The sequence below is a fragment of the Eurosta solidaginis genome, chromosome 4 (assembly GCF_040869045.1).
Source record: "Eurosta solidaginis isolate ZX-2024a chromosome 4, ASM4086904v1, whole genome shotgun sequence".
Classification (NCBI taxonomy): Eukaryota; Metazoa; Arthropoda; class Insecta; order Diptera; family Tephritidae; genus Eurosta; species Eurosta solidaginis.
The window spans coordinates 192,970,855-193,259,212 of NC_090322.1; the positions used below are offsets into that span (position 1 = coordinate 192,970,855).

Here is a 288,358-nt window from a genome sequence, read left to right on the forward strand (position 1 = left end):
AGTTGCTGCACCGCTTCCAGAGGCCTAGTGAACCATTGCAAGAGTTTGCGTCGGATATTGAAAGGCTAGCACATTTAGCGAATGCGGACGCACCCTGGAATACACTGAAAGGGTAAAGATTCAGAGCTTTATAAATGGCATACTGGACGTCGAAACAAAGCGGGCTACATATGCAAACCCAAAGCCCACATTCGCAGAAACGGTGTCACATGCTCTGATTCAGGAAACAGCGTCGCTTCTGTGTAAGCCAGTTTTCAAAGCACGCCGTGTGGAAGTAGAAAGGCCAGAGTGGGTAGACGCAATATTGGAGGCGCTGAAAGGATCGCAAAAGCGGAGTGAAAAGTTATCAAATGCTTCAAATGCGGGAAGCCCGGTCATATTGCACGTCATTGCGATCTCGGTCCTAATAGTTCCAACAATGTGGGTGGCCGTAAACGCAAAGCTGGAGGAAATGAGCAAGAGCGTGCCGGATGTAAAGAACGAAAAATTGCCCCGGCTATTGAATGTCCTCTGATATCTGTGTCGCAAATTGGAAGGAAATCAAGCAGTCTTACCGTAAGAGGGAATGTGGATGGCAAGGAACGTGTACTGACTGTAGATACGGGCGCATCAGATCTGACTTGGTCAACCGGAGAGTAAAACCGTTACCTGGAGCAAGGTTGCGTACGGTCACTGGCGAGTATAACCAAGTCCAGGGAGAAGTGGTATGTGAAGTCTTTATTGCAGAAAAGGGTGATACGTTATGAGAACCAGGATATACCACTTAACTTCAAGTTGGAGAAAGGGTTCAGTAGTAATCGAGTAATGGTGGAGAAGACTCGACAAAGGCCACGAAATTCAAAAGGAAAGGTTGATGGATCGAATGGGCCAAATAAATCGCAATTGAAAATACCTGCGAGAAAAAGACCGGCATCTACAAACCCTAATGGATGCACTAAAACGACTGAAAGCATTTTTCAGAAAGAATGCAAGGGTGGTTTCAAGCCAGCGCGCACTACTGTCGTGAAACGTCAAGCTCTGCGAAGAAGTTCATTTGCCAAACAACAGAGTGCGAGAGAACGATCAAGAATAATGAGTAGTAAGATGAAACGCAGGTACAATGAGAACAAAAATGCTGAAGGTTTCTTCGAGGAAGATTTGGTACTGTTATACAACCCTCACCGGCGGAAAAGTGTTCCATCCAAGATTCGGTGCAGTTGGGAAGGCCCGTACAAAGTTGTGAAGAAGATCAGTGATACCATCTACCGCATACAAACCACTGGGAAACCACGGAGTAGAAGAGTGATACATTTGGAAAGACTGTCAACGTTTAGATCGAGAGATTTGTCTGATCGGTACGATCAGACTTAGGTGGAGGGCAGTGTTACGAATATTAGCAAAACTAAGGGGTGCTGCCATCTCCAGGCCGATGCTAAGCAGTGACGTGAATTCACATCAATAATTCAATCATTATGTATCTACATAAACGAATCAATAATTGCGTCTACACATATGTACGTATACGAGCAGCGGAGAACCAATGCACAAACACATGCATATATCTTAGCTGAGTTGTCACAAGAAAGGGCAATAATTTGTGCAAGTATTACTCAATGGAGAAGTTATAAACTAACCAGTAAGTTCTGGAATGGAAAAGCCTGGAAGTATGCAATGAGAAATCAAAAAGTATAAAAGGCGCGACAGTAGAGGCGAGGAGAGAGTTTCATTTAAGCTGTCAGTTTGGTTGTTAAGCCAGCTAGTTGTAAAGTATAAGTGTTATTGTGAAGTACTTTAATAAAGGCCATTTTTCCATTATTTAATATTGGAGTTATTTATTCAACAGTTTAGTGATTCGAACTCAGCAGAAGGTTGCAAATAAGAGGATTTGCAAGTAAAATCGTTACAATATGTATTAACATTTGTTTTTAATTGTAATCTATGTATCACCATACGCACTTTGATTAAATAAAAAAATTAAAAAAAAAATTTTTTTTTAAATATTCAAATCTTACATTATATCATATATGTATTACACTATATAAATATATGTTTGGCATAGTGACAATTGGCCAGAGTTTTGCAAAAATTAAAACATTCTGCTATGTGAATATGAGATATTCATCTTAAAGCATTTGCGTACGAAATATTAAATTTGATTAAAAATGGTGCGTCCATTATTCAACAAGAAATAAACAATTTGACTAAAAATGGTGCGTCCGTGATGCAATAATTAATTGAGAAGTTTTATACAAAGTGCTACATTCGTGAAACGTAGTCGTATATGTATATGAAGGTTTTTGGAATTATATTTTTAGATTTTGCAAATTTTATTTTCTTACAATAAATTACACGGAAATTCTTTCAATATTACAGTTTCAAAATTCAATTTAGATATAACAATTTGATTTTGTTTTGTTTTTCTTTTACATGTGCGATTATAATAGTCCACATACATCTTCAAATGCCACAATAGAATTTAGTGCTGCTAGAGATTCTTTATTTGAAGATTTTTTAGGGCTTGATAACACAAATCATTCTACACAAAATTCATCTTCTAGTTCGATTTCTAATTTTGACGTAACTTCAAATTCTAATTCTTACTTTACTTCTAATACTACTTCAAATTTTAACGATTTAAATATGGCAACACTTGAGCAAAAGAAATCATTCGTTAATACTTGTGCCTCGATTATTCGAGAAAACTATAGCGGTGATCCGTTATCACTTGCATCGTTTATAGATAAAATTGATTTAATAGAAGATTTAACTGATGCATCTTTAACTCCTACATTTATAGCATTTTTAAAGTCGAAACTCGAAGGCAAAGATCGTGAAGCCCTACCAACGCAAATAGATTCGATTAGCCAGATTAAAGATGCATTACGTAGCAGAATTAGACCAGATAACTCGAAGGTTGTTGCGGGTAAAATTGCGGCCTTAAGGGTAAACAATAATAATTTTGCTGATTTTTCAAAACAAGTAGAAGATCTTTCTGATTCGCTAGAACGCTCTTTGATCATTGAAGGTATGACACAGGCAAAAGCTTATGAGATGGCGGTTGAGCAAACTGTTACTGTTTGTAGGTTGAACAGCCGTTCAGATATGGTGAAGTCTATCCTTGCATCAACAACTTTTAAGGATTCTAAGGATGTTGTTGCTAAAATTATTATTGAGGGCGAACAGGAGGTAAAAGAGCGGCAGGTGTTAGCGTATCGGTCACGTCCGATAAGATCTAATAGTTTTAACGGGAATTTTAGAGGTAATAATAATTTTAGATATAATAACAATTTTAGATTCAATGGTAATGCAACTAGACCTAACAATAATTTACATTTTCGAAATACTAATGATAATAGAAGCAACAATATGTCTAATAATTTCAACAACAATTACAATGGAATAACAATCGGTCTGCAAATAACAGTAACTCAAATAATCAGCGTTTAAATAACAGAAATGCAGTCAATGTTTGTTTTTTAAATGCCGAAGCCCCTCAGGAGCGAACACTGAGGGAGCAGGTGCTATTGGATTAAATTCTTTTAAATCAATATATTGTCTAAATTTAAATTATTCTGACTTCATCGAAGTCAACTGTAGTGATTCTTATAAAATATGTTCTTTTCTTGTAGATTCTCAGGCAGATATTTCACTTATAAAAGTTTCTAGTTTAGCAAGTGACGTAATAGTAGATAACAGTAATGTAATAAATATAACAGGTGTAACAGCAGACACAGTAACAACTTTAGGCACAGTTAGTACGAACATAGTAGTTTCAAATATATTTTTTCCTCTGACTATTCATGTTGTTGATGACAACTTTAATATTCCTTCGGATGGTATAATAGGAAAAGACTTTTTAAAAGCAAACAAATGTATAATCAATTATGCGAATGATACAATAACGATAGGACTAGGGAGAGAAAGAGTTAATATTTCAATTTTGCATAGCACTCCAACAGATACTCTTGTAATTCCACCAAGATGTGAAGTTTTTCGTGTTTTTAGTTTGAATAAATCGGAAAATCCAGTTTTTGTCGATTCTCATGAACTTTGTAGTGGTGTTTTTACCGCAAAATGTGTCATTGATACGAAAAAACCTATTTTGAAAATTATTAATACTACTGATGAAGTGAAGTATGTTAAAAACTTCAATATTCAAACTGAGGACATAGAAAATGTTGATATCTATCGCATAAATGAAACACTTGTTGATTCAAAACGTATAGAAGAGCTTAAGTCAGTTTTAGTAAAACAAATACCTTCGTATGCTAAAGATTAATTACTTGACTTATGTTTGAAATATTCAGATATTTTTGCTCTAAAAACAGACTTAATGACGATTAATAATTTTTACGAACAAAAATTAAGACTAGCGGACAAGACACCAGTGTACATAAAAAATTATAGATTGCCATATTCACAGCGTGCTGAAATAAATAAACAGGTTGATAATTTGTTAAAAAATTATTTAATTGAAGGAAGTTGTTCAAATTATAACAGCCTATTGATTTTAGTACCGAAAAACGACCCAACTGGACAAAAAGCATATCAAATGTGTGTAGACTTTAGAGCAGTCAATAAAAAACTTATTGCAGATAAATTTCCTTTGGCACGTGTTGATGATATATTTTGGATAACCTTGGTCGAGCTAAATATTTTTCGACTTTGGATCTTTTTTCGGGTTTCCATCAAATTCCATTACATAAAGATTCGAGAGATATAACATCATTTGGTACAGATCGTGGATCTTTTCGTTGGAAAGTTTTACCATTTGGACTAAATGTTGCTCCTAACTCGTTTTCGAGAATGATGTCAATAGCATTTTCCGGTATTGCCCCTAATCAAGCCTTTATGTATATAGACGATATTATAGTCATTGGATGTAGTGAGACTCATCATTTAAAAAATTTGGAGAAAGTTTTTGAGACATGTAGAAAGTTTAATTTGCGGCTTAATCCTAATAAATGTAATTTTCTTAGATCTGAGGTAACATTTTTGGGGCATAAATGTTCAGCAAAGGGTTTGTTACCTGATGATTCAAAAATAGAGGCAATTAAAAAGTATCCTAAGCTGCGTGACAAAGCCGCAATTAGAAGATTTGTTGCATTTGCAAACTATTATAGGAGATTTATACCTACTTTTGCTTGTTTAGCGGCACCTATGAATCGTTTGAGTCGGAAAAATGTTGAATTTAATTGGGATACCTCTTGCCAGCTGGCATTTGAGAAACTAAGAAAAAGTTTAATGTCTCCAAAACTTTTCAATATCCAGATTTCACTAAAGAATTTCTAATAACAGTTGATGCTTCGAAAATTGGGTGTGGTGCGATATTGAGTCAAGATCATAATGGTAACGATTTACCAATTTGTTTCGCTTCAGAAGCATGAAATAAAGCAATTATCGAATTAGAACTTTTGGCAATATATTTTGCAGTTAAGCAGTTTCGGTCATACGTTTATGGTACACACTTTATAGTTAGATCAGATCATCGGCCGTTAGTTTACTTATTTAATATGAAAGATCCTACGTCAAAACTGTCTAGAATACATTTAGAGTTATCTGAGTATAATTATACTCAGTTGAGCAGAGCATATTAAGTTTGGTTGGATAACAGTTGGTTGTGCAGGTATAGAGGAATCGAGATAGATATAGACTTCCATATATCAAAATCATCAGGATCGAAAAAAATTTGATTGAGCCATGTCCGTCCGTCCGTCCTTCCGTCCGTTAACACGATAACTTGAGTAAATTTTGACGTATCTTGATGAAATTTGGTATGTAGGTTCCTGAGCAGTCATCTCAGATCGCTATTTAAAATGAACGATATCGGACTATAACCACGCCCACTTTTTCGATATCGAAAATTTCGAAAAATCGAAAAAGTGCGATTATTCATTACCAAAGACAGATAGAGCGATGAAACTTGGTAGGTGAGTTGAACTTATGACGCAGAATAGAAAATAAGTAAAATTTTGGACAATGGACGTGGCACCGCCCACTTTTAAAAGAAGGTAATTTAAAAATTTTGCCAGCTGTAATTTGGCAGTCGTTGAAGATATCATGATGAAATTTGGCAGGAACGTTACTCCTATTACTACATATATGCTTAATAAAAATTAGCAAAATCGGAGAACGACCACGCCCACTTTTAAAAAAAATTTTTTTTAAAGTCAAATTTTAACAAAAAATTTAATATATTTACATTATATAAGTAAATTATGTCAACATTCAACTCCAGTAATAATATGGTGCACCAAAATACAAAAATAAAAGAAAATTTCAAAATGGGCCTGGCTCCACCCTTTTTCATTTAATTTGTCTAGGATACTTTTAATGCCATAAGTCGAACAAAAATTTACCAATCCTTTTAAAATTTGGTAGGGGCATAGACTTTATGACGTTAACTGTTTTCTGTGAAAATGGGCGAAATCGGTTAAAGCCACGCCCAGTTTTTATACACAGTCGTCCGTATGTCCTTCCGCATAGCCGTTAACACGATAACTTGAGCAAAAATCGACATATCTTTACTGAACTTAGTTCACGTGCTTATCTGAACTCACTTCATCTTAGTATAAAAAATGAACGAAATCCGACTATGACCACGCCCACTTTTTCGATATCGAAAATTACGAAAAATGAAAAAAATTAAAAAAATGGTTGTGACACCTACCATATTAAGTAGAAAAAAATGAAAAAGTTCTGCAGGGTGAAGTAAAAACCCTTGAAATCTTGGCAGGTATTACATATATAAATAAATTAGAGGTATCCAACAGACGATGTTCTGGGTCACCCTGGTCCACATTTTGGCCGATATCTGGAAAACGCCTTCACATATACAACTACTACCACTCCCTTTTAAAACTCTCATTAATACCTTTAATTTGATACCAATATCGTACAAACTCATTCTAGAGTAACCCCTGGTCCACCTTTATGGCGATATCTCGAAAAGGCGTCCACCTATAGAACTAAGCCCGCGCCCTTTTAAAATACTCATTAACACCTTTCCTTTGATACCCATATCGTACAAACATATTCTAGAGTCATCCCTGGTCCACCTTTATGGCGATATCTCGAAAAAGCGACCACCTATTGAAGGAAGGTCCACTCCCTTTTAAAAATACTCATTAACACCTTTCATTTGATACCCATATCGTACAAACAAAGTCTAGAGTCACCCCTGGTCCACCTTTATTGCGATACCTCGAAAAGGCGTCCACCTATAGAACTAAGGCCCACTTCCTTTTAAAATACTCATTAACACCTTTCGTTTGATATCCATATTGTACAAACGCATTCTAGAGTCACCTCCACCTTTATGGCGATATCTCGAAAGGTGACCACCTATACTACTACCACCACTCCCTTTTAAAACCCTCATTAATACCTTTAATTACATACCCATATCGTACAAACACATTCTAGAGTCACCCCTGGTCCACCTTTATGGCGATATTTCGAAACGGCTTATTTATAGTTATTCACACTATGAAAATGTAGGTAAGTGTGTGTAGTGTATAGAGTGAGAGGAAAAAAAAATGATCCAACAGTTCACACTTTATTGGGCCGAAATCGAAAACGAAATCTAATACGAATACTTAAGTCTGGCTAAGTTTGTTCTGTTGGGGGTTCTTTTCTTTTCTCTTACTTTTGCTCCTAATATTTTAAATTATACAATTATTTGTCTCCTCTTTTTTTTTTTGATAATCGTTATAAACGCTATGTGTGAGAAAAATATGTAATTAAATGTACTTATGTATAGTAAATATACTACATACAAAGTAAGAATTTGGTTGAATACTTTTTTTTTTCATTCACCAAACATATTTTAGGGCTATAAAGTTTGGATACAAATTCCGATAATTGGGGCTCTCTTACAAAATTATTATGTTGTTGTAGTAGAACTTATTTTTGAGTGTAACAAAATATCAATTTGGTATAATGGCATAGTATAATGATAATAATACGTAATATGTACTAAGAAAATTTGTTATTAAAGCAATAAAGATGAAATTGTGATAGCACTATGTATTATATGCACGTATATTATTTTCTTCTTGTTGTTCGAACGATATTGCAAGCAATAGTGATTCGTGTGTATACATATATATATATATATATATATATATATATATATATATATATATATATATATATTGTATTTGTATGATATAAGAAAAAAAGGTTTAAATCTTTTAGCCAATTCGTGCATAATCGACCAATGGCTGCGACCGCAAATTTTTTTCTAACAATTTATGGTTGAGCTCCAAAAATGGATCGCTAAAACGTTTCACGTGATAAAGACTCTTTTGACCATCTTTTCACAAATGATAAAACCCTGTCGTATATTGCCTGTGACATTTATATGAGACTGGAGTACGGAACATTCTTCAATCGACTCTTTTGACTTAAACAGTTTTACGTCGTCAGCAGACATTAACATTTTATAATAGTTTATAGTTGTGGAAATATTCTGTATAAAGAGCAAAAACAGAATCAGACCAAGATGGCTGCCCTGAGGAATTCCTGAGGGAACATCAATGAAATACGAACAATTATTTTAAAAAATTACTCTGAGTTATGGCGAGAAGATTGGAGGAGGAGATGCAGCAAGTGAAACCAGGTTGAAAGCCAAGCAAGTAATGGGTCGCATACTTTTCGAATGCTTTGCAGATATCAGTGTATATAACAGAGAACGTATAAAAATAGAACCGCCAAACAGAACGAATAGTGGGAAACAGTAAACCATCAAATCGCGGGTAGGCAATTCACCATTGGGGAAATTTGGCATGAATTTCGTTAATTCCAACGCTATAAAACCTTTATTTTGATATGATAATCACAATTTAACTATTTTTCAACGTTTTCAATTACTTTGTGAATTTTCAAAGAAAACACCGCGTTTTTTGCTAATCTTCAAGTAGGTAATGTGGTGAATTACCTACCGCCAGTTTGACAATTTCTCTTGCTGTCCGTCGTTGATTATTCTCTAAGATTTACGTCTCTGGTATACAACGTGGGTGTGATGGTTGTTTTTAAAACCATTCGATACGTTGTAAATTCAAGCAAATTGGTGTGGTAGATTTTTCATAAAAACGCCGTGCTGAAAACTAATGTTCGAATTGGTAATCGAAAACGTAGTAATTAGTAACGATAGCTTCGAGTAACTAAGGTATAGCGGAGAGCTTTGCTATACCACTATATTTTTCAAAATACAACTTGTTTCCTTTTTTATGGAGTGGGATAAAAAGATTCCATCCAAGCCGTCGGGAAAACGCCATTCTTAAAAGAGAGATTAAACAGATCAGTAAGGGGCTGGCAAATGTATTCTGCACATTTTTGATGAAAACATGTTGGAAATAAACAGGACCGTATTTGAAAGAATCTTTTAGGGTCTTAAGATGTAATAAAACATGTTCAGGAAACAAATGTGGAGCATATATTTAGTTACTAGAATGCAGTCCATATGGAAAATTGGTAGGTGATGAATCAATCACAGCGGAGTAACTAGAATAAAAGAATTGAGCGAAGAATGTTGCAATCTTTTTATTGTCGCTAGAAATACCATTTCTAAACTTCATGGCAGAAGGAAACTCGCCAATTCTGCGTTTAAATTTTACGAAATCATCAAATGACTTCGGGCTGCAAATAATGTATGTAAACTTTGTAACACTTATGAATAAACGTGATTTTTTATTTCTTAAGGATTTTAGCTCCTTATGCTCGGGTTTTCAGTGCAAGTTTAAAGCATTAGCAAACCAGGCTTGCACAGGCTCATTGTATGATCAAGTGTATTTGGGCACATATTTTTCAAATAAGGTATAAATGGTCTTATTAAAATTTAAAACGTTTTGTTTTACATCCTCTTTATATTGAGACCATGTTATTTTAGAAAGTTCTTTATTTAATTTGTTAATGTGTTACAAGACGGAGGTAACCAGTTCACCCACACATTCAAAGCGTTTTTCGCTCTCCACTAACACCTCGACTTTTCATCCTGTCATCGAAATGACAGTTCATTAATTATTCCGGAAAACATTGAAACGCAAAAAAAATATAAATTGTTTACAACGAAAAATATCTTGTGCTTTTAGTTGTGACATGTGACGGAAATTAAAAATTTTGTTGCAGAGAACACATTTTTGCGTTGGCGACCTTCGCCCAAAATAACATTAAGTTAATTTGAGTTGTGACATGTGACTGAAATTAAGAATATTGCTGCAGAGACCATCTTTTTGCGTTGGTGGCCTTCGCCCAAAATAATATTAAGGGTAAAGTTTTACAAGACGGTACACCACCTAATTTAAAAATATCAAATAATAATAAAAACGGAGCTCGAGACGCGCCTTTTGATTCCACGTTTGATAATTTTTGATAAAAATTGGGTGGTGCACCGTCTTTTGAATCGTTACCATATTAAGTTGTATAGAATCGACGGGATGGCATACAAGGTTTTATGTCAACTAAATCGCTCCCGATATGGTCGGGCTAGTACCTTAATGGTTCCCGGAACGTACCCGATCTGCATCCGGCAAAGGACCAACAAAGTCGATAACGGGGAGTGTCCTTATCGCTACAACAACAACAACATTATTTACTTTCTGATTTTCATTCATACGTATGTGCATTTTTAAATAATAAAAAAAATGTTATATTCTAATAGATAGCATCTCCGCCGGGTTGCGATTCAGCTCAGAATATGCCAAAATCAGAGGAAATCTACAAAAACAAGGTACTTTACAAGCAACATGCTTTGGAATACGGTACCAAACTGGTTGGATGTATTTCCCTAAAAAAGGGTGGAACTACGCATCTTGGTTTGCCAGTATTTGCTTCGGTAATTTATATTGATTTGTAGTGATTAAAAATTGCAATAGTAGATAATATAATGTGAATTAAAATTGAATAGGTAGCCGGAGCAAAAAAGGCAACTGATCGGCATGCAACTGTTATTTATGTGGTGCCACCGGGAGCTGCTGCTGCTATCCTAGAAGCATTAGAAGCAGAAATGTCTTTGATTTTTTGTATCACTAAAGTTGTGCCATAACATGATAGGGTTCGCGTTAAGCACGCTCTCTTAAGGCAAAAAAATCGCGTCTAGTCAGGCCCGATTGTCCAGGAATCATCGCACCAGAAAGGGTAAGTAAATTGGCTACCATATTAAATATATAAGCAACATGTATGAATTTTTTAGTGATAATTTGTCATGCTTTTGTTGATAATCAACTGAAGAATGCAAATACGACAGAGCTCGAAGTTCATGTGAAAACCAATTAATTTTTTTAATTAGCATTTGGAGAGAAAAATACATATGTATGTATGCATAGAACTGCATAGAAGGGGAGGAAAAATTAATTATCAGTAGATTTGCAAGACTTTTGTCATTTTCCCTGCATCGCAGTTGTCATTACATTGCGTTAAGAGAGGACATCAACACCTTACTACCCACAGCCAGTTAAAATTATTGTAAATTTTGCTCTTTTCATCACTGTTTCAAAACGTGGAAAGTTATATATCGAGCATTCCATGGAGAATGGTGCATTTTAGCATACATTCGCATTGCCGGCATTATTAAGATTCAATCCCTAGAAGGTTTAATGTAGTCATATCAATAGTTCCCGAGATGGTGGGGCTAGTACCACAATGGTGCTCGTTACCGGAACGTAGATAGATAGATCATTTATTGAGGATTGCACAGTGACTTGCACATCTCCTTCACAGCACCTCATCCTAGCCGACTTCCTTGATGAACCCCAGCAGTGTTCTTTGCTTGAGGGATTAAATGTGGGAATGCTCTGGCCATGGTGAGCCCATAAACTTAGCCCTACGTCTTGAAATTGCGCCGCAATCTAGAAGGATATGGGCCACCGTCTGCTGATCCATCACAAAATCGGTATGTGTTGTTCGATACTATACCCAGCTTTTGCATGTGACTGTTCAGTCTACAGTGTCTTGTAAGAATAGCCGTTGGGGTTCTTAGGTTATCTTTTTGAGAGGCTTATTAATGCCCTATATCGAGTTGTGCTGTAACCCCCTAACAGTAACTTAGATTGACTCAGGCCTGGCATATTGCGCCAGTGTTCTCTCTTTTCCCTCCCTTCTGCTAATAAATGCCCCTGTGGGCCAACTGGCAGGAACGGCTCGGGATCGATGGGTCATGCAGTTGCTGCCTCTCTCTCCGTCTTGTCCGCCTGCTGTTGTTGTAGTAGCAGTGCTTCGCCCCATCCAATAGGTGCGACCGATCACAAATTGTCGCTTCCCAAGGCAGTCGGTTCTATGTACCGGAGCGACTCGGGATTTTTCCCGACCAAGGACTGTCATTTCAGTGTAACCCCATTTAATTTGTTTCGTCCCTCCCACAAATTGTCATCCTCCCAGCAGCTCCTTGCAGCAGGACTGCTCCATATTCTCTTGCTCCGGGAAGGTATCGAATCCAATCCGGGTCCGTCTCCTGACCTCGGTCCTGAGAAATGGTTTTGCTGCATCTGCCGGAAAATAATCTTTTTAGGACGGTCATACTCTGTTCAGTGTGTCTCGTGTAAGGGATGGTTGCATCGGACAGGTTGTTCTGGGCTTGATTCCAAAACCCGACGTCCACGTAACTTTTATAAATTTTTTGTGGCTCCTTGCTGTTCACGCCCAAGGGCGTCCCGTAGTCTACGTCTAAGCGCCCCCCCATTACCTTCCAGCAGCCCCGCTGCTCAGCAAGCCACAACAAGTACCCGCTGCTGCTCGCGCCTTACGGCGCCAACAACTCAAACAGCTGCTACCACTCATAACTACAATCTTCGTAGTAGAGTCGGAAGCAATGCTGAGCAACAGCCCCTGCCCCCGTCTTCTCCCCCCCTCTTTTCCGGCAGCAATCGTGTAGGTCAGGGAAACAGACTCTTAGTCCCTACCTCCGTTTGCACCGTTTGCCAGCACAGAATATATATGTTTGCGACATCCGCCCAATGCAGCTCCTGCCTCGGGTGGTGCCACTTTCCTAGATGTTCTGGTCTCCGCGACGGCAACCCCTCGGCGGGTTTCATCGCGCCATGTTGCCAGGTCGCAAACCCAAATCATCTGGGTACCCCAATGCTTGCCCAAGGACGCCCAGTCCCAGGGCCACAACAGCAATTGCGTCCTGGCCTTCCTGAACCCAGGCGTAGTCACCCGTCACTTACCCCCAGAGTGGCGACGTCTCCCCTCATGCACTTCAGAATTCTGCAGTTAAACTGTAATGGACTAACTGGGAAGATTACGGAGATAGTCAATTTCATGAAGCGGCACAACATCCGCATTGCTGCGATTCAAGAGACTAAACTCACAGCACGATCTGCATTGCAGTCCTGCTCTGGGTATAATGTCCACAGAAAAGATCGCGAGAGCGGAAATGGAGGCGGCCTCGCGTTTATAATACACCACTCTGTGCAATATCACATATTTGATCCTGGCATCGACCGCAGGGACAACGTCTTAGAACGTCAAGGCCTATCTGTCCGGTCAGGCGATGCAAACCTAGAAATCATCAACATCTACATCCCCCCTGCCACCTGTTGCCCCGGTGGATACCACCCTAATATTAGAGCCTTACTCACTGGAAACAATCGCATTATTTTAGGCGACTTCAATGCCCATCATGATCTATGGCATTCAAATTTGCGGGCGGACAGTAGGGGCGAGATGTTGGCGGATCAAATAGAAGAAACGACGTTCTGCACAATAAACGGAGACGCCCCCACACGTATGGTAGGAAGCTGTCACAGTTCGCCAGATATCTCAATCGTGAGCGCAGAACTCGTAAACTGCGTCAACTGGCAGCCGATGGTATCATTGGCATCCGACCACCTGCCTATACTTGTTTCGCTCGAGCGTACCGCCGACTTCATCGTCACCGAAAAACGCACTTTCATAAACTTTAAAAAAGGAAAGTGGGGAGAATATAAATCCTTTACAGACAACCTCTTTGCTGCCCTCCCTATCCCGACTGATGCCCGCCAAGGGGAGCGTGCCTTTCGCAAGGTCATTGAATCCGCCTCGGCACGTTTCATTCCCGCCGGGAGAATTCCCGAAATCCGGCCCCACTTCCCGGCGGAGGCCGCAAACTTAGCGAGAGAACGGGACCTTATAAGGCAGCTTGATCCAGGCGACCCCCAAATAAGGGATATAAACCAACGCATCAGATTGCTTGTGGATGAACACAAGCGGGCGAAATGGGAGGAGCACCTAAGAGGTTGTAACCTCTCTACCGGTGTGGGTAAACTTTGGTCCACCGTAAAGTCCCTATCGAATCCGACTAAGCACAAAGACAAAGTTTCCATCGCCTTTGGCGACAAAGTGCTGTCGGATGCGAAAAAATGCGCGAGCGCTTTCTGCCGACAATATATAATGCATTCCACGGTCGACAAAGTTAGACGGAGGGCCAACAGACACGCACATAAACACAAATTCAGCGCGTCACCAATCACCATCACCGCTAAAGAGGTTGAGGACGCCATTGGTCGCGCTAAACCATCCAAAGCAGTGGGCCCAGACGGCATAGCCATGCCGATGCTTAAAAGCCTAGGGAAAGAGGGTTTCAAATATTTAGCGCAGGTCTTCAACCTGTCTCTTTCCACCTTTGTCATACCCGAGAAATGGAGAATGGCCAAGGTGGTCCCGCTACTAAAGCCTGGTAAACCAGCTAACATAGGAGAGTCGTATCGTCCGATATCTCTCCTATCGCCAGTAGCAAAGACGCTCGAAGCCATTTTGCTCCCTTATTTCCAAGCAAATTTGCAACTAGCCTCCCATCAGCATGGCTTCAGAAAACTCCATAGCACTACCTCCGCGCTAAATGCCATTAGTACCCAGATAAATTGCGGTTTAAATCAAAACCCCCACCATAGAACAGTACTCGTAGCGCTAGACCTATCAAAAGCTTTTGATACGGTCAACCACGGCTCGTTACTGCAAGACCTGGAAGGGTCTACCCTTCCCCCATGTCTTAAAAGGTGGACCGCAAATTATCTGGGTGGTCGGCAGGCATCGGTGCTATTTAGAAACGAAACATCAAAGCCAAGGAGAATTAAACAAGGGGTGCCACAGGGTGGTGTCCTATCCCCACTTTTGTTTAATTTCTACATATCTAAACTACCTTCACCACCGGAAGGAGTCACAATCGTTTCCTACGCCGATGACTGCACAGTAATGGCCACAGGCCCAGGCCCACAGATCGATGAGCTATGCAATAAAATAAACGGCTACCTCCCTGATCTCTCCAGTTTTTTCGCCTCGCGAAACCTGGCATTATCACCGACTAAATCTTCCGCGACCTTATTTACAACATGGACGTCCCAAATGTCGACCATTTTGAACATCCACGTCGATGGCTCTACGCTACCGACTGTCCTACACCCCAAAATCTTGGGTGTGACGTTTGATCAGGATCTACATTTTGGTGAGCACGCAGCCGCAATTGTTCCGAGAATTCAGAGCCGTAACAAAATCCTCAAATCCCTTGCTGGCAGTACCTGGGGAAAAGATAAAGAAACGCTCATGACTACATACAAAGCAATTAGCCAGCCGATTACGTGCTACGCGTCACCCATATGGTCGCCAAGCCTAAAAATTACCCACTGGAAGAAGCTACAGGCCTGCCAAAATACTGCTCTCAGAATTGCAACGGGCTGTCTTCTTATGTCCCCAGAACACCATCTACATAATGAGGCGAGAATACTCCCCATCAGGGAAAGAAACGAGATGCTGACCAAACAGTTCCTGTTGAATACCCAGAAACCTGGGCATCCCAACAGACATCTGATTGACGAGCCAGCACCGCCTAGGGGCTTAAGGAGTCATCTCCGTAAGCATTTTGAGGAAATACGGCATCTGAGAACACAGCCGTATGAAGCGAAAAAACACAAGCAGGTCCTTGGTGTACTCCACATACAGGCGTCGGACCTTTATGCCGGGAATTGCCCGGTGAACCCAGTACTCAAAGTAAAGTATCCAAAACTTGCGGAAGAGGAACGCATACTCCCCAGGGAAACGCGTGTCACTCTGGCTCAACTTCGTTCTGGATACTGTAACAGGTTAAACTCTTACATATCCAGAATCAACCCCGACATACAAAATGTATGCCCCGCTTGCAATGTGTCCCCACATGACACCAACCATCTCTTTAATTGTAATGTGGAACCAACGCCTCTAACACCCCTTTCCCTATGGTCCACCCCTGTTGAAACAGCAAGTTTCCTTGGACTCCCGTTAGAGGATATTGATGACAGTTTGTGATCGGTCGCGTCTGTTAGGTGGGGCGAAGCACTGCTACAACAACAACAACAACATCACAAATTGTCATAAATGTCCTCTAACGGGAGTCCAAAGAAACTTTCTGTTTCAACAGGGGTGGACCATAATGAAAGGGATGTTAGAGGCGTTGGTTCCACAATACAATTAAAGACATGGTTGGTGTCATGTGGGGACACATTGCAAGCAGGACATACATTTTGTATGTCGGGGTTGATTCTGGATAGGTAAGAGTTTAGCCTGTTACAGTATCCAGCTCGAAGTTGAGCTAGAGTGACTACTCTCGTTTCCCTAGGGAGAGTGCGTTCCTCTGCTAGTTTTGTTCTTTGAGTACAGGAATCACCGGCATAGAGGTCCGACGCCTGTTTGTGGAGTTCACTGAAGACATGATTGTGTTTTTTAGCTTCATACGGCTGTGTTCTCAGGTGCCGTATTTCCTCATAATGTAATGAGGCCGTGAACAACAAGAGCCACAAAAGATTTATAAAAGTTACGAGGACGCTGGATTTTGGAATCTAGCCCAGAGCAACCTGTCCGATGCAACCATCCCTTGCACGTGAAACACTGACAAGAGTATTTATTTTTTTAATTTAATTTATTTATTATTACGGCTGTTTAGGCCCAAAACTTAAACTACTAAGTACAGTTCATTGTTATAATCACTTATTTCTATTGAATATGCTGTTGGAATGCCATGTGATTCCGATCAGGATATTTACTAGCGTGACAGAGGGACGAGTCTGGGAGCCACTCATTAAAGGAAGGTTGGAAAGGACGCGTTTCCAATCCTCCAGTGCTCCCAGCTTAAGGCAACAAAATTTGGAACTTATATTTTTCAATTATATGTGTATTTTAAGCTTTCGGAATGTATTAGTCTCCATCAATGCAGCTAAACATGTCTTTGGATGTTGGAAATTGAAAATAACGTGTATCCAATCACCCCTCAACTTTGTTTAGTAAAGACAACACAGCTCAACATATAATGGGAGGTTGAAAAGGACGTGTTTCCAATCCCCCTTGTTCCAACTTTTATTTGGCCTTATTTTCGTTATTTTTGTTACACATTATATAATTTTATTGTTATATTTATGCTGTCGGAATGCGAATGATTCCGATCAGCAACAGTAAATACCAGCTGGAAATACCGAATTCCAGCGAAATTAGTTGTTGGAACTGTCTGGAGTTACAGGTGGCGGCCGATTTTCTTTTCCTTAGGGCCGGATGCATTGTATTTTGCTGCTACCATTATTACCATTCCCTTTTCGCGCTCCAGTATCGGTATATCATGTAAAAAAATAAAATAAAACAAGTAAGGAAGGCTAAGTTCGGGTGTAACCGAACATTACATACTCAGTTGAGAGCTATGGAGACAAAATAAGGAAAATGAACCTGGGGTAACCCTGGAATGTGGTTGTATGACATGTGTATCAAATGAAAGGTATTAAAGAGTATTTTAAGAGAGAGTAGGCCATAGTTCTATGGATGGACGGCATTTAGGGATATCGCCATAAAGGTGGACCAGGGCTGACTCTAGAATTTGTTTGTACGCTATGGGTATCAAATGAAAGGTGTTACTGAGCATTTTAAGATGGAGTGGGCCTTAGGTCTATCGGTGGACGCCTTTTCGAGATGTCCCCATTAAGGTGGACCAGGGATGACTCTAGAATGTGTTTGTACGATATGGGTATCAAACGAAAGGTGGTAATGAGTATTTTAAAAGGGAATGGGCTTTATTTCTATAGGTGAACGCCTTTTCGAGAAATCGCCATAAAGGTGGACCAGGGGTGACTCTAGAATATGTTTGTACGATATGGGTATCAAATGAAAGCTGTTAATGAGTATTTTGAAAAGGAGTGATCCTTAGTTCCATAGGTGGACGCCTTTTCGACATATCGCCATTAGGGTGGGCCAGGGGTGACTCTAGAATGTTTGTACGATATGGGTATCAAACGAAAAGTGTTACTGAGCATTTTAAGAGGGAGTGGGCATTAGGTCTATAGGTGGACGCCTTTTCGAAATGTCGCCATTAGGGTGGGCCAGGGGTGACTCTAGAATGTGTTTGTATGATATGGGTATCAAATGAAAGATGGTAATGAGTATTTTAAAAGGGAGTAATCCTTAGTTCTATAGGTGGACGCCTTTTCGAGATATCGCCATAAAGGTGGACCAAGGGTGACTCTAGAATGTTTGTACGATATGGGTATCAAACGAAAGGTGTTGCTGAGCATTTTAAGAGGGAGTGGGCATGAGGTCTATAGGTGGACGCCTTTTCGAGATATCGTCATTAGGGTGGGCCAGGGGTGACTCTAGAATGCGTTTGTACGATATGGGAATCAAACGAAAGGTGTTACTGAGCATTTTAAGAGGGAGTGGGCATTAGGTCTACAGGTGGACGCCCTTTCGAGATATCGCCAATAGGGTGGGCCAGGGGTGACTCTTGAATGTTTGTACGATATGGGTATCAAACGAAAGGTGTTACTGAGCATTTTAAGAGGGAGTGGGCATTGGACGCCTTTTCGAGATATCGCCATTAGGGTGGGCCAGGGGTGACTCTAGAATGTGTTTGTACGATATGGGTATCAAATGAAAGGTGGTAAGGAGTATTTTAAAAGGGAGTAGTCCTTAGTTCTATAGGTGGACACCTTTTCGAGATATCGCCATAAAGGTGGACCAAGGGTGACTCTAGAATGTTTGTACGATATGGGTATCAAACGAAAGGTGTTACTGAGCATTTTAAGAGGGAGTGGACATTAGGTCTATAGGTGGACGCCTTTTCGAGATATCGCCATTAGGGTGGGCCAGGGGTGACTCTAGAATGTTTGTACGATATGGGTATCAAACGAAAGGTGTTACTGAGCATTTTAAGAGGGAGTGGGCATTAGGTCTATAGGTGGACGCCTTTTCGAGATATCGCCATTAGGGTGGGACAGGGGTGACTCTAGTATGTGTTTGTACGATATGTATATCAAATTAAAGGTATTAATGAGGGTTTTAAAAGCGAGTGGCCCTTAGATGTATATGTGAAGGCGGTCTCGCAATATCGACCAAAATGTGGACCAGCTGATCCAGAAAATCATCTGTCGGGTACTGCTAATTTATTTATATATGCAATACCACTAACAGTATTCCTGCCAAGATTCCAAGGGCTGTTGATTTCGTCTTGTAGAACTTTTTCATTTTCTTCTACTTAATATGGTAGGTGTCACACCCATTTTACAAAGTTTTTTCCAAAGTTATATTTTGCGTCAATAAACCAATCCAGTTACCATGTTTCATCCCTTTTTTCGTATTTGGTATAGAATTATGGCATTTTTTTCATTTTTCGTAATTTTCGATATCGATAAAGTGGGCGTGGTTATGGTCGGATTTCGGCCATTTTTTATACCAAGATAAAGTGAGTTCAGATAAGTACGTGGGCTAAGTTTAGTAAAGATATATCGGATTTTGCTCAAGTTATTGTGTTAATGGCCGAGCGGAAGGACAGACGGCGGACTGTGTATAAAAGATGGGCGTGGCTTTCACCGATTTCGCCCATTTTTACAGAGAACAGTTACCGTCATAGAATCTATGCTCCTACCAAATTTCACAAGAATTGGTAAATTTTTGTTCGACTTATGGCAATAAAAGTATTCTAGACAAACTAAATGAAAATGGGCGGAGCCACGCCCATTTTGAAATTTTCTTTTATTTTTGTAGTTTGTTGCATCATATCATTACTGGAATTGAATTTTGACTTAATTTACTTATATACAGTAAAGATATTAAATTTTTTGTTAAAATTTGAATTTTACAAATTTTTTTTTTAAAAAGTGGGCGTGTTCTTCATCCAATTTTGCTAATTTTTATTTAGCAAATATATAGTAATAGTGGTAACGTTCCTGCCAAATTTCATCATGATATCTTCAACGACTGCCAAATTACAGCTTGCAAAACTTTTAAATTACCTTCTTGTAAAAGTGGGCGGTGCCACGCCCATCATCCAAAATCTTACTAATTTTCTATTCTGCGTCATAACGTCAACCCATCTACCAAGTTTCGTCGCTTTATCTGTCTTTTGTAATGAATTATCGCACTTTTTCGGTTTTTCGAAATTTTCGATATCGAAAAAGTGGGCGTGGTTATAGTCCGATATCGTTCATTTTAAATAGCGACCTGAGATGAGTGCTCAGGAACCTACATACCAAATTTCATCAAGATACCTCAAAATTTACTCAAGTTATCGTGTTAACGGACGGACGGACGGACGGACGGACATGGCTCAATCAAATTTTTTTTCGATCCTGATTATTTTGATATATGGAAGTCTATATCTATCTCGATTCCTTTATATATGTACAACCAACCGTTATCCAATCAAACTTAATATACTCTGTGAGCTCTGCTCAACTGAGTATAAAAAAAACTATCTTATTGGAAGGGTTTTACAATGCTCCAATAAACTTTTTTTTAAAGTATTGAAGTTATTACTACTTTTTATGTGATTAGGAAGTTCATTGAAATATTTCAGGTCCTTATATATATGACCGTCCTAAAAAGATTCTTTTCCGGCAAACGCAGCAAACCCATTTCTCAGTACTGGGGTCAGGAGAAGGACCCGGATTGGGGTCGATACCTTCCCGGAAGAGGAGAGTATGGCGCAGACCCGCTGCAAGGATCTGCTGGGGGGTTGATAATTTGTGGGAGAGACGCAACAAATTAAACATGGAGTCCGCCTGCTCATTGCCCTCCACTCCCCTGTGGCCTAGGACCCAGGCCAACAGTACTACGTTGTGTGCTCCTAATTGATTCAGCTTTTCTACGCACTGAAGGACAAGTGCTGACTTTATTTCGAACGCCGCAAGTGCCTTTAGTGGAACCTGACTGAGTATGGCAATTGTTTCATTGGGGTATCAGCGCTGAAGGTTCAGCTTAGCGCACTAACTTATGGCGAATACTTCCGCTCGAAAATGCTCGGATGTGCTTTTATAGTTACTGATATTTTGGTTCTGGGTCCGAAAACTCTGGCTCCAATCCCCTCTGGCGTCTTCGAGCCATTTATGTACCTTCCGATCTTGAGCCTAGTAATACATTGCACCCGCCCATACCTATACAGCCGTACCAAGAGACGGAGCAGCCCATTACATATTGGCACAACCGGAGCACTGCTGGACATCCATCCTATATGAAAGCTATGCATTCAAAAGTGTTTGTACCAGTGGCTGCTGCACACCGAACTGGACCAATGTATTGTAACGAATGTTAGCAGCACTGAGCGATGCTATCGTCTCTAAGCGATGCTAACCAGTGACGTGAATGCACATCAATAATTCATCATTATGTATCTACATAAACGAATAAATAATTGCGTCTACACATATGTACGTATACGAACATCTGAGCGGCAATGCACAAATACATGCATATATCTTATCTGAGTTGTCACAAGAGAGAGCAATAATTTGTGCACGTAGTTGTGGCTGGCGATTTTGTAGCCGAAACAACTAGTAACTTCTGGAAATCGAAGAGCCTAGAAGTATGCAGCGTAAACTATAAAAGCAGTGCAGGCGAGTAAGAAGAATTCAGTTTGATTTGAATTGTCAAGCAGTTACGAGTAAGACGATATCTAGCGAGCAATAGCACTATTATTTTGAAAGTCACGTTTCCTTTAAGATATCAGTTTGGTTATTAAGCTATTCGTTGCACAGTTTGAGTGTTATTGTGAAGTATTTTAATAAAGGCCATTTTTCCGTTATTCAATATTGGAGTTATTTATTCAACAATTTAGTGATTCGAACTTAGCAGAGGATTGCAAATAAGAGGATTTGCAAGTAAATTCGTTACAATTGGTGTCAGAAGTGGGATTGTTGAATAAATTCTAGAGGACAACAAGGACATGGCAAAGTTAAGTGAATTGAAGATCCCGCAACTGAAGAAGGAGTTGGAGAGCCGTGGATTGAATACAAGCGGCGTTAAACTCGAACTTCAGGCACGGCTACGAGAAGCAATGGAAGCAGAAGGAATTGATGTGGAAGAGCATGTCTTTCATCTTGATGGCGAGGAGACAACAAAAATTGAAGAGAAGAACGAAACATCGCAGACGGTTACCAGTACAGACTTGAACATGATTTTAGCTGCAATATCTGCTCAAACATCGACAGTGTCATCTCAACTGGCAGAACAGCAGACATATATGGAATCGCAGGAGAACCGTATAACATCCAAGATGGAAGAACAGAAGACATATATGGCATCACAACTGGAATCCCAAGAGACACGAATAACATCGAAGATTGAAGCACAAGAAACGCGAATGTCAGAAATGTCGACACAGATTACATCCAAGATGGAAATGCAATTGGAAGAACAGAAGACATATATGGCATCCCAACTGGAATCGCAGGAGACACGCATAACATCAAAGATGGAAGAACAAGAGGAGCGCTTATCATTGCAGGTGGCACAAATGTCTTCACAGTTAGAAGCACAGGAAGCAAGGGTAACATCAAAGCTGGAAGCGCAGGATGCAAAAATCGCTCAATTTCAGGCAGAAGTCGATGATTTGAAGGGTCGTATGGAGCAGTTACAATTAAATCGTCCTGCAGTTTCAGCGAGTAATTCAAAGGTAAAAACACCATCCTTTGACGGTTCTGTTCCTTTCCAGGTCTTTAAGCTACAGTTTGAGAAGACCGCAGCAGTGAACAACTGGAATGTGGAAGATAAAGTTGCCGCACTCTTCGTAGCATTGAAAGGACCAGCTGCCGAAATCTTACAGACTATTCCAGAATACGAACGGAACAGTTATGACGCATTGATGGCTGCTGTAGAACGGCGATACGGAAGCGAACACAGGAAACAGATATTTCAAATAGAATTGCAAAACCGCTACCAAAAAGCTAACGAGACCTTGCAGGAGTTTGCTTCTGACATTGAAAGATTGGCTCATCTTGCAAATGCGGATGCACCCGTGGAATACACGGAAAGAGTGAAGATTCAGAGCTTCATAAATGGCATACGGGACGTGGAAACGAAGCGAGCTACATACGCAAACCCAAAGCCAACATTCGCAGAAACGGTGTCACAAGCTCTGATTCAGGAAACAGCGTCGCTTCTGTGTAAGCCAGTTTTCAAAGCACGCCGTGTGGAAGTAGAAAGGCCAGAGTGGGTAGACCCAATTTTGGAAGCACTGAAGGGATCTCAACAGAAGAATGCCGGAGTTATTAAATGTTTCAAGTGCGGCAACCCAGGTCACATTGCACGTCATTGCGATCTTGGTGCTAATAGTTCCAACAATGTGGGTGGCCGTAAACGCAAAGCTGGCGGAAATGAGCAAGAGCGAGTAAGAGGTAGAGAGCTAGATCCAGCTATTGAATGCCCTGTGATATCTGTGTCGCAAATTGGTAGAAAATCGAGCAGTCTTACCGTCAGAGGGAATGTGGATGGCAAAGAACGAGTACTGACTGTAGATACGGGCGCATCTCATTCCTTGATCCGATCTGACTTGGTCAACAGGAGAGTAAAACCGTTACCTGGAGCAAAGTTGCGTACGGTCACTGGCGAGTATAACCGAGTTCAGGGAGAAGTGATATGTGAAGTATTGATTGGGAAGGTCATGGTTCTACACAAATTTGTTGTGGCGGAGATTGTTGATGAAGTTATATTGGGAGTGGATTTCTTGGTTGACCATGACATCAAGATCGATATGCAGAGAAGGGTGATGCGTTATGAGAACCAAGATGTGCCACTTAACTTTAGTTTGGAAAAAGGTTTCAGCAGTAATCGAGTACTGGTGGAGAAAAGTCGACAAAGGCCACGAAAGTCAAAGGTAAAGGTTGATGAAACGAATGGGCCAAACAAAGCGAAATCAAAAGTACCTGCGACAAAAACACCGGCATTGACAAACCCTAATGGACGCACTAAAACGACTGCAAGAATTTTGCAGGAAGCATGCAAGGGTGGTTTCAAGCCATCGCGCACTTCTGTTGGGAAACGGCGGAACGATACTGTCAAGCCAATCCGTCAAGCGCAAGCTCTGCGAAGTAGTTCATTGGTCAAACAACAGAGTGTGAGGAAACGACTAAGGATAATGAGTAGTAAGATCAAACGCAGGTACAATGAGAACAATAATTCGGAAGGGTTCTTGGAGGGAGATTTGGTACTGTTAAACAACCCTCTCCGGCGGAAAGGTGTTCCAGCCAAAATTCGGTGCATTTGGGAAGGCCCGTACAAGGTTGTGAAGAAGATCAGTAATTCCATCTACCGCATACAAACCATTGGGAAACCACGAAATAGAAAGGTGGTTCATTTGGAGATGCTAGCGGCGTTTAGATCGAGAGATTTGTCTGATCGGGACGATCAGACTTAGGTGGAGGGCAGTGTAACGAATGTTAGCAGCACTGAGCGATGCTATCGTCTCTAAGCGATGCTAACCAGTGACGTGAATGCACATCAATAATTCATCATTATGTATCTACATAAACGAATAAATAATTGCGTCTACACATATGTACGTATACGAACATCTGAGCGGCAATGCACAAATACATGCATATATCTTATCTGAGTTGTCACAAGAGAGAGCAATAATTTGTGCACGTAGTTGTGGCTGGCGATTTTGTAGCCGAAACAACTAGTAACTTCTGGAAATCGAAGAGCCTAGAAGTATGCAGCGTAAACTATAAAAGCAGTGCAGGCGAGTAAGAAGAATTCAGTTTGATTTGAATTGTCAAGCAGTTACGAGTAAGACGATATCTAGCGAGCAATAGCACTATTATTTTGAAAGTCACGTTTCCTTTAAGATATCAGTTTGGTTATTAAGCTATTCGTTGCACAGTTTGAGTGTTATTGTGAAGTATTTTAATAAAGGCCATTTTTCCGTTATTCAATATTGGAGTTATTTATTCAACAATTTAGTGATTCGAACTTAGCAGAGGATTGCAAATAAGAGGATTTGCAAGTAAATTCGTTACAGTATGCTATATTGAGGCCTGCACAAATACCAAGCTATGTTTATGTAAATAATGTTACTGCTAATGTCAGTTTGCACGGTTGAGCACATACAGTACCTACGTTTATACAAGGTGGAACACCACACTACCTACATGGCGATGTAGCCACCGATCAGGTTGTTGTAAGAGATTAATTAAAATATGTTATTCATAAACACTGATTCTTATACTTTTATTATCATTAATCTGTAGACTAGACTCATGACGGGTATTCTTACTGGACACTGCCTTCTGGCGTCACATGCCTTTAAATTAGGCTTGGTCAGTGATAGCAGATGTAGGAAGTGCGAGTTGGAGGAGGAAACGATCGATTTCATTCTGTGCTCGTGCCCTGCGCTTGCCGGGCTAAGACTCCAGCTGACAGATGTCAGATCTAGAAGCAGCAAGTGGCTTAAGTTCTAGGAAGCCGCTAACCCGCTGGAGCCATGAGAAGCGTGAGTGCACTTTGGGTGTCCCAAGACAAGTTCCGTACCTGCTCCGAATAATTTGATAGATAGATAGATTAGATAGGGATCTGTTCTAGGTCCAACTCTTTGGAATGCGGTGTATGGCGGGGTGCTACAAATCGACCTTCCCGGAGGCACGGAAAATGTCGGCTATGCAGATGATATTGTCGTAGTAGCAGTGGCCAAGAAACTTGATCTGCTCCAAGCATTATGTAATGACGCCATGGGAAGAATAACGGAATGGTTGACGAACACGGGGCTGGAGATGGCTAGCAATAAGACATAAGTGGTTCTGATGAGCTCAAAGCGGACTGTGGATGAGTTGGTCCTAACCATAGGAGATTTTCAAATAAATTCAAAGCTCTCCATGAAATATCTAGGAGTAATCATTGACTCAAAACTAACTTTTAGGGAGCACTTCAGGGCGGTGGGGGACAAAGTTTCTAGAGTTAGTGGAACCCTAACGCGAATAATGCCCAACATCGGCGGCCCAAGCAAAGCTACCCGTCAGCGATTATCCAACGTAACCAGCTCTATAATATTATATGCAGCACCAGTATGGCACAGATCTAAAATGGTCCACCAAAAAGATATACTAGCAGCCTACCGCATTACTGCTATACGAATAGCATGTGCTGTTCCGACGACGCGATCCATGTTTTATCCAGGAAAATCCCAGTAGATCTACTCTCAGGTGAAATGGCCGATCTGTATGGCATTGGATTCAGCCGACCATCTGAAGATGCTAAGAAAAGCGCAAGGTCACGAACAATAGTTAGGTGGCAAGAACGGCGGCAAGATTCGAGAAAAGAGCGCTGAACCTTCATCCTAGTCCGGAATATAGCGGAATGGTACGATCGAAAACACGGCAAACTAAATTACCATCTCACACAGATATTGAGCAGGCACGGTGGCTTGAAGGAATATCTACATAAGCGTGGGATAGAGGAGGATCCTTTCTGTCCAAGCTGTCCGTCCGAATTGGAAAGCGCAGAACATGTAATATTTCACTGCCCTCGTTTTCACGGCGAAAGACTGTCTGTAAACAGAGTTTTTGGAGAGGAACCTTCCATTAGGAATTTAGTTCCACGAATTTGCGGAAAAATAGATTGTTGGATTGCTGTGAGCAAGATGGCCTTTATAGTAATGACGAAATTGATGATGCATGCCGAAAGGGAGCGTAGAGAAATGCGCATACGAAGTAGTGGCGACTAAATCGCCTTTGAAGTTACTTTACCAGGTCCTGATTGTAGTTATCTGAAATTTCTCTTGTGCCTTTGGAAAAGAGCTATGTGTGGAGCCCTATTTATGGAACACTTTTCGGCTTATATTAAAAACTTTTAATCTATTCTTACTGATATGAGTTTCTTTTTCATTCTAGGTAATTTGATTTTGACGATGTGAGGATAGAAATATCCCAAATATTCCAGCTGTGGCTGTAAGAACATACATTTGCTCAAATTAGAAGAAAACTGCACGGTTGAGCACATCCAGTATCTAGGTTTATACAAGGAGGAACACCACACTACTTTCACGGGGATGTAGCCACCGATCACGTTGTTGTAAGAGCTTATTTTAAATATGTTATTCATAAACACTGATTCTATTATTTTGTTTTGGTTTTTACTTTAGAGTCAAACTGTTATATAAGCGATGTCAGCTATGCCTGTAACGTAAGCGCCTTCAGATGTAATAGTTACCGCGGACGCGGTCACAGGAGTAGTTCACTACGTGGGAATTACACTAATCAAGGACTTTCAATATCGGAAGGTTTTCCAGCACTATAACACACCAACAATATGTGCAATCACCCGAATAAATTGTACAACAAACGTTAACACCACATCATCAGCCAGCAACAACAACAACAAACGCAACAAGTTGAAACTTCTAAACAATCAATGACTAGTAAACCACCAACATCTCCGCAATATGCGCAAACATCAAGACCAACATGTGTCGCCTACTTTGCAAAACGGTGAAGATGGCCAAGGCCATTCTGATTCTAATACTGATAAAGGCGAACCATTGGCAAATTTAAAAACTCAAACAGACCACGAAAAATGTTGATGATGGTATTAATTCTAGTACGGATAGTAAAGAATTTAAACCTAGGAAAAAAGCTAAACTTGATAAAAACTTAACCGAAGATGACAATGTTTCTAATTCTATTACAAAGGAAGATGAACCTTTGATAAATATGAAGCTTAAAACAGAGTTATCAAAAAATGACGATGATGATAATGATGTTGATGCAAAGTCCAATGTTGAAAATGATGAAAATTATGAAACAGAATCTGAAAATAGTATGAGTGTGGATTATAACCTGAAGCAAAACTGTCATATCCGGTACGACCAGAATTAGATGTTAAGAAAAGAGCCTACATAAAAAGGCCCAGTATATTTATGGAAAATTTATCATGAGACAATGCCCAATGTATGTATTTCAATTAAATTCAGCACATTGTTGGAAAAAGCATCTAAACTTTATGCATCGTGTAGAGAAACCAGAACATTTACAATTTAAATATAACGAACGTGGTGCAAAATGTAAATTTTGTGATATTCAAGCAGCTACACCAGCTTGAACAAATTATTGGACCATGAGATTTCTCATATGCCTAATAGTCATTATTTAAAATGTAAATTATGCGATTGGAAGACGAAAATACATTCAAGTATGAATTTTCATTTACGTGTACAACACGCTGAAACAATTGATGTAACAACGAAAAGTTTAGAATTGAATGTTTGTCCATATTGTAATCACAATGGTATTTACGCAAACACTTAATACATCTTTTCTATGTTTAGAATGTGGTGAATAATTTAGAACAAATACAAGTTTACGTGTACACCACAAGATTTGAACGGAAATATCTTGAGGGTATGGTTACACCTATGTGGCATCTACAAGCTATTTATAATGACTAGTATGGAATGAATCCGGATATGGAAGAAAACGGAGGTGACGAAATGAATCACCATGCTTCTTTGGATTCTGGTGATACTCCTGACATGCTTCCTAATTTCCCTACGTCTGATGTTACTATACCTACCAAACTAATATGACTGCAAACTGATGAGCAACACTACCAGCGCAGGAAAAATAAGAACTTCAAAACAAGGTTTCGGAAAGGGCACGACTATGAATAGACGTTAATGTATTTATATAGTTTATAAATATAAAAATTCACATATGTAAAGTTCGCTAGAGTAATAAGGCAATAATTTAAATTGTAAAAAAAACATTTTTTTTTTTTTATTTAAAGGACGCGTTTCATTCATAGAAAAAGCGATTTGACAGAAAGTAACCGATACGGGTAACCGATAGGCCAGTTACCCGTGTTGTTGTTGTTGCATATGTTTTGGTTAGCGATAACGAAAACATAACTGATGAAGTAACTTAAAAATGTAAATAACATCGAGCGAGAAGGAATGTCGAAAACACAATAGGTAAGAGCGAGAAAGCGAGTCACACGTACACTATTTTGAGAGAGCGCATGCGTTACCTTTTTCACGACAGCAATGTAAAAGTCATTAAGACGATAATTGGTGAACAAGTTATTGGTGACGATTAAGTAATCGATTAGGGAACGGGTACCTGTCTTGTAGGGGAATAAAATTTATAGAGCTAACTTCAATCATTTTAAAGCAACAAAATATATTATTAAAATGATATAAAAAATGTATGCCCTTTTTTGTAAAGCTAACAATTCGAGTATTCAATAATACAATTTGACGAAAAAAATCGACCCTTGTTAAATGGTTTAACCGGGCTGTATAAAACTCTCTAGGTACTGCTTAGAAGTTTCTTTAACTACCTTGCAAAAACGCTCTCGTCATTCCACGTCATTTGACTAGCTTAAAGGTAAGGCCACATTAGGCTGCACTGCACTGCACTACAAAATATTCTTTGCATGTATTCTTATGAGGCAATTCACACCTAGCGTCAGCAGCACTGCGCGACCCGGCACAGCGCGGCAAATTTGATCAACTAGGCAAAAAAGCCGCGTTGGGAAGTGCCGCTCAGTGCTGCTGTCGCTAGGTGTGAATTGCCTCATAAGAATACATGCAAAGAATTTTGCACCAACTTTTTTCAATCTGGGCAAAAAAGTGTGGAACTCTCCTTCCCCATATCTTGAGGATGAGATGTCTTGGACCCATAGCCACGACCTTTTTCTTTTCCTTTCCTCTTCTTCGCACAAAAATGAAATAATTACAGCTTCAAAAACTGTGTCGTCCATTTTGAAAACAAAAATAAACACAAACTTTTGCCGCAATATGTCGCTCGATTGCCGCTTAATGTGAATTGCCAAAATATGTCGCCCTGTGAGGCGCCGCTGCCGCTACGTGTCGCGCAGCGTAATGCGCGCGTACTTTTATACAGTCATAGGTTATATTCCTAGTCACATTTGCATGGGCGTGGGTAAGTTTTATGACCAAATTTTTTTGTAGGGTAATTATTTTGAAGTTCATACATGGCTGGTACTTACATGGCCGCCAGTATACGTACCGTGGGCCTCTGCCGGCGTGGTTACTGGTGATGTTGTTGTTGCTGATGAAGTTGTCGCTGTTGTTGGTTATGGTGCGCGGTCTTGGGCGCGCTGTGTTGGTACTGTTGGTGGTTGTTGCGCTCTGGTCCGAGGTGATCAAGTGAACCTGGTGGCAATAAAACTTCGTGTTGACCTTTACGATCTGGATGACTTGGTGCTAACTTTGGCGTTCGTTGTATTACGCTGCAGTGTACTGCTGGCCCTGGAGGCGGAGGTGGTGTTGGACGCTTATCCAAAGGTGGTGGTGTACGTCGTAAACGTAGAGAAAGGAATTTATCTTGGGATACCAAGGGTTTCTCATCAACAATTTGTTTAGTGCCGTCCGAATCGGAATCACTATAACTTTCCTCACTAGGTGTAACTGTGAAACGCCGACCTACTACTTCAACTGGATATTCTTTACGTTGAGCTTGTGTCCACACAACACAACCGTTGTAAGGTTTATTACCACCCAAAATAGACGAGTAAAAACGAGGTTTGTCGGAATGAACTGGTCCCGTTTGTTATTTTGGTAGTTGGGTGAAGGAATCGGCCTGCAATTCCTCGTTGCGGTCTTGTGGTTCTTCACAATAATCTCTTGAATATGTGCACAGCACGGCGAGGGTGTTTTGCGATGAGTTGAATATAGTCGGGGATGTGCAGTTTATGTAAGCAATAGTGTTGATGAAGCAGGAGCTGAGCTTGACGCCTTTGCCTCTTTGGTTTATAAAATTTTCCGATTAACTGCGCAAAAGAAAAGCTTACTCTTGCTTTTTCCCGGCCGGAAAAACGTGCTATCTTTTTGCTTTTCTTTTTCTAAATTTTTCCACGTCTTCTTCGTTTTACTTGCGGCCGGAAACTCATGGCAAATTTTTCGCTAGTGATCGCCGGTCTTTCTTTCTTGTTTTTCGATACTTTTGTATCGCAACTTTCGCCCCATCACCAGTCACTAGGTGTGTTCGCACGAAAACGCTCCCAAGTGGACCGTAACCGTAGACCATAACAGCAGACCGTAACAAACTACCACTTTTTATCTACATACGAACACTTTCACAAGAATTTTATATATAAGTACACTATAATGTTTATAAAACCCCAAACAACTATTTTCTTTTGTTTAAATATAAGTATTGTTGTAAAATTTAATAATTTATTTGTTTACTTTCCGCGAACACAAGCATACAGCCATTTTATCTAGTTCACTGCTTGCTTGGTGCTCCAGATGCCTTAAATTGTGCCAACGAATGCAAAATGTTTTAAATAGTACCAACGAGGAAAATGGACCTTTTTCATTCAACTCCTGGGGCGCTTTTTATTTTTTTTTAAATTATTTAGTATATTTTATGAAAAATTTAAAATTTTGAATAAAAAATCACGCGAATGCTAAAAATTGTCAGGGTGTGGGTGTTCCTCGCGTTGGGCTGTGATCGCACCTTGTCCCGCTCGAGTGTGGCAACAGAGAGCAAAGACCCAAAACCGGAGACTCCTAAGATAGGCACAGAAAATGTAAATGTTTGGCCTTATTTTGGGGGCGGAAAGGCCTAAGAAAAATTTTTTTTTTTTCATTGTTAACAGATGTGTATTTTAATGATTTAATATATTTCTGTTAAATGTATAATCCATAAATAAGCTCTTTTGTTGGAGTTTCCAATTACTTGTATGGGATTTATGTAAAACTTTTTGTATTGAGTTTTTTCGTAAATTTTCATATACGCGGTTCCTTCCTCACTCGAAACATTACAAGTTTTTTTTTGTTGGTATGATAAGCGCTTGTATGCATAAATATGATGATGTCTACAACATTTATATATAATCTCTGCTGGTTGTAAGTGATTTCTAAAAATTTGTGTTGTCCTTTTTTTTTTACAAGTGATCTAAATCGTAAAAGATTCCTATCTGAGTTGTACATATTGTAAAGAAATGTGATTGCGATTAAATCTAAGTGCAGCTACATAGTATATCCTATAAGTAATAAGCCAGGAATTTTTGAATCTTTTTGTAGAACGTTTTTTTTATTGAATTTTCACATAAAATAAGCTATCTGATTAAAATGTTAAGTTTAATTAGTAAACGAAATCGAAATGGTTTACTAAAATTGAATCGGTTGGGGAGGGTGAAGATGACGTTAGGGTGAGTATGTAGGGTCATTGGGAGCAGAGGAAAAAGGGACTCGCTGCCAGGCAGAAACTCGAGCGGTCCAAGGTAGGGTGGGCTTTCTGCGAGGTAGGTGCACGGATTTAAGTATAATGATGATTGTGACATCCGCCCCGCATCATGGTGGACAAGGGTTGAGGGCCCCGACCTCTCGCCCTGAGCTAGCTGGGGGACATTCCACCTTGATTGCGCAAAGGGACGGATTCACCTCTAACAGGTGTACGTGACAAAATTTGGAATAAAAAACTGCGCAATGTTTTATTTCAAATTTTCGCCTGCGGCGCTTTTTTTTTTTTTTAATAAATTACATTTCTTTCTTAAAAGATTGAAAATTTGTAATTAAAAATCGGCATTTTTTTAAATAAATAACGTTTACTTCATAAAAAAAAATAGAAAATCTGGAATAAAAAATGGCGTGATTAAAATAGATTGAGTCGTTTTTTATTTATAAATATTTTGAAGTTTGGTAGCACCATAATTACATAATTCACTGCGTTTCCTTGGGTTTTTTTGGTAACTTTTAATATTAAATTGTGATCAAACTATAAGCCTCCTGTGGGTGGGGGTGGATTTTTTAGAAAGGGTGTGTCACCCCTATCCCCTCCCACCACTCCCAACCCCCTCACCACTGGGCCCTTAATGTATAGTCTACCCATTTAAAGTTTGACGCTTCCCTGCAAAAATCGCGAGTACTCCATGCATGCACGTATGGAGTACTCGCTATGAACCAACCGAGTACTCCAAAATTAACCACAATTCATACAAAAAATATGGTCCAATTAACATTGCGATGTCCTAGGACTGGACTATATATTCCAGCTTCGCATTACATCAGAGTAATCCATGGAGTACCCACAGTCCAATAAACATCGTGTAGTAATTACAATCGTTAAAAACGAGCAATGTTCGGCTTACAATGTGTTCGTGTAGAAACATGAGTTGGTCCATTGCTGCATTACAGTGGAGTATAATGGTAAGTACTCCAGTGGACCACATGATCCAACGATTTCGCAGGGAGATGTAAAAAAAATCACAGCTAATGTACCCAATCTGGAATTTGCGTGAACACCACATACGACCTTTCAAGTTTTGCACGTAGTGTACCAAGACAATTTTGACAATCAGCTGATAATGTCAATCGGAACATACATATCCTGTGAGCTACCGTTTTGTTGATTCGCTGTCAAAATAATACAGAATTTTTAGCTCGCTCTGTATAAATTAAACATAGGAAGTCTTTCACATAAAAGTGCTCGAAATTAATTTGGCAAAATGCTTTCGAAATGTGCAACTAAGTCAATAAATTTTGTGGTGAGTTAATTTTAAAATGAAAACGGCGAGGGAGCATATAAATGCCTGGCATTTAAGCGATATTATTGTTATGTAATTTTATATTGTAAAAACCCATTCCTCACAAATTACTTAATTACATTTTCATGTACAAAAAAGCGCGGAAGCTTACGTGCTATCACGACAAGTGCAGTGCAGCGAAGCGATCATCTCTTCGTGCACCGCGACACTCCGGAGGACAACCCAAACATTAAATTTGAATTTACACCTGAAAATATGAAGGTGAGATGTACTTTGTTGTTGTGTTACTTCTTTACTGATTGTTTGGTTTTTTATTTAAAATATATCTATCTTAAAGCGTGTGGAAGCTATCATGAGCATATACCCCGAGGGTTACAAACGAGCAGCTATGATTCCTCTACTGGACTTGGCGCAGCGACAATATGGTTGGTTGCCTATCTCAGCTATGCATAAGGTTGCTGAAATTTTAGAGGTCTCGCATATGCGTGTCTATGAAGTAGCCACATTCTATACAATGTTTTTGCGTAAACCAACTGGCAAATATCATATACAAGTATGTACAACAACACCATGCTGGTTACGCGGCTCTGAAGAAATCATGGAGTGTTGTAAGGTTCGTTTGTGAGTATAACATGGCATTTTCTTTTCTGAAAATAGTTGCCCTGTTGTTTCTTCTCCATCACGTGAGTTTGTGTGTTCTTTTGACAAAAATTTTGCCTTACCTGCATATAGAGCCACTTTGAAAAAATTAGAATTTAAGAGTGCAAAATGAGGATTAAATTTTGCTCACTAACAGGCGAGGCTCTGGCTACCCCAAGCTCCTCATGTTGTTGTTGTAGCGGTAAGGTTTTTCCTCGAAAATGTGACCATATAAATCGTTCGCGAGATGGTCGGGCTAGTACCTTAATGGTGCTTTGTTACCGGAGCGTACCGGATCTGTATCCGGCAAAGGACCATCACATCGATAACACTCCCCAAAGTCTTCGGGGAGAAACCTTATCGCTACAACAACAACAACAACAACGGTAAAATTTGTTCCAGGAAAGAAAACGCCATAAATGTGACAAGAAAAATTTAGGGTACCCTCATTTAAAACAAAAACATTTGAAAAGCAATTTATCGGCACCTTGATGTTTGTGATTGTACTCAGCCTGTAGGTATTCTACCAAAAAATAATATGGATCCCAGCCTCGGCTTCGGAGAAGCCGGGGTCATTTTCGGGATTTTCGTTAAAATCTTTTGAACGAGTTAAAACTTTTATTTTCCGCCTTCGGATTATTAACACCGATGTCAAAGCGCGTCGTTTAACACATCTCCCAATATTTTTGGACGCGTATTAGCAGTCGACTTGTTCTAGATTGCAACAGATTTTTTGGAGCCTGAAGCTATCAGCTCAGAAAAAAATAAAAACCCATTACGCTGAAACATCCAAATTTGTATACCAAATTTTGGTAATTTTGTACGACAGCATGACACTCTAAATACACTGCCAAAGAAATCGGATCGCGAATCCGTCTCCAAATCGGTGTTGGACCCACCCAGGGTAATTTTTTATGAGCGCACCCTATCTGGGAGACTGAATTAAAAGCGCGAACCATGTCCATTGAAAAGTAACATCAACCATGTCCCGATGTATATCTCAAAATCCTGGACGGCGTTCACAAGAAATTGGGATAACTTTTGAAGTATTCAAGGTCGCCGATATGACAACAGCGTGTATCAAAGGCAGGCATGCTTAACGAACGAAACGATATCATTTCGTTACGATAATCAACGCTAATAAACGAAACGAAGTGACTTCGTTCCGTTTATTAGCGTTGATTATCGTAACGAAATGATATCGTTTCGTTCGTTAAGCATGCCTGAAGTCACTTCGTTTCGTTTATTAGCGTTGATTATCGTAACGAAATGATATCGTTTCGTTCGTTAAGCATGCCTGATCAAAGGAATTGTAGCGCAACCAAATCAAGGGTTTGCCAGCGCAATGTCTAGCTTCTCCGACCCAATTTTCAGCCGAGATGAATCATGTCGATCCTAAACTTCTCACGGTAGGAGGGGATGATGGAATAAGTTAGAAGGTTCATAGTGGTTATATGAAATCGTGATTAATAACATACAATTTGGCTACAAAAAAAGGTGAGTTTAACTATGAGCCGGAACATTTGCGCAGATAGGTGCACAACGTTAAGTTTGAAACCCATGATGCTTTGTTGGTTTTTCCTGTCATGGGAATGGAAGAAGACGCCGGCGGGTTAAGTGGTCAGAATATACCCGCGGTAGGTATGCCTGTCGTAAGAGGCGACTAAAATACCATATTCAAGGGGCTGTGTAGCGCAACCCTTCAGGTTGCCAGCGCAATATATAGCTTCTCCGAACCCAATTGTCAACCTCACCTATTCGCGGAGAATCCTGTTTCACTAACAGACGAGGCTCTGGCGACCCCATCCTCCTCATGGAACTTGGGGGTGGGGAGGGGGGATGGCCTGAAGGTTTAACGTGGCCATATAAATCGTTCTCGAGACCTTCGGGCTAGCACCTTAATGGTGCTGTGTTACCGGAACGTACCGCATCTGTATCCGACAAAGGACCATCACGTCGATAACACTCCCCAAAGCCTTCGGGGAGCAACCTTATCGCTACAACAACAACAACGGCCTGAAAAGTGTAAGCACTCCATTTGACAGGTTGAGGAGCAGAAAGGCATTAGAACAGATGGAACAAGGAATACTGAAGCTCCCTTGATTTTCCTAGTTGAAACTCATTCTTAATTTATCAGATTTTCTGATAAAATTTTCTATCAGGTAGCATCTCCAGCTATTCGCAATCACAAATTTCTGCCGCACGTTTTTCTAACTAAGCGTTCCGATTTTTCCCCCTAAGGCTTCCCAAGATATCGTGAACACGAACGCAGGAATAAGCTTTCTTAAATCGACTCCCCGCTTTCATCCAGAGCATCTTGATACGCGTAGGACTAAATCTATCTAAAAAATGTTAAAACCAAGGACAGCTTGGTAAATTACCAGTAAATGGTATTCTACCATCTCAACCCCCGCCCCTCCTTAAATTTGCAGTTGCTCTGCGTTAATATTATTTAATTATGTCAAAGAGAAAAATTAAAGTGTAAATAAAATTCCTTAATTAATTTCAGAAAACTCTAGGTGTCGAGGTAGGAGACAAAACCAAGGATGGTCTATTTACAATTTCCGAAGTTGAGTGTTTAGGCGCATGCGTTAACGCTCCAATGGTTGCCATTAACGACGATTATTATGTGAGTTCAATTATTCATTTTCTTTCTTTTTATCCTCTGTATTTTATATTTTGAATGTGATTTCATTTTATAATGCAGGAAGATCTTACCGTAAAGGATATGCAACAAATCTTAGCAGACTTCAAAGCAGGCAAGCCATCGCCCCCTGGGCCACGTAGCGGCCGTTTTGCGAGTGAACCTATTGGCGGTCCCACTTCACTGACTGAAGAGCCAAAAGGGCCTGGATTCGGGCTTCAGCCAGCACTTTCGTAAACTTATTGTTGTTATATTTGGAAGTTAACTTGGGTATAGCTTGCTTCATATATTTTTGGGATTTTTTAGCTTGCTAGCATATTAAAGAAGATTTGTGAACAGCTCAAGCATGATGCTTTTAACTGTATTAATGAATATGTATCAATGGGTCAAGAATATGTTACTCAATAGTCAAATCTCGTTTTGTGCGGTAGATAGGCACAAAAAATGTTTGTAAAACTTTAAAAATTGATTTAAACCTTTATTTTTTGCAATATTTCCAAGAAAGTTTGTTTTTTATGCGGCAGAGGGGAATAAAAAGTTTCAACAAGAATAATGCTACAGAGCTACAAAATTGCAAAGGCATGAGAATAATTTTTTCGTCACCCAATTTCAGAATTTCTTTGAAAAAACTGCCGGACAAGGTCAGACGTCGTGCAAACAGGCGGGCACATAACTTTGTGTTTATATTTATACGACGGAGAAGCCATTAAAAAGGCGCAGCTCTATGAATTAATAGGCCCAGACGGAATAGCCATGCCAATGCTAAAACACCTGCGCTAAAGGAATAAACTCACGTTTTCAATATTTCATTAAAGTCCTTTGTCATTTCCGAACAAGGGAAAATGGCAAGGATAATTCCCCTACTAAAGCCTGGGAAACCAGCTAACGAAAGCGACTGTGGTACTTGACCTGTCATAAGCGCTTCCCAAGGCAGTCGGTTCTATGTACCGGAGCGACTCGGGATTTTTCCCGACCAAGGACTGTCATTTCAGTGTGACCCCATCTAATTTGTTTCGTCCCTCCCACAAATTGTCATCCTCCCAGCAGCTCCTTGCACCAGGACTGCTCCATATTCTCTTACTCCGGGAAGGCATCGAAAAGAATCTTTTTAGGACGGTCATATATATAAGGGCCTGAAAAATTTCAATGAACTTCCTAATCACATAAAAAGTAGTAATAACTTCAATACTTTTAAAAAAAGTTTATTGGAGCATTGTAAAACCCTTCCAATAAGATAAAGTTTTTCTCCTCTTATTTTTTACATGATATATCCCATACTGGAGCGCGAAAAGGGAATGGTAATATTGGAAGCAGCAAAATACAATGCATCCGGTCTTAAGGAAAAGAAAATCGGTCGCCACCTGTAACTCTAGACAGTTCCAACAACTAATTTCGCTGGAATTCGGTATTTCCAGCTGGTATTTACTGTTGCTGATCGGAATCACTCGCATTCCGACAGCATTAATATAAAAATAAAATTATATAATGTGTAACAAAAATAACGAAAATAAGGCCAAATAAAAGTTGGAGCAGGGGGGATTGGAAACACGTCCTTTTCAACCTCCCATTATATGTTGAGCTGTGCTAATTCGGAATCTTAAAGTAGGTACATTTAAAGTTGAATATAAATATAACCCTACAATACTCCCCCTTCCGGATATTTAATGTTAAATAAATTAAAAGTAACTTTCTTTTTTGTTTTTATGTTTGTAGCTTTTGTTGTTGTTGCTCTTGCAATGTTTGATTGAAAGGCTGATGTTAATGATGCAGCGGTAACGTCTGAAATAATGACAATCCAAATATACGACGAAGACGACGTCGTGTAGTTGAAAATAAACTAATTTTATAGAAGTGAATCTAGTTTTTGTACCACCACGTCTACGTCAAATACGCGTTAGAGAGGGCTCTTGTGATGTTCACGATATATTTGGTATATATTTTCAACTTCGCGGGTTCGAATCGAGCTCAAGGCCTAACAATAATTTTTTATCATTATTATTGTTACGATAAATTTTTTCTTAATTGAAAAAATTTTTAAATTAGAATAGAAGAAAGAAAAGATTTAGACAACTGCCAAAGCTCGTTGTATAGATCCATTTCGGGAACTGCTAAATTCCTTCATCGGCAACGTTTAGGCGCCGCTGCTATAACCATTCAGCCATCACAGCGGTTTTTTGTTTGTCTTCATTAATCCTACTTCTATTCTGGTTCGTGCCAATTGATATTCACAACACTGCGACATCTGTTGCAGAATGGATGTGAAAATTGGACTTGTTCGATGGCAATGCCGCCATAGTGTCATATTTTATTGACACTTTTTCCCCGTGCTCTGGGATGTATTAACAATTTTTGTTGTTATATCGGCCTACTGATTTTAAGATCGCGGGTTCGAATCGAGCTCAAGGCCTAACAATAATTTTTTATCATTATTATTGTTATGATAAATTTTTTCTTAATTGAAAAAATTTTTAAATTAGAATAGAAGAAAGAAAAGATTTAGACAACTGCCAAAGCTCGTTGTATAGATCCATTTCGGGAACTGCTAAATTCCTTCATCGGCAACGTTTAGGCGCCGCTGCTATAACCATTCAGCCATCACAGCGGTTTTTTGTTTGTCTTCATTAATCCTACTTCTATTCTGGTTCGTGCCAATTGATATTCACAACACTGCGACATCTGTTGCAGAATGGCTGTGAAAATTGGACTTTGTTTGTTGGCAATGCTGCCATAGTGTCATATTTTATTGACACTTTTTCCCCGTGCTCTGGGATGTATTAACAATTTTTTTGTTGTTATATCGGCCAATAAAATTAAACTAAAATTTGTTCTGTTGCCATAGTAGTAGACATGTACATGAATATTATGAATAAAGTTTAAAGCTAAAAAAATGTCTGAGGCGTAGCTTCATAGACGCGTATTAGGCACAGCATAAGCAATCTTGAGGTGTGGAGAGATTTTAGCTGCATGGCATATTTTGCAGACGTCTGCGAAGCTACGCCTCTTGTGTATCTTGCCTAAGTTCAACTTTTTAGGAGATCTAACATTTTTAATTAATATTGATAAATAATACCAAAAGCAAATACGCTTAAGGTGACTTTTGCGTCGTTTTGGCGCTTGCGTTGCGTCTACATCTGACTTTGAACACACGTGCTTTAATTGCTTCAATCCATAATCAACGCAACGCCAACGTCAAAGCAACACACAAGTAATTAAGAACTTACGTTCTTCTTAAAGTTTCTTGCATTTTAGAAAAAAACACCAATTTTCTATCGCCGTTCAACTAAATAAAAAACATAATTTTTTACTCATGTCGATTTCGTGATCGATCAGGAGAGACCTGAACGATTTCTTTCAAATAAAGTGTTTGTTAGCGTTCACCGAAGATGGTGAAAACGGCCCCTGGAATTGTTAGCTTATATAGCCAAAGAAAGTTATGCATAAGCAAAATTTAGTCAGCACAAAACGAATAGTTAGAGAAAATTTAAAATATAATGTATATGTATAAAATGCATGCAATTTATGAAATCATTTTTATTATATAAAATTAGTTTGACATATCAAATTTGTCAATATTATTTTAGTCCTGCTACTTTTAACACATTTATAATATTTAAGAAGAACATTTAAGAAGTAAGAAACATGACTAATGCTTACATTAATACGTGTTTCATTTATTTTCATTGAGGTATACGTTTGTAAATAATAAGCATGTTTTTATAAAGTGCATGTGAAGCTCCATAGATAAAATGAGTAATAGAAGTAACATTGGTTTATATATTACATTTTTAAAATGAAAATCTCCTGCTAAAAAGTAATGGAATGAACATTGGTTTGTACATTACATTTTTAAATGAAAAGCTCCTGCTAAAAAAGAAGCAGAACCTAACTACATTTTTTTATTTTCGTACTTAACTACACTCCCTTTTGTGATTCAGGATTTCGGGCAAATTTTGAAAAAACTCCGAACATCAATTCCTTCATTATATGACATTCGACTGCCTAGTCCACTGCCTTCCACCCTATTCGCAACATAAGCTCAATTTAAGCTGCCAAACTATATAGTAAACAATGCCTACAAGAAACGCTGATAGTTTTACTAAACACTCACACTTGTAATTGACAATGCTGATTCTGCGATGACGTAAACATTGATACTTAAATTTATGTATGTTCCTTTGATCGCTCACGCATGTCCGCATATTCCCAACAACAGCCTATAATCATGAAAAAGGACTCAAACTGGGAAAGCTTCGGACACCTGGTACAGAACAAAAGAACATACAGCAGATACCATTATGCATGTGAGACAGATACATAATTCTCAACGGAATTTTATGTATGCGAAAACAGTTTATCCGATTTAATCATGTTGTCACTACTGACTGTCATATGACAATCAAATGATTATCACGGTTGTTTTGTTATTTTTTAAATTCCGCCATTTTCAACCGACGAAAACCATATAAAAAATAAGTTTAAAAAATAAAAAAGAGAGCATTTCAAAGCTCCATGCTAAAAGAAAAAAAATCGAAAATAATATTAGAAAATACCAAAAGCTGTCGGAATGTATGGGGCTCACTCAAAAAATTGATACGCGAAAAATAATAGTGGTTAGTGGTGATTCATTTTTAAATGTGTTTCCGCTTGAGGAAAGCGCTATTCTGTTGTTTTGTTATTTTCTGAATTTAAATTGAACATTCTGAAGTCGAATTCTTATAAAACTATTTATTTTAAACAAATAAGAAACGCGTATGCCTTTATCACGTACAAAATTAAAAACGTAATGAAATAAAGTAAATAAAAAGCAAAAAGCATTGTTTCATTTTTGGCGGAATATAACAATTGTCATTTACAATGAAATAAAAACCGTGTTAATTCGCCATTTTGATGGCTCACGGAACAAGTATGCTGAAAGTATCAAATTTAGACAAAGTAAGCAAGAAAAAGGCGAATGGATTGCCGAGTACGCACTTCGTTTAAAAAAGGGCGCTGCATATTGTGAATATGGCGACTTTTTGTATAGGATGTTAACAGAGCAGTTACTGTATAGCGTGGAGTCACGCTATATTTGCAATGAGGTTATAAGTAAAAAACCAAACAATTTTACTGAGGCATACGAAATTGCGCACACAATCGAACTAACACAAAGTGCAACAACAGATATGAAGTGTACAGAGTGGGAACAACCAAGTGAACCAACGTTTAAACTGGGATACGAACCAGTCAAAACAAAAAGAAATGCAAATGCTGAAAAGTTGACCAAGAAGCCAAAAGAAAATGTTTTTCGTGTGGAAAATTGGGCCACATTGCCAAAGTGTGCAAGGCAAAACTAGATCAAATTTCAGAGGATGAGCTCGAACCAGTTCAGCAGCTGAACAGCATTAATGTATGTAAAGCAGAAGACAGAAAAATGCTTCACGTAAATATCGATGGAAAGCAAATACAGATGGAGCTTGATACGGGTGCCCCATGCGCCATTATTAATTATAAAACTCTTCGCACTATAAAACCGAATTTTAGATTATTAAAAACAGACAGACGATTTACAAGCTACACGGGGCATAGAGTGAACTGCATGGGTAGGGTTTTAGTAACCGCATCAATGGGGAGGACTAAGCGGCGCCTGAATCTGTATGTTGTCCAAGAAGATTTCGATACACTTTGCGGCAGAGAATGGATCTCACAATTCGCACTTTTCGGAGCTATTTTCGTCAGCCAGGCAAATTAACTCTATAAGTTCAACCGCGCCAAAATTTCAGAAAACCAACGAGAACGGCTGCAACATCTCCTTGCAAGTTACGAAGAAGTCTTTGACACGACAGCGGGTAAGTTGAGAGGGCCGCCTGCAAAAGTGAAGCTGAAGGCGGGAGCCATACCAGTGTTCGCACGAGCACGCGAAATCCCAATGGCACTGAGAGAGGCGTATGCCAAGGAAATAGATCGCAAAATCCAGTCTGGCTTTTACGTGAGTAGAGCATTCGGAATGGGCTTCAGCAACACATGTAGTCGCGAAAAAAAATGGAGATATTCGCATCACTGGCAGTTACAAGCCAACGGTTAATCCAAGAATGATTATTGACGAACATCCGATTCCTAAAGCGGAAGACTTGTTCAATAAAATGAAAAAAGCGGCGATAGTTTGTCACTTGGATATAACCGACGCATATACACACCTTACGATGGACGATGATTTCGCACATGTTTTGACATTAAACACAGCTACACACGGACTAGTACGACCGACTCGTGCGGTATATGGGGCAGCAAATATTCCAGCTATTTGGCAAAGAAAAATGGAGACGCTCCTGCAAGGAGTGCCAAACGTTTTAAATTTCTTTGATGACATCTTGGTGTTCGCGGAAAATTTTGAAGAGCTGCTGAGGGTTTTGGCGACAACGCTAAATCGCATCAAATGCAATGGTCTACGCTTAAATAAGTCAAAGTGTGTTTTTGCTACTCCATCAGTGGAGTTTTTAGGCCATCGCATCGACGCACAGGGGGTGCATAAATCTGACAAACACATTGAAGCTGTACTGAATAGCCCCAAACCAACAAATGTGGAGGAGCTACAGCTGTTTTTAGGAAAAGCTACTTACTATAGTGCATTTATCCCAGACCTGGCGACGAGAGCGCGACCATTGCGCGATATGCTGAAAAGCGAAAAATTTCACTGGTCCAAAGAGGCAAATTCAGCCTTTGAGTATCTAAAACAGGCGCTGGTTTCTCCACAAGTCTTAATACCCTACAACCCGGCACTACCGGTTCTACTAGCGACGGACGCGAGTCAAACAGGGTTGGGAGCGGTGCTATCACATCGCTTAGAGAACGGAACTGAACGACCCATTGCATACGCAAGTCGAACACTGAATACTGCTGTTGAGTTCATAATCACAATATTTATAATATTATATTTTAGTTTATAAAGGGTTAATGCGCAAGCATAACAATCATATGTTTGACATTTACTTTATATCTTTTTCGTTGTTATTACTTACTTACTGTCTTCATAGTGTACCTATACCAAGTGTGTTCACTAAGCGATAAACGTCAAAACTACAAACAGCCTCGCTCACCTGATGGAAATCTCAGGTCTAGAGTCGCATTTTTAGTCTCAACGACAACATTTTTGACTACCAATCGTATGGACTTTTTCAATTTTTCAATCATTCGGAGCATTCGGTAATGGTATCCATTTTGAATTCGCTGTCATTCCGAATCCAGCGAGTGCCTGTCAGAATGCTTGACAGATAAGTCAACACACTTGTACTTGTACACTATGACTGTCTTATCCTTGCAACTACCGCCAGCAGAATTCATTGTGTTCTAAACCATTTTAATATAATTAAATAAACATTGTTAGTTTATACAATTAATGAATATCGAATCGAGTCAGCATTCGTTTATTTAATTGGATACTATTGGTAAGCCGCTACCCCCGTACAGTCCACCGCAGCTGATAAACCGCAGCACCATTTTTTCTGGTCCTTCGAGCCGGATTTTCATTCGCAAAACTCGCAACAAGTGCAAGTATAAAATATAAAATCAAGAAATATAAATATATTCAGCTTTTTATTTCCTGGCTTTACATACGTTATTTCATTGGATAAAAAACATTATTAATCCAGCATTAAGCATAAACAAGAAAGTTCGAGCAGGTGTCATAATTTTTATATTTGAAATCTGCCGTGACATTGATCTGCCCGCTACAAATTTTGTATCTACCTTTTCGCATAATTCGTACCGCCTTTGATTTGCCCTCTGCAAGCAGCAACAATCTAAACCTGAGCAGAAGTAACCACATACATACATACACACATCTATAATATTATAAATTAGTAAAGGGTGCATAAGTTGGTACGCTAAGTATATATTTTCACGAAATGTCTGCTTTTGTCAAAACGCGCGATTCTGCCCTTAACTCAATTAAGAGGTATATGACAAAAAGTATGGACGACGCATTTATTCTGGATGTTGAAGGTGTCGAAAGCTATTTGGCGTTGTTGAGTGAGCAATGGGCTCGTTTCAACACCGCGCAAGATGCAGTGGAAACTTCATGTGGATCTGAAAACGCCGAGGTGGAGGAGAACGCGCGCATACAGGCTGAAACGTGGTATACCACAGCTTTGTCCAATTTTAGACGCGTGCACAAATGCAGAGCTGAATCTTCTCCGATACCTCACTCGCTAGCCACTGTATCTGCGTCAATACGATTGCCCAAAATGGACCTTCCAACATTCGCTGGCGATTCTACTGAATGGATAGCCTTTTACGATGCCTTCTGCTCGTTAGTAGATAGCAATGCTGCTTTGCCAGGCGGACACAAGTTGCACTATCTTCGTAGTTGCTTAAAGGGAGATGCGCTGAGTATAATTAGTGGGTTTAAGATTAGCGACGCAAACTACACTGAGGCGTGGAACCTACTTAAGTCACGCTACAAGGTTATGCGCGTTATCATCGAAGCGCATCTCACAGCGATAGCGGATATACGAAAGGCTACGAGTGATACTGCGGATGCTATAAAGAGCATACTAAATTCATTCCTTCAGCACATACGAGAGCTCAAAGCACTAGGAAGACCAGTCGATTTCTGGGACGATTGGTTGGTTCATGAGGTCGTCAACAAATTAGCGTTCGAGACTCGGAAGCAGTGGGAGTTATCACTTGTTAGTGAAGAACCACCAACCTTTGAACAGCTGACGTCGTTTTTGGAAATTAGGTGCCGGTCATTGGCTATGCTAAGCACGCCTGCTAATCAGGTATCAATAGGGAAGCCCGCAACACCAAAGGTTACTGGCAAATCAACTAAGGTCTTTCACGCTGTACAAACCCAGAAGAGTGTGGAATGTGTGCACTGTAAGGGCCCACATAAGGTTTATAGCTGTGAAAAGTTTAAAAATCTCGATTTAAGCGCGAAATCGAAGTTTGTGATGGAGTCTGGCTTGTGCACGAACTGCTTGAGCCCAGGTCATTACAAAGCTAAATGCAATAGTTCGTCTGGATGTAGGTTTTTGTCATTAACGCCATCACACTCTTTTACATAACACCGCTTCTACATCCAATGCCGCTGTAACCGCCGCACATTTCACCGCACCCAAACCACATAAAACCTCATTTAGTACTGAGCCGTCTACAAGTAGCGCTACCGCATTGATGTCTTCATCTTTAAACCCCGTGGCCAATTCGCCGACTCCAAAGGAGAAAGCTGTACTGTTGGCAACCGCCATTGTCAAAGTTCGCGATTGCTCCGGACACTGGCAATCAGCCCGCTTGCTGTTCGACTCTGGTTCACATGCCTCCTTCGTTACTGAGGCTTGTGTTCAACGCTTGGGTGTGCCGCGAAAAGCTTCTGCAGTAGTTGTCACAGGTATAGGTTCCTCACAAGGATGTCGCTCTAGAGGCGAAGCATTACTTACGCTGTCCTCATACTGTTCAGATCGATGCTTCTCCGTAAACGCATTAATTCTCCCTAAAATTACAAGCGACTTGCCAACCCAGACATTAGCAATCGCATCATGGTCGCACATACAAGGGTTGTTTTTAGCCGATCCGCAATTTATGAATCCTGGTCGCATCGATATTCTAGTCGGCATGGATGTTATGGAACAACTTCTCTACTCCGAATTCCGGAAGGGTCCACCTGGTACGCCCATGATTCAAAGAACTGTATTCGGTTGGACGCTGTTTGGTTGTGTCGACGGATCCGAAGATACTACGACTTGTCTACAGTCGTTGCATTGTGAGGTTCAATTGGATAAGGCGCTTGCCAGATTGTGGGAGTTAGAGGAAGCACCTCAAAAGCACCACCTCACCTCCGAAGAACGCCTCTGCGAAGAACTTTTTGAAGCAACGCATACAAGAGCATCCGACGGTCGATTCATTGTGGAGCTACCCATGAAGTCTGACGTGCTCTTAGGAGAATCCCGAGATTTTGCTGTGAGAAGTCTACTACGCATCGAGAGACGCCTGGCTCGTGACGACGATCTACGTGCACGCTACAACGAGTTCATGCAGGAACTCATCAACATGAACCACATGGAGGCTGCAGGAAAATCAGAAAAGCAAACTTTTTATATGCCTCACCATCCCGTCGTTAAGGAGTCAAGAACCACAACTAAGTTGAGAGTTGTTTTCAATGCATCGACTAAAACTACGAATGGGAATTCACTGAACGACGCTTTGCTGGTTGGCCCACAATTGCAGCAAGACTTATTTTCAATTTTGACACGCTTTAGAACTCATCGATATGCAGTAACAGCAGATATAGCTAAAATGTACCGCCAAGTATGCGTCTCTGAGAAACACGTCGACCTACAACGAATCGTCTAGCGTCGTGATCCGTCCTTACCCATACAAGACTTTCGCATGTTACGAGTGACTTATGGTGTGGCAGCTGCGTCCCACCTAGCCGTAAAATCCCTGCAACAAACTGCAAAAAACTCCACTAACATTTGTAAGAAAGCTGTCGGCGTCATTCTTAATGATTTTTATATGGATGATCTTCTCACCCGCACGTCATCAAAAAAGGATCTGGTGAATTTGCAAAGGAATGTTTCAGAGATCTTGAAAGAAGGTGGATTCGAGCTTCGAAAGTGGGCTTCGAATTGCGCCGAATTGGGCGCGGCTATTTCGAACGCGTCAGAAAATATATCTTATTACCTAGTCGACAGTAAGGAGGTTCACGCTTTGGGTGTAATGTGGAATACGGAGGAAGATTACCTGACGTTTACAGTTAATCTGCGAAAATCGCCTACTACTCTAACAAAAAGAGCATTTTTATCGGACGCAAGCATTCTATTCGATCCTCTGGGGCTACTCTCTCCCGCAGGTATCAAACCAAAAATATGGTTCCAGGAGGTTTGGCGGAGCAAGGTTGGCTGGGATGACGTTATCCCAGAAACCATCGCAGTAAATTGGTTGGAACACCCCTCTGAGTTACAAATTCTTTCCAACTTAAAGGTTAACCGCTGGCTTGGCTTAGGTACGAATGGCTCGATCACGGAGTTGCACATATTTTCCGATGCATCCGAGCGAGCATACGCTGCGGTTGCATACGCCCGGACCGTGAGAAACGACGGCACGGTAACTGTTGCTCTGATCTCGTCAAAGAGCAAGGTGGCACCCCTCAAAGCAACCACATTGCCGCGATTAGAATTGTGTGGTGCGCATCTAGCCGCTAAATTGGTGCGTAGCATTCGACACAGTTGGCACGATGTACAATATCCTATATTTGCATGGACGGATTCAACAATCACCTTGGCATGGCTACAAGCCCACCCTAGCAGGTGGACCACTTTTATTGCCAACCGCGTTGCTGACATCCAGGAAGTTCTTCCTCCTGAATGTTGGAACCATGTCCGCTCGGAGCTGAATCCTGCAGATTGTGCTTCTAGAGGAATCACTCCATCTGAGTTATTGCATCACCATCTTTGGTGGACTGGTCCAGAGTTCTTGCAGAGCGAAGATCCTTTCTGGCAGCAAACGAGTACAAGCCATCACACAACCGAGTTAGGCATTAGAAGCAAGGTAACTACGCATGTCACTAGTTCCAACGAACATTGGTCCATTATGACTAGGTATTCGTCGTTTTCGAAACTTCGTCGTATCATCGCCTACGTCTTAAGATTTGTCGCCAACGCTCGAGCTGCAACTACCCTCCCGGTTGCGAAACGAGTTGGTCCCCCCAGCTGCCTGGAGATATATGAAGCCGAAATGCGATTGATTAGGTATACACAAAGGTTCTTCTTTTCTAACGAGATCTCTCTTTGCAGCGCAAAAAAGCCTATTCCGCGGCGCAGCTGTCTCGTGCGTTTGCAAGCATATCTCGATGAAAAAAATGTATTACGCGTTGGAGGTAGGTTGAAGAACGCGGCAGTATCTCCTGACGTCCGAAACCCCATTATCTTACCAAAAAACGCGCCTCTTGCGAAGTTGATTATCCACGATATTGATGAATATACTTTACATGCTGGACCCCGCATCATGCAGACAGTTTTACAACGCCGATACTGGGTTGTTGGCGCTCGAAACTTGATACGAAGCATCTATCACAAATGCGTCAAATGCACATGCCTGAATCGTAATCTCGCCACACAAGCAATGGGAGATCTACCTACAACTCGTACTACCTACGGTCTGTGTTTCACCCGCACCGCGGTTGATTTCGCTGGGCCGTACATGTATAAATTCACTCATGGCAGAGTATGGCTGATACCAGACTACAATCGTTCTTTGCTGATTCAAACATCGAGTGGCGTTTCAATCCACCATCTCCACCACACATGGGCGGTTATTGGGAAACCGGCATAAAACGAGTAAAATATCACTTAAAGCGCGCATTAAGGGAAACTCTGCTTTCCTACGAGGAATTCAACACTCTATTGACTGACATCGAAGCGTGCGTATATTTTCGACCGCTTTGTGACAACACTACAACCGCTGGCGACTTGGAAGTCTTAACTCCTGGTCATTTTATCATTGGTGAACCGCTCAAGTCAATCCCAGAACCTGAGGGTCAAGGGTTCTGTGGAAATTTGTATCAGAGATGGCAGGTAATATCTGCCACAAGACAGCATTTCTGGCGTCGTTGGAGAGACGAGTATCTCGTCAGTTTGCAGCGCCGCACCAAGTGGCATCGCCCTTCACGCAATTTCGAAGAAGGAGATGTTGTAGCTGTATTTAGTGAAACTACTCCCCCCACAAAGTGGATACTCGCTAGGATAACACGATGTCATCCTGGAGCTGATGGTCGCGTGCGAGTCGTGACAGTAAAGACTGCTAACGGAGAATACGTTCGGCCGATTGCTAAATTATGCCTCCTCCCAACAAAGGCAGATCTATTTTGCGAAGAGAAAGAATCGTCATCATGAAATCAAAAAATTTCAGCTTTATTTTTTGCATATTTCCAATATTTTTTTTCTAACTCTGCATTGTAATCTTAATTTTGAACGTATCTTGCTTATATTTAGATAGTTCAAGGGCGGCGGTATGTTGAGTTCATAATCACAATATTTATAATATTATATTTTAGTTTATAAAGGGTTAATGCGCAAGCATAACAATCATATGTTTGACATTTACTTTATATCTTTTTCGTTGTTATTACTTACTTACTGTCTTATCCTTGCAACTACCGCCAGCAGAATTCATTGTGTTCTAAACCATTTTAATATAATTAAATAAACATTGTTAGTTTATACAATTAATGAATATCGTATCGAGTCAGCATTCGTTTATTTAATTGGATACTATTGGTAAGCCGCTACCCCCGTACAGTCCACCGCAGCTGATAAACCGCAGCACCAACTGCAGAACAGCGATACCCACAGATGGACAAAAAGGCACTGGCAATAGTATGGGCAGTTCAGAAATTTTTCAAATATTTGTACGCGCGTCATTTCACGCTAATCACAGATCATAAACCGTTGTCACAAATTTTACAACCAGACAAGTCTCTACCAGTACTTTGCATTAGCAGAATGGCTAATTACGCAGACTTTCTGAGTAGATTTGATTTCGAAGTGGTGTATAAAAATTCAAAGGCAAACGCTAACGCCGACTATCTTTCACGGGCCCACCCTCTACGACAGCAACCAGTACAGGTGGGACATGTGCGGCAGGCATATACGGATAATCCAGACGAATACGACGAGTTCGAAAACTTTGTGATTCGCCAAATCAACCAATTACCATTAAGATCCGACAAAATTGCAAACGAATCCAGAAAAGACGAGCGACTGGGTAAAATAATTAAACTGCTGGAAACAGGTCAATGCTTGAAGAGAACAGGATACAAGTCCCCAGAAGTGAGTTACAAGCTATCGTCAGGATGTTTGATGTTCGAGCATCGCGTCGTCATTCCACCAAAGTACAGAGCCAAACTGCTTGACAATTTACACACATCACACCTAGGGATTGTCAAGATGAAAGGAATCGCCCGCTCATTCATATACTGGCCGGGCATTGACAATGATATCGAAAACATGGCGAACAAATGCGAATCATGTGCAAAACGGGCAAACAAACCCGGGAAAAGTGGTGATCATCATTGGGAGTATCCCAAGGGACCGTAGGAACGCATTCATATTGACTATGCGGGGCCGTTCGAAGGAGCAATGCTACTGATAATCTCGGATGCGTATAGCAAGTGGTTAGAGGTGAAAATCACTAAATCAATTACGGCGGCCGCGACAATTAATTTGCTGGACGACGTATTTGCGGCTTATGGCGTTCCTCAAACGGTTGTATCTGATAATGGAACAAATTTCACGTCCGCGGAATTTAACAACTTCCTGACTACAGTCGGTGTTAAATATCACAAATACTCAGCACCGTATCACCCGGCAACTAACGGACAAGCAGACCGAAGCGTACAGACGGTCAAGAACGCATTGAAAGCAATGGGTACCACGAATAGTTCTTTGCAGGAAAACATAAACGAATTCTTGAGACAGTACAAAAATGCACCACATTCGACAACAGGCACCGCGCCAGCACTATTGTTTATGGGGCGGCAGTTACGAACACGATTGGACTTGATTCGACCAGAGGAAATCTCGAGGAAAGTAGAGGAAAAACAATACATGCATCTCAAGAAAAAGGAAAGAGAGTTCAAGGTAAATCAAAACGTATACTTCCTGTCGGGTAACCCGCGAATTTCTAAGTGGCTCAAAGGAACAATACACGCCCGTCTAGGGGATCTTCACTATCAAATACAATTCAATGGAAAAATGATAAAAAGACATGTAGACCAAATACGGAAGTCACACGCGGGGCCCGATAAAGCAACACCGGAAGTGAATCATCATGAAACGAGGGTTGCAGCTAAAGAGAACGGCACAGCTGCATCGGGTATAGTAGAAAACCACGAAGAAGTCGAAACACCCATAGAATCACCACAAAATATATCATTGGGATCAGAAGATTTGGAAGGGTTCTCTACTCCCAACACTACAATAATTGTTTATGGGGCGGCAGTTACGAACACGATTGGACTTGATTCGACCAGAGGAAATCTCGAGGAAAGTAGAGGAAAAACAATACATGCATCTCAAGAAAAAGGAAAGAGAGTTCAAGGTAAATCAAAACGTATACTTCCTGTCGGGTAACCCGCGAATTTCTAAGTGGCTCAAAGGAACAATACACGCCCGTCTAGGGGATCTTCACTATCAAATACAATTCAATGGAAAAATGATAAAAAGACATGTAGACCAAATACGGAAGTCACACGCGGGGCCCGATAAAGCAACACCGGAAGTGAATCATCATGAAACGAGGGTTGCAGCTAAAGAGAACGGCACAGCTGCATCGGGTATAGTAGAAAACCACGAAGAAGTCGAAACACCCATAGAATCACCACAAAATATATCATTGGGATCAGAAGATTTGGAAGGGTTCTCTACTCCCAACACTACAATAATACAGGACGATACACCGCCATCGCATTCAACACCAGCACGGCAGGCGACACCGGAAAGAGATCCGGAACTAAGCGAGACGCCGGCAGCCCCTCGGCGGTCGACCAGACAAAGGAAACCGAGAGTTCCATTCTCACCTTAACTCCTGCAGCGGAAGGAAAAATGTTATGTATGAAACGAAGTGGTAACGCCACACACTGAATTAATTTACTATCATTTTGGCAACTCTGTGCTTTACAAATGAGCCAACCTGTATATAGTTGAACCATGGTATTAACTCAACACATTTTATATTGAAATGTTCATATTCACTCATATTAAATAAACTTAGTAAATATACATACACAAAATTAGCAACAAAATTTTTAATTTCCGTCACATGTCACAACTAAAATTGGTAATAGTCTAGTTGAGGGGTCGAATGCTAATACGCTACCAAAAATATCTAGAGAGGTGTCTTGACAACAGCATTAATAATCCGAAGGCGGAAAATAAAAATATTAACGCGTTCAAAAGATATTAACGAAAACCCGAAAAAAGACCCGCGGGTACCTCCGAAAGCGGGGGTCGGATCCATAGTATTTTTGCGCAGAACACCTTTCGGCGTTGGCGGCCTTCGGCCGAGCTTATAAAAAATAACCCTGGGCTACGCCATGCCACGTCCGGGTGTGTGGTTTAACCGTAGCTACCGCCACGGTGATGCACAATTTTTTTTGTGGGTACAAACACAACAACAACCACATGGAAATCGCCAATTTCAAATGCAAATATCTCCGGACAGAGATACAATTTTTCTTTTCCGCCATCGGATTATTGTTCTCGAGATTAATACGCGTTGTTTGACACCTCTCTCGATATTTTTGGAAGCGTATTAGCAGTCGACCCCTCAACTAGACTATTACCCCGGGGGTCGGATCCATAGTATTTTTGCGCAGAACACCACGGTGATGCACAATTTTTTTTGGGGGTACAAACACAACAACAACCACATGGAAATCGCCAACTTCAAATGCAAATATCTCCGGACAGAGATAAAATTTTTCTTTTCCGCCTTCGGATTATTGTTCTCGAGATTAATACGCGTCGTTTGACACCTCTCTCGATATTTTTGGTATCGTATTAGCAGTCGACCCCTCAACTAGACTATTACCCAAGTTTTTACGTGACAAGTACTAGACTAGTACGGTCTCGGATGTTGCGTTTCCGCCCTGGTTAGAAATTAAGAACACCCCAGGGAGCATTTGAAGAAATCTCACACCTACACCCAAGAATTCAGCCGCTTCAAGCTAAATTCCATAAATGTGCCTTCAGAGTCATCCATAAAGTGAAGGTAGTATTGTGCAGATTAATGCCCGGCGAGGTCCGGAACTCGCAGTTGAGGAAATATAACTTCCCATATAGAAACTTGTCACACATAACATCGATCTGGATACTGTAATAGGTTAAAACTCTTATCCAGCATCAACCCTACATATGAAATGTATTTTATAATAATAATAATAATAAACCCAACGGATTAATACCCTCCAAAGCCCGCCCAACCGACACGAGAGGCGCATCCGCATGACGCACGGATTTGTTTTTGTTTTTGCCGAGTTGTTGATAGGCGGAGGTTTGTTAAGCGTCGAGATCTAAAACTGCTCAGCTACAGAATAAAAATCATCAGCTGAGTATTATATACATAACAGTAGAAAATTATACATATAGTAAATTGTTAAATAAGTTAAGGATTTAGCATATAAAGATTTTTATTTTTTTTTATTTTTATTTTGTTACGAGTTAAGATAGGATAGGACAGTTTTCCTTATAGTAAAAAGTGAATCTGTTATATCAAATGAATTCGAGTGAGAGTTAAAATCATAACACAAACACCGGAAAGGTTCATTTAATTCGAAGTTAGTTCTACACTGCCTCATAAGAAGAGGTTTGTAATGTCTTGACGCTCGTGATGGGACATTGAAGTTTACTTCGTTCAAAAGAAAGGGGCTAGAAATTAGTCCATTCAGTAGTTTAGCCATAAATAATACTCCTAGCATTTCTCTACGGCTAGCGAGAGTTGGAAGATTGATAAGCCTTAACCGACTAGTATAAGGTGGAAGATTATACGCAGAGTCCCAATGAAAATGCCTTAAAGAAAAAAGTAAAAATTGCTTCTGTATTGACTCAAGCCTATCTGCATGAACTTGATATCGCGGATTCCAGACTACTGATCCGTATTCTAGTATCGGCCTAACTAATGTGGTAAAAAGGGCGTTGGTTACATAAGGGTCACTAAATTCTTTAGACCTACTCTTCACGAATGATAGAACACCTCTAGCCTTATTGGCAGTAGTCGTAATATGAAGGTTGAAACTATGTTTAGCATCCATCGTAACTCCCAAGTCAACAAAATAATTTACTGATGCAAGACAAAAATAATCAATTACGTAAGAGGCTGCTGGCAAAGATCTCCGAGAGAAGCACATGAACTTACATTTATTGATGTTCAGCGGCATTAAATTCGCGTTGCACAAAGCAACTAAGCAGTTTAAATCCGCTTGAAGCAATGGACGTTCTTCAATAGAATCATAAGACCTAAAAAGTTTTACATCATCAGCATACATTAAAATTTTGGAATATTTTATTATGGTACAGATATCATTAATAAATTGCAAGAACAGAATTGGACCGAGATGACTGCCCTGTGGGACGCCAGAGGGAACATTAATGACCTCTGAAAGAGTATTTTTAAAAATTACTTGTTGCGTTCTACCGCAGAGATAAGAAGATATCCACTGACTGAGACCTGGTTGGAAACCAAGTCGATCCAGCTTGTGGATAAGCAATGAATGGGAAACTTTGTCAAATGCTTTACTGAAATCAATGTAAATAACATCGGTGTGAAGATTTTCTCTAAATCCATTAGAAACATGCGTTGTGAATTCAAGTAGGTTGGTAATGGTAGATTTGCCTCTATAGAATCCATGTTGAGAGTTTGCAATCAATGCAGAAATGGAAAATGTTAGCTGATTAGTAACAATGGCTTCAAACAACTTTGGGATGGCAGACAATTTTGCAATTCCTCGATAATTTTCTACACATGACCTACTGCCGTTTTTGTGGAGGGGTATTAGAAAAGATTCCTTCCAAGCAAAAGGAAAAACTCCATGTTTTAGGGACATGTTGAATAAATCAGTTAGGGGCAGATAAATGTGTTCTGCACATCTTTTGAGAAAACATGTGGGAATTAGATCAGGACCGTATTTATAAGATTCCTTCAAAGAAGTTAAATATGTAAGAACCTCTTCTGGAGATATTGATGGAATATTAATTGCGTTAAGTGAGTCAAGTTCATACGGGTATTCACTAAACAAAGAAATTAATTCAGCGGAATAGTTAGATTTGAAAAATTGTGCAAATAAATTAGCAATAACTTGATCGTCGCTAGAGAAATCATCACGGTATTTCATACCAGAAGGAAAGCCTTTAACCCTACGTTTAGAGTTCACGAAATTATAGAAAGCTTTCGGATTGCAAGTTATTTTCTTTTTCATGGCACAGAGATAGGTATTGTAACACTTTTTATTTAGTTCAAAATATTTATGACGCAATATAGAGTACTTCAAGTAGTCGGAGTGTGACCCCGTCTTCTTGTACAGCTTGAAGGAACGCGTTTTTTGTTTTTTAAAGATTTCAGTTCTTTGGTGTACCATATTTGGACTAGTTCAGTGAAAGCATGTAATGTTACATGACACCAATCGCAGCGGGTTAGGCGGTCAGAATATACCCGCGGTAGGTATGCCTGTCGTAAGAGGCGACTAAAATACCAGAATCGGAGTTGTGTAACGCAACCCTATCAGGTTGCCAGCGCAATATATAGCTTCTCCAAACCCAATTGTCAACCTCACCTATTCGCGGAGAATCCTGTTTCACTAACAGACTTGGCTCTGGCGACCCCATGCTCCTCATGAAACTTGAGGGTGGAAGAGGGATGGCCTGAAGGTTTAACGTGGCCATATAAATCGTTCCCGAGATGGTCGGGCTAGCACCTTAATGTTGATGTGTTACCGGAGCGTACCTGATCTGTATCCGGCAAAGGACCATTACATCGATAACACTCCCAAAGCCTTCGGGGTGCAACCTTATCGCTACAACAACAACAACAACACCAATTGCAATGTGGAAGCAGCGCCTCTAACACTCATGTTTCTTTAGTCTTATCCTGTTGAAGACGCAAGCTTCCCTGAGCTTACGTTAGAGGATATCAATGTCAGTTTTTGAGTAATCTCATTTTTTTCAACGCTGTATTTTTTGTTCTTTTTGCAATGTATATCATGAAACCCATAGCTTTCGTTCTCAATATCGTCATTTCAATCGTTGGACCCCTAAATACTCAATAATTTTAAATTTTTTGAGATTTTTAACGACTTAAGTATATGCAAAAGTAATTAGTGGTAATATTAACACGACCCTCAAATCTCTCCGGTATATCCTCTCCAACCATAGGATGGTTAGACGAAACAAAAAGCCATCCTTACACACTTCAGATCAAGAGCCAAGTATACATTTAGTTATTTATATTTATTCTTAAAAACGCGTAGAATCATACAGATTTTTCTTTATAATTCTAATGTTTACAATTTTCAGAAGTTGTGTAATTTTCTTTATATGTATATTTTTTTTATAAAATAATTGTAATTAATTGTTATTATGCTGATAAAATATTAAGTTCATTGTTTTATTATAATTTTTGTTTTTATGTTACTGTTATACATTAAAAATGTATATTGCCTTTAAGATATCTACAGCATGTCGCTAGGATAGATCCATAGATGTCCCTTATTTCATATTTTAAAGGTCAAATTGAAAAATCATCAAAATTGATAAATTGTTTTAGTTAGAATTTATCGAAACTCTAAATAAGCCAACAATTTTTGGTGTGATTTTTATATACTATTTACGAATATTTTGCTTTTTTATAAGGTCGGAAACATTAAATTTGGTACGAAATTAAGCCAAATGAATCTTAAAATTAAGAAAAAAAGAGTTTTCAATACACCTTTTCCAGTTTAAATTCAGAAAATTACAATTCAAGTTCTGAATTTCCAATTTAAGTTAAGAAAATTACAATTCAAGTTCAGAAAATTACAATTCAAGTTCAGAAAATTACAATTCAAGTTCAGAATTTTCATTTCAAGTTCAGAAAATTACAATTCAAGTTCAGAAAATTACAACTCAAGTTCAGAAAATTACAATTCAAGTTCAGAAAATTACATTTCAAGTTCAGAAAATTACAATTCAAGTTCAGAAAGTTTATCATTAATTGTTTCTTTCATGCAATGGAAATTAAAGTGTGTAAGATGGTAAATGTTAGCGCTAATAATTTGATACAAGGATACGAAGGCCTACTATATGTTAAGGAAGCATTGGACTTCTTAGCTCACTTAAATCAATTTTGCTCACATGAAGGAGATAGCTAAGAAAAAAACCCTTTCCTCTCTTCTCTCTCCTCTCCTCTCATAAGAGGTCAGTTACAAGGGCATCCAGCTATAATCTAAAGGTAACAAGCATTGATCTGCATTGAGTATGACAGCAGTGATATGGAGAAAACTTGGGGTACAGTATATCCAAGCACCCATTGTCAACGAAGCATCTACACTTCCGCAAATAACATATAACTACTAGATTATGTACATATGTAGTATGAATTGGCATAACTTTAAAAAAACAACAGCCTATTTAAAATTTTCTACATTTGAATTGCAATTTTCTGAACTTGAAATGCAGTTTTCTGAACTTGAATTGTAATTTTCTGAACTTGATTGTAATTTTATGAAATTGAAATGAAAATTCTGAACTTGAATTGTGAATTTCTGAACTTGAATTGTAATTTTCTGAATTTAAATTGGAATTTCTTAACTTGAATTCTAAATTTCTGAATTTGAATTGTAAATTTCTTAATTTACATTGGAAATTCTGAACTTAAATTGTAATTTTCTGAACTTGAATTGCAAGTTCTTGAACTTGAATTGTAAATTTCTGAACTTAAATTGGAAAGGTGTAGAAAAAGTAATATTAAAACACTAGTGGAACTTGCGCAAATATACTGTTGCTGCTCTTGCTGTTACGTTTGTACGCATAAACCGATCATTAATAAACGGAGACACCTTTTCATTTTTCATTAAAGTATGTTCGTTTTTTTTTTTTTTTTTTTGTTTATCAAAATTAAAATTACTCATCACTGTCGCCATAATAAACCCTGAAATAAAAAATTTATATTAAAATCATTTTTTATTTTGTCGTTTTTTTAATAATACTAACTACCTCTTTTTTGAGACTGCGCGCTTTGATTTGCGTCCAATTGGGTTAGAATAGTTTGTACGTGGCAATGATTCATTCACGAGCCGTTTAGTCTTTTTCGGCTCTTCGCGTAGCTCTTTGAATGATACATTCTCTTGTGATTTCATACGTTTCATAAATTTATCGATAATTTCATCACATGACAAATTTACTTCTGGCTCCCAAGTGTCATGTTTCGGTCCGAAACCCTTCCAACGTATACGAAAAACGCGTTGATTTTTCTCTTCAGCATAATCTATAATCTTATCGACTTCCCATTCTTTGTTCGGATCAACACCTGATGTTCCCTTAGCTGCACGTACACCCTTCTTAGTAACTGTTGCACTCTTCTTATCGGTTTTGCTAGCCGGTTTCTAAAGAATTAAGTATTATGTAAGATAATATGAGGCATTACATGCCAACGCGGTCACTTTTGTTATTGTTGTTGTTGTACCAGTGAAGGATGTTAGAGTCGTTGGTTCCACATTACAATTGAAAATATGGTTGAATTCATATGGGGACACGTTAAAAGCGGGACATACATTGGGTATATCGGGGTCGATTCTGGATAAGTAAGAGTTTAACCTATTACAGTATCCAGATCGACCAACTGTGAGTTCCGGGAATTTGTCTTTAAGAATGGGCATCCCTGGCATAGTAGTCCGACGACTTTGTGGATATATCTGAGGGCCTTTTCATGCTCCTTTTCTTCGTACGGCTGAATTACTAAATGCCGGATTTTTTCATAGTCCTTACGGAGATGATTTCTTAAGTTCTCCAGTTCATGTATGCAGTTTCCTCTAGTGTATTTCTTTTAGGCTTGGCAACCATATCAGGGACGCGCAGCATACAAGCGGCACGCCTATTGCTTTAAAAGTGGTATATAAGAGCGTTCCTTTACTTTTGCCCCAAGTGCTGCCCTCAAGAGACTTGAGGATTTTCTTACGGCTCTGGACTTAGGTACAATTGCGGTTGCATGCTCGCCAAAATGTGGATCTTTATCGAACGCCATAACCAATATTTTTGGATGTAATACAGTAGCGTGGTACGGTACCGGTACGTTCCGGTAACAAGCACCAGTACTAGCCCGACCATCTCGGGAACGATTTGGTATGACCACATGAAACCTTCTAAGCCATCCCGCCCTCCCATTCCTCAGATCCATAAGGAACTTGGGGTCGCCAGAGCCTGGCTGTTAAAAAAACAGGATTCGCCACGGGTAGGTGAGGTTGACAATTGGGTTTGAGAATATATATTGCGCTGGCAACCCCTTGAAAGGGTTGCGCTACACAACCCCTTTAATCAATTTGGTATTTTGGTTGTCTTTCACGTCGGACATATCTGCCGCGGGTATAAGCTCCCTAACACGCTGGGGTGTAGCGTAGCCATGTTGTTGTTGTAGCGATAAGGTTACTCCCCGATGGCTTTGGGGAGTGTTATCGATGTGATGGGCCTTTGCCGGATATAGATCGGGTACGCTCCGGTAACACAGCACCATTAAGGTGGTAGCCCGACCATCTCGGGAACGATTTATATGGCCACATTAAACCTGCCATCCCTCCTTCCCCACCCCCAAGTTCCATGAGGAGCTTGAGGTCACGTAGCCATTGACGTGGACGTTCAATATGGTCGACATTTGCCATGTCCTCGTTGTAAACAAGGTCGTCGAAGATTTGATCTGTGACAGTGTCAGATTTCGCTAGGTGAATAAACTTAACTTTAAGGAATAGGGACATAGTCGTTGAATTTATAGCATAGCCCATCGATGGATGGGCCTAGACCTTTTGCCATTATAGTGCAGTCATCGACGTTGTTTTTGTTGCTGTTGTTGTTGTAGCGATAAGGTTGCTCCCCGAAGGCTTTGGGGAGTGTTATCGATGTGATGGTCCTTTGCCGGATACAGATCCGGCACGCTCCGGTAACACAGCACCATTAAGGTGCTAGCCCGACCATCTCGGGAACGATTTATGTCACCACGTTAAACCTTCAGGCCATCCTTCCCTCCCCACCCCCAACTTCCATGACGAGCTTGGGGTCGCCAGAGCCTCGTCTGTTAGTGAAACAGGATTCGCCGCGGATAGGTGAGGTTGACAATGGGGTTTGGAGAAGCTATATATTGCGCTGGCAACCTGAAGGGTTGCGCTACACAACCCCTTGAATCTGGTATTTTAGTCGCCTCTTACGACAGGCATATCTACCGCGGGTATATTCTGACCCCCTAACCTGCTGCCAGTCATCGACGTAGGACACAATGGTGACTCCTTCTGGTAGGGAAAGGAGCTTCGATATGTAAAAGTTAAACAAAAGTGGGGATACGCCACCAAGTTGTGTAATTCTGATGGGTTTTGATGTTACGTTCCTGAACTGCACCGATACCTGTCGACCACACAGATAATTTGAGCCCTTCCAAGTTTTGAAGTAAGTGCTGTAGTTGATTGGTGACTACTGGTGAAAGAAGAGATATTGGTACAAATGAGGCTTCTACGTTAGCTGGTTTCCCTGGCTTTAGTAGCGGCACAAGCCTCGCTATTTTCCATTTTACAGGGATGACAGGAGTGCACAGACAGGTTGAAGAAAACGCCATAGATATTTTAATCCGGTCACTTTCGTCAAGGAGTGTGTTTAACTTGTGTTACTCCTCGTGTCCCAATGACACGTGAACTAGATACGGATAGAGATTTAACATGCAAATGCAACAACAATGTGAACCATATGGTCATTGGAACACGAGAGCTATTAACTTTAGTGCCCCGTAACTGGATAACGTCGTTAGTTAACGAGTCTTGGAATTTTGATGAAATTTGGTAGGATTGATGGTAATGGGGGCACAAACATGTATGTGGAATTTTCTCCAATGACATTTTTTTGACACCCATTTCATCAAAATCCCAAATTTCGTTAACAAAAGTGGCCGCGTTGATATTACACCAACATGGGCGGCAATGAAAAATGTACCTTATTATTATATTTTTCAATTATATCTGGACAAGATAGAGTATCTTCGGGTTCCCAGGTATCATCATCCTTAGTATAGCCCTTCCAACGTATTAAATAATAAGTCATACCATGTTCCACTTTATGACCCACTATATCCTTTACCTAAGACGACAAACATAGAAATAATCGTTTAGTGCGATACACTTTAAACTTATGATTCTATAAACAAAAATGATAGAACTTTACAACGACCTTAGTACTCGTATTTAATAATAGCTTTAACCGGGTTTGACTTATAGCGTATAAAACTCTAAAAAATAAATACATGGGGAGGCTGTGCGCCTTCCTATTTCGAAAAAAGGTGTGGCTATCGTCCGACTTCATTCTCAGCTATGTATGTACGAATAAAACGAAATTCCTTGCCTTTCTTTTAAATGCATCTGATAGCACACCTTTGGGTGCGGGACGTTCGCGTGACTCGATTTCTTAATTAATTAAGCAATAAAAATTTTTGAATTAATCCCGATGCCTGGCGTTTTGTTGAAAACTAAAAAATATTATGAGAAGATATTTTGAAAAAAACGAAAAAGTCATATATGCATATATGTAATACTCCTATATTGCTACAAAAGGCTAGGTACATTCCCAAACATCAGAGTGCCGATATATTGTTGTTTAAACGTTTTTGCTTTTGTATTCAATATAGGAGTATTTGTAGCAATATAGGAGTATTACATATGTATATGGAAAAAGTACACCGAATCCCTTCGAAACCGGGGGTCGGATTTATAGTATTTTTGCGCGGCCGCGTGTAATAATTTACAACAGGGGCGACTGCTAACACGCGTCCAAGGCACAGTGTAAGTTTTTTCACTTTTAGGATGCCAAAAGTCCAAAAAACAATGTTCTCCAATCTCAAAAATGTTTTGACATGCAACAGTATAATAACCAAATGCTAAGAAAATGTATACACAGCAAAGTAAAAAACCCATGATCACCATGATAAGCATTATGAAACTTGGATAATTGAAACAAGTGTAAAAATCATTTCACAGTCCAAAATTGTTGACCAATTCTGTGGCCACGTGGTAGATTTTTCGATAACTGTTTTGACTTCAAACTATTTTATTTAACATACTTGGCTAGTTTATAACAGCATTGGTAAGTCTCAGCCATGTACGCATTTTTTATACCTTTCATGAAAATGAAATGGTATATTAATTTCGTCACGAAACCGAAAATTGTAAGTCCTTAAAGGAAAATAGATAGACCCACCATTAAGTATACCGAAATAATCAGGTTGAAGGGCTGAGTTGATTTAGCCATGTCCGTCTGTCCGTCTGTCTGTTCGTATGCAAACTAGTCCCTCAATTTTTGAGATATCTTGATAAAATTTGGTGAGCGGGTGTATTTGGGTGTCCGATTAGACATTTGTCGGAACCGACCGGATCGGACCACTATAGCATATATCCTCCATACAACCGATTTTTCAGAAAAAGAGGATTTTTGTAATATCTTACCCAATTTAACAGATTGAAGCTTCAAACTTCACCATATACTTTCGTATATTGCACGTATTGTTGCCTGAAAAAATTGATGAGATCGGTCGTATATATAGTATATATTCCTCACAACCGATTGTTCAGATAAGAAACTTTTCGTAATTACTGCCCTATTTTAAGAGCTAGAGGCTTCAAATTTCAACGAATACTTACGTATATAGCATATATTGTTGTCTGAAAAAATCATAAAGATCGGTGGTATATATAGTATATATATGGTGGTATATATAGTGTTTAGGCCCAAGGCCTAACTTTTACTTGATTGACGGCGCCCCTCCCTAACGTTTTAATAAGATTTCCAGCCACCCACACTCACGCCGCATTTGTGTGCATGCATGCACATGCATGCGTTTCATACGCATGCATGTGTGTGTGCAGGTTGTCAGCACCCATGCACGTATATGTGGGGGCTGTTGTGTGTGTGGCTTTTTTCCCCTCCTTAATACCAGAGGACCTTTTCGCGGCTTAGCGGTTGTCCTCAACGGCACAACCGGTCTCTTTTTCGATTGACCGCCAAGCAGTTCACATCGCCCAGGATCACCATCGTCCAGTTATACACAAAGGTAATATTGTATCCTCTTTTACATTTCCACACACTCAAATTAAATATTATTTTATAACGAGGAATTCCTCTTTGTGTACTTATTTATTTCTTTTTGAGTGAACCTTCCCGAGATCGACCCTTGTGCGCCTACCCACTGCCGGTTTACGACGCACTCAGGCCGAACATTGGTCCTTACTCCCCGAAAAAGGAACTAAAAGCACCTACAAATTACAGTCCACAACGCAGCACAATTTTGCCTACTAGACAATTTGCCGAAGGATTTTGTCAAAAAAAAAAATTTATTTGCCACCAAAAATCGACAAGGAAAAAGTTGGAGGTTTACATTGTACATAGGTGACCAGAGCCACAGCATATTTGCCAACCACAGCACAGCACAATCAACTTTTCCAGCACAAAAACCGATAAGAAGTAAGTGTTATATTTCTTGCCACTTTTTTTTTGAGTGTTGTTTTTTTTTTGCAAAATAAAGAAAAAAAAAAACCCGTGTAGTGCGCGAAAAATTAAAATCAAAAAAAGAAGTGAAAAAGTGAAGTTATTTAGTGAGCACCATTTTTCTTTCCAATTTCAAAAATTAAATCACTTGGTTTATTAATTTTATTTCGATCCTTGTGATTATCTGGTCTATCCCCCCACCAGTGGTAAGGTTTTCCAGACACAACACAAGGAAGAGGGTTACCTAACCTCATTTTCCGCACCATACTAAATAGTTTTGTGTTGTTGTTTTTTTGCACATCACAAACACGAAATTGAGTTCAATTTAATTAATTAATCCGGTGCTCACTTCACTTTTTAAACACTATTTACACTTTTTTTTGCGCTTGTTTTGCAATATCGCACGCATTTTTTCACTTTTTCAAAAATACACCTATTATCTGTGGAGGTGGCGAGTGGTCCCCCTTTTTTTGTTGTTGCCGCTGAGACAAAGTCTGTAAATTAAACCTTTTGCGGTTGTCGCTGCTGTAACAAAAAGTCCATAAAGTAAACCCTTTTCGTTGTCGCTACTCTGACAAATTCTGCAATAAACAAAATAAATAATAAACTTCGAATTTCAGTAGTGTTTATTTACGGCTGGGCAGGTATTTTTACTCTAAAGCGTTCCATTTCTATAATCGGCAATTTTCTCGTTAATAAACGTAAATAAAACAATGGAAACCTACATCCGTTTAGCAGAATCAATCGCAGAGTTTGATAAAGATTACAGCCTTATTCCGGAGAGCGACCATAGCAAACACACCCTTGCAATACAGCAGGAAGAGTTGCGGCTCTTGTGGAAGAAGGTAAAGTCTGCGTTTGATTCGCTATTGGGATCTGATGAGGTGTCAGCGGATGACGTTATGGCGATCAGAAAGAAGCAAAAGGCAGCATACGCAATCTACGTGCGATGTTCAGCGTCTATATCTGCTGAGGCAGAAAAATACAAGAAGGATGAAAAGAACGTCAACCCTGAGCAAGAACCTCATGGGCATAAAATTCGCCTCCCTGCTTGCGATACGGAAGTTTTTAAAGGGGATTATCTGTCTTGGCCAACTTTTCGCGATCTTTTCACGGCAATTTATATAAACAATTCCAGCTTGAAAGGGGTGGAAAAGTTATTCCATCTCAACAACAAAACGCAGGGCGAAGCAAAAGATATCGTTAAAAAATGCCCCCTCACAAATGAAGGTTTCGAGATGGCCTGGAAAAACTTGTGTGAAAGATACGAAAACAAACGTATCTTAGTTAACACACAACTACAAATTTTATTTAACTTAAAAAAGGTAGAAAGTGAGTGTGGCAGTTCAATAAAAAAGCTGCAAAATGATATAAATAATTGTATTTCTTCCCTCAAATGCCACAAAATTGACACTTCCAATTGGGATGCAATCCTGACCTATCTATGCTCAACCAAGTTACCAGAGAGCACGCTGGCTCTTTGGGAGCAAAGTATAGACCATAAAATGGACATATCCAAGTGGGAGGATATGGATAAATTCCTGTCTAATCGGTTCCAGACACTTGAAACAGTGTCTGGTTTTACAGGGCATGCCACTTCGAAAGTGCAAAAACCAAACGCGTCGCGACAATCAACGGAAACCCCTACGAAAAGACTTGGTGCTTTTCAAACGAAAGTATCCAAGCAAACAATAAAATCAATTTGTAAAATGTGTAAATCCCCTGAACACAGATTACGCAACTGTTCACGCTTCTGCGACTTAACCCCAGTAGAAAGGATTAAATTTATAAAAGCCACAAGTGGCTGCCTGAATTGCTTATCCCCAGGACACACCGTGACGAAGTGCACCAGTTCCTACAACTGTTCCAAATGCCACTCTCGTCACCACACGCTCCTGCATGCGGATACATCTCAGCACACGGCTGTACGCAATCCTTTCAAAGATGCGGATAATAGCCCAACAACTTCGGCACAGGCGCGACAATCTGCGAACCAGAATGTAAAATCCTGTCATGCCAATTCCAGCACAGGCGTGCTATTAGGAACTGCACGCGTACACATTCGCCATAATGGTACCGACTTCTCCTCACGGGCATTAATTGATTCAGGGTCTGAATGTTCCTTTATAACTGAAAGACTGAAACGCAGAATCAATTTGCCAGCGAGAAAAATGCATGCCCAAGTTTCAGGCATCACAAATTCGGTGTCAGCCCAGGTGAAAGAAGCATCCAAAATTGAATTACGTTCACCAGTGGATGCCTGCTTCAGCCTGACTACACCCGTTCTAGTCCTAGCCAAACTCACTGGGAATCTTCCATCCTGCCATATCAACGTCATGACTATGCAGGCATTCCCAGACTTGGTTTTGGCAGACAAGAGGTTCTACATCAACGAAGATGTAGACCTCATACTTGGAGGAGACATATATCCCCAAATTATACTGAGTGGTCTGAAAAAGAATGTACTAAATACACTTTTGGCCCAAGAGACAGTGTTCGGTTGGATACTAACCGGTCGCATCGAAGCACCGAGTCCGACGAAGAGCATCATGTCATTCTACAACGAGGTTGCGTTGGACAACCAATTAAAAGCTTTCTGGGAGGTAGAAAATGTTCCCAAAAACAAAATGCTTAATGAAGAAGAAAGGTATTGTGAACAATTATTCAAGGACACAACAAAACGTGATGAAAGTGGAAGATATACAGTCTCGCTACCATTCAGGCAGGATTACCCTGAGAATATTAAATTAGGACCGTCCCTAAAGCGCGCATGTTCACAATTCTTCAGAAATGAGGGGCGATTACTAAAAAACCAAGAGTTAGGGAAAGAATATGTTCGAGTGTTATCCGAATACGAAACGCTTGGACATATGAGAAAAATTAAAAATAATGTACCATCCGACGATTCGGATAATTATTTCCTGCCCCACCACGCCGTTGTAAAGGCGGAAAGTACCACTACCAAGGTGCGCGTCGTCTTCAACGCGTCAAGTCCGACAGCAAATGGCATTAGTCTAAACGACATACTCCACCCAGGTCCAGTACTCCAAGCAGACTTGCCTATTTTAATTTTACGTTGGCGACTGTATCGCTTTGTCTTTAATAGTGACATAGAAAAGATGTATAGGCAAATTTGGGTGACCGATAATCACGCCAAATTTCAAAGAATTGTCCATCGAACATCCCCCAACGAACCCATCAGTCTTTACGAACTAAAGACTGTCACATTTGGTGTAAACTGCGCCCCCTACCTTGCGATACGGTCACTTCTACAATTGGCTAATGATGTAGAAAATACCCACCCAATAGCATCGGGTATATTACGCGAAAGTATGTATGTCGACGACGTTTTATCTGGAGGGCATACAATAGCGTCAACTATCAAAGCAAGGAACGAGATTCGCGAAGCATTACACTCAGCTGGCTTTCCATTGCGCAAGTGGACATCCAATTGTGAGGAAGTCCTTCAGGACATCCCCAAAACGGATTTGCTCAGCGAGGACTTCCTAGCGTTTGAAGAGGCTAGCTCGGTGAAGGCACTCGGAATACGATGGAACGCGCATTCAGACATGTTTTACTTCACCGCAGGAGTTTTAGAGAAGGGCGAGAACATCACCAAACGCGCAATCCTATCCGCTATAGCCAAACTTTTCGACCCTTTAGGCTGGCTTGCACCAATGGTCATAGTAGCAAAAATATTAATGCAGAATATTTGGTTAGAAGGCACCGGATGGGATGAGCCTGTCTCACCAAATACATTAGAACGGTGGAAAACCTTCACCCAACACTATGGCGAAATAGATAACATACGGATACCGCGGTGGGTAAATTTTTCCCCGGAAGGCGAAATAGAAATCCACGGCTTCTGTGACGCTTCCGAGAAAGCATATGCTGCAGCGATATATATGCGCGTAAAAAGAGACGATCAGTTTTTCATTCACTTACTCTTAGCAAAAACCAGAGTAGCTCCAGTGAAAACCATCTCGCTACCACGTTTAGAACTCTGCGGCGCCGTGCTTCTCGCAGAAATGATGGAATCAATATTCCGAAATATTCATTTGGGACCCGTAAAAGTTCACCTCTGGACGGATTCAACCATCGTACTCGCATGGATAAGAAAGCCGCCCTGTTCCTGGTCAACCTTCGTCGCACACCGAGTCACTAAGATCATCGATATGGTCGGTAGCAAGGACTGGCTTCACGTGGACTCGGAATCTAATCCAGCGGATCTAGGAAGCAGAGGACTACTTGCATCAGAGTTGACCAACAATTCGTTGTGGTGGCAGGGACCTTCTTGGCTGCAAGAAGACATTTCCCACTGGCCAGCACAAGAGACCGAATACAAAACGTCCGTTGAGGAGAAGAGGGCACAAACATATGCCACGACAAGGGTAGATCATGTAGAGATTCTCGACCGTTTTTCAAATTTACCCAGGGCTTTAAAGGTTCTTTCCTATGTTAGGAGATTTTATAAACGAACTCACCCAAAAACTAAAGCAATGTTCCACGAAAGGTCGTGCATAATCTCAGCCGATGAGATTAAGGCAACGACTCAAGCATTAATACGAGTCTGCCAGAAACAATTTTACGGGACAGAATATTTAAAATTGAAAAATAGGGAACCTATCGATCGAAAGAGTGAAATACTGTCACTCAACCCATATATCGACAAAGATGATATTATTAGAACAGGGGGGCGTCTAGGGGCTTCAAAGGACATGTCATACAATGAGCGTCATCCGATCATCTTGCCGTACAATTGTAGGCTGTCTCGCCTTACAGTTATGATGGCTCATCATGACTCCCTTCATGGCGAGAACCAGCTCATGCTCCGTCTTATCCGAACCCAATACTGGATACCGAATGTCAAGACCATGATCAGAGCCATCATCCACAAGTGCAAAACCTGCATTATTCACCGAAAGCAGGTACAGTCCCAACTTATGGGGACCCTTCCCTGCGAACGGACTACTTTTACCCGCGCGTTCACCAATACCGGGGTAGACTTTGCAGGGCCCTTCGACATCAAAAGCTACCGCGGTAGGGGATGTCGACTGTCAAAAGGCTACGTATGCCTTTTCGTCTGCTTTTCCACTAAGGCCATCCATTTAGAAGCCACTAGTGACCTTAGTACCCCAGGCTTCCTCGCGGCCTTTTCGCGTTTTATCGCGAGAAGAGGATGTCCGAAGAACATCTACTCCGACAATGGTACGAACTTTGTCGGAGCTTCCAGATCTCTACGATCGGAATTCAAAGCCTTCCTGGCAGAAAGCCGAGACAAAACAGTCTCCAAGTATAGCCATCAAGCATTAACTTGGCATTTTATTCCCGCTGGCGCTCCACATATGGGCGGCTTGTGGGAAGCGGGAGTGAAGAGCTTCAAAAGCCACTTCAAAAAGATCGCTTCTCCCCACAAATATACTATGGAGGAGTTCCAAACACTTTTGTGCCGGATTGAGGCGTGCCTCAACTCGCGCCCTCTCAGTCCGGGGTCGAATGACCCAACGGACCTGGAACCCCTAACTCCAGGACATTTCCTAACAGGCAGCCATCTTCTGGCGCCGCCAGAACCGGATGTGAACGAAAGCACGGCCTCCATAATAAACAGATGGCAGAAGCTCAAAGCCCTCCATCACACTTTCTGCAAACGATGGAAGGTGGAATATCTATCCGAACTTCAAAAACGAGTGAAGTGGAAGCATCCCAAAGAAAATATAAAAGTGGGAGATCTCGCTGTCCTCAAAGAGGACAACTTATCTCCCAACGAGTGGAGGCTAGGTAGAGTCGTCGACGTACACCTCGGAGAAGATAACCGAGTACGTGTAGTCGACCTCATAACCGAGAAGGGTCAAGTCAGACGACCTTTGGTCAAACTGATCCTTCTTCCCACGGAGATAGATTGTGCGAGGACCAAAAGCTTCGCTTAACAATCCCCCCCGTGCCTCCACATCCCTCCGTTCAAAAAAAAAAAAATAAATATCCCACTCACTCGTTCTCCCATAACGAGTATACCAGAAAAGCCTTTACGCAGACCCTCGGTCTGCCACAGAAAACAAAGGCACTCGGCCCATAATTTTTTTTAAATTTTCAAAATTTCAAAACCCAGCGCTCGCCCACCGAGGCCAATCAACCACCCTAATGCAGATCCCCATCTGCCACAAAACAATTATTTTTCATTTTCAAAATCAAACCCACAATTCACTCGCTCTCCCAGAGCGAGGACCGCAAATCAACCCAACTTCACCCGCTCACCACGAGCGAGGATGACAGACCACCTACACACTCGGCCAAAGGCGCGAGACAAACAAAATGTATGTTTACATGAATCCGAAATCGTAAAGTTTTCGTGGTGACACTGATGAAGGTTCATCTTCAGAAAGTCTTCCAAGCACCAAGCGAGACCGACCGGATTTTTTCATTCTAGTAGGCATTCAACAAAGCAATGATGCGGTAATTAAGAAGTTTGTATTTTGCATCGACGTTCGATTTCGATTAGGGCTTAAGGTAGAAAACTTGGCGAAATAGTTCATTACGCCCCTGTGAAATGGGCATAAAACTCATTATTCAATCAACAAGATAGCCAGAAAAGATTCAGAAGCCGAACATTGAAAATGATTCAAAACTTTCGATCATCTACAGTAACCACAGTAGACTCAAGTATGATTCCACCATGTGGGATTGGCAAACTTTCTCTATTCAGTTTTTGTTTTTTTTGGACATAACGAGGAGTCATATCAAAAAATTGTTCAAAACTAGCCCTGTTGTTTAAATTATATGATAACTCATTATTTGGTCAGAAAGAGTAATCAAATTGTATTTATATGTAGGGAAATTCAAAATTTAATCATCTAAATGCTGAGTGGGTTGTATATTCATTCCATTATTCCAATAAGTTTTCTCATAAATATATGGTTTGAAAAGTGGTAGAATATACAGTAAACAATAACTAGGATAATTCATCTGAAAATCAAATATTAGTGCTCGTTATATCGTACTTTACAACAGTAAGCAGTACATTTTTACTTATTGATGTATTAAGATGTTATTGATAAAAATCTATCATAAATGTGATTTTAAATAACACAGCCCCTTATGCATACAAATACAAACGGTTTATAAAGCTTTTTAAAGTGGTATTTCAATGTTAGGGTAAGAATTTGGGGTTCTCTATTATATTAGGGTGACGATATAAAAAATTGATTGGTAAATTTAAATTATATTTACAATTGTATAAAAAATAATTGGCAATGTTAAGTTATCTATTTGATCGGTATTCGCTTCAACTAAAGCAGTTGCAATAGTTGCAACTGCTATCACAAACGATTTAAACAGAGTCAGATTTGTAAAACCAAAACAGTTCAGGCATAATATGGACGATAGCGTTGCGAGAACAAAAGCCAAAGTTCCTTCCAGTGATTTTTTTGAGTTACTCCACTTGATGCGACCAAATTTCGAACCGATCACACTTGCAGCTGTATCTCCAAATCCAATTGTAAGAATACCCGAGAAAAGAGGGACAATTCGATTAGTGTAACTAGATGTGTTGTCTTGGTAGCAAGGGCATGGGCTTATCCATAAAGGCAATGAACAACCAATAAGCAGGCAAAATGGCGTTAAGGCGAATACTCCCGCATCTTTTTCGTCAGAGAAGGATGCAAAGGCGTTGCGTAAATGCACATCCAATGGTGGTATATTACATATACGAACTAATTCAAAAACTGTAATAAGAGCCAATGCCACGCCAGATGCAATGTAAAGGAAATCGCATTGATACAGTAATCCAGGTACGTAGACTATTACAATAAGCAAATGAAATAGTTTGCGAACTCGTGTGGATGCCTTTCCCTGACTTTGCTTTCGCCCCCATACTATAACAACCGTTAAAGCAACCAGAGCTACATAGAACATAATTATTTTTATCCTAACTTCGTCTTTTCGTATAAATTTAAGTAGCGCAATTATAGGAATTGGTTTCGTAATTGGTGTGCACGTAACACCTATAGCCAATAATAGCATTAATATATAAAAGTAGATTTTCATACGAAATACATTGGCAACAGCTAGCAGCCAACAAACAGCAAACAAATAAGATAGCGCACACATCATGATCACATTAAGTTGCTCAAAATCACTCCTTACTTTCGTAGCATTGACAATATTAGGAACTTTCAACATTGTATTAAATAGAAATAGCATCAATCCCTGTACCAGTACCGCCGCTTCACCTAAGCTAAAGCTACCAGGAAATCCACGCATCACGCGTATATAAGTATTCTGGTAACAGAAGGTAGTATCGAATCCCAAGAATAGTCCATAACTCCAGGACAGTTGCAATAGTACGTTGTACAATAACGTAGTAAAAAGACCAGGTACAAAAGCAACAACCAACTTTAGCAGCAAACTAGTCTTGTAAAACATATAAAGAAAGAAGCATAAGCTTTCGACACACATACCGATGGCGGCAATAGTGAGTGTGAATTGTGTCGTAATTTCTTCATTACATCTGTTGTTTTGTAAAAGATTCGATGCGAAGGCTAACGGAAGCAGCATGCATAGCCAATGGCCAGGCGAGGCGATAGGTCTCGAAACTATATCGCGTGAAGGCGGTCCGTTTCCGACATCGGAAATTCCTTTGGTGTTCGTCCTCTTCACTGGATTCTGCTGGGGTATCACTGTTTTCATTTTCCATTAATGTTGAAGAGAATATCACAAACTTTACCACAATCTCCTTAAATATCTTCAACTTATTTAGACAAAGATTCGTTTTGAGCTCTTAACGGTTTAAATCAAGTGCAAAATTTCTACATAAATATTGTAAACCCGGCTCAATTTTTTCTTGGTTTAAGTTACTCCCGCACCGTGGCCTTAGTACAGGTCTACCGTTCGGTTTTTCATGTGAAAAATATATTTTTCTTTGATACTTTTGGCTGAAATTTTGAAGGAAACTAAAAGAATATAAATAGTTTTAGTCTAAGGCTTTATAATTATGATGGCCCCTGAAACAGCGCTTCCATTACCACGTCTGCCAGTACCCGAAATACGCACTGAAGTAGCATTCCAACATAGCCACAAGCAACGGAATAATCATAATGAATATCGACTACGCCCACCAAAGTTAAGAAGATCAAATCGTAGTCATTTATCTGCGTCCATGTCTTCAACTACCCAAGCAAGTTCATTTCGTGGCGAGTATGATGGAAATGGTAATGCATTACCCGAATTGGATGCTAATGCATTAAGCGGTTCGTATGACCGTTCCATAAACGAAACCTATTTTGAGCAATGTTTTACATGGCTTGAACAAATTGGGGAAGGCTCTTTTGGTACAGTTTTCAAAGTACGTTCCAATGAAGATGGGCTTATGTATGCAATAAAAATGTCAAAGGAATTATATCGTAGTGAATATCATCGTCAAGAACGTTTGGAGGAAGTACGACGTTATGAACAATTCTCTGGTCATGCCAATTTCGTGCAATTCTACCGAGCGTGGGAACAAAACGATCGTTTGTACATGCAAATGGAATTGTGTCGTGAGAGTTTAGACAGATATTTAGTACGACGTCGGCATATACCTGAAGAGAAAATTTGGAATATACTTTTAGATTTGGCTTTAGCTTTGAAAAGTCTACATGACCGCAATCTAATACATTTGGACATAAAATTAGATAATGTGCTAATAGGCGATGACGATAGTTGTAAATTGGCTGACTTTGGATTGGTTATTGATGTGGATAGGGCAAACCGGCACCAGGCGACTGAAGGTGATTCACGTTATATGGCCCCAGAAATATTACAAGGGAAATTCTCCAAAGCAGCTGATATATTCAGTTTGGGCGTTGCAATGCTTGAATTGTCATGTTTTTTGGAGCTGCCCCACAATGGCCCCCTGTGGCATCAGCTACGCAGCGGCATGTTGCCAAAAGATTTTATGCAATCCACATCACCGGAATTGGAATCTCTAATTCGGGAAATGATGTCACCAGCACCGGATTCGAGGCCTACCGTCGATGCAATTTTAAGTCACAGAAAGCTAGTAAATCTGATGCAGCATAGAAATCGGTGGAAGCTAGTACTAAAAATGAAACAAACCATAGGACGTTCGCGTAGTTGCATGGTGCAAGTTGCGCAATTTTAAGCAAAAAGTTTTTAATTTTGTCACTTCCCTATTCACCGTTTACATGTGCCGTAGTATGATAGCCAATGGACGCAAACCGCTTTGTTCTCCGATGCAACAACAAATGAAAGATGAGCAAAAACCAAAGATCGCAGTGCGTTTACTAATAAAACCTAAACGCATACTACATTTAAAATCAGCACACTTAATTGGAACACAAGAGCTTTAACAGAGCACTGAAACGACAGAATGACTTCCGTTTCATCATCCACGACTTATGCCACCAAAAGACTTCATATCACCCACGTCGACGCTTTTGGTCCGTATTTGCGTATATACGGCCATGCGAATCTGGATGCCATGACAGTTGTGCGCAATAGAATTCAACAAATGCTGCCCACATGCCTCGCCATCGATCCCACATGGCCGGTGCAGCGGCAATTGGTACCGCTACGCACTGGCGCAATGTGTCTTTATAAGAGCATGAATGGATCAACATCTACTGACCTTGAATTCAAACGGGTGCTCATTTTGGATGTCATAACTAATAGTGCTCAAAATGAGACGCATGGACAAAATCCGATCGTCAAGGTGGAAGTAGAGTTGTTGATTACGGCCGAAAAGCACTAGTTGTGAGTTTTGAGCTCCTCTTCTTCCAACAACAAGACGCCTTGTCGACTATGGCCACGATATGCACCTCGTACATCTTACTGGGCATTTGCAAGGACTTCAAACCCGGTGAGCTGGATGAGATTTCACGCATTATCCTGCGGCAAACTCTAGACATATCCATCGATTTTGAATATAAACAATTTAAATTTATAAGTATGAAATGGAAGGAATTCAATTTTGCTGAGTTTTTAATACATCAAAAGAATATTGGTGCCCCTATCGCAAACGATTTGCTACGTGATAATTTTGCGAAATTTATCAAACAGCACTGCAGGCACAACAAACACAACATTTAGCAGCGTCACAGCAGCAACAACAACACCAACTTCAAAAGCAAACAATGCAAATGTACGCTGCTAACAGCGGCAATATTAACAATAATAATTACTATGCCATTAACCATAACAATAATTTAGCAACAGCTAGCGGTATATATCCGTCGGTTGGTCGTTCCGTAGCCTCGCGTTTACACCAGTATCAGTTACAGCCGCAGTTACAACAACAACAACCACATTTAGCGATGCAATCACATATGATGAATTTACAGCGTCCCATGCAACCTCGTATGCCACATACCGTTGGTAATTTGCGTTCGCTATATATACCGTATATGGCTCCTAATTATCACCAGCAAACTGCTTATAATGGGTTTTCATCAAACGTTGCTACTCACAAAAAAAAAAAAAAAAACTTGAATATAAAAGACGCCAGCAAACTTTTAACGTGCTAGCTGCTGGAATTTGAAGTGAAAACTACACTTTTGGACATGGAGAATAACTACTTCACTAATCTTTTACATGCTAAATTATTGTTTTTTGTACGATGATGTTGAATAAAGAGAACTTACATAGATGAAGATGATGATACGAGTTTTCCCCAACACGTGCTTATTCGAATGTAGAGAATAATTGCTTATGATAAGAAACTTTGAATCTCAAGAGATACATTCCTTCAACGAATCAGGTTGGTTTTCTTTTTTTGGATTGTAGGTAATTTCGTAGACTGCTGTTCTGAGCCATTGGGGATAGAACCCTTTTCATTCTTATCTTGTGATATGGCCAATGTGGATCTATTAATTGATTCACCATCATTGACCATCTTGTGCACGCCGTAGTAAAAAATGAAATGAACGAACGGAAAATCACTTGATACACTTCCCGTTGTTTCAATTCATAGGAATTTTACATTCTATACACGGGTATGTATGAATGTGCGTTTTTTTTGTCTTTGCCGTTGGTATGCTGGTACCAGTGAGCGGAATGCTAAAAGTGAAAATAGTAGTAGTTGGTAGGTTTTACCAAGAAAACACCAGCTACAGTTCAGATGTGTACAAACAATTAATAAGGTATGGTAAAACAAATATCGCACATTCTCAAGGAAATGACACCTTTAAAACACGTAAACAAGACAAAATTACATGCACATTTGTATATATCTATGTACATAGCTTATGCCTATACGATACTCACTTTTTTCCTGTATCGTGAGTGTGAAATACTGACAAACATGCACCAAAATGTCTAATCACAACAACAATTTTCCAAGGTACCAAAATTACTGCCGAAAACAACCAATTTCAGCATGTTATCGTTTACGTAAAACTTCCTATTGTCGTTCAAATTATTCAAAAAAAAAAAAAAAAAAAAAAACTGAGAGAAATAGCGCAGAAAATATTCGCGTACTCAGTCGATATATTTCTCTACTCAAAAATTTATTTCCTGTTTAAGTTCTTTTTTTTCTCAAAATTTACTGATTTGGTCAGTATCGCCTCCTAATGTTAGTTGGGTGGGCTCTGCAATTCAATACTTTAAAATTATCGCAGTATGCGTTTTCAGTGCGAAAATACTGAAATATTGGTAGAATCAAATTGTTGGTAGCAGAAGTAGTAGAAAATGAAAAATTGGTCAAAAAGGTATGTCAAACTACCAATGCGGTAAAGTACGTGCACTGACTGCCCATATACTTATACCAACGTATGTACATATATATGCCGAGTTTGAAATGTACATTATATTAGGGATGCACAAAATGATGCAAACGGGTACCGAAGAACCCGTTTCCGAAAAATCGGTACCGGAGCCAAACACCCTTCGGGAACCGTGCCATTTGCTAAAGGCCATCAATTAAACCGGACTAGAAGCGTATTTGGGGAAAGGTTGAATAAACAACTCTCATAAATAACCGAAAGGTAACACAAAAAGAGGAAAATGATACATTCTACAAATGATTCTCCTCATCCAAAACGAACATTTTTTTATTTTTTCTTTACATCGCATACAATTTTGCTGTCCAAACATTTTTTTTGTGGCGGGCAGGGAAGTTGTTGGGTTTTAGCACCAACAACACAAATAACAGCGACTCAAAAGAACCCACGCTATACACTTTCTACCCGGTTCGGCACCAGAATGTGTGAACCGAAAATCGTAAATGCTCATTTTCTACAGCACTAGTGTGCCCGTGGCCAACTAAAACGCTGCCGGGTGACACAAAATAAACAAAATAAGGCACTAAAGACCCAGGCACATAACGTGCGGGGAAAGAGGCCATGCACATAATGCACGCCACATATGAATCTTTTTTTTTTGCAGCGACAGATGTTTCCCCTTATGCGCGCGTTAATAAAATTTCCCAAATGCCCAATAATACAACTAGGGACCACTCGCCCATGCACTTTGACAATGACCCGACCCATTGAAACCTATTTCACTCCTTTCAGGAAAATGGGTCGTTTTGCCGCTTTAAAACGTAATGCTGCCACGAACGCAGCGCGTTATTCGTCGGAATGCCGAGTGTGTCTTGAGCGACACCCTATCCGCTTGTGCCCAACCTTTCGGGCGAAAAGGCCAGAAGAGCGCCTCTACGTAACCATTCGCGAAAGCTACTGCGGAAATTGTCTGGCGCCTGATCACCGCTCTAACGCGTGCCCAAGCCAAGGGCGATGCAAACGGTGCGGCGAGAAGCACCACACGATGCTGCACATCGCCTCGATCGACGAAGAGGAGCAGCTATTACGAGAAGCCCGCTCCAAGCCATGGAGCATCCAAGTGGAAGAGGAGCTAGATTCACCCCGAGAGCGGCTAGACGACTCAATCTCGTTATATGCGTCGGACGCTGGAACGGAGACTGGACCTCTTCGTCCACCCCGAAACCGAGATGCCAGCCGAACCGGAGCGGAGACGCGGTCTCTTCGCCCGACCACAACGCCTACAGCCAAATCATTTCGACCACTTCTGCAGCACGAGAGGAAGCGGCTCCAACAAGGGACAGCGACAGCCCAGCGCCATACATATAACGGCCGAGCGGAGACCCGGTCTCTTCGCCGGCAACCCAGGAACCCCCAACGGAGACGACATTCGCGCGACCGCAGAGCGGAGACACGGCCTCTTCGCCTGCACCAACGAAATCAGCCACAAGATCGTAGCCAGGAGGCAACACGCTGCAGCTCACCACCGTGTCCACCTTCCGGTCAGGGCTCGTAGCCCAACATCCAGCGGCCACCGCCACCATGATACCAACGGTAGCGATCACACCCACCGCGGTCGTGAAGATAGAAGCTGGGGGGCGGCTACACCTCGTCCGGGCCGTAATTGACGGATGCTCCCCCACCACCGTGATAGCATATGAGCTCGCCCAGGAGCTCCAACTCCCGGCCAGCAACATTGGCGGGCAAGCAGGATGCCTACTACGCATACGAGGAAGACACGGCCAAAATAAACGAATTGCAACCCATGCGGCGGTCGTGTCCAATTTTCGGCGAATGGCCCCCACGACCAGCGTCGACAGCGCCATAGCATCCCCGTACGCACATCTCCGTCTGGCGGATCCACAGTTTTATTCATCCGCCCCGATCCGCCTCGTACTAGGGACAGACGTATATGCCGAAATAATGCTACCAGGGATTCTGCCCACCACGTTTGGCCCTTTGCTGGCTCAGAGTACCATCTTCGGTTGGGTACTCTCGGGCACAACCAAGGCCTAACATGAAAATGTTCGGTAACGACCGAAATCCATGAATTTTACACTTTTTTATTTTTTATTGAATTTCTGCTGTACACAGTCGCAAGAGGTGTGCGTTTAAAATCTTGTATCATTACAATACGTTCCTTTTTTATTGAATTTTCTTCATACAAAATTCACAAGCATAGAATTTCCAATGAATTTGTAATAAACGGCAAGAAATATGAACACGTATATCTTCTTACTTCTTTTCGCAATCCCTAGCTCTAGGCAAACCTGGCTTAGGCCTTGAATCATAACGGGAAAAGTGCCGAATGACAGAGGCATCAGCAACCAAGCTCACCCATTGCGCAGACCAACTTGCGTGCCGCCAAGCCGGCGGACTGACCAGGGTTTATGTTAAGTTAGATATAATTAGTTATAAGTTTTTTATTTTTTTTCTTCTCTTCTTCACGGTCGGTGATCCTTGGCGGACTGTGATGTTGCGTACCGCAAGGGGGGCGGCATGTTTAGGCCCAAGGCCTAACTTTTACTTGATTGACGGCGCCCCTCCCTAACGTTTTAATAAGATTTCCAGCCACCCACACTCACGCCGCATTTGTGTGCATGCATGCACATGCATGCGTTTCATACGCATGCATGTGTGTGTGCAGGTTGTCAGCACCCATGCACGTATATGTGGGGGCTGTTGTGTGTGTGGCTTTTTTCCCCTCCTTAATACAAGAGGACCTTTTCGCGGCTTAGCGGTTGTCCTCAACGGCACAACCGGTCTCTTTTTCGATTGACCGCCAAGCAGTTCACATCGCCCAGGATCACCATCGTCCAGTTATACACAAAGGTAATATTGTATCCTCTTTTACATTTCCACACACTCAAATTAAATATTATTTTATAACGAGGAATTCCTCTTTGTGTACTTATTTATTTCTTTTTGAGTGAACCTTCCCGAGATCGACCCTTGTGCGCCTACCCACTGCCGGTTTACGACGCACTCAGGCCGAACATATAGTATATATATGGTGGTATATATAGTATATATATATATATTCGCAAATTTTAGCCCCATTTTAACAGCTAGAAGCTTCAAATTTCACCGAATACTTACGTATATAGCATATATTGTTGTCTGAAAAAATCATAGAGATCGGTTGTATATATAGTATATATCTCATACAACCGATTGTTCAGATAAGAAACTTTTCGCAATTTCTACCCCATTTTAACAGCTATAAGCTTCAAATTTCACCGATTGCTTACGTACATATATAGCATATATTGTCTGCAAAAATCATAGAGATCGGTTGTATATATAGTATATATCTCATACAACCGATTGTTCATATAAGAAACTTTTCGCAATTTCTACCCCATTTTAACAGCCATAAGCTTCAAATTTCACCGATTGCTTACGTATATAGCATATATTGTTGTCTGAAAAAATCATAGAGATCGGTTGTATATATAGTATATATCTCATACAACCGATTGTTCAGATAAGAAATTTTACGCAATTTCTACCCCATTTTAACAGCTATAAGCTTCAAATTTCACCGATTGCTTACGTATATAGCATATATTGTTGTCTGAAAAAATCATAGAGATCGGTTGTATATATAGTATATATCTCATACAACCGATTGTTCAGATAAGAAACTTTGCGCAATTTCTGCCCCGTTTTAACAGCTGCAAGCTTCAAATTTCACAAAATGCTTACGTATGTAGCATATATTGTTGTGGCTAAAAAATCATAGAGATCGGTGGTATATATATTATATACTTCATATAAACTGTCATTTTTGCCCCTTTTTTACGGCTAGAAGCTTCAAAATTCATCAAATTTCATCAAATAATTACGTTTACGTCATATATTTTTGAAAGACGTGATTCGTACTCATAGTTTTTACATGCAGACCACAAAAAACGTGAAGCTTTGCATCCTCACACAGATTACCTACCTATTTTTTATTTTATATTTATCTTAAAAATCGTTTAGATATGTTCAAATTTCACCAAATGCTTACGTGTATAGCATATATTGTTGTCTGAAAAACTCATTGAGATCGGTGGTATATATAGTATATATCTCATACAACCGATTGTTCAGATAAGAAACTGTGCGCAATTTCTGCCCCTTTTTAACAGCTAGACGCTTCAAATTTCACCATATGCTTACGTATATAGCATATATTGTTGTCTGAAAAAATCATAGAGATCGGTGGTATATATACTATGTACCCCATATAAACTCTAATTTTTGCCACCTTTTTACGGCTAGAAGCTTCAAAATTCATCAAATTTCATCAAATAGTTACGCTTACGTCATATATTGTTGAAATACGTGATTCGTAGTCATAGTTTTTACACGCAGACCACAAAAAACCTGAAACTTTGGATCCTCACACAAAGTACCTAACTATTTTTTATTTTATATTTATCTTAAAAATCGTTAAGGTATGTAGATCTGTTCACTATATATTTCTTATCTTATACATCCGATTATTCGGAGATTACGAGCAGGATAAGATTATTGTTCAGCCCCATTTATGAAAGGTATGAAGTCTTCGGCACAGCCGAAGACAGTCCCGTTCTTACTTGTTTAAATTTAATTTTTTTTTGTTTTATACAGCCAGTAAGTTTGGTAAGCATAGAAAAAATTTGGTTTTCATTATAAAAAAAATTGCCTCATTCCGCTCAATTCCATTGAACGAATAAATACTCATTAAAGGGAATTTCATATAGTTTCAGATAAAAAAAAAAAAAAAACCATTGCGAAATTTTGCGCTTTTCTTTGTAATCGCCAACTTAATGTCTCTATGCCCTCGCTCACGTATGAAGCGCAGTGACCTAACAATGGAATGTCCTCATTTCAAGTCTACAATACTAGATCCCAAAAAAGACAGTTATACCTGAAATGGTAAAAATCCAGAAACAGGAAAATTGTACACTGAATAGCCTTCATTGTTTGTCATATGAGTTTTCACCATAGTTAACGAGTTGTGCACCTATTCCATCAACTTATGTATGCACGCCTACCTGAGGGTCGTCTATTATGGTGATACTTCTAAGCAATTGAGTGCTTCGGGAATATACATATGTATGTATACGTCACATATACGTCTACCTAACGCTCTGTCGGCATATAAAAAATAAATAAATGTAAGGCGCGATAACCTCCGAAGAGATCTAAGGCCGAGCTTCTCTTCCAATTTGCGGCGTGCTCCTCTTGATTTTCCCTACAAATTGGCCGGACTGGACCTACATGTTTTATGCCGACTCCGAACGGCATCTGCAAGGCAGATGAATTTTCAATGAGCTTTTCATGGCAGAAATACACCCGGAGCGCTTGCCAAACACTGCCGAGGGGCGACTCCGGTTAGAAAAATTTTCTTCTAATTTAAAAACTTTATTTCTAAAATTTTGATGTTGCTTTGCCCGGGATGCGAACCCAGGGCATACGGTGTGGTAGGCGGAGCACGCTACCATCACACCACGGTGGCCGCCATATACATCATCGCAAAAGTGCTACATATGTGGGGCTTCTCCAAAAGATATGAATAATATGCGAGCCCTGTCAGAGCGAAATGTTGACAAAAGCTTGCTTGCTTTCGGAATTTCCCCTTTACATTCTTGGATACGATGCATGGAATGTATGCTACAAATCGCTTATCGAATGGAAATGAAGACCTGGTGTGTGAGGGGGGAAGAAAATAAGGAAAAGATGATAAAGAAGAAAGAACATATCCAAAATAGATTTAGGAAAGAAGTTGATTGATATGCCAAAGCAAAACACCGGCAACACAAATGATGACACTGTGAGATTCTTTGGAATTTTTTCATTAGAACAGCGGGTTAGGGGGCAGAATATTTCCGCGGTAGGTATGCCTGTTGTAAGAGGCGACTAAAATACCAGATTCAAGGGGCTGTGTAGCGCAACCCTTCAGGCTGCCAGCGCAATATATAGCTTCCCCAAACCCAATTGTCAATCTCACCTATCCGCGGCGAATCCTGTTTCACTAACAGACGAGGCTCTGGCGACCCCAAGCTCCTTATGGAACTTGGGGGTGAGGAGGGAGGGGATGGCTTGAAGGTTTAATGTGGCCACATAAATCGTTCCCGAGATGGTCGGGCTAGCACCTAATGATGATGTGGTACCGGAGCGTACCGGATCTGTATCCGGCAAAGGACCATTACATCGATAGCACTCCCCAAAGCCTTCGGGGAGCAACCTTATCGCTACAACAACAACAACAAGATTCTTTGGAGATCCTGAAATAACATCAGACACAACCGGCATAAACATCAATCTTTTGAAAAGGTTTCATACAATACTTTCATGCATAGGATGTGGGATTCAAATAAATTCTGAAGCTTTTGACCACTATGTGACAGAGACAAGGGTACTATATTTATCGGAATATGCTTGGTACAATATGCCAGTGAGCGTACATAAAAATTCCATGTCATGGAGAGTATAATCGTGTCTGCTATTCTTCCTATTGGTCAACTTTCGGAAGAAGCTCAAGAGCCCAAAAACAAAGATGCACGAAAGTATCGTGAACTTTTCACCACAAAAAAGTCAAAAATTTGTAGTAACTTGGATTTGCTGCACAGATTGCTGATATCGTCAGACCTGTTCATATACAGTTTGCGGAAAACCCCTAGGTCAAAGCGGCGAGCATTAACGAGTGAAGTTATTGGCTTATTATCTGAACCAGAGCATGTCGACGATATTGACTCCGACTAACTTTATACCAGTTCAAATATAACTTTTTATTTATAAGTATGTATTTCGTTCAGTTTTTACAAATATATGAAAATAAAATTTTTTAAATATTAATCAAAAGCCTCTAAGCTAAAGTTAAGGTGGTTGTTGTAATTTTGTTGTACACAGCAAAAACATTTTGTACAAAGGGATTTTGCACGGATTTAATTTAAATCCCACGCCATTGGTGGACCGGCCAGTGTAATTTTAATGAAGCACTGATACGCGGGATACGCCGGTGTTGTTACTTTAAAAACCTTAATTTTTCTATTTAAAAAATAATATTTAGGAAAGGTTTTGTTTGTATGTATTTAAGGAAATCAACGTGTTGGCCATTTCGGAAAGATCTGGGGTTTTTGTCTCAAGATCTCGAAGACCGTCCAAAAATTTTCCGGAGTAGCTCCTTGCGGAGGGATTTTCCCTCGATCGCTTACTCCAGAGAGGCTTCACTCCGGTCTTTAGAATTGGTACTGCTACGTCTGTTGAAAAGAAATAGAGATACATAAAATAGTCACATTTTTGTCTGTATATCTAGTGCAAACCGTAGTTTCACATAGGGATAACCCCTAATAATCGTCGCGAACACAATTTCTTTAAATCATTTGTGGCTCCTTGGCGTTCACGCACAAAGGCGACTTATGGTTGCTATTAATGGTCTATTAAAACTCATGACTCTCGTGGCACAGGGCGCCTCCAGTTTTTTCGGCTGTTTTAAGAGCTACAATTCCCGATGTGAGAACAGTAGCAATCCCAACCACCAGTCGCTACCACGCCTCCTAACCCTCACACCATATGCCAGCACAGAAGCTATAGGACTGCGATTTCGAACTCATACCTTTTTGTTGTTGTTGTTGTATCAGTGAACTCATACCTTCCTCGACGTCACTTTTAGAAGCTCTAGGTGTAGCTCCGAAGACTTTCCATCGGATGCTTTTGTCGCGCTATGCTGCCGAGCTACCCCAGAGAAACACCTTGAAACGTTAGGGAGTGACTATTCGGCCAAGAATGCCGCCCTCGAAATCATAAGCAGTCTAAGTGGATGCCAATGCGTAATGGGTGAAAATCGTATAATCCTTGGCGCATCTACATAATTAAAATTTTACAAGGACCCTGGATAAAATTTTTAAAATGTAGACCAAAGTTTGCAGACGTTTGTGTTCACAACATTGTTTTCAATAGTCCTCGTTAAATCAAAACGATATTTAAGAATGAAAGTCGACCGATTTTAAGTTGAAAGATGTTAACTGCTGTTTTCCGGCCTTATGAGCTTATTATGGATGACCGCATAGCTTCAGTTTTCAGACTAGTTCGACTGTCCACTACATTAGGGTAGTAGCACACACGGTCATTAGTTCGACTTTCTTGGGAAAGCTTTTGGTTCACCACTTTGAATGTTCTTGCGAAGGACAAAGCCTCACCTGGTAAATATATGTGCCTAAGTATTCACATTTGTAAAAGGAGCCGTAACGTGTAGGTCATATTTAAACTTGGTTGACAGGCTATAATCAATGTGACTCACTCCAAGGGACTAGTTTTGGATAGGGCCGCCAACTTTAGGAAATGTCAAAACGGGAGACATGGGTGTTAAAGGATGAAGTATGAAAATCAAAATTTACTTTTCAGACGCTATTATATAATTTCGCAAATAAACAACAGATGTTTGAATGTAAGTAAGCCCAAGTGACCTCCACTTAAGTATGTCCTCAACTTAAGTATGAGGTAAGAATCATTCCAAGGAGTGTTCATACCCCTAGAACCTAGTAAAGGATATTGCATCACTGATTTCGCTTATTCTTTTAGCCAATCGCAATATAAATTTTTAAAAAAATCGGCACTTTTTTTGAGTATTTTGCTTTTTTTAACAACTTAAGGACAATTTCAAAACATGTTCGCCTTGGGTCATTTTATTTGAATTCATTGATCATTATTAATTTTTTTTTAAATATTCAAAGTGAACATATAAATTTATTATATAACTTTTCCTTTATTGTTTTGTTTTAATAACTTGGTGAATTGGGTGATGGAAAGTCCGTGTTAAGCTGACATCGAAAACGCCTGTTATTTTAAATAACTTTTGAACAGTTAGAAAGAGTTAAATCTCGCAATTAGTTTATTATAACTGGCATTTATGCGTATCCCTTGATACCCCATTCGACCATATCCGACCAATTTTGGACATGAACAATAAATGGCCTAAACAATCATAAACGAGTAGAAAATATAGTAACGCGCCGGACGCCGCCACCGCCGCGCCGATATTTTTGACATTCGGCGGCGGCGTGCGAAAAACGATTAAAATCGGCGGCGGCGGCGATTATCGACGGTGTATATCTCTAGTCAATATATCCCACCCAAAAATTACCCCATGAAAATGTTTATCTTCAGATTACCAGTACTGAGGTCAAGACGTGTCGTTTGACACCTCTCCCGACATTTTTGGACGTGTATTAGCAAGCAGTCGACGCCTGTTGTAAATTATTTCCAATTTTTCAGTGTACAACAACCACTTGAAATTTTCCATTTCTTTTGCAAATATCCCTTCACAGAAGCAAATTGTTTAAATTCCGAAAAAAAAAATTCAATATGCTGCATTCGACCCTCCACAAATATAAAAAATATATTCCTGGATATATTTCAACAGCCCACCGTCTATGAATTTACAGATTTTAAAATTTTACAAATTTTCAAAGAAATAAATAGGGAAATTTCTGTCCAGATACCATAGAAAGTTTTCCATTTTAGCGTGAAAAGTTTTCAACACGCAACAACAAAATACAGTAACATTTTACAAGACAGTGCAACATCTAATTTTTATCAAAAATTATCAAAGGCTGTATAAAGCGAAGCGTTTCGACTTCTGGCTCCCACATTACTTGGATTGGAAAGTTGGTAGAAAAGGAGATATTATTAGTCAATCAATTGCTCTCCACCTTTATATTTTTACTTCTCATATTTTTGCAATTTCTATGTCAAAATTTAAATATCAAAGTTTAGCAAGAATATGTCATTATATAAGGAGACATTTTTCGCTGATTTTTGTCCATTTATATAAAGGAAGTGCTTAAAATTTTTTTCTTATATTTTTATTTTCTCCTTTTCTTACATTTTATCGGTGTCTTTTAAGTTTTACGCCTGTAGCTCAATGAGAACTTACATAAAAACCAATCCCAAAATTCCCTCCGTTGCGTTTGATTTTTCTAAATATCTCGGCGAACCACCTAGCGAACCTTTTTTTTATTGTGTCATCGATCTCTGAATTAATCTCTAAATTTTTTGCTTCGAGCTCATCGAGAGGTTACTTAAAACCCGGTTTCAAATTTCCAAATTATTATCTAATTTTTTCGATCCGTGCGCCACCCTAACGGAATTTTTTCTCCTTTTGTTCCTTTGTCACGGTGTCTTAACATGTCTCTGGTTTCATGTTTGTAGCTCAATGAGAAGTTACTTTAAAATCGATCTCAAAACACCAAATTTCCAAATTCTGATCAAAATATTTCGATCCGTGCGCCACCTAACGGAATTTTTTTCTCCTCTTCTTAAACTTTCCCGGCGTCTTATCCTACCTGTGAAGTTTTACGCTTGTAGCTCAATGAGAACTTACATAAAAATCAATCCCAAATTCCCTCTGTTTCGTACGATATTTCTAAATATCTCATCCCGTGCGCCCCCTAGCGAATCTTTTGTGTCGTGTCATCGGCTGTCATCGACCTCTGAACTAAGTTTGAAATTTCAAGTATCTAACTCATCGAGAAGTTACTTAACCCTTTCGTCCCTGAATTCGAAATTCCTCTCTCCAACAAAAATAGCGAACTTAAAGGCCTGTGCTCGATTAATATACACTATTTCAGATGAAAAAGCAAGAATATATGTTTGTGGGAGGCCGTGGAGGGAGGGGGAGGTGTGGTACTTATATGTACCAATAGCATTTTAACCGGTACACATATGTACCAACAGGTACAACAAGTTACATTGTTTTCTTAGTGTTATCGTTATAATATAAAGAAATATTTTTTTATTTTGTGTGAAACAGCTTGAAACAATCTTTATATAATGGAACATTACATTCTTCGCAATAATTTTTGTTCTCGTATGAATTTTTACTAACGCGCACCGACTAAAACGTCTTCCTGTAACACCTTCGACAGGAAGAGCCAAAATATTTGCTCTTCTTGGAAAGAGTACGTCTTCTTGGTAATGGCAATGCTATATTCTTCTTCCCTTCTGCAACCAATTCTTCAGCATTCACACCATGTAAGATAAGGACCTTTCTCATTTTTACGCCTCAAATCGTTGTAAGGTATCCATGCTTTGCTGTACATATACCAAGGCAAGAATAAAAGACTTTCTTCCGCCATTTGAAAGACTTTCTATAATGATTGTAGAGACTTATGAATTGATCAGCCCATTTTCGATAGAATACATTTGCTTCGGGCAGTCTATTTCCTCTTGAGGACCTGACTTATGTTTTTTTGTAATTTTAGTCATATAAGGTTTATGACCATTAGCCATTATCAACACTTATTTTGTGTCTTGCCACTTTGTCATCGACATAGTAAGACTTTGATTTGCATTTGAGGCTTACTGGGTGCTGAAAGGTATAATTTGGACGTAAGGACCTTGTATCTGTCCAAAATACAATTTATAGTGAAATAGCTTTGGCAGTACAAAATGAGTCGTTTGGCATTATCCAATCAATAAAAAAAAAAAAAATAAATGTAAGGCGCGATAACCTCCGAAGAGATCTAAGGCCGAGCTTCTCTTCCAATTTGCGTCGTGCTCCTCTTGATTTTTCCCTACAAATTGGCCGGACGGGACCTACATGTTTTATGCCGACTCCGAACGGCATCTGCAAGGCAGATGAGTTTTCACTGAGAGCTTTTTCATGGCAGAAATACAATCGGAGCGCTTGCCAGACACTGCCGAGGGGCGACCCCACTTAGAAAAAATTTCTTCTAATTGAAAAATCTTATTTCTAAAATTTTGATGTTGCTTTGCCCGGGAGTTGAACCCAGGGCATACGGTGTGATAGGCGGAGCACGCTACCATCACACCACGGTGGCCGCCAATCAATAATTCGATTATTATCAGATAGATTGAGTGAACAATTTTCTAGACTGCTGCAGAAGCCGCTGTGCCGACTCAGATGTGGAAGATTGCTCAAAATTATTTTGGTTGTGGTCACTCTCACTTTTAGTTTCAAGGTCCATTTCGTCGTCACTTTCATTAAATGAAGAATCTGTTTTATCTTCATTTGGTTAGTAGTCGTGTGATGAGTCCGCAGAAAAATCTGACATACTTTCAATCTCCTTTTAGCTCAACGACCTCTTAATTCATTTTCGTCCGGGATTGAAAGACTTTGTCAACATATCTGTTGGTACATATATGTACCAGCAGAAACGACGGTTGGTACATATATGTACCACAAACTTTAGTACCCAATACAATTTCAATACGAATCAGATACAACATCAAATTTATATACCTTTATTCTGATAGGATTTGTGCTCCAAAATATTAAGAAAGTTTGCAGTTACACTTCAAGTTTACCACTTTTTTTTGCTAAATAATACTAAATAAGGCGTGCTCCGCAACATAAACACGTGCATGAAAACATTTACTAACCACACTTTCATCAACATTCAAGGTTACCGGAAGGTACAATTGTATACCGTTTTTACTGTATTTTAAAACTTTTAGGGTTCATTAAGAGAGGCTGGTACATATGTGTACCACTCGGGACGAAAGGGTTAAAAGCTGGTTTGAAAATTTTCAAATTCTTATCTAATTATTTCGATCCGTGCGCCACCTAACGCATTTTTTCCCGTTTGTTGCATTGTTACGGTGTTCTAAACTATGTGTAAAGTTTCACGATTGTAGCTCAATGAGAAGTTACTTAAAAATCGATCTGAAAATTCTAAATTTCCAAGTTCTTATCTAATTATTTAAATCCGTGCGTCACCTAACGGATTTTTTTCTTCCGTTTTTTGCATTTTCACGGTGTTCTAACCTATGTGTAAAGTTTCACGTTTGTAGCTCAATGAGAAGTTACTAAAAAATCGATTTCAGATTTGTATGAAAAGCGGACAAACATTCAACCGACCTAATATAAAGGAAGTAAAAAACCACAAAGTGACCCCGAGAGGGTCCGAAATATCGGGCTCTATCCATATATTTTTTCACACAAGTTTCACCACGGACTGGGGGATCAAAATTAAATCCGCGCATAACACTTTTCTGCATTAGTATGTGTGTACCGAATCTGGAAAAATACAACAACCACTTGAAAACTTGAACCCATTGTTTGCTTATCCTTTGATAATTTTTGGTAACAATTAAGTGGTCCCTGTCTTGTAAAACGTTACCTTACAACACGGTGCATTTTTATCAAAAATTATCAAAGGTAGTATCAAAAGAAGCGTATCGACCTACGTTTTTAGAATCCGAAAGCGAAAATTAAAATGTTTGTCAAAAAATTTAAGCAAAATTCGGCTGAAATTTGCATGTGGTTGTTGTTTTTTACAGATTTGTTGTACACACACACACATTAATACAGAAAGGTGTTCCTCGCGCATTGTTTTGATCCCCAAACTGGTGTCGGACCCACCCAGGGTTATTTTTTTAAATAGCGGTGGAAGGACCCTAAACGCAGAGTTGTTCTATGCAAAAAAAAAAAACAAAAACTATGGATCGGGCCCCATATGTATTTCCGACCCTCTCGGGGTAATTTTAGTTTTTTGTAAATAGCTTTCGACAGAAGTAAAATTTTTGCTTTCCGCTTTCGGATTCTTAAATCGGAGGTAGAAACGCCTTTTGATACCACCTTTGGTAAGTTTTGATAAAAAGTAGGTGGTGCACCTTCTTGTAAAACGTTACCAAATCACAACCATTTTATGGGCGTGTGAATGTTTGAAAATATACATTTTATATTAAACCTTTGGCGCTAAATGCAGGATCATATCGAATGAATATTCCAAGAGATGCATATTTGGCCTAAAAGGCGAATTGCCCTAATGTTATTTCCGATTATCAAGTTTCAACGAAAACGTAACCTAATTGTTTCTACGTCGCTATAAGATATCGATTAATCGAAACAATCGAAAATAAAAAGCGTTCACGACTAGATAACCTCAAAACATTTGTAAAATTGTTAAAATTAAGTTAATTAATAAATCTTACCTCGTACACTTCCTCGCCACCTTCCTCTTCCTCAACGGCAGTCTTAGCAGGTGCCTTTTTACCCTTACCACGCTTACCACCCGCTTTTCCATTTTTGCCAGCAGCTTTCTGCTTTCCACCAGTAGCAGCCTTGCGTCCCTTCTTGGCACTTCCGGCTCCACCACCATTTAATGGCTCATCATCACTATCCACATCATTACCATCGCCATCAGCAAGTTTTTCGGGAGCCGCTTTACGCTTATTAGCTTTCTTAGCACCGCCTCCTGTACCGCTGCTACCCTCTTCTTGTGGTTGATCTTCATCTGTGACGCTACCCTGTATAGAAAATGGAGTTCATTACCAACTATATTTGCCACGGAAATTTTTCAATCACTAACAATGCTTTTCTTCTTTACTTCTTCAGCACCACCTTCCTCGCCGGCATCACCAGCTGTACCTTCACCATCCGATTCATCGCTATTGGACTCTACCGTGGCGCTCTTTTTAGTTTCTTCATCTTGATCGTTTTCATTTTCGGCTGATTCCGCATATTCTGCAATTTTCTTCTTATGCACTCTTCCCATTTTGTAAGTATGTATTAATATACGCCGCTAAAATCCAACGATAACAAAATTCAATACAATACTTATCTTAATAATTAACAAAACATTTGCAATTTATTTATATATAATTGCATCAGGTTATCAAACCTTCAAAAATTGCTTGCAAAGTTATTTTTTATTATCCACACACAGAAAAGACGCCGTGAAAATTTGTGGTAAAAAACACAGAAGCGCCGAAAAAGGAGTACAGAAATTTACAAACGCAACGTTGTTAACCGAAATGATGCGGAAAATGGAACGGAACAGCTCAAATGGAAATGGAACTACAGAGCTGTATTTTTGGAATATATACCAGCAGACGGAGGAATATAAGTGGTGTCCATATCTCAGCTGACTCCTCATTTTGATTGATATTAGCTGTGTTTTTTTTACATCTATTTTCGTTAACGCTTAACCTTTATACGGGTAATTCTTTACTTTAGCTCACTGCTAAAGCTCGTCCGAAAATATCACGAGAGGTGTCAAAAGACGCGTCTTAATCCCAGGAATTTTATTTGTGTGAAAAGATATTTTCAAAAAACCGAAAAATGGCCCGGGAGCGCTCCGAAACCGGGGGTGGAATCCATAGTATTTTTGCGTCCTGGGTGGGACTAACACCGGTTTGGGGACCAAAACTATATCCGCGCAAAACACTTTTACCCACAGTTTTTCTTGTGGGTACAACAAAATCATCAAAATTACAACACCCGCACGAAAATTGTCGATTTTGTTGCAAATAATCTCCGAAAAGAAATAGTTTCCTATTTCTGCTTTCGGATTCGTGATCCTGGGTCCAAAGCGCGTCTTTTGACACCTTTCCCGATATTTTTGGACGAGTTTTAGCAGTTGTGAGCTAAAGTAAAGAATTCGTTTATATGGACTGCAAAGCGGTAAACTTTATCTTCTCTTCTGAAATTGCTGCGCATAAAATTAGTACTCCTAAATTTTAATACGTATTATACTCAAATGCAAATGAAATACTATGTATTTATGTTGCACCTCCACAATAGTTAATCTACGCGTTCACTACACACATGCCTAGGAACTAAAACTCGCTAAATATTGATTTTAGTTAGTCCAAATTCATTTCAAAAGTTCCAAAAAACATTTTTTGGTTTTTATTTTCTGCTGTTTTTGTTGTTTCTTTGGTAATTTTTAGCTTAGCTCACAACTTCTAAAACTCGTCCAAAAATATCGGGAGGGGTGTCAAGACGCGTTGGATGACGAACCCGAAAGCAGAAATTGGAAATTTTATTTCTTTTCGGATATATTTGCAAACAAAATTGAACATTTTCATGTGGTTAAGTGTTTTGCGCGGATATAGATTTGGTCTCCAAACTGGTGTTGGACCCACCCAGGGTAATTTTTTATAAGAGCGGCCGAAGGCCGCCAATGCAGAAAGGTGTTCTGCGCAAAAATACTATGGATCCCACCCACGGTTTCGGAGCGCTCCGAGGCCATGTATGTATGTATGTATTTATTTGAAAATTTGTTCCTAGCACAACAATTTTGACAAATTATTTAACAGTGCTAGTCATGAATAGCATGAGCTATAAAAATTGAACATTTATAATAATAATAAATTAGATTAATCAAATTAAATTAAATATAGCGGATAATAGTGGCGGCCACCGTGGTGTGATGGTAGCGTGCTCCGCCTATCACACCGTATGCCCTGGGTTCAACTCCCGGGCAAAGCAACATCAAAAATTTTAGAAATAAAGTTTTTCAATTAGAAGAAAATTTTTCTAAGCGGGGTCGCCCCTCGGCAGTATTTGGCAAGCGCTCCGGGTGTATTTCTGCCATGAAAAGCTCTCAGTGAAAACTCATCTGCCTTGCAGATGCCGTTCGGAGTCGGCATAAAACATGTAGGTCCCGTCCGGCCAATTTGTAGGGAAAATCAAGAGGAGCACGACGCAAATTGGAAGAGAAGCTCGGCCTTAGATCTCTTCGGAGGTTATCCCGCCTTACATTTATTTATTTACATTTAATAGTGAAATATTTATGTATGTAAATGTAAATCTTCTTCGGTTTTTTGGAAATATCTTTTGACAGAAATCAGATTTGAAATTACCGCTTTCGGATTCGTGGTCCTGGGATCAAAACACGTCTTTTGACACCTCTCCAGATATTATTAGACGAGTTGTAGCACTTGTGAGCTAAAGTAAAGAATTACCCTTGCTTTTTGCAGAGCTTTCTCAGAAATAAGCATTAATAATGGCCGCATAGATTAGGGAAATTCTGACGTTTGCATTCATCACTGTATAAAAATTGTCCTTTGAAATGCCAAAATTTAATTTTTAACGCATATGGCATAAGGACAATGGGCGCTTTTAGCGAACGCAAATGCTAATTAATCGTTGAGTGATAATTTTTTAAAGCGCCAAATACACGACACGAACATTTCCGCGAACATTCCGCAATCTTGTTCGCAGCTTTGGCCATACACCATACGAACTTTTGGCCGAACATTAGTTCTCTTTCAGACAGCGATGAATACGGACAAAAATTGTGCTGCAGCAATATTGCTCGCTGTGGCAATTAAGCGTAAAAAATATTTATACATTTCAATAAATTCACTCAGAAATTTTTTATTGTCCATTTTATTTTCCGCGCACGTCTGTTCCGTTCAGAAATTACTACGATTATGAGCTATTTCGCCATACACGCACGACCAGTTCGCGCAAATGTTCGCCAAAAATTAAAATATTTTGATTTTTGGCGAACATTTGCGCGAACTGTCAAACACCACCATACACGACAGAAAAGGTCGCAGAAACATGACATAACGGGAATGTTCGCGGAAATGTTCGTGTCGTGTATTTGGCGCTTAAACGCAACATCGAGTACTTTTGATCCACTCAATTGTTATCGCTCAACAACTGCTCAACAGTGGTGTTTCCTAAAAGCGCTCAATGATGTGTGGTGGCCGCAAGACCATTTCTTAACCAGAATTTATTTTAAGATAGAGATGTTGCCGGGACGAAAAATAGTGTGAAGCAAGCTTTACAAAATTCTAGTAGGTCACATTCACTACTTACCACAGCAGAATTTGTTAAACTACCACATTCTGTATTTATTATTTAACAATTATTTGTACACTTTTTATTCAGCTAATCTGTTCAGATTTTAAATTTTTACAGTCTAAAACTCCAATCAGTGTATTTTGTGTGCTGAAACAATGTTTCAAAACACAATGTGTTAAAGTTTTTGGTGTGGTGAAAGTGGTCTACTAGAATTTTGTGAAGCTCCGCTGCTTTTCACTGAACTTCGCGCATGCAACATCTTTATTCTTTATAACTTTTGCTATATGTCAAAAGGGAAAAATAAAGTTTTGTTTAACACACGTGGAGTACTTGTTTTGCTATAAACTATTCAATAATAAAAATGATTAAAAGTAGGAAACGGCCAGCGGAACATAACAGTGATGAACCGAAAAGTTTTAAATTCAATGGAAATAAAACTAACAAAACTTCAGAAAAAGTCAGCAGCAAAATATCCCCAACCAAGAGGACTAAGGAGGTTAAACCCAAGTCTAATTTGTCTAGTAAAACAATGGACATTAGGAAACCGAGCAAAGCTTCAGGAAAGTTCAAAGGCAAAGAGAACAAGGTAGCTCCATCTAAGGCTAAACACTTCGGTAAACCCAAGCCAAAAGTACCTGAAAAATCAATGAAAGTCAAGCCAATGAACAAAAATCCCGAAAATGTCGGCGGCAAACATACCAACCATTTTGCTAAACCCAAGTCAACTATGCCGGGGAAAACATTGAAAGGCAAGTTTACAGGAAAACAATCGGGAAAGCCAAACGCTAAAAAATTTACTATTAAATTTCCCGCCCAACCTTTTGGTAGTGGAAAACTTGATAGAAGCGTGGCCACTGCCAAAAAATATGGTGCGACTGGCAAAACACTTGCTTCTGCTGATGGCGAAAAAACCGACTGGCGAAAATTTAAACAAGAGAAAAAGGAACTGAAACTCAAACGTAAGCAAGCCAAAGATTCATATGAGATTTCGGTGGAAGCAAAGCAGATTTATGAAAAACTCAAATGGTAAAGAAAATATGAACTATAGCACGGAAGTGCGCTTATGGCTAGCTTTCCTTTTTTGTTACTTTGGAGTTACCAAGTTGATGCCAAATGAGTCAACACATCATCATAAAGGTTTAATCACAGATTTTGCGAAAAGTACAAACTTTTGGTAAAATGTATTATTTCAAGATTCATTTTGCAATGGCTTGATAACGCCTGAAGAAGACCGTGAGGGAAGTCTCTTCACCTACCGTTCAATAATACTTCGTAAAGTGGCAAAAAAGTGAATGATTTAGCTGATTACTCCCATTTTATTATAGTCGCAATAATAATATTTTTTCAATAGTCGCCGTACAGAGAAAAAATCAGAGCTAGTGGAAAAGTTATATAATGTTTTGAATCGTGGTGATGTTATCAAAAAACTGATAAAGGCTCATGACACAGCTCGTATCATTCAATGCATGCTGAAATATGCATCTCCATCCTTACGCGATCAACTATCAGAGGTAAATAAATTTACGTGCGCTGAGAAGCAACACGTTGAGGGCTTGTTGTTGTTGTTGTTGTTGTTGTTGTTGTTGTTGTAGCAGTGCTTCATCCAAGAGGTGCGGCCGATCACAAATTGTCATCAATATCCTCTAACGGGATTTCAAGGAAACTTGCTGTTTCAACAGGGGTGAACCATAATGAGAAGGGTGTTAGAGGCGTTGTTGCACATTACAATTAAAGAGATGGTTGGTGTCATGTGTGGACACATTGCAAGCGGGCATACATTTTGTATGTCGGGGTTGTATGTATGTATGTATGTATGTATGTATAATTTATTCAGTCTATGATTAAACAATCTTACAGACTAGAATACAAAAGCAAATAAATACTTAAACAAATAATCAACTGAAAACCACAACGAATAACGTACATAAGTAACATGACTAGCGAAAACAAAAAATAAGATAATGCAAGTAGATTATAGGAACTCTTGCAAAGTTGACTTGAAGATGCTTCTCGACAAAGAAAAATCAATAAAAAACCTCCGTGAGAGTCTATTAAATTCATTTAGTGCCCGAAAAATTGGGTCAAAATTACAATAATTAGCCCTGCAAGCACTCATGTAAAATGGAAAAAATGTTCGAAGACTCCGATTAGGTACATTAAATGACACCTTCGCTAAGAGAACTGGGCAATCAAGAGAGCCAACTATTAGATCATAGACGAACATTAGCAGATGTTCTATCCTTCTGGATTCGAGAGGTTGGAGATTTATGAGTAAGCAGCGCGAGTGATAGGATGGAATTGGGTCGTCAAAGTTGAGTGAAAATAGACAAAAACGAGTAAATTTTCTTTGAACCCTTTTAATCCTGGCTGCATAGCAGCTATAGATAGGACTCCAAACAATTGAGGCGTATTCTAGTTTTGGTCGAACGAGAGAGGTAAAAAGAGCCTTCCTTGTATAAGGACCCTTAAAGTCTTTTGCATATCTACGAAGAAAGGCAAGGTTTCTGTAAGGCTTGGGAAGCATATAAGAGATATGATTGACAAAAGAGAAAGAGGAATCAAAAACAACACCTAAGTCAATAAATGCATTAACCGAAACCAGTCGAGCACCTGCGATATCGTAGAGGGTGGAATATAAGTTAGATGATTTAGTAAAAGACATGTGGAAACATTTATTCACATTGAGGAAGAGATTATTGTCATTACACCATTCAATAAGATTATTTAGGTCATTTTGTAGGAGTAGGGAATCCGACTCGCCGTTAACTCTATGAAATAACTTTAAATCATCTGCATATAGAAGGAAAGAGGACGAAAAAAAAACAGGAACCAATATCATTTATAAAAAGCACAAACAACAAAGGCCCGAGAATGCTCCCCTGAGGAACTCCAGACGTTGCATAAAAAGGTAGGGACTTGCAGCCCTCGATTTCAACACATAGAGACCGGTTCGATAGATACGATTTTAACCAAGATAAGAATACAGAGTGAAATCCAATATACTCAAGTTTAGATAGTAAGATTTGATGTGAAACTTTATCAAAAGCCTTTGAGAAGTCGGTATATATGGTATCAACCTGGCAGCCATCCTTAAATGCAGAGATACAGAAATCAGAAAACGACCCTAGATTAGTGACAGTAGAGCGACCAGCAACAAACCCATGTTGACGCGGGTCAATCACCCTTTTAATGATAAAAGACAACTTCTCCTTTATGATTTTTTCGAAAAGCTTTGAGCATACTGTGAGTTTGGCAATCGGCCTATAGTTAGAGATGTCATTTTTATTACCAGATTTAAAAATAGGACAAATTGAGCTCCTTTTCCATCTATCGATAAAAGTTCCAGAGGACAGAGATATATTGAAGATATGGCAAATGGGAGCGCAGAGAGTTAAACTACAGTGCTTCAGTACAAAGGCGTAAAGGCCATCAGTGTCACAACTTAGCGAGGGTTTAAGGGAAAGCATAGCATTGCGAACATCAACCTCTGAGATAATGAGGGAGCCAAAATCAATCTGATCACAAAGTCCCGAGCGCGAATGAGAGCCAGCCAAACCTACATTGGCATCATCAAAGTTAGATTTAATTGTTTCTGGATAGGTAAGGGTTTAACCTGTTACGGTATCCAGATCGAAGTTGAGCTAGAGTTACTCGTGTTTCCCTGAGGAGTGTGCGCTCCTCTTCCGCAAGTTTGCGTACTGTTCTTTGAGTACTGGATTCACCGGGCAATTCCTGGCATAAAGGACCGACGCCTGTTTGTGGAGTTCACTGAGAAACTGCTTGTGTTTTTTGGCTTCATACGGCTGAGTTCTCAGGTGCCGTATTTCCTCATACGGAGATGACTCCTTAAGCCCCTAGGCGGTGTTGGCTCATCAATCAGATACCTGTTGGGATGCCCAGGTTTCTGGGTATTCAACAGGAACTGTTTGGTTAGCATCTCATTTCTCTCTCTTATGGGGAGTATAAGCGCCTCATTATGTAGATGCTGCTCTGGGGACATAAGAAGACAGCCCGTTGCGATTATGAGAGCAGTATTTGGCAGACCTGTAGCTTCTTTCAGTGAGTAGTTTTAAGGTTTGGCGACCATATAGGAGACGCGTAGCATGAAATCTGCTGGCCAATTGCTTTGTAAGTAGTAATGAGCGTTTCTTTATCTTTTCCCCAAGTACTGCCAGCAAGAGATTTGAGAATTTTATTACGGCTCTGGATTTTCGGTACAATTGCGGCTGCATGCTCACCAAAATGTAGATCCTGATCAAACGTCACACCCAAGATTTTGGGGTGTAGGACAGTCGGTAGCGTAGTGCCATCGACGTGGATGTTCAAAATGGTTGACATTTGGGACGTCCAAGTTGTAAATAAGGTCGCGGATGATTTAGTCGGTGATAATGCCAGGTTTCGCGAGGCGAAAAAACTGGAGAAATCAGGGAGGTAGCCGTTTATTCTGTTGCAAAGCCCATCGATCTGTGGGCCCGGGCCTGTGGCCATTATTGTGCAGTCATCCGGTGGCGAAGGTAGTTTTTATATGTAAAAATTAAACAAAATTGGGGATATGACACCACCCCTTGTTTAATTCTTCTTGGCTTTGATGTTTCGTTTCTGAATTGCACCGATGCCTGCCGACCACCCAGATAATTTGCGGTCCACCTTTTAAGACATGTGGGGAAGGGTAGACCCTTCCAAGTCTTGCAGTAACGTGCCATGGTTGACCGTATTTTTTATTATTTTTTTTATTTATTTATTATTACGGTCTTTAAGACCTAGTTTAGGTTAAAATAAGAGATTAAACATAAATTCTCATGTCACATTTAGTGACGTACAATATAAAAACAATTTTTCTTTGAACTTACTAATATTTTCACAGTCTTTCACATCAGAAGGTAACTCATTATACATTTTATACCCTAAATATTCAAGAGACCTTTTGGCGAACTCAGTTCGTAGGACAATAAATAAAGTGTGGTTCAATAATTGAACGATATACCAATATTTTATGACTTTGATTGATATGTTTACATGTTCTATACATGAAGCCTATTTTCTGTGCAATTTTCCTTTCCAGATAAGTTACATGCTCTCCAAAATTTAGATTATCATCAATAAAAACTCCTAAATACTTAATTTGGTCTACTCTTTGGATTTCCATGTTTTTTACCTTCAGCGTAATATTATTTAAACAATTGTTACTTATGATATTAGTGTTTTTACAAAATATCATGAACTTAGTTTTTTCGACATTTAATTTCAGTTTTCTAAGGCATAACCATTTGTATAGCGAGTCCAGGTCTTCTTGTACTTTCAGCATGGCACATTCTGCATATTTTTCACTTATGATAAGCAATGCATCATCCGCAAATAGATGTATTTTACAACATTTTAAGCATCTTTTTTGGCGCCAAGACCGAGCCTTGTGGTAAACCAATGTTAACATCCACCACTGATGAAACCTCCTTTCCAATTATCGTTCTCTGTTTTCTGTCACCCAAATAACTCCGGAACCATTCCAACGCCTTTCCTCTTATACCAATTTTAAACATAACGTCCAATAGCTCAGATCTATCGACAGTTTCAAAAGCCCGTTTTAAATCCAAGAAGACAGACACCGTAAATTTTTTGTCCGCCATGTCTTCTTTCCAATCTGCAATTACCATATTCAACGCTGTTTCACAAGAATGGCTCTTCCTGAATCCCGATTGTTCTGGGATAATCACATTGTGCTTCTCTAAGTATGCCACAAGTTGATCCTTCACCACTGTCTCCATAATTTTTTCATCTGTAGGTAACGTGTTAATTGGACGTGGTTCCTCAGGTTTCATTGTATTTTTTACTTTTTCAACAGGTATTATTGTTGAAAATTTCCAGTAACTAGGTACAATACCGCTGTTTAAGGATTCGTTAATTATGTCTTTGTAGAAATTAGCAGTATATGTCACGGCATTTTTAACGACACCCTCGGATAAAAGCTTGTCGCCGCCATATTTGTTTTTAAGTGATTTTGTGATAATAATAATATCGTCCACTACAATGTCAGTAAATTTAAATGTTTCAAATGGATTACTATGATTTGCGCTTATTTCATCCCCATTTACAATTTCTTCGATGCTATCATTAATTTCAACAATAAAGTTATTTAGAGCATTAGCTATATCATATTCGTTTTCCAGGCATTCACCGTTAATTACAATTTTAGTGATATGTTTTTTAACATCATTAAGCTCGACGAGGTCTTTTAGACACTTCCACATACGTTTCATATCGCCATTGCTTTTGATAGCAAAAAAAAAAAACACAAGCAGGTCCTTGGTGAACTCCACAAACAGGCGTCAGACCTTTATGTCGGGAATTACCCGGTGAATCCAGTACTCAGGGAACAGTACCCAAAACTTGCGGAAGAGGAACGCATACTCCCCAGGGAAACACGAGTCACTCTAGCTCAACTTCGATATGGATACTGTAACAGGTTAAACTCTTACATATCCAGAATCAACCCCGACATACAAAATGTATGCCCCGCTTGCAATGTGTCCCCACATGACACCAACCATCTTGTTGTTGTTGTTGTTGTAGCGATAAGGCTACTCCCCGAAGGCTTTGGGGAGTGTTATCGATGTAATGGTCCTTTGCCGGATACAGATCCGGTACGCTCCGGTACCACAGCACCATTAAGGTGCTAGCCCGACCATTTCTGGAACGATTTATGTGACCACATTAAACCTTCAGGCCATTCCCTCCCTCCCCACCCCCAAGTTCCATGAGGAGCTTGGGGTCGCCAGAGCCTCGTCTTTTAGTGAAACAGGATTCGCCACGGATAGGTGAGGTTGACAATTGGGTTTGGAGAAGCTATATATTGCGCTGGCAACCTGAAGGGTTGCGCTACACAGCCCCTTGAATCTGGTATTTTAGTCGCCTCTTACGACAGGCATACCTACCGCGGGAATATTCTGACCCCCTAACCCGCTGGGGCCCAACCATCTCTTGTTGTTGTAGCAATGCTCGCCCCACCTAATAGCCGCGACCGATCACAAATTGTCATCAATATCCTCAAACGGGAGTCCAAGGAAACTTGCCGTTTCAACAGGGGTGGACCATAAGGAAAGGGGTGTTAGAGGCGTTGGTTCCACATTATAATTGAAGAGATGGTTGGTGTCATGTGGGGACACATTGCAAGCGGGGCATACATTTTGTATGTCGGGGTTGATTCTGGATAGGTAAGAGTTTAACCTGTTACAGTATCCAGAACGAAGTTGAGCAAGAGTGACACGCGTTTCCCTGGGGAGTATGCGTTCCTCTTCCGCAAGTTTTGGATAATTTTCGTTAAGAACTGGATTCACCGGGCAATTCCCGGCATAAAGGTCCGACGCCTGTTTATGGAGTTCACCAAGGACCTGCTTGTGTTTTTTCACTTCATACGGCTGGGTTCTCAGGTGCCGTATTTCCTCAAAATGCTTACGGAGATGACTCCTTAAGCCCCTAGGCGGTGCTGGTTCATCAATCAGATGTCTGTTGGGATGCCCAGGTTTCTGGGTATTCAACAGGAACTGTTTGGTCAGCATCTCATTTCTCTCCCTGATGTGGAGCCAACGCCTCTAACGCCCCTTTCATTATTGTCCACCCTTGTTGACTCCCGTTAGAGGATATTGATGACAATTTGCTACATTTGAACATTGCTACAACAACAACAAGCGAACCGAGGCGGATTCAATGACCTTGCGGAAAGCACGCTCCCCTTGGCGAGCATCAGTCGGGATTTGGAGGGCAGCAAAGCGGTTGTCTGTAAAGGATTTGTATTCGTCCCACTTTCCTTTTTTAAAGTTTAATGAAAGTGCGTTTTTCTGTGACAATGAAGTCGGCGGTACGCTCGAGCGAAATAAGCATAGGCAGGTGGTCGGAAGCCAATGTTACCATCGGCTGCCAGTTGACGCAGTTTACGAGTCCTGCGCTCACGATAGATATATCCGGCGAGCTGTGACAGCTTCCTAACATACGTGTGGGGGCATCTCCGTTTATTGTGCAGACCGTCGTTTCTTCTATTTGATCCGCCAACATCTCACCCCTACTGTCTGACTGCAAGTTTGAATGCCATAGATCGTGATGGGCATTGAAGTCGCCTAAAATAATGCGATTATTGCCAGTGAGTAAGGCGCTGATGTTAGGGCGGTATCCACTGGAGCAGCAGGTGGCAGGAGGGATGTAGATGTTGAGGGATTGTGATAAAGGTCCACTCTGGTGGCACCAATCAGTTAATCCTTATTGTATTTTATCCACAATATATGTATATCTTATATTCCTTTATTGTATCTTATATGCTCTTAGAAACTATTACCACTGGTAGTTGAAATGTCTATATCCAAGTATTCACACTTTTGCGTCTTGCGTATGTTCAAATATGGTTCACCGACAATCAAATCAAAACTTGTTGATGGTTTTATGGGCAATGTTGTACGTTTAGCTGGTCATAATATAGCAAGCAAAATTCTTGATCATGCCTATCATACAGTTGCCAGTCAAAAACAGCGCAGTTATTTACGACAAGAATTTTATGGAGAATTATATCGTAGTTCAAAAGATGAAAATGTGAAAACACTTGCTGATACATATAAAGAGACGCTTAATATGAAACGTTCAATTTTGGGTGCAGTTAAATCGAATCTTGATCATTTGGCTAACAAGCAATTGGTTGACAATTCTCTTGTCCATGCTGTTATTTTGGAATATTTAGCTGAATGTGAAGACGATAAGATAGAGGAAACTGTAAGCGCATTCGCTCCACTAGTACCACTCATGTTAACCACAAAAGATGGCACACAAGCTGCAACAATTTGTTTCTATAAATCATCACCAAAAAATCGACGTGTATGTATTATTAAGAAAAGTTCGAAATGCAAAATACACAATTAGAATCATTGAATACTTGATAATTAGTGTATATTTGCGTTTTGAATTTATTTCCGTTTCATACACAATGTTAATTGAACACTTGCAGGCTATAATAAAAACAATTAAAGAACACTTGGTGAAAATAAGTACACATGAGCACGGCCACGCCTTTTTATTAGCTCTAATTAACTCCTTAGATGATACAAAAGCAACTAAGAAAGCTATATACGACACTTTAAAACCAGAATTAGAAACTTTAATGTCGAATCAATGGGGACGTCGAATTATTGAATGGTTGGTAGCGCCTGGAGATACCAGTTGTTTTCATCCCAGCTTCATTGCGTTTATTGAAACTGGGTTGCAATATAGCAAAAAGGATAAGGAAGTGAGACGTAAGGAAATATTTGAGCAAATTGAAGAATCTTTGTGCACTGCTATTACCGAACATCCTAAATTTTGGTTGTCAAATCGGCATATTGGTCTTGTCACCGCTGAGATATTGAAAAAATGTAAGTAAATTAGAAAATTTGTAGGTGGCTATTTTTAACTCATTTTCTGACTAAAAATTATACTCTTGGGACAAAGTTCGTAATAATTTTTACATTCTTGAACCAAATACTGAAATATTCCACTCTTCAGCCGTGTGCGGAGATGAGAGAGAGAGAGTTAAGCAAACTCTGAGATTATTAAGTTTTATTATGATTTCTAGGTTTTTAATGCTTTATCACATACTTTGCTTTAACATGTTTCATGTTTCTATTAAAACCAACTACAGTAAGTCAACAGCATTTTAAGAAAGCTACTATAGCTCTAGCTGATGTTATTGTCGATCCAGAATGGACTGTAATGGTGGAAGAGGAAGTAGGAAAACCCAAAGGAAATAAAATCGTACACGATGTTGAGAAAATAATTACAGATGCAACAAAAGTGAAAAATCAAAAACGTTTGGCTTCTACCACGCTAGACGCTGAAAATGAAAACGAGTCATCAGACGATGAGACAGTTGAAACCAGAGAAGTAAATACTTAAAAAAAAAAATCGATTATTTTATACAATGTTCTTTAGCACGGGCAAGTGGATGTTGTAACAATAAGTGGCATTGAGGAATCTGGTCTGCATATTGTATTAAAAAAGATTATCAAAAATGATAAAGATCGTCTAGAGCAAAATAGTGGAGCACAAACATTCGGCTCTACAATTCTAACAAAGCTTAGTAATAACACTGTAAGGCAGAGAATTGTTGCAATTTGAAATTATCTTTTTAACAAAAATAAAGCTTTATCACCACGACATGTTTCATTTTCCAGCTCAAAAATTGGATTAATGTAAATCGTGCCTGCTTCATACTGCTCAACATTTTTGAACAAAACGCTGATGTTACCAAATTAACACTTAAAGAATTACTGAAGCCTTTGAATGGAGAGTTAAAAAGAGGAACTGCAGCAGGACAAAAACTGTTGCTTGAAAAATTGGAGCTTTGAATAAATATACATATATTTTTAATATAATTCGTTTTGTTTTAATCAGCTTTTTTTATTTTTTCGCGACAATATGTATTAGAATTATTATTCAGTTAACTACATAGGTGTAATAAAGCGAGTTAATATTGTAACATTTACAAATGCAGATAAATTAAAAAGAAAAAATAAATAATTATTCAATTTTCAAATACGATTTAACTTAAATATTTCAAACGAGTACAAAGTAGCAGTACGAATCAAGTTTAATTTATTCTGTTCGTAAAATAATATGTAATCCCGAGTCTGTGTCGACTATTTTAGACATTTGCCCAACTTTCAAGCTAAATGCTGCGTCCTCGAATGCTTTTTGCATTTGTCCTGAAACAAGAAGAATTGCATTAGCTTAATTACATAAAGATGGGCGATAATTAACGCATTTACAATAATATCGGCACTTGATTGAAAATTGAATCAGGAATGGGTATTGAATTATAAACTAGAATCTTTATTATGGATCGTATATGCATGATATGAGAACGTGGATGATCCCGGAAAAGTAAAATAAGAAAAATTTTCGAATTAAAATGCTCAAAATAGTACTTGAGCTTCTAGCTGAATGGCAAGTATGGGAGTATATCCTTAGCGTTTCTTGGGCCCACTCGAAACACACCAGTTTTAAAATTTGTCAAAAATGTACGAATTTAACCCTTCATGAGAAGCTAACTCTGAGTTGAAAATAATCAGCGATACAATGGGCGCTTTCAGCGAAAACTCTTTCCGTTGATACGTTGCAAACATATTTCCGTCACCTGAATATAGTTAAAAAAAAAAACTAAAAAACGCGCTTTCAAATAATATCGAACTGAAAAACCCCTGCGTGGTAGACCTGTCATAGGAGGCGACTAAAATACCAAATTTATTCAAGGGGTTGTGTAGGGCAACCCTCTCAAACGGTTGCCAGCGCAATATATAGTTTTTCCAACCCAGGTCGGAAGGATCATGCAGAGAGGTTAAGAGACTAGCCCATAACAGAACTAGGTGGAGAGAACTCAATTTTACCCTATGCTCCTAAAGGAGCGATATCTGTTTTTGTAATTCACTTAACTTACTTAAATGACAAAGATAGGTATCAAGGAAATAAAAAAAATAGGTTCCAGAGGAAGAATTGTATTCATAAACAACACATTAAAATGTCAAAGAACCTTCAGTTAACCGAATAGACACGTAGTGAAATAAATTTATGATCAGTAATTGTAAAATCGCAACGGTTGAGTGGATCAAAATTACTCAACTGTGTGTTCAGAAAATTATCATTCAACGATTGATCGTTTCATTTGCTCAACGTGTTAGTTATGAATAAAATTAAAGTGTTGGTTATTATGGTGAAGTGTAAAAAATTATTTAAGAAGCCCTTTTAGTTAAAATTCAAGGATAGTTATAGCATTTTCAGGTCAAATGAAACTTTTTTCATTTTAAATGAAATTTTTTGTCATTTCAACTGAAACTTTTTTCAAGTCAAATGAAACTTTTTTTCATTTCAAATGAACCTTTTTTTCATTTTAAATGAAACTTTTTTCATTTTAATGAAACTTGTTTCATTTCAAATGAAACTTTTTTCAAGTCAAATGAAACCATACTACTAAGGTAATTGTCAAGATATATTTATATCGTACTTTATAACGCTATTTATCAAATTTTTCTTTAAGACAACTATTTCTAATTAGCCACATTGAAGGCAACATTTTTGCTTAAATTTTCTTTGTGAATTTAAGCTGCAGTTAAGGTCGGCTTAGTTTAACCTTGCCTTTTGATCGTTTCAATTTTTTAATAGATAAAGTAGCAGGGTTATACGCTGGGCAACTTATATACTACAGTTTAACCACCCACTGAAAATAAGCACCTATATTTTTTACTTGTATCTACTCTTATATGTATACCCTGTCCGACCCAAAAACGTCCGCTAAAAACGTTGGTATACATGAAAATTATACAATCAAATGAAAATTTTATAGTGTTCATAGTGTTTAATGTGACAAAGTGTACCACAAATCGATGGTACCGATTTTCTATGTAATTAATGGTGTAATTTTTGTAAATTTTATTTATGTTTCATTTGTAATTGGCGGCCACCGTGGTGTGATGGTAGCGTGCTCCGCCTATCACGCCGTATGCCCTGGGTTCAACTCCCGGGCAAAGCAACATCAAAATTTTAGAAATAAGATTTTTCAATTAGAAGAAAATTTTTCTAAGCGGGGTCGCCTCTCGGCAGTGTCTGGCAAGCGCTCCGATTGTATTTCTGCCATGAAAAGCTCTCAGTGAAAACTCATCTGCCTTGCAGATGCCGTTCGGAGTCGGCATAAAACATGTAGGTCCCGTCCGGCCAATTTGTAGGGAAAAATCAAGGAGGTTATCGCGCCTTACATTTATTTATTTATTCATTTGTAATTTTGTGAACCGCCACATCTAAAAATATTACGCCCATGATGATGCCAAGGAAATTTGGTGAAACCTTGGGCCGTAAGGTGGAATAAACTTTGTTTTATTCGCACTACAACGAAATAGATCAGAATAGTTTAAAGAAAACTTAATCTCCGAAAATTTTTTTAGTAGGTCATGAAAAAACCCTTAAAAATCAAAGTAAAAAAAAGTAAAAAAAAATGAAATTTCGCAAGCTCGAAAATTATTTTTTTGGGTATACGTGAAACTTTTTTTCCTGACCCTAAATCCTATCGAAAAATCGATGGCGCGATATTGGTTAATAAATCGACCCATTCTAATATATATATTCTAAGTATTACATTAAAATACAATATAATGGAATAAAAACAAATATATATTTTTTCAAAGGCCCAAACAACTGAGGTGCAATGTAACTGCGCCATAGAGTAGAAAAGATCACTTTTTACGGTTATGTTTTTCAGCATAGTTAAAAAAGATCTCTCCACAGTCCACATGCTCTACTATATAGTTGGTAAAAGTAATGTTTCTCTCAATACCTTGTTATCGTTCTATGTTGTTTGGTAAGACGTTGGTCAAAGAGAAAAGCATATATAATACAGAGGATTCAACCGATGTGTTAGTTGGTGTCAGGCAGTGAATAGGAAATACGCTCATGCTGTTTGGTTCCTTCTCTTTGTTCTCTACGTTGCTTTATTCCTAAGTTATTAACAAAGTATATGTAGGAGAAGAATGTGTTTTATATATGAGTAGATACAAGTAAAAAATATAGGTGCTTATTTTCAGTGGGTGGTTAAACTGTATTTTATAAGTTGCCTAGCGTATAACCCTGCTACTTTACTTAAAAAATTGAAACGATCAAAAGGCATGGTTAAACTAAGCCGACTTTAACTGCAGCTTAAATTCACAAAGAAAATTTAAGCAAAAATTTTGCCTTCAATGTGGCTAATTAGAAATAGTTGTCTTAAAGAAAAATTTGATAAATAGCGTTATAAAGTACGATATAAATATATCCTGACAATTACCTTAGTAGTATGGTTTCATTTGACTTGAAAAGTTTCATTTGAAATGAAAAAAGTTTCATTTGAAATGAAAAAAGTTTCATTTAAAATGAAAAAAGTTTCATTTAAATGAAAAAAGGTTTATTTGAAATGAAAAGTTTCATTTAACTTGAAAAAAGTTTCATTTGACCTGAAAATGCTATATTTCATTTGGAAGTTGGCTCAACTCGCCGTTTAAATTAAAATTTCTATCACTTATGCTAGTTTAAACTACGGTTAAAGTTGACTAGAATTTAACCCTACCACTTCGGCCGCATAAGCTAAGATGCGCAGCAAAATTGTATGTTATCGAACAAAGTGGCACTGCGTTTTGAACTCGCACCGGGAAAAACCGGGCATAATACCTACATACATACAATAGCCTGAAACACGTTTGCAACGTATCAACAAAAATAGTGTTCTCTGAAAGCGCCCAATAGCTGGGGAATGGTGAACCGAATTAATGAAACATGTGAGCCATACTTTTCGAAAGTCTCCATTTCTTAAAAGGTTGGTTTTCATTCCCTGATCATATTACGTCATAACCACAAAGACATTGTTAAAGGTTTAAGAAATTGAATTGAATTGGTACACTTCGGTACTAACACGTTATGGTACCAAGCCGACTGCTTGGAAACAATTTCCATTTACTCTTCGCAAGTCGAAGACGTCAACACTTCACTTTTGGCAGATTTATGGATTTCAACGTCCTTCAGGAATTATTCTCAACCCATTAACACGCTGGGTCAATATAGTTTGGAATTACAGTTTTCCAACTTTTTTAATGTTATTTTGATACAAAAATGATAAAAATATCCGCATGCGCTGCTCGGCAAGCATAAGTCCTCTTATCAGAACCGGTATAACGATTGCAGGTTGCACGGTGTGCTTAAATTTTTTAGCATATCTATGTAAATATATACCTTTTCCGAATGGTCCTAAGTCACCTCCCCGCTTAGCTGAACTACAGTCTGAATATTTGGTGGCAAGGCCAGCAAGAGTAGCATCGCCGACTTCAATTTGTTTGCGATAGTCTTCCAAAATCACACGTGCTTCTTCCTTTGTGCGCGTTATATTCTCTTCACGCCATGAACTAGGCCGTCGACTGCCTTTATGCTTGACAAGAAGATGGGAGCAACGCACCTCAGTTGGACCCGCTGTCTCTTTTTTTGCAGGTTCAGTTGGCAAATCCCATTGTGATTCTTTTGTATAAATATTTAGGTAGTATGTCAATCCTGAAATTATAATTAAATCCCGATGCATATAAATATGTATGTATTGTAAATCACATATCTTGTTGTTTCATATATCTTACCGGTTGAACGACTTTTGCGCACTTCCCAACCTTCCGGTATACTTTTCTCAGTATCGGACATAATGCACTGTTTTATATTTATTTATATATTTTAAAATATCCGGAAACTTTGGAATTGTTCAGTTTTATTAACTAAACGGTGGAATATCAAATGTTGCCCCAACTGCTTTTATTTTGCAAGTATTCGTCGGTTGTCTCCATGTAGGCTGCAAAATCAGCTTCTTGTGTATTGAAGTGTTCCCGGACAGTTATTTGGTATGTTCCTTTGTAATGCTGGCTGCTACCTTCCCAACAAGAACATTAGCCGTGTTTTTTTTAAACGCATATACGACTACGTTTGCGCGTAAAACAACGCTTATCCTCGCTTAGATAATGCTTAGGAGACCCATCTAGCGGCAGTGGTTAAATAACTAGCTACTGAAGACGGTGTCCGTAAAATCGGAGACACAAACCTCTGGCCAAAATGTATAACATATCGCAGAATCGGGTATGATATAATGCCGCTGATATCAATGATATCCACTTAGCGGATATTATTGAAGATTCGCGGCAGTGGTTAAATAACTCGCTAGAAAACGGGTTGTGCTTATTAGCGGGGACACGCACCTCTGTTGGTCATAGTAGCTATCATCCGGTGGCAAAATCCTGAGCCAGATAAATAATTTTGCATGTAAATGCAACAACAACGATTTGAGCCAGATAAATCCAGATATAAGTCTGGTTCAATTTGTGAGCCAGATAACTTTTTAATTACTTCTTTTTAGGTTGCCAACGCGGCCTTTAATATACCTACTTTTACAAAAATAAAAGTCGCTGCTTAGCCTTTCGCCGTATGAGTTAAATAAAAAACAGCGGCGACATCTGCCGATCACATTTCACGTGTGCCAAAAATTTCACGACATCTGCTTCTCAAGTCTCTCAATGATCCAGAGCATTCCCGTGAGAATTGAACGTGAGCCGGAGGTGTCAAACTCACTGAAAGACGGCAAGTGTATATTCTAAAGCAGAATCAGTTGCGATGAATCGTGGACGTACGCACTTTTCGATCGTAGAAGTGGATAATAGTGTAGAGATAAAATGGAGAGACACATTTCAGTTGCAACTATAATGCCCCTGGAAAAATCGTTGGATCATGTGGTCCACTGGAGTACTTACCATTATACTCCACTGTAATGCAGCAATGAACCAACTCATGTTTCTACACGAGCACATTGTAAGCCGATCATTGCTCGTTTTTAAAGATTGTAATCACTACACGATGTTTATTGGACTGTGGGTACTCCATGGATTACTCTGATGTAATGCGGAGCTGGAGAATATGGTCCAGTCCTAGGACATCGCAATGTTAATTGGACCATATTTTTTGTATGAATTGTGGTTAATTTTGGAGTACTCGGTTGGTCCATAGCGAGTACTCCATACATGCATGCATGGGTACTCGCGATTTTTGCAGGGGCATAATGAAAATTAGTAGTAATTATTTTCTGCGCAACAATTTCATAAGTGTAGATAAAGCTAGAACACGAGGAGTGTGTGTGTGTTTCGTGTTGATCATGATGGGATTATAGAAGGTGGCGCATTGTAAACATTAGTTCAGCTGTTTTTTATGGGCAATCTTTACGTCACTTTCTTTCAGCTCTTGTTTTTTTCTCTCTTTCTTTCATTCGCTGAAGCAGTCAAGTGTGACGTAAATGCGCAGAACAAACTAATTTTGAACTCGAGAATGCATAATCTTCTGTGTGTGATTTGTGTGTGTTGATGGACCACTAATTCATCGAAATCGATAAATATGTGTAAGCTCCATTGTCACATCTGCAGTTTTTCGTGTATCAGCTGTAATAAGTTGTACTATTTGGTTATTATTTAATAAATCTACAGAGAATTTTAAATACTTAGTTAAGTGTTGAGAAGCACACATCCGGTGTTGCAGTGCAGAATTTTATAAATATGTCGGGAAACTCGAAGGGTGGTGGGGGTGAACGTGGTCCCATACCAAACCGCTGGTTACATTGTCCAAGAAAAAGTGAAAAGGTTATTGCTGAACGTTTTTTAGCTTTCAAAACACCATTAAGCAGTGCATTTAATGATCAAGTGCCAATAGAGTGCCTTTTTCAACCAGAAATGATTTTTAGTTATTGCAAAACAATAAAGGTGTGTATCAAGTAACTACCCCTGCAACGTGTCGCCCATAATACGAAGAGTAAATATGTATACACGTATCACACATTTATGTACCTAATGAGTTGAATTTTCTTGTAACTATGTTTAGTATTAATTGATTGTTTAATTTCAGTTAAAATTAGGGCTTTGGATTGATTTAACAAACACAAAACGTTTCTACGATCGCCAAGTAGTTGAATCGCACGATACACAATATGTTAAATTACAGTGTCGTGGGCATGGAGAGACACCATCACCAGAGCAAACGCAATCATTTATTGAGATTGTAGATAATTTTATAAATGAACGTCCTTTCGATATTGTAGCTGTACATTGTACGCATGGATTTAATAGAACTGGCTTTTTAATCTGTTCCTATTTAGTGGAACGTCTCGATTACGCCATAGATACGGCGTTGGCTATATTTGCTGACGCACGTCCACCCGGGATTTATAAACAAGATTATATTGATGAACTTTTTCGACGCTACGGAGATGGAGAAGAAGGTTTAATGGCACCCCCAATGCCAGATTGGTGTTTAGAATACGATGACACCGATGCAGGCATCCATGCGAATAGTACTGATTCGTCTCATAAGCGGAATGCTTATGAAATGTCTTCGTCGACAAGTGAACATTATTCCGAGGTATTTAGTTCACATAAAAGCAATGGTAGCGTTGAAGAAGTATTGCGTGAAAACGAGGTAGGGGCCAATGTGAGAAATGGTTCGGAGGATGTTGAAGCAGGCGTTTCCAATGGGGGTGCTAGTCGCAAGAAAAAACGTCGTAGGGAAATTATTATTAAAAATGCAACATTTATGAGTGGTGTTCCAGGTGTTGTACATTTTACGGAATCTCCCAGACTTGCGGAGTTACAACAAAAGGTGCAGGACATGTGTGGTTGGAAAGTAAGCGGCTTCCCAGGCTCTCAGCCCGTTTCAATGGATACGCAAAATATAAAACGGTTAAATAAAATACCATATAGAGTTTCATGGAAGGCCGATGGCACACGGTAGGCAAACAAAAAAATGGGCTCATTCTTGCATTACCTATTACTTAACTAATTTCCTCCAGATACATGATGCTTATTAATAAACGCGATGAAATATACTTTTTTGATCGCAACAATTCATGTTTTAAAGTTGAGAACTTAAGTTTTGTAAAAGCTGGCAATATAAATGAGCACTTGGAGAATACACTTCTAGATGGAGTATGTTAAAAATTAATAATATTTGTATGTCTCTTTGTATGTAAATATGTTTTTAATTCTTCAGGAAATGGTAATTGACAAGTTTAATGGTCAATCTATACCGCGATACCTGATTTATGACATTATTAAAATATCGAATATGGACGTTGGCCCACTGCCATTCTATCCCGACCGTTTGCGTTGCATTAAAACGGAGATTATTGGTAAGTTGGTAATTTGTATATGATACCTAGTGCGAATTGAAATAATTTTGTATTTGTGTAATTTTGTAGATCCCCGCGTTGAGGCTATAAATAAAGGTGTGATTAATCGCCCAGCCGAACCATTTAGCATACGCCATAAGGAATTTTGGGATATTCGGCAATCGGCATCATTGTTAGGTGAAAAGTTTGCTAAATCCTTGTTACATGAACCAGACGGCTTAATTTTTCAACCATCGAAGGAGGTAAGCATATTAAATATGTAAAAAATAGTATAGCACGATTGGTGCTTGGGCCAAAACCACCTATGCGTTGTGCCTTGATAGACTCAGCCCAATTCGTCTTGACTGGGGGACTGAGAGCCGTTTTCACCATCTCCAGTTCAAGCTAACTGGCACTTAATATGACATATCACCAAATGATTCCTGTCAAATAAAGTGCCTCTAAAGCAACCCTTAATCAAAATGCCCTGCGAGTGCTAGTATGCATGTATTATAATCCGATAACAATCTTAGATAACACTTTTAAATTTATCATTTTTTAGGCCTACACCGCTGGAGTATGTCCGGATGTCTTAAAGTGGAAGCCATTTAATATGAACTCAATAGACTTCAAACTTAAAATAGCATATGAAAGTGGCACGGGGTGAGTCCATAACGGAACCCGATATATTGAAAATTTCTCAATAAGAGAAATACATGAAAAAATGTATATTATGCGTTTTTTCATTTTGGAATTTTAATAAGTTTTTTTGTTATTAATATTTTTTATTAATGACAAAAAAACTATTATTAATAAATTTAAACCAATGGGATATTGAAATTTAAAATAAATAAACGCGTATGTTTTTCTGTTGCAGCATGTTAACCGAAAAAATTGGCTTATTATACGTTGGTGGATGTGATCAGCCCTTCGATAGGATTAAATATACAAAGGCGTTAAAAGATTTGGATAATAAGATAATTGAGTGTTCTGTTAACGCGCAAGGAAAATGGGAATTCATGCGGGAACGCACAGATAAGCTATTACCAAATAGCTACAATACAGCCCAAGGTAAGTATATATTTATATAAATCCATTCGTATGAAGATTCTTTCGGAGATGGGAAGCAGAACTGCATCAAACAGCTCTCTACTGGGATGTTCTGGTTTCAAACATTTCAGCAGAATCTGCCGCCGCAGTATCAATTTATGTAGCTCGAGGTCAATAGGAGGCATCAATGTATATCTGGCCTCTACATAGGATGTAGCCTCCCGACGCGAAAGCTTAGAGATATTTGGTTCAGTTGCGGTAGTCAGTGACCCCACTCTGTGAAGCCCCTTATCATTTGTATCAGCTGTATGCACCCCAGCGGGTTATTGGGCTTGCACAAATCACACACAGAAGATTGCGCATTCACGCGTTCAAAATTGCTTCGTTCTGCGCATCTACGTCACACTTGACCGCTTGATCGAATGAAAGAAAAAAACAAGAGCTAAAGGAAAATGACGTAAAAATTGCCCATAAAAACAACTGATCTTTTGTTTACATGCGCAATGCGCAATCTTTTGTGTGTGATTTGTGGGGGGCTTACAACATACACGCGGCAGGTAAGGGGTTGTGTAGCGCAACCCTTTAATGGTGTTGCCAGCGCAATATATTGCTTTTCCAACCCAATTGTCAACCGCACCTATGCGTGGTCAATCCTGTTTCTTTAACAGCCGATGCTATGGTGACCCAAGTTCCTTATGGATCTAGGGGGTGGGAGGGCGGTATGACTTAGAAGGTTTCATGTGGTTGTTGTTGTTGTTGTTGTAGCAGTGCTCCGCCGCACCTAATAGCTGCGACCGATCACAAATTGTCATCAATATCCTCTAACGGGAGTCCAAGGAAACTAGCTGTATCAACCCTCTTCCCAAGGCCGTCGGTCTATGTACCGGAGCGACTCGGGATTTTTCCCGGCCAAGGACTGTCATTTCAGTGTAGCCCCATTTAATTTGTTACGTCCCTCCCACAAATTGTCATCCTCCCAGCAGCTCCTTGCAGCGGGACTGCTCCATATTCTCTTGTTCCGGGAAGGTATCGAACCCAATCCGGGTCCGTCTCCTGATCCCGGTCCTGAGAAATTGTTTTGCTGCATCTGGCGGAAAAGAATCTTTTTAGGACGGTCATACTCCTGTCAGTGTGTCTCGTGTAAGGGATGTTGTTCTGGGCTAGACCCCAAAACCAGATGTCCACGTAACTTCTATAAATCTTTTGTGGCTCCTTGCTGTTCACGTCTGCGCCTTAGCGCCCCCGCTACCCTCCAGTAGCCCCGCTGCTCAGCAAGCCACAATAAGTACCCGTTGTTTCTCGCGCCCCACGGCGCCACCAACTAACACGGCTGCTCCCACTCATACCTACAATCTCCGTAGTAAAGTCGGGAGCAATGCCGAGCATCAGCCCCTGCCCCCGTCTTCTTCCCCCTGTTGTTGTTGTTGTTGTAGCGATAAGGTTGCTCCCCGAAGGCTTTGGGGAGTGTCATCGGTGTAATGGTCCTTTGCCGGATACAAATCCGATACGCTCCGGTACCATGGCACCATTAAGGTGCTAGCCCGACCATCTCGGGAACGATTTATGTGGCCACATTAAACCTTCAGGCCATTCCCTCCCTCCCTACCCCCAAATTCCATGAGGAGCTTGGGGTCGCCAGAGCCTCGTCTGTTAGTGAAACAGGATTCGCCCCCCTCTTTTCCGACAGCAATTGTGTAGGTCAGGGAAACAGACTCTTAGTCCCTACCTCCTTTTGCACCGTTTGCCAGCACAGAATATATACGTTTGCGACATCCGCCCAATGCAGCTCCTGCCATGGACGGTGCACCTTTCCTAGATGTTCTGGTCTCCGCGACGGCAACCCCCCGACGGGTTTCATTGGGCCATGCTGCCAGGCCGCATACCCAAATACACCGGGTACCCCAATGCCTACCCAAGGACGTATAGTCCCAGGGCCTCGCAGGGCCAGCAATCGCGTTCTAGCCTTCCACAACCCAGGCGTAGTCACCCGTCACTTACTCCCAGAGTGACGACCTCTCCCCCTATGCACTTCAGAATTCTGCAGTTAAACTGTAATGGATAACTGGGAACATAGTCGACTTCATGAAGGGGCACAACATCCGCCTTGCTGCGATTCAAGAGACTAAACTCACAGCAAGATCTGCATTGCAGACCTGTTCTGGGTATAATGTCCACAGAAAAGATCGCGAGAGCGGAAATGGAGGCCGCCTCGCGTTTATCATACACCACACTGTGCAATATCATATATTTGATCCCGACATCGACCGCAGGGACAGTGTATTAGAACGTCAAGGATTATCTGTCCGGTCGGGCGATGCAAATCTAGAAACCATCAACATCTACATCCCTCCTATCACCTGTTGCCCCAGTGGATATCGCTCTGATATCACCGGCGTACTCACTGGAAACAATCGCATTATCTTAGGCGATTTCAATGCCCATCACGATCTATGGCTTTCAAACTTACGGGTGGACAGTAGGGGTGAGATGTAAGCAGATCAAATAGAAGAAACGACGTTCTGCACTATAAACGGAGATGCCCCCACACGTATGGTAGGAAGCTGTCACAGTTCGCCAGATATTTCAATCGTGAGCGCAGAACTCGTAAACTGCGTCAACTGACAGCCGATGGTAATATTGGCATCCGACCACCTGCCTATACTTATTTCGTTCGAGCGTCCCGCCGTCGCAGAAAAACTCACTTTCATTACTTTTAAAAAAGGAAAGTGGGACGAATACAAATCCTATACAGACAACGGCTTTGCTGCCCTCCCTATCCCAACTGATGCCCGCCAAGGGGAGTGTGCTTTCCGCAAGGTCATTGAATCAGCCTCGGCTCGTTTCATTTCCGCCGGTAGAATTCCCGAAATTCGGCCCACTTCCCGGCAGAGGCCGCAAGTTTAGCGAGAGAACGTGATCTTATAAGACAGCTCGATCCCGGCGACCCCCAAATAAGGGACATAAACCAACGCACCAGATTGCTTGTGGATGAACACAAGCGGGCGAAATGGGAGGAGCACCCAAGCGGTTGTAACCTCTCTGCCGGTGTAGGTCCACTGTAAAGTCCCTATCGAATCCGTCTAGGCACAATGACAAAGTTTCCATCGCCTTTGGCGACAAAGTGCTGTCGGATGCGAAAAAATGCGCGAGCGCTTTCTGCCGACAATACATAATGCATTCTACGGTCGACAAAAATAGACGGAGGGCCAACAGACGCGCACGTAAACATAAGTTCAGTGCGTCACCAATTACCATCACCGCCAAAGAGGTTCAGGATGCCATCGGTCATGCTAAACCATCCAAAGCAGTGGGCCCAGACGGCATAGCCATGCCGATGCTTAAAAGCCTAGGCAAAGAGGGTTTCAAATATTTAGCACATGTCTTCAACCTGTCTCTTTCCACCTTTGTCATACCTGAAAAACGGCCAAGGTGGTCCCGCTACTAAAGCCTGGGAAACCAGCTAACATAGGAGAGTCATATTGCCCGATATCTCTCCTATCGCCAGTAGCCAAGACGCTTGAAGCCATTTTGCTCCCCCACTTCAAAGCAAATTTGCAGCTAGCCTGTCATCTGCATGGCTTTAGAAAACTCCATAGTACCACCACCGCGTTGAATGCCATTAGCACCCAGATAAATTGTGGTCTAAATCAGAAGCCCCACCATAGAACAGTACTCGTAGCGCTAGACATATCAAAAGCTTTTGATACGGTCAACCATGGCACGTTACCCCAGCGGGTCAGGGGATCAGAATATACCCGCGGTAGGTATGCCTGTCGTAAGAGGCGACTAAAATACCAGATTCAAGGGGCTGTGTAGCGCAACCCTTCAGGTTGCCAGCGCAATATATAGCTTTTCCAAACCCAATTGTCAACCTCACCTATCCGCGGCGAGTCCTGTTCCACTAACAGATGAGGCTCTGGCGACCCCAAGCTCCTCATGGAACTTGGGGGTGGGGAGGGAGGGAATGGCCTGAAGGTTTAATGTGGCCACATAAATCGTTCCCGAGATGGTCGGGCTAGCACCTTAATGGTGCTATGGTACCGGAGCGTACCGGATCTGTATCCGGCAAAGGACCATCACATCGATAACACTCCCAAAGCCTTCGGGGAGCAACCTTATTGCTACAACAACAACAACAACTGCAAGACTTGGAAGGGTCTACCCTTCCCCCATGTCTTAAAAGGTGGACCGCAAATTATCTGGGTGGTCGGCAGGCATCGGTGCAATTCAGAAACGAAATATCAAAGCCAAGATGAATTAATCAAGGGGTACCTCAGGGTGGTGTCCTATCCCCACTTTTGTTTAATTTTTACATATCAAAACTACCTTCGCCACCAGAAGGAGTTACTATCGTTTCTTACGCCGATGACTGCACAATAATGGCCACAGGCTCGGCCCCAAAGATCGATGAGCTTTGCAACAGAATAAACGGCTACCTCACTGATCTCTCCAGTTTTTTCTCCTCGCGCAACCTGGCATTATCACCGACTAAATCATCCGCGACCCTATTTACAACTTGGACGTCCCAAATGTCGACCATTTTGAACATCCACGTCGATGGCACTACGCTACCGACTGTCCTACACCCCAAAATCTTGGGTGTGACGTTTGATCAGGATCTACATTTTGGTGAGCACGCAGCCGGAATTGTTCCGAAAATCCAGAGCCGTAATAAAATCCTCAAATCCCTTGCTGGCAGTACTTGGGGAAAAGACAAAGAAACGCTCATTACCACATACAAAGCAATTGGCCAGCCGTTTGCGTGCTACGCGTCCCCTATATGGTCACCAAGCCTAAAAACTACCCACTGGAAGAAGCTACAGACCTGCCAAAATACTGCGCTCAGAACCGCCACGGGCTGTCTGCTTATGTCCCCAGAACACCATCTACATAATGAGGCAAGAATACTCTCCATCAGGGAGAGAAATGAGATGCTAACCAAAGAGTTCCTGTTGAATACCCAGAAACCTGGGTATTCCAACAGACATCTGATTGATGAGACAGCACCGCCTAGGGACCGCCTAAGGAGTCATCTCCGTAAGCATTTTGAGGAAATACGGCACCAGAGAACTCAGCCGTATGAAGCAAAAAAGCACAAGCAGGTCCTTGGTGAACTCCCTAAACAGGCGTCGGACCTTTATGCCAGGAATTGCCCGGTGAATCCAGTACTTAAAGAACTGTACCCAAAACTTGCGGAAAGGAACGCATACTCCCCAGGGAAACGTGAGCCATTCTGGCTCAACTTCGTTCTGGATACTGTAACAGGTTAAACCCTTACTTATCCAGAATCAACCCCGACATACAAAATGTATGCCCCGCTTGCAATGTGTCCCCACATGACACCAACCATCTCTTTAATTGTAATGTGGAACCAACGCCTCTAACACCCCTTTCATTATGGTCCACCCCCTGTCGAAACAGCAAGTTTCCTTGGACTACCGTTAGTGGATATTGATGACAATTTGTGATCGGTCGCAGCTATTAGGTGGGGCGAAACATTGCTACAACAACAACAACAGCTGTTTCAACAGGGGAGGACCATAATGAAAGGGGTCTTAGAGGCGTTGGTTCCACATTACAATTGAAGAGATGGTTGGTGTCATGTGGGGACACATTGTAAGCGGGGTATACATTTTGTATGTCGGGGTTGATTCTGGATATGTAAGGGTTTAACCTGTTACAGTATCCAGAACGGAGTTGAGCCAGAGTGGCTCGCGTTTCCCTGGGGAGTATGTGTTCCTCTTCCGCAAATTTTGGGTACAGTTCTTTAAGTACTGGATTCACCGGGCGATTCCTGGCATAAAGGTCCGACGCCTGTTTAGGGAGTTCACCAAGGACCTGCTTGTGTTTTTTTGCTTCATACGGCTGAGTTCTCAGGTGCCGTATTTCCTCAAAATGCTTACGAAGATGACTCCTTAAGTCCCTAGGCGGTGTTGGCGCATCAATAAGATGTCTGTTGGGATGCCCAGGTTTCTGGGTATTCAACAGGAACTGTTTTGTTAGCATCTCATTTCTCGCCCTGATGGGGATTATTCTCGCCTCATTATGTAGATGGTCTTCTGGGGACAAAAGAAGACAGCCCGTGGCGGTTCTGAGAGCAGTATTTTGGCAGGCCTGTAGCTTCTTACAGTGGGTAATTTTTGAGCTTGGCGACCATATAGGGGACGCGTAGCATGCAATCGGCTCGCCAATTGCTTTGTATGTGGTAATGAGCGTTTCTTTTTTTTTCCCCCAAGTACTGCCAGCAAGGGAAACCTGGCCTGGGCCTGTGGCCATTATTGTGCAGTCATCGGCGTAGAAAACGATAGTATCTCCTTCTGGTGGCGACGGTAGCTTAGATATGTAGAAATTAAACAAAAGTAGGGATAGGACACCACCCTGTGGCACCCCCTATTTAATTCTTCTTGGATTTGATGTTTCATTTCTAAATTGCACCGATGCCTGCCGACCACCCAGATAATTTGCGGTCCACCTTTTAAGACATGGGGGAAGGGTAGACCCTTCCAGGTCTTGCAGTAACGTGCCATGGTTGACCGTATCAAAAGCTTTTGATAGGTCTAGCGCAACGAGTACTGTTTAATTTAATTTAATTTATTTATTATTACGGTTTAGGCCTAAAACTTAAACTACTAAGTACAATTCATTATTATAATCACTTATTTCTATTGAATATGCTGTTGGAATGCCATGTGATTCCGATCAGCATATTTACTGGCGTGACAAACGGACGAGTCTGGGAGCCACTCATTTAAGGAAGGTGGAAAGGACGCGTTTCCAATTCTCCAGTGCTTCCAGCTAAAGGCAACAAAATTTGGAACTTATATTTTTCAATTATATTTGTATTTTAAGCTGTCGGAATGTATTGGTCTCCGATCAACACAGCTAAACATGTCTTTGGATGTTGGAAATTGAAAAACCCTTGTACCCAATCACCCCTCAACTTTGTTTAGTAAAGACGCTGTCGGAATGCATGAAGATTCCGATCAGCACAGCTCAAAATATAATGGGAGGTTGAGAAGGACGTGTTTCCAATCCCCCCTGCTCCAAATTTTGTTTGACCTTATTTTCGTTACACATCATATAATATTATTAGCCGTGTTTTTTTTACACGCGTATACGTTTCGTTTGTGCGTGAAAAAAAAACGCCTATCCTCGCTTAGATAATGCTTAGGAGACCCATCTATGGGCTGTAGTTAAACAACTAGCTACAGCAACAGGGTGTACCGAAAAGCGGAGACACAACGCTCTGATGGCCATAGGGTATAACATATAGCTGAATCAGTTGGAATGAATTGTGGACACACATAGAATACATAGAATTAATGTAGAGGGTGAAACAAAGACACATATTTTAGTTACATCTGAGTATAATGCGTATTGAAATTTAGTAGGACAAAATTTATGCGCAGCAATTTCAGAGGTGTATTTAAAGTTTGTCGCTTAGCAGTCCATATAAAGGTTAAGCGTAAACGGATATACGCGTGTTAAAAAACACAGCTATTGTTATGTTAATGCTATCGGAATGCGAGTGATTCCGATCAGCAACAGTAAATATAGGCTGAAAATACCGAATTCCAGCGAAATTAGTTGTTGGAACTGTCTAGAGTTACAGGTGGCGACTGATTATCTTTTCCTTAGGGCCGGGTGCATTGTATTTTGCTGCTACCAATATTACCATTCCCTTTTCGCGCTCCAGTATCGGATATATCATGTAAAAAAAATGAATGCGCGTCATTTACATATATAAGCTTTTCGCTGAGGTATGTTGGTAATTTACCGTGCTTAATATTAAATACATATTTCATACTGTGGTAGAATATAAGCTGTTTTATACTCAACCAGTTTAGTGCTTCTATCATGTTATTAATGGGAGTATCATACCTCATGTTTAATATAAATCTCATACTTTTATTTTGCATAACTTGTAGCTTATCTACCTGAGTTTCATTGGCCACAAAGAATATTGTGGGATAATATATGAAATGCGGCTCTATGATGGATTTATACACTTTCAGTTTGTATTTTTTACTAATAAATTTGCATGACCTCTTCCAAAAACCAATTTTCTTGCCCAATTTGGCAACTATATAAGCAATATAATCATTAAATTTTAATTTATTATCAATCTGAACCCCTAAGTACTTGAAAGTTTTAACTTCGTTAATGTTTGAGTTCATTATTTTTAGCTCGATATTACAAGATTCCTTATTCATCGCTCTAGATATGACCATAAAATGGGTTTTATTAACATTAAGTTTAAGCTTATTGTTACAAAGCCACCTGTATAGGGAGTTCAATTCTTCCTGCATTTTGTCCTTGCTAACATGATATCAATTTCACTTACTTCGAGCAATGTGTCATCCGCAAACAGCCTTATTCTACTAAGTTTTAGCGCTGAAGATATATCATTTATATATATGTTAAATAGGACCGGTGCCAAAACCGATCCTTGTGGCAATCCAATTCCTGTCAATACCTCATCCTAGATAACCGACTCAATGGCTGTTTTTTGTCTTCGGTTACCTAAAAAGCTCTGAAACCACTGCAGCTCGTTGCCCCTAATTCCAATTTTTTCTAATTTTTTAATCATTATATTTCTGTCTATAGTTTCAAATGCTCTCTTTAAATCGATAAAAACCGCAAGTATACTTTTCTTTTGATTTAGTTCTTCTTTCCAACTCGATATTGCATAATTTAAAGCCGTTTCACAAGAGTGGCCTTCTCTGAAACCGGATTGTTCTTTAATTGGTATTTTATTTATTTCCAAGTAACTTATGAGCTGATTTTTTACTACTGTTTCTAGAATTTTTTCGATATTCGGCAACGTGTTGATCGGTCTAAGATCTTCTGCCTTTAATGAATTCTTTTCCTTCTTTATTGGCACTCTTGTTGATATTTTCCATGCGTCGGGCACTATTCCCTCTACTAATGATTATGATATCCGCATAGAAATGTCCCAGGTATGACACCGAATCCTTAATTACTCCTTCTGATAGTAAATTTGTTCCTCCGATTTTATTTTTTAACCTTTTAGCTACCAATATGATATTGTGTTCGGCTTCGCTAGCCGACCCAGACTCACCCTCGGTTACCTGGAAGTGGTCCCAGCGCCATGCTATGACCGAAATTGAAAACGTGGAATGCGCCACCTCCATATTGTTGCCATGGTGTGCATATGTGTAAAAAATACACTACCGTGGCGGCCGTCGACGGTACACTTTAAAAAGCATACAAATTACTTTGTTGTAATTTAAATTATAATTTATATTTATAACTTTTCCCGACTACTGAAAATGCGTCTGCATATGATTGTGTCCAAATTATAATAATGGCGGTGAAACATACAAAATGCCGATGGCGCTATTTCCAGTCGTCATTTTTATCATTGTGAATGATGACTAAGTGTGATATCTTATCTGTCAACTGCCTGACAGGATGTTCAATATGGCTACTTTTTAGCGTTTTGACAGGGTGTTCAATATGGCGACGCCTATCTTCGGCGGGTGATAGAAAGAGATACAGAATGAGACAGCGATAGTCAATTACAAATCAGGTGATCCAATCACTTTGGAATTTTGACGTCTATGCAGAAGATATCACACTTAGTCATCATTCACAATGATTTTTATATATCATTTTACATAACTACTTTGCATACTGTCTTACATATTGTATTACAGTAGCTGACTTATTAGAATACGATTGAACATGTTTCTTACTCTTTCTTACAGAGTGCACCATTCACAATGACACATCTTGTATTGTCAGCCATGGCGTTGCCAGATGTGTCGCTATGTATTAAATTGGGGAATTTTATCACTACATCACCCTTTTTGGGGAAAAGAAGAATTGACAAAGTGATCAGTTTTGTCACATTCTTCTTGCCCATAAACTTGTAAAATTGTTGCGAACAAACGAATATATTTACATTAGGGTGTTCATCCCCTTTTGAATTCGTTGGTTCGGAACCTATTTTGCTACTGATTACAAATGAACTTAGAGGTAAAATACTCAAATTTTATTTACATTTATGTTAGTTTGCTGGTAGGATCAAGATAGTTATTGGTAGGAATATTAATTACATTTAAATGGTAAATACTTTGTATGTTCTTTGTTTTTGAATTTTCATTTGTAAAGATTTCCATTATATACATTTACATTTTTTGAAACTTAAGAAGTACAATTTTGTTTCAATTTTTAAGCTTTTAATGAACAGTAATTTTTGGTTACTTCTGTTTCATCTTTTGTTATGATTTTAATACCATACTTATGTATGAATCATTTTTATAAAATACATTTTTCATTTGAATATACACATTTTTTTTTTTTTTTTTTTTTTTTTTTTTTAGCAGTTTTTGAGCCTTCGTGGCTGCTTAAATGCTAGTAAGAAAATTTTGAATTTGTTTTTCAATCAAATTTAAAGTTTATTAAAAGTATTGAAGTAATGTTAATTTACTTTACTTAGGCGGTTTTTATGTACTACTTTTTCTTTGTTTTTAACTTCATCGAAAATAGTTACGTTAGGTTCGTTAATTTTAGTTATAATAAACGGACCTTGATAAATATTTTCGTGTTTATGGTGTGGTTCTTTCTGTAAAAGTACTTTATCTCCGATTTTGACAACTAAAGGTCGTGCCGTTTTATCGTACAGATTTTTACTTTGTAACTTATCTTTATTTATAAGGTTTTGTGCCATTTTGTGCGTTTTCTGCATCCTAAACTTAACTTCTTTGGCATAGTTTTCGACATTATAAATTGGGTAAATTTTTTCTTTTGTCAATTCATTAGGCAAAGTTGCCTTTTTCCCAAAGACTAACTCGAAAGGCGAAAATTGTCTGTCGAAAACTGTGCTACTCGTAGTATTGTGTAGGAAAGTAAAGTATTTTAAATAAACATCCCAATCAGAAAAAGTATCTTTTAAATATGCACGTAAGTATTCATTAAAAACTATGATTACGTTCAATCGTGCCAACAGTTTCGTGATGGTATGCAGTTGAAAAATTATGTTCAATATTTAGAAGTTTAGTTAATTCTTCAAATAATTAATTTTTAAATTCAGTACCTAAATCTGATTTTATGGCATTCATTGTGCCGTATTTAAAATGAATCCTTCAAAAATTGCTGAGGCGATTGTTTTTGCCGATTTGTCTGGCACAGCGACTGTTACCAGGTATTTAGTCATGTCGCAAATCATGGTAAGTGCGAGCTTGTTACCATATTTGGACTCAGGTAGGGGTCCTATTGTGTCAATTACTAGTATATCAAATGGTTTACAAGGAGTTGGTGTTAAAACAAGTTTTTCTTTTGTTTTAGGTTAAACCTTGTTTAAGAAACAATCCTTACAATTTTTGATATATTTCGATATATCAAGTCATATCTTTCCAATAAAATTTTGTTCGTAGTTTTGCGTAAAGTCTTTTCATTCCGCAATGTCCACCAGAAATGGGATCATTATGGTAAATTTTCATTAGTTTTAATTTTGTATCTTCATCTGTCACTGTCTCCACTGGATCTGTTAAAATAATTTCTAATGATTTTAAAATTTTATTTCCAATATTTTTGAAATTTGTAATAGTATACGGTTCGAGCAAAATATCGTTTTTAGGCCATTCAATCTGCTTAATTTTGCGTTTGCCGGCTTCTGATTCAAGCCTCGAAAGTAATTTCTCTAAAGTCATTATTTCGTTAACAAGCTCAAAACTAAGTAACTCGAGTTTCTTATGTTTAATATGCGCAAAAATTCTTAAATTTGTTGTTTTATTATTTTTATTGTACGTAATTTCAGATCTTATTCGTGGAATATTTTTTGAAAAATTAAATGAAAATTTGTCGTAGACATGTAAAGAAACTTGTTTTTCGTCGTTTAAGTCTGTTTTCCTATTTAAATTTTTGTCGTTTGCCTTTTTTGTCATTGCCCTTGTCTGTACTGCCAAAATTTGTTTGTTAGATTCTTTAATCTCATCGATTGTAATACGCGATAGTGCATCAGCACAAACGTTTGATTTACCCTTTATATATACAATAGTATATTCAGATAGTTCCAGTCTTATTCTTGAAAGTTTTGAAGATGGGTCTTTCATATTGAAAAGGTATACTAGAGGTCTATGATCGGGTTTTACAATGAAATGGGTGCCATAAACGTATGGTCGAAATTGCTTGATTGCAAAGTAAATAGCTAAAAGCTCTAATTCTATAAATTGGTTTTTTCTGCTCTGCTTTATTAAATGCTTTAGAAGCGAAACAAATTGGTAAATCACTACCTTGCTGTTCTTGACTTAAAATAGCGCCACATCCAGTTGTGGAAGCATCAACGGTAATAATGAATTGTTTAGTAAAATTTGGATATTGAAGTAATTTTGGTGAAAGTAACGCTGCTTTCAAAGATAAAAATGCTCTTTCGCACTCTACATCCCATACAAATTCAACTCTTTTCCTGCTTAATCGGTTTAGAGGCGCTGCCAGAGACGCAAAATTAGGTATAAACCGCGTCGTACCGCGTCTTTGTCAGTCGGTTTTGTATACTTTTTAATTGCGTTTATTTTAAAGTCGTCTGGCAACAAGCCTTTTGCTGAACATTTGTGACCTAAAAATGTAACTTCTGGTGGTAAAAAGTTGCATTTATTTGGGTTAAGTTTGAGATTGAAAGACCTACAAGTATCGAAAACTTTTGAAAGATTTTTAATGTGGTGTGCTTCACTTCAACCTATGACGATAATATCGTCGACGTACAAAAATGCGACGTTGGGTGGTATACCGAAAAAGCTATTGTCATCATTCGTGAGAATGAATTTGGTGCTATATTTAAACCGAATGGAAGCACTTTCCATCTAAATGCACCTCGGTCAGTGCTGAAGGAAGTAATGTCACGTGAGTCAGGATGCAAGGGGATTTGATGAAAAAAAAAATAAAAAATTGATGAAATCCTGAAAAAAGATCCAATGTTGAAAAATAATTTGCTCTGCCGAGATTATCTAGAGTATCGTCAACTCTAGCTAGTGGAAATTTATCAGCAATGAGTTTTTTGTTTACTGCGCGAAAATCTACGCACATACGATAAGCTTTTTGACCATTAGTATCTTTCTTTGGGACTACAATCAAAGGACTATTGTAATTCGAATAACTGGATTCAATCAAATCGTTGTCTAACAGTTTATTTACTTGGCGGTTTATTTCTTCGCGTTGAGAGTATGGTAATCGATAGTTTTTAACATATACCGGATCGTTGTCTATCAATCTTAGTTTTTGCTCGTAGAAGTTGTTTAAAGTCATTTTGTCCGTGTCGAGAGCGAAAATGTCGGCATAATCTATGCAAAGGTCAATTAATTTACTTTGAGCATGTTGAGGTATTTGATTTTTTAAAATTGAAATTAGTTTTCCCGTACGTTTGTCGTCTGTTTCTGTCTTGTTAATTGTATAAACATTATAGTTTGAAAGTTTTTCTGTCCGAATACTTTTCCTTTTCAGATACTTGACATCATCCGTGGTGTTAATGACTTTAATATTGAGTTACTGGCATTAACAATGCACCTAGCTGTGAAAACACCTTTTTCAATTTCCTGCGAGTCCACGAAAAGTGGCTCGGGTGAATCTCATAAATCAAAGTCTGAATATTTCACATCTGGGAGGAATGATACAACTGTCGCTTTCTGTTCCGTGCAGGATTGGTATCGCGACTTTTTCATTACCTACCCAAAAGGAAATCCTATTTATTTCATAATTAAGAATGCATTTGTTAATTTTCAGAAAGTCTTTACCCAGTATGCCATCGGATGGAATATTAAAGTCTTCATTTACTACACGTAAAGTATGTTTAATGGAGAAGTTTGAAAAATTTAAATTTGCTGTAATTTTACCTAAAGTGGAAACTGAATTAGAAGTGACACCGGTAATGTTAATAATGTCGTTTGTATTTAAGGAAATGTTACTGTCTAGACATGATATTTTTATTAAAGAAATGTCTGCTTGAGTGTCTACTAAGAAAGAACAAAATTTTTGTGACTCGTTAAGTTGCAATTCTATGAAATCTGAATAATTTAGGTTTAAACAATAGATGCCTATTGGTGAGGGAAATTCGCTTACTCGGTTAGTTCGTCCTCCCCCAGTGTTCGCTCCTGAGGGGCACTCGCGTTTAAAGCACGAACGTTTGCGTTTCTACCTCTACCGTTGGATGATCTTGGATTGTTACTTCTATTGTTACTATTGTTTGAATAAGCGTTTGTATTTGAACGTGTATTACTATTGCTGCTACTTTGTTATCTATTTCCGTTATAATTCCCATATCTTTGATTATTGCTGCCGTTACGGTTGCCGTTGTATGAAAATGAGCTATTATTTCTATAACCAGTATAGCTGCGATTTGGGTAAAAACCTCGATAACTACCACGTGAATTTCTGAATGTGTTGTTACTACGTGATCGAAAAGCTAAAACCTGACGCTCTGTTACTTCGTTATTTTGTTCTACAATTAATTTCGCTACTACGTCTTTCGGATCAGTAAATGCCGTTGAGGCTAAAATGGTTTTGACTAAATTGGATTTTGCATTTAAACGACACACGTTAACAGTTTGTTCGACTGCCATTTCATGAGCTTTCGCTTGAGTGATCCCTTCCATAATAAGAGACCGCTCAAGTGAGTCAGCTAAACCTTCAACTTTTTTGGCAAAATCTGTAAAATTGTTGTTATTAACGTGCAACGCTGCAATTTTTCCTGCTACAACTTTCGAGTTGTCTGGTTTGATCCTACTACGTAGAGCTTCTTTAATTTCATTAACTGAAGTTACTTGTCTTGGTATTGCTTCACGGGCTTTACCGTCAAGTTTTGATTTTAAAAACGCTATAAAAGTATTAGTTAAATCTGTAGTAGCGAACTGTTCAAGTAATTTAATTTTGTCTATAAAAGAATCAAGTGCTAGAGGATCACCACTGTAGTTCTCTCTAATACAACTAGCACATGTGTTAATGAAAATTTTCTTTTCCTCAAGTGTAGCCATGATTTGATCGTTAAGATCTGAAATGAAGCTGAATTGGAAGAAGGTGAGGACACGTTTGCACTATTTGGATCGTTAAGATCTGGGTTTACGTTAGAAGAAGGGGTAACTAAGTTTGTACTATTTGGGTCGTTGAGATGTGATTTTAATGTAGAAGAACTTGAAGTTAATATTTCACTATTTGAATCGTTAAGATTTGAAACTAAATTAGAAGTTAAATTTTTACTGGAAGAATCTTCGAAGCCTGGGAAATCTGCTGACAACGATAATTTATTTTCCTGTTTGGTGACTTTTTCGGTCGAAGATGAAGTTAAACTTTCGTAGCTTGAGGCTGATTTATCGGAATCGGATTCTGAATCTGAAGCTTTTTGCACTTGCTTACCACTTCTAAGGTTGTACATTTGAAATTAATGAAGCACTTGTTTGAATGTTGAATTTATATTTGAAGCTGAAGTGTTGAGGGAAAAGAAAAAAAATGTTGTAAAAAGGGAACTGATTTACAGGTGAATAGTCGCTAAAGAAATATTTAACAATTTATTAGAAGAATTAATTGAAACTGCAGTATACTTGTATGAAAACTCTGTAAAAAGTAATTGAATTTAAAATGTCACAAAAGTATATAGGTATGAATTGGTAAAAATCTCAAAAATGTGGTAATAACGGACGCACCGCTTTATTCAAAAAAAATTTGGGTTTTCATGGAACCACCGCATATATCAAAAAAATCTTATTTGGTTTTTCACGGAACCACCGCATGTATTAAAAAGTTAATTGGTTTTTAACGGAACCACCGCATATATCAAAAAAAATAATTGGTTTTTAACAAACCACCGTTTATAAAAAAAATTCTATTGGTTTTCACAAACCACCGTTATATCAAAATCCAAAATTTATATGAAATGCGAAATTATTTTAATTGAAATGCGAAGGCACCGAATTTATTAAAAAAATTTAATTTGTAATATACATACATATATACGGTTAAAGAAAAAATGTTAAATACATATACATATAATATACTTATTGTACTGCTTCGCTGCTGCTAAAATGATGGCTGCCGCTGATGTCGCCAATGCTACTGCTGCCGGTGTTGTTGCTACTGCTGATGTTGCTGCTGGCGGTGGTGGTGGTGTTTAAAAATGGCGATGTTTTACAGTTTTCTAGTGGCGTGGGTTATATGCCGTTACTTAAAAGCGTTGTTTTATAAAAATGTTCCTCGTTTTTGCTTTTATATTATCTCCGTTATGTTTATTGTAGTTTTTAGTTTTATTAATTTAAAGATTTTGTTTTATCTCTGTTGAATTTAGTCCTTGTATTAGTTGTATTTCTATTAAAAATTGTCCTCCTTCAATTGGATATTTATTTTTGTATTACCTCTGTATTATTTAGTTGCAATTTTTAGTACATTATGTTATTTAAAGGATTTTTATATTATTTCTGTTGAATTAGTTGTAGAATTAGTTGATTTGTTAAAAATTTCCCTTTTATTAAAGTATTAAATTTCGTATTACCTCCGAATAATTTATTTGTATTTTTTCCTTTAGGTGATTTTATTATTTAAAACGATTTTTCCTTTGTATTATTTCTGTTTCCTTTAAACGTTTGATTTTAATCGAAAATTTTCTTTTCTACAATTAGCTCTGTATTACTTCTGTTTTATATATTGTAATTTTATTATTTAACGGATTTTTATATTCTGTTTTAATTGGTCGTATTTTTAGTTTATTATACAATATTAATTTTTTCCAAAAATTCTAATCACCCACTGCCACTTTTTGAACACCACTCACCACTCGCCGAAATTGAAAATGACCGGGCTCCAGCCTCCATATTGTTGCCATGGTGTACATATGGGTTAAAAATACACTACCGTGGCGGCCGTCGACGGGACACTTTAAAAAGCATACAAATTAAACACTATAATTACTTTGTTGTAATTTAAATTATAATTTTTATTTATAACTTTTCCCGACTACTGAAAATGCGTCTGCATACGATTGTGTCCAAATTATAATAATGGCGGTGAAACATACAAAATGCCGATGGTGCTATTGCCAGTCGTCATTTTTATATTTCATTTTACATAACTACTTTACATACTGTCTTACACATTGTATTACAGTAGCTGACTTATTAGAATACGATTGAACATGTTTCTTAAGGCTCCATTACTGATACTTAGCATAGACTTGACTTGGCTTGCGAACTGTCACTTACAGTTCTGTTAAATGAACATTGCATGTTACTGATTACTCAAAACTTAGCAACACTTAACTTGACTTAGAAGTCTGTTGAATTTTGATTTTCTATGTAAGTTCTAAGTGACGTTTACATTTTGAGATGCCATTTGTTTGTTTCCATTTCATTTTGACATTTTGTCATACAAATTGACATTTATTTAAAAGTAAATTTCAACGCTGATTATGATGCCAGGTTGTATGCGCCAAGTGGAGTATAATCGTGGCTAAGTTGCCAAGTTTACGCCAAGTCAAGTCAAGTCTATACTAAGTATCAGTAATGGGAGCTTTACTCTTTCTTACGCTTTCTTACAGAGTGCACCATTCACAATGACACATCTTGCATTGTCAGCAATGGCGTTGCCAGATGTGTCGCTATGTATTAAATTGGGGAATTTTATCACTACAATGATATCATCAACCGTAACTTCTCGGAATTTCATATATGTGCTAAGCGTGTATTGCACACTGTCGCCACTATCAAACGTTTCGATTTCTCGATTTATGTCAACAATACTATCAACAAAGAAGGAATTCAATGCTTGAGCTATATCTTCGGGTGTTTCATATGTTATACTATTTACAATCACTGTCAGGATATTGTCTCGCACCTCAGTTAAGTTTACTGCTTGCTTAAGGTGTTTCCACATTAATTTCCTATCAGAGGAATTTAAGGCGATATTTTTCTCCATATACTTAATCTTTTTAATTTTGATTAGTTTCTTATAATACTTCGAAACCGTATTATATTCCGAAAATTCACCAGAGGATCTGGCTTGTGAGTGCAATTGGATTTTTAATTTGTTAATTTCGGTCAGTTCATGATCGCACTTATTTCTCAACCTTACTATCCTGTCTTGTTGTGATGTTAATAAACCCATGCAGTGTGATAAGCAGGTATTTATATATTCAACCGAGTCATTGAGATGCATATTTTTTAATACGCTGAAATCACAGTTTCTTAATAAGTAAATGAGGTTATCAGCAGAATAATTCTTCCAACACATTGTGGGTATCATTCTCCGCAGAGGATTTTAATTACACACTTTGAAAGCAAATGAAATGGTTTCGTGATCAGAAATTCTGTGATTTTCAAGATTAGTACAGGACAGTACATCAGCATTTGCATATAATAGATCTATTCTCATTTGGGTATCTCTCAGCAATCCTTGTATTGAAATTTACCATTTGCCTCATCGCGCTACGTGAAAATATCTCATTGAGCTTAGAACTCGTTGCGGTATTAACATTCATGTTAATGTTAAAATCCCCAATTAACAAGGAGTTTGTACCACTCACCAGTTCATCAGAAAGTATAGCTTCTAAGTGATTTAAAAATTCGATATCACTAGAGCTTGGAGAATGGTACAACACACCTACTACACATATTAATTATAGCACACCAAACATTTAAATCAATAGATCTATTATACCTGACTTTGTACTCGATACCTTTTTTTTAATAGTAAGACTACACCTCCTGTGTGTCTGCTATGAGAATCGCAACGAACCATTGTATAATAAGGAATGTTTATTTCCGCATCACTAACATCCGGTGTTATACATGCTTCTGAACATAGAACGATGTCCGGATCTAACTCTTCTATAATTCTTTTGTGTTCAGCTTTGTTGGCTAGAAAACTACAAATATTTAAGTAAATGCACTGCAAGTTAAAAGCTTTTATCCCCCGATCAGCTAGTTTTGATGGCTAAAAGCCCACGCGTTGTCTTTCCAGCTTAAGTTTCCTTAAATAAACTGGGCATTAATGACTCATGATGTTGTGTTTTGTATTAATATTTAAACCTACCCGATTATTGGTATCTATGCAATTACCACATTTATTTAGGGGTACACTCTCTGTACAGTTTACTACACCTCTCATTAAGTGTACAAGTAGCCGATATATGGTTAAACCCTAAGCATTTATAACATCTTTTCTACCGTTTGAGCATCGTAAACTGGACAGCGGTCCCAACCAATATTGATTTTCTTTCATTTCAACACGTCTTCATAGTATTTGTGCTCAATCTCAATGACTGCATTGATATATGACGCTCTGTTTTCCTTCCTTGATTTAATAACTCTTACAAATTTAATTTTAGCATCTGGCAAAAACTCATTTTTGTTGGTGATCTTACCAACAATTTCCTCTTCAGGATGCTCAGTACTAATGTTAGTCACCATGATTTTAGGAAAATATACTACTTTCAGTTCAGCTATGTTGTATTTACTTTTATCTAGCCTTTCTGTTAGAGTGTCCTTAATTTTATCCTTATCACTAGCTGACTTCGAACTAATAATTATTGTACCATTGTTTCTATGTTGGACTCTACCTATATTCAAATTGGATGGATCTATTTTATTCAAGTCCGATTTTGTTTTCTCTAATGCTTGTTTAACCTTGGGTTTAATTACTATTGCAGGAATTCCCTTAGTAATATTGGCATATCAATTGACTTCCTTAGCAGTAACAGCTTTGTTTTGGTTTGCAACCTTTTTAACTTCTCTTATAATTTCCTCCTTTGCTTATTAAACGCTTCATTTGGGGTATTGATCTTATTAAGCATTTCTTTATTTGCTTTGCAAAGACTTTACATTTTTAATCAACTCTAATTTTTCCGTGTTCACCCTGTTTATATTATCCACAATTCTTTTCATCTCTCTTTCGCTGTGCGTTATGGATGCGCTTATCTCCCTTTTGTGTTCATTCAACATTTTTTCAACTTCACCCTTTTGCTCCCTTAAATTTACTTTGTTAATTTCTGAAATAGAAAGTATTTCTCTGGGGCATCATCTACATTGGAGATATATGTCATACAACCATCGCACATAAATCTTAAAAATTGGCAGCCTTGCAAGCAGTTCATGCTATATTCGTCCATAGATGCACATGCAATTGTTTTATGATATACTTTACCACACACACCCTCACATCGTACACCTGTCCCCCCTTTATTTTTTTGTGGTATTTATCGCACACCTCCATTCTCTTTTATTTTTCTGTTTTCACTGTTACATACATATATATATATGTCGAACTGAACAAGCAAAATATATTTTAGCACAATACCAATTGAAAATTTCACTTTAATGTTTATATGTATACAAAAACGCTTTATTTTTTGAATGTTGGTACATCACTTGCTGTAACTTTATTGTTTACACCACTTTTGTGTGCTAATTAACGCACAGAACTTAAGAATATTCGCTTTCTTTAATGACTCTAAAAATACACGTCCGTCCGCCGTTATACTAGGTTCAAACACACACCAAATTGGCAATTTATGCTATTTGGGCAATTTATTACGCAATTTGTCATATAATAAATTGTAATAATAAATTGCCAATTAAAAAAAAATTGCGTAATAAATTGTTTCGAACTGCAAATGCAACATTGTAAAGTGTGTTTATTGAGTATATTTTAACGTCAGTTACGCATGGCTGAACTATGTGGTTGGCTCATCTCATCAGCTGATTTTATGTCTTTCATTTCACTGGAGTAGGGATTGTCAAAAAAAGATGGCAAACTCAAAATGAAACCAAAACATTGAACACATTTTCTTACAACTCACAAAAATTTCAAAGTTTTATGTTTTCATTCCATTTCATTCGCCTAATAATGTGCGTGTTCATTTTGACAGTCTGAACAAAGGTATGTTCTTGCTGTAGAGATGAGCCAACCAGCTATCAAATTACTATTGTGTAAGCTAAATCGAGTTGTATGAACAACACTCAATTCAAATCGAAATTTCCTCAATTTATTTTTCTGTTTGAACATAGTATTAGATAAACTCACCATCTCCTATGGTGGGGGTTTTGATTTAAACCGCAATTTATCTGGGTGCTGATGGCATTTAGCGCGGTGGTGGTGCTATGGAGTTTTCTGAAGCCATGCTGATGACAGGCTAGCTGCAAATTTGGTTTGAAGTAGGGGAGCAAAATGGCTTCAAGCGTCTTGGTTACTGGCGATAGGAGAGATATCCGGCGATATGACTCTCCTATGTTAGCTGGCTTCCCAGGCTTTAGTAGCGGGACCACATTGGCCATTTTCCATTTTTCGGGTATGACAAAGGTGGAAAGAGACAGGTTGAAGACATTTGCTAAATATTTGAAACCCTCTTTCCCTAGGCTTTTAAGCATCGGCATGGCTATGCCGTCTGTGCCCACAGCTTTGGATGGCTTAGCATGACCGATGGCATCCTCAACCTCTTTGGCGGTGATGGTAATTGGTGACGAGCTGAATTTATGTTTATGTGCGTGTCTGTTGGCCCTCCATCTATCTTTGTCGACCGTAGAATGCATTATATATTGTCGGCAGAAAGCGCTCGCGCATTTTTTCGCATCCGACAGCACTTTATCGCCAAAAGCGATGGAATATTTGCCATTGTGCCTAGACGGATTCGATAGGGACTTTACGGTGGACCAAAGTTTACCTACACCGGCAGAGAGGTTACAGCTCCTCCCATTTCGCCCGCTTGTGTTCATCCACGAGCAATCTGATGCGTTGGTTTATATCCCTTATTTGGGGGTCGCCGGGATCGAGCTGTCTTATGAGGTCACGTTCTCTCGCTAAACTTGCGGCCTCCGCCGGGAAGTGGGGCCGAATTTCGGGAATTCTACAGGCGGGAATGAAACGAGCCGAGGCGGATTCAATGACCTTGCGGAAAGCACGCTCCCCTTGGCGGGAATCAGTCGGGATATGGAGGGCAGCAAAGCGGTTGTCTGAAAAGGATTTGTATTCCTCCCACTTTCCTTTTTTAAAGTTAATGAAAGTGCGTTTTTCTGTGACGATGAAGTCGGCGGAATGCTCGAACGAAATAAGTATAGGCAGGTGGTCGGATGCCAATGTTACCATCGGCTGCCAGTTGATGCAGTTTACGAGTCCTGCGCTCACGATTGATATATCCGGCTAACTGTGACAGCTTCCTACCATACGTGTGGGGGCGTATCCGTTTATTGTGCAGAACGTCGTTTCTTCTATTTGATCCGCCAACATCTCACCCCTACTGTCCGCCCGCAAGTTTGAATGCCATAGATCGTAATGGGCATTGAAATCACCTAAGATAATGCGATTGTTGCCAGTGAGTAAGGCGGTGATATTAGGGCGGTATCCACTGGGGCAACAGGTGGCAGGAGGGAGGAAGATGTTGATGATTTCTAGGTTTGCATCGCCTGACCGGACAGATAAGTCTTGACGTTCTAAGATACTGTCCCTGCGGTCGATGTCGGGATCAAATATATGATATTGCGCAGAGTGGTGTATGATAAGCGCTAGGCCGCCTCCATTTCCGCTCTCGCGATCTTTTCTGTGGGCATTATACCCACAACAGGTCTGCAATGCAGATCTTGCTGTGAGTTTAGTCTCTTGAATCGCAGCAAGGCGGATGTTGTGCCGCTTCATGAAATCGACTATCTCCGTGATCTTCCCAGTTAATCCATTACAGTTTAACTGCAGAATTCTGAAGTGCATAGGGGGAGACGTCCTCACTCTGGGAGTAAGTGACGGGTGACTACGCCTGGGTTGTGGAAGGCAAGCACGCGACTGCTGTTGCGGCCCTGGGACTGGACGTCCTTGGGTAAGCGTTGGGGTACCCGGTGTATTTGGGCATCCGGCCTGGCAACGTGGCGCAATGAAACCCGTCGGGGGGTCGCCGTCGCGGAGACCAGAACATCTAGGAAAGTGGCACCGTCCATGGCAGGAGCTGCATTGGGCGCATGTCGCAAAAATATATATCCTGTTCTGGCAGACGGTGCAAAGGGTGGTAGGGACTAAGAGTCTGTTTACCTGACGTACACAATTGCTGCCGGAAAATAGGGGGGAGAAGACGGGGGCAGGGGCTGATGCTCGGCATTGCTCCCGACTCTACTGCGGAGATTGTAGGTATGAGTGGGAGCAGCCGTGTGAGTTGGTGGCGCCATGGGGCGCGATCAGCAGCGGGTACTTGTTGTGGCTTGCTGAGCAGCGGCGCTGCCGGAAGGTAGGGGGGGGGGGGGGGTCTGCTAACGCCAGACTACGGGGCGTCCTAGGGCGTGAACAGCAAGGAGCCACAAAAGATTTATAGAAGTTACGTGGACGTCTGGTTTTGGGATCTAGCCCAGAAGAACCTGTCCGATGCAACAATCCCTTACACGAGACACACTGCCAAGAGTATGACCGTCCTAAAAAGATTCTTTTCCGGCAGATGCAGCAAAACCATTTCTCAGGACCGGGGTCAGGAGACGGACCCGGATTCGGTTCGATACCTTCCCGGTGCAAGAGAATATGGAGCAGTCCCGCTGAAAGGAGCTGCTGGGAGGATGACAATTTGTGGGAGGGACGCACCAAATTAAATGGGGTTACACTGAAATGGCATAGAACCGACGGCCTTGGGAAGCGAGTTGCTCCGGTACATAGAACCGACGGCCTTGGGAAGCGTGGTCATACCAAATCGTTCCCGAGATGGTCGAGGTAGTACCTTAATGGAGCCTGTTACCGGAACGTACCGTATTTGAATCCAGCAAAGGACCATCAACATCAATTTCAGATATCAAATTATTTTCTTTCTGTACGTTTTTCTAATATAAATGCGCTATTAAGATACTAGTTAGTTAGTTTTAGGTCGTCTCACTTTGATTATCTGTTCTCTAAGAAGAAGCTTACTGTTTAAAGTGCCACGTAACGTTAAGGAAAAACAGAATATCCGTAGATCGTCAATTAAGATTGTGAGGGAAAATAATTCTAACAATTGTTTTCTAAGATCTTTTAAAAAACGCCACACAGTCATACCAAACCACTTATTTTTAATACATTACAGCGGTTGTTGAAAGTTTACGAAATCCTGTTACAAAGGAGATGTTGCTTCATTTTATTGCTAACTACGGTTTTCGAGATGATACCGATATGATGCCACCACCACAACAAAGGCAACCACAGCAGCGTTCGCAGCAGCAGCAAACACACCAGCAGCAACAACAACCAAATCGTCACCCGCACTTGAAACAACAACCAACAGGTGATCATCATCATAATGAGCATCACCAACAGCATTAACTTATTTTAACAAAATACATATATTTAATTTTAACAATTACTGTAACTATAAACACTATGATGTGTTCTTTGGATTGTGTGAAATAGCAAATCAAACAAGAAATACTAATTTCACACAGGTAGTAAATTAGGCAATTAGACAAACTAATCAAATTGCTTATTTGGTAATTACGATTTAAACTAAAGCTAATATGAATTCCGAAGGAATCAAAAATCGCAGCCAACTGTACAATATTTAATGAATACACAAGTCGAGCAAAATTGTGTATGAAATGCGAACATTTATTGGTTATTTCCATTAAGTAGCTGTGTGAAATTGGTGTCAATGGGTAAAAATATTTGATTAAACAAGCCATTCATAATTGAAAATAGATATATGTATATGTAAATGGCATTCTAAAAACTTTGAAATTATAATTGACAGACTAGTGTCAAAAAAAAAAAAAATAATAAAACCAGTTTTTAAACAAAATATTTCAATACTAGCCTTTACCCGCGACCCCGTCCACAAGGAGAAAATTATCGGCTAAAAATTATTTTTGTCTAATAAAATATATTATATAAAATAGTAATAAAAAAAAACTAAATGAGGTGATAACCTGAAAGACACACTTACCTGAATAGTACAATACAGGTTTTTCGAATTAAAAAAATACATTTTGCTTTTAAGTTAAAATAATTGATATGAAACTACAATTAGCTAAATCCAGAGGGAATTTTTATAGATGAAAATAGTGTTGCTTTCTCGGGTATTTAAAAAAAATTAATAATAATAAAAGGCGCGAAAACCTCCGAAGAGATTTAGGCCGAGCTTCTCTTCCAATTTGCGCCATGCTCCTTTCAATTTTCCCTAAAAATTGGCGGGAGGGAACCTACTTGTTTTATGCCGACTCCGAAAGGCATCTGCAAGGCAGATGAGTTTTCACTGAGAGCTCTTCATGGCAGAAATACACTCGGAGCGCTTGCCAAACACTGCCGAGGGTCGACCCCGCTTAGAAAAAATTTATTCTTATTGGAAAACCTTGTTTCCAAAATTTTGATGTTGCTTTTCCTAGGGAGTGAACCCAGGATCTTCGCTGTGGTAGGCGGAACACGCTACCATCACACCACGGCGGCCGCCAGCGTGTTTAGTTGGTTAAAATATTACAAAAAGTGTAATTATGGTTATAACAGTTCGTTACAGGATTCATTTAAAAAAACTCAAAAACAGAACGATTGTGTTAGATATTAAAGATAAAACATACCGAATTTTAATTTAAAAAGGCAAGTGTGCTGAACTACCGGTTTCGAAGGGTCCTTAAACTATGCCGAAAGGGTCCCAAAATGATATCACGAAAACCATCCAGAAATTATCCCTGAGGGGTCCCCAAATGATCCCGGAATAGTCTCGAAATGACCCTGACGGGATCCCGGGGTCCCAAAAAGGCCCGAAATCTCCGAGACGGTACCCCGGACGGATTTCGCAAACCATCCAGAATTGATTTCTGAAGAGTCCGCAAATGATCCTGAAATACTCCAAAAGTCTCTAATTACACAGACGGGATCCGACGGATCCCGAAAACCACCCAGAAATGGTGCCGGAAGGGTTAACAAATGATCTCGAAATGACCCTGACGGGATCCCGGTCGTATCACGAAAACCATCCAGAAATGATGCCGGAAGAGCCCCCAAATGATTCCGAAATAACCCTGACAGGATCCCGAAAACCATCCAGAAATGATGCCGGAAGGATCCCCAAACCATCCCAAGAAAGTCCCGAAATGACCCTGACGGGATACCGAAAACCGTCTAGAAATGATCCCGTAAAAGTCCCGAAACGACCCTGTCATAGTCCAAAAAAAGTCCCGAAATGACCCCAACGGTATCCCGAAGACTATCCAGAAATGATCCCGGAGGGTCCCAAACTGATCCCGACATCACCGAGACGGTATCCTGGACGGATCTCGAAGACCATCCAGAATTGATCTCTGAAGAGTCCGCAAATCCCGGACGGATCCCGGAAACTATCCAGAAATATCCCAGAAGGGTCCCCAAAAGATCCCGAAATGACCCTGACGGGATCCCGGAACCATCCCGAAATCATCCTGGAAGGGCCCCTAATGAGCCCGAGAAAGTCCCGAATTGACCCTAACGAGATCCCGAAAACCATGTATAAATGATCCCGTAAAAGTCCCGAAATTACTCTGATATAGTCCAGAAAAAGTCCGGAAATTAACCCGACAGGATCCCGGACGAATCTCGGAAACTATCCCGGAAGGGTCCTAAAATGATCCAAAATAGTCCCGAAATCACCTAGACGGGATTCCGGACGGATCCCCAAAACCATCCAGAATTGATCCAGGAATAGTCCCAAAATAACCCTGACGGGATCCCCAAAACTATCTAGAAATGATCCCGGAAGTGTCCCAAAGTGATCCCGAAAAAGTTCCGAAATGACCCCGACGGGATACCGATGGATCCCGAAAGCCAGCTATAAATGATCCCAGAATAGTCCCGAAAAGGTCCCTAACGGGTAACCCTAACGGGATCCCGAAAACTATCCAGAAATTATCCCGGAACGGTCCTAAAATGATCCCAAAATAGTGCCGAAATCACCTAGACGGGATCCCGAAAACCATTCAGAATTGATCCCGGAATAGTCCTGAAAAGGTCCCAAAATAGTTCTGACGGGATTCCCAAAACTATCCAGAAATGATCACGGAAGGGTCCTAAAGTAATCCAGAAATGATGCCGGAAGGGTCCCCAAATGATCCCGAAATGAGCCCGACGGGATCCAGTAAACCATCCAGAAATGATGCCGGAACGGTCCGCAAATGATCCCGAAATATTCCAGAAAATGTCCGGAAATTACCCAGACAGGATCCCGAACGGATCCCGAAAACCTTTCAGAAAACCATACAGAAATTATCCCGGAAGGGTCCCAAAGTTATACCGAAAAAGTCCCGAAAAGACCCCGACGGCATTTCGGACGGATCCCGAAAACCAAACAGAAATAATGCCCATGGATCCCGAAAGCCATCTAGAAATGATACCGAAATAGTCCCGAAAACGTCCCAAAATAACCCTGACGGGATACCGAAAGTCATCCAGAAATGATACCGGGAAGCTCCCCAAATTATCCGGAATAGTCCCGAAAAAATTCCGACGGGATCCCGGACGTATCCCGAAAATCATTCAGAAAGTATCCCGGAAGGGTCTCAAAATGATCCCGAAAGAGTCCCGAAAAAATCCCGACGGGATAACGGAAGAATCCCGAAAACTACCCATAAATGATCCCAGAAGGGTCCTAAAATCATACCGAAAAATTCCTGATATGACCCCGACGGATCCCGAAAAGCATCTAGAATTGATCTCTGAAGGGTACGCAAATGATCCCGAAATAGTCCATAAAAATTCCCCCGCCGGTACCCCGGACGGATCCCGATATCCATCCAGAAATGATGCTGGAAGGGTCCCCAAATGATCCCGAAAAAGTCCCAAAATAACCCCGACGGGATCCCGAAAACTATACAGAAATGATCCCGGAAGAGTCCCAAAATGATCCCGAAATGACCCCGACGGGATGCCGAACGGATCCCGTATACCATCCAGAAATGATCCCGGAAAGGTCTCGATATGACCCTGACGGGATTATAAATAAGGTGAAGCTAATTATAAAAGCATGTTAATAAGGCAGCAGGCGCGTTGAAGGGAATGAAGAGTTACAAACAAACATACAGGTAAAGCTAATAAAAGCGTGCTAATAAATACAATTGAAAGAGGGAGGATAACGGGAGGAGAAGGAGAGCACCACCGATCGCTTTTCCAACATTGTTTAGATCTCGATCTGTATGAGCCAGATACCAAAAATTATTGATTTAGCCGCGGCTGTTAAAGTAACAGGATTCGCCACGGGTGGGTGAGGTTGACAATTCGGTTGGAGAAGCTATATTTTGCGCTAGCAACACCTTGGAGGGGTTGCGCTACAAAGCCCCTTGGATCAATTTGGTTTTTTAGTCGCCTCTTATTACAGGCATACCTGCGCGGGTATATTCTAAGCCCCCGACCCGTTGGGGGGAGATGATATGTTGTTGCTGTTGTTGTAGCAGTGCTTCGCTCCATCAATATCTTCTGCTGTGGTATTCGCCCATGGTATGGTACTTTATCCAGATCCAAGTTGTGCCAGAGTGAAGTCCCCTTTCCCCAATTAAGAGTTGGAGCATTTATCGGCATAAGACTTTGCCCACTCTTTGTTAATGATGCTGAGTGACTCATTATGCTTAACTAGTTGAAACGAATTCTTGTGTGCTGGGTCTGTTCGTAGTCCCTGCGGAGATGTCGCCTTGTATCCCTAGAATGCGGAACCTCACAAATCAGTTAATTGTTAGGATGCCCACACCGTCGGGATATCCTGGCCAAGTGTGGGATCAATTTCTCTGCCTACTGCAAAAAGACTGGATAGATGCCATCCACTCCCGGAGATTTGTAGCTCTCTGAAGACCTTACTGTCCATCTAACAGCGCTATCGTCAAAAAGACCTTTGGAGAGGTTCCAGTCTGTAGGAGTTGGCCTCTTGAATTTCTTCCGCAGAGATACCCGAGAATGCGTCCGAAAAGTTCGGTGCAAGCAGGGCATGTGCTCTTTCTTTCTCTGTCTTTGAGTAGGTTCCATAGGAAAGTTTCATTGGCAATCGTCTCTCCCTTTGGTCTCTGGCGGGCTTTATGAAGCCTTGCTGCCTCTGAAACTGCTGTTATGCCCTCGTGAAATTTTCCAAAGCTCTCTTTTCGCTTTTCTGATCTCTGGTTATATTTTGTTAGATTTGCTGCATACTCCTCCCAGTTTCCCGTGCGTTTTGCCAGGTTGAGAAGCTTGCGCACGGTTTTCCTCATTTCCGAGAGTTTGTTTGACCACCAGGGGATTTTATTCCCTGGGACCTCGATTCACGGCAGCTAGAGTTTTATACTTCAGTAAGCAACCGGTTGAAGTAATTAACTCTGTTCTCTAGTCCCATATAAATTGTTCCCGTTTCTACCATCTATAATAGATAGATTACTCGCCTGTATATCTTACCGCCGGTTAAAGTAATTAACTCTGTTCTCTAGTCCCATATAAATTGTTCCCGTTTCTACCATCTATAATAAATAGATTACACGCCTGTATATCTTACCGCCAGTTTGTGTTCCTTGGGTTTCATTTGGGCGGTCGCTCTACTGGGATAGTCTCGATAATAAACTGGATAATAAGATGGCCCGACATGGAGGGTTCCGGTCATGTCCACCTCACAAAATATGTAAGAAAGTATACATAATATACAGTTTTCACTAAAAAAAAGAGAGTTGAAACTCACTGGATGAAGCTACAGGCCTGCCAAAATACTGCTCTCAGAACCGCCACGGGTTGTCTCTTATGTCCCCAGAACACCATCTACATAATGAGACGAGAATACTCCCCATAAGGGAGAGAAATGAGATGCTAACCAAACAGTTCCTGCTGAATACCCAGAAGCCTGGGCATACCAACAGGCATCTGATTGATGAGCCAACACCGCCCAGGGGCTTAAGGAGTCATCTCCGTAAGCATTATGAGGAAATACGGCACCTGAGAACTCAGCCGTATGAAGCCAAAAAACACAAGCAGGTTCTCAGTGAACTCCACAAACAGGCGTCGGATCTTTATGACGGGAATTACCTGGTGAATCCTGTACTCAAAGAACAATACCCAAAACTTGCAGAAGAGAAACGCATACTCCCCAGGAAAACACGAGTCACTCTAGCTCAACTTCGATCTGGATACTGTAATAGGTTAAACGCTTACCTATCCAGAATCAACCCCGACATACAAAATGTATGCCACGCTTGCATTATGGGCCACCCCTGTTAAAACAGCAAATTTCCTTGGACTCCCGTTAGAGGACATTGATGTTAATTTGTGATTGGTCGCATCGATTAGATGGGGCGAAGCACTGCTACAACAACAGCAACAACAGTTGAAATATAGTTATCGACGTGTGTCGTAATAATATACGACTGTCACTTTTTCCCATCATCTCTAGAGAAAGGTGGGGTAAAAATTGTTTATTAATAGCGTTTTCTTTTCTGACAAAAGTGTTACGCTCTTTGTACGCCGCGCAAGGGTTGTAAATATATTTTGTTCTGTTCTAAAAAGCAGGTAACGTCTTTACGGGGTATTTGGTTCTTTTTATGAAAATTGTTGCCTACTCGCCACGCGAAAGCGTTACAGTTTTACCCTGGGGTGGCTTTCCGTAATTAGATAGTCGACACTCGTTGAGTCGATACTTCAAGTCGATATCGAACGCTCTATGATGCCATTTTAGTTCTCGTATCTTGGTATGATCTCTTTCGTTTGCAGATTTCAAAGAGTGTTTAGAAAGCTTTTTGGAACTACCAAAATATTTTCTTTTATACATAGCGTGTGTTTCTTAATCTCTGAAGAAAAAAATATTCCCTAAATAATCACCAAAGCATAAAATTATAAACTTTCAACAAGTAAGGAAGGCTAAGTTCGGGTGTAACCGAACATTACATACTCAGCTGAGAGCTATGGAGACAAACTAAGGGAAAATCACCATGTAGGAAAATGAACCTAGGGTAACCCTGGAATGCGTTTGTATGACATGTGTATCAAATGGAAGGTATTGCAGAGTACTTTAAGAGGGAGAGCCATAGTTCTATAGGTCGACGTCATTGAGGGATATCACCATAAAGGTGGACCAGGGCTGACTCTAGAATTTGTTTGTACGATATGGATATCAAATGAAAGGTGTCAATGAGTATTTTAAAAGCGCGTGGACATTAGTTCTATAGGTGGACGCCTTTTCGAGATATCGCCATAAAGGTGGACCAGGGGTGACTCTAGAATTTGTTTGTACGATATGGGTATCAAATGAAAGGTGTTAATGAGTATTTTAAAAGGGAGTGGGCCTTAGTTCTATAGGTGGACGCCTTTTCGAGATATCGCCATAAAGGTGGACCAGGGGTGACTCTAGAATGTGTTTGTACGATATGGATATCAAATTAAAGGTATTAAAGAGGGTTTTAAAAGGGGGTGGTGGTAGATGTATATGTGAAGGCGTTTTCGAGATATCGACCAAAATGTGGAGGTGACCCAGAAAATCATCTCTCGAGTACCGCTAATTTATTTATATATGTAATACCACGAAAAGTGTTCCTGCCCTGAAGAACTTTTTCATTTTCTTCTACTTAATATGGTAGATGTCACACCCTTTTTACAAAGTTTTTTCTAAAGTTATATTTTTCGTCAATAAACCAATCCAATGACCATGTTTCATCCCTTTTTTCGTATTTGGTGTAGAATTATGGTATTTTTTCAATTTTCGTAATTTTCGATATCGAAAAAGTGGGGTGGTCATAGTCGGATTTCGGCCATTTTTTATACCAATATAAAGTGAGTTCAGATAAGTACGTGAACTGAGTTTAGTAAAGATATGTGAGATAATATTTAGGAGTAAGGATTTTACCAATTTATAAATCCAAATTATTCACAGAAAATGAAAAGCGTTGTGTGTAATTCGTCTATTGAAAATCGTCTGACTTCTTTACAAGGAAAATTTTTAAATATCATTCTTTACATTTCATATGCTAACTCAATTATAATCAATAAAGTAATTAATATTAAAGTATATAGGAATCGTCATTTGCATAAACCCACATTCGGCCATCCTGATCAAGTACTCGACCCGAGTGCATCTCCGTCTTCTTCTAATTGCTCATCATCACTTCGGAAAACGTCCTCATCGTCATCAAATGTCTATCTTTTCATAGAATCAGCTGCGGTAGATGTTTGTTTGGGACCATCAGTCTCACCAATTCTATGTACAACATATCTGTCGTTTCGTAAACACTTCACTATTTGATAAGGGCCAAGAAACTTGTGCGCCAACTTAGATCCTGGTGTTTGCTGCGTTTTTCGAATAGTGACCAAGTCTCCTTCACGATAAATATATGCCTTTTTTCTGCCTCTATTAAAATGTCGCCTATTTTCGTCCTGCATAAGTTGAATGCTCTTATGTGCCTCCTGTCGGAGATAACTTCTTTCTTCCTCAAACGCATTAATAGACTCCTGATCCAAGATCTCTAACAACTTCAGATCATCTTTGGTGTTTGCTTCTACTCCAAACATCAATTTAAATGGAGTGGCACCCGTCGGCACTTCGATGCACTGTAATGTTGATCAACTTCTGAACATTGCTAAGATGGCAATACCATTCCCCTGGACTTGGAGCAGAGAGTTTCGCTAGCATAGGAATTATTATTCGATTAACTCTTTCAATTTGACCATTTGCCCTGGGAATACCTGTTGTTATTAGGACATGTTGAATTCCTTCTTCGCTACAATACATTGCAAATTCTTTTGATGTGAAAGCAGTTCCCCTGTCACTTACAATTCGTTTCGGATTAGCGAAGTTAATTGATTGCAGTCGAAGCTTTTCAATTACTTCTGCAGAGGTTGTTGATTTGGTAGCATAGAGCCACACAAATTTTGTAAATGAATCAATTACCGCAAAAACATGGCAGTAGGATTTTTTTGTTGACGGCAGTGGTCCTAAGTGGTCAATATGATATGTGTGAAAGGGAGAACTTCCTTTGTCAATTGGATGCAAAAATCCTTCTGTTTTCCCCTTCTTTCTCTCAGCTAAAATGCATGGTACACAACTTTCGATTACCTTCTCTACTTTTTTCCGCAAGTCAGGGATCCAATAAGAATTTTCAAGCAATTTCAAAGTTTTCCCAACTGAAAAATGTCCTCTTTCATGTGCGCCTCGAATAATCTGCATCTGCATTACTTTTGGAACTACGATACGTGATTCGTCCTCTACGTCTTTGCACAACAGCCCCCTCCAAATACTATAACCTCTACACGTTCCCTATTCTGTTTGTTTTATTTTTTTATTTAAATCAACATCTTCTTGCTGAAATTTCTTTATTCTTGCAGATAGACTGTCATCAGTCTCAGTAATTATTAAACATGACGAAATCGGGTATCTACTTAATGCGTCCACATGCTTAAGACTTCGACCCGGCCTGTGCTCTATTGTATACTGAAAATCTTCTAAGAGCAATATCCAGCGTGATACCCTTATACACAGATCTTTTTTCTGCATGGTCATAGTAAAAGCTTGACAATCCGTCACAATCTTAAATTGTATTCCTAATAGGTATACGCGAAATCGACGTAGGGCTATAGCCAAAACTTCTAACTCATAGCTAGGATATTCCTCTTCAGCCTCAGTAGTCTTTCCACTTGCAAAATATATAGGGTGCATCAATCCATCCCCAGCATCCTTTTGCAATAAAATTGCCCCATACTCATCTTTAGAAGCATCTGTGTGAAGTTCAGTTTCAGCACCAACCCTATAAATACTAAGAACTGGCTGACTAGTAAGATAGGTTTTCAATGATTCAACAGCTTGTCTTTCTGTACAATTAAATTTAAATTTGACATTGGATCTCAAAAGATTCGATAAAGGTCGAGCGATTCTTGAGTAGTCTGGAATAAATTTTCTGAAATATCCTGTTAATCCCAGAAAAGCTTGAACTTGTCTTATATTTGTTGGCTCAGGAAAGCATTTCACAGCTTTGATTTTGATTTCTGAGGGTCTTACCATGCCATTTTCAATAATATGACCCAAAAACTCTACTCGGCTTGTCAGAAAATTACACTTTTTGAAATTGATGATTAAACCCGCGTTTGATGCTATATCAAAAATCTTTCTCAGCCTTTGCAAACCCTCATTTACATCTTTTGAAATAACTATCAAGTCGTCCATATAAATCAATACAATGCCTTCGCGTATTGCTTCTCTAAAAATGGCATTAATGTACCTCTGAAATACTGATGGTGAGTTACAGAGTCCAAAAGGAACTCTTAAGAACTCGAACTGCCCATCTGGAACAATGAACGCCGTATATTTCACACTTTCCTCGTCTACTTTAACATGAAAAAATCCATTCTTCAAGTCTAATGTGCTAAATATTCTTGCACCTTGAAGTCCATCCAGTTGATCCTCAATTAAAAGCAAGGGATATCGACCCCTTACAATTTTCCTATTGAGCAATCTATAATCTATACAAAGTCGATGGGAACTATCTTTTTTCTTAGCCAAAACTATCGGACTAGCATAATCAGATGCTGAAGGTCTTACTATGCCTTGGCTCTGCCACTCTTCAATTTGTTTGTTCACGATGCCCTCTCAGCTGGAGATAATCTTCTCGCTTTCTGATACACAGGCTCATTATCTTTAAGTACTAATCTCATACTCACCGTCGTGTTGACATTTTGTTTCGGCTTATAATTAGTAACTATTCTCTCCACTTCAGATTTAACTTCATGTTCATCTATATGAGAAAGGTCAATCTCTCCATTATCCTCCTCATCATAAGCTTGGATTTGAAAAATTTCAGAAACATCGTTATCCTTGTCAATATAAATCACACCCTGTTTGGCATGGAAATTTCTTTGTACAAGAAAATCATTTCCAATCAAAAGACGATGCCTTGCAATAACATTGGAAATCACTCTGATTCGGATTGGAAAAATATGCCCATCTATGACTATTTCTGTGTCAAATTATCTCATTACATCGTGCGCCGGTGATTCCAACCCAGAAAAACGGACTTCTGAAGATTCCAATATCGGTGACCCAATCTTTTCATATTCATTTTCACACATTAATGTTAAGTCACTACCCGTATCAATAAGTGCTTCAATTTCGTGGTCATGTATCAAAACAGCTTTCATGTAACGTGTACAGGGTTTCCAGGTTATTATATTAGATTGTTTTGTTTGTTTGGCTTTCTCAAAACATTTTAATGCAATGTGTCCATGCTATCCACAGTTAAAACATTTTGGACCTTTTCCTTTCTTTGGGCATTCACCGCTTTCGTGCCCCAACTCTCCGCAGTTATAACAATTTTTCCTCTTCATTGTCCACTTCTGCAAGACACTAGCATCAGAACCATCTTTATAACCTTCACCAGTTTTATTTTTCATCAACTTAACACTATAATGCGTGGAAATTGTTGATTCTTTTAAGAAAATTCTGTCAAACGCTTCTATTAGAGATTCTACTGTAATGAATTGCTGCATACGTGCTTGATTATAAAGAGTGCGATCCGGTATTCCCTCTATAAGGTACTCCAACATGTCCTCATCTGCAATAGGAATGCGATTTCCGATCACGATCTTATCATGAGCGTATTCTCTGAATGGTTCTTCTTTTGTCCATACTCGATTTTCAAATTGTTTTCTTTGCTCGATTTTGCTTGTTTTTGGCTTATACATTCGCTCAATTTTAGACAATAAATCCGTAAATGTCATGTCTAAATGCTCAGCTTTTGAATGAAGCCACTCAAATGCTTTTCCCTTGAGTTTCAGACTAATCAAAATTTTTATTTCGTTCTCACTGAGACCATGTGCAGATTTCAGAAAAACTAATTGCTTCTTCCAAACGTTGAATTGATCAGGTGATCCATTAAAATCATTAATGAGTTCACCTAATGTCTTAATACTCATCTTGGATGTTGACCGCAATCTTTGTGATGATATACGTTGCTCCTCTAGCAAGTATTCTCCAATAACTGCTGAGGGATGCGAATCCTCTAGTCTGCTTGCATTTCTACTAGCTCGTAGGAACTCAACCTCACGACGAGATAGTTCAAGCTCCCGTTTAAGAAGCTCTCTCTCACGCCTTCCTAAGTCAATTTCCTGCTGACTCTTTATGAGTTCTAACTTGAAGCCACGTCTTTCGTCTTCATTGCTTGCAGATGCAAGTTCAAAAGCTGCAGGACCTTCTTCCCCTTCATCGTCGCAATGCAACAAATTCCCGCTCGGATCATATTCCATTAGGCGTGCAATAATTTCAGCTTTAGTACCGCCCATAGCCAATCCCACTTCCTTTGCCTTTTCTTTTAGCTGATGCAAGGTCCATTCACACACATTCGGTATTATTGCTGACTGCATGCTTTTTGCCATCATTAAAATGTTCCCAGCTTTAAGATTCACCTTTTTTCGTCTTTATCCAAATTTCGTCATTATACTCCTTTAGAAGATTTTTGTAGTTGATCCCTCTTTCGTCTTTATACGTCTTTAGTAAAACACACAACGTTGGACGAGCCCCCAAATGTGAGATAATATTTATGAGTAAGGATTTTACCAATGTATAAATCCAAATTATTCACAGACAATGAAAAGCGTTGTGTGTAATTCGTCTATTGAAAATCGTCTGACTTCTTTACAAGGAAAATTTTGAAATATCATTCTTTACATTTCATATTGTAACGAATTTACTTGCAAATCCTCTTATTTGCAATCCTCTGCTAAGGTCGAATCACTAAACTGTTGAATAAATAACTCCAATATTGAATAATGGAAAAATGGCCTTTATTAAAGTACTTCACAATAACACTTATACTTTGCTACTCGCTGGCTTAATAACCAAACTGATTGATAAATCAAATTAAACTCTACTATTGGCCGCCAGATCGCGTGCTTAATCAATAACTGATTGAGTGCTCAACTCAAACTGAATTACTTCTTACTCGCCTGCCCCGCTTTTATAGTTTACGCTGCATACTTCTAGGCTCTTCGATTTCCAGAACTTACTAGTTAGTTTCGGCTACAAAATCGCCAGCCACAACTACGTGCACAAATTATTGCTCTCTCTTGTGACAACTCAGATAAGATATATGCATGTTTTTGTGCATTGCCGCTCCGCTGCTCGTATACGTACATATGTGTAGATGCAATTATTTATTCGTTTATGTAGATACATAATGATTGAATTATTGATGTGAATGTTTGTAGTTTACAGTCTCTCGCGCATACATAGACGTGTAAGTAAATGCATCTGTGTGTGACATCTTTCGGCTGCCTTATATATGTGTATACATGATTTGATTATTGACGTAAATACTGCTTATCGTGGCCTTAGCATCGCCTTAGTGATGGTATAACTTAGCGATGCTAATATCCGTGACACTGTCCTCCACCTAAGTCTGATCGTCCCGGTCAGACAAATCTCTTGATCTAAACGTTGCCAGCCTTTCCAAATGGACCACTTTCATTTTGGTTCATGTTTTACCGATGGTTTGTATGCGGCACACTACATCGTTGATCCGTTTTACAACTTTGTATGGGCCTTCCCAATTACACTGCAATTTCGGGGACAAACCTTTTTTACGTTGCGGGTTGTATAACAGCACCAAATCTCCTTCCTGAAAACCTTCTGAATTAATTGCTTTATCATATCTGGCCTTCATCTTGTCACTCATAATCTTTGTTCGTTGCCTTATCAGATCATGTATTTCTCTTAGCTCTTCTTCCAAATCACTAGTGGATTTCCTGACATTTCTCTCCGCATTGGCATCTATCCCAAACTTCAAATCAGCTGGCAGTCTGAGGTCATTGCCAAAAATTACTTTTGCAGGGGTTTGGCCCGTTGTCTCATGCACTGCTGATCGGTAAGCCATCAAGAATAATGGTATGCGGGTATCCCATTCTTTATGGTACTTGTCTACTACTTTCCTTAAGTGCTCCTCCAATGTTCTATTGAATCGTTCTACCATACCATCGGATTGAGGATGCAATGCAGTTGTCCGTGTTTTTCGAATGCCCAATGACTTACACATTTCCTGGAACACAGCTGATTCAAAATTCCTGCCTTGGTCAGAATGTAACTCCATTGGTACACCATACCTTGCAACCCAATTGTTTATAAACACTTCTGCTACCGTTTCCGCTTCTTGATTTGGGATTGGGTATACCTCTGGCCATTTGCTGAAATAATCCATAACTACCAGTACATATTTGTTTCCGCCGTTGCTAGTAGGAAATGGACCGGCGACATCCATAGCGATCCTTTCAAATGGCGCACCTGAGTTATATTGCTTCATCTGGCCATGACTTCGTGTTCTGGGCCCTTTCGGTCTGCTGCAAACCTCGCAGTTCGCAATCCACTCAGTGACCGACTGACGGCAACCAACCCAATAGAATCTCTGTTTAATCTTCTCGAGCGTCTTCGTGATTCCAAGATGACTTCCGCTTGGACCATTATGCAGCTCGCTGAGCACGTCAGGAATCCTCTTTCTGGGAACAACTATCAGTTTATTCTTGTATTTACCATCCTCACTCTCCCATACTCGATGAAGGCAACCGGATATCAATTCTAAACTGTTCCACTGTGCCCAATATGACTTCGCAATGGGACTCTCTGCTGACATCTGTTCTCTCTTTGGTCTTTCATTTCGTTCGAGCCCTTGCATAACACGTGACAGATCTGCATCTTCTAGCTGGCACTTTCTTAGCTGTTCCTTGTCCCATTCATCTGTACATGTTATAGTGATTAGCCGGACATCTATAATGTCTTCTTTAGCCTCGGCTTTTAAACAGTGCTTGCATTCCAAACTACATGGTCTTCGTGACATTGCATCAGCATTTCCATGGGTACTACCTTTTCGATGCTCAATGGAAAAGTCATAGCTTTGGAGTCGCTCGATCCACCGTGCCAATTGTCCTTCCGGATTACGGAACTGCAGAAGCCATTTTAAAGCTGCGTGATCTGTCCTGACACGGAATCGCTGGCCGTAGAGGTATTTGTGAAAATGTTTAATGCACTCTACCAATGCCAACAGCTCTCTCCGCGTAACGCAGTAGTTCCTCTCTGGTTTTCCAATCGAACGGCTGTAATATGCAACTACCTTCTCCTGTCCATCGACCAGTTGTGATAAAACGCCTCCTATAGCATATCCGCTCGCATCTGTATCTAGAATAAATGTTGCTCCTGGAATCGGATATGCCAACATTGGGGCAGTGCACAAACGCTCTTTCAATGTTTGGAAAGCTACTTCTTGCTCCTTCTTCCATTCAAAAGCTTTATTTTTTCTTGTTAGCTCGTGGAGACTATGGGCTACGCTGGCAAAATTTGGTACAAATCGGCGGTAATATGTGCACAGCCCAAGGAAACTTCTCAATTCATGCAGATTCTACGGTCTTGGCCAATCCTTTACTGCCTCTATCTTTTCATTCGCTGTACGGATACCTTCTGTCGTTACCTTGTGACCCAAATAATTTACTTCCTTTTTAAACAGCGCCCACTTTTTGGGACTTAACTTCAGACCAGCGCCAGCTATTCTCTGGAAAACTTCATCTAAGTTTTTAAGATGTTCATCAAAGTTCTTGCCCAATACGATGATGTCGTCCAGGTACACCAAGCATGTTTTCCAATGTAGTCCTTTCAATACCTGGTCCATGAGTCTCTCAAAAGTAGCTGGTGCATTACAAAGTCAAAAAGGCATCACTGTAAATTGCCAAAGACCATCACCCACACTGAAGGCTGTTTTCTCTTTATCTTCCTCCTTCACTTCAACTTGCCAGTAGCCGCTTTTCAAATCCAGCGTGGAAAACCATTTCGTACCAGATAGCGAGTCCAGAGTGTCGTCAATTCTTGGCAATGGGTAGCTATCCTTTTTCGTTACGTCATTCAACTTCCGGTAGTCCACGCAAAACCTCATATTTCCATCCTTCTTCTTTACAAGTACTACCGGTGAGCTCCATGGACTAGCTGATGGTTCGATGACGCTGCTGTCGCTCATTTCTTGTATGATTTGACTCACAACTTCCCGCTTCGCCAGTGGAACACTACGTGGAGCTTGACGGATCGGCCTCGCATCTCCAGTGTCAATTTGATGTTTCACAACATTGGTGCGGTCTCGTTTGGAACCATCCTGGTCAAATATGTTCGCGTACTTTAGGAGCAGTTGTTTTGCCTTACTCTGATAGGCTTCCTCTAGTCCCTCCGTCCATGCCGTGATGTCATTTGAAAGATCAGTATTACTAGATGAAACGTGTTCCTGGAGCTGTTTACAGTTAATAACTACTACAGCCTCTTGGCATCTTCCTAAAATAGCTCCTTTGGTCAGTTTGAGTGGTGACTTGAACTCATTGAGTACTCTTATCGGAATACGTCCATCCTGTTTTGTCATAGCCAGGGGTTTTTCCTACAAGTACGTTCGGCGTTGCTGCCTCGACAACCCACAATTTGTTTGTCCCACAATCTCCATCAACCTTTGCCCAGATGACTGCTTCGGATTTTGGTGGTATTCGCTGACTCTCTTCCACCAGCACTCGTTTACTGCTGTAGCCTCTCTCGTAGCCGAAATTAAGTGGTACATCCATGTTCTTATATCGCATCGTCTTGCTTTGCATGTCAATCTTGATGCCCTAGTCGATTAAGAAGTCCACTCCAATTATGATTTCATCAACAATCTCTGCCACTATAAAATTGTGTACTACCGTGACGTTCCCAATTGCGACTTCACATGATACTTCTCCTAGAACCGTGCTGTCTTCTTCAGTGGCTGTACGCAATCTTGCTCCATGCAATGGTCTTATCTTCTTGTTGACTAAATCCGCTCGAATGATGGAATGAGATGCACCCGTATCTACAGTCAGTAAACGTTCCTTTCCATCCACATGTCCTCCGACAGTAAGATTGTTTGACCTTCTTCCAATTTGTGAGATAGAGATTATGGGGCATTCAATTGAGGGAGCCAGCTGTCGCCCCTTGCGGCTGACTAGCTTTAGTTTAACGATTGAGTGGACTTGGAGATTTGCTCATCTCCTTCAGCTCTGCGTTTACGGCCACCCACATTATTGGAGCTATTAGAACCGGTGCTGCAATGTCGTGCAATATGACCTGGGTTGTCGCACTTGAAACATTTAATCACTCCGGCATTTTTCTGTTGTGATCCCTTCAGTGCTTCCAAAATTGTGTCTACCCAATCTAGTCTTTCCACTTCCACACGATGAGCTTTGTATGCTGGTTTACTCAATAGTGAGGCCGTTTCCTGAGTCAATGCACCGTTTCAGCAAATGTCAGTTTTGGGTTTGCGTATGTAGCTCGCTTCGTTTCCACGTCTCGTACGCCATTTATAAAACTCTGGATTTTTACCCTCTCGGTGTATTCCACGGGTGCGTCCGCATTTGCGAGATGGGCCAACCTTTCAACATCTGAAGCAAACTCCTGCAATGTCTCATTTGCTTTTTGGTAGCGGTTTTGCAACTCAATTTGGAATATCTGTTTTCTATGCGCGCTTCCATAACGTCGTTCTACAGCAGCCATCAATGCTTCATAATTGTTCCGCTCTCCTTCGGGAATCGTCTGTAGGATTTCCGCTGCTGGCCCCTTAAATGCCACGAACAGTGCAGCAACTTTATCTTCCGCATTCCAGTTGTTCACTGCTGCGGTCTTCTCAAACTGTAGCTTGAAGACCTGGAAAGGAACAGAGCCGTCAAAAGATGGAGTTTTTACCTTCGTATTACTCGCTGAAGCAGCCGGCCGATTAAGTTGCAATTCCTGTATACGACCTCTCAAAGCATCCACCTCGGCTTCGATTTTTTCCTCAAACTGCGTTATTTTCTCGTCCATACGCGCTTCGAGTTTTGATGATATACGCGCCTCCTGCGCTTCGAGTTGTACTGTTATGCGTGCCTCTTGTTCTTTCAGTTGTGTTTCCATCTTTGATGTAATCTGTGTCGACATTTCTGAAATACGCGTTTCTTGTGCTTCGATCTTTGATGTTATTCGTGTCTCTTGGGATTCCATCTGTGATGAAATATACGTTTTCTGTTTTTCTAGTTGAGATGCCAGTTGTTATATCTGTCTTTTGCGATTCCAGTTGAGAAGCCACTGTCGATGTTTGAGCAGATATTGCAGCCAAAATCATGTTCAAGTCTGTGTTCGCCATTGTCTGCGGTGTTTCTTCCATTTTTGTTATTTTCTCGCCATCAAGATGAAAGTCATACTCTTCCACATCAATTCCTTCTGCTTCCATTGCCTCTCGTAGCCGTGCCTGAAGTTCAAGTTTAACGCCGCTTGTATTCAATCCACGGCTCTCCAACTCCTTCTTTAGTTGCTGGATCTTCAATTCACTGAACTTTGCCATGTCCTTGTTGTCCTCTGGAATTTATTCAACAATTCCTCTTCTGACGCCAATTGTAACGAATTTACTTGCAAATCCTCTTATTTGCAATCCTCTGCTAAGTTCGAATCACTAAACTGTTGAATAAATAACTCCAATATTGAATAATGGAAAAATGGCCTTTATTAAAGTACTTCACAATAACACTTATACTTTGCTACTCGCTGGCTTAATAACCAAACTGATTGTCAACTCAAATTAAACTCTACTATTGGCCGCCAGATCGCGTGCTGAATCAATAACTGATTGAGTGCTCAACTCAAACTGAATTACTTCTTACTCGCCTGCCCCGCTTTTATAGTTTACGCTGCATACTTCTAGGCTCTTCGATTTCCAGGACTTACTAGTTAGTTTCGGCTACAAAATCGCCAGCCACAACTACGTGCACAATTATTGCTCTCTCTTGTGACAACTCAGATAAGATATATGCATGTTTTTGTGCATTGCCGCTCCGCTGCTCGTATACGTACATATGTGTAGACGCAATTATTTATTCGTTTATGTAGATACATAATGATTGAATTATTGATGTGAATGTTTGTAGTTTACAGTCTCTTGCGCATACATAGGCGTATAAGTAAATGCATCTGTGTGTGACATCTTTCGGCTGCCTTATATATGTGTATACATGATTTGATTATTGACGTAAATACTGCTTATCGTGGCCTTAGCATCGCCTTAGTGATGGTATAACTTAGCGATGCTAATATCCGTGACAATATGCTAACTCAATTATAATCAATAAAGTAATTAATATTAAAGTATATAGGAATCGTCATTTGCATAAACCCACAGATAAATCGATTTTTACTCAAGTTATCGTGTTAACGGCCGAACGATGGACGACTGTGTATAAAACTGGGCGTGGCTTCAACCGATTTCGCCCTTTTTCACAGAAAACAGTTATCGTCCTAGAATCTAAGCCCCTACCAAATTTCACAAGGATTGGTAAATTTTTGTTCGACTTATGGCATTAAAACTATCCTAGACAAATTAAATGAAAAAGGGCGGAGCCACGCCCATTTTGACATTTTCTTTTATTTCTGTATTTTGTTGCACCATATCATTACTGGAGTTGAATGTTGACATAATTTACTTATATACTGTAAAGATATTAAATTTTTTGTTAAAATTAGACTTAAAAAAAATTTTTTTTAAAGTGGACGTGGTCGTTCTCCGATTTTGCTAATTTTTATTAAGCATACATACAGTAATAGGAGTAACGTTACTGCCAAATTTCATTATGATATCTTCAACGACTGCCAAATTACAGCTGGCAAAACTTTAAAATTACCTTCTTTTAAAAGTGGGCGGTGCCACGCCCATTGTCTAAAATTTTACTAATTTTCTATTCTGCGTCATAAGTTCAACTCACCTACTAAGTTTCATCGCTTTATCCGTCTTTGGTAATGAATTATCGCCCTTTTTCGGTTTTTCGAAATTTTCGATATCGAAAAAGTGGGCGTGGTTATAGTCCGATATCATTAATTTTAAATAGCGATCTGAGATGAGTGCCCAGGAACCTACATACCAAATTTCATCAAGATACCTCAAAATTTACTCAAGTTATCGTGTTAACGGACAGACGGACGGACTTGGCTCAATCAAATTTTTTTTTTATACTGATGATTTTGATATATGGAAGTCTATATCTATCTCGATTCCTTTATACCTGTACAACCAACCGTTATCCAATCAAAGTTAATATACTCTGTGAGCTCTGCTCAACTGAGTATAAAAAGGCTATTCGACACCTAATTTGGTATCGAACTGTTTGTATCGAACGTTCGATACGACGCGTCGACAATTTGTGTTACGGAAAGCGAAAACGATTATTTTATACTCGTTCTTGATCGATATCGAATTACGGAAAGCCACCCCTGCATAAAATGGCGGTGTGGCAGTGCAACTCTGCTAAACTAGCTGATCGTGACAATAAATTTTCGTAACTTAACATATTTTTAGGCACAGAAAATTGAAATGAAGGAAATAATTGCTAATGAATTTTTATTTTCATTGACAGCGCGTTTGTGAAAATTAACTAATTCACGGGTTAGCCATTTATGTTCTTTGCATGCACTATAAATACAGCGAAGAATCACTCTTGCCAATAAATGCTACTTTGGACTAGGTAGGCAATTGCAAAGTAAAGTCCTCTCTAAACGAAAATCATACTCTACAAATCACTTCTCGTACCCGTCCTGCTGTATAGGGCAGAAGCATGGCCCATGATAACAGCAGATGAAGCGGCTCTGGAAGTATTCGAGAGTAAAGTTCTTCGAAAGATTTATGGACCTCTACGCGTTGGCGATGGCGATTACAGAAGAAGATTTTACGATGAGCTGTACGAGCTATACGCAACATAGTCCAGCGAATTAAAACGCAGCGGCTGCGCTGGCTTGTCCATGTTATACGAATGAAAGATGACGCTCCGGCCAAGGAAGTGTTTCTATCGGAACCAGCCTATGGAAGCAGAGGTAGAGGGCGGCTCCCACTACGTTGGAAGGACCAGGTGGAAAACGATTTAAACTCCCTTGGTGTGACCAATTGGCGCCGGTTGGCAGAGAGGAGTGACTGGCGCGCCTTGTTGAACGGCCATAACCCTTTAAACGGTTAAGCGCCAATTAAGTAAGTAAGTAAGCATGCACTATAAATGATCAAAATTTTCTGGGGTAGGAGTAACTCTATTAAGGCTTTACCAATTACTTAGGAAACAATTTATTTCAGAAAAGAAAATGCTATAAATATATATTTCTTCTGCGACCTATTGATTCATATAAAACATAATTTGTGAACACTGGCTCGTACAACAAACTTAAAACAAGAATAGCAGGCCATCGATCAGATATAAAATGTTAAACATCTGATAATACACAAAAAACGGCATTAGAGACCCACTGTGCGGAGAGCGGCCACCGACCAGATTTTGATGCTGTGAGCATATTACAGAGCGAAAGCAATTTTAATAAAAGGCACACATTGGAAATGCTACATATTACAAATACACCAACAAATAAGAGACTAAATTACAAAGTTGACGTAGAAAACTGCGCACACATATATCGACACCTAGTAGACGCTTGGAAGCTCAGTTCGAAATTGCACGGATGTCAGATGCACAATTTTTATAGCTTCTCTCACAGTTCATGCGCGTGTGTTTGTGAGTAATACTTGCATAATTATTGCATACTTTCAGGAGTATCTCAGATATATGCATGCTGTTGTGCGTTGCTTCTTCGCTGCGTGTACGTACATATGTGTAGACATAATGATTAATTTGGTTATGTGCATACAAGTCACTGCTTAGCATCGGCTAGTCGGCATAAAAACAAGTATGTCCCATCCCGGCGATTTGTAGGAAAAATTAAAAGGAGTATGACGCAAATTGGAAGAGAAGCTCGGCCTTAAATCTCTTCGGAGATTATCGCGCTTTACATTTATTTGTTTTTTTTTTTTTGTAGCCACTCGTGCGACTAGTCCATAAGGAGAGTTGCCCGCGATTAGTCCCGTGCTGCTATAAACAGGTACATTAGTCTCGCCATACGACATGGTCAAACCAAAGGGACCACTTCAACCCATTAAGGGGTTAACAACTAGCTACAGTCGCATTCTGCTTTGGGACTCTTCCCGGACTCATCCTAGACTAATCGCATTTTTTGCACGGCTATTTCACGTATAAGATTAATCTCAATCACCATTTCAGTGCTATTGCGATTCAAAAATTTATCTCGATCACGGATTGTATAGCATGATACGGTCCCAGTATAGTAACAATGTCTACAAGATGCCTTCCTTTCCTTTCATTTTCTTTCAGTTCCTTTCTCTCCTTTAAATATAAGCATCGCTTTTATCATCCGCATCTTGTCGATAAAATTTTTGTATTGGGTCCGTATCGTGTTATACGAGCCGTGATTGGAAAGGAAAGGGCAGTAAATATAAATGAAAGAAAGGGAAAGGAACGGAAGGGAAGGGAAAGAAAGAAAACCAGAAAATGAGGAGAGGTACAATGGAAAGATGAGAAGTCAAAATCAAGACCAAGATTGAAGCCGGTACCAAAACCGGTTACCGTACATACATATTAGAAATTTATTATAGAATAGTATTAAACTCGACTTTAAATTGCACATAGAAGGTTGCGTGAACAGAGCGAAAGGGACTTTGGCGTTCGTCAAACGATGGTCTAAAGAATTCGATGATCCATATATTACTAAAACTCTCTTTATATCTTTGGTGCGGCCAATATTAGAATACGCTTCGATAATCTGGAACCCTCGTTACCAGACGCAATGCGACAAATTAGAGTCGGTTCAAAAGCAATTGCTGATTTTTGCGCTTAGGGACTTGCGATGGGACCCCTCAAGGATTCTTTCTCCCTACTCCTGCCGTTTAAAACTTATTCAGCTCCCTTCGTTACGGAGTCGTAGGGAGATGGTAGGTGTGTTATTTGTAGTAAAACTTATTAGAGGGATGGTAAATAGCCCTTTTCTGCTCGGTGAAATTTTATTTAATGTTCCCTTTCGACCATCTAGACATTTTCAACCGCTTCATATAAGCACATGCAGATCGAATTTTGAAATGCACGAACCACTTCGTTGTCTGTGTACTGACTTCAATAAGCACTGCAAAAACATTGATACGTGTGACACACTCTACGTAATAAAGAAATATCTGCTGACTAAATTAAATACGCAATGATTTGCGTGGGTGGCTTGGAATCACGTCCTTTCCAACCTCCCACTCTTATCACCAGCTCCAGTAACTTTGGGCGGGTGCCTTGGAATCACGTCCTTTCCGACAAAACTAATTATCAGTTCCCGTTGCTCGGCATCACAGTCCATCCCGACAGCTGATTTAATAATGTATATACATATTTTATAATATAATTTTGTTCAATTTGTATGCTTCTGTAATTTATCTGTAATCCGTACTTTATTTATTCTGATTAATTGTTAAATTTGTAGACTAATAAATAAATAAATAAATACTGTAACGATTTTATTGCAAATCCTCTTATTTGCAACCTTCTGCTAAGTTCGAATCACTAAACTGTTGAATAAATAACTCCACTATTCAATAATGCAAAATGGCCCTTATTAAAGTTTTTCACAATAACACTACTATTGCTCGCCAGAAAGCATCTTAAATGAAAACTGATTGATAGCTTAAATGAAACTGATTGTCGCGCCTCTACTGTTGCTGCTTTTATACTGTGTGATTTCCTCGTTGCATCTTCTAGGCGCTTCCAGAATTTACTTAGTTACTGGTATATAATTATAACTACAGATGCACGTGTGTAGCTCTCATATGCGCGTGTATTTGTGAGCGACACTTCCACAATTAGAATTGCATACTTTTTGGAGCATCTCAGATAAGATATCTGCATGTGTTTGTGCGTTGCTTCTCCGCTGCGTGTACGTACATATGTGTAGACGTAATGATTGAATAATTGATGTGCATACAAGTCACTGCTTAGCATCGGCTTAGAGATGGCAGGAGCCCTTAGTGTTGCTAATATTCGTAACACTGCTCTCCACCTAAGTCTGATCGTCCCGATCAGATAAATCTCTCGATCTAGCCGCTGCTAGCCTCTCCAAATGAACCACCCTTCTATTTCGCGCGACATCACTGATCCTCTTCACAACTCTGTACGGGCCTTCCCAACTGCACCGAAATTTGGATGGAACACCTTTCCGCCGGTGAGGGTTGTATAACAGTACGAAATCTCGCGCCAAGAAACCTTCCGAAACCTTCTCATCGTACCTGCGTTTCATCTTACTACTCATTATCCTGGATCGTTCCCTCGCACTCTGTTGTTTGGCCAATGAACTACTTCGCAGAGCTTGCGCTTGACGGATTGGCATCGAATAATCAGTATCGTTCCCACGTTTCACAACAGTGGTGCGCCCTGGCTTGAAACTACCCTCGCATTCCTTCTGGAAAATTATTTCGTTCGTTTTCGTGCGTCCCTTTGGTTTTGTCAATGCCAGTGTTTCTCTCGCAGGTACTTTTGATTGCGCTTTATTTGGCCCATTCGATCCATCAACCTCTACCGATGACTTCCGTGGTCTTTGTCGAGTCTTCTCCACCAGTACTCGATTACTGCTGAACCCTTCCTCCAAACTGAAGTTAAGTGGTACATTCTGGTTTTCATAATGCATAACCCTTCTCTGCATATCGATCTTGATGTCATGGTCAACTAAGAAGTCCACTCCCAATATGACTTCATCAACAATCTCCGCCATAATGAATTTGTGTAGAACCATGACCTTCCCAATTAAGACTTCACAAATCACTTCTCCCTGGACTTGGTTATACTCGCTTGTGACCGTACGCAACCTTGCTCCAGGTAACGGTTTTACTCTCCTGTTGGCTAATTCAGATCGAATTAAGGAATGAGATGCGCCCGTATCTACAGTCAATACACGCTCCTTGCCAACCACATTCCCTAAGACTGTTCGATTTCTTTCCAATTTGCGACACAGATATCACAGGACATTCAATAGCTGGAGCTAGCATCGATCTTTACATCTGGCACGCTCTTGCTCATCTCCTCCAGCTTTGCGTTTACGGCCACCCAAGTTGGAACAATCAGGACCGGTGCTGCAATGACGAGCAATGTGACCTGGGTTACCGCACTTGAAACATTTGATTGCACCATTATTCCTATGTTGCGTTCCTTTTAAAGCTTCTAAAATTGCGTCTACCCACTCTGGCCTTTCTACTTCCACACGCGTGCTTTGAAAACTGGCTTACACAGAAGCGACGCTGTTTCCTGAATCAGAGCATGTGATACCGTTTCTGCGAATGTTGGCTTTGGGTTTGCGTATGTAGCTCGCTTTTTTTCGACGTCCCGCATGCATTTATAAAGCTCTGAATCTTTACCCTGTCAGTGTATTCCACGGGTGCGTCCGCATTCGCTAAATGTGTCAGCCTTTCAACATCCGACGCAAACTCTTGCAATGTTTCACCAGGCCTCTGGAAGCGATTTAGTAACTCCAGTTGGTATATCTGTCTCCTATGCTCATTTCCGTATCGTCTCTCTAGAGCGGTCATCAATGCTTAATAACAGCTCCGTTCGCCCTCTGGAATGGTTTGTAAAATCTCAGCTGCAGGCCCTTTCAATGCCATGAACAGTGCAGCAACTTTATCATCCGCATTCCAGTTGTTCACTGTCGTGGTCTTCTCAAACTGTAGCTTAAAGACCTGGAAAGGAACAGAACCGTCAAATGATGGTGTTTTTACCTTTGGATTACTCGCAGAAACTGCTGGGCGGTTTAGTTGCAACTGCTCCATACGACCTTTTAAATCCTCGACTTCTTCCTGAAATTGAGCAATTTTTGTATCCTGTGCTTCCAGCTTTGATGATATACGGACTTCCTGCTCTTCAAGTTGTGTAGAGATCTGAGATGATATCTGCGCTGAAATTCGTGCCGACATTTCAGATATACGTGTCTCTTGCGCTTCAGTCATATGTCTTCTGTTCTTCCAATTGTGATGTTATATTTGTCTTTTGTTCTGCCAGTTGAGATGTTATATTTGTCTTTTGTTCTGCCAGTTGAGATGACGCTTGCGACGCCATTTCTGAAATGCGTACCTCCTGTGATTCCAGTTGGGATGATATTTGCCACGACATTGATGTTACTGTCGATGTTTGTGCAGATATTGCACCCAATATCATGTTCAAGTCTGTGCTGGTAACTGTCTGCGATGTTTCGTTTTTGAAAGATGAAAGACGTTCTGTTCAACATTAATTCCGTCCGACTCCATAGCGTCTGGTAGCCGTGCTTGAAGTTCGATGTTATTGCCGGTTGTACTCAACCCAAGGTTCTCCAACTCCTTTTTCAATTGCTGGATCCTTAATTCACTCAACTTTGCCATGTCCAAGTTGTATTCAAAATCTTCGGAATTTATTCAACAGTTCCTCTTCTGACACCAATTGTAACGAATTTACTGCAATTCCCCTTATTTGCAAATCTTCTACTAACGTTCGAATCACTAAACTGTTGAATAAATAACACCACTATTCGATAATGCAAAATGGCCTTTATTAAAGTTTTTCACAATAATACTACTATTGCTCGCCAGATGCGTCTTAAATCAAAACTGATTGTCGCGCCTCTACTGTTGCTGCTTTTATACTGTGTGATTTCCTCGTTGCATCTTCTAGGCGCTTCCAGAATTTACTTAGTTACTGGCATATAATTATAACTACAGATGCACGTGTGTAGATCTCATATGCGCGTGTATTTGTGAGCGACACTTCCACAATTATAATTGCATACTTTTGGGAGCATCTCAGATAAGATCTATGCATGTGCTTGTGCGTTGCTTCTCCGCTGCGTGTACGTACATATGTGTAGACATAATGATTGAATTATTGATGTGCATACAAGTCACTGCTTAGCATCGGCTTAGAGATGACAGTACCCCTTAGCGTTGCCAATATTCGTAACAATATGTTAATTATAGTGTTTAATATATTTATTGAAAATTCCTTGTACAATATTTGTTGTAGCCCCTGAAAACGATCTCCGAAGGAGATTGAAATATATCGGAAAAAAAAACCAAAAAACGTTGTTTTTTAATACACCTGACCTCGAGCCAGTGTTCACAAATTATGTTCTATGAAAATGCTATAAGATAGTTAAAGTTGAATGGAAATCTATCACGTTTTTATCATTCTTCCACTAATTTAAATTTGTAAGCGTGAACATTGTGCGCGTATCCAGGCCCTGAGGTTCTGTAACTCCACAGAAAGTAGTACGATAATAAATTTTAACTTAAAAAAAGATAATGTGCTGTGTAGTTTTTAAGGCCACAAACCGCCAATACTTATTTTAGAAATTATACTTCTTTTAAAGGTAACATGCGCTACACAACGGGATATACTTCTGCTATTACCTTAAATGCTTCCATTCTTAATCAATTCCTCTTCAGTCACAATACCTATATTGAGTAAACAAACCAGCGCAGCACCTTGTTCTGCTTGTTTCTTATTTTTTTCCCAAAATGAACTTGTATAACGTTTTCCGTCGAAGGTACAAATCGCTCTAAAAAGTTTATCAATACGCTGCGTTTCATACCGTGGAATTTCTTTACTCTTACGGCCAGCATAGGTGTACAGCATTGTCTTTGGCAGTTGAGTATCTGTGTGAGGCAGACAAAAAATTTTAGCAATGATGATAAAGTGTAATGTTTGACGGAAGTAAAAATACGAATACTATGGCCCGATTTTTCAGTACAAGTTCAACTCAGTTTTACAGTTAAACTACGCTTAAACTTATTCTGCAGTTTTTCAGTCTACTTTAACTGAAGTTTAAGCTAAGCTTAAGCGGTCGATCTGGATGGGTTAAACTCTAGTTAACCTATCGGTGATTTCCGTTCGTTCGAAATGGCGTCGAATTTACCCAACAAGCATTTGGGCTTGAGTACAATTAGAGCTCATGTTGATAACTAGGCACACTTCTAAAATCTCAAGAGTTGTTTCGAAACAGTGGCTCAACTCGAGAATCATAGCATACTCAGTAAAAGAGGTAAACTTTTTATAAAGCAAAAAATGCTATTACTTAAGTTGAACAAATTTAATTAACAACTCGTGATTTTTTAATTGGACTCAAATGTAAGATTCCATACTACAGGTTTTTCACGAAAATAAAATTAAATATATGTACATAATTTAAAAAATAAATAAATATGACACGCTAACCTCCGAAGAGATTTTATGCAGAGCTTCTCTTCCAATTTGCGTCGTGCTCCTTTTAATTTTTCCTACAAATTGTCCGGACGGGACCTACTTGTTTTATACCGACTACGAACGGCATCTGCAAGGCAGATGAGTGTTCGCTGCGAGCCTTTCATGGCAGAAATACAAAGGGAGTGCTTGCGAAACACTGCCCTGCCGATGGGCAATCCCGCTTAGAAAAAGTAGGTTCTAATCGAAAAACCTTGTTTCAAAAATTTTGATGTTGCTTTGCCCGGGGCATGAACCCAGGATCTTCGGTGTTGTAGGTGGAACACGCTACCATCAACCACGGCGGCCGCCTATATAATTTACTCATTACTGCTATCAATAAGGTGTTTATTTTTCACAATAAACAGCTATCTGATACCACCTAAGAGATTTTTTTCTACTTCACCTCAACTCGATATCCAATGTAGGATATCAACTGGAGAAACTTGTTGAATATTCATTTGAGGACTTTACATTTCTCAATATCTCTCGAAATTAGGCTATTAATTGGAAAATATTAATGACGTTTCAGATCAACTCCAAAACTTAATTTTACAAAATTTCTCCCAGGTTAGATAGTGATTGGAGAATGAAGTTGGATATCAACTCAAGAACAATATAGTTTAAGAATAATTAAATAATGATGTTGGATACCACTTCCGGAACTATATGTATAATTTCGCTAGAGACTTTTTTCCATGTTTGTTGGGTAAACCAAATCCAGCTGTTGCCGTATCTACAAATTATCAAGATAATAAAACAACCAATGTTGCCGCACAAAAAAGCATATCCCAAAGGCGGCCTTAAACTGTGACTGAAAATTGCTCAGTAGTTTAACTGGATTTTAAATTTGACTAGAGTTTAAGCAAACTTAGTTTAAGCTTAGCTTAACCAACTATTGAAAAACGGGGCCTATATCGATACTAACCACTGTTGTAATTCGAACGTAGGAACGCAATATTTTGCTGTATAACATCGGCATCTAATGGCGGTGGTGGTGGTGTTTCTAGTTTGGCACGTTTTATTTTTGTGCCTTCTTCTGTGTCGTCCTCGTCATCATCGGGTATCACACCAGGCGCTACTTCACGCCTACCCAAATTTCCACGCTCCCTTAAATCTAATTGTTTGCGATAACAATAATCGCCTAGAGACCAAATTTCACTGGAATTGGAAATTGTTGTTTCATGTTTTATTTACGTGTACACATCTTTGATAACGAGATTTGAGAATCCATAACGTAAGTGTAGATTGAAATGTGTGTAATGTGGTATGCCTGTCTCGTAAGAGGCGACTGAAATACACAAATTATTCAAGGGATGGTATAGTGCAACACTTTCCAGGGGTTGCCAGTAGTGTTGGCAAAACATCGATAGTCTATCGATAGTATCGATGGTTTCTGGACTTTCGATCCACCGATAGTTCGTTAAGATTATCGATTATGTAGCACTTTACGTGAATAGAAACCTACCTGTAAAAGGATTTTTGATTCCCAGTTATTATGAAGAGATTAAACAAAAATTGGGCGAGCTTTTGAATGTTTATGAATATGCAGCTATAACAACTGATATGTGGACTTCGACATCAATTATTATCAAGTTTTCTCAATGTTTTATTTCTACTCATAACTATCGATACTATCGAAAATATCGATTGTTTTCTCACCAAAAATCGAGTTAATAGATAGAACTAAACTATCGATGTTTTGCCAACACTAGTTGCCAGCGCAATTTATCCCTTCTCCAATTTTTTTTAATTGTCAACATCTCCTATCCGTGCGAATCCTGTTTCTTCAACAGCCGAGGCTCTGGCGACCACAATTTCCTCATGGAAGTAGCAGGTGGGCGCGGGATGACGTAGAAGGTTCAATGTGGTCATATTAAATCGTTCTCGAGAAGGTCGGCCTTGTACCTTATTGGTGCTTGCTACGAGCACGTATCGGGTTTATATACGGCAAAGGACCATGAACATCGATAACACCCCACAAAACCTTCGGGGAGTGTTATGGGGGAGTGCAGAATGTAAGTGTAAGTTTAAGTGCACTGTGGGAGTAATACATATATGGATGATGAGGGCGATGCTTTTGGTTATCGTCAAGTTTACGGAAAGACAAAAATATCGAGCCGGAACAGAATCTGAAACCGATATCCAAAACGGAGCTGGAACCAAAATCTAAGCACACACCATGTACGAAACCAGATCGAAGCCGAAACCGGGACGACCCAAAGCGAAGTTAAACTCCAACCAAACCCATGCCGAAAGCGAACCGGGAGAAAAATGTAATCTGTAGCCTAAACCGGTACTCCTTGCATCTAGGGATCTGGATTTTAGTTGTGTCTCAAAACAGGCATACTTTATGCCGCGATTATTCTAAGCCTATTTACCCGACAGGTCAAAATAGAATGCGACACTGAAACCTGAACCGAATGTTGTTGTTGTAGCGATAAAGACATTCCCCTAAGCCTCGTTACACGACAGGTCCAAATAAAATGCGACACCGAAACTTGAACCGATAAAGACACTCCCCGAAGGTTTGGGTTAAGTAATATTGACAGTTGTTTTGAAAAAGCTATAAATTGCCCTGGAAACCCTTTAAAAGGGTTGTACTATATAACCCCTTGAATCATTGGGGTATTTTAGTTGCATCCTACGACAGGCATCGCTTCCGCGGGTATATATTTGATGCCCCGCAAACCGTTAGGGGTACCATAAACGGATATTAACGGAGTCTAAGCCGAAACCGCACTTAAAACGAATCCTGGAGCGAAACCGGTACCGGTTTTTACCCTTGAACAGCTTACATATTTACCACCGTACATAATCATACTTACCACATTTGCTGAAGCGTTTGGCATTGCAAAAATTGTTTGCCACGCGGTGTCTCCTGCAATTCCTTGAGTATGTTTTGTACACAGTATTTGGTATTATGCGCCGCATTGTCATAATCAACGCTCAGTTTTAAATACTTCACTATGATATCATCCATTGGTAGCATACCTGGCGATAATTATAATTCTATATTCATAGTTTGGGTTAATCATCATTATTTAGAATAAGCTTACCATCTTTACGAAAAATGGAAACATTTAATTGAGCCGCTCTTGCAACCATAACACTAGAGGCATCACACTTACTGCGAAAACTTAATAAGTCTTCGTATTTTTGAAATTCTTTCGAACCACCATTCGCAATAACAGGTATACTAATTGCCTTAGTAATTTCGCGTATGAAATCTATTCCAAAAAAGAAAAGGGTGACATTTTTTTAAAACAAAACATACCCAGCTATGTGTATTCGATTATTCCGGCAAGTGTATATCATAATCCCGACTTTCACAATCTGGAAATACATAAGCCAGACGGACCAAAACATAATCGACAAAAAAGGATGATATCACAAAATCCCGATCATTTATGAAAATAATTTAAAAAAATTGATTCAATTTCCATCCTTCAGTATACTGTCGGCTAAGAGTGCAAACCTGCTAAGTACAAATTTTCCAAGGACATCTCGGACTCATGATCTGTTTGTGTCAAGTTATAATTACATTACCTCTTCGCGGCTATTCATTGTCAATGCTATTCGTTCTTGGAACTCGATACCAATGTCGATTCGCAGTAGTATTACTAAAAGCTACTTTAATAATTTTTATACTGTTTTCACACACACGGCTTATTGAATAACAAAGGCAGTTTTCTACATTAAGACGCTTATTGAACTCAATCTTCCCTACAAAATTCGAATCTATAATTATTTCATTAGTGACTAATCGAATGCCTAATGAAGTCAAAAGCACAATGCAACTCTGTTGGGAGCGTTCAGTTTCTTAGTTTTTGTCATTGTCTTTTATATAGCATTGCCATTTTATTCGCTTGACATTTCATCCTTCATACTAATCGAGCAGTTACTTCTGTGTGAAAGCAAAAAATTTACGATTTCCTTAGAAGGTGAAATGAGATCACTAAGTTTATTGTCATTTTATTAGCTTGACATTTCATCCTTCATACTAATCGAGTAGTTACTTCTGTGTGAAAGCAAAAAATTTACGATTTCATTAGAAGGTGAAATGAGATCATTAAGTTTCTGTGTGAAAACAGTATTATATGCTTAGGTTAGCCGTGGCTGAGTAGTAACGGCAGTAAGATTTCTGGATTAAGGACTGGAAAATTCAACACCTTGGTGCATGGGGAGGCAAGTAGGCCTAGATCCTGTGTGCTTGTTAAAAAAGAGATTAAAGCTTTTATTCTCTCTAATTTCAGCAATGCTGACGTAACCACGGTCTGCCTCGAGCGAGGAAGTAATGAAATGTGGGTGGTCTCAGCGTACATGCCCCACGGGGACGTAGTGGGACCACCACCTGCGATACTGGGTGAAATCACCGCTGAAGCAAGGCGGAGAGGTGTTGGCGTGATCATCGGTGCCGATGCAAATGCCCATCATAGCATTTGGGGAAGCTCGGATACCAACACTAGAGGTGAGTCTTTATTTACTTTTATTGTAGATGAGGGACTTTGTATATGTAATAGGGGGAATGACCCGACTTTTATTACTGCGTTAAGGGAGGAGGTTCTGGACCTCACCCTGGTTAGTAGAGAACTGGAAGGTCGGATATCTGGATGGAGGGATCTCAACGAGCACTCCTCTGATCACCGATATATTCAGTTCTCAGTGAACGAAGAACGTCCCGGTAAAATATCTTTTAGGAACCCTAAAAGTACTAACTGGGACTTGTATTGTAGGAAGCTGGGAGAGCTACTGCCTGCGGTGCCTATCATTAGTTCGGGCCTGTCCGAATCTGAGATAAGACGTTCTGGTGGAAAACTTCACCTCGGCAAGCAATAGCGCCTTTCAGCTGTCCTGCCCATTGAAAACTTACAGGGGGAAGGGCAAGCCGCCCTGGTGGTCGGATTCTCTTGACGACCTAAGAGCGTCCAGTCGGCGGCTCTTCAACAGAGCCAGGAGGAGTAAATTACCCTCGGACTGGGAGCTCTATAAGGTGAGTCTGGGGATTTATAAATATGAAATAAGGATAGCCAAGCGAGATGCATGGCGAAGCTTCTGCGAAAACGTAGAAGGCTGCAATGAATCCGCGAGATTTAGAAAAATACTCTCTAGGAACCCCGCTCCTCTGGGGTATCTGAGAGATGATGGTGGGGACTGGTCGATGAGTAGCGAGGAGTCCCTAAGGCTTTTACTGGACAATCATTTTCCCGATGTCCCAGTTGCGCAGGGATCTTCGCCTGCATGGTCGGCGGTCGTTGGCCATGCAGAAGTGCCTGCCATTCCAATACGGGAAAGTCAGATAACCTGGGCTATAGGGTCGTTCAAGCCCTATAAGTCTCCGGGCCCGGATGGAATCATTCCTGCGCAGCTTCAAAGGTCTTTGGGGATTTCCTGCCGCTGGTGGGCCATCATATATACTAACTGCCTCAGGCTTAACTATTTAACTATATCCCGAAGTCTTGGCACACGGTTAGGGTTATTTTCATTCCGAAGGCCGGCAGAAGCTCTCATGTATCACCTAAGGATTTCAGGCCAATCAGTCTCTCGTTGTTTCTTCTTAAGACGTTTGAGCGGTTGGTTGACCTGTACCTACGGGAAAGGATACCTCGGGGGTTACTGTCGGCTTCACAACATGCGTACTGCAAGGGCAGATCGACGGAAACGGCTCTCCATTCGATTGTAAAGCAAATAGAGGGGTCCCTAGAACACAAAGAGTATGCTCTGGGTGCCTTTCTAGACATCGAGGGAGCTTTTAACAATGTCTTACCGGGGTCAATCGAAAGAGCTCTGGTGGGTTTAGGAGTCGAGGCGGCTCTGGTTGAATTTATTAGCAAACTTCTATGCGGCAGAATTGTCGCAGCGGAGTGGGGAGGGGCCATAATTAAGAGGAAGGTGTGCAGGGGCACGCCACAGGGGGGTGTCCTATCTCCTCTCCTCTGGGTTGTGGTAGTCAACGAGCTTCTTGTGGAGCTGGAAGCCAATGGTTGTCGGGTGGTTGCCTATGCAGATGACCTCGCTATCCTAGTCAGAGGCAAATTTCTGGGCGCCCTGCGCGATGTTCTTCAGGGCTACCTGGATACTGTGGCTAGGTGGGCTGATTCATGTGGGTTGGCGGTCAACCCGGGAAAAACGGAATTGGTCCTTTTCACAAGAAGATATAAGGTGCCCGATTTCAGAACTCCCTCGATTGGAGGGGTACCGTTGGTACTTTCTGATAGGGTTAAATATTTGGGGATTGTTTTGGACAAGAAACTGTCCTGGAGACCCAATGTGGAAGATCGGGCCAGGAAGGCCGCCATTGCCTTGTACTGCTGCAGAGGAGCTATCGGAAAGAGATAGGGACTCTCGCCAAGAATAGTACACTGGCTTTATGAGATGGTGGTCAATCCGATTCTGCTATATGGGGTGCTGGTCTGGTGGAAAGCACTGGACACGGCGAGCACCTCCAAAATGTTAGTGTCAGTGCAACGGACGGCGCTGATCGGTATCAGTGGCGCTCTCAGAACAACGCCTACCTTGGCACTGAACGTCATGCTGAACATATACCCAGTAGATATTGCGGGAAAGGCGGCCGCGGCAAGGTCGTTGGTCAGGCTTCGTGATATGGGATATAGACTTTCTGACCGCGGACACTCTAGCCTTCTTACCAGTTTCGACTTCATCCCGGACAGAACGGACTACTGTATGCCGATAACAGCTCCCTATACAACCATCACCCCAGTTATTCCAGAGAGAGAGGAGTGGGGAAGAGGAATTATCTGGGGCATGGGACCGGTTAACTTGTTCACGGATGGGTCAAAGCTGGATGGAAAGGTTGGTGGGGGGGTCTTTTGCCAAGAGCTAAATTTAAGCCGCAAGTTTAAGTTGGCTGATCACTGCAGTGTATTCCAAGCGGAAATTGCTGCGATTAAGGATGCGGTGGATGGAATGCTATCCAGTGCTACCACGGTTAGGGAATTTAACATCTACTCTGATAGCCAATCGGCTATCAAGGCCTTCAGCTCAACTACAGTGCGATCGAGGGTGGTCTGGGAGTGCCTGACCTCGCTTGCGATTGCATCGAATTATTTTACAATTAAGATTATCTGGGTCCCGGGCCATAGTGATATCTCGGGTAACTGTCAAGCGGATCTCTTAGCCCGCATCGGTACAACTGAACCGGATGAAGATGGCTGTAGGGACTTCGGGATCCCGCTGGCCACCTGTGGATTGCTCCTCCATAGCTGGGCCTCGAATCAGCTCAGCAAACGTTGGGCGGATACCACGTCTTGCAGGGTAGCAAGATCTTTCTGGCCGAAAGTGGATGGCAGGAGTTCTGCTGAAATAATTGGGTTCACTAAGGCTCACCTATCAATGGTCATTGGGGTTTTGACAGGGCACTGTCCCATGGGTATCCATGCGGTACGTCTCAATATACTGGAAACTCCATCCTGCTGCAGCTGTATGGAGGATGATGAGGTGGAATCACCAAATCACTTTATGCTTGATTGTCCAGCTTTTGCCAGAATTAGGCGAAAGTACTTCGGTCGCGACTCACTGGGATCTCCCGAGGATATATCCAAAGTTGAGATCGGTATCATTCGGAGCTTTATCGTTGCTACCCAACGATTCTCTAAGTAGCTGGATCTAGGTCACCGTTATTTTTGGTGTATGTGGTATCACAACGGACCTTCGTGTTGTCCAAGTGAGCTATCCTTATCAGGGCAGCTACCACCTAACCTATCCTATGCTTAGGTTAGGTTAGGTTGAACTGGCCGGCCCATGAGGACCTCACATAGACTGATTGAGTCCGTAGTGTTACCAGAAGTTTATTTTAACGAGCAAACTGAAAAACCCTATCAAAAACCAGGACCTATGTTATAAAATAACTCCGTCCTCTTGGCTAATACTAGAAGCTTCCTAGGACTTAAGCCACTTGCTGCTTTTAGATCTGACAGCTGTATAACTCCTAATAGCTGCAGTCTTAGCCTGACAAGTGCAGGGCACGAGCACATGACGTGCTCGATCGTTTCCTCCTCCAACCTGCACTTCCTACATCTGCTATCACTGACCAAGCCTAATTTAAAGGCATGTGACGCCAGAAGACAGTGTCCAGTCAGAATACCCGTCATGAGTCTACAGTCCTCTCTTTTTAATGATAGAAGCAACTTTGTTAGTCTAAGGTTGTAAGACCTACACATAATCTTCGACACTCTACAGCCCCGCGCTTCAAACCACGCCTTTCCCGCTTGGTCGATCATGTACACCGCTCGCCTTCGCTTAATCTCGCCCAGTCTAATTGGGACGTCTACTGAGTAAGCTTCAAGGGATGCACCCTTTTTAGCTAGTTCATCCGCTTTTTAATTCCCATCTTTTCCCATATGCTCTGGGACCCAATATAGATGTATGTTTCTCCCTTTCCCGATTCTCTCAAGAGACTGTTTACACTCTAACACGCATTTAGATGCTGTGCAGCTTAAGCTATTCTCTTCCAGGGTTTCTACTGCTTTGGTTACGGCTAATATTCCCGCTTGGAAAACGCTACAGTAATCCGGCAGCCTGTAGGCTCTACTTATTTCCGGATCAGCACAGTATACCGCAGACCCTATTCCTTCCACTACTTTCGAACCATCTGTGTACCCATGTATCGCCTCGTCCGCCATTTGCGCACCATTGCGCCAACCGTCCACCTCTATTGTGGCCTTAAGATCTCCCTCGAAGCGCAGATAGGGAATCAGGTAGTCTGTTCGTCTTGTGATTGATGACGCTATACTAATATGGCCATATGGTCGGCGCTCAAGCTACCCCGAGCCACCGAGCCTGGTTGCAGTTGTTAATGCTATGTTCTTTTCTACCAGGTCTACAGGTGGAATGTGCAGAATGGCATACAGTGCAGCCGTCGGGGTTGTTTTCAGGGCTTCCGTAATGCTAAGCATCGATAGTCTGCACACCCCTCTACTTTTTGAGGTATGTTGTTTTTTGTGTGGCTTTCCACCAAACAAGAACTCCATAGTATAGAATAGGGCTTACAATCGCTGTAAAAACCCAATGAGAAAGAGAGGGCGATAAGCCCCACGTACACCCCAGCATTCTTTTACATGCATAAAGTGCCGTTGAAGCCTTCTTCACCCTCTCCTCCACGTTGAGCTTCCATGACAGCTTACTGTCTAGGATGATTCCTAGATATTTTGTGCAAGGTTTCTCCTGTAAGGTCACCCGTCCTAACTTAGGCCTGGTTCAATTCGGGACCTTGTACCTCTTTGTAAACAAGCCCATATCCGTCTTCTCCGCATTGACTTTCAACCCGACATTAGATGCCCACGTATGAATATCCCGAAGCGTCCGATCCATCAAAGAATTAATCGTTGGAAGGCACTTTCCACTTATGACAATTGCAACGTCATCTGCGTAAACCATAAGTTTTACGGATCCCTCATCGAATCGCATGAGCAGTTGGTTGATGACCAGCATCCACAGCAGAGGTGATAGCACCCCTCCCTGCGGCGTGCCCCTGTCCACTGATTTCGTAGCCTCGTACAATCCCCATTGTGATGAAATTTTATATGCTTACTACCGGTAAAATATATTGTAGCGAATTTTAGCATCACTAAGCTGTTAGTAAATAAAGGCACAACGACAAAAAGATTAAAGCAAGCTACACTTGTGTACATGAACACATCAATCATCATTTACACACATTCATGGAAGGCGATGAGAAGTGCATGCACACACATAACCAGCAGCTCGAAGCGAAGAGATATCTCACACACACACATGTAATCATCAGCCGAAGTTCTTACTCACGCATGCACACGCATATAACTAATTACCAAGCAGGAGATACAAAAGTTATAGAAGGTGAAACGCCTAGACGTTTGGAGAAATGTGCGGACGAGGCAACAGAGAGTATAAAAGCAGCGCAAGCTGAGTAATAACTAATCAGTTTTGATTTAAACACGCTATTGGTTGTGAAGTTCTACTCCCAAAGTTATCTAAATAAAGACCAGTTTGCAATACTGAATATTGGAGTGATTTATTCAACAGTTTAGCGATTCGAATGTTAGCAGAAGGTTTCAAATAAGCGGAATTTCCTTAAATTCGGTACTATTGGTGTCAGAAGATTGTTGAATAAATTCCGCAGATTTCGAATAAAACTTGGACATGGCAAGTTGAGTGAATAGAAGATCCAGCAACTGAAAAAGAAGTTGGAGAGCCGTGGTTTGAATACAACCGGCAATAAACTCGAACTTCTGGCACGACTACGAGAGGAAATGGAATTAGAAGGAATTAACGTGGAGGAGTATGTCTTTCATCTTGATGGCGATGAGACAACAAAATAGGAGGAGAAAAACGAAACATCTCAGACAGTTACGAGCACAGACTTGAACATGACATTGGCTCATATGCACAAACATCGACAGTAACATCCAAGATGGAAGCACAGGAGGCACGTATTTCAGAAATGTCGTCGCAAATGTCATCTCAACTGGAAGAACAAAAGACAAATATAACATCTCAACTGGAAGAACAGAAGACATATATGGCATCCAAATTGGAAGCACAGGAGAAGCGCTTATCATTGCAAGTGGCACAAATGTCTTCGCAGTTAGAAGCACATGAAGCAAGGGTATCATCAAAACTGGAAGCGCAGGATGCTAAAATGGCTATATTTTAGGCAGAAGTCGATGATTTAAAAGGTCGTATGGAGCAGTAACAACTAAATAGCCCAGCAGTTTCAGCGAGTAATCCAAAGGTAAAAACACCATCCTTTGACGGTTCTGTTCCTTTCCAGCTCTTTAAGCTACAGTTTGAGAAGATGTCAACAGTGAACAACTGGAATGCTGAAGATAAAGTTGCTGCACTGTTCCAGGCATTGAAAGGGCCTGCAGCTGAGATCTTACAGACTATTCCAGTGTACGAACGGACCAGTTATGAAGTATTGATGGCTGCTGTCGAGAGCCGTTACGGAAGCGAACACAGGAAACAGATATATAAATTGAGTTGCAAAACCGCTACCAAAAAGCGAATGAGACTCTGCAGGAGTTTGCTTCGGATGTTGAAAGATTGTTTCATCTAGCAAATGCGGATGCACCCTTAGAATATACCAAGAGGTTTCAAATCCAGAGCTTTATAAATGGCATACGGGACGTGGAAACGAAGCGACCTACATACGCAAACCCAAAACATACACTCGCAGAAACGACATGTTGTTGTTGTTGTTGTAGCAATGCTCGCCCCACCTAATAGCCGCGACCGATCACAAATTGTCATCAATATCCTCTAACGGGAGTCCAAGGAAACTTGCCGTTTCAACAGGGGTGGACCATAAGGAAAGGGGTGTTAGAGGCGTTGGTTCCACATTACAATTAAAGAGATGGTTGGTGTCATGTGGGGACACATTGCAAGCAGGGCATACATTTTGTATGTCGGGGTTGATTCTGGATAGGTAAGAGTTTAACCTGTTACAGTATCCAGAACGAAGTTGAACAAGAGTGACACGCGTTTCCCTGGGGAGTATGCGTTCCTCTTCTGCGAGTTCTGGATATTTTGCTTCAAGTACTGGATTCACCGGGCAATTCCCAACATAAAGGTCCGACGCCTGTCTATGGAGTTCACCAAGGACCTGCTTGTGTTTTTCCGCTTCATACGGCTGGGTTCTCAGGTGCCGTATTACCTCAAAATGCTTACGGAGATGACTCCTTAGGCCCCTAGGCGGTGCTGGTTCGTCAATCAGATGTCTGTTGGGATGCCCAGGTTTCTGGGTATTCAACAGAAACTGTTTGGTCAGCATCTCATTTCTCTCCCTGATGGGGAGTATTCTCGCCTCATTATGCAGATGGTGTTCTGGGGACATAAGAAGACAGCCCGTGGCGATTCTGAGAGCAGTATTTTGGCAGGCCTGTAGTTTCTTCCAGTGGGTGGTTTTTAGGCTTGGCGACCATATGGGTGACGCGTAGCACGTAATCGGCTGGCTAATTGCTTTGTATGTGGTCAAGAGCGTTTCTTTATCTTTTCCCCAGGTACTGCCAGCAAGGGATTTGAGGATTTTATTACGGCTCTGAATTCTTGGAACAATTGCGGTTGCGTGCGCACCAAAATGTAGATCCTGATCAAACGTCACACCCAAGATTTTGGGGTGTAGGACAGTCGGTAGCGTAGTGCCATCGACGTGGATGTTCAATATGGTCGACATTTGGGGCGTCCATGTTGTAAATAAGGTCGCGGAAGATTTAGTCGGTGACAATGCCAGGTTTCGCGAGGCGAAAAAACTGGAGAGATCAGGGAGATAGCCGTTTATTTTATTGCATAGCTCATCGATCTTTGGGCCTGGGCCTGTGGCCATTATTGTGCAGTCATCGGCGTAGGAAACGATTGTGACTCCTTCCGGTGGTGAAGGTAGCTGTGGCACCCCTTGTTTAATTCTCCTTTGTTTTGATGTTTCGTTTCTGAATTGCACCGATACCTGCCGACCACCCAGATAATTTGCGGTCCACCTTTTAAGACAAGGGGGAAGGGTGGACCCTTCCAGGTCTTGCAGTAACGAGCCATGGTTGACCGTATGAAAAGCTTTTGATAGGTCTAACGCTACGAGTACTGTTCTATCGTGGGGATATTGATTCAAACCGCAATTTATCTGGGTGCTAATGACATTTAGCGCGGAGGTAGTGCTATGGAGTTTTCTGAAGCCATGCTGATGAGGGGCTAGCTGCAAATGTGCTTGGAAATAAGGGAGCAAAATGGCTTCAAGCGTCTTTGCCACTGGCGATAGGAGAGATATCGGACGATATGACTCACCTACGTTAGCTGGTTTCCCAGGCTTTAGTAGCGGGACCACCTTGGCCATTTTCCATTTCTCGGGTATGACAAAGGTGGAAAGAGACAGGTTGAAGACATGCGCTAAATATTTGAAACCCTCTTTCCCTAGGTTTTTAAGCATCGGCATGGCTATGCCGTCTGGGCCCACTGCTTTGGATGGTTTAGCGCGACCAATGGCGTCCTCAACCTCTCTAGCGGTGATGATAATTGGTGACGCGCTGAGTTTGTGTTTATGTGCGTGTCTATTGGCTCTCCGTCTATCTTTGTCGACCGTAGGATGCATTATATATTGTCGGCAGAAAGCGCTCGCGCATTTTTTCGCATCCGACAGTACCTTATCGCCAAAGGCGATGGAAACTTTGTCTTTGTGCTTAGTCGGATTCGATAGGGACTTTACGGTGGACCAAAGTTTACCTACACCGGTAGAGAGGTTACAACCTCTTAGGTGCTCTTCCCATTTCGCCCGCTTGTGTTCGTCCACAAGCAATCTGATGCGTTGGTTTATATCCCTTATTTGGGGGTCGCCTGGATCAAGCTGTCTTATAAGGTCGCGTTCCCTCGCTAAGCTCGCGGCCTCCGCCGGGATGTGGGGCCGGATTTCGGGAATTCTCCCGGCGGGAATGAAATGTGCCGAGGCGGATTCAACGACCTTACGGAAGGCACGCTCCCCTTGGCGGGCATCAGTCGGGATAAGGAGGGCAGCAAAGCTGCTGTCTGTTGCAGATTTATATTCTTCCCACTTTCCTTTTTTGAAGTTTATGAAAGTGCGTTTTTCGGTGACGATGAAGTCGGCGGTACGCTCGAACGAAATAAGTATGGGCAGGTGGTAGGATGCCAATGTTACCATCGGCTGCCAGTTGACGCAGTTTACGAGTTCTGCGCTTACGATTGAGATATCTGGCGAGCTATGACAGCTTCCTACCATACGTCTGGGAGCGTCTCCGTTTATTGTGCAGAACGTCGTTTCGTCTATTTGATCCGCCAACATCTCACCCCTACTGTCCGCCCGCAAGTTTGAATGCCATAGGTCGTGATGGGCATTGAAATCGCCTAGGATAACGCGATTGTTGCCAGTGAGTAAGGCCTCGATATTAGGGCGGTATCCACTGGGGCAACAGGTGACAGGAGGGATGTAGATGTTGATGATTTCTAGATTTGCATCGCCTGACCGGACAGATAGGCCTTGACGTTCTAAGACATTGTCACTGCGGTCGATGCCAGGATCAAATATATGATATTGCACAGAGTGTTGTATAATAAACGCGAGGCCGCCTCCATTTCCGCTCTCGCGGTCTTTCCTGTGGACATTATAACCAGAGCAGGTCTGCAATGCAGATCTTGCTGTGAGTTTAGTCTCTTGAATCGCAGCAATGCGGATGTTGTGCCGCTTCATGAAATAGACTATCTCCGTAATCTTCCCAGTTAGTCCATTACAGTTGAACTGCAGAATTCTGAAGTGCATGAGGGGTGACGCCGCCACTCTAGGGGTAAGTGAGGGGTGACTACGCCTAGGTTGTGGAAGGCCAGGACGCAATTGCTGTTGTGGCCTTGGGACTGGGCGCCCTTGGGCAAGCATTGGGGTACCCGGATGATTTGGGTTTGCGACCTGGCAACATGGCGCGATGAAACCCGTCGAGGGGTTGCCGTCGCGGAGACCAGAACATCTAGGAAAGTGGCACCACCCAAGGCAGGAGCTGCATTGAGCGGATGTCGCAAACCTATATATTCTGTGCTGGCAGACGGTGCAAACGGAGGCAGGGACTAAGAGTCTGTTTCCCTGACCTGCACGATTGCTGCCGGAAAAGAGGGGGGAGAAGAAGACGGGGGCAGGGGCTGATGCTCAGCATTGCTACCAGCTCTACTACGAAGGTAGTAGTTATGAGTGGTATCAGCTGTTTGAGTTGTTGGCGCCGTGGGGCGCGAGCAGCAGCGGGTACTTGTTGTGGCTAGCTGAGCTGCGAAGCTGCTGGAAGGTAGTGGGGATACGCTTAGGCGTAGACTACGGGACGCCCTTGGGCGTGAGCAGTAAGAAGCCACAAAAGATTTATAAAAGTTACGTGGACGTCGGGTTTTGGGATCAAGCCCAGAACAACCTGTCCGATGCAACCATCCCTTGCACGAGACACACTGAACAGAGTATGACCGTCCTAAAAAGATTCTTTTCTGGCAAATGCAGCAAAACCATTTCTCAGGACCGGGGTCAGGAGACGGACCCGGATTGGGTTCGATACCTTCCCGGAGTAAGAGAATATGCAGTCCTGCTGCAAGGAGCTGCTGGGAGGATGACAATTTGTGGGAGGGACGAAACAAATTAAATGGGGTCACACTGAAATGACAGTCCTTGGTCGGGAAAAATCCCGAGTCGCTCCGGTACATAGAACCGACTGCCTTGGGAAGCGCAGAAACGACATCACATGCATTGACTCAGGAAACTGTAGAAGTAGAAAGGCCAGATTGGGTAGACACAATTTTGGAAGCACTGAAGGGATCACAACAGAAAAATGTCGTAGTTATGAAATGTTTCAAGTGCGGCAACCCAGGTCATATTGCACGTCATTGCAGCACCGGTCCTAATAGTTCCAACAATGCGGGTGGCTAAACGCAGAGCTGAAGGAGATGAGCAAATCTCCAAGTCCAGCCATTCGTTAAACTAAAACGAGTCAGCCGCAAGGTTCGACAGCTGGCTCCCGCAATTCAATGCCCCATAATCTCTATCTCGCAAATAGGAAGGAGGTCGAGCAATATTTCTATCGGAGGACATGTGGATGGAAAGGAACGTTTACTGACTGTAGATACGGGGGCATCTCATTCCATCTTTCGATCGGATTTAGTCAACAAGAAGATAAGACCATTGCATGGAGCACGATTGCGAACAGCCACTGGAGAAGACACCCAGGTTCTAGGTAGCATGTGAAGCTACAACTGGGATCGTCACGGTACTACACAATTTTATAGTGGCAGAGATTGTTGATGAAATCATAATTGGAGTGGACTTCTTAATCGCCCAAAACATCAAAATCAACATGCAAAGCAAGACGATGCGATATAAGAACATGGATGTGCCACTTAATTTCGGCTCCGAGAGAAGCTGGTGGAGGAGAGTCAGCAAATACCACCAATCAGAAGCAATCATCTGGGCAAAGGTTGATGGAGATTGTCGGACAAACAAATTGTGGGTTGTCGAAGCAGCAAACAAATTAACACGAATGTACTTGTAGGAAAAACCCTGACTATGACAAAACATGATGAACGTATCCCGGTAAGAGTACTCAATGAGTTCAAGTCACCACTCAAAGGAAAGGAAAGCAAAACAATTGCTCAGAAAATACGCAAACATATTTGACGAAGATGGTTTCATACCAGGCCGCACCAACGTTGTGAAACATCAAATTGACACTGGAGATGCGAGGCCGATCCGTAGAAGAAGGATGGAAAAATGAGATTTTGCGTGTACTAGCGCAGGTTGAACGACGTTTCGAAAAAGGATAGCTACCCTTTGCCAAGAATTGACGATACTCTGGACTCGCTATCTGGTACGAAATGGTTTTCCACACTGAACTTGAAAAGCGGCTACTGGCAAGTGGAGGTGAAGGAGGAAGACAAAAAGACAAAAAAGAATACAGCCTTCAGTGTCGGTGATGGTCTTTGGCAATTTACAGTGATGCCTTTTGAACTTTGTAATGCACCAGCTACTTTTGAGAGACTCATGGACCAGGTACTGAAAGGACTACATTGGAAAACATGCTTGGTGTACCTGGACGACATCATCGTACTGGGCAAGAACTTTTATGAACATCTTAAGAACTTGGAGGAAGTTTTCCATAGAATAGCTGGCGCTGGTCTGAAACTAAGTCTTAAAAAGTGGTCGCTGTTTAAAAAGGAAGTAAATTATTTGGGTCACAAGGTAACGACAGAGGGCATCTGCACTGCGAATGAAAAGATAAAAGCTGTAAAGGATTGGCCAAGACCACAGAACTTGCATGAATTAAGAAGTTTTCTTGGGCTGGGCACATATTACCGCCGATTTGTACCAAACTTTGCCAGCGTAGCCCATAGCCTCCACGAGCTTACAAGAAAAAATAAAGCTTTTAAATAGAATAAGGAGCAAGAAGTGGCTTTCCAAACACTGAAGGAGCGTTTGTGCACTGCCCCAATGTTGGCATACCCGATTCCAGGAGCAACTTTTATGCTAGATACAGATGCGAGCGGATATGCTATAGGAGGCGCTTTGTCAAAACTGGTCGATGGACAGGAGAAGGTAGTTGCCTATTACAGCCGATCAATTGGAAAACCAGAGAGGTACTATAGCGTTACACGGAGAGAGCTGTTGGCATTGGTAGAGTGCATTAAACATTTTCACAAGTACCTCTTCAGGCAGCGATTCCGCGTCAGGACAGATCACACAGCGTTGAACTGTTTCTTGCAGTTCCGTAATCCAGAAGGTGAATTGGTACGGTGGATCGAGCGACTACAAAACTATGACTTTTCCATTGAGCATCGAAAAGGTAGTACCCATGGAAATGCTGATGCAATGACACGAAGACCATGTAGTTTGGAATGCGAACACTGTTCAAAGGCTGAGGCTAAAGAAGACATTATAGATGTCTGTCTAATGACTATAACGTGTACGGATAAATGGGACAAGGAACAACTAAGGAAGTGTCAGCTAGAAGATACAGATCTGTCAATGTTATGCAAGGGCTCGAACGAAACGAAAGACCAAATAGAGAGGAGATGTCAGCAGAGAGTACCCTTGCGAAGTCATATTGGGCACAGTGGAACAGTTTAGAATTGATATCCGGTTGCTTGCATCGAGTATGGGAGAGCGAATATGGTCAATGTAAGAGGAAACTGATAGTTGTTCCCAGGAAAAGGATTCCTGACATTCTCAATGAGCTGCATAATGGTCCAAGTGGAGGTCATCTGGGAATCACGAAGACGCTCGAGAAGATTAAGCAGAGATTATATTCGGTTGGTTGCCGACAGTCGGTCACTGAGTGGATTGCCAATTGCGAGATTTGCAGCAGAGCGAAAGGGCCCAAAACCCGAAGTCATGGCCAGATGAAGCAATATAACACTGGTGCGCCATTTGAAAGGATGGCTATGGATGTCGCAGGTCCATTTCCTACTAGCAAATGCGGAAACAAATATGCACTGGTGGTTATAGATTATTTCAGCAAATGGCCAGAGGTATATCCAATCCCAAATCAAGAAACGGAAACAGTAGCAGAAGTTTTCATAAACAATTGGGTTGCAAGGTATGGTGTACCAATGGAGTTACATTCTGACCAAAGGAGAAATTTTGAAGCAGCTGTGTTCCAAGAAATGTGTAAGAAGTTGGGCATTCGAAAAACACGGACAACTGCATTTCATCCTCAGTGCGATGGTACGGTGGAACGATTCAATAGAACCTTGGAGGAGCACTTAAAGTAGTGAACAAGTTTCATAAAGAGTGGGATACACGCATACCATTATTAGTGATGGCTTACCGATCGACAGTACATGAGACAACGGGCCAAACCCCCACAAAAACAATTTTTGGCAATGACCTTCAACTGCCAGCTGATTTGGAGTTTGGGACAAATGCCGATGCGGAGAGAAATGCAAGAAATCCACTGGTGTCTTGGAGGCAGAGCTGAGGGAAATACATGATCTTGTAAGACAACGAACCAAGATTATGAGTGTCAAGATGAAAGCCAGATATGATAAAGCAATTAATTCGAAAGGTTTTTTGGAAGGAGATTTGGTGCTGCTATAGAACCCACAACGAAAAAAGGTTTGTCCCTGAAACTGTAGTGTAATTGGGAAGGCCCATATAAAACGACTCAACGATGTAGTTTACCACATACAAGCCATTGGCAAACCACGAAACAAAATGAAAGTGGTTCATTTGGAAAGGCTGGCAGCGTGTAGATCGGAAAATTAGTCTGATCGGGACGATCCGACTTAGGTGGAGGACAGTGTGACGAATATTAGTATCACTAAGCTGATACTAAGTAAATAAAAGCCCAACAACAATAAGCAAGCTGCCACTCTTGTATACATTAAATCAATCATCATTTACCCACATACATACAAGGCAACGAAGAGATAACTCACACACAGATGTACCTAGTCATCAGCCGAAGTGTTACTCACCCATAAACACGCATATGGTCATAAGAGAAACATAAACTACAAATAGGTATCCATATATGTACCTCAATTATCAAGCAGGAGATACAGCAGTTCTAGAAAGCGAAACGTCTAGACTTTAGTAGAAATATGCGAATGAAGCAACGGAGAGTATAAAAGCAGCACACGCTGAGTAGTCAGCAATCAGTTTGATTTAAACAAGCAATTAGTTGTGAAGTATAAGTGTTATTGTGAAGTACCTTAAAGAAGTATAATAAAGACCATTTTGCATTACTGAATATTGGAGTTATTTATTCGACAATTTAGCGATTCCAACGTTTGCAGAAGGTTGGAAATAAGCGGAATTTCTCTAAATTCGTAACAATATATTATTATTATTATTAGATATATTATTATTGTAAACCCTTTCTTCTTGAGGTTTAGAAAAATATTTTTACATTTAAAAACGTAGAACGTTAAACGTTATTTTAAAAATTTTTATATTATATATTAATTATGCTTCGCACACCACCAAACGACAACAACATATCTTCACCAACACATCAGCTTAACGATGCACTTATTGATTTTGACATAATAAATCCATATGCGAATCAAAACAATAACGAAATTTTTTCCACTTCAGTGAAACAATTTTGGACAAGTTGCCCTGAAGCATGGTTAATAAATGCTGAAATGCAGTTTAATACTAAAAAAATTACTCAAGAAACAACTGCATTACCTCAGGAAGTCATAATAACCATTTTAGGTTTTTTTTCAAAATCCACCAGAAATAAATAAATATACTGCATTAAAAAAATTTTGATTGAAAGATATTCCTTAAGTGTGAATGCGAAGTTAGATAAAGTGTTGTCTGATACTGAAATGGGTGATCGTAAACCTTCGGAATTTTACCGATCTTTGGTTCTACTTTCTGGTTCTAATTTCAGCCAAGAAATTTTAAAGAAACTTTGGATGCGAAAATTACCTAAAAACTTGAATGTAATTTTAACAAGTTCGAATTCCAATGACATAAATGGTTTAACTAAATTAGCTGATAACGTTTGGGAAGTTATCAGTAAAAATGAAATTGCTTTGATAAACAGTTCTCAAAATTCAAAAGGAGAAAATTCTATTATTACTAATTTGGTTAAGACAACATTTTTAATTTGTGAAAATTTTCAAAAATTATCTTTGGAATTAAGTGAAATTAAGAAAGAAATTAGTCAGAATTATTCAAGATCACGTTCAACAAGTAGAAGTAGTTTTAGAACTCCTGTTAGATGTGGTAACCCACTTGTTATGTAATATTCCACTTGTTTTAATATTTTTATTTCAAGAACTATTTGTGAAATATTTAAATGTGTTGACAATTGAAAAAAAAACCTTTCAATTCATAATTTTTTCTTGTGTAATAAAAAGATATTTTTTAAAAAATAATTGTTTAATTTCAACATTTTGTGACCCCAATTTTTCGAGCATGCCGTTGGTCACGAGAGAAGATAATTCTGGCAACAATCCGTCAACATCAACAACATCCGGCGTGGGACCGTCTTCATTTTCTGCAACTTCAGTGCCGGGCACCGTATCGGCCGGTGAGATTTTTTCGGCACGTATCCCTAAACTACCAATTTTCTGGCGTAAAGAACCTGAAATCTGGTTTCTGCAAATTGAATCAAGTTTCATCATTCATTGCTGGCGTACGTCAAGACTCAACAAAATTTGAATATCTTTTAAGCCATCTGGACCCATCGATTCTTTATGTGGTGAAAGACATCATCAAGAATGCTCCAGGTAAGGACGTTATGAAGCTATGAAGACCCGAATTATTCAACATTTTACTGAATCCGAAGAGAGTCAACTGAAGCTGCTGCTCAACAATTAGAGTTAGGTGATCAAAAGCCTTCACATCTCATGCACCGCATGAAAGCTTTAGCTGTATCTGAGGTCAGTGATAATGTGTTAAAAATGTTATTTTTGGAAAGACTTCCGGAAAAGGTCAAGTGCATCCGTGCGGTAACAAAATGCAATCAATTAGATAAGCTGGCAATATTAGCTGATACAATTTTTGAGCAAATTTCTCCTATTTCTTCATTATCCATTGCTGAATAAGATAAAAAAATGTTCGAACTGCTATGCCTTGTAATGACATATCGTCACATTCTGAATTTTCTACTTTTTCATTAAAATTGGATTCGATCATACCGAAAATAGAAGCTATCGAGAACCTAAGAGAAGAACTAGATTTTATATCGCAATTTTCAACTAATATTGTTTATATATCTGGCGTAGACAATGTTGTCGCCGATACTCTGTCAAGAGTTGAATCCATCGATTAAAAGTATTAATTATGAGAAGATGGCACGAACCCAAAAAGAAGAATTGGAGTTGCGAAGTTTGTTGCAGTCTGAGGGAAGCTGCTTATTAAAAATAATCAATCTACCAGATTCAAATTTAATGTGAAGTATCATCAGGTATAGCACGACCACATGTGCCACTTAAGTTTCGCAAAATAGTTTTTAAAAATATTCACCATTTATCGCATCCTGGCATTCGAGCGACTAAAAAGTTAATCACAAAGAAATTTTTCTGGCCTTCAATAAATAAGGATGTGGTATAGTGGACTAGATCTTGTACCTCATGTCAGAAATCAAAAATTTCAAGGCACATTTCGAGTCCACTTGGCGAATTTCCAGTAAGCAGTGGTCATTTTAAGGAAGTCCATATAGATTTGGTTGGTCCATTACCAATATCTGAAGGATGCAGTTATTTACTCACTTGTGTTGATCGATTTAGTCGATGGCCGGAAGCTTTTCCTATTGTAAATATTAAAGCTGAAACAGTTTGCAGAACGTTTTACGATTTTTGGGTATGCCGGTTTGGATGTCCAAATATTATTATTTCTGATAGAGGTCGTCAATTTGTATCATCACAAAGATCATCAAAGATTCTTGGAGCAACACATCATGTCACCACAGCTTATCATCCACAATGGAATGATTTAGTTGGCGCGTTTTCACCGCACTTTGAAGGCAGGATTACGGTGTAATGAAAATTTACAATGGACATCAACGCTAAATTCCGTGGTTTTAGGAATTCGTACTTCTTTTAAAGATAATTTGAAAACTACTTCTGCTGAACTTATATATGGAGAACAAATTCAACTTCCAGGAGATTTCTTTCAACCACAACTAGTTGGAGATCCTACAGATTTCGTTTCAACTTTAAAAACAATTATGAAAAAGTTACAACCTATTTCAACTTCGGCACATTCCAGAAAAACCATTTTTATTAGCAAAGATTTATATACATGTACACATGTTTGAATTCGTGTTGATGCTGGTCGATCTTTAGATTTTAAATACTCAGGACCGTATGAAGTTATTGAACGATTTCCAAAATAGTTTAAAATTTCACTTCAAGATAAAATTAAAAAATAACAGTATTTCAATCGAATGAATAGCCATATTAATTATTATTATTTTGACTTTTATGTAATTTCTTAGAGGGGAGCTATGTGGTAACCCACTTGTTATTTAATATTTCACTTGTTTTAATATTTTTATTTCAAGAACTCTTTGTGAAATATTTAAATGTGTTGACAATTGAAAAAAAAATTGTTCACTTCATAATTTTTCTTGTGTAATACAAAGATATTTTTTAAAAAATAATTGTTTAATTTCAACATTAGATATCGTTCGAAATCTCGTGATAATCACAACTGGTTATGTAGATATCATTACAAATTCGGAAATAAAGCTAGATGTGAAGAACCGTGTGCGTTTGTGAAAAATAGTAATCCAACAAAAGTGTATAAAAAAATCATCAGAAATTATCTTAACAGCAGCTAATGCAAAGATTTTTACATATGGAAAAAAACTTGTAAATGTTAATTTAGGTTTAAGGCGAGAATTTTCCTTTGTGTTTTTGATCGCTTATGTAGCGAAACCGATTATAGGTGCAGATTTTTTTGCAAATATGGACTTCTCATTGATATTAAAAACAAATGTTTAGTAGATTCATTAACAAATTTATCAGTTAACACAATTTCGTACTATTGTAATGTTATCTTCCAAAAATTTTTTTAGTAGGAAATCAATTGTTTTTGTTTTTATCGGCCTATTGATAAATGATTCAAGGTTCGATTCGAGCTCAAGGCCAGAACAATAATTTTTTTCTAATGACAATTATTGTTTTTTTTTTTTTTTCGAAATTTGAAAAATTGTATTTTGTTTTTGGAATAGTAAGTAGAAAATTTTTCAGACAACCTGCCATAGGTGCGCAGATAGATCCATTTCGAAGAGTGCTAAGCCTTCATCATCAGTACGCTTTAGGCATGCTGCGCTAACCATTAGGTAGAAAATCAATACACAAAATTGTAGAAAGAATTTCCTTCCCTTATAGGTAGGTAGGTAGGTGAAATGGCTGCGACCCTGGTCACCCAAGTAGCTATTTAACGCCGTTTTGATGCCATGTAACTCGTCTAAAAACCTACGGAATGTTACGGTCAGTGTATTACAACCAGCCAGAGTTGTTGATAAACTTAAGAATATTCGGGATTGCTATCACAGATAACCCTCTCAGGTCTTCTAGAAACGGAGTTCCAAGGAACCTTATCCGGGCTCTAGCTAGAGCCGGGCATTTACACATAAAGTGTTCTACTGTATCCCTGGCATTTGGATCTTTGCAGCTTCTCCAGTATTCGTTATACGGGATGCCCATCTTTTCCGCATGCGTACCTACTGCCCAATGACCGGTACAGACTGCTATCAGTTTGCGTGTGTTAGCCCTGGATTTGTTCAGAAGACTTCCCGTCCTCTTTCCATCATAGTTTAGCCAAATAGATTTTGATATTGCACAGGTGGTGATGTTATTCCACTTTGTTTGTGCTTTCTTCAAGTAGACGCTTTGGATATTCCCCTTGGCTACAGCTAAGGGTATGCCTATTTCGACACTGGTTATTTCCTCTTTCATCTCCGATGAGCTCCTGCGTGCTAGCTCGTCGGCCTTCTCGTTACCCTCTATCCCGCTATGACCCGGGACCCAGATAACGCGTATTTCTAGATTGGTGGATAAATGGAATATGAGTCGCTTACAAGCCCACACTAACTTTGAGTTAATGTGTAGCGAGGAAAGCGCTTTTATAGGTGCTTGGCTATCCGACAGGTTGCAAACTTTACCAGCTACATTCAAGCCCTCTAGTGATTTGCAGGCTTGCCAAATCGCGAGGCTTTCTGCTTGAAACACGCTGCAGTGCGATGGTAGTCTGAATGATGCAGACAAATCTAGGGACTCAGAGAAGACTCCGGCCCCCTTTCCCGATTCCATCTTGAAGCCGTCAGTGTAGATTTGGATGCCGTCGACCCTTATGCCCGGGTTTATCTTCCACTCGTTCCTGCTTGGAATGGCGGTATTACAACCGTACTCAAACTTCAGTTTGCGAGGGTAGTAATCTGTCTCGGTACTACATGTACCATCCGGAAGTTTTTTTAGGATACTACTATGCCCTTGCTGAGTATCCTCCCAACACCCAGACTCCCTAAGTCTCAGTTCGGTTTGTGACGATGTACAAAGTATATGCAAGTCGATCGGAAGCAGGTGCAAAATGGGGTCTAAAGCAGCTGTGGGGCAAGTGCGTCCGGCCCCTGTGGCACCAACACACGCAGTGCGCTGGACTTTTTGCAGGCTGGTGAGATTGTAGCTCTTTCTTAGAGCTTCCCACCAGACTATTTAACCAGGCCTCGTACATCCAAAGTACCAGTCTTGGATTCAGTCCCCATTTCTTATCAAACATTGATTTGCAGGCATAGAATGCGATGCAGGCCTTCCGTACCCGTTCGATGCATACTTTACAATTCAACTTGCAGTCAATTGTTAGTCCCAGATACTTGGTACTCGATGACAGGGTTAGTTGCTGGCCGTTCAAGAATGGTAGTCTGAAGGCAGGTGGCTTGTACTTCCTCGTGAAGAGAAGCAGGTCCGTCTTGTCGGGATTTAACCTAAGGCCACATCCCTGTGCCCACCTGCTGAGTTCAGCCAAGGCCCTTTCCATGATTTCGCTCATTACGGAGGGGAAAGGACCAGACACCAAGATCGCCACGTCGTCCCCATACGCCACGATCTTAACCCCATTCCCTTATAGCAGAGCCAAATTATTCGAAACCAGTTAAACATACCACAGTTCATAGACTTGTTACAGAAGGCAATCTTCCTTTCTCAAAGCCCAGACGTCTAGACCCAATCAAATTTAAGATAGCTAAAACTGAATTTGATTTTCTTGTAAAAACTGGAATTTGTAGACCATCAAATTCCTCTGTAGCATCACCACTTCATTTAGTACCAAAAAAAGAGAGAATTGATTGGCGTCCCTGTGGTGATTTTAAAAGACTTAATACTGTTACTGTTCCTGACCGTTATCCTTTACCACATATTCAGGATTTTAATATGAATCTAAGAAATAAGATATTTTCAAAGTTAGATCTTGTTAGAGCGTATCACCAAATTCCAATAGCAGAAGAAAATATTTATATAAAATAATTTTAAAAAAAATTTTAAGTTAAACGGTTTTATTGAAAACAATACTTACATGAAGTAATAATAATACTAAAAGCTAGAAAATAATTAGGTAGGTCATAGGCACTAGTCATCACACTCCTCATCAATCTAGGGCGTAGATCAGACAAATAAAAGCGTTGGGCGCGTGAAATTTCTAAAAATGTGAGGCGTAGCATAACCTGATTAAAGTTCAGTTGGTCCTATATATGACGACTATCAATAGAAATTTGACACGTCCAACGCTTTTATTTAATTGTCTGATCAACGCACTAGATTGATGAGGAGTGTGATGACTAGTACCTAGGACCTACCTAATTATTTTCTAGCTTTTAGTATTATTATTACTTCATGGAAGTATTGTTTTCAATAAAACCGTTTAACTAAAAAGTTTTTTTTATTATTTTATTTTCAAGTTTTTAGTCTTTATTTAATTGCCTCCTATTATTTCTTATTCTATTTAGTTCATTTAGTGACTCATTATTGCAAGGACTCTATCCTCACAATTTGTTACAATATAAGTCCTCAATACATAATCCTTCCAAAGACTTTACTCGACTCTGCGCCACGTATGCTTGGCCCTCCTCCAACTCCAAAATAGTTTGATGTCACTTCTACCGGACTGCATGTAATATTTGTTCCAAATATGAGCCAAATCGGACATCATAGGTCGCTTTCTATTCATGTATGTATTATGTGTTCCACATATGGACCAAATCGGACCACAAATAGGATTTATTTAATATCTCGATCTTTGCGCCACCTAGCGCCGATTTTTTTTTCATAGGTCACTTTCTATTCTTGTATGTATTATGTGTTCCAAATATGAGTCAAACCGGACCACAAATACGATTTTTGTGAATATCTAGATCCTTGCTTTCTATTCTTGTATGTATTATGTCTTCCAAATATGAGCCAAATCGGACCACAAATACGATTTTTTTTTTAATATCTCGATCCTTGCGCCACCTAGCGTCGATTTTTTTCACATGTCGCTTTCTATTCATGTATGTATTATGTGTTCCAAATATGAGCCAAATCGGACCACAAATACGACAGCAATTTTTTTCTTATTATGTCATCGGGTTCGGAACTATATTCAAAGTTTCAACCTTGTAGCTTATCGGGAAGTTACTTAAATTTCAATTACAAAATTCGTGCCAACCAGCCTGTCAAGCCAAGCTAAATAAAACCGTTTAATTAAAAACGGCGATTACTACACCTTCTGGCATGTTTGAGTTCATTCGAATGCCTTTCGGCTTGAGGCACTCAGCACAAACTTTTCAAAGATTCATCAATGAAGTTGTAGGTGAATTAGATTTTGTTTTCACGTACATTGATGATCTTTTAGTTGCAAATGAGAAGAGCAATATTTTAAAGATCTCCGTATACTTTTTGAACGTTTGTCTGATTGTGGTTTGAATGTTAAACAAAATAAATGCATCTGAAAATAGAATAAAAGCTATTCGAGATTTTGAACTACCAATATCCATTAAACCAACACAAAAGTTTATTGGTGTGATTAATTATTACCATAGATATATTTCACAATTAGCAGAATTTACTGGAGTTATATATGATTTAATTAATAAATCAAGTAAAAAGCGAGACAAAATTCTAGTTTGGGATGATAAATCTATTAAAGCGTTTGAATGCATTAAAGATAAATTTGCATCTAAGGTCTTTTTAAAGCATTTTAGAAAAGATGCAAAATTGACTTTAACTGTAGATGCATCCAATACGGTAGTCGGTGGAATTCTACAACAAAATTTTAAGAATAAATCTGAGCCTCTCGCATTCTATTCGAAGAAACTTTCCCCAGCTGAAATTAAATATAGTGCTTTTGATAGAGAACTATTAGCAATTTATCTTAATATTAAACATTTTCTTTCTTTCTCAACACCTGACTGACAATGACCATACAGCTGATTTTGGGAACGCAAAAATTTTAGATGTTGAGAGAAGATGCAAAAGGAGGATGACACTGGAAAGTCTCCGCATCCAACAACATATGACGAATGTCATGAATTTGAAAGAAGACATTGACAATACAAATAGCGCTTATACAGCAATAATAAAAAATGATAAAAACAAAAATAGAAAATAAGAAAAATTAATGTGTCGATTGTCCTGTGATATTATTGTGTTTGTACAACTAATTAAATTATTGTGAGTTAATGTTTTAATGTTGATTTTGTAATGTTTATTGAAAATAATGATTACTTTTGTATTTTCATGTTGTTTGTTTGAAAATAAATAGACTTCCTGATGATGACGCGGATGCGTCGAAATGCATAGAAGAGAGAAGTAAAAACTCTTGGTTTTTTCTTTATACATATCAAAACAGCTCCAACCCAGCAAACATTTTCATAAAGAATTTGGTCCAATCAACATATTAAACATTTTCGATACCTATTAGAAGGACGAGAATTCACTGTGTTTAGTGATCATAAGCCCTTAATTTTCGCTCTCAATTCAAAAACTGAACGAAATCCACGACAAACCAGACATCTTGAATTTATTGGACAAGTGATATTCAGCATATTACTGGACAAGCAAATGTGGTAGCTGATACTTTATCTAGGGCATTTGAAATAGAGGCAATTCAAAATTAACTTAATTTTAAAATTTTAGAAAAACAACAGCAACAAGATGATGAACTAAACAATCTTTTATCTCAACAATCAATTTAAAATTGATTAAAATTCCTCATTTAAATTTCAATATATGGAGTGATTCATCCGGAGATTTTCCTAAGACCGTTCGTTCCAAATAATTTATGCAAAACAGTATTTTATAAGTTACATGGGATAGTGCATCCGGGTACTAAAGCCACTCGCCGTCTAATTATTAAAAAATATTTTTGGCCAAACATGAATAAAGAAATTAATGGATGGTCCAAAGAATGTATTAGTTGTAAAAAATCTAAACTTTATCGACATACGAAGTCACCAGTTAGTAAAATTTCAATACCGAACAAAAGATTCGAACATATTCATTTATATATTGTAGTACCTTTACCTATTTGAAAGGGACATCGCTATATTTTGACTATTATCGATAGGTTCACACGTTGGCCAGAAGCATACGGATTAAGGGAAATTTCTGCAGAAGCAATTGCAAATAAATTTTTACGTGAATATATATATACCTCGGTTTGGTGTACCTCTAGAAATAACTACTTATCAGGGTGCCCAAGGTAGGTAGGTTGAACTGACCGGTCCATGAGGACCTCGCATAGACTGATGTGAGTCCGTAGTGTTACCAGCAGTTTTTTTTAACGACCAAACTGAAAAACCCTATTAAAAGCCAGGACCTATGTTATAAAATAACTCCGTCCTCTTGGCAAATACTAGAAGCTTCCTAGGACTTAAGCCACTTGCTGCTTCTAGATCTGACAGCTGTATCACGCAGGGCAAGAGCACAGAACGTGCTCGATCGTTTCCTCCTCCAACCCGCACTTCCTACATCTGCTATCACTGACCAAGCCTAGTTTAAAGGCATGTGACGCCAGAAGGCAGTGTCCAGTCAGAATACCCGTCATGAGTCTACAGTCCTCTCTTTTTAATGAGAGGAGCAACTGTGTAAGTCTAAGGTTGTAAGACCTACACATAATCTTCGACACTTTACAGCCCCGCGCTTGAACCCACGCCTTTCCCGCTTGGTTGATCATGTGCACCTCTCGACTTCGCTTAATCTCGCCCAATCTAATTGGGACATCTACGGAGCAAGCTTCAAGGGATGCGCCCTTTTTAGCTAGTTCGTCCACTTTTTCATTCCCATCTATTCCCATATGCCCTGGGACCCAATATAGATGTATGCTTCTCCCTGTCCCGATTCTCTCCAGAGACTGCTTACACTCTAACACGCATTTAAATGCTGTGCTATGCGAGACTATTGCCTTAATTGCTGCTTGACTGTCAATATAAAAGTTAACACGGTTGCAGCTTAAGCTATTCTCTTCCAGGGTTTCTACTGCTTTGGTTACGGCTAATATTTCCGCTTGGAAAACGCTACAGTAATCCGGCAGCCTGTAGGATCTGCTTATTTCCGGATCAGCGCAATATACCGCAGACCCTACTCCTTCCACTACTTTGGAACCATCGGTGTACACATGTATCGCCTCGTCCGCCATTTGCGCACCCTTGCGCCAACCGTCCACCTCTATTGTGGCCTTAAGATCTCCCTCGAAGCGCAGATAGGGAATCATGTAGTCTGTTCGTCTTGTGATTGATGACGCTATACTACTATGGCCATATGGTCGACGCTCAAGCTGCCCCGAAGCACCGAGCCTGGTTGCGGTCGTTAACGCTTTGTTCTTTGCTATCAGGTCTACAGGTGGGATGTGCAGCCGTCGGGGTTGTTTTCAGGGCTCCCGTAATGCTAAGCATCGATAGTCTGCATACCCCCTCTAATTTTTTGAGGTATGTTGTTTTTTGTGTGGCTTTCCACCAAACAAGAACTCCATAGTATAGAATAGGGCTTACAATCGCTGTAAAAACCCAATGAGAAAGAGAGGGCGATAGGCCCCACGTACACCCCAGCATTCTTTTACATGCATAGAGTGCCGTTGAGGCCTTCTTGACCCTCTCCTCCACGTTGAGCTTCCATGACAGCTTACTGTCTAGGATGATTCCTAAATATTTTGTGCAAGGTTTCTCCTGTCAGGTCACCCCTCCTAACTTAGGCCTGGTCCAATTTGGGACCTTGTACCTCTTTGTAAACAAGACCATATCCGTCTTCTCCGCATTGACTTTCAACCCGACATGTTGTTGTTGTTGTTGTTGTAGCGATAAGGTTGCTCCCCGAAGGCTTTGGGGAGTGTTATCGATGTGATGGTCCTTTGCCGGATACAGATCCGGTACGCTCCGGTAACACAGCATCATTAAAGTGCTAGCCCGACCATCTTGGGAACGATTTATGTGGCCACGTTAAACCTTCAGGCCATCCCTCCCTCCCCACCCCAAGTTCCTTGAGGAGCTTGGGGTCGCCAGAGCCTCGTCTGTTAGTGAAACAGGATTCGCCGCGGATAGGTGAGGTTGACAATTGGGTTTGGAGAAGCTATATATTGCGCTGGCAACCTGAAGGGTTGCGCTACACAGCCCCTTTAATCTGGCATTTTAGTCGCCTCTTACGACAGGCATACCTACCGCGGGTATATTCTGACCCCCTAACCCGCTGGGGGTTTCAACCCGACATTAGATGCCCAAGTATGAATATCGCGAAGCGCCCGATCCATCAAAGAACTAATCGTTGGAAGGCACTTTCCACTTATGACAATTGCAACGTCATCTGCGTAAGCCGTAAGTTTTACGGGTCCCTCATCGAATTGCCTGAGCAGTTGGTTGATGACCAGCGTCCACAGCAGAGGTGATAGCACCCCTCCCTGCGGCGTGCCCTTGTCCACTGATTTCGTGGCCCCGTACAATCCCCATTGTGATGTAATCTTTCTGCAATTTAACATGCAGCCGATCCATCTGATTAAGGCAGGATGTACTTTAATGTAATTAAGACCATCCATAATCGCCCATTTTGCAACATTATTGAAAGCTCCGGCAATGTCCAAGAAGACTCCTAGAGCATACTCCTTATATTCCAGGGATTTCTCTATGCTTATTACCACCCTATGCAATGAAGTGTCTACCAACTTGCCTTTGGTGTACGCATGCTGTGTTGTGGAGAGCAGCTTTTCATCCACGTTGGACTTTATGTACACATCCATCAGCCTCTCAAAGGTTTTGAGCAGAAATGATGTTAAGCTAATGGGTCTATAGTCTTTGGGATACACGTGACCGATCTTCCCCGCCTTTGGTAGAAAAGCTACACGAGCAGTTCTCCAAGAGTGCGGTACATGATTCAGTCGTATGCACCCATCGAATATTATTTTAAGCCATTCCACGACCGCCCTACTTGAGACTTGTAGCATGGCCGGGAATATACCATCTGGGCCCGGCGATTTAAACTTAGAAAACGTCTTCACTGCCCACTCGATCTTGGTATCGGTCACCAAGCCCGGCACTACTAGCTCCGTGATCGAAGTGTGAGTGATGTCTGCTGGCTCCTCTAAACCGTCTCCCGATGGGAAATGTGTATCGAGAAGCACCTCAAGGGATTCCTCACTATTACGTGACCATTCCCCCTTCTCTTTCTTTATTAGTCCCTGAACTATGTTTCCCTTTGCTAGGACTTTTTTCAACCGTGCTGTTTCGCTGGAGCACTCTATGCCCGTACAGAAACTTTTCCATGAGTTTCTCTTCGCCCTGGTAATTTCACGCTTGTAGATCCTCAGTATATCCCTGCACTCGTCCCGACACGCTTCGCTTTCCGCGGTCTTTGCGAGCTTAAACATTTCTTTTACCTGTCTTCTTAGAAGATTCAGCTCATTGCTCCACCATGGCGGCTTTGCTTTTCCTCTGAATCTTCTTAGAGGGCAAGCTTTGTTATACGCAGTCATAAGCGTCCTTGTTAGGAATCCATTCGACTCCTCCAGTTCCTCTACATTAGCAACCTCTTTGGGTTGTCCCAGTTTTGTTTCTACATGTTCCTGGAATTTAGTCCAGTTCGTTGACCTAGGGTTTCTAAAGGTTCCTCCCTTCTCTACCCTCTTTAGGGGGATGTTGAAGCTGATATACGCATGGTCGGAGAAGGATGGTCTATCAAGAACCATCCAATCATACCTTGATATATCACGCTCGGAGCTTAATGTAATATCCAGAACATTGCTGTGTGTTGGACCAATGTATGTATGGACATTTCCCCTGTTGGCTATCTGCAAATTAGTTTGCAGGATGTAACAAAACAGAGATTCGCCTCTCTCGTTCGTATCTGCTCTTCCCCACGCATTGTGGTGCGCATTTGCATCTGCGCCTATGACCAACCGCCCTTTGCGCCCTTCCTCCTGTACTAGCCTTTTGCACTCCATCGGTGGGACCTCCGCAGCATGGGCCATGTAGCAGGACGCCAGGATAAATGCCTGCTTATTCTTTTGCTCAACGGCCACCGCTACTCAGTGGTGTAATTAAGCAGCATATATGAATGCAGCTGTTTCCTTACCATTACTACAGCTCGCACCCGTCCTTCCGTTTGCGCGTAGTAAACGCCAAACCCGCGCGCGCTAAGTCCAGAAACCTTTCCTCCCGATGAGAGCCACGGCTCCTGGATCAGCGCCACGTCAAACGAACCCTCCTCAAGGGTTAGGAGGAGTTCGCTCGACGCCACTTTACTGTGTTGGAGGTTTATCTGTAGGACTCGCAGCACCATTGGGCTGTTTGTCCCCCTCCAGTACCTTCGTCTTGACGTCTTCGTCCTCCCCTTGCCCTTTTGGTTTAGAGTATTCGAGGTCCCCTTCAGCCTCTCGTGACTGTTGTGCAGGCTGTTCCTCTGTGCGAGTCACAGCACTATTTAGCGGCTGGTCCTCTTCTAGCACGTTCGTGGTGACGTCGGGGACATCCACCTGTCTTTTTTCCCTTAGGCTTTTGAGGTCCTTTTCGACTTCGCCCACCTCTAGCGTGTTAGGGTTTTTATCCTCGGGACTTATTTTCCTGAGTCGCATGTAAATTTTGCCAGTGCCAAAGGACATTTTACCAAGCTGCGTGTACAAAATATCCTCCGTCTGCTTGTTTATATGGAAGATGTAGAACTGACCATCCTCGGTAGGCCGAGATACAGTAAGTACTTTCCAATCCTGTGTCGGTATGTTCGGATTCTGATTCTGCATAAGTCGCAGTGTATCCTCCGACTTCATCACGCATGGTATCCATACCTTAACTTTTGGTACCGTGGGGATTTGCGCTTTATCCACCACCTAAAACCGCGCGTGCCTTGCCTTTGGAGGTTTGGAACCGCAAGCTCGCGATGTTGTCGCACGCTATCATTTTCACACCATTATACCATCCCCCCGAATCAAAGGTTGGAAGGGGCTTACTTGGTTGTTCCCGCATCATCTTAAGCACTAAGCTAATAAGCTCCCTTTCCACAGATCTCCACCTTTCAGTAGTCATTTGTCCGAAAGGACTGCTACGATCAACCAGCGCCACAGTCAGTGACTGCTTCGCCACATCACTTATCTTCTCGGGAAAAGCAGGAGTCTTAGTGTTATCTCCCTTTGGCACCTCCGATAAAGCCGGAGTCTTAGCGTTAACTCCCTTTAGCGCCTCCGAGAAAGCCGGAGTCTTAGCGTTATCTCCCTTTGGCTTATCTCCTACTTCCTTAATTGGAACTTCCCTCTGACTCGCAGCTTTCGAAGTAGTTGCTACCTCGCTATTGGAGCCCATCTGTCTTACAGCTTTGGGCCTACTTGTCTTGTCTATGCGACTGCCCTGCCTCGCGGCTCTAACACTGGGTCCTTTCTGCCTCTTGAAAGCAGGCTCGTCGCCTTCCGCCGAACGTTGCCTATTCATTCTGCCATTCGACGCTTCTTCCTCCTCGTACCGATTGCAGAACCGAGGGTTTCTCGCAGCAAACCTTTTGAACTGCCTTCGACCTACTTCTACCGCTTCATGGGCCCATTCCAAGCGTTCGATCTCCACTTCTGTTGGGTCGACCACTGCTCCCAAGCGTTGTACAATTCTTAGTGCTGCACGGTACTGCGAGAGAGCTCTTTTACTTCCTCTGCTCCGTACCCTTCTCCACTCTTCTACTCCGTTTTCATTTGTGTGCTTCTCCAACACGGAGTTCATTGAATCGGCACTACTCTCGCTCCCCGAGTCAGACGCATCGCTTAATTCGTATTTGTCGTCCTTGGATTGCGACTCAGTCCTCCTCTTTACATCGTTAATGAGTCGTTCATCTTGGTCGTACGACCACCTGCCCGACAAGACGGGCTTAGCGGTCCAGTATTATATACGGGGAAAGAACCGTCCGCCACAGCAGCGCCCCTTACTGTGGTAAGGCCATTAATACTTCCCGAGGTGGCCCGGTATCTGGAAGGCTCCGTTCGAATACAGCCGAATTTATCCCCTGGCTGCAAATCGTCCAATAGGCACGGTCCGCATAACACCCTGGATTAGGGGGTTGGCAGTTCTTGGTCACCGACATCCCGCCGCCCTTGTATGAGGCGAAACGGCGTAGATGTCAGTCCTAAACAGCTCCGCCTCATAGTCGGGCGCTGTGGAGTTCGGCTAAGCCCTCACACCAATGACAAGGTGCCTACCCTAGTGAGGGCAGGGTGCCCAATTTACTTCAAATTTTTTTACAGAATTAACAAGGTTATTAGGCAGTCATCAAATTACAACGTCAGCTTCTCATCCTCAAGCGAATGGCATTGTAGAGCGATTTCATAGACAATTGAAATATTCTTTAATGGCAACATATGGAACCAGAGATTGGTAAGGTGAGTTACCTCTAATACTGTTAGACTTGCGATCAGCATTTAAAGAAGAGATTTCAGCTACACCGGCGGAAATGGTTCTTGGACAAAATTAACGATTGCCTGGTGAACTTATTGTTAGAACATCTGAAAATTCATCGTCAAATGAAATTTTGGGTAAATTACGTGAAAAATTTATAAATGTTCATTCGAGTTTAAATCATCACAACTCTAATATTGGTATATACCTTCCGAGAGATTTACAAACATGTAAATTTGTTTTTGTTCGTTTAATTAATAAGCGTTTTTTACAACAACCGTATGAAGGTCCATACAAGGTACTTGAAAAAAAACAAGAAGTATTTTAAAATTGAAATTGAAATCAAAACTATTCCAATTGACAGGTTAAAGCCAGCAATTATTGAAACGATTGAAACAATGGAACAAAAAAGAATCGCCACGGGCTGTCTTATGTCCCCAGAACACCATCTACATAATTAGGCGAGAATACTCCCCATCAGGGAGAGAAATGAGATGCTAATCAGTTCCTGTTGAATACCCAGAAACCTGGGCATCCCAACAGGCATCTGATTGACGAGCCAACACCGCCTAGGGGCTTAAGGAGTCATCTCCGTAAGTATTATGAGGAAATACGGCACCTGAGAAAACAGCCGTATGAAGCGAAAAAACACAAGCAGGTACTCAGTGAACTCCACAAACACAGACGTCGGACCTCTATTCCAGGAATTGCCCGGTGAATCCTGTATTAAAAGAACAATACTCTAAACTTGCAGAGGAGGAACGCACATTCCCTAGGGAAACGCTAGTCAGTCTAGCTCAACTTCGATCTGAATACTGTAGGAGGTTAAACTATCCAGAATCAACCCCGACATACACAATGTATGCCCTGCTTGCAATGTGTCCCCACATGACACCAACCATCTCTTCAATTGTAATGTGGAACCAACGCGTCAAACACCCATCTCATTATGGTCCACCCCTGTTGAAACAGCAAGTTTCCTTGGACTCCCGTTAGAGGATATTAAGGACAATTTGTGATCGGTCAAACCTATTGGATGGGGCGAAGCACTGCTACAACAATAACAACTAACCCGTACGAATTGTGAGTGTAATAATGGTCCATATAATCAAAGTTGATGGATTCAAGTTGTCCCATCTTTCATCATATCAATGTTACTGCTATTGTAATTATATGTATAGAATAAATTCCTACTGATTAATGCAGGGATAGTACTTTCGTTGTATGAAACATACGTATGGATGTACAAATGTTTTTCTATGCATTCGGCATTATTACAACCATATGCACATAGAAGTAGTACAATGGGTGTAAAGTATGCATGCTCGCTGAGAAACTACACTGAGAAATAAACGCGCATTGATACTGGCATGGTTAAACCATGGATACTGGCATCCACACATAAATAGCTCAAATTCATGTTTCAAATATCGAAGTTTCTTGCATACATTTACAACTGGGTTGTTTGTTTTTTTGATTTCCTTTTGCTCTGAGATTGATTTTGGAATATTATATTGCCGAAAAACTTCAAAAAGAAATCATAACCGACCAGAAGAGGGAACAGTTATACCTTGTTTTTTTTTATCATGGTTACAACCCAGTATCGGTTATATTACCTATGTGACAATAAAGCTGGTTGCGAAGAAGTATACTGATTGATGATTTTTTCTTCTGAAATAATTTTATTGCTGATAGGGAAATTTTCTAAATCATGTTTAAACCATTTGAGCTAAGTTTGATGTTATATATGCTAATTTTCGCTAAAATTGCTTATGGAGGTGTAGTATCTACTCACCTGGATGTGGTGCGTGCTGAGGTCGTTCATCGCGTGTACGTGCGTGTACTGCTATAGCTGCAATGCCAGTACTAGCAAAGCGCTGCACTAAACGAATCGTATCGTTTATATCAGGCAATATTCTATTTAAAAAGATGTTAAAGTTAATACTGCGTCCGTCGCTTTCAATACACTTCAACTGTAATTCACCTAATTTTGCAGGTTACCGGTATGCTAAGATTTTGACATAAAGTTGTTAAAATCTTTTCGGCCTTTTCTGGTTGTCCAAGTAACGCTACACCCATACCACCTTTAATAGAGAATTCCTTTGGGCAACCCATATTAACATCTAGGCCAGCAATGTCGTGCTCGACTAACTTTCCCACGCTCAAGGCACGTTCCGCATCGCTGGTACCCAACTGCAGTACGACCTTTTGGCGTTCACTTGAACAGGTACGAAATACAATTGTACCATCACTACGATCTACAAAGTCAACGGTGCCCAAAGCAGCTAAATATATATTACAAGAAATAATTAAGTTGTGAATGACATTGTTATATTGCACTAACCATTAACACGTCGCTTGCACCGCATTAATTTCAAATCAATTAGTTCCTCTGTATATACAATGTCAGCGCCGAATTCGAGGGCCAACAGACGCATCGGTAATGTTCCAACTCGTACCATCGGTGCCATTATTACCTTGTTACGATAATCCAAAGGTATAATTTTCTCGCCCACAGTCATTTTTCGCAATAATTCTAGTAAGTGTTTCAAATTCATACATATATTTCGGGATATTTTACGTTGTAAATAAATAATTGTTATCCCATATTCCATACCATATTCCCTTTACGATCACTTTAAAGGGCAAATTAATGGTGACTTATAACCATAAAGCCATAACCAGATAAAACAGCTGATCGAACCTACCTTAAGGAAATCAATGTAATCGAGTTAGCGTTATGGTATTGCACCATTAATCGATTACATTGATTTCCATAAGGTAGGTTCGATCAGCTGTTTTATTTGGTTATGGCTTTATGGTTATAAGTCACCATTAATTCGGCCTTAAGGGCGAATTAATTGTGACTTATAACCATAAAGCCATAACCAGATAAAACAGCTGATCACACCTACCTTATAGAAATCAATGAAATCGAGTTATACTGTTTTCACACAGAAACTTAATGATCTCATTTCACCTGCTAATGGAATCGTAAATTTTTTGCTTTCACACAGAAGTATCTGCTCGATTAGTATGAAGGATGAGACAGAAAATCATGGCGGAACGATACAAGGTGGGAGCATGGTGACATACCGGGACTCAAGGGGTTGTGTAGCGCAATATATAGCTTCTCCAACCCAATTGTCAACCTCACCTTCGAGCGGCGAATCCCGTTTCACTAACAGACGAGGCTCTGGCGACCCCAAGCTCCTCATGGAACTTGGGGGTGGGGAGGGAGGGATGGCCTGAAGGTTTAATGTGGCCATATAAATCGTTCCCGAGATGGTCGGGCCAGCACCTTAATGGTGCTGTGTTACCGGAGCGTATCGGATCTGTATACGACAAAGGACCATCACATCGATAACACTCCCCAAAGCCTTCGGGGAGTAACTAATCGCTACAACAACAACAACAACAACATGGTGACATACCTACAAACAAAAAAATTCCATGTACTTGTAAATTCGATGGACAAATGTCAAAATCGTACTCCGCCGGTAGTTGATGTATCAAATCAAATAAAAAAGGTTCTAATCAGCTGTTCGATGCGGCCACCTTGTATCGTTTCGCCATGCAGACAATGACATTTGATTTGACAAATGACATTTTTAAGCACTGAACACACCAAAAACTAAGAAGCGGAAACGGAAGCGGAACGCTGCCAACAGAGTTGCATTGTGCTTTTGACTTCATTAGGCATTCGATTAGCTACTAATGAAATAATAATAGATTTGAATTTTGTAGGGAAGATTGAGCTCAATAAGCGTCTTAATGTAGAAAACCGCCTTTATTATTCAATAAGCCGTCTGTGTGGAATTAGTATTAGCGTTACGGTATGGCACCATTAATCGATTACATTAATTTCCATAAGGTAGGTTCGATCAGCTGCTTTATCTGGTTATGGCATTATGGTTATAAGTCAACATTAATTCGCCCTTTAGAAAGCACCCGAGAAATGGCCGAGAACAGAAGTCAGATAAATGATACATATAGTCGATATTTCGATGTTTTTATATCGATATTAGTTGGATAGCACCACAAATCAAACACAGAAGATTGCGCATTCACGAGTTCAAAATTGCTCCATTCTGCACAAATACGTCACACTTGACTGCTTCAACGAATGAGAGGAAAAAACAAGAGCCAAAGGAAAATGACGTAAAAATTGCCCATAAAGAACAGCTCATCTTTTGTTTACATGCGCAGTGCGTAATCTTGAGGTTGTGATTTGAGGATAGCACAATTCACACGCAGAACGAAGCAATTTTGAACTCGTGAACTCTTCTGTGTGTGATTTGTGGTGTATAGCACAAATCACGTACCCAGATTGTGCATTCACTAGTTCAAAATTGATTCTTTCTGCGCATCTACGTCACACTTGACTTCTTCAGCGAATGAAAGAAAGAGATAAAAAACAAGATCTAAAGGAAAATTACTTAAAATTGCCTTTAAAATAATGTTTACATGCGCAATGCGCCATCTTCTATAATTCCATCATGCTATCCACACACTTCTATAATTCCATCATGCTATACACACATGATGGAATAATAGAAGGTGGCGCATTGCGCATGTAAGCATTATTTTATGGGCAATTTTTACGTCATTTTCCTTTAGCTCTTGTTTTTGCTCTCTTTCTTTCATTCGCTGAAGCAGTCAACTGTGACGTAGATGCGCAGAACGAAGCAATTTTGAACTCTTGAACTCTTCTGTGTGTGATTTGTGGTGTATAGCACAAATCACCTACCCAGATTGCGCATCCACGAGTTCAAAATTGCTTCGTTCTGCGCACCTACGTCACACTTGACTGCTTCAGCGAATGAAAGAAAGAGAGAAAAAACAAGAGCTAAAGGAAAATGACGTGAAAATTGCCCATGAAAGAAAGTGAGAAAAAACAAGAGCTAAAGGTAAATGACGTATGAATTGCCCATAAAAAACAGCTGGGGGTCAATTCCCTAACTGTGAAAAACTGAAAAATGTACACTCATTGAAAACTCATTTGCACACACAATTTACACTTTAAATTTTCATGCCATTCTGTAAATTGTTGTGTACATTGTTTTGCTGAATGAGCGCTGAATGTCATTATGTCAAAGAGAAAATATTCATCAAACGCCATGAAAACAAAAAAGTCATTCTGCAACAGTGCGTATGAGTTTTGAATATCATGATAGTGTACACTGGCTTCCAAGAAAACTTACGAAGTTTTTATCAGTGAGTTTTTTTGTTCACAGTTTTGCTTTACAGAATAAGAATTTCAAAGTTTACACATTTTCTTGTGTACACTTTAAAGCTCAAAGTTAGCGAATAGGGCCCCTGATCTTTTGTTTACATTCGCAATGCGCAATCATAGTACATGTTTACAAGTATGATATGTATGATGTTATGGATTCGCATCTATGGTGGAAGCAGTAAGGAAGGCGGTCTGCATGATGTGGTGATACACAGTGGCTAGTCATTGTCGGCTGGGACGGGTCCTTGCCAACCTTACTGTTCCTGCGCCATAATCAGAAAAAAATGTCATATCATGCCTTTCAAAAAAACTGACACAACGCAGAACTAATTCAAAACGCTTACAAATTCAAAATGAAACGACATCCGGTCGAACCGGATGCCACGGACAGACCGTTAAAACTCAATTCAAAAAAAAAAAAAAAAACAAAATTAAAAAAAAAAACTAACGCAAAAAAAACTAACCGAACCGGAAATGACCGGTTACCACAAGTTTAAAATCAAAATCAAAAAAAACGGCTGAAAAAATAAAAATACAAATAAAAGGGCCGAATATATCTTGGGGGCGCCGCGGGTGTTGTTGCGACGCCCGGTGCATAGCCCACCCTCAAATCCATGGCCACCGACGCACCTGAATTTCGGTGGCCCCTTACCTGTAAACCTACGTGCATTCTAAAAAACAAGGAAAATCAGCATTCCCATTTATAATACAATATTTATTTAAAATTCATTATGCAAGTAACTTATAATTAAGCGCAATTGTTATATAATATGACCAACATACAAGTAAACAAAAGTGTTTATTGACAAAGGGATTTGTTGATGGGTTGAAGTTTTTATAAATTTAGGGGGTATACCTTTTAATGCTTTTAGTTTCTAAAAGAAATATTGTTATTTTTAAATTTCCCAGATGACATACTAACAAGTCGCGAAAAGATGTAAAGTTTCACCTATGTGCAGAATGATTATTATAATTTATTTTTTGTAGTTATTGTAGCTACACATTTTATTCCGTTGTGGTACTTTTCCCTTATTTAATTGTTTATTCATTTATTGTATTTACCGATTTGTACATTTATTCGTTGGATGTATTTATTTTACCGTAACTTTATTTTACTTAAGCTTTAATTAGTATAACATTGCTTCCATTTTTATGCAATTCCCCCTTTTCAGGGTTTTCAAATTAATTGAATGTGAAATAGATTTTCACACGCCTAAAGTTATTTATCTACAACTAAGAATTTAAACAACTTGGAATATTTATGCATAAATATAACCAGATATAAACCAAAACTACTTTCTATATCTTATATGCCATACTTGACTTCGCTACTATCCCGCTAGCTTAAACTTGCTAACCTCACATAACATTCTCAATCCTTCCTTTCGACTTCCGAACCTACCACTTTGCGCTTCTAAACGTTATACTAAAATATATTCCATATAGCCCTAGCTTATTAGCGTAACGTTTAACAATATTTGCAAGTTTTTTTTCTAAGTATGACTTATTTTAGGGTATTCATAATTAATTGGTTAGTGTCAATTTATGTCATTAATAGTTTACATAAGCGGTTGCTCGCTACATACGTATTACAAATATATCATGTACATACAATGTCAAAGCATTGGAGCTTGAGTTTTTATTGGTTGTTCACAATGTTCGTATAAATTTTTATTCAGTATAATAATTGGTTTACCAGTTTCTTGATAGGGTCTGGCTAAAAGCAATTCATTTGTTGCCAATGCATTTCAATAGCCTTTAATAATAAAAAACAAGAGAGAAAGGAAGACTGTTGAATTACCTACAGCAATGCTATTTTGAAGGTTACTAGCAATTATTTTCAGCTATCACCTCCCTTCATTTATTTTCGTTCGAAAGCTCAAAAGTGTTCAACATTCTTCATTAACATCTCAAAACTCTCCAAAACGATTTCGGAACCGTTATTGAAGAGAAATAAACTCCAAAGTTGGAAAAATGTTCATGAAAGTTTCGCAGTTTTTTTTGGAAGGGTCATGAACTAGTCGAGTTTTGCTAGTTAAGCTTCTCGAGGTTCTTTAAAATTCGCACGGATCTTTTACAGTGAAGCTTCAAGGACATTTTCGAAAACTTTCGCAGTCAAAGTGTTCACAAATCTTCTAAATCTCGAAATTTTCCCGAAACCCATTTATAAAAGGAAAGAACAAACTACTGCTCGGAAAAGTTTACGGAACTATCGCAGTTTTACTTGGAAGTATTTCGAAACGAGCAGTGATTCCCCCACTTTTTTTCTCTAAAAAAAACTGTGAAACATCCAACAAAACTCGATGGTCAAAGAAACGAGTCTGAAAACCCACGTAAAACTTCGAAACTTTCTTAAAACCCTCCTCAAAAAAAAAAATCGACCCCTTTTCAAATATTTTGACCGCTTTTATGATAATCTCTAAGGCTTACTTAGCAGTTTCTTTAACTAATTATATCTAAGTTTATGCATGGCTGGTACTTACATAGCCGTCAGAGTGCGTACCGTGGGCCTCTGCCGGCGTGGTCACTGGTGATGTTGTTTTTGCTGGTGAAGTTGTCTCTGTTGTTGGTTTTGGGGCGCGGTCTTGGGCGCGCTGTGTTGGTACTGTTGGTGGTTGTTGCGCTCTGGTCCGAGGTGATCGAGTGAACCTGGTGGCAATAAAACTTCGTGTTGACCTTTACGATCTGGATGACTTGGTGCTAATTTTGGCGTTCGTTGTACTACGCTGCAGCGTACTGCTGGCCCTGGAGGCGGAGGTGTTGGTTTAAGAGTCTCCTGTTGAGGAAAGCAGTGGTCGACGGCAAAAACAGATATTTGACATAACAGCTGATCTAGTTAGTTGGCTTCCTAATTGGTCACCTATCAATTTCGCTTGTTCTGGTACTATTATAAAATTGATATTTGAATTCGGACTTGTCGATGCTGTCGTATCAGCAAGATTCGTTAAATGTTTCTTAAATGTCCTTTTTGGCCCGCAGGAAATCGCAAAAACGGAAGATTCTAAACTGTTCGATACTAGTTATCACGCTATCGACACACACGATGAACAGGCTTTTAGATTTAGCAAGTTTATTTCCTGGTGTTTTTTACGTGTCGATTTGTTCGCGTGACCTAACGTGACTTTTTTGCCGTTGCACGTATTTATATCAACTTGAACAAAGCGATGGCAAAAAACCCCAGGGTATCAACGATTTATTTTACAAAGATCGATTACAAGTTATCATAGAGATGACATAGTACAAGGTGGTATAACATTTAAGGCAAATACACAGCATTGATAATGACATTAAACAGTAGAGTTGGATTTTTTAGTTCAATTAAAAGATTAGTTCACGTCTAGTTCGTTCAGTCAACTGAACTAGGTCTTTAGTTCCTTAGTTCGTTCACCTCATTGAACTATAGTTCAATCAATTTAAATAGTTCAATTTGAAAGTGGCATCAAACGGAAGATAAAAATAAGGACTCCTACGACAATTTATAGAAGACATACGAACTCTGTCCCGAAGCAATATTAAAACCATGCTTGGTGACTTCAACACCAGATCGGAAAACCATGTCTGCATGAGGTAACATACCCCAATGGGAAGAGGCTGATTTATTTCACCTCGATACCGAAAATGGCTGTTTGTTATACCAACCCTATCTGTCTCCTGATCGAGAAACGCGAATCCAAATTAACCATGTTGTGATTGATGCCAGGCACACCTCTAGCGTCCTAGATGGGCGCACTCTTTGAGATCCAAATATCGACTCGGGAAACCATCTTGTGGCAGCCAAGATACGCACAGCAAAGCTAAGGAAGTTTGCTGTCGAAAAGCAGCCTGCACAACAGACTGCTGAGCAATTCTCCACTCGAATCTAACAACTACTCACTGAAAACAATATCCAACCTAACGACGTGACCGATAAGTAGGAGCATATTTCACCGCCGCTGAGGACACCTTAAAGTACCGCCAAGCACGTAAAAATAACTAGTACGATGAGGAATGCCCGACACCCCAATCGATGACGATGGAAAATATGCTCCACTACCCGGCTATGGCGAAGTTCCAATTTCGATATCCCTGTTGAAGAATAACATAGCGCGGGAAAGGACTGTTCACCCGCCGAGCTGCTCAAGCATGGAGGTGAAGAGTAGGTAAAAAGCATGCATCAATAAAAAACAGAAGATTATATGAATTGTATTAACCTTCATACGGTCTTCGGGTCAAATTTGACCCATTTTGGGAAGAAAATCGTTTTTCTCGAAAAGTTTGCTATTAATATGGCTGATATTTTATGACTTTTATTCATTTTAGAAACTTAAAAGATAGTAATGATTTCGGGCTCATACATTAACGACTTCGAGCCACAGATGTTTTTACAAATAAGGTGTTCGGGGCAAATTTGACCCTTTTGTTGCTTTTATTAAAAAAATTGAAAATTAAAATAAATGTTGTCAAAGAAACTATCTTTATCAATTAATTGGAGCTAGAAATAATAAGCAATATTTTACAAAACATTTCAGTGTGATAAATAACTTTTATACCATGCTTTTACAACGGGGGTCAAATTTGGCCCGAAGACCTTTAATGTCGATCTTTTTGAAGACCGTATGAAGGTTAAAAGATTTTAATCTCAAATAAACATAAAAATTTCAAATAATAAATTTCAAATAATAATTATTTGGAGTCTCTGAAATATAACATAAACATTAATTCATTAAATAAACTTAAAAGCCATAATATTTAAAATAGAGTATTCCACTTCGGTAAAATGTTAATGGTGTAAAAAGAAGCGTATAACATCACGGCATGTGAGATCATGTTAAGAATTGTAGGAACTTTAGTTTAAATTATAAGAGAAAAAAGCATGCAGCTATGTATATTGAATTGATCACATATTACTGTGCAAGAAAATCAAACTGGATACTTTCTTTGTAGTCAAGAGCGTTCTTCGCTCATTTACTATCTGACCGGATATCCGGGACCGGGATCCTTTTTGCGGTCTAAAAAGTTTTCTTCCATATATCTTTCAATTTCCGATTTCGTAGTCTCTGTTCTTACTAACATAAGGCCTTGTATTGTATTATCGTATTCATCCCAGATACATTGGTTTTTGTCTTCTTCAATTGCATCGTCGTCTACAATAACAATCCGTTCCGCGAGAATATCTTCATTTAAAATTTTTCGGGACAGCACATTTTTAGTGTACTCAAATGCATTTTCATTTTGAAAACCTTGTTGTTTGAAGCGGGGGTTTAGAAAAGTGCATTCCGCATATAATTCATTATACTCTAATCGGTCAAAACGAATTTGCATTCCCTGTTTTTTTTTTCTGACGAAAATTTTGACAGAAAATTATTGATTAAATTTCTGCATACTATAACTTTTGATAAAGTTACACACTTCTCTGCACTAATTTCTATAGTTATTTCATAAAATGGTTTTAAAAGTGGTAAAACCCCTTCTATAACCTCCCAGATTGATTGATCAACAATCAATTTTGAGCGCATAATAGCTACTACATCAGTTATAGCATCTTTTAATTTAATGAAACGCTCCAACATCTCGTATGTCGAATTCCACCTGGTAACAACATCTTGCTTTAATTTTAAATTTGGCAAATTCAGTTGTTCTTCCATTTGTTCAAGTTTTCGAAGTGCAGGTGCGCTTCGTCTGAAAAACTCCACTATCGATTTTACTTTATCTATTACATCAGATATTTCTGGGGTCGCTTTTTGCACGACCAAGTTTAAACAGTGGGCAAAGCATCCAACCGACCGCCACCCTCCCTGGGTTATGGCACCCACAATATTTGGTGCGTTGTCGCTTACTACTGTAGAGATTTTATTAGCTATACCCCACTCACATACAACATCTTTTAAAAAATTACACAGATTCTCACTGGTGTGCCTATCGTTGAAATCTTTGCAGCGCAACAAACTAGAACTCATTGCATTGTCACTATTGACATAATGAGCTTTTACAGCGACATAATGAGCATTGTTGCGCGAGGTCCAAGCATCTGTTGTAAGGCACACAGCTTAGATAGATTCCTTCACATTAATACGTAGCTCCTCACATGTTTTGAGGTATTCACTTTTTTGAAAGCTTCCGTCTTGTCGGTAATTTATAACCAGGGCATTGGGAAACCATTTCAATTAGTTTACGGAAATCTGGCTCCTCTACAATTCGTAGTGCATGGTGTCCTTTAGCTATCATCATTAGCAGCTGTCTATCAATTTCGTCCGATTTTTTTTTATTTGGCGGCTTTTTGGCATATGCAGTAATTTTTGGCTGCTTAAAAGGAGACTTTTCCGCTCTTACTTGCTGACCACCTTTATCAGGTTCAGACATTAGATCCACCATCGCAATGTCTTCTTCATCGTCGTTTTCCAACGCAGTGAAGGGATGTTTACTTTTCATATGCCGCCTTAAATTTCCAAGGGACCCACCAGAAATACTTATTGCAGCTCCGCAATACTTGCATTTAACTTTTTTTACACCATCGCTTTGTTTAAAGTGGCCCCATATCGAACTTCGCTTCGACATCTGAAAATAATAATCTTTATTTAATACACACATTCATATATAAAAAGCATCACTTGGCTACTTACTATTGCATGTATAAATTACTAATTATGTATATGATTTTGCCGAATTGCCGGGAAATGCTATCAGCTGTTTCGGTATACATATGACAACGAAGTGAGTTGCCATACGTTCTAAAACAACTTAAATACATTTTTGCCTGCAAAGTTGCCACATAAAAGTTTAGTTCGCTTTACTGAACGAACTACCGAACTAGTTCAATTAAAAGAACTAGTTCGTTAGTTCTTTAGTTCGAAAACGACCCAAGCCTATTAAACAGCATTTAATCTTCCACACCCCCACCCCCGTGGATCGAAGCCGATTCACCACTATCTACATCAAGCTTAGCCAGTTTGGAGGCAGCACGTTGAACTGTTCCTGAAGAAGTTGACACATCAGCTCGTCGGACTTGGCCGTCCTTCCCAGAGTAAACTCTTTCCACGCGACCTCGACGCCACTCTTTCCGTGGTGCCTTTACATCGCAGATGAACACGAGATCGCCCTCTCGCAATGGCTCTGTTGGCGCACACCACTTAACACGCCGAACCAGCTTCGGCAAATATTCTTCCACCCACCTTTTCCAGAACCTATCCCGTAATTGTCTAGCAACTCGCCATTGTTTACGAAGTGAGCAAAGCTTTTGATCCGGTTCGACAGCACTCCGTGTTTGTGCTGTGTTTGCGCTCCCCAGTAAAAAATGATTCGGTGTTAAAGGCTCTTCTTGTTCAGGCTCTACTGGCAAATGGGTAAGCGGACGCGAATTAACCACGTTTTCAGCTTCCACCAACAGACTATAGAATGTGTGCTCTTTAGGCTTCACCTCTTTCATTGTGTGTCGTAACACCTTCTTCACGCCTTGTACCATGCGTTCCCATACGCCGCCCTCAGAGGGATTTTCCGGCAATTAAGGACCCACTCAACGCCTTTCGATGTCAACTCACCCTGCAACGCGCAACAGTCAAACACATCTGAGAAACGTTCAGCCTCACCAGCAATTGCTATGAAATGTTTGCCATTATCCGATCTTATTCTGCTGGGCACTCCTCTCCGGTTCATAAAGTTCCTAATGGCCAATATGCACGCGTCAGTTGAAAGATCATAAGCAATTTCCAGATGGATAGCACGTACAGTCAAGCATGTAAATAAAGCTACCAATCGCTTCTCTGTTCTTCGACCGACCGTCACACTCACCGGCCCAAAATAATCTAATCCCGTGTAGGTGAACGGCCGCACGTATGGCGTCACTCGATCCTCCGGCAGCAAACCCATTATTGGCACAATTGGTCTGGCCCTTTTCAATTTACAAACGTTACAGTTGGCTATTCTCTTTGTAGGCACCACTGTTCCATTCATGACTGATTGATCGACCCCATGGAATTCCAGACGATACGTAAAGTGTTCACTGGATGGCTGCCATAGCATTCCTAACATCTTGCCCGACTCCATAGCTTCCTTTGAGGTAATAGCCAACGCTGAACTTCCACCACTTAATGCCGTTGCAACTTCTAAAGAGTTCGACCTAAACATTCGTAACTGAAAACCCGCCTCTGAATGAATGTCACAAACCTGCTTGGAAATCTCTATGGCTCTCGACGCGGTGGAGAAACTATCGACGTAGTCATCTACATAGTGGTAGTCCGTTATGGCTCGGACGGCCCGTGGGTCATGGCTGGTATGGTCTTTTGTGTTCATCACCTTGACGTAATTGGCCGAGCAAGGTGAGCAGGCTGCACCAAATGTCATCGCTGTCATCTCAAACACGTCTGGCGGCTGCTGGTTTGCGCGCATCTATCGTCCGGACGGATGACCACTTGGTGGAACATCTCTTGAATATCAGCACACACAGCCACGGCACCTTCTCTAAAGTGAAATAAAACGGAGACTAGTGGTCGATACTCTTGGGGCCCTTTCATCAATTTTGAATTTAACGATACTCCATGAGAAGTAGCTGCTGCGTCGAATACAAATCTAAGTTTGCCCGGCTTATCAGGATTTACCACGGCTAAATGTGGAAGATACCATGTCCTTGGGCTGGTTTCGACTAGCTCGCAGGGTTGCAGTTTGCGCGCATACCCCTTTTTCACATAATTGGAAATGATTTCGTTATATGTCTTCCCGAACTCTCCATCACGCGCGATCTTCCTCTCGATGCCCACCAAGCGCCTGAACGTCATGGAGTAGCTTTCCGGTAGCTCCACGTTGTCGTTCATCCAGAGCAATCCGGTTTGGAAACGCCCATTGACTTTGATCGTAGTTGATCGGAGAAGGTCTTTGGCTCGTATGTCGGCAGCACTTACGATTGAGGCGCGGCCTTCACCCCAAATGATTCTATATTGAAATATTCTTCTATCATTGCGTTCATCTGACGATCCGAATTATTTATATGTAGGCAAGATGGCTTTATTTGTGGAACGTTCTTCTATGGTCCGAAAATGCAGACACCTAGTTCCGTCATGGTCGCGAAAGGCCCATAGCGACCCTCCCTCCTATCAATTATTACAGGTTTGGTAGGTAGACCCAAGTGGCAGTGGTCTAACCCTATTAAAACTCTGGGGGTTACATTTTCGTATGGCTGAACTGGCATCTTTCCCTGATATCTGACGGCATCGCAGATGTCCCTCTGACTGAGGGTTTGCATTGGTAGTCTCAAATTGTCGATACCATGGACATTCCTAAGAGTATGACGCTTTCTCATTCCTAATCCGCTAATGGAAACGTTGGTGACAGCCACTTCCTCATTTGCTGCTCTACCTCCGAACCATGTAATTTTCACTTGACGCTCCTGACATTTAAGTCCGAGTTCTTGCACTAGTGACAAGTCCATCATTGTAATTGACGATCCTTCATCCAGGAGTGCATAAACATTCACGCTCTTATTTGGTCCATACAGGGTGGCGGGCACTACTCGAAACAACAAATTACTTGAAGCATGCGCAGAGTAACTAAGGACAGCGTTATTGGTGCTTGACGGCTTAGACGAATCAATAGTGTCCACCTGGCGACTTGTAGGACCGTCATGTAACATTATATTATGATATTATTGGCATCCACCAGTGGTGCATATTTTACGACGGCGGCATGCACCAGTGCGGTGCCCTGGTGATAGGCAACTAAAACATAAACGTAGACGTTTGACTGTCTTCCACCTTTCCGACACTTCGGCATCCAGGAAGCGACGACACTCGACATGACGGTGTTGACCCTGACATATTAAACATTTAAATGACACCTGATCTTTAGTTGCATGCAGAACCGGACGACGTTTCGGTTCACGACTATCATGGTCCTGGATCATTTGGACAAACTTTGCGATTTCAGAAAGCCTTTCGCTGAAATTAACGATTGTAGGATATGATTGAATCGCCGCTGAATACCTAGCCCAATCCAAATGTTTGCTAAGGGGTAATTTATTAGTCAATTCTTCTAGTAATGTCGGATTTGCTAAATGTTTTTCTTCACCGATTGATTGTAAAAACACGGTAATACTGTTTTCACACAGAAACTTAATGATCTCATTTCATCTTCTAATGAAATCGTAAATTTTTTGCTTTCACACAGAAGTAACTGCTCGATTAGTATGAAGGATGAAATGTCAAACGAATAAAATGACAATGTTATATGACAGAGAATCATGGCGGAACGATACAAGGTGGCAGCATCGTGACATACCTACAAACAAAAAAAAATTCCATTTACTTGTAAATTCGATGGACAAATGTCAAAATCGTACTGCGCCGGTAGTTGATGTATCAAATCAAATAAAAAAGGTTATAATCAGCTGTTCGATGGGGCCACCTTGTATCGTTCCGCCATGCAGACAATGACATTTACTTTGACAAATGACATTTTTAAGCACTGAACACACCAAAAACTAAGAAGCGGAAGGCTGCCAACAGAGTTGCATTGTGCTTTTGACTTCATTAGGCATTCGATTAGCTACTAATGAAATAATTATGGATTCGAATTTTGTAGGGAAGATTGAGCTCAATAAGCGTCTTAATGTAGAAAACTGTCTTTATTATCCAATAAGCCGTCTGTGTGAAAACAGTATAAGATTCCTAGTGGCTGTTGCAAAGGGTATTAACTTGTGGATGGCAGTCTTAGAAATTCTTGACATGTCACGCACTTCTTTGATTTGGCTACGTACTAACTGTTCTGGACGGCCGTATCTAAACCGTAGTTGTTCAATTACCGCGCCTACATTACTAGGGTGAATTAACAAAGATTTAACCGTGTCTTTCGCCTCACCTTTCAAGCATTTATTTAATCTCTGATTATTTTCAAAGTTAGTATAATTATATACAGAAGTAGACTCAACATAAGATGCGTAGAATACATGCCAGTTTTCTGGCAGCCCCGAGAATTGTGGTAGGGGAAGGGTTTGTAGGGGAAGGGTTAATTCCCGACGTCGCTGTTGATGTACGCGTTGATGCGCGGTGTTGTGGCATAGTAAATAAATTACTTTCGAAATTAGTTTGGGGAATCAACTGAATATTGGTTGTAGGGGCATTATAACTGTGCTGCACGTAGGCTGCGGCCTGCACGTTACGAAGGCTGGCAGAAGTATTTATGTGTGGTTGTCTATCAATGGTTGCAGCCTGACTACTATGTGACATACCTAAGGCAGAATATTCATTGACTGAGCAGACAAAATTATTTACACAGGCGCGTTCGGTATCGCCGACTGCGTTAACTTGAGGCTGCGGTACGGCTGGCTTGATATCATTTGCATGGCAATAAATATACGTGGGTAGGGTGATCGATGATAATGGCGGCCTTGACGGTGTCGTTACCAATGCGAAACGTTGGCGTTCGTTTTCGCATATTCTGGCGTGTGCATTTTGCAGTTGCATCTCCAATTTGCTTATTTGTTGTTGCATTTGGTAAAGTACGTTCAACTGTGACGAAACTGAATAGTTGGTTGAAGTTGTGGCTGTAGCATTGGAAATGCCATGTTCTAAGCTGGCGAGGTCGACGTTAGCAGAGGTGAGCCCGACTGAGGCGGCGCTGCTAGAAATTAAATTGGCATGTAAAGGGTTTGATATAAACTCGCTTACCTGGTGGGTTCGGTTGTATGTATTCACTTGTAGGTTAGTGGCTGGTGGAACATTCATTGGCATGGTTGTGTACTGCTGAACGTTGGCTGATGTAGTATTCAATGGTAAAGCATATGATGCTGGCGTACTGTGCAGTAGGTCACCAAACGGCGCTAGAAGATGCGGCACTGGTCATTGGAATGTTGAATGGCACACCAGATTATGAAGCAGTTGTCAGTAAAGTACCAATAGTTGTGGCAGTAATTGGTGGAGTACTGATTTCTTGCAACGGCGAAAATGACATAATAGCTGGCGCTAGACTAGGTAGTTAACTGTATGGTGCTGGTGGCCTGACTGATAGCTGGCTGGCCAGTGGACGGCGAAACACTAGACTCTTGTGTAACAAATGGCATTGCTTCTAACGACAGAGTTCTAGCTATTCGTGTACCTTTGTCGGCCTTTGCTGTTTCGCTTTTTGACGACACACTCAATGAAGGAGCACTCGATGTAGCTTTAGCGGACTTGGCAGTGATCTTCGCTAAGCTGGATGATGGAAAAGTGGTGGGCACAGAATTATTTGCTTGATTACATTTACTCCGGCGTGGAGGTGATCGTGGTATCATATTTTGCAGACACTTGTTGAAATTCAATACTGCCACTTTGTATGTAAAGTGGTAGCAGGCATTTCACCATAACCTCAAATCGCAAATTTAATGGCACGCTATTGCCGGCGAATAGTACTTGCAAATGTAATTTTTGTTTGCAAACCGTGAAAACTCGTTAACACGAAAAAACGTTTGCAAAACCGCGAAACTTGTAAAAACAGGAAATAAAGCGTATCACGCTATCGACACACAGGATGAACAGGCTTTTAGACTTAGCAAGTTTATTTCCTGGTGTTTTTTACGTGTCGATTTGTTCGCGTGACCTAACGTGACTTTTTTGCCGTTGCACGTATTTATATCAACTTGAACAAAGCGATGGCAAAAAACCCCAGAGTATCAACGATTTATTTTACAAACATCGATTACAAGTTATCATAGAGATGACATAGTACAAGGTGGTATAAGGCAAATACACAGCATTGATAATGACATTAAACAGCATTTAATCTTCCACACTAGTTAAAAGCTTCGCCACAATTAGAAAGCGTAAAAATATTCACAAAAATTATTTTGCCAATGTGCTGACCGTGTAGTTGGTCTATAAGTATGTGGGACTCAGTTAAACGGCAAGCAGTGTGCAATTAATAGGAGCACTTTTACAAGTCAGTATTGGTGGTTTTTCACTGCTGTCGGTTTTATGTGTCGCTTCTTTTTTTTCGGCGAATGTAGCTTTTCTCTTTATATATAATTTAAGGTTTCTTTGTCTGCGTTGTCGTTGAGCAAAGAAATATGTATCTGCTCTATCTTTCTGCTTCCCAAATTTTTCACCTTCCTCGTTTTCAAGCCCGGAAACGCATAGCAAATTTTCGCCAGTGATCGCAGATCTTTTCTTTCTTGTTTTCGATACTTTTGCATCGCAACTTTTTGGTCCTATCACTAGTCACTAGGTGTGTTCGCACGAAAACGCTTCCAAGTGGACCGTAACCGTAGACCATAACAGCAGACCGTAACAATGAGAAAGAAACAATTCCTTTCTCTTTCTAACACACTGCAGTTTGACACTTCGGTCAGTGTCAAACTATTGTGGAACTCAGTGGAACCTGCGTGGAACATGCGTTTGACACTGAACGAAGTGTCTAAATTACCGGGGTTTCTGTCGTGGAAAGCGACACAGGGAAATAAAAAACGGAGCGAAATATCAGATATGGGTTGCTGTGATGGTAAAATTTTTTGAACGAATTTAGTATGAAAACGTAGTGCGCCTATATGGGTCCTACAGAAAATTATACAAAAGTCTTGAATTGGGGTATCTGAGGACGCGTAGTTATTCCAGCATTAAGAATACAAACATGGGTGCTAAGTTTTTCTACCCGTTCAAAAGTTCTCCGCGAAAAACAGTTTGAAACCGAGGTCGACTGCAATAACCCGTCCAAAAATGTGGAAAAAGAAATGAAAAGACGCGTTTTGTCCTGTTATCAATAGTCCAAAGAGAAAAAGCATTCGAATTATTGGAAGCGAGGCAAAAACGCGTCTATTAATACCTCCCTTGACGGTTTTGGTCGTGTTTTAGCAATCGTCCCGGTAATAAAGTATCACAATTTGTTAATTAAAATTGTCCAAAATATATGTATTTTAAAGAGAAATGTAATTAAGTGCTCATTTGAAAGTAAATAAGGATATTTCTTTGTAATATAACAATAAAAATTTTACGCAGTTCTCTATAGCAGCTACTACACTTTTTTGTTTTGTCCTAAGAAGTACAACAGTGCCAAATAGCATCCACAAAAAAAAACGAACAATAACAAGCATTTTATCAGGTAAGCGTGGCTGTGTATGTGCGTGCTGCTACATATCCTACTTGTAGACCTTTACAATGTGCGCAATCTTATCTGTGTGATTTGTGGTTGGATAGCACTAGTACACTTTAAAGTTCACAGTTAGCGAATATGGCCCCTGATCTTTTGTTTACATTCGCAATGCGCATTCTTATCTGTGTGAATTGTGGTTGGATACCAACCTAGAATAAAAGTTAAAAAAAGCAGCAGTCGCCTGCTTAAACCACGTTTACACTTGTACTAATCTACAATAAATCGTCATTAGAAAACCTACGCGTTTAAATATGTTCCATCCCAACTAGATTATTATCTGAAAAGGTAATTCTTGACTTTAGCTCACAAACTCAACCAAAAATATCGGGTGAAGTGTCAAAAGACGCGTTTTGATCCCAGGACCACGAATCCGAAAGCAAAAATTCAAAATTTTATTTCTGTCAAAAGTTATTTCCAAAAAAACGAAAAATCGCTCGGAGCGCTCCGGAACCGGGAGTGGGATCCATAGTATTTTTGCGCAGAACATCTTCCTGCGTTGGCGGCCTTCGGCCTCGTTTCTAAAATATTACCCTGGGTGGGTCTAACACCGGTTTGGAGACCAAAACTATATCCGCGCAAAGCACTTTTACCCACAGTTTTTCTTGTGGGTATCACAAAATCATCAAAATTTCAACAACCATATTTCAATTTTGTTTGCAAATATCTCCGAAACGTAATAAAATTTTGAATTTCCGCTATCAGAATCGCTATCTTGGTCCAAAACGCGTCTTTTGACACCTCTTTCGATATTTTTGGGCGAGTTTTAGTAGTTGTGATCTAAAGTAAAGAATTACCTTCGACTGCTCTGAGTTAAATACGAAAATGAAGGTAATCTCGTTATATGTAAACTAGGTCTAATACGCATCCAAAAATACGGGGAGAGGTGTCAGAATAGGAGTTTTGGACTCAGTATCAATAATCCGAAGGCGAAAAAAAAAATTTTCGTCGTTCAAAAGATAGTCAAGAAAAACCGAAAAACGCCTCGGATCACTTCGAAACCAGAGGTGAGATCCATAATATTTTTACTTAGAACACCTTTCCACATTGGCGGCCTTCAGCCGCGCTTATAAAAAAATAAAGCGGAGTCATTGGTGCCGTTTGTCGTATCGCTGTAGTCGTATCCCTAAAGATGTAGTCATTGGTGCCGTTTGTCGTATCGCTGTAGTCGTATCCCTAACGTAATCAGCTGTTTATCGTTACGACGGTAACCAAAAACCAATTGGTTGACTACGATACGGCTACGACCTTAGCGACACCAATAAGCGATTGCATTGATTCTCATAAGGTTGGTCGAATCAGCTGTTATAAGGTTACCGATACTGTGAGGACCCCAAAGCCGAGGACTTTGTATCCTCACAACATATACATATCCATACATTTTTCTAAAGAACATAATTCGAACATACGTTTTGAAATAACTTGAAATTTATAATAATATTTGAATTTATCTTATACATTTTATATGAAATATACATATGTATACATTTATGAATTATACCCTAAATACATATATTCGGGTGTACATTGAATTGATAATTATTAAATTGAAGGACAAATTAGACTTGCGCACTTTTGCACGCAAGCAAAATATTTACATTTTCGCAAACATAAATTTTAAATATAGGATCACCCTAACATGCATTGAATATTTGGAAGGGAGGTAGATACGCACAAAACATAAAAATGCAGCGGTCAATTAACCCTTTGCACACTCAAAATCCAATACACCCAGCTACAAATACAACGTACATAATAACTTAAGTGAACGGAGATCAGCAGCAAGTCGTCAAAATAAGCGCCGCTACTAATTGAAATTTCGCTATACATATTTACGCACTAGCATACAACACACCAACGCACGCCATACAACAGACGGCAGAAGCATTGGGCAAAGCAAAACACAACATTAGAATCAGGTGACCACAAACAAATGTACAAACACACAATAGTTAAAGCAAAGGCTGGAAAGCATGGGATGAGCAAGTACAAAGGCATTAGGGCCGTTCCATTGGTTTATCGAGCTCTGGCTCTGGCTCAAATCTCATTGGAACGATCTGGATCAACTTTATGAGAACTGGCAGCACTAATATAAAACATCTGTTTTGTTGAAAATAAAAAGAAACGTACACAAAATTTTAAGATACTGATAGAATTATTAACATTTAAATAGTTTCGCACGTAAGCAAACTATTTATTTTCCATACATCATCTTCAAGTTCTTTACTCTTTCAGTGTTTTTGCTTTTAAATATGGCGAATTATTTTATGTATACACAAATGTACACATATTTACTTATTTTGTTTAAAGCTGGCTTCAGGTCAAATTGAGTAAAACACAATATGTTTAAGTTTTACTACCAATATATTTCGGCTACTCTTCCGGTAACCGTCTTCAGGGCGTGACTATTGACAAAATCAAAACAAAATAAAATAAAACATTGACAATTGCACATATTAAAAAATATAAAATTGAACAAAATATATGTACATACATGGCATTTATTTACACGTCTGCTCTGTCTGACGTGGAGCTGTGTACTGTCTTGTTGGAAAGTAAATATTTGTAGCTGTGCGCGCAGTTCGCTATATCTGTCTTATAATTGAGCCAAATGTTTGTATCTTTGTCGACGATATGTAACATTTCTAGAGTGAAACGTTTGCTATAATGTTGTTCTTGCTGGAGAATCTTTGTTTCTTCAAAATTTGGTGTATGTGCTCTCATTTTACAGTGCATCATGAGTGCTGTTTTTTGATTCATTACATTATGGCAATGTTTTAAATCCGACTTGTGTTGGGCAAGTCTACTTTTCAATTTTTGTTTGCTTGTTCCTACATAAACACTATGGCAAGGCTCATTGTTTTTACCTCCTTTGCATGGAATTTCATAAACTACGTTGCTTTTTTCCATTTCGGGTATTTTAGATTTTGTTTTGTTGAAAAAGTTTTTCAAGGTATTAATAGGTTTGTGTGCTATTTTAATATTTTCTTTATTGTAACAATCTGACGTCGCGATTCGTTCAGAGAGTTGAGGTACATAAATAACTGACTTGAAAATTACTGGGTTTTCGGATTTTTGCTTTTGGTTTTGATTTATTTAATAAGCTTTTAATAGTTTTATCGGGGAAATCGTCATTCCTTAGTAATGCAAATATTTCTTTTTCTATTTGGTTGTGGTACATCTCATCTGAACTTTGTAACATCCTTCGAATACAGCCCATTGCTGTATTTCGTATCATCGCCTTTGGGTGTTTAGAAAAAAAGTTGACGATTCGTCCTGATGCCGTCGGTTTATTATACCACTTTAATTTGAGTACATTTCCATACTTGTTTATCATTGAATCCAGAAAAGGTAATTTTCCGTCTTGTTCTAGTTCTATGGTGAATTGTATACTTTTGTTGAAAGAATTTAGCGCGTTTAAAGTGTTTTGTACCTCCTTTTCACTTACTATTGCAAACAAGTCATCGACATACTTTGTAAGCAATCTTGGTTTGCATCCCAATTTTTCCAATGTGTTTTCCAAAAGTTTTTCCATTATTATGTCTGCAATCACTGGCGAAGCAGGTGATCCCATTGGCATGCCTTTTATTTGTGTATATATAGTGTCGTTGTATTTAAAATATCTACTTTCCTGAATACAGAATTTTACTATTTCCATAAATAATTGCTTTGGTATCATTGTGTGTTCTTGTATTATTGTCCATTTTTCTAAAATAACGTCAAGTGCTAATTGTATAGGTATACTCGGGAATAGGGAAATAACGTCAAATGATATAAGTTTTTCGTCATCACCTATGTAGGCATTGTTTACTCTTTCTTTAAAATCTAGTGTGTTTCGTATATTATATATGGAGTTCGCTGTTAAATTTTTGAGTATATCCGTAATATATTTACATAATCCGTACGATGGCGATCCGATTGCCGAACATATCGGTCTAAGTGGTAATCCTTCCTTATGTGTTTTGGGTAAGCCATAAATTCTGGGCGGTAACGACGTATTAGATGTAAGTTTGCTTCTTTCGGCCTTTGTTATAAGTTCCCTTTTAAACAGCTTTTCGACTAGATTATTGTTCCTGGCTTGTAATCGTGATGTGGGATCTTTATTTAGAGTTCTATACGTATTTTTGTCATTTAAAATATTTGTCATTTTTTCATTATATTCGTCAATTTCCATTGCCACGGTTTTTGTACCTTTGTCCGATGTTAAAATTTTTATGTTTTTATTTCTGCTAAGAAAATTTCGTGTTTGCTCCACTGTGTCTGTTATTGTTCTATCTATTACACTTTGCCGATGTGTTCTCGTGTGGTTTTTTATAAGCCACGAGAATATCGTGCGGGCATCTTCTTGCTGCTCTTTGTTGTTAAGAGTTTGTATCAGCTCCTCTCCATCCGCTATATATTTGAAGAGAGGAAAGCTCTTGTTGTCCACTGGTAGACCAAACTTTGGTCCTTTTGCTAACAATGCTTTTACGTCATGTGGAATCTCTACTTTCGTTGTATTTATAAACCACTCTTTTTGTTTATTGTTGTTGGTAAAAAATTAATTTCGTTTGGTTCGTAGCTTCTCATATTTCACACTTTGTCGGTTTTTTATCGTTGTTGATAGTTTTTTACCGATTTTTTCTTCGCTTTCCATAAACTCATGGAAATCTTCTTCGCTTAATTGTTCTTTTAATTTTGCTGTTGCTTCTTCTATTTTTCTATTTAGATCTCTCATTGCATTATGTTTATGTTTGATTAGTAAGTTTAAAATTTTTGTTTGATAGTAATGTGTGTGTTGTTGTAGAAGTTTTTCTATGTCAGTGTATGTGTCACGGTCAGATACAAATAATTTATAACATTTATCTGAATTTTTTATGAAATTCGGAATTAGCTTAGACTTTCTACATTGTAGAAGGAACTTTATATTACACTTAATTTTTACCAATTTTTTGGATGTTGCTTGAAGTTTGTTGATTGTTGTTTTGGTGTTGTCATAGTTGGTTTTTATACTTGCATATCCCATTGTAATTTGTTATATGCCTACGGCGTGCCTTCCGTTTTTATATAATTGTGATTTTTGGCGACCTCTTAATCAATTACTTATTTTCTTTAAAGCTGGCTTCAGGTCAAATTGAGTAAAACACAATATGTTTAAGTTTTACTACCAATATATTTCGGCTACTCTTCCGGTAACCGTCTTCAGGGCGTGACTATTGACAAAATCAAAACAAAATAAAATAAAACATTGACAATTGCACATATTAAAAAATATAAAATTGAACAAAATATATGTACATACATTGCATTTATTTACACGTCTGCTCTGTCTGACGTGGAGCTGTGTACTGTCTTGTTGGAAAGTAAATATTTGTAGCTGTGCGCGCAGTTCGCTATATCTGTCTTATAATTGAGCCAAATGTTTGTATCTTTGTCGACGATATGTAACATTTCTAGAGTGAAACGTTTGCTATAATGTTGTTCTTGCTGGAGAATCTTTGTTTCTTCAAAATTTGGTGTATGTGCTCTCATTTTACAGTGCATCATGAGTGCTGTTTTTTGATTCATTACATTATGGCAATGTTTTAAATCCGACTTGTGTTGGGCAAGTCTACTTTTCAATTTTTGTTTGCTTGTTCCTACATAAACACTATGGCAAGGCTCATTGTTTTTACCTCCTTTGCATGGAATTTCATAAACTACGTTGCTTTTTTCCATTTCGGGTATTTTAGATTTTGTTTTGTTGAAAAAGTTTTTCAAGGTATTAATAGGTTTGTGTGCTATTTTAATATTTTCTTTATTGTAACAATCTGACGTCGCGATTCGTTCAGAGAGTTGAGGTACATAAATAACTGACTTGAAAATTACTGGGTTTTCGGATTTTTGCTTTTGGTTTTGATGTTTTGATTTATTTAATAAGCTTTTAATAGTTTTATCGGGGAAATCGTTATTCCTTAGTAATGCAAATATTTCTTTTTCTATTTGGTTGTGGTACATCTCATCTGAACTTTGTAACATCCTTCGAATACAGCCCATTGCTGTATTTCGTATCATCGCCTTTGGGTGTTTAGAAAAAGAACTTTGCATTACTAAGGAATAACGATTTCCCCGATAAAACTATTAAAAGCTTATTAAATAAATCAAAACATCAAAACCAAAAGCAAAAATCCGAAAACCCAGTAATTTTCAAGTCAGTTATTTATGTACCTCAACTCTCTGAACGAATCGCGACGTCAGATTGTTACAATAAAGAAAATATTAAAATAGCACACAAACCTATTAATACCTTGAAAAACTTTTTCAACAAAACAAAATCTAAAATACCCGAAATGGAAAAAAGCAACGTAGTTTATGAAATTCCATGCAAAGGAGGTAAAAACAATGAGCCTTGCCATAGTGTTTATGTAGGAACAAGCAAACAAAAATTGAAAAGTAGACTTGCCCAACACAAGTCGGATTTAAAACATTGCCATAATGTAATGAATCAAAAAACAGCACTCATGATGCACTGTAAAATGAGAGCACATACACCAAATTTTGAAGAAACAAAGATTCTCCAGCAAGAACAACATTATAGCAAACGTTTCACTCTAGAAATGTTACATATCGTCGACAAAGATACAAACATTAGGCTCAATTATAAGACAGATATAGCGAACTGCGCGCACAGCTACAAATATTTACTTTCCAACAAGACAGTACACAGCTCCACGTCAGACAGAGCAGACGTGTAAATAAATGCAATGTATGTACATATATTTTGTTCAATTTTATATTTTTTAATATGTGCAATTGTCAATGTTTTATTTTATTTTGTTTTGATTTTGTCAATAGTCACGCCCTGAAGACGGTTACCGGAAGAGTAGCCGAAATATATTGGTAGTAAAACTTAAACATATTGTGTTTTACTCAATTTGACCTGAAACCAGCTTTAAACAAAATAAGTAATTAATTAAGAGGTCGCCAAAAATCACAATTGTACACATATTTAGTTCAGTGCTACAATGGCTCAACTATATCGTTGGCTCATCTCACCAGCTGATTTTATTTTTTTCATTTCACTGTAGTAGAGATTGTCAGAAGGAGATGGCAAACTTAAAATGAAACCAACGAATTTACATCATTTTCTTACTACATACAAATGCTGCTAAGTTTTATGATTTCATTCCATTCCATTCGTCTAACACCATCACGCTAATTTTGGCAATGTGAACAAAGGTATGTTGTTGCTGTAGAGATGAACCAACCATATAAGTTACGTTCCATTGAGACTTGAGCGAGATACGGATAGAAATTTAACAGGCAAATGCAACAACAACGTTGTGATCGTGATATTTATCTGGTTCAATTTCTGATCCGTATAGCAGTTCTGTTCGTTTCGTTTTCTGTAGTAGATTTTTTGACAGCTAACCACTTTTGAGTTGGTAGCACTCATGGCTCAACTATATGGTTGGTTCATCTCTACAGCAACAACATACATTTGTTCACATTGCCAAAATCAGAGTGTTGCTGTTAGACGAATGGAATGGAATGAAAACATAAAACTTAGCAGCATTTGTATGTAGTAAGAAAATGTTGTAAATTCGTTGGTTTCATTTTAAGTTTGCCATCTCCTTCTGACAATCCCTACTACAGTGAAATGAAAAAAATAAAATCAGCTGGTGAGATGAGTCAACCATATAGTTGAGCCATTGTAGCACTGAACTAAATATGTGTACATTTGCGTATACATAAAAGAATTCGCCATATTTAAAAGCAAAAACACTGAAAGAGTAAACAACTTGAAGATGATGTAAGGAAAATAAATAGTTTGCTTACGTGCGAAACTATTTAAATGTTAATAATTCTATCAGTATCTTAAAATTTTGTGTATGTTTCTTCTTATTTTCAACAAAACAGATTTTTTATATTAGTGCTGCCAGTTCTCATAAAGTTGATCCAGATCGTTCCAATGAGATTTGAGCCAGAGCCAGAGCTCGATAAACCAATGGAACGGCCCTATAGTTGAGCCATGAGTGCTACCAACTCAAAAGTGGGTAGCTGTCAAAAAATCTACTACAGAAAACGAAACGAACAGAACTGCTATACGGATCAGAAATTGAACCAGATAAATATCAGGATCACAACGTTGTTGTTGCATTTGCATGTTAAATTTCTATCCGTATCTCGCTCAAGTCTCAATGGAACGTAACTAATGTATTCGATAAGGAGCATTATGGTGCGTAGAAATTCATGGGAAGGAAATACTCGCCGGAATAACAGTTGTTTTATATTGTTAATACTATTAGTTAGAAGTTGTTATTATAAAATAACCGTTTGCCTGCGTGCAAAAATTAATATATAAGGGCGACGAGTTCGCATTAAAATTCAGAGATTAGGAGACAGGCATACGAGTCAGTAGGTTTTATGACTACCGACCAAGAGTACACCTGAAGGTTTTTGACTTCTGATGTATATTGGAACGATTTTCCGTCATCCCTTGTCAAATTTGGTTTTGAGACAAACCGGTTTCGGCGTTGTGCCATCATCAGTGTCGATTTTCGTTCTGATCTGTTGTTGTCATTTGTCCTGTATTTATAGTTCGTAGGTATATGAGCAGGTATTGTCAAATTGATGCTTGTGTATATTTAGTTATGTGTATGTGCTGTGTGTTCGTTCAGAACCGAGGGTGGTTTACTAATCGATTTGTGTGGCTGACTGGGTTAGGTAGAAATCTGTGATTTTAGTCGTTTGACCTTCTTTGTCGGTTTTTTGTTTTGGTGTGTTAATTTTTTTGTGTTTATTTGTTGTTGTGCGTTTGTCTGTTGTACCTGTGTGATTAAGTTGTTTCCTGTAAACAAGTTTTAAAGGCTCGAATATTGTGTCAGAAATGGTGTTTATCTGTTCGTTTATTATTCTACCGTTGAATGTTTTCTGTTTGTAGATTTCCATGTTTTCGAGTACGTTGAGACGTCGGCCCTTTTCTTGTATGTGAAGAACCCTAACTGTTTTATTGATGTTTGCTGGGGAACATTCATTCTCGACCATGTGATTCGCGAAGTTAGACTCGGGTATAATGTTTGGATTCCGTATTTTTTGTTGTAATCTCTAATATGTTCTCTGAACCTCGTTCTTATTTGCCGTCCTGTTTGTCCTATGTAACTATGCTGGCATCCGCAGGTAAGCTTGTATACGCCGTGGCTGCTAAACGGATCCTCTGAGTTAATGTTAGTTCTTAGTTTTCGCCCTAGATTGTTCGATGTTTTGAATGCTGTGTTAATGTTGTATTTTTTAAAGAAATTTGCCAATTTATATGTTGCTTTTCCAGTATATGTCATAGTAGTCCAGCTATTATTTTCTTTTTCATTATTTCTTTTTGGTTCTCCATTTGTCCTTCTGAGCTTATCTACTAGTGCTTTTTTATATCCGTTGTTTGCAGCGATATTATATATGACCTCAAGTTCTCTCTTATATGCCTCTTGTGTAAGAGGTGTTCTTTCAAGTCTATGTACCAAGTGCCTTAATGCTGCATTTTTATGATGTTGAGGCTGATTTGAGGTATTGTGTATTATTGTGTCTGTGGCCGTTGACTTTCTATATATGTTATAGTTAAATCTTTTGGCTTCTTTATCAATATTTATCGTGAGGTCTAGATAGTTGATTCCTCCGTCTTTTTCGGTTTCCATTGTAAATTTTATATTGCCGTGCTGTTTGTTGAGGTACTCCAGTACGAGCTCTTCGTTATTAGTAGTTAAAACGCATATTATGTCATCCACGTATCTAGCATAAAATGACACGCCTAATTTGGACTTCAGCTCCAGTATGTACTTTTCTTCCAGATTTTGCATGAACACTTCCATAAGAATTGCTGATGTGGGGCTTCCCATTCCAAGACCGTTTGTTTGTCTGTATATTTTATTGTTGAATTTAAAATAGTTTTGACGTAAAGTGGTTCTTAGCGTATTTGTGATTTGCATACTTTTCACTTTGTTTTTTGTGTTATGAACTATTGTTGAGCTAACTATGTCCAAAGGTCTTGGAATGGGAAGCCCCACATCAGCAATTCTTATGGAAGTGTTCATGCAAAATCTGGAAGAAAAGTACATACTGGAGCTGAAGTCCAAATTAGGCGTGTCATTTTATGCTAGATACGTGGATGACATAATATGCGTTTTAACTACTAATAACGAAGAGCTCGTACTGGAGTACCTCAACAAACAGCACGGCAATATAAAATTTACAATGGAAACCGAAAAAGACGGAGGAATCAACTATCTAGACCTCACGATAAATATTGATAAAGAAGCCAAAAGATTTAACTATAACATATATAGAAAGTCAACGGCCACAGACACAATAATACACAATACCTCAAATCACCCTCAACATCATAAAAATGCAGCATTAAGGCACTTGGTACATAGACTTGAAAGAACACCTCTTACACAAGAGGCATATAAGAGAGAACTTGAGGTCATATATAATATCGCTGCAAACAACGGATATAAAAAAGCACTAGTAGATAAGCTCAGAAGGACAAATGGAGAACCAAAAAGAAATAATGAAAAAGAAAATAATAGCTGGACTACTATGACATATACTGGAAAAGCAACATATAAATTGGCAAATTTCTTTAAAAAATACAACATTAACACAGCATTCAAAACATCGAACAATCTAGGGCGAAAACTAAGAACTAACATTAACTCAGAGGATCCGTTTAGCAGCCACGGCGTATACAAGCTTACCTGCGGATGCCAGCATAGTTACATAGGACAAACAGGACGGCAAATAAGAATGAGGTTCAGAGAACATATTAGAGATTACAACAAAAAAATACGGAATCCAAACATTATACCCGAGTCTAACTTCGCGAATCACATGGTCGAGAATGAATGTTCCCCAGCAAACATCAATAAAACAGTTAGGGTTCTTCACATACAAGAAAAGGGCCGACGTCTCAACGTACTCGAAAACATGGAAATCTACAAACAGAAAACATTCGACGGTAGAATAATAAACGAACAGATAAACACCATTTCTGACACAATATTCGAGCCTTTAAAACTTGTTTAAGGAAACAACTTAATCACACAGGTACAACAGACAAACGCACAACAACAAATAAACACAAAAAAATTAACACACCAAAACAAAAAACCGACAAAGAAGGTCAAACGACTAAAATCACAGATTTCTACCTAACCCAGTCAGCCACACAAATCGATTAGTAAACCACCCTCGGTTCTGAACGAACACACAGCACATACACATAACTAAATGTACACAAGCATCAATTTGACAATACCTGCTCATATACCTACGAACTATAAATACAGGACAAATGACAACAACAGATCAGAACGAAAATCGACACTGATGATGGCACAACGCCGAAACCGGTTTGTCTCAAAACCAAATTTGACAAGGGATGACGGAAAATCGTTCCAATATACATCATTTGTCCACCCTGTCGGAAAATCAACCAAACAAGATAAGTTTTTGACTTCATTTGTACTAAAAGTATATTCGTCTGAAGGCTTTATTACTCCATTCGACCGCAGAGGTTGGTCGGGGGCTTTATTACCTAAGTCACCTCTTACAAAGCAAGGGAATCAGCTAGGAGTAGAAATAGAATTTTTATTAAATAAATATTTTCATAACGTTTTTATACGAAATAAACAGGGTTATTCTTTTAGAAGGACCGGTAGGAATTTCTACTTTCAGGAACCCTGGACGGACTGAGGCGAACCCCGGCAAAGTCAAAGGAAAAGTCCGTCACAATACGGTTACCGATAAAGCACCAATGTCTCCAGCTTAACGTAGTCAGCTGTTTATCGTTACGACGGTAAACCAAAAACCAATTGGTTGGCTACGATACGGTTACATGATGGAATTATAGAAGGTGGCGCACTGCGCATGTAAACATTATTTTAAGGCAATTTTTACGTCATGTTCCTTTAGCTCTTGTTTTTTCCTCTCTTTCTTTCTTTCGCTGAAGAAGTCAAGTGTGACGTAGATGCGCAGAACGAAGCAATTTTGAACTCGTGAACGCACAATCTTATGTGTGTGAATTGTGATACGGCTACGACCTTTTTTATTTATTTTTTTTTACGACCTTAGAGCCTCCTGCGATTTACAACCAGATTGACTGAATTTTTGTATGTGTGCGTGTCTGGTATTTGACGCTTGCCCAGCGACTATCAAATAAAAAGCCATCAATCAACATTTGCATTGAGAAACCGTAGCGTTCGGACGTGAATATGCCGTCATCGGATGATGACTTTCTTTACTTGCAACTACAGCAGTTTTATTAAATAATAAAAAAATTAATAAAAATTTTATTAAAGAATAATAAAAGCTTTACATTCTATAAAGCTGCTAAACATTGATAATTTTCAATAAATTTTAATATGAATTGCTGTTCTTCCGCGCACTTTTTCATTTTGAATGTCGACACAAACTAAATACAACACTGCTCTTTTGTCAATCACACCCCGCGACTATCAAATAAGCAAGCGTCAAATGAAAAAATCAAAAATTTTTGATTTTCATCAACGTGTAGCCGACACCAAATACGTGTGTCACGAAGCCACCCGACTGCACTAACACACACAAAATTCAGTCAATCTGGTTGTAAATCGCAGGAGGCTCTTAGCGGCACCAATAATCGATTGCATTGATTCCCATAAGGTTGGTCGAATCAGCTGTTATAAGGTTACCGATACGGTTACCGATAAAACACCAATGTCTGCAGCTATACCCTGGCCAAAAAGTCACGGTAACGTTTTAAGGTTCATGCAAATTATACGACGCGACATGTAGTGACAAAATATTCTTTGCATGTATTCTTATGGAACTATGCACCCTAGCGACAGTCGAACGACACGACACGAGAGCAAAAATGCCGCGAATATTTTGTCGGAACGTGTTACATGTCGCGTCGTAAAATGTGCATGAACCTTTACAAGACGGTGCACCACCTAATTTTTAACAAAAATGATCAAAGGTAGTATCAAAAGACGCGTCTCGACCTCCATTTTAAGAATCCGCAAGCGGAAATCAAAAATTTTATTTCTGTAGAAAGTTATTCACAAAAGCCGTAAAATGACCCCGAGAGGGCCCGAAATATGTGGACCGATCCATAGTTTTTTTTGCATATAACACCTTTCTGCGTTGGCGCCTTTTGGCCACGCTTATAAAAAATTACCCTGGGTGGATCCGACACCGGTTTGGGGATCAACACTAAATGTGCGCAGAACACTTTTCTGCATTAGTGTGTGTGTGTGACAACAAATCTGGCAAAAAACAACAAACAAATGAAAATTTGAACTGATTTTTTGCTTATATCTTTTGACAGAAATAAAAATTTAAGTTTACGCTTTCGGATTCTAAAAACGGAGGTCGTGACGCGTCTTTTGATACCACCTTTGATAATTTTTGATAAAAATTAGGCGCTGCACCGCGTCTTGTAAAACGTTACCCAAAAAGGAAACCAATCAACTCACAAGAGCCTAACATTTTTTTGATCTCACACGATTAATTAAAAAAATCAACCCAATTACGAAGTATACAAAATCTGCTATGAAGTACTATTTCTTGTATGTCTTATGTTCGGACATCATGAAAATGATTTAAGACTTTCCTGATTTATAATTAACTACTTGTTTATTTGTTTTCAAATTGGTACCGTCGCAATATACCCGTAAATGTTTCTTTCTTTTCAGTTGCTCTTAAACAAACATAATAATTCATATTCAATAATTATAAGCCGGCGTTAAGCTCATGAATTCTTAAATATTAAACTACTTGAATAATTAGAAGGGACTATTTTTGCTATTGACCAATTTTACGCCTTTTTTGCACCCAACTCCTAAATTGATTTAACATATCTGATGGCAATGAAAGTATACAAAAAATAACCTTGGGGCAAAAGTATTTAGTACTGAATGGAAAAAAGTGTGCATTCATTTCAAGTTTACATTCACTTGAACTTTGAGTTAAAGTATTTTAAGCCATTCAAGAATGGAGATTTATAATATGCAACCAAAAAATCACAAATTTTTAAAAGAATGCTGAGAGAATGCACACTCAATTGATTCAATGTTTTTACAGCTCTGATCCGGACAGTTTAATTTTTCTTTTCTGCCTTCGGATTATTGTTGTGGAGTTCCAGTTTACCGGGAATTCTGGGTAATATTTTACAAGACGATGCACCACCAAATTCTTATCAAGCATTTTGAATGAAGGTAGAGGCGCGGTTTTAGAATCCTAAAGCGAAAGTTAAAATGTTATTTGTGTCAAAATGTACCAGCAAATAATCGATGCAAATTATTGTACACACACTAAAACCTTTATGCATAAAAGTGTTCTGCGGGGATACAATTTTTATCCCCAAGACGGTTTTGGACCGGCCATGGTTATTTTTTTAAATAGTCACCGAAGTCTGCCAAAGCAGAAAAGGATCTGTGTAAAAAAAACTATGGAGCGGGATCCCGATTTCGGATCTTCTTGTGGCCATTTTCCGGTTTTTGCAAGTAGTTTTCGACAGAAATAAATTTTTTTAATTTCCGCTTCCGGTTTCTCAAATCGAAGGTCGAAACGCGTCTCTTAATCTGACATTACTTTTCTTTCTGTCAAGTCTTCCTACATCTTTAACTGATGCAATCGTGTTGTAATATTTCTAATTGTTTTATGTACTCTTTATGATTGTGAACACTCAGAGAAAGTGGCCTATGTGCACTCCCTAACAGCGCTCATTCAACACGGCGTATACAGACCACAACCACAACAAAGCAAAGCTTGACGCCAACCGTTGCCAAGCATTGGCTTCTTGATTACTTTGAAAGCGGCAGTCACTAATATAAATTACAGCAAATAGTAGCGAAAAATTTTCAAAAAAATATTATGTTTAAAAACACCCAAAATAATGATTTTAGCTTTTATTGTCTCTTATTTACTTCTATTTTAGTTTTTATTGAAAAAATAAAAAGTACGCCTCACCTTCGCTTCCCAAAAATAGAATTAGATTTAATCTGGCTGCTACAGCTGTCATGATTGAATGTCGTGCTGCTCTGTCGCGTCGAAAATAGCGACGCTCATAAGAACATGTGTAAAAATGACAGATGTGGCGGCTACACCGCCGTCGTGAATGTAGTCAGCCCTATAGCTTGCTGATTATACCGGAGGATCATTGCCAGAAGGGAAATAAATTTGTTTCAGTCTCTTACAAAGATGACTTCCATGGTTCAATTATGTACAGGTTGGTTCATCTCATCAGCTGATTTTATTTATGTATGTCATTGCATGGTCGAAGGGATTGCCAAAAGGAGATGGCAAACTCAAAATGAAACCAACACATTGGCAACATTTTACTTACACATACAAAAACTGCTAAGTTTTATGTTTCCATTCCATACCATTCGCACCAACACCAATACACAGATTTTGACAATTTGAACAGACATATTTTGTTGCTTTACAGATGAGCCAACCTGTATATAGTTGAACCATGGATGACTTCCCTTCAAAAAACGCGAGTACTCTATAAATAATGTAAGGAATTGTAAGGGGTGGGTGTTCCCCGCGTTGGGCTGACAGGTCGGTTTCTTCCCCGCAAAAATTAGATGGACCGCTCGTAGGTGTGCCCATGAAGTATCAGATATGCCGAGATGCTGCCGATCCAACCCACGTATACAGATTAGGAGCTTTCTCAAAGGGAATATTCCCATGGAGTGCAAAAGATTCTCATTTAAAGTATCATAATCAATTGATAAGACCTGTAGTGATCTACACTTTTGCAATAGTGAAGTTTCGATGGTAAATATAGGATAATACTAGGGTCAAATTTTATTGAAGCCAATGTCAGTTGCTGCAATGTTTCTGGTTTGTTTAAAGCTTTGAAAACATCTAAGCCATAATAGGTTAAAGCTTCGATTGCACCCAAATCTAAAATCAGGCATGGAAACTTTTTGCGATCTAAAAAACATCTTCCATGGCTCCACAAAACATTGTTCAATATCGATAAGATTCTCTTCGCTTATATCGTCTGGTGGGACTAAGCTGACACTGTTAGTGTAAAAATGGAGCCCCTGCAAATTATCACAACGTGCAATCCTATAGAGAATACGTTTTATTTTTTTTGATATAAAAAAACATTAAGAAAATCAAAAATTAGTGTAACTTCACTTGCCAGATTACAAAACGTTTGACAAAAAATGTGCACTGTCGATCATTGTTTATATGCAATTTAAACTGGAAATTGTTGAAAAATCTCCTTTGGGAAAGCACCTCACGCCAATGACGACATGTCTGCTATGCATCTAATCGATCCCGTGGCTCGAGATATTCATAAATATTACCCAAGATGAGAGTGGGCAGCTGTTCCTTGCTTAAATGATGGTATTATTTTTTTTTACTTGGTTTGTTTTGCTTGCGTGTTCTTATGTCAAAATGATGGCGGACAACAAAACAAACAGAACTTAACGAAAGATTTTGATAGGGTTGCCGGACGTAGCATAAAGAATGGTATAGAGACAGATTGCAGCAACAAAAAATTGTTGCACTGGAATCGCCAACGATTAGCGGATAAGGAATAGAGTGATTAACGTGAGGCGAGTAGGGCGAAGAAAGAAGATATAAAAGGGGGTGACACCGGGTAAAATGAAGAAAGTTTGAAGTGTTTAAGTTCTGGCATACGACTGCCTCCGCGCCACGGTGTAAAAAAGTTGGTGTTTGTGGTAAATTTTCGCGTGCGTTTTTTTTTTAAATAATTAATTTAAAATATAAATTTTTTTGTGGTTCCGGCAAACAAGGAGGTTCCGGCAAGGAAGACGAGGATCGGAGTTCCAGGGCAGCGGATTAAAGGTGAGCCGAGTTAGATAGCTTAGAGAAGTAGGAGTATGTGCGTATATATGTGGATACATATATGAGTACATATAGGTGAATGTAGGGCTAATAGTAATTTTATAATAATTTCTTTTGCTTAAATGGGGGTAATTGGTACATTTTTTTTGTGCATAAATTGTGTTTATAGTTTTGGTGCGGTTCTAAGCGAAATTTTTGCGCAAAAGTCAAAATAGTTTTAACCAAAATTAAGGTTTTAATGCTTGATTGACATCGTCCTACTTAGGATAGATTTTTTTTTAAATTTCTATAGCGAGAAAAGCAATCTCCAGAAAATTTATTGTCCACCTAATTTTATAGCTCAATCATTTATTTTTTTGCTAAAGTAAAGCTCTGATGGAGTAGATAGAGGAAAGAAACAGGGAGTGAAATTTTTAATATGCACACATATCGGTAGGTACATATATACGCACGTAGGAAGTTAGTTACTGTGATTTACGAAATCCCGAAATTTTAACTAAATCCTGTGTGTCATAGGAAAGAGGATTAGTGGCGATTCAGGAAGAGTGACTGGAGTGAGAATTGTGGTGTTGTAAAGCGAACAGTGCGGCGACGTGTAAGTCCCAAAATAAATATTTTTTTTTTAGTTAATCGGTTTTGTGATGAAATCTTATTGTTTTATAGTGTGCCCGGAAATTCTGGCGTGGAGGGACGAGGCACAACTCGCCGTAAGTCGTTATTTCTAACTTACCTTTTTTTTATATATATACGTATGTCCAGTTACATAATTTTTATGCACCCGATGAGCCCAAAAACAAATTAGAGGACCTAGGAAAGACGTCCCGTTAAATATATATGTGGTTACATATACATTTTTTTGTTTAATGCACTAAGGCAGGAGAATACCGTTAATGGTATGCCTCGTGATTTTTCACCAGAAAACCGAAGCGAATTTTTTCTTAGCAATCTTACTGAGCGCCTATTTTGTTTTGCGGTGCGCCTTCGACACAGAGATCAAAATTTGAATTTCTCGACGTACACCGTTTTGCTATAATAGCCAATGTCCAAGTCAAAAATTAATATTTTTATGCATATCCGGTTTCGCCGTGAGACTGCAATATAAGGCACAAAGGCCAACAAGAAGCAGCACAAAATCACCCAAGAAGTTGGTTTCGGATTTTACGTATATTTATAATACCCTTATGCATGTATAATATCTTTTGTAGTTTTTAGTTTTTTTGCGTTTTTATGTTTTTTTTTTGCGTACACGCATGCACACACGCATGTATCAAAAATTATTAAGCTTTTCTAAAATTTTGCGATACACATATTTTTAGTACAATCAAAGTTTTTTTTTGTACATTTTGTACACACCCCATTGAGGTTATGGTAACGAACCAAAAGCTTTTTATATTTGTTTTATAGTGTGCGGGTTGTTGGACTTGCCAATTAAAGTTTAGCTATCTGCGTGTTTGCAAGCGAGCAAAGCAGTCACATTAGGGTGACCAAATTTCTTATTTTTGTTAAGCTGAAATTAATTGTTAAGAAAATTATTGTGATTATGTTAGGTGTATTGTATCGTTGTCCTCTAAATTGTAAGCGATTCTGCCCATAAGGAACGTAATATTGAAGACTTTTTTTTGAGAAATTCTTAAAATTTCATACATATCTACATACATAGGCAGGGGTAAAACCAACTAAGGTGCTCTATTAGGTAGGATCCCTTACCCTTAACCTAGTAAAATTTTAAAATTCATTTTTATATGTTCTTGTTGTTTTTGTTGAATGATCGGCAGGACGTTTCATCATAGTCAAAAAATTGTTTAGCCTAAATAATAAGATTAGTTTTTTATTATGATTCATTGTAATTCTTTTTATGATTTCAATATATTTTGAGTTTGTTGTTAAGAGTTAAAATGCGGAGTTAAGCACTTTTTGGGCGGGAGGTGAAGATGGCGTGATAGAGAGGTAAGTGGAGGGGACGGAGCATGGCTAGAGGGAGACCGCTGAAGTTAGGGTACATGAAACGAGCGGTCCAAGGTAGGGCGGGCTTCCTGAGGTGAGATGTGTGTGAGGCTGATAGGATGGATGATGAGAGGAATAAATATGCGTCCGTACGGCTCCTTGGTGGTAGGCTTGAGGACCACTGCCCCTTGTATACTGAGCTAGTCCGGGGACCCCAAGGAGCCAGACAATACGTGTACGTGACAGAATATTCCTTTGGGAGTATAGGACTGCTCCAAATCTAATCTGTATTCATACAAAAAATGTGCTCCAATTAACATTGCGATGTCCTAGGAGAGCAGTAGGTGATCCCACCCTCGCTTTGTTTGTGAGTATTCCATAGAGTACATACGTTAGAGTACTTTCCAAAGTACTTTCACTGTTGTACTCCATGGAGCACCCACAGAGGATCATATGCCAAAGTACTAAAGAGGAATTGTGTCGGAAAGAATTATCGAAGTGAATTTAATTTAAAATGAAAGTAAATGAAGAGGGACAATACAACTTTTGTATTTTATACTACGAATATTCTTATGTTATTTAGCATTTGCGTGAATAAACTAATATTTCTCTACACATACTATAGTATGTATACATAAAACCAGTGCGCGGTTGCATTTTATCAGAGTTGCCAAAGTAAAATTTTATTATTAGTTATTTGCATGCAATATTTTACTTTTGGCAACTCTTTTCGATCGTCATCGTGTCGTGATCACTGTCGCTAAAAAACGAGCAATGATCGGCTGATGGTGGTCCGCAAACGCATTGCAAAGAAGTATTGTTAGAGTACTCCAACATGAAGAAAATGGAACACGTAATCGAAAAATTTTTGCAGGGTTGATACGAAACTCTCTCATTTTTTGCGCTGATGAGGGATTTATCTCAAATTTGAGTTGGCAACAATCACAGATAAATCCCTCGCGCGAGCTGAAGCGGGTGCCAGAACTAAAAATGTACCAGCTAAAATGAAAAATGTCGGTAATCTTTAGTTTGACCTACAACTGTAGAATAGCGTTAAAAATTATGGGAAAAAGGATAAAAATACCTGCTTTAGTGTAGATATTATTAGTTCGAAGGCGGAGGGTAAATATTATTTCCCACACAAAAGTTATCACTAAAAACAAGTTTTGTAAATATGAAGTCCCGATGCAACCAGTCCATTTTGATCACAGAACATGGAACGTCAGACATGTAGGATAAGCCCTATCCATTAAATGATGTTAACTATTATATCATCGCCCCGATTCTGAGCGTTACCGGTAAAATAGTTCCCAGAACATTATGTAACCGAATATCGTTACCAGTTCTTTTATTCGCGATTCTGGCCCAATCAAAGAGAATAAATACAATAGGGGGACTCATGTAAGCTTATAAATGCCTTATAAAGTGTGTAAACGTATACATTTATCTAGTGCGTAAACGAGCTGTCAAATTTTGTATGAAAAATCATTTACACAATTTGTATAAATTTACGCGCACATTTCATTGTGTAAACGCGGTAAACTCAAAGGAATGCAACCAGAAATCTCCAACATCTGCAAGTAAAGGCGTTTATTTGATTTTTTACTTAATCTTGGCATTTTTTAATTTGTATAACAATCAAAAAAATTTTGTTTGGCAATAATACAGCTGATAAACAATTAAGTTTATCAAGAATAATACTAGGTGCGTTCATATAACAGTGTGTGTAAATGTATATAATTTTACACTTTATAAGTTTATATGCTTTCATGAGTCCCCTTAATAAGAGCTGTCACTCGTTATTTTGTGGCGAGTATTTGGCTGGAAATTGAAAAAATTGATGCCGAATGTTTTCTGAGAGGGACATTTTTAATTGTCTCGCATTTATCCATGCCGTGTAGGTCCCTTGTGCAACTGTGATTATTGGAAAGAGAATTAAATAAGTTAGTTAAATACAGTCGGAAAAATAAACACAAATACCCCACGAAAATGTATAGAAGACATTTATAAACATTTCGCCCAAAAAAAAGTAGCGACTACCTCTTAGTATACATCGAGTAAATGCCTAAGAAATAACGAGTGACGGCTCTTATTGTATTTATAATGTAATGTATTTATTTATTACGGCTTTCCTAAGCCTAACTTAAATCTATTTTACTTGTTTATAATTGCCTTCTGGACTATGCAATCTAGAATAGTTACATCTATGTCCTACCTTGGAGTACTATGGATGGGAGACTTCCAGATCATGCGAACAAAGTGTTGTGCTTGTGTAGTATGTAGGCATTTTACGCATGTTAGTAAAGCGCGAAGGCAACATCTGCACGGCGATGCACTGAGTTAATCGAGTGATGCGTTTCAGTATGTGCTTCGGCAACCTTTTTTGTATGCGTACAAGAGCTTGGAACCCTGCAAAAATCGTGTGACCAAAAACGCACACATTCACTTGATTTTTTTGACAGTCACAAACACACCCAGTGTACGTGTGAGAATTCGGAACATAGAATTCAGAAAATGAAATAGCATGATGAAATATTTATTTTATATTTATTATCTCACTCTTTTTCTCACATTATATGCATATAGATGGTGAAATTTGAAAATTGTCAGCCGTAGTTGCGCGCCATTTTATTTCTTCGACTTTATTTCTTCTAATTCCAATTTTGATTTCAAGTGCGCATCAGCTCAGCGGTGGGAAAATTTACAAATTAATTAAAAAAATTCTGCGGAGGGACCCAGTGAAGAAGTACCACTTAAAAATCAAATATTCCGGTAAGTAAACAGTTTTAGAATACACGGATGCCATGAAAATTTTGCCAAATGCCTCCAGTGCAGAAAATATTCTCCGCATGTTTTTGGTTAGGCGTACATATACCTGACTGGTCAGCATAGTGCATGTCTTAGCCAAATCGTGAACTGCCGCTGTCGAGCTGTTATCAATCGTTGTTGTCGCTGCCGCTGAACTGACTTGGCGCTCGACAATGCTGGAGGCATCATCACTCGGAGCTTGTGTAGCACTATCAGCGGTTGTGCTGCCGCCCTGCATTGTGGACACTTTCTTCCATAGTGCAATTATTGAGAGCCAGTGTCTGGTGTTGCAACATGCATCGAACTGCTGGCTAAACGTGATTTCATTTGATTGTCTACTTGTGATTGTGCAGGGACAGCTACTGCCCGATTTCTGTTCGATAAATTATTATGTTGTAACAACACATTTGACGTGCTACTACCGCGACGCGGACTCATATTAGGACTGCATCGCTCTGTGGTATTTTGTTTCATCAAAAATGGATTACGCATCTTTGGTGAATTGAGTTTATTATCTAAAACAATTTCAATATCAATAACACGAATTATTATAAATAACAATGACCCCAGCGGGTCAAGGGGAGAAACCTTATCGCTACAACAACAACACCAAACTAAATTTGTGGACATCATTTAATTTTTATTTGAAGTACTCAAATTGGACCACCAATGTGCAAGATGAAGCTTGGGAGAGTGTTTCCAGCCACTTCGACATAATATAAGAGAGTACGGGTTTTGAGGAGTATTACCGATGTTTATGGGGTTGTGCCCGATATACATACAGCACGTTTTGGTAACAAGTAACATTAACGTAAAAGCCCGACCAACTCGGGAAGGATTTATTAATAGGATCACATTGAAACTTCTGAGCCATAAAGTGGTATCTTGATTGCGAGTCATACCAAGGATTAGAAACCACTTCTTCAAACAGAGAACATGCTGAGGTATTGTAAAACCATTTCCTCCCCTTAGTGCTACTAAGAGCCAACGGTAATAACGAAAGAGAAACGTATATTTGTTGGTACAGGCCAAAATCGTCTAAACTGTTCAGTGCCAATTAAAAAAAAATATCAGCTAAATTAAAAATTATACAACACGAGTTAATGAAAATTATTTTATACATGGAAGCAAAATTAACACACAATACTACAATTGAAAAAGGATTATTTTTTTACACTTACCTAAATCGGCCAGCGCTCTAGTCATCTCTCTTATTTCTGCGTCTTGCCGCTCTAAGCGGAAACCCATTTCAGCCAGTGTTAATGCAAGCTCTACTTTTTCCTGCCTGAACTGTTCTTGCTTTTTAGCTTCATTATTGGATTGACTGAGGAATAATAAAAAGATATAATTTTTATTATTTTCTCTCGTTTATCGGGATTCAAATATCAGCACTACAGCGCCTATCACAAATATAATCGCCTCTCCAAGCAAACTAGCTCCTAGCTCTATTGCCATGGCCTCATTCAGTGGGGGAACTGTGACTGGTTTACCTAAATTTAACGCCCACATTTTCGTCTTCACTTCAACCCAATTGTAAACTGTAAAGTCAAGAATCGTTAGTGCAGTTCCAACTAGAGATGATATTTCATTAATTCTAATCTCAAGCTGTACCGGGTGTTAAATAATATCTTGCCTAAGAAAATGGTAATTTCATACATTATTTTCTTATAACTATAAAGTGATGTCATTTCCAATTTGCTAACTCTGCTCCTCGCGCCCAGTTTCACTTAATTTATGTGTTAATATATTGAGTATACGGTAATAGTCTAGTTGAGGGGTCGACTGCTAATACGCTACCAAAAATATCGAGAGGGTGTCGCGTATTAATCTCGAGAACAATAATCCGAAGGCGGAAAAGAAAAATTTCATCTCTGTCCGGTTATTTGCAGTTGAAGTTGGCGATTTTCATGTGGTTGTTGTTGTGTTGTACCCACAAAAAAAATTGTGCATCACCGTGGCGGTAGCCACGGTTATACCACACACTCGGACTTGGCATGGCGTAGCCCAGGGTTATTTTTTATAAGCGCGACCGAAGGCCGCCAACGCAGAAAGGTGTTCTGCGCAGAAATACTATGGATCCCACCCCCGGTTTCGGAGGTACCCGTGGGTCTTTTTTCGGTTTTTCGTTAATATCTTTTGAACGAGTTAAAATTTTAATTTTCCGCCTTCGGATTATTAATACTGATGTCAAGACGCGTCGTTTCGAAAACGTCCTATCGCAGAAATGTTGTATAACGCCCAATTTCAAATTTCAATTCAATTTCTGATGTTTTCGAAACGGCAACCGAGATAGGGTGATATTCCATTCCACTGATTTGATATAACCTTTTCCAACTTTGCACTGAGTAGGTGATTGCATGTAAAGTCCTCTTTTGACAAACCAAGATCGTCCTCTGCAAGTCGCTTATCGTTCCCGTCCTGTTATATGGTGTAAAAGTATGTACATTGACAACATCATATGAGGAGGCTCTGGGTCACCAAGCGGGTTAGGGCTTCAGAATATACCCGCGGTAAGTATGCCTGTCGTAAGAGGCGACTAAAATACCGGATTCAAGGGGCTGTGTAGTGCAACCCTTCAGGTTGCCAGCGCAATATACAGCTTCTCCAAACCCAATTGTAAACCTCACCTATCCGTGACGAAACCTGTTTCATTAACAGACGGGGCTCTGGCGACCCCAAGCTCCTCATGGAACTTGGGGGGAGGAGGGAGGGATATTCTGAAGGTTTAATGTGGCCATATAAATGTTACCGGAGCGTACCGGATCTGTATCCGGCAAAAGACCATCACATCGATAACACTCCCCAAAGCCTTCGGGGAGCAAACTTATCGCTACAACAACAACAGCAACATAAATAACAATGAAAAACCTAAAATTTTCCAAATATTTATCTTTAATTTTGAAATTGCCAATTTAGAAAAAAGAAAAATTATTGACATTTGAGTGAAATCACCTTTGTTTTTATGTGTTTTAGAATTTTACAATTGTGTATTAATTGCGTTGACGGTGACACGTTGTGCCACAACGGCGGGGCATACATCCGGGCTCATTAAAGTTTCTGGTACTGGTACCATTTTAGAGGCAGCGGCCAAAGGTCCAACAACGTTGGTAGGCATATTTGCATAATTCTGATTTGTAAATGAAAGTTATTTTGAATTTTGTGGGTATGTTAACACTTTCGTGTACGTTAAGCACTACAACGAGTTGCAATAATAGACAGGCAAATATTTTCAAAATTAACAATCTGACAAAAAAAACATATATATTATAATGAATGCGAAAAGCTAATCCCTTACCATTATAAGGATTTGGTGTTATCGTGCGAGGCGTTGACTCATGTGCGTTGTTCGAACGTGTATTAGTGTTACTACAGCCGCTGGTTGATGAACCTTCCGAAGTTTGTGACAATAGCATGGCATCATATTTGATATTCTCTAACAAAGACGTAGGTGCTGCATGATTATTAACACAAATTGGTGCTAAAAATATAAGAAATGATAATGAACTTGAAGACGATATATTGCAAAAACTTCACTTTTAGCAATTTACATGTTTTAAGAAATGTGAACGTAGTAACTTTTCCGTTGCAAAATACTCGAAGCACTGATTGCATTGAAATTCATGCGCTGTAAATAAAACCAATGTGAAATGTTTGGTGACCCATACATATCTGTGGCAATCCATAAACGGCTAGTCTTCATAACTTAGCACATTTCTATGAACCCATGTGCTCTAGGATATGAAAAACAGTATTGGCGGACTTTGAACAGATCTTAGTTAATGAGCTTAAATATCACATTCATGTTATGTGTAGCTAGTTTCCTCTTCTGCAAACATCAAAAGGTTGCCACAGATATACATAATTTCGTTAGGAACATTGTATGGTACACTCCCAGTAAACTTTATATGTATATAAACTTACTATTATTTTCCGGTTGTCTACGTAGGTGATCAAACAGTGTAGTTTTAGTACGGAAAATTTCACCACAATTGTGGCATGCCACAAACTTTCTGTTTGAATGTGTCTGAATGTGCTCAACCAACCTACGACATGTACTCCAATTGCATTGTACTTTTGGTCTGGTATCATTTGGTGATTTTTGAATTTCATACTCAAATGAGGCATTCACATAAAAAATTATTCTTTAGATCGGGCAGTTTGTCTATTAGCGTAGGTAGCGCACTACATTTAGGTATACTAGGATTTTGTTCACATTCATATTTTCCTCTTATTAGAAGCGCAGTATAGTATCCATGATAATATACATACATGTCTTCTGATTTCCACAGAATTATTTGTTTCAAAGTTTCCGATGATCACCGAATAATGCGCTACATTCTTTCCGATGACAAGGTACGGGCGGAAGCATCAATTTAATCTTTTTTTTAGAAGCCATTTCAACTTTTTTTTTTAATTTTCAGCTTGCTTTTCTTGCTTTTCAACTGTATTGCAATATAATATAATATAAAGCAGCTGACTTCGAACTTTGATTATATGAAAATGTCAAATTGAAAGTTCAATTATTTTAGGTCCGTTCCCCAACAGTGTGAGTTTCATCAGTTATCAGAACATTGTACCCTACAAGCATTGAGTTATATGCACATTTGTTCAACTATCGCATTAGCAAAAATTTCTGACAATTAAATCACTAGTGATATGAAAACTATATGTTTTTGTAGCAGTGCTTCGCCCCATTCAATAGGTGCGACCAGTCACAAATTGTCATCAATATCCTCTAACAGGAGTCCAAGGAAACTTGCCGTTTCAACACGGGTGGACCATAATGTGAGGGGTGTTAGAGGCGTTGGTTCCACATTACAATTAAAGAAATGGTTGGTGCCATGTGGGGACACATTGCAAGCGGGGCATACATTTTGTATGTCGGGGTTGATTGTGGATAGGTAAGAGTTTAACCTGTTACAGCATCCAGAACGAAGTTGAGCAAGAGTGACACGCGTTTCCCTGAGGAGTATGCGTTCCTCTTCCGCGAGTTTGGGATAATTTTCTTTAAGTACTGGATTCCCCGGGCAATTCCCGGCATAAAGGTCCGACGCCTGTTTATGGAGTTCGCTGAGGACCTGCTTGTGTTTTTTGGCTTCATACGGCTGAGTTCTCATTATGTAGATGGTGTTCTGGGGACATAAGAAGACAGCCCGTGGCGATTCTGAGAGCAGTATTTTGGCAGGCCTGTAGTTTCTTCCAGTGGGTAATTTTTAGGCTTGGCGACCATATGGGTGACGCGTAGCACGTAATCGGCTGGCCAACTGCTTTGTAAGTAGTAATGAGCGTTTCTTTATCTTTTCCCCAAGTCCTGCCAGCAAAAGATTTGAGGATTGTATTACGGCTCTGGATTTTCGGTACAATTGCGGCTGCAAGGTCACCAAAATATAGATCCTGATCAAGCGTCACACCCAAGATTTTGGGGTGTAGGACAGTCGGTAGCGTAGTGCCATCGACGTGGATGTTCAAAATGGTCAACATTTGTGACGTCCATGTTGTAAATAAGGCCGCAGAGGATTTATTTGGTGATAATGCAAGGTTTCGCGAGGCGAAAAAACTGGAGAGATCAGGGAGGTAGCCGTTTATTCTGTTGCAGCTCATCGATCTGCGGGCCTGTGGCCATTATTGTACAGTCATCGGCGTAGGAGACGATAGTAACTCTTTCTGGTGGCGAAGGTAGCTTTGATATGTAGAAGTTAAAAAAAAAAGTAATGAACCTTATAGTAAATTGACTCTTTTAAAGCTAATACTTACTTTCCCATAGTTCAACGTGATCTAGGCATACACATTTTTTTCAATCTTTTTCTTTTAACGACAATTTGAAATAATTGTCTTCTGTTCCCTTTTTCTTTTTAGTATCTCTTTCGTTATTGGTGACATATAGGAATCATTTATAATTCAAAATATACAACTGGTTAGTAAACGGAAATATACAATATGAAGCGTTCAGTTTATAATGAAGTGAGCAAACAAAAGAAAGAGTGTGAGCAAAGCGCGGAAAATTATAAGCGTTTATGTTCATTTGCTGAGATGGAAAGTGAAAAGACTGTCAGCACTAAAAGTTGTGAACGTTGCTTTATTCGGTAATGCATACAATATCTTTGGCAAGGAGATATTTATTTTAAATCGTGTTTTGCAGAAATTTTTAAGTTACAGGGCAGGATAAAGTTTGAGGACGACCTCCGAAAATACGTAATCCAAAGTCACAACAGATGTAAACAGAGGCGTTACCTACAAAAAAAAAAAATAGTAAAACGTAAAACACACAGAACTGCGAAAACCGCACCAGCCATCACAAAACCTACGAGGTGTCTATCGCTAATCCAAATTTAAAGTTATCTGCTGCAACAATCTATGGTATTTATCATTCACTCACCAGGACAAAGCCGCTGAGACTTTGCCATACTTTAACATACAATACTTTACCCCTTTTTAGCACAACTATTATTTTTGATTTTATTAAATTTTATAAATTGTTTCTTCCTCTACAGTTCAATTTCCGTATTGGATGGTAAAGATGACTTTCGCATTTTGTCCATCAATAACTGTGACAAGGTGGAAGATATCTATGCGCGTAAATCGCAACATATTATCTTGGTCGAGCGTTTCTTCAATAGCTCCCTAAGGGGTGATGGTGACAGCAGAGAAACCCAACTGTTTACAAATGTTACACTTCAAAAAGAATCAAAATATCTGCCATTGCGTCTACGGCTCAAATATACACAGTATACGAATGAATCGAACGAGCCTAACGGATAGTTTACATATTCATGATATACGAGACTTGAAAATGTTACATCAAATCGAAAATAATGCACCAAACGAACTGGGTCTGAATACTGAAACAGTACACATATTCAAAATCGATGAGAAGGCTGTGATGATAGCATTAGACGGTGAGTTATTGAATAACATACGAAAACCATTTTAACCCATTTATTTATTTGCATTACAGCTTTAGCTTTACAAGTAGCAAAAATTGCTTCCGCCAGGCAATTGGAAAAGGCAGAGAAGCATTCATCACACTTTGCGGATGATGCAAAGTCAGAAACTGCTGTTGTAACTGCTGCCACCGACACAACGGTCATCTCTACTTCGCCGAGTAGCGGCTGTTCCGTCTAACTATCGAAGACAGTATCATCATATCTTTTGCCAACACAGGTCAGCGATGTGCTTACGCAGGACCGTGCCTTCGCTACTTTATGATGAATGTCAATTCCCACCAATGGCTATTGCGGCGCGCAATTGACCAACAAGACGACGGCGCAGTATAGATAAAGAACGTTTGACTGCCGCAGCGAGAGCTTAAACAATTTTTTATTGAACATGAAAAAGGATTATGTATTTTTTTACTGGTTTAGTGTAGGCTGTTGCGGCTGCGTTTGAAGTGTGAAATTTATTAAAATTTTAATTTGGCAGTAAATTTAAAACAAAAAACGCTTAAGCTTTATGAGCATTGAATTATTATGAATATAATATAATGTAATATAACAATATTTTGCTACAGTGCTGGCCACTTAGACGACGCTGCAGCAATATAGCTCAAAGCAACTAATATATATTTTATGTTATTATTAAAGTACATACTTACTTCGTTTTTATATGAACTGTATTAATTTAAGTTACAATTTCATGTAAATATATAATAAGGTATGTCGTGATCCGATTGCTGTTGGAATTGAATGATAAGATTTAGAACAATAATAAGACTCAATCACTAGTCCTACATTTTTAAGTTCATACTTTACTTTATTACCTTCAAATTCAATTACGACAGCAATCGGATTCCACGACACCTTTGAATATTCTCGATCTGAAAAAAAGAGTAAATCTTATCTGAATTTCTACTTAGCTTTAAGTTTTAAATTGATTCAAATAATTGGATTTTTTTCTAAAGCTTAAAATTATTTTCTGTTCGCTTGGAAAAGATTTCAATTGGAAAACAAAAACCAATAATGCGAGTTTATTTGTTATTAAAATAATTACTTTTCTTTATATCAACTTATTAATTTAAGTTACAATTTCATGTAAATATATAATAAGGTATGTCGTGATCCGATTGCTGTTGGAATTGAATGATAAGATTTAGAACAATAATAAGACTCAATCACTAGTCCTACAGTTTTAAGTTCATACTTTACTTTATTACTTTCAAATTCAATTACGACAGCAATCGGATTCCACGACACCTTGAATATTCTTGATCTGAAAAAAAAATAAACCTAATCTGAATTTCTACTAAGCTTTAAGTTGTAGATTATTCAAATAATTGGAGTTTTTTCTAAAGCTTAAAGTTATTTTCAGAAAAGATTTCAATTGGAAAACAAAAACCAATTAAGCGAGTTTATTTATTATTAACGTACTTACTTCTTTTTTATATCAACTGTATTAATATAAGTTCCAATTTCATGTACATATATAATAATATTGAAAATAATAAATATTGAAAATTCAATTTTTTTGGTTCATATTTTAATCATATGGTCGCTCCAGGTAAAGTAAATCTGCAGGTAAAATTCATGTTATATGGCGGTTATATAAATGGTAAAACCGCAGTAAAATTGATTGTCAAATGACTCGAAAATGTAGAGTGAAATGACGGAAAAATGACCGCCATTTGACGAGCATTGTGACGTGTGTGAGCAGCACAGTGCTATGCTCACATCCTATAAGTGGGAGCGGAATGCACGATCACATTAATAGGAACGAAACGGAAAATTTGGTCACAAAAGTTAATCACGCCCATGCAAACGTGACTATGAATATAACCGCTGCAGAAAGTCACAATGACCGTAAAATGACTAGTAAAATGACGTGGAGCATTTTTGCAGGGAAGTTTTGGCGCTACATAGCAGTATAGTTTCGCTGCACTTCTATCGATGCTATGGAAGCCCGCCTCTCCAGCACTAAATTGGTAGTGTTCTGCAATAATTGTACAATTTTTGTTTAAATTTATTGGAATGGCATGATTTAATATCATTCGGTAGTTCATTATAGGATTTGAGACCTTTATAATACAGATTACATTTGTCTGCTTCAGTTTTATAAGCCGGCAGATTAAAATCATTTTTATTACGAGTATTTACAGAGTGCATATCTTTTACATATTTTATATTAGTCCTCAAATACGCAGGCAAAGTTCCTTCTATTATGTTTTTAATAAATTTTATGGTATAATAAAAAAGTTGCTGTCTAATGCTAAGCCAATTAAGAGAGCATAGCATGTCTCTGATAAGTGTGTCATACCGTTTTTTGAGAATGAATCTCATAGCTCAGTTCTGTTGCTTTTGTAGCTTGTATATCTGACTATCTCGCAAGATGAAAAATATAGTTGGGCAATAAATAAAATGAGGTTCGATTATAGATCTGTAGACGATGATTTTATACCTTCTATTTAAATATTTGCAGGTTCGTTGTGTAAAATATAACTTTTTCGCTATTTTTCCTACCGTATAATCGACGTGCTTGTTGAAATTCAGCTTATCATCTATTTTTATTCACAAGTATTTTATGGTGCTGACTTTTTCAATTAGTTCGTTATTTATATTAAGTTTTGTAGCTCACTGTTTTGAAAATTGCGTCTAGATATAACCATAAATTTCGTTTTATTGACATTCACTTTTAGTCTGTTTACGCATAACCAACCATATACGCTGTTAAGATCTTCTTGCAGCTTAGAATATATTTCAGTAATATTGTTCCCACTTATCATCAGCAAACAATTTTATTTCACAGTGCTTAATGGAGCTAGTTATATCATTAATATATATATTGAACAGTATGGGTGCCAGCACAGACCCTTGAGGTAGACCAACAGGTACCTCCCTTTTATCCGAAACGTACGTACCGATCACTGTTCTTTGGTGTCTGTTAATTAGGAAGTCTTAAAACCATTTTAGTTCTATACCAGAAACGCCAATGTAAGAAAGCTTTTTCAGCATTAAGTTTTGGTCGATCGTCTCGAATGCACGTTTTAAATCCAAAAACACAGCTAATATGTGTTTTTTCCTGCTTAAGTCTTCTTTCCAGTTAGCTACAACCAAATTCAAAGCACTTTCACAGGAATATTTCTTTCGAAAACCAGATTGTTGAGGTATAATAAATACATTATCTTCTAAATATTTTACCAGCTGATTTTTTACCACTGTTTCCAAAATTTTTTCATCACATTGTAACGTGTTAATAGGTCTTATCTCCTCAGCTTTGATGGTATTTTTAACTTTTTCTAATGGCACAACTATAGAAGATTTCCATAAACTAGGAACGAGACCTTTATCTAACAAGTTGAGAATAGAAAAAACCTGTATACGTTATGGAGTCTTTAACGACTCCTTCCGACACAAGTTTCTTCCCTCCAATTTTTTTTTTAAACTTACTTACTATATCAACTATTTCTAAAGTGGATACTTTCTGAAACTTAACAAGTAAGAAGGGGACTGTCTTCGGCTGTGCCGAAGACTTCATACCTTTCATGAATGGGGCTGAAAAATAATCTTATCCCGTTCGTAATCTCCGAATAATCGGATGTATAAGATAAGAAATATATAGTGAACAGATCTACATACCTTAACGATTTTTAAGATAAATATAAAATAAAAAACAGGTAGGTACTTTGTGTGAGGATGCAAAGTTTCAGGTTTTTTGTGGTCTGCGTGTAAAAACTATTACTACGAATCACGTATTTCAACAATATATGACGTAAACGTAACTATTTGATGAAATTTGATGAATTTTGAAGCTTCTAGCCGTAAAAAGGGGGCAAAAATTAGAGTTTATATGGGGTATATAATATATATACCACCGATCTCTATGATTTTTTCAGACAACAATACATATATGCTATATACGTAAGCATATGGTGAAATTTGAAGCGTCTAGCTGTTAAAAAGGGGCAGAAATTGCGCAAAGTTTCTTAACTGAACAATCGGTTGTATGAGATATATACTATATATACCACCGATCTCAATGATTTTTTCAGACAACAATATATGCTATACACGTAAGCATTTGGTGAAATTTGAACACATCTAAACGATTTTTAAGATAAATAAAAATAAAAAAAAATTAATGTAAGGCGCGATAACCTCCGAGGCAGATGAGTTTTCACTGAGAGCTTTCCATGGCAGAAATACACCCGGAGCGCTTGCCAAACACTGCCGAGAGTATGAAGTATATAATATATATACCACCGATCTCTATGATTTTTTCAGACAACAATATATGCTATATACGTAAGCATTTTGTGAAATTTGAAGCTTCTAACTGTTAAAACGGGGCAGAAATTGCGCAAAGTTTCTTATCTGAACAATCGGTTGTATGAGATATATACTATGTATACCACCGATCTCAATGATTTTTTCAGACATCAATATATGCTATACGCGTGAGAAGTTGGTGAAATTTGAAGCTTCTAGCTGTTAAAATGGGGCCGAAATCGTAAAAAAAATATATATATACTATATATATATACTATATATACCATCATATATATATTATATATATCACCGATCTCTATGATTTTTTGACACAACAATACATACTATATACGTAAGCAATCGGTGAAATTTGAAGCTTATACTGTTAAAATGGGGTAGAAATTGCGAAAAGTTTCTTATCTGAACAATCGGTTGTATGAGATATATACTATATATACAACCGATCTCTATGATTTTTTCAGACAACAATATATGCTATATACGCAAGCAATCAGTGAAATTTGAAGCTTATAGCTGTTAAAATGGGGTAGAAATTGCGAAAAGTTCCTTATCTGAACAATCGGTTGTATGAGATATATACTATATATACAACCGATCTCTATAATTTTTTCAGACAGCAATATATGCTATATACGTAAGCAATCGGTGAGATTTGAAGCTTATAGCTGTTAAAATGGGGTAGAAATTGCGAAAAGTTGCTTATCTGAACAATTGGTTGTATGAGATATATACTATATATACAACCGATCTCTATGATTTTTTCAGACAACAATATATGCTATATACGTAAATATTCGGAGAAATTTGAAGCTTCTAGCTGTTAAAATGGGGCTAAAATTTGCGAAGTTTCTTATCTGAACAATCGGTTGTATGAGATATATACTATATATACAACCGATCTCTATGATTTTTTCAGACAACAATATATGCTATATACGTAAGCAATCAGTGAAATTTGAAGCTTATAGCTGTTAAAATGGGGTAGAAATTGCGAAAAGTTCCTTATCTGAACAATCGGTTGTATGAGATATATACTATATATACAACCGATCTCTATAATTTTTTCAGACAACAATATATGCTATATACGTAAGCAATCGGTGAAATTTGAAGCTTATGGCTGTTAAAATGGGGTAGAAATTGCGAAAAGTTTCTTATCTGAACAATCGGTTGTATGAGATATATACTATATATACAACCGATCTCTATGATTTTTTCAGACAACAATATATGCTATATACGTAAGCATTCGTTGAAATTTGAAGCCTCTAGCTCTTAAAATAGGGCAGTAATTACGAAAAGTTCCTTAGCTGAACAATCGGTTGTGGGGGATATATACTATATATACGACCGATCTCATAAATTTTTTCAGGCAACAATATGTGTAACATACGAAAGTATATAGTGAAGTTTGAAGCTTCAATCTGTTAAATTGGGTAAGATATTACAAAAATCCTCTTTTTCTGAAAAATCGGTTGTATGGAGGATATATGCTATAGTGGTCCGATCCGGTCGGTTCCGACAAATGTCTAATCGGACACCTAAATACACCCGCTCACCGAATTTTATCAAGATATCTCAAAAATTGAGGGACTAGTTTGCATACAAACAGACAGACGGACAGACGGACATGGCTAAATCAGCTCAGCTCTTCAACCTGATTATTTCGGTATACTTAATGGTGGGTCTATCTATTTTCCTTTAAGGACTTACAATTTTCGGTTTCGTGACGAAATTAATATACCATTTCATTTTCATGAAAGGTATAAAAATAGGTAGGTAATCTGTGTGAGGATGCAAAGCTTCAGGTTTTTTGTGGTCTGCATGTAAAAACTATGACTACGGATCACGTATTTCAAAAATATATGACGTAAACGTAACTATTTGATGAAATTTGATGAATTTTGAAGCTTCTAGCCGTAAAAAAGGGGTCAAAATGACAGTTTATATGAAGTATATAATATATATACGACCTATCTCTATGATTTTTTCAGACAACAATATATGCTATATACGTAAGCATTTTGTGAAATTTGAAGCTTCTAACTGTTAAAACGGGGCAGAAATTGCGCAAAGTTTCTTATCTGAACAATCGGTTGTATGAGATATATACTATGTATACCACCGATCTAAATGATTTTTTCAGACATCAATATATGCTATACACGTAAGCAGTTGGTGAAATTTGAAGCTTCTAGCTGTTAAAATGGGGCCGAAATCGTAAAAAAAATATATATATACTATACATATATACTATATATACCATTATATATATATTATATATATCACCGATCTCTATGATTTTTTGACACAACAATACATACTATATACGTAAGCAATCGGTGAAATTTGAAGCTTATAACTGTTAAAATGGGGAAGAAATTGCGGAGTTTCTTATCTGAACAATCGGTTGTATGAGATATATACTATATATACAACCGATCTCTATGATTTTTTCAGACAACAATATATGCTATATACGTAAGCAATCGGTGAAATTTGAACATATCTAAACGATTTTTAAGATAAATATAAAATAAAAAATAGGTAGGTAATCTGTGTGAGGATGCAAAGCTTCACGTTTTTTGTGGTCTGCATGTAAAAACTATGACTACGAATCACGTATTTCAAAAATATATGACGTAAACGTAACTATTTGATGAAATTTGATGAATTTTGAAGCTTCTAGCCGTAAAAAAGGGGTCAAAATGACAGTTTATATGAAGTATATAATATATATACCACCGATCTCTATGATTTTTTCAGACAACAATATATGCTATATACGTAAGCATTTTGTGAAATTTGAAGCTTCTAACTGTTAAAACGGGGCAGAAATTGCGCAAAGTTTCTTATCTGAACAATCGGTTGTATGGGATATATACTATATATACCACCGGTATCTATGATTTTCTCAGACAACAATATATGCTATACACGTAAGCATTTGGTGAAATTTGAACATATCTAAACGATTTTTAAGATAAATATAAAATAAAAAATAGGTAGGTAATCTGTGTGAGGATGCAAAGCTTCACGTTTTTTGTGGTCTGCATGTAAAAACTATGACTACGAATCACGTATTTCAAAAATATATGACGTTAACGTAACTATTTGATGAAATTTGATGAATTTTGAAGCTTCTAGCCGTAAAAAAGGGGTCAAAATGACAATTTATATGAAGTATATAATATATATACCACCGATCTCTATGATTTTTTCAGACAACAATATATGCTATATACGTAAGCATTTTGTGAAATTTGAAGCTTCTAACTGTTAAAACGGGGCAGAAATTGCGCAAAGTTTCTTATCTGAACAATCGGTTGTATGACATATATACTATGTATACCACCGATCTCAATGCTTTTTTCAGACATCAATATATGCTATACACGTAAGCAGTTGGTGAAATTTGAAGCTTCCAGCTGTTAAAATGGGGCCGAAATCGTAAAAAAAATATATATATACTATATATATATATACTATATATACCATCATATATATATTATATATATCACCGATCTCTATGATTTTTTGACACAACAATACATACTATATACGTAAGCAATCGGTGAAATTTGAAGCTTATAACTGTTAAAATGGGGTAGAAATTGCGAAAAGTTTCTTATCTGAACAATCGGTTGTATGAGATATATACTATATATACAACCGATCTCTATGATTTTTTCAGACAACAATATATGCTATATACGTAAGCAATCAGTGAAATTTGAAGCTTATAGCTGTTAAAATGGGGTAGAAATTGCGAAAAGTTTCTTATCTGAACAATCGGTTGTATGAGACATATACTATATATACAACCGATCTCTATGATTTTTTCAGACAACAATATATGCTATATACGTAAGCAATCGGTGAAATTTGAAGCTTATAGCTGTTAAAATGGGGTAGAAATTGCGAAGTTTCTTATCTGAACAATCGGTTGTATGAGATATATACTATATATACAACCGATCTCTATGATTTTTTCAGACAACAATATATGCTATATACGTAAATATTCGGTGAAATTTGAAGCTTCTAGCTGTTAAAATGGAGCTAAAATTTGCGAAAATATATATATATATATACTATATATATATACTATATATACCACCATATATATACTATATATACCACCGATCTTTATGATTTTTTCAGACAACAATATATGCTATATACGTAAGCATTCGTTGAAATTTGAAGCCTTTAGCTCTTAAAATAGGGCAGTAATTACGAAAAGTTCCTTATCTGAACAATCGGTTGTGGGGGATATATACTATATATACGACCGATCTCATAAATTTTTTCAGGCAACAATATGTGTAATATACGAAAGTATATGGTGAAGTTTGAAGCTTCAATCTGTTAAATTGGGTAAGATATTACAAAAATCCTCTTTTTCTGAAAAATCGGTTGTATGGAGGATATATGCTATAGTGGTCCGATCCGGTCGGTTCCGACAAATGTCTAATCGGACACCCAAATACACCCGCTCACCAAATTTTATCAAGATATCTCAAAAATTGAGGGACTAGTTTGCATACAAACAGACAGACGGACAGGCGGACAGACGGACGTGGCTAAATCAACTCAGCTCTTCAACCTGATTATTTCGGTATACTTAATGGTGGGTCGACTACGGATCACGTATTTCAAAAATATATGACGTAAACGTAACTAGTTGATGAAATTTGATGAATTTTGAAGCTTCTAGCCGTAAAAAAGGGGTCAAAATGACAGTTTATATGAAGTATATTATATATATACCACCGATCTCTATGATTTTTTCAGACAACAATATATGCTATATACGTAAGCATTTTGTGAAATTTGAAGCTTCTAACTGTTAAAACGGGGCAGAAATTGCGCAAAGTTTCTTATCTGAACAATCGGTTGTATGAGATATATACTATGTATACCACCGATCTCAATGATTTTTTCAGACATCAATATATGCTATACACGTAAGCAGTTGGTGAAATTTGAAGCTTCTAGCTGTTAAAATGGGGCCGAAATCGTAAAAAAAATATATATATACTATATATACCATCATATATATATTATATATATCACCGATCTCTATGATTTTTTGACACAACAATACATACTATATACGTAAGCAATCGGTGAAATTTGAAGCTTATAACTGTTAAAATGGGGAAGAAATTGCGGAGTTTCTTATCTGAACAATCGGTTGTATGAGATATATACTATATATACAACCGATCTCTATGATTTTTTCAGACAACAATATATGCTATATACGTAAATATTCGGAGAAATTTGAAGCTTCTAGCTGTTAAAATGGGGCTAAAATTTGCGAAGTTTCTTATCTGAACAATCGGTTGTATGAGATATATACTATATATACAACCAATCTCTATGATTTTTTCAGACAACAATATATGCTATATACGTAAGCAATCAGTGAAATTTGAAGCTTATAGCTGTTAAAATGGGGTAGAAATTGCGAAAAGTTCCTTATCTGAGCAATCGGTTGTATGAGATATATACTATATATACAACCGATCTCTATAATTTTTTCAGACAACAATATATGCTATATACGTAAGCAATCGGTGAAATTTGAAGCTTATAGCTGTTAAAATGGGGTAGAAATTGCGAAAAGTTTCTTATCTGAACAATCGGTTGTATGAGATATATACTATATATACAACCGATCTCTATGATTTTTTCAGACAACAATATATGCTATATACGTAAGCATTCGTTGAAATTTGAAGCCTCTAGCTCTTAAAATAGGGCAGTAATTACGAAAAGTTCCTTAGCTGAACAATCGGTTGTGGGGGATATATACTATATATACGACCGATCTCATAAATTTTTTCAGGCAACAATATGTGTAATATACGAAAGTATATGGTGAAGTTTGAAGCTTCAATCTGTTAAATTGGGTAAGATATTACAAAAATCTTTTTCTGAAAAATCGGTTGTATGGAGGATATATGCTATAGTGGTCCGATCCGGTCGGTTCCGACAAATGTCTAATCGGACACCCAAATACACCCGCTCACCAAATTTTATCAAGATATCTCAAAAATTGAGGGACTAGTTTGCATACAAACAGACAGACGGACAGACGGACATGGCTAAATCAGCTCAGCTCTTCAACCTGATTATTTCGGTATACTTAATGGTGGGTCTATCTATTTTCCTTTAAGGACTTACAATTTTCGGTTTCGTGACGAAATTAATATACCATTTCATTTTCATGAAAGGTATAAAAATAGGTAGGTAATCTGTGTGAGGATGCAAAGCTTCAGGTTTTTTGTGGTCTGCATGTAAAAACTATGACTACGGATCACGTATTTCAAAAATATATGACGTAAACGTAACTATTTGATGAAATTTGATGAATTTTGAAGCTTCTAGCCGTAAAAAAGGGGTCAAAATGACAGTTTATATGAAGTATATAATATATATACCACCTATCTCTATGATTTTTTCAGACAACAATATATGCTATATACGTAAGCATTTTGTGAAATTTGAAGCTTCTAACTGTTAAAACGGGGCAGAAATTGCGCAAAGTTTCTTATCTGAACAATCGGTTGTATGAGATATATACTATATATACAACCGATCTCTATGATTTTTTCAGACAACAATATATGCTATATACGTAAGCAATCGGTGAAATTTGAACATATCTAAACGATTTTTAAGATAAATATAAAATAAAAAATAGGTAGGTAATCTGTGTGAGGATGCAAAGCTTCACGTTTTTTGTGGTCTGCATGTAAAAACTATGACTACGAATCACGTATTTCAAAAATATATGACGTAAACGTAACAATTTGATGGGGGGTTAAGATACTTGGCTTGGATATCATACGTGGTTCCAGGCTCTGGATCAGGGACTGGTATCAGTCTTAGACCGGCCATAGTGACGAATCGTCACACGTGATTGGTTGTCACGTCCTGCACGAGGTGCCCCTGCTTCTACTGATAATGGCGGATCTAGAGAGGACAACTCGATAAAACCCGCACCCCTGAGTCATTGCGCCGAGCTCAGGGGAGGGAGGACCCTGTTAAGGGTCAAGATCGGTACTCAATGGTGACGAACCGGATTGTTAGGGACTTGATTTTGACTATGGATAGGAATTGATGACTTTGGGCTGGTAGGTGCAGTATTCTGCCACCTTAGTAGGTCGGGGTGAAACCCTATCGAAATGGCTGGTAGGCTAATGCTGCACCTGCCCACGTCCCGTTAAAACCGTGGCGGGCCTCAAGGTACGTTCCGGCTCCGTCGCCGTTAAGTTGGTGGTGTAGGTGCGGTTGAAGATTTTCCCGCTTTGCGTCCGGTCTGGCTCTGAACGCATTACTCATAAGGTAATGAGTCAACCCTCGCGTGGCCTCCCTGCGCAGCATAGATAACCACGGGACCGTTGACGGGCGACTACACAATCGGCTCCGGATAGCGGCCTTGAGGGGGGACTTCTTAGAATGGACACGAAGACGAAGAAAAAGGAGGGTAGGAGTGACGGCGAAAGTCGTCATGGTGCGGGGGACGCGACAGGTGCGGAGAGTGCTCCGAAGCAGGTCGCCGCCAGCCGGGAAAGCTCCCGGCGGGTCAAAAGGGCTGATCAGACGGATCAGCGCAGGGGTTTGGTTTCAAACCCCGTAGGTACGGGTAGTTCGGTTAGTGGAGGGGTGTCGAAACCGACACCCAATGTAGGCCCATATGGGGCTGTGACAGGGAAAGGCAGAGGTCCGACGAATGCGACGGAGCAGCCCAGTACTAGTAAGGAAGCCCTGTCGCGAGGAGCTTTCCCAACGGGAGCCCTGGGGTCGAAGCCTGCCGGGAAAGGTAGGCGATCGACGCCGCGTAGGAAAGCTCTGGGTGATCGGCGCTTAGCTGAGAAGATCTTGGAGCGCTACGGCGGAAGGGATGCAGCTCAGATGTCTGAGAAGCATTCCCGGACGCTGGAGTGGGCCAGGAGCGTCGTAGCTTGCGACGACCACACACCGGTGTCGAACGATGCGGGTGAGCAGCAGGGTTTGGGGGCTATGAAGCGGCAAAGGTCGGATGAGCGGAATGCCTCAACGACAAAAAGGGCCCGAGGAGGTGGGGACGCAATTTCGTTTAGCGAAATCGCTAAACGTGCAGGCTCCATCACCCTCGGGGTCCTGGATAGGAGTAGGGAGGATGGTGCCATCTCCCGAGAGGAGTGGCCGTGGGTCGCCAGCGCCATATCAGCGGCCTATATGACCGCTGTTATGGAGAGCCCAGGTACGCGGCCATGCTTCGAATACTCGGGGTGGTATCATGGTTTTAGACTGATTACTTGTGCTGACGAGCGGTCGGCCTGTATCTTTAAGAAAATAATTTATTTGGTAGGGGAGGTCTGGAGGGGGGCCAGACTCGAGGCCGTGGAACGGAGGGATCTCCCCCTTCGACCGAGGGCTCGGGTGTGGTTGCCTGCCGGGCCATCTCAGCCGGAGAAAATACTCGAACTAATGCGTTACTGCAACCCGAACCTTCCGACGCATAACTGGAGGGTCCTCAGAGTAGAGGAGGCTGTTGGGCCACGTCGGCAAGTGCTGATTCTGCTAAACGCAGAGTCCACCGGTCCTCTCTCTGACACGAGGGGAGTTATCTCCTATGGCCTCGAGCGTGTGGTTCTTAAAATCTACCACGCCGATTCCAGGGGGGATGGTTCCTCTCCCACAGAGACTGTTCGGGAGGTGGAGGCGTCCGCAGGGGAGCCAGTACCCATGGTTGTGGATGCTGACTCCGCTAATTTGGACAGCGAAAGCACTGTTGACGTCCCGTCAATAGCGGGATCTGTCATCAGTGCTAGTCGTCTGGATGATAGGGCCGAGGAGGAGCTCCTGGCCTCCGAGGGCGAATCATCGATGGCGGGATCCGTCATCAGTGTAAGTCGTCTGTTGGGGGAGGAGGAGGACCTCCTAGTCTCCGAGGGCGAAGCCGCCAAGGATGGGGTGCAGAAGAAGAAGAGTGGTGTTGATGGAAATCCGTCAAATCAATCTTCAGCATTCTAAGGCGGCTTCCGCAAACTTGTTGCTCTGTCTTGAGAAAGGCGGAGTGGATATTGTCCTTGTCCAGGAGCCGTGGCTGAGTAGTAACGGCGGAAAAATTTCTGGATTAAGGACGGGAAAATTCAACACCTTGGTGCATGGGGAGGCAGGTAGGCCTAGATCCTGTGTGCTTATTAAAAAGGAATTTAAAGCTTTTATTCTCTCTAATTTCAGCAATGCTGACGTAACCACGGTCTGCCTCGAGCGAGGCAGTAGCGAATTGTGGGTGGTCTCAGCGTATATGCCCCATGGGGACGTAACGGGACCACCGCCTGTGATACTGGGCGAAATCACCGCTGAAGCAAGGCGGAGAGGTGTTGGCGTAATCATAGGTGCCGATGCTAATGCACACCATAGCATATGGGGGAGCTCGGATACGAACACCAGAGGTGAGTCTTTATTTACTTTTATTGTAGATGAGGGACTTTGTATATGTAATAGGGGGAATGACCCGACTTTTATTACTGCGGTAAGGGAGGAGGTCTTGGACCTCACCCTGGTTAGCTGAGAACTGGAAGATCGGATATCTGGATGGAGGGTTCTCAACGAGCACCCTTTCTCTGATCACCGATATATTCAGTTCTCGGTGAATGAAGAACGTCCCGGTAAAATATCTTTTAGGAACCCTAAAAGTACCAACTGGGACTTGTATTGTAGGAAGTTGGGAGAGCTATTGCCTGAGGCGCCTATCGCTGGTTCGGACCTGTCCGAATCTGAAATAGACGATCTGGTGGAAAACTTCACCTTGGCAGGCAATAGCGCCTTTCAACAGTCCTGCCCACTGAAAACTTACAGGGGGAAGGGCAAGCCGCCCTGGTGGTCTGATTCCCTTGACGACCTAAGAGCGTCCAGTAGGCGGCTCTTTAATAGAGCCAGGAGGAGTAGACTACCCTCGGACTGGGAGCTCTATAAGGTGAGTCTGGGGATTTATAAATATGAAATAAGGTTAGCCAAGCGAGATTCATGGCGAAGCTTCTGTGAAAACGTGGAGGGCTGCAATGAATCCGCGAGGTTTAGAAAAATACTCTCTAGGAATCCCGCCCCTCGGGGGTATCTGAGAGATGATGGTGGGGACTGGTCGATGAGTAGCGAGGAGTCCCTGAGACTTTTACTGGACAATCATTTTCCCGATGTCCCAGTTGCGCAGGGATCTTCGCTTGCGTGGTCGGCGGTTGCTGGCCATGCAGAAATGCCTGCCATCCCACTACGGGAAAGTCAAATATCCTGGGCTATAAATTCGTTCAAGCCCTATAAGTCACCCGGTCCGGATGGCATCATTCCTGCGCAACTTCAAAGGTCTTTAGGGATTTCCTGCCGCTGGTTGGCCATCATCTACACTAACTGCCTCAGGCTTAACTATATCCCTAGGTCGTGGCACACGGTTAGGGTCATCTTCATTCCGAAGGCCGGCAGGGGCTCTCATGTAACACCTAAGGATTTCAGGCCAATCAGTCTCTCGTCGTTTCTTCTTAAGACGCTTGAGCGGCTGATTGACCTGTACCTACGAGAAAGGATACCTGGGGGGTTACTGTCGGCTTCACAGCATGCGTACTGCAAAGGCAGATCGACGGAAACGGCTCTCCATTCGATTGTAAAGCAAATAGAGGGGTCTCTAGAACATAAAGAATATGCTCTGGGTGCCTTTCTAGACATCGAGGGGGCTTTTAACAATGTTCTACCGGGGGCAATCGAAAGAGCTCTGGTGGGTTTAGGAGTCGAAGCGGCTCTGGTTGAATTTATTAGCAAACTTCTATGCGGCAGAATTGTCGCAGCGGAGTGGGGAGGAGCCATAATAAGGAGGAAGGTGTGCAGGGGCACGCCACAGGGAGGTGTCCTATCTCCTCTGCTCTGGGTTGTGGTAGTCAACGAGCTTCTTGTGGAGCTGGAAGCCAATGGCTGTCGGGTGGTTGCCTATGCAGATGACCTCGCTATCCTAGTCAGGGGCAAATTTCTGGGCACCCTGCGCGATGTTCTGCAGGGATACCTGGATACTGTGGCTAGGTGGGCTGAATCATGTGGAGTGGCGGTCAACCCGGGAAAAACAGAATTGGTTCTTTTTACAAGGAGATATAAGATACCCGACTTCAGAACTCCTTCGATTGGAGGGGTACTGTTGGTACTTACTGACAGGGTTAAATATTTGGGAATTGTTCTGGACAAGAAGCTGTCCTGGAGGCCCAATGTGGAAGATAGGGCCAGGAAGGCCGCGGTTGCCTTGTACTGCTGCAGGGGGGCTATCGGAAAGAGATGGGGGCTCTCGCCAGGAGTAGTACACTGGCTTTATGAGATGGTTGTCAAACCGATTCTGCTATATGGGGTGCTGGTCTGGTGGAAAGCACTGGACACGGCGAGCACCTCCAAAATGCTAGTGTCAGTGCAACGGACGGCGCTTATCGGCATCAGTGGCGCTATGAGAACAACACCTACCTTGGCACTGAATGTCATGCTGAATATACATCCAGTAGATATTGCGGGAAAGGCAGCCGCGGCCCGGTCGTTGGTCAGGCTTCGTGATATGGGTTATATGCTTTCTGATTTCGGACACTCTAGCCTTCTTACTAGTTTCGACTTTATCCCGGACAGGACGGACTATTGCATGCCGGTGGCCGCTCCCTATACAACATTCACCCCAGTCATTCCCCCGAGGGAGGAGTGGAGAAGAGGAATTATCTGGGGCATGGGACCGGTTAACTTGTTCACGGATGGGTCGAAGTTGGACGGAAAGGTTGGCGGGGGGGTCTTTTGTCAAGAGCTAAATGTAAGCCGCAAGTTTAAGTTGGCTGATCACTGCAGTGTATTCCAAGCGGAAGTTGCTGCGATTAAGGATGCGGTGGATGAAATGCTATCCAGCGCTACTACGGTTAGGGAATTTAACATCTACTCTGATAGCCAAGCGGCTATAAAGGCCTTGAGCTCAACTACAGTGCGATCGAGGGTGGTCTGGGAGTGCCTGACCACACTTGCGATTGCATCGAATTATTTTACAATTAAGATTATCTGGGTCCCGGGCCATAGTGATATTCCGGGTAACTGTCAAGCGGATCTCTTAGCCCGAATCGGTACAACTGAACCGGATGAAGATGGCTGTAGGGATTTCGGGATTCCGCTAGCCACCTGTGGATTGCTCTTCCATAGCTGGGCCTCGAGTCAGCTCAGCAAACGTTGGGCGGACACTACGTCTTGTAGGATATCAAGATCTTTCTGGCCGAAAGTGGATGGCAGGAGGTCTGCTGAAATAATTGGGTTCACTAAGGCTCACCTATCAATGGTCATTGGGGTTTTGACAGGGCACTGTCCCATGGGTATCCATGCGGTACGTCTCAATATATTGGAAACTCCATCCTGCTGCAGCTGTATGGAGGATGATGAGGTGGAATCACCAAATCACTTTATGCTTGACTGCCCAGCTTTTGCCAGAACTAGGCGAAAGTATTTTGGTCGTGACTCACTTGGATCTCCCGAGGAGCTATCCAAGGTTGAGATCGGGATCATTCGGAACTTTATCGTTGCTACCCAACGATTCTCTAAGTAGTTATATCTACGTCACCGTTAGTTTAGTTTATTATATGTGGTATCACAACGGACCGTCATGTTGTCCAAGTGAGCTTCCTCTCATCAGGGAAGCTACCACCCAACCTGACCTGACCTGAACTATTTGATGAAATTTGATGAATTTTGAAGCTTCTAGCCGTAAAAAAGGGGTCAAAATGACAGTTTATATGAAGTATATAATATATATACCATCGATCTCTATGATTTTTTCAGACAACAATATATGCTATATACGTAAGCATTTTGTGAAATTTGAAGCTTCTAACTGTTAAAACGGGGCAGAAATTGCGCAAAGTTTCTTATCTGAACAATCGGTTGTATGGGATATATACTATATATACCACCGGTATCTATGATTTTCTCAGACAACAATATATGCTATACACGTAAGCATTTGGTGAAATTTGAACATATCTAAACGATTTTTAAGATAAATATAAAATAAAAAATAGGTAGGTAATCTGTGTGAGGATGCAAAGCTTCACGTTTTTTGTGGTCTGCATGTAAAAACTATGACTACGAATCACGTATTTCAAAAATATATGACGTAAACGTAACTATTTGATGAAATTTGATGAATTTTGAAGCTTCTAGCCGTAAAAAAGGGGTCAAAATGACAGTTTATATGAAGTATATAATATATATACCACCGATCTCTATGATTTTTTCAGACAACAATATATGCTATATACGTAAGCTTTTTGTGAAATTTGAAGCTTCTAACTGTTAAAACGGGGCAGAAATTGCGCAAAGTTTCTTATCTGAACAATCGGTTGTATGACATATATACTATGTATACCACCGATCTCAATGATTTTTTCAGACATCAATATATGCTATACACGTAAGCAGTTGGTGAAATTTGAAGCTTCCAGCTGTTAAAATGGGGCCGAAATCGTAAAAAAAATATATATATACTATATATATATATACTATATATACCATCATATATATATTATATATATCACCGATCTCTATGATTTTTTGACACAACAATACATACTATATACGTAAGCAATCGGTGAAATTTGAAGCTTATAACTGTTAAAATGGGGTAGAAATTGCGAAAAGTTTCTTATCTGAACATCGGTTGTATGAGATATATACTATATATACAACCGATCTCTATGATTTTTTCAGACAACAATATATGCTATATACGTAAGCAATCAGTGAAATTTGAAGCTTATAGCTGTTAAAATGGGGTAGAAATTGCGAAAAGTTTCTTATCTGAACAATCGGTTGTATGAGACATATACTATATATACAACCGATCTCTATGATTTTTTCAGACAACAATATATGCTATATACGTAAGCAATCGGTGAAATTTGAAGCTTATAGCTGTTAAAATGGGGTAGAAATTGCGAAGTTTCTTATCTGAACAATCGGTTGTATGAGATATATACTATATATACAACCGATCTTTATGATTTTTTCAGACAACAATATATGCTATATACGTAAATATTCGGTGAAATTTGAAGCTTCTAGCTGTTAAAATGGGGCTAAAATTTGCGAAAATATATATATATATACTATATATATATACTATATATATACTATATATATATACTATATATACCTCCATATATATACTATATATACCACCGATCTTTATGATTTTTTCAGACAACAATATATGCTATATACGTAAGCATTCGTTGAAATTTGAAGCCTCTAGCTCTTAAAATAGGGCAGTAATTACGAAAAGTTCCTTATCTGAACAATCGGTTGTGGGGGATATATACTATATATACGACCGATCTCATAAATTTTTTCAGGCAACAATATGCGTAATATACGAAAGTATATGGTGAAGTTTGAAGCTTCAATCTGTTAAATTGGGTAAGATATTACAAAAATCCTCTTTTTCTGAAAAATCGGTTGTATGGAGGATATATGCTATAGTGGTCCGATCCGGTCGGTTCCGACAAATGTCTAATCGGACACCCAAATACACCCGCTCACCAAATTTTATCAAGATATCTCAAAAATTGAGGGACTAGTTTGCATACAAACAGACAGACGGACAGGCGGACAGACGGACATGGCTAAATCAACTCAGCTCTTCAACCTGATTATTTCGGTATACTTAATGGTGGGTCGACTACGGATCACGTATTTCAAAAATATATGACGTAAACGTAACTAGTTGATGAAATTTGATGAATTTTGAAGCTTCTAGCCGTAAAAAAGGGGTCAAAATGACAGTTTATATGAAGTATATAATATATATACCACCGATCTCTATGATTTTTTCAGACAACAATATATGCTATATACGTAAGCATTTTGTGAAATTTGAAGCTTCTAACTGTTAAAACGGGGCAGAAATTACGCAAAGTTTCTTATCTGAACAATCGGTTGTATGAGATATATACTATGTATACCACCGATCTCAATGATTTTTTCAGACATCAATATATGCTATACACGTAAGCAGTTGGTGAAATTTGAAGCTTCTAGCTGTTAAAATGGGGCCGAAATCGTAAAAAAATATATATATACTATATATACCATCATATATATATTATATATATCACCGATCTCTATGATTTTTTGACACAACAATACATACTATATACGTAAGCAATCGGTGAAATTTGAAGCTTATAACTGTTAAAATGGGGTAGAAATTGCGAAAAGTTTCTTATCTGAACAATCGGTTGTATGAGATATATACTATATATACAACCGATCTCTATGATTTTTTCAGACAACAATATATGCTATATACGTAAGCATTTGGTGAAATTTGAACATATCTAAACGAATTTTAAGATAAATATAAAATAAAAAATAGGTAGGTAATCTGTGTGAGGATGCAAAGCTTCACGTTTTTTGTGGTCTGCATGTAAAAACTATGACTACGAATCATATATATATTATATATATCACCGATCTCTATGATTTTTTGACACAAAAATACATACTATATACGTAAGCAATCGGTGAAATTTGAAGCTTATAACTGTTAAAATGGGGAAGAAATTGCGGAGTTTCTTATCTGAACAATCGGTTGTATGAGATATATACTATATATACAACCGATCTCTATGATTTTTTCAGACAATATATGCTATATACGTAAATATTCGGAGAAATTTGAAGCTTCTAGCTGTTAAAATGGGGCTAAAATTTGCGAAGTTTCTTATCTGAACAATCGGTTGTATGAGATATATACTATATATACAACCGATCTCTATGATTTTTTTCAGACAACAATATATGCTATATACGTAAGCAATCAGTGAAATTTGAAGCTTATAGCTGTTAAAATGGGGTAGAAATTGCGAAAAGTTCCTTATCTGAACAATCGGTTGTATGAGATATATACTGTTGAAATAATAACTTGGAGTTTTAAGTTCAATATTTCCTATTGAGAACATATTTCTAATAATTAGAATGAATAAGACATATTACATATATTGATGAGTTAACTATATGTACACATGAATTTTATCTTTTAGTCCTCATTAAATCGTTGAACTAAGAAGTGCTTTTCTTTTATTGTACCGGACATTCACGCAAGTATACAAATCCCCTTCCAAATTCCTACCAACAAAGGTTATGGTCCCAGATCGCGTGTGAAGTTATTTAAAATTTAATAATTAATCGGGTTTTACAAAATAAAATTTTAAAAATGAATTCGAGTTTGCAAATCGAAAAACTGAGCGATAATAACTATGATGTGTGGTGCATGCAAATGCGCAGCATATTGGTTAATATGGACCAATGGCGCATCGTTAATGAAGATTGTAAGCGCAGTGATGAAAATGCAGAAAAGTGGGATCAAGATGATCAAAAAGCGCTAGCTAATATTATTTTATGCGTAAAACCGACGCAACTCAGCAATATTAAGGCTTGTAAAACTTCAGTGGAAGCATGGAAGAGACTTCGTGATGTTCATGTGCCGAGGGGACCTTTACAAAAAGTTTCGCTTTATAAAAAGTTGCTTGGTTGCAGTATGTCTGCTGGTCAAAGCATGTCAACTTATCTAAATTCGTTTGTCGAAGTCGTAGATAAATTAGCCGAAGTGAACATCGAGTTAAACGAAGAGCTAAAAGTCATAATACTATTATCTAGTTTGCCGTCCGAGTACGAAAACTTCGTGGTAGCTATCGAGACTCGTGATGAATTGCCGAGTTTCAGTACTTTAAAAGTAAAGCTGTTAGAAGAGGGTGCTAGAAGGGAACAACAAGCAGATCAAAAAGCTCCTGCGCAAGCCGTTTATACAAGTGTAAGAGAATCAGCGCATAATGGTAATAAAATAAATACAAAAGCAAAAAGTCATGTAAAGTCAAATGAGTTCAAGGGTAAATGCTTTAGTTGTGGCATGCGTGGCCATACGGCTTCACAATGCAAAAGAAAGGGCAAACAACAATATGATCGTGAAGATAAACAAAGTTCTAAAATTAACGAGCTTTCTTACGCTGTATATGCTGCTGGTGTGGGGGATGAACGAAGTAAACACAATTGGTGTGTCGACAGTGGTGCAACGACACATATGTGTTGCGACAAGAATATGTTCGTGTCATTCATCGAAAAACGAGAAAAAGTTATGTTAGCAGCAGATAATTTCACTTACTCACAAGGTATAGGTACGGTCAAAATAAAAACAAATGAATGTGAAATAGAGCTACGTGATGTATTGTTTGTGCCTTCACTGAAAATGAACTTTTATTCTGTTAACAAAGCTCTGCAGCATAAACATACAGTGGTATTCAAAAACTATGTTGTGGAAGTAAAAAATTCCATAGGGTTAACATTGCTTAGAGCTAGATTACAAAATGATTTGTTTATATTCAATGCACAAGTACAAGGTTCAAAAATTTATTTAAATAATTTAAAGTGGCATAATCGATATGGTCATATAAACTTCGAAAGTTTAAAGAAAATTGCCGACTAAGATTTAGTGCGAGGTATGGACACAAAAGATGTGAAAACAAAAACAAATTGTGACACATGCAACAAAGCAAAATTAAGTGCAATGCCTTTTCCAAAAAAATTTGAAATTGAGTCAAAAGAAATATTAGAGCTTGTGCATACAGATGTATGTGGACCCATAAACGTAAAATCAGTAGGTGGTGCACGATACTTTCTCACATTTATTGACGATTTCTCGAGAATGATTTTTGTTTATTGTATTAAAGAAAAGAGCGAAGTATTTGAAAAGTTTCAATTATTCAAAAATATGGTCGAATGTCAAACTCAGAAGAAAATTAAAAAGCTCCGAAGTGACAATGGTACGGAGTACATAAACAATAAATTTACCGATTTTTTAAATGAGTGCGGAATTAAAAGGCAGTTAACTGTGCCATATACTCCCCAGCAAAATGGAGTGGCAGAGAGAGTTAACCGCACAATTGTAGAAATGGCTAGAAGTTTGCTGGTGCATGCAAATATAGAACAAGAATTGTGGGGTGAAGCTATACACACAGCTGTATATTTACGTAATCGCGCACCTACAAAACTACTTAGAGATTGCACTCCTTATGAGATTTGGTACAACAAAAAGCCGTCGGTAAAACATTTCAGGGTTTTTGGTTCGCGCGCATTCGCGTTAAATAAAACGCAGCGTGGTAAATTCAGCGCAAAGGGCAAAGAGTATTTGTTCGTCGGATATTCTGAGGTTGCAAAAGCTTATCGCTTGTATGATAAGGAAACGAGGCAAATTTGTGTAAGACGTGACGTAAAATTTTTAGAAGATGAAGTCAACTTAGCTGTGCCCGAAGGTGACACCAAAAACAGAGATGAAAATGACATTGCTACAATTTTTGTAAAAATCGACGATCGTAAACATGTTGAAGAAGAGCGGAAAGAAGATGAAGAGTTTGAAAGTTGCACCGAAGACGAAACAGAGGTAGAAGAGGCAAATGTAGGCAATGTTGCAGAGAATGGAATCGTTTCGGATGAAATGCAAATAATTGGTGAGTCTCATAGAAATGGAAACGAATCACGTCGCGGTCGAGGTAGGCCAAAAATTATTCACACTGGTCAAGTAGGGCGTCCCAAAAAAGAGTATCAGATGCTAAATTATCTACAATATGGTGAAGATGTAGACACGCCTCGATCGGTCAAAGAAGCATTGTCAAGCGAATACTCCTTTGAGTGGAAGAAATCAATGGAAGAAGAATATTCGGCGCTTCTTGCTAACAACACTTGGTCAGCAGTAGATCTGCCTGATGGTCAAAAAGCGATTGGATCGAAGTGTGTTTTTCGAATAAAACGTGATTCAGATGGCAATATTCAAAAGTTCAAGTCGAGACTAGTAGCAAAAGGCTGCAGTCAGCAGCTGGGTTTAAATTACTGGGAAACTTTTTCGCCTGTAATACGATATGAAACAATTCGTATGCTACTTGCTATTGCCGTTGAGAAAGAGCTTCACTTACATCAGATCGATATTTCCAATGCATATCTCAATAGTAAGCTTACGGAAGAAATTTACCTTAAACAACCAGAAGAATTTGTAGACAATAAAAATCCTAATAAAGTTTTAAAGCTAAATAAAGCCATTTACGGCTTAAAGCAGTCTGGGCGACACTGGAATAGTACTCTTGATGTAGCATTGAAAGATATGGGTTTCAGCCCATGCAAAAGCGAACCGTGTTTGTATGTCAAACAATACAATGGCAGTTATAGTTACATTGCCGTTTATGTCGACGATCTTATCTTAGCATGTCCAAGCGAGAAAGAGATTGCGAGCATTAAAAAATCATTATCGTCTAAATTTCAACTACACGATAGCGGGGCAATGACATTTTTTCTTGGCTTCGAAATAGAACGTCAGGGTAAGACAGGTGCGATTTCTGTGTGTCAGAAGAACTATATAAACGAGTTATTGAGTATGTATGGTGTGACATCATGTCGTCCGGTAAGCACACCTCTAGATCCTGGTTTTCAAGTAAGCTGCAGAAATGACAAGTGCACTAAAATAGACGCAACAAGCTATCAATCGTTAATTGGATCTTTAATGTACTTGGCCATTTCAACGCGGCCAGACATTATGCACGCAGTAAGTTTATTAGCACAAAGAAACCAAGAACCCCACACCGAACATGAGGCTGGTGCAAAACATGTCCTACGATACTTATCAAAAACCATCAATTTAAAGTTACACTACTGCAAAAATGGTAAACCGGTAGAAGGCTATGCGGATGCGGATTGGGCGAGTAACGATTTAGATAGGAAGTCATACACCGGTTATTCGTTCTTTTTGGCGGGTAGCGCCTTTTCCTGGCAAGCAAAGAAGCAAGATGTAGTCGCATTGAGCAGCACAGAGGCTGAGTACATCGCTTTAAGTACGGCAGCAAAAGAGGCTGTATATCTGCGGCGCTTACTTAAAGAAGTTGGTTTTATTCACGACATCGGTCCTGTTAAGTTAAAAGGCGACAACATGAGCGCAATACAAATTTCAAAGAACCCTGTGTTCCACAAGCGAACCAAGCACATAGATTTGAAATATCATTATATCCGAGAAGTTGTCGAACAAAAAGTAATAGAATTAGAGTACGTCTCCACAAATGAAAATGTTTCTGATATTTTTACAAAAAATCTGCAAAAACAGAAACATGTAAAATTTGTTCAAATGCTTGGTCTTAAAAATTAACTGAAGAAATATTTAACTTAAGAAAGAGTGTTGAAATAATAACTTGGAGTTTTAAGTTCAATATTTCCTATTGAGAACATATTTCTAATAATTAGAATGAATAAGACATATTACATATATTGATGAGTTAACTATATGTACACATGAATTTTATCTTTTAGTCCTCATTAAATCGTTGAACTAAGAAGTGCTTTTCTTTTATTGTACCGGACATTCACGCAAGTATACAAATCCCCTTCCAAATTCCTACCAACATATACTATATATACAACCGATCTCTATAATTTTTTCAGACAACAATATATACTATATACGTAAGCAATCGGTGAAATTTGAAGCTTATAGCTGTTAAAATGGGGTAGAAATTGCGAAAAGTTTCTTATCTGAACAATCGGTTGTATGAGATATATACTATATATACAACCGATCTCTATGATTTTTTCAGACAACAATATATGCTATATACGTAAGCATTCGTTGAAATTTGAAGCCTCTAGCTCTTAAAATAGGGCAGTAATTACGAAAAGTTCCTTAGCTGAACAATCGGTTGTGGGGGATATATACTATATATACGACCGATCTCATAAATTTTTTCAGGCAACAATATGTGTAATATACGAAAGTATATGGTGAAGTTTGAAGCTTCAATCTGTTAAATTGGGTAAGATATTACAAAAATCCTCTTTTTCTGAAAAATCGGTTGTATGGAGGATATATGCTATAGTGGTCCGATCCGGTCGGTTCCGACAAATGTCTAATCGGACACCCAAATACACCCGCTCACCAAATTTTATCAAGATATCTCAAAAATTGATGGACTAGTTTGCATACAAACAGACAGACGGACAGACGGACATGGCTAAATCAGCTCAGCTCTTCAACCTGATTATTTCGGTATACTTAATGGTGGGTCTATCTATTTTCCTTTAAGGACTTACAATTTTCGGTTTCGTGACGAAATTAATATACCATTTCATTTTCATGAAAGGTATAAAAATAGGTAGGTAATCTGTGTGAGGATGCAAAGCTTCAGGTTTTTTGTGGTCTGCATGTAAAAACTATGACTACGGATCACGTATTTCAAAAATATATGACGTAAACGTAACTATTTGATGAAATTTGATGAATTTTGAAGCTTCTAGCCGTAAAAAATGGGTCAAAATGACAGTTTATATGAAGTATATAATATATATACCACCGATCTCTATGATTTTTTCAGACAACAATATATGCTATATACGTAAGCATTTTGTGAAATTTGAAGCTTCTAACTGTTAAAACGGGGCAGAAATTGCGCAAAGTTTCTTATCTGAACAATCGGTTGTATGAGATATATACTATGTATACCACCGATCTAAATGATTTTTTCAGACATCAATATATGCTATACACGTAAGCAGTTGGTGAAATTTGAAGCTTCTAGCTGTTAAAATGGGGCCGAAATCGTAAAAAAAATATATATATACTATATATATATACTATATATATATACTATATATACCATCATATATATATTATATATATCACCGATCTCTAGGATTTTTTGACACAACAATACATACTATATACGTAAGCAATCGGTGAAATTTGAAGCTTATAACTGTTAAAATGGGGAAGAAATTGCGGAGTTTCTTATCTGAACAATCGGTTGTATGAGATATATACTATATATACAACCGATCTCTATGATTTTTTCAGACAACAATATATGCTATATACGTAAGCAATCGGTGAAATTTGAATATATCTAAACGATTTTTAAGATAAATATAAAATAAAAAATAGGTAGGTAATCTGTGTGAGGATGCAAAGCTTCACGTTTTTTGTGGTCTGCATGTAAAAACTATGACTACGAATCACGTATTTCAAAAATATATGACGTAAACGTAACTATTTGATGAATTTTGAAGCTTCTAGCCGTAAAAAAGGGGTCAAAATGACAGTTTATATGAAGTATATAATATATATACCACCGATCTCTATGATTTTTTCAGACAACAATATATGCTATATACGTAAGCATTTTGTGAAATTTGAAGCTTCTAACTGTTAAAACGGGGCAGAAATTGCGCAAAGTTTCTTATCTGAACAATCGGTTGTATGGGATATATACTATATATACCACCGGTATCTATGATTTTTTCAGACATCAATATATGCTATACACGTAAGCAGTTGGTGAAATTTGAAGCTTCTAGCTGTTAAAATGGGGCCGAAATCGTAAAAAAAATATATATATACTATATATACCATCATATATATATTATATATATCACCGATCTCTATGATTTTTTGACACAACAATACATACTATATACGTAAGCAATCGGTGAAATTTGAAGCTTATAACTGTTAAAATGGGGAAGAAATTGCGGAGTTTCTTATCTGAACAATCGGTTGTATGAGATATATACTATATATACAACCGATCTCTATGATTTTTTCAGACAACAATATATGCTATATACGTAAGCATTTGGTGAAATTTGATCATATCTAAACGATTTTTAAGATAAATATAAAATAAAAAATAGGTAGGTAATCTGTGTGAGGATGCAAAGCTTCACGTTTTTTGTGGTCTGCATGTAAAAACTATGACTACGAATCACGTATTTCAAAAATATATGACGTAAACGTAACTATTTGATGAAATTTGATGAATTTTGAAGCTTCTAGCCGTAAAAAAGGGGTCAAAATGACAGTTTATATGAAGTATATAATATATATACCACCGATCTCTATGATTTTTTCAGACAACAATATATGCTATATACGTAAGCATTTTGTGAAATTTGAAGCTTCTAACTGTTAAAACGGGGCAGAAATTGCGCAAAGTTTCTTATCTGAACAATCGGTTGTATGACATATATACTATGTATACCACCGATCTCAATGATTTTTTCAGACATCAATATATGCTATACACGTAAGCAGTTGGTGAAATTTGAAGCTTCCAGCTGTTAAAATGGGGCCGAAATCGTAAAAAAAATATATATATACTATATATACCATCATATATATATTATATATATCACCGATCTCTATGATTTTTTGACACAACAATACATACTATATACGTAAGCAATCGGTGAAATTTGAAGCTTATAACTGTTAAAATGGGGTAGAAATTGCGAAGTTTCTTATCTGAACAATCGGTTGTATGAGATATATACTATATATACAACCGATCTCTATGATTTTTTCAGACAACAATATATGCTATATACGTAAGCAATCAGTGAAATTTGAAGCTTATAGCTGTTAAAATGGGGTAGAAATTGCGAAAAGTTTCTTATCTGAACAATCGGTTGTATGGGACATATACTATATATACAACCGATCTCTATGATTTTTTCAGACAACAATATATGCTATATACGTAAGCAATCGGTGAAATTTGAAGCTTATAGCTGTTAAAATGGGGTAGAAATTGCGAAGTTTCTTATCTGAACAATCGGTTGTATGAGATATATACTATATATACAACCGATCTTTATGATTTTTTCAGACAACAATATATGCTATATACGTAAATATTCGGTGAAATTTGAAGCTTCTAGCTGTTAAAATGGGGCTAAAATTTGCGAAAATATATATATATATACTATATATATACTATATATACCTCCATATATATACTATATATACCACCGATCTTTATGATTTTTTCAGACAACAATATATGCTATATACGTAAGCATTCGTTGAAATTTGAAGCCTCTAGCTCTTAAAATAGGGCAGTAATTACGAAAAGTTCCTTATCTGAACAATCGGTTGTGGGGGATATATACTATATATACGACCGATCTCATAAATTTTTTCAGGCAACAATATGTGTAATATACGAAAGTATATGGTGAAGTTTGAAGCTTCAATCTGTTAAATTGGGTAAGATATTACAAAAATCCTCTTTTTCTGATAAATCGGTTGTATGGAGGATATATGCTATAGTGGTCCGATCCGGTCGGTTCCGACAAATGTCTAATCGGACACCCAAATACACCCGCTCACCAAATTTTATCAAGATATCTCAAAAATTGAGGGACTAGTTTACATACAGACAGACGAACAGGCGGACAGACGGACATGGCTAAATCAACTCAGCTCTTCAACCTGATTATTTCGGTATACTTAATGGTGGGTCGACTACGGATCACGTATTTCAAAAATATATGACGTAAACGTAACTAGTTGATGAAATTTGATGAATTTTGAAGCTTCTAGCCGTAAAAAAGGGGTCAAAATGACAGTTTATATGAAGTATATAATATATATACCACCGATCTCTATGATTTTTTCAGACCAATATATGCTATATACGTAAGCATTTTGTGAAATTTGAAGCTTCTAACTGTTAAAACGGGGCAGAAATTGCGCAAAGTTTCTTATCTGAACAATCGGTTGTATGAGATATATACTATGTATACCACCGATCTCAATGATTTTTTCAGACATCAATATATGCTATACACGTAAGCAGTTGGTGAAATTTGAAGCTTCTAGCTGTTAAAATGGGGCCGAAATCGTAAAAAAAATATATATATACTATATATACCATCATATATATATTATATATATCACCGATCTCTATGATTTTTTGACACAACAATACATACTATATACGTAAGCAATCGGTGAAATTTGAAGCTTATAACTGTTAAAATGGGGTAGAAATTGCGAAAAGTTTCTTATCTGAACAATCGGTTGTATGAGATATATACTATATATACAACCGATCTCTATGATTTTTTCAGACAACAATATATGCTATATACGTAAGCATTTGGTGAAATTTGAACATATCTAAAAGAATTTTAAGATAAATATAAAATAAAAAATAGGTAGGTAATCTGTGTGAGGATGCAAAGCTTCACGTTTTTTGTGGTCTGCATGTAAAAACTATGACTACGAATCACGTATTTCAAAAATATATGACGTAAACGTAACTATTTGATGAAATTTGATGAATTTTGAAGCTTCTAGCCGTAAAAAAGGGGTCAAAATGACAGTTTATATGAAGTATATAATATATATACCACCGATCTCTATGATTTTTTCAGACAACAATATATGCTATATACGTAAGCATTTTGTGAAATTTGAAGCTTCTAACTGTTAAAACGGGGCAGAAATTGCGCAAAGTTTCTTATCTGAACAATCGGTTGTATGACATATATACTATATATACAACCGATCTCAATGATTTTTTCAGACATCAATATATGCTATACACGTAAGCAGATGGTGAAATTTGAAGCTTCCAGCTGTTAAAATGGGGCCGAAATCGTAAAAAAAATATATATATACTATATATATATATACTATATATACCATCATATATATATTATATATATCACCGATCTCTATGATTTTTTGACACAACAATACATACTATATACGTAAGCAATCGGTGAAATTTGAAGCTTATAACTGTTAAAATGGGGTAGAAATTGCGAAAAGTTTCTTATCTGAACAATCGGTTGTATGAGACATATACTATATATACAACCGATCTCTATGATTTTTTCAGACAACAATATATGCTATATACGTAAGCAATCGGTGAAATTTGAAGCTTATAGCTGTTAAAATGGGGTAGAAATTGCGAAGTTTCTTATCTGAACAATCGGTTGTATGAGATATATACTATATATACAACCGATCTTTATGATTTTTTCAGACAACAATATATGCTATATACGTAAATATTCGGTGAAATTTGAAGCTTATAGCTGTTAAAATGGGGTAGAAATTGCGAAAAGTTTCTTATCTGAACAATCGGTTGTATGAGACATATACTATATATACAACCGATCTCTATGATTTTTTCAGACAACAATATATGCTATATACGTAAGCAATCGGTGAAATTTGAAGCTTATAGCTGTTAAAATGGGGTAGAAATTGCGAAGTTTCTTATCTGAACAATCGGTTGTATGAGATATATACTATATATACAACCGATCTTTATGATTTTTTCAGACAACAATATATGCTATATACGTAAATATTCGGTGAAATTTGAAGCTTCTAGCTGTTAAAATGGGGCTAAAATTTGCGAAAATATATATATATATACTATATATATATACTATATATACCTCCATATATATACTATATATACCACCGATCTTTATGATTTTTTCAGACAACAACATATGCTATATACGTAAGCATTCGTTGAAATTTGAAGCCTCTAGCTCGTAAAATAGGGCAGTAATTACGAAAAGTTCCTTATCTGAACAATCGGTTGTGGGGGATATATACTATATATACGACCGATCTCATAAATTTTTTCAGGCAACAATATGTGTAATATACGAAAGTATATGGTGAAGTTTGAAGCTTCAATCTGTTAAATTGGGTAAGATATTACAAAAATCCTCTTTTTCTGAAAAATCGGTTGTATGGAGGATATATGCTATAGTGGTCCGATCCGGTCGGTTCCGACAAATGTCTAATCGGACACCCAAATACACCCGCTCACCAAATTTTATCAAGATATCTCAAAAATTGAGGGACTAGTTTGCATACAAACAGACAGACGGACAGGCGGACAGACGGACATGGCTAAATCAACTCAGCTCTTCAACCTGATTATTTCGGTATACTTAATGGTGGGTCGACTACGGATCACGTATTTCAAAAATATATGACGTAAACGTAACTAGTTGATGAAATTTGATGAATTTGAAGCTTCTAGCCGTAAAAAAGGGGTCAAAATGACAGTTTATATGAAGTATATTATATATATACCACCGATCTCTATGATTTTTTCAGACAACAATATATGCTATATACGTAAGCATTTTGTGAAATTTGAAGCTTCTAACTGTTAAAACGGGGCAGAAATTGCGCAAAGTTTCTTATCTGAACTATCGGTTGTATGAGATATATACTATGTATACCACCGATCTCAATGATTTTTTCAGACATCAATATATGCTATACACGTAAGCAGTTGGTGAAATTTGAAGCTTCTAGCTGTTAAAATGGGGCCGAAATCGTAAAAAAAATATATATATACTATATATACCATCATATATATATTATATATATCACCGATCTCTATGATTTTTTGACACAACAATACATACTATATACGTAAGCAATCGGTGAAATTTGAAGCTTATAACTGTTAAAATGGGGTAGAAATTGCGAAAAGTTTCTTATCTGAACAATCGGTTGTATGAGATATATACTATATATACAACCGATCTCTATGATTTTTTCAGACAACAATATATGCTATATACGTAAGCATTTGGTGAAATTTGAACATATCTAAACGAATTTTAAGATAAATATAAAATAAAAAATAGGTAGGTAATCTGTGTGAGGATGCAAAGCTTCACGTTTTTTGTGGTCTGCATGTAAAAACTATGACTACGAATCATATATATATTATATATATCACCGATCTCTATGATTTTTTGACACAAAAATACATACTATATACGTAAGCAATCGGTGAAATTTGAAGCTTATAACTGTTAAAATGGGGAAGAAATTACGGAGTTTCTTATCTGAACAATCGGTTGTATGAGATATATACTATATATACAACCGATCTCTATGATTTTTTCAGACAACAATATATGCTATATACGTAAATATTCGGAGAAATTTGAAGCTTCTAGCTGTTAAAATGGGGCTAAAATTTGCGAAGTTTCTTATCTGAACAATCGGTTGTATGAGATATATACTATATATACAACCGATCTCTATGATTTTTTCAGACAACAATATATGCTATATACGTAAGCAATCAGTGAAATTTGAAGCTTATAGCTGTTAAAATGGGGTAGAAATTGCGAAAAGTTCCTTATCTGAACAATCGGTTGTATGAGATATATACTATATATACAACCGATCTCTATAATTTTTTCAGACAACAATATATGCTATATACGTAAGCAATCGGTGAAATTTGAAGCTTATAGCTGTTAAAATGGGGTAGAAATTGCGAAAAGTTTCTTATCTGAACAATCGGTTGTATGAGATATATACTATATATACAACCGATCTCTATGATTTTTTCAGACAACAATACATGCTATATACGTAAGCATTCGTTGAAATTTGAAGCCTCTAGCTCTTAAAATAGGGCAGTAATTACGAAAAGTTCCTTAGCTGAACAATCGGTTGTGGGGGATATATACTATATATACGACCGATCTCATAAATTTTTTCAGGCAACAATATGTGTAATATACGAAAGTATATGGTGAAGTTTGAAGCTTCAATCTGTTAAATTGGGTAAGATATTACAAAAATCCTCTTTTTCTGAAAAATCGGTTGTATGGAGGATATATGCTATAGTGGTCCGATCCGGCCGGTTCCGACAAATGTCTAATCGGACACCCAAATACACCCGCTCACCAAATTTTATCAAGATATCTCAAAAATTGAGGGACTAGTTTGCATACAAACAGACAGACGGACAGACGGACATGGCTAAATCAGCTCAGCTCTTCAACCTGATTATTTCGGTATACTTAATGGTGGGTCTATCTATTTTCCTTTAAGGACTTACAATTTTCGGTTTCGTGACGAAATTAATATACCATTTCATTTTCATGAAAGGTATAAAAATAGGTAGGTAATCTGTGTGAGGATGCAAAGCTTCAGGTTTTTTGTGGTCTGCATGTAAAAACTATGACTACGGATCACGTATTTCAAAAATATATGACGTAAACGTAACTATTTGATGAAATTTGATGAATTTTGAAGCTTCTAGCCGTAAAAAAGGGGTCAAAATGACAGTTTATATGAAGTATATAATATATATACCACCTATCTCTATGATTTTTTCAGACAACAATATATGCTATATACGTAAGCATTTTGTGAAATTTGAAGCTTCTAACTGTTAAAACGGGGCAGAAATTGCGCAAAGTTTCTTATCTGAACAATCGGTTGTATGAGATATATACTATGTATACCACCGATCTAAATGATTTTTTCAGACATCAATATATGCTATACACGTAAGCAGTTGGTGAAATTTGAAGCTTCTAGCTGTTAAAATGGGGCCGAAATCGTAAAAAAAAATATATATATACTATATATATATACTATATATACCGTCATATATATATTATATATATCACCGATCTCTATGATTTTTTGACACAACAATACATACTATATACGTAAGCAATCGGTGAAATTTGAAGCTTATAACTGTTAAAATGGGGAAGAAATTGCGGAGTTTCTTATCTGAACAATCAGTTGTATGAGATATATACTATATATACAACCGATCTCTATGATTTTTTCAGACAACAGTATATGCTATATACGTAAGCAATCGGTGAAATTTGAACATATCTAAACGATTTTTAAGATAAATATAAAATAAAAAATAGGTATGTAATCTGTGTGAGGATGCAAAGCTTCACGTTTTTTGTGGTCTGCATGTAAAAACTATGACTACGAATCACGTATTTCAAAAATATATGACGTAAACGTAACTATTTGATGAAATTTGATGAATTTTGAAGCTTCTAGCCGTAAAAAAGGGGTCAAAATGACAGTTTATATGAAGTATATAATATATATACCACCGATCTCTATGATTTTTTCAGACAACAATATATGCTATATACGTAAGCAATCAGTGAAATTTGAAGCTTATAGCTGTTAAAATGGGGTAGAAATTGCGAAAAGTTTCTTATCTGAACAATCGGTTGTATGGGACATATACTATATATACAACCGATCTCTATGATTTTTTCAGACAACAATGTATGCTATATACGTAAGCAATCGGTGAAATTTGAAGCTTATAGCTGTTAAAATGGGGTAGAAATTGCGAAAAGTTTCTTATCTGAACAATCGGTTGTATGAGACATATACTATATATACAACCGATCTCTATGATTTTTTCAGACAACAATATATGCTATATACGTAAGCAATCAGTGAAATTTGAAGCTTATAGCTGTTAAAATGGGGTAGAAATTGCGAAAAGTTTCTTATCTGAACAATCGGTTGTATGGGACATATACTATATATACAACCGATCTCTATGATTTTTTCAGACAACAATGTATGCTATATACGTAAGCAATCGGTGAAATTTGAAGCTTATAGCTGTTAAAATGGGGTAGAAATTGCGAAGTTTCTTATCTGAACAATCGGTTGTATGAGATATATACTATATATACAACCGATCTTTATGATTTTTTCAGACAACAATATATGCTATATACGTAAATATTCGGTGAAATTTGAAGCTTCTAGCTGTTAAAATGGGGCTAAAATTTGCGAAAATATATATATATATACTATATATATATACTATATATACCTCCATATATATACTATATATACCACCGATCTTTATGATTTTTTCAGACAACAATATATGCTATATACGTAAGCATTCGTTGAAATTTGAAGCCTCTAGCTCTTAAAATAGGGCAGTAATTACGAAAAGTTCCTTATCTGAACAATCGGTTGTGGGGGATATATACTATATATACGACCGATCTCATAAATTTTTTCAGGCAACAATATGTGTAATATACGAAAGTATATGGTGAAGTTTGAAGCTTCAATCTGTTAAATTGGGTAAGATATTACAAAAATCCTCTTTTTCTGATAAATCGGTTGTATGGAGGATATATGCTATAGTGGTCCGATCCGGTCGGTTCCGACAAATGTCTAATCGGACACCCAAATACACCCGCTCACCAAATTTTATCAAGATATCTCAAAAATTGAGGGACTAGTTTGCATACAAACAGACAGACGGACAGGCGGACAGACGGACATGGCTAAATCAACTCAGCTCTTCAACCTGATTATTTCGGTATACTTAATGGTGGGTCGACTACGGATCACGTATTTCAAAAATATATGACGTAAACGTAACTAGTTGATGAAATTTGATGAATTTTGAAGCTTCTAGCCGTAAAAAAGGGGTCAAAATGACAGTTTATATGAAGTATATAATATATATACCACCGATCTCTATGATTTTTTCAGACCAATATATGCTATATACGTAAGCATTTTGTGAAATTTGAAGCTTCTAACTGTTAAAACGGGGCAGAAATTGCGCAAAGTTTCTTATCTGAACAATCGGTTGTATGAGATATATACTATGTATACCACCGATCTCAATGATTTTTTCAGACATCAATATATGCTATACACGTAAGCAGTTGGTGAAATTTGAAGCTTCTAGCTGTTAAAATGGGGCCGAAATCGTAAAAAAAATATATATATACTATATATACCATCATATATATATTATATATATCACCGATCTCTATGATTTTTTGACACAACAATACATACTATATACGTAAGCAATCGGTGAAATTTGAAGCTTATAACTGTTAAAATGGGGTAGAAATTGCGAAAAGTTTCTTATCTGAACAATCGGTTGTATGAGATATATACTATATATACAACCGATCTCTATGATTTTTTCAGACAACAATATATGCTATATACGTAAGCATTTGGTGAAATTTGAACATATCTAAAAGAATTTTAAGATAAATATAAAATAAAAAATAGGTAGGTAATCTGTGTGAGGATGCAAAGCTTCACGTTTTTTGTGGTCTGCATGTAAAAACTATGACTACGAATCACGTATTTCAAAAATATATGACGTAAACGTAACTATTTGATGAAATTTGATGAATTTTGAAGCTTCTAGCCGTAAAAAAGGGGTCAAAATGACAGTTTATATGAAGTATATAATATATATACCACCGATCTCTATGATTTTTTCAGACAACAATATATGCTATATACGTAAGCATTTTGTGAAATTTGAAGCTTCTAACTGTTAAAACGGGGCAGAAATTGCGCAAAGTTTCTTATCTGAACAATCGGTTGTATGACATATATACTATGTATACCACCGATCTCAATGATTTTTTCAGACATCAATATATGCTATACACGTAAGCAGTTGGTGAAATTTGAAGCTTCCAGCTGTTAAAATGGGGCCGAAATCGTAAAAAAAATATATATATACTATATATATATATACTATATATACCATCATATATATATTATATATATCACCGATCTCTATGATTTTTTGACACAACAATACATACTATATACGTAAGCAATCGGTGAAATTTGAAGCTTATAACTGTTAAAATGGGGTAGAAATTGCGAAAAGTTTCTTATCTGAACAATCGGTTGTATGAGATATATACTATATATACAACCGATCTCTATGATTTTTTCAGACAACAATATATGCTATATACGTAAGCAATCAGTGAAATTTGAAGCTTATAGCTGTTAAAATGGGGTAGAAATTGCGAAAAGTTTCTTATCTGAACAATCGGTTGTATGAGACATATACTATATATACAACCGATCTCTATGATTTTTTCAGACAACAATATATGCTATATACGTAAGCAATCGGTGAAATTTGAAGCTTATAGCTGTTAAAATGGGGTAGAAATTGCGAAGTTTCTTATCTGAACAATCGGTTGTATGAGATATATACTATATATACAACCGATCTTTATGATTTTTTCAGACAACAATATATGCTATATACGTAAATATTCGGTGAAATTTGAAGCTTCTAGCTGTTAAAATGGGGCTAAAATTTGCGAAAATATATATATATATACTATATATATATACTATATATACCTCCATATATATACTATATATACCACCGATCTTTATGATTTTTTCAGACAACAATATATGCTATATACGTAAGCATTCGTTGAAATTTGAAGCCTCTAGCTCTTAAAATAGGGCAGTAATTACGAAAAGTTCCTTATCTGAACAATCGGTTGTGGGGGATATATACTATATATACGACCGATCTCATAAATTTTTTCAGGCAACAATATGTGTAATATACGAAAGTATATGGTGAAGTTTGAAGCTTCAATCTGTTAAATTGGGTAAGATATTACAAAAATCCTCTTTTTCTGAAAAATCGGTTGTATGGAGGATATATGCTATAGTGGTCCGATCCGGTCGGTTCCGACAAATGTCTAATCGGACACCCAAATACACCCGCTCACCAAATTTTATCAAGATATCTCAAAAATTGAGGGACTAGTTTGCATACAAACAGACAGACGGACAGGCGGACAGACGGACATGGCTAAATCAACTCAGCTCTTCAACCTGATTATTTCGGTATACTTAATGGTGGGTCGACTACGGATCACGTATTTCAAAAATATATGACGTAAACGTAACTAGTTGATGAAATTTGATGAATTTTGAAGCTTCTAGCCGTAAAAAAGGGGTCAAAATGACAGTTTATATGAAGTATATTATATATATACCACCGATCTCTATGATTTTTTCAGACAACAATATATGCTATATACGTAAGCATTTTGTGAAATTTGAAGCTTCTAACTGTTAAAACGGGGCAGAAATTGCGCAAAGTTTCTTATCTGAACAATCGGTTGTATGAGATATATACTATGTATACCACCGATCTCAATGATTTTTTCAGACATCAATATATGCTATACACGTAAGCAGTTGGTGAAATTTGAAGCTTCTAGCTGTTAAAATGGGGCCGAAATCGTAAAAAAAATATATATATACTATATATACCATCATATATATATTATATATATCACCGATCTCTATGATTTTTTGACACAACAATACATACTATATACGTAAGCAATCGGTGAAATTTGAAGCTTATAACTGTTAAAATGGGGTAGAAATTGCGAAAAGTTTCTTATCTGAACAATCGGTTGTATGAGATATATACTATATATACAACCGATCTCTATGATTTTTTCAGACAACAATATATGCTATATACGTAAGCATTTGGTGAAATTTGAACATATCTAAACGAATTTTAAGATAAATATAAAATAAAAAATAGGTAGGTAATCTGTGTGAGGATGCAAAGCTTCACGTTTTTTGTGGTCTGCATGTAAAAACTATGACTACGAATCATATATATATTATATATATCACCGATCTCTATGATTTTTTAACACAAAAATACATACTATATACGTAAGCAATCGGTGAAATTTGAAGCTTATAACTGTTAAAATGGGGAAGAAATTGCGGAGTTTCTTATCTGAACAATCGGTTGTATGAGATATATACTATATATACAACCGATCTCTATGATTTTTTCAGACAACAATATATGCTATATACGTAAATATTCGGAGAAATTTGAAGCTTCTAGCTGTTAAAATGGGGCTAAAATTTGCGAAGTTTCTTATCTGAACAATCGGTTGTATGAGATATATACTATATATACAACCGATCTCTATGATTTTTTCAGACAACAATATATGCTATATACGTAAGCAATCAGTGAAATTTGAAGCTTATAGCTGTTAAAATGGGGTAGAAATTGCGAAAAGTTCCTTATCTGAACAATCGGTTGTATGAGATATATACTATATATACAACCGATCTCTATAATTTTTTCAGACAACAATATATGCTATATGCGTAAGCAATCGGTGAAATTTGAAGCTTATAGCTGTTAAAATGGGGTAGAAATTGCGAAAAGTTTCTTATCTGAACAATCGGTTGTATGAGATATATACTATATATACAACCGATCTCTATGATTTTTTCAGACAACAATATATGCTATATACGTAAGCATTCGTTGAAATTTGAAGCCTCTAGCTCTTAAAATAGGGCAGTAATTACGAAAAGTTCCTTAGCTGAACAATCGGTTGTGGGGGATATATACTATATATACGACCGATCTCATAAATTTTTTCAGGCAACAATATGTGTAATATACGAAAGTATATGGTGAAGTTTGAAGCTTCAATCTGTTAAATTGGGTAAGATATTACAAAAATCCTCTTTTTCTGAAAAATCGGTTGTATGGAGGATATATGCTATAGTGGTCCGATCCGGTCGGTTCCGACAAATGTCTAATCGGACACCCGAATACACCCGCTCACCAAATTTTATCAAGATATCTCAAAAATTGAGGGACTAGTTTGCATACAAACAGACAGACGGACAGACGGACAT

The 288,358-nt window shown here is 39.2% G+C and overlaps 9 protein-coding genes, 2 long non-coding RNA genes and 2 pseudogenes across 28 annotated transcripts; 7 read left to right on the forward strand and 6 right to left on the reverse strand.

Annotated features, from left to right (window-relative positions):
- The first annotated feature begins 8,395 nt into the window (after positions 1–8,395).
- On the forward strand, positions 8,396–28,925 carry LOC137250824 (uncharacterized). 5 transcript variants are annotated; one of them, XR_010953088.1, is made up of 6 exons: positions 9,933–10,250; positions 10,401–10,597; positions 10,643–10,816; positions 10,889–11,118; positions 27,063–27,243; positions 27,314–28,925. It is a non-coding gene; the product is annotated as an uncharacterized lncRNA (long non-coding RNA). The 5 variants fall into 5 exon arrangements; XR_010953089.1 differs by lacking the exons at positions 9,933–10,250; positions 10,401–10,597 and adding an exon at positions 8,396–8,618; XR_010953086.1 differs by lacking the exon at positions 10,401–10,597 and having other exon boundaries at positions 9,948–10,250.
- Positions 28,926–33,516: 4,591 nt separating this feature from the next.
- Positions 33,517–37,468, forward strand: ND-24 (NADH dehydrogenase ubiquinone). Its single transcript, XM_067784385.1, has 5 exons — positions 33,517–33,681; positions 33,820–33,942; positions 34,019–34,294; positions 36,830–36,949; positions 37,028–37,468. Exons 1-5 carry the CDS (start codon positions 33,643–33,645, stop codon positions 37,199–37,201), a joined length of 732 nt encoding a protein of 243 aa, XP_067640486.1. The 5' UTR covers positions 33,517–33,642; the 3' UTR covers positions 37,202–37,468.
- A 19,450-nt stretch (positions 37,469–56,918) lies between these two features.
- LOC137250826 (M-phase phosphoprotein 8) lies at positions 56,919–91,704 on the reverse strand. The gene is made up of 6 exons (XM_067784386.1): positions 91,562–91,704; positions 91,250–91,462; positions 90,873–91,187; positions 61,651–61,794; positions 58,681–59,069; positions 56,919–58,615 (listed from the first exon to the last, which is right to left on the reverse strand). Exons 2-6 carry the CDS (start codon positions 91,433–91,435, stop codon positions 58,588–58,590), a joined length of 1,062 nt encoding a protein of 353 aa, XP_067640487.1. The 5' UTR covers positions 91,436–91,462; positions 91,562–91,704; the 3' UTR covers positions 56,919–58,587.
- On the reverse strand, positions 71,088–72,880 carry LOC137247763 (dolichol kinase-like; annotated as a pseudogene).
- On the forward strand, positions 73,181–75,535 carry LOC137248853 (membrane-associated tyrosine- and threonine-specific cdc2-inhibitory kinase-like; annotated as a pseudogene).
- A 3,045-nt stretch (positions 91,705–94,749) lies between the features above and the next one.
- peng (Pumilio and CPL domain-containing protein penguin) lies at positions 94,750–105,025 on the forward strand. The gene is made up of 7 exons (XM_067784387.1): positions 94,750–95,505; positions 95,831–95,990; positions 102,793–103,332; positions 103,463–103,865; positions 104,132–104,373; positions 104,422–104,580; positions 104,664–105,025. Exons 1-7 carry the CDS (start codon positions 94,841–94,843, stop codon positions 104,835–104,837), a joined length of 2,343 nt encoding a protein of 780 aa, XP_067640488.1. The 5' UTR covers positions 94,750–94,840; the 3' UTR covers positions 104,838–105,025.
- On the reverse strand, positions 104,853–109,873 carry dod ((peptidyl-prolyl cis/trans isomerase) NIMA-interacting 1 dodo). The gene is made up of 3 exons (XM_067784395.1): positions 109,629–109,873; positions 109,237–109,548; positions 104,853–105,194 (listed from the first exon to the last, which is right to left on the reverse strand). The coding sequence occupies exons 1-3, from the start codon at positions 109,687–109,689 to the stop codon at positions 105,085–105,087; spliced, it is 483 nt and encodes a 160-aa protein (XP_067640496.1). The 5' UTR covers positions 109,690–109,873; the 3' UTR covers positions 104,853–105,084.
- A 1,545-nt stretch (positions 109,874–111,418) lies between these two features.
- mRNA-cap (mRNA-capping-enzyme) lies at positions 111,419–193,822 on the forward strand. 2 transcript variants are annotated; one of them, XM_067784389.1, is made up of 8 exons: positions 111,419–111,779; positions 111,922–112,799; positions 112,862–112,997; positions 113,062–113,200; positions 113,270–113,442; positions 113,742–113,842; positions 114,057–114,250; positions 193,597–193,822. In XM_067784389.1, the coding sequence occupies exons 1-8, from the start codon at positions 111,576–111,578 to the stop codon at positions 193,776–193,778; spliced, it is 2,007 nt and encodes a 668-aa protein (XP_067640490.1). In that variant the 5' UTR covers positions 111,419–111,575; the 3' UTR covers positions 193,779–193,822. The 2 variants fall into 2 exon arrangements, with proteins under 2 accessions (XP_067640490.1, XP_067640489.1); XM_067784388.1 differs by lacking the exon at positions 193,597–193,822 and adding an exon at positions 138,249–138,956 and having other exon boundaries at positions 111,420–111,779.
- Positions 129,998–203,950, reverse strand: Dus2 (Dihydrouridine synthase 2). Of its 4 annotated transcripts, XM_067784393.1 has the most exons (9): positions 203,865–203,941; positions 203,636–203,656; positions 203,363–203,554; positions 203,003–203,303; positions 202,814–202,935; positions 169,270–169,440; positions 169,039–169,204; positions 167,139–167,371; positions 159,917–165,627 (listed from the first exon to the last, which is right to left on the reverse strand). In XM_067784393.1, exons 3-9 carry the CDS (start codon positions 203,538–203,540, stop codon positions 165,383–165,385), a joined length of 1,416 nt encoding a protein of 471 aa, XP_067640494.1. In that variant the 5' UTR covers positions 203,541–203,554; positions 203,636–203,656; positions 203,865–203,941; the 3' UTR covers positions 159,917–165,382. The 4 variants fall into 4 exon arrangements, with proteins under 4 accessions (XP_067640493.1, XP_067640494.1, XP_067640495.1 ...); XM_067784392.1 differs by lacking the exons at positions 203,636–203,656; positions 203,865–203,941 and adding an exon at positions 129,998–131,108 and having other exon boundaries at positions 165,382–165,627; positions 203,363–203,629; XM_067784394.1 differs by lacking the exon at positions 203,636–203,656 and having other exon boundaries at positions 203,934–203,950.
- Positions 203,951–211,650: 7,700 nt separating this feature from the next.
- LOC137248858 (uncharacterized) lies at positions 211,651–216,783 on the reverse strand. Its single transcript, XM_067779776.1, has 2 exons — positions 212,854–216,783; positions 211,651–212,788 (listed from the first exon to the last, which is right to left on the reverse strand). Exon 1 carries the CDS (start codon positions 214,613–214,615, stop codon positions 213,677–213,679), a length of 939 nt encoding a protein of 312 aa, XP_067635877.1. The 5' UTR covers positions 214,616–216,783; the 3' UTR covers positions 211,651–212,788; positions 212,854–213,676.
- A 20,124-nt stretch (positions 216,784–236,907) lies between these two features.
- Positions 236,908–238,963, forward strand: LOC137248859 (uncharacterized). The gene is made up of 3 exons (XR_010952194.1): positions 236,908–237,157; positions 237,674–237,752; positions 237,821–238,963. It is a non-coding gene; the product is annotated as an uncharacterized lncRNA (long non-coding RNA).
- A 2,552-nt stretch (positions 238,964–241,515) lies between these two features.
- On the forward strand, positions 241,516–250,354 carry LOC137250831 (WD repeat domain phosphoinositide-interacting protein 2-like). 3 transcript variants are annotated; one of them, XM_067784397.1, is made up of 6 exons: positions 241,516–241,580; positions 241,688–241,873; positions 247,766–247,992; positions 248,049–248,266; positions 248,401–248,805; positions 248,865–250,354. In XM_067784397.1, exons 5-6 carry the CDS (start codon positions 248,541–248,543, stop codon positions 249,029–249,031), a joined length of 432 nt encoding a protein of 143 aa, XP_067640498.1. In that variant the 5' UTR covers positions 241,516–241,580; positions 241,688–241,873; positions 247,766–247,992; positions 248,049–248,266; positions 248,401–248,540; the 3' UTR covers positions 249,032–250,354. The 3 variants fall into 3 exon arrangements, with proteins under 3 accessions (XP_067640498.1, XP_067640497.1, XP_067640499.1); XM_067784396.1 differs by having other exon boundaries at positions 241,540–241,873; XM_067784398.1 differs by lacking the exons at positions 247,766–247,992; positions 248,049–248,266 and having other exon boundaries at positions 241,540–241,873.
- On the reverse strand, positions 241,622–246,501 carry LOC137250832 (uncharacterized). 8 transcript variants are annotated; one of them, XM_067784399.1, is made up of 6 exons: positions 245,831–246,492; positions 245,458–245,534; positions 245,205–245,387; positions 244,862–245,152; positions 243,091–243,233; positions 241,622–242,424 (listed from the first exon to the last, which is right to left on the reverse strand). In XM_067784399.1, the coding sequence occupies exons 5-6, from the start codon at positions 243,155–243,157 to the stop codon at positions 242,174–242,176; spliced, it is 318 nt and encodes a 105-aa protein (XP_067640500.1). In that variant the 5' UTR covers positions 243,158–243,233; positions 244,862–245,152; positions 245,205–245,387; positions 245,458–245,534; positions 245,831–246,492; the 3' UTR covers positions 241,622–242,173. The 8 variants fall into 8 exon arrangements, 2 of the variants coding, with proteins under 2 accessions (XP_067640500.1, XP_067640501.1); XR_010953095.1 differs by having other exon boundaries at positions 241,622–243,233; positions 245,444–245,735; positions 245,831–246,501; XR_010953092.1 differs by having other exon boundaries at positions 241,622–243,233; positions 245,458–245,735; positions 245,831–246,488.
- Positions 250,355–288,358: the final 38,004 nt, after the last annotated feature.

Coding starts and splice junctions, on each gene's coding strand:
- mRNA-cap (XM_067784388.1), top strand. CDS start 111,576: ATGTCGGGAAACTCGAAGGGTGGTGGGGGTGAACGTGGTCCCATACCA. Junction 111,780..111,921: donor GTTATTGCAAAACAATAAAG/GTGTGTATCAAG, acceptor GTTTAATTTCAG/TTAAAATTAGGGCTTTGGAT. Junction 112,998..113,061: donor AGAATACACTTCTAGATGGA/GTATGTTAAAAA, acceptor TTAATTCTTCAG/GAAATGGTAATTGACAAGTT.
- LOC137250832 (XM_067784400.1), bottom strand. CDS start 243,157: ATGGGTTTCCGCTTAGAGCGGCAAGACGCAGAAATAAGAGAGATGACT. Junction 242,425..243,090: donor TAGAGCGCTGGCCGATTTAG/GTAAGTGTAAAA, acceptor AAATTGTTTTAG/ATAATAAACTCAATTCACCA.
- peng (XM_067784387.1), top strand. CDS start 94,841: ATGATTAAAAGTAGGAAACGGCCAGCGGAACATAACAGTGATGAACCG. Junction 95,506..95,830: donor ATTTATGAAAAACTCAAATG/GTAAAGAAAATA, acceptor TTTTTTCAATAG/TCGCCGTACAGAGAAAAAAT. Junction 103,866..104,131: donor CGCTGAGATATTGAAAAAAT/GTAAGTAAATTA, acceptor AACCAACTACAG/TAAGTCAACAGCATTTTAAG.
- LOC137250831 (XM_067784397.1), top strand. CDS start 248,541: ATGGTGACAGCAGAGAAACCCAACTGTTTACAAATGTTACACTTCAAA. Junction 248,806..248,864: donor TGTGATGATAGCATTAGACG/GTGAGTTATTGA, acceptor TTTGCATTACAG/CTTTAGCTTTACAAGTAGCA.
- ND-24 (XM_067784385.1), top strand. CDS start 33,643: ATGCTTTCGAAATGTGCAACTAAGTCAATAAATTTTGTG. Junction 33,943..34,018: donor TTACACCTGAAAATATGAAG/GTGAGATGTACT, acceptor TCTATCTTAAAG/CGTGTGGAAGCTATCATGAG. Junction 36,950..37,027: donor CCATTAACGACGATTATTAT/GTGAGTTCAATT, acceptor TTTATAATGCAG/GAAGATCTTACCGTAAAGGA.
- LOC137250826 (XM_067784386.1), bottom strand. CDS start 91,435: ATGGGAAGAGTGCATAAGAAGAAAATTGCAGAATATGCGGAATCAGCC. Junction 91,188..91,249: donor AAGTAAAGAAGAAAAGCATT/GTTAGTGATTGA, acceptor TTTTCTATACAG/GGTAGCGTCACAGATGAAGA. Junction 58,616..58,680: donor CGCGCAGTCTCAAAAAAGAG/GTAGTTAGTATT, acceptor TTTTTATTTCAG/GGTTTATTATGGCGACAGTG.
- LOC137248858 (XM_067779776.1), bottom strand. CDS start 214,615: ATGCGCGCAAACCAGCAGCCGCCAGACGTGTTTGAGATGACAGCGATG.
- dod (XM_067784395.1), bottom strand. CDS start 109,689: ATGTCCGATACTGAGAAAAGTATACCGGAAGGTTGGGAAGTGCGCAAA. Junction 109,549..109,628: donor GCGCAAAAGTCGTTCAACCG/GTAAGATATATG, acceptor TTATAATTTCAG/GATTGACATACTACCTAAAT. Junction 105,195..109,236: donor CTTAGGACCATTCGGAAAAG/GTATATATTTAC, acceptor TTCTTGTTTCAG/GACAAATGCAAAAAGCATTC.
- Dus2 (XM_067784392.1), bottom strand. CDS start 203,576: ATGAATTTGAAACACTTACTAGAATTATTGCGAAAAATGACTGTGGGC. Junction 203,304..203,362: donor GTGCAAGCGACGTGTTAATG/GTTAGTGCAATA, acceptor ATATATATTTAG/CTGCTTTGGGCACCGTTGAC. Junction 169,441..202,813: donor TCAGCACGCACCACATCCAG/GTGAGTAGATAC, acceptor TTTTTGGAATAG/ATTTCATACGCGAAATTACT.